This window comes from Hermetia illucens, chromosome 1 (assembly GCF_905115235.1).
Source record: "Hermetia illucens chromosome 1, iHerIll2.2.curated.20191125, whole genome shotgun sequence".
Lineage (NCBI taxonomy): Eukaryota > Metazoa > Arthropoda > Insecta > Diptera > Stratiomyidae > Hermetia > Hermetia illucens.
The window spans coordinates 1,081,375-1,318,985 of NC_051849.1; the positions used below are offsets into that span (position 1 = coordinate 1,081,375).

General features: G+C 44.2%; 3 protein-coding genes across 5 annotated transcripts; 1 reads left to right on the forward strand and 2 right to left on the reverse strand.

The window, feature by feature from the left end:
• Nucleotides 1–8,029: 8,029 nt before the first annotated feature.
• Nucleotides 8,030–27,520, reverse strand: LOC119661537 (nuclear receptor-binding protein homolog). 2 transcript variants are annotated; one of them, XM_038070917.1, is made up of 11 exons: nt 27,302–27,520; nt 26,043–26,358; nt 14,580–14,804; nt 14,381–14,511; nt 14,141–14,319; nt 13,795–14,082; nt 13,344–13,431; nt 13,000–13,186; nt 12,791–12,910; nt 8,784–8,919; nt 8,030–8,712 (listed from the first exon to the last, which is right to left on the reverse strand). In XM_038070917.1, exons 2-11 carry the CDS (start codon nt 26,175–26,177, stop codon nt 8,513–8,515), a joined length of 1,689 nt encoding a protein of 562 aa, XP_037926845.1. In that variant the 5' UTR covers nt 26,178–26,358; nt 27,302–27,520; the 3' UTR covers nt 8,030–8,512. The 2 variants fall into 2 exon arrangements, with proteins under 2 accessions (XP_037926845.1, XP_037926844.1); XM_038070916.1 differs by having other exon boundaries at nt 13,344–13,500.
• An 18,899-nt stretch (nt 27,521–46,419) lies between these two features.
• On the forward strand, nt 46,420–199,477 carry LOC119653936 (dopamine N-acetyltransferase). 2 transcript variants are annotated; one of them, XM_038059103.1, is made up of 4 exons: nt 46,420–46,966; nt 183,003–183,143; nt 198,630–198,782; nt 198,841–199,477. In XM_038059103.1, exons 2-4 carry the CDS (start codon nt 183,042–183,044, stop codon nt 199,246–199,248), a joined length of 663 nt encoding a protein of 220 aa, XP_037915031.1. In that variant the 5' UTR covers nt 46,420–46,966; nt 183,003–183,041; the 3' UTR covers nt 199,249–199,477. The 2 variants fall into 2 exon arrangements, with proteins under 2 accessions (XP_037915031.1, XP_037915027.1); XM_038059099.1 differs by lacking the exon at nt 46,420–46,966 and adding an exon at nt 182,076–182,869.
• An 11-nt stretch (nt 199,478–199,488) lies between these two features.
• LOC119653949 (dnaJ-like protein 60) lies at nt 199,489–228,990 on the reverse strand. Its single transcript, XM_038059113.1, has 5 exons — nt 228,781–228,990; nt 228,611–228,716; nt 209,545–209,744; nt 199,765–199,911; nt 199,489–199,710 (listed from the first exon to the last, which is right to left on the reverse strand). Exons 1-5 carry the CDS (start codon nt 228,840–228,842, stop codon nt 199,557–199,559), a joined length of 669 nt encoding a protein of 222 aa, XP_037915041.1. The 5' UTR covers nt 228,843–228,990; the 3' UTR covers nt 199,489–199,556.
• Between the last annotated feature and the right edge of the window lie 8,621 nt (nt 228,991–237,611).

Here is a 237,611-nt window from a genome sequence, read left to right on the forward strand (position 1 = left end):
CGCCTCATGTAACATGGTCTCAGATTGAATCTAAACAAAACTGAATTTTTGACGACCGATCCCCATGAAACAGGCACAATCACTGTCAGCGGCAGTGACCTGCCCAGAACTGAAGCGACTTAAATACCTCAGGTCAACGCTATCAGTCAATGGAGAACTGCGGTATGAAATTGCTTCACGCATTAACGCAATCTGGATGAAGGGGCGTTCCACAACTGGTGTCCTTCGTGATCGACGTATCAACGAACGTCTCAAATTTAAAATTTACCGCAATGTCATCCGTTCTGTCGCCCTTTATGGTTCTGAGTGTTGACCGACTATAAAAGACAATGAACGGCGTCTTGCAGTAATGGAGACGAAGATGTTGCGTTGGACTAGTGGCGTGACACGTTTTGATCACATCCGAAATGAGGATATCCGCGATCGTTATGGGGTTGCACCGATCGTGGAAAAGTTGCGAGAGAGGCGTCTTCGATGGTATGGTCACGCAATTCGTGCCAACGAGAATTCACTTGCCAAGATTGGTCTGAACATCGAAGTCGATGGTAAACGACCAAAAGGCAGACCTAAACAACGGTGGCTTGATACGCTAGATGGGGATTTGAAAGCCTCGAGATTGCATCCAGATCAGGCATTCGATAGAGCCAAATGGCGAAGCCGATCACGACGAGCCGACCCCGCTTGTAAACCGGACAAAGGCTGAGGAAAAAGAAGAAGAAGAACGAGATGAGACAGATCATCTATTGTGGTACTTCTGTAAATATCTATTTATTTTTGCAATCGTTTCATATCAATACTCAAGAAGGTAGTTCCTTAGCTCAACATCCATGTGAGATGGGGAAGAGGCTAAGCCAGGCACAATACATAAGGAAGGCAGGCACATATCTGTGTGGTCTTTGCACCCCATCATATGCAGTAGGATTCCTAGATGAATCACTAGTCTTATTAAATGGAACAGGGTATCATATCGGGGAAATTCCTGCAGACGACTTCACAGCTGTGTTTAGTGGAAGGATGGGTGGAAATGGATCACAAACACCATTTGGTGGAGGCACGAATCAGGAAATCTGCAGCTTCGCGAACAACATAAGACTGGCTTAGGCATGGGTTGTAGGGATATCAAATGAATACTAGACAATGTACGCCGAAAAATGTTCTATAAGCACCATAACATGTACGAAAAAAGTGAAACAGGACGATGTTGATGTATGCGGGAAATGGACGAAAAAGAGGGAAGTAAACGCGTGAGGAACAAGGTACAGCGGCTGTTAGTGAACGCGTACCAAAGAGAATGCGACGAACCGCCTCGAATTGTGCCCAAACATAATTTCTAACGATTAAGCATCTGCAGGATATGCCACGCTCCAGGCGACTGTCCATTGTCCTCACGAAAGAGAATTTACAACGCGTAGCCGAACTTATGGTAGAGTCTCCTGAAATGTCTTGGCGTAAAGGCTGTTTACAGACGGACATGTCGCAATCCTCGTTCATACGTGCTAGACGCAAATTAAAGTTTAAATGTTATCGGCAACGGTTTAAGTACGCCCTCAATGAAGATGATCCGGACCGAAGAATGCAGTATTGCGAGCTCATGAACAATCAATTGACATGTGGTCCGAGGAGGCTCAGTTTAAATTATCGTCAAAACTCCCTGATTTGGGACTTCACAAATCCACATCTCACGCTGGAACAGCATCTAAGCTAGCCAGGATTGACTGTGTGGAATGGAATTTCGAAAGCACGTGTTTACGACCCTTAATTCTTTGATGGCAATGTCAACGCTCACAGCTGGATGATCCCCATGGATTTTTACTTCTGGGGTGTCATGAGGTGCTCGTAGACCACGTAATCTGGAAGAGTTGGAGGCGTACATTTATGACGCTTTTTAAGACATCGAAAATGATAGCGCTGTAGGAAACCACGTTCTGGAAGAGTGGCATTCAGCGCCTCGACAACTGCATCGCTTGTGACGGTGCGCAATTCGAACGCTTACGATAGACCCTTGGCACCATCTTGTACTCGCTTTTCCTCAATATATCGGTCTTTCAGTTGTTTTCTGCTTCTTATTTTGGTGTGAAGGGACTTTTGGGCCATGTGAAAAGATTTTTGGGTCACCCTGTATGTCTATATGTGAAAAATAAATAAATTCATAAATAGATAAATAAAATGGTTTTAGTATGATAACTGGTTTCTCTTAAAATTATTTACAAGCCAACAACATAGCATTCAATAAAATAAATGAAATAGATATGTACTATTTAAGGATTGATGATCTGTGATGAATATGAATCAAATTTTCGATTCTTGGACCGTTATTCGCATTTCAAATCACAACATGCCCCCCCCCCACACACAAATTAAATTGGAAACTTAAGCATTGTTCAGTCGATCAGACCAGTATACCACACGATCTATCAGCAAAGCTAATCTGAAAGCACCTCCGGAAGAATGTAATTCATCGCATTGGCCCCATACAATCTATGCATTCGCGATGAATGCTCGACAATGCAATGAATTTTCAATGGATCATCATAAAAGTAAAAGTGCAGGAACTTTGCAAACTTGCAGATTACTCACTAAGGAAGCTATCTACACACCTGGCAGCTAGGGATAAAATGCACCACCAAAAATGAGAAGAAGGAGAAATTTAAGGTCCGGTACGGATAACCGGCGGGAGTTGTCTGACTTGGTGACTGGGTCGGGCTCTCGTAATGGACAGCACGGCGTCGAAACCGCTAGTCGTGGGGCGGTTCGACGTCTAGGCGCCACGACGACCAGGAGCACAGCTCCGCTTGCTGCAGCTGTTTCGCCACAACCTGTGGCGACCACTTCAGCAGGTTCGCGTAGGAAGCGGATGAAATGGACTGAAGAAATGAACCTCTTCATCATCCGCTCCTACTACGAAATAACGGCGGGGGCGGGTACAACATCTTATCGCCCCTTGTTGCACTAGAGACTCGTCGAGCGTTTCCCGCAATTCGCGCACGTGACTGTGCAGCGAGTCGCAGACCAGTACCGCTTCATCACTCGCAGTGACACAATCCCGGCCACCATCAGGGAACGTGTTCGACTTGAAGTCATCGGGGAAACTGGTGACCGAGAGTCGATGGGGGCAGAGGCGGCGGCATCAACAACATCACGCCGCACTGCAGGCAACAGGTTCAGTACTCGCCGAAGCACTCTTCTCCACCGTCCAGCTGAGGTTTCCGCTGAGGTTCGGGACGAATTCCAAAGAGCGTGTATAGAATTCTCGGATATGGATCCTTTGTATAGACCAGGCATTCCCAGGCTCTATGCATCTCCAGCAACTCCGGGAATTCTATCTCAAATCAATGATGAGATTGCATCTCGACTGTGTGCTGATATGTCGCTGCTGCAACTACAATCACTTGTGTATTGTGGTGCAGTTGCGGCTATCAGATTGCACGGTCAGAAGATTCGTTTTCGTGTTATTGGTTTGAGTGACAAAAGAGATCCACCATGGAAAATTCGTCTGGAACGTCGGCGGGACTCACTAAGGCAGGACATTGCTAGACTGATTCAGATCAGCACTGGCAATGCCAGCCGACGGGTGAGAAACAAAGTGCAGAGGGTTTACCGGAACTATGCCATCCCCTGTGAGACACCCGTTGTTGAAATTCTGGACACACTAAAACAGAAACTTTCTGTCATATGCAGTCGGTTACGGCGGTATGGCGAAAGTTATTCCAGACGTGTCCAGAATGCAACATACGCGAGGAACCAGCGGAGCTTTTTCAGATCTCTCAACGAATCCCAACAGAGCGCCCAGACAATACAGTTCTCGGTGACGGAAGCGAAAGAGTATTGGGGTGGACTTTGGGGGTTACCTGCCCAGCATGCTGAGTGGATCACCGCCGAAGGCACCCGCCATGTCAATACACCTGGCATGAATTTCGTGGATGTTACCGAAGAGGAAGTTCGACGAGCCATAAACAGCTCGAAGAACTGGAGGGGCCCAGGTCTGGATCGGGTGCAGAATTTCTGGTATAAAAAATTTACCAGCGTACACAGTCGGTTGGCACGCAGTATAAATGAGGTCATGAGTCGGCCGGAGGAATTTCCACCTTTCCTCACTGCGGGGATTACCTACCTTATCCCTAAGAAGGACACGGTGCAGGACCCCGCAGACACAAGACCGATCACTTGCTTACCAACCCTCTACAAATTCATCACGTCCATTATTAGTGGAAGGATCAATGCGCACCTCGAGACCAACAACATTCTGTCCGAGGAGCAGAAGGGCTGCCGAGTTGGGTCAAGGAGTTGCAAAGAGCAACTCATTATCGACTCGGTAGTTGTAGGACAAGCAATTAGAGGCCAAAGAAACCTCTTCAGTTGCTAAATCGATTATGCAAAGGCTTTTGATAGCGTTCCGCATACCTGGCATCCTACATCTGTATCGCATTGATCCAAAACTAATAAAGTTTTTGGCGACAGTCATGGAAGGGTGGCATACCACCTTATCGGTGCGTACATCTGAGGGTGCTAATACCTCAGAGCCCATCTGTATACGGAGGGGCATCTTCCAGGGAGATTCGTTGAGTCCCCTTTGGTTTTGTATGGCACTGAACCCCATTTCATGGCTACTGAATGATGCTAGAGGGCATGGTTTTGCAATAAAATATGGCCTACGTGCTAAGTGCGAACTGACACACTTGATGTACCTAGATGACATCAAGCTGTATGCTGGTACTGACAACCATCTTAGAAGTCTGTTGAGAATAATAGACATGTTCAGCCGTGATATTCGGATGGAGTTTGGATTAGACAAATGTCGAATCCAAGCCATCCGCAAAGGTCATCACGAGCCGCATGCCGGACATAGCATTGGTGACCTCCACATCGAAGCTATGACCGAGACAGACTTCTACAAGTACCTAGGAATTCTGCAAGGAACCCATGCTCGAGTTGGTGATCTGAAGGAAGCTCTGCTGTCCGAATTCCTGCGACGTGTAAAGCTGGTGCTGAAATCGCATCTCTCGGGGAAGAATAAAATAAGCGCGTTGAATGTATTCGCTATCCCTTCACTGGCTTATGCATTCGGAATATTGCCGTGGACGAAGACCGACCTGGAAAACGTCCAGCGGCGGATACGGACAACTATGTCCAAATTCCGAATGCATCACCCAAAGTCTGCCGTGGAGCGGATGAACCTGCCTCGTGACATCGGAGGTAGGGGCGTGGTTGACGTGGCGGCACAACATCATCGCCAAGTCGACTCGCTGCGCGCTTATTTTTACAGTAAAGAGCAGGCGAGTCCCTTGCATGCGGCTGTCTGTAAGGCAGACTGTGGACTGACTCCACTTAACTTGAAGGATCGATCTTTCAATCCTCTGAGTGGGGTGAAGTCGGACCAAGAGCGGATCGATGAATGGAAGTCGAAGGCAATGCACGGTAAACACGTGAATTGTCTTTGGCAGCCATTTGTCGATTTGCATCTGTCGAACAGATGGCTGTGTGCTGGGGAGCTCTTTGCTGAGACGGAGGGGTTCATGTGTGCCATTCAGGATGGCGTGGTCGCCACCCGAGCTTATAAAAAGCTCATCATGAAAGAACGGGTGGAGAACGACCAGTGCAGAATCTGTGGTTCGGCGTTAGAGACGTTGGACATCTCATTTTTGGCTGTACTGTTATGGCACCGGTGCAATACATCACCGGGCATAATGCTGTATGTAAGGTTATCCATCAAAACCTTGCATACAAGCATGCACTGATCACGGGAACATGTTTGGTTTACCGATACGAGCTGCAAGCAGTACTTAATAGTTCTGCTTACGACATGTATTGGGACCGGAAAGTTCTAACTGATCGCCATACTCCACATAACACGCTTGACGTACTGTTAGTTGACAAGACGGGTCGCTCCGCGTATATAATTGATATTACTATCCCCCATAACAGCAACATCGAACGGAAATACGTGGAAAAGAAGGTGAACTATGAGCCACTGGCTCGGAAAATCAAAGAAATTGGGCGTCTCGAGCGGGTGGTTGTAGTTCCCATAATATTGTCACCTACAGGTATTCAACCTAAATCCCTCACAGCTTCCCTTGATGTCGTGGGACTTTTGCACAGTCTGGTTTAAACCATGCAGAAGTACACTATTCTGCATACGTGCTCGATGTTACGGAGAGCTCTTGACGGATTCTCCCATTGACCTACCACCGCCGCCCCTTTAGTTTTTAAGTACTTAGGATCGGCCGAGCCTAAATGCTTGGTACTTAGTGCTAGTATTAGGTAAAATCGGGCATCTGCCGAGATTGCGACAACTCGGAAATCATAATAACAAATAAATAAAATACCTCCCAAGGAATGTATATCGCAATCGGTTGCTGTTATGTTCTTGTTCTGTCGAGCCACTGTTAAGAATCAGGAGTTTGAGCTGTATTACATTTTCTTACAGTAGTTCTTTCTGTTATTTTTCTTCTACCATAACTAAATAAAAGTTAAGCATGAGATACAATGCTTCCTTTGTTTTCACGGGCGCCAGGCCACTGCCGGTCACTGTTATCTACACACGATCATCGTCATCAACGGCGCAACAACCGGTATCCGGTCTAGGCCTGCCTTAATAAGGAACTCCAGACATCCCGGTTTTGCGCCGAGGTCCACCAATTTGATATCCCTAAAAGCTGTCTGGCGTCCTGACCTACGCCATCGCTCCATCTTAGGCAGGGTCTGCCTCGTCTTCTTTTTCTACCATAGATATTGCCCTTATAGACTTTCCGGGCTGGATCATCCTCTTCCATACGGATTAAGTGACCCGCCCACCGTAACCTATTGAGCCGGATTTTATCCACAACCGGACGGTCATGGTATCGCTCATAGATTCCGTCGTTATTTACGCTACGGAATCGTCCACCCTCATGTAGGGGGCCAAAAATTCTTCGGAGGATTCTTCTCTCGAACGCGGCCAAAAGTTCGCAATTTTTCTTGCTAAGAACCCAAGTTTCCGAGGAATACATAAGGACTGGCAAGATCATAGTATTGTACAGTAAGAGCTTTGACCCTATGGTGAGATGTTTCGAGCGGAACAGTTTTTGTAAGCTGAAATAGGCTCTGTTGGCCGACAACAACCGTGCGCAGATTTCATCATCGTAGTTGTTATCGGTTGTGGTTTTCGACCCTAGATGGGAGAAATTGTCAACGGTCTCAAAGTTGTATTCTCCTATCCTTATTCTTCTTCGTGTTTGACCAGTGCGGTTTGATATTGTTGGTTGATTCGTCTTCGGTGCTGACGTTGCCACTATACATTTTGTCTTGCCTTCATTGATGTGCAGCCCAAGATCTCCCGATAATCGCCGCCTGCTCGATCTGGATGAAGGCAGTTTTTACGTCTCGGGTGCTTCTTCCCATGATGTCGATATCGTCAGCATAGGCCAGTAGTTGGGTGGACTTAATGAGGATCGTACCTCTTGCATTTACCTCAGCATCACGGATCACTTTCTCAAGGGCCAGGTTAAAGAGGACGCAGGGCATCCCCTTGTTCATCCACACACGATGGGGAAATATAATAAAGACCCAACATACAGACTGCTGAAATGGATGAGATAGCCTCCCAAATCATATTACAATCGCAGGCACTTATCTGATGGGAAAATCTCAACTGTGAAAAAAAAAAGCTTCAACAAGTGCACCTCGTAGACTTTCTATTTAATCTAGGGAGCTGGACAGGATGAAATTAACTTTGATATGACTTACTATAAGCGAAAAGGCCGCAGGGTAGGGCAGCAAAACTCACTACTACACAAGGTCTTTCGTTCATTGTCAGACAGATGCCTATTTTAAATACCTTAGAAAATTCTTCTTGACAGATTTAGAAAAACGCTACTCAAATGGCATCAGAAATCAATCTTCGAGAGATTATTTGCATCATTCTTAGTAAGAATTTTACGATGATCGTCTTCGGAAAATCCATAACTTAATGCTTGTCGGGGATCCGATCAATATACAATTGGAGCGTCTGTAAAGCCCATCGGGTATTCGGTGCAGTTAAGTCAAACAACGGTTTCTCAAATGGATGAAATGTATTTATACTGCTTGCATGAAATTTTATTTTTTTCTCATTGTTTTCTTTTGTAGTTCTAGCTTCCAAAGTATGTTTTCGTTACTTCGAAATTCAAAAAAAAAAAGTTAACAACAAAGTCTTGATTGTAATCTTCATTTTTCTCGTGTTTGATCCAGCAAACAAATAGTTAAAGAGCTTTAGTGCTATGTTCCTAACTTTTATCTTATTTATAATTAAAAAAGGAAAGCACAAGAAATTTTGACAATAAATAGAAAAATAATTAAAATGAGGAATATATTTTTATAAAACTAAACTGGTTGGTTGTTGATCAAGATATTGAATTTCTCGTTATGTAGGTTTGTTTTTTTTATAATATGCTGTTTCTCGTTTAATCTTGTCCACTAGGGTTCCTGTTGAGTTTATTACATAGAATTATTTATTAATATATTTGTTATTAGTCTAGTCTCAGGAAAAGTTATTTCATCACTCAGTTTTCAAAGTTTGACTTTCATTCGCGGCTTCCTGTACTTTTTTATTTTCATTGCAAGCAATTTCAGTCTCTATAGCATTTTTGACAGTATCCTCTAATTCTTCGTTACTATGTGATTCACCAGGCGTCGAAGGCCCGCCCGATGTATTCGAAGGGCAATCTGTATCAGCAACAACCCATCCTCGATCATTACCTTCAATGGAAATCGAGCGGTCAGTGTTCGTTTTGCAAGAGTGGGAACAAAGAAAGGAAGAAATCTCTCACCTGTTTGATGTGTTGAAAAATGTTTCATGGCTTCATTCGACGATTGATGCAATGCACTGATATGCAGCTGATGCTGTTTATTGAAACTACTGCGTAACGTGTCTTCTATCAGTGCGGCGATTTTCTCGCGATCCGTCTGCAATTAAAATTTGATTGTTTAGAGGAGCAGTCAACCAGTGCGCAATCCTGGCCGGGCATTGATAAGTAAATGCGATCAGTAGCAACCGTATTGAGCAGATATCGGCGAACATTTGTAACCAAGTCAGCTATAACACATCGTTCAATAAGTCCCGGGACTAGCGTCGAGATGGCGCTAATAATGTCATTTATATACCAAAGTTCAGAAGTACCAACCTTCAGATAAGATGTGTCAAAATTTGATGTAATTCGAAACATAAGCAAGAAAGCTATAGTGGTTAAAGTGACGCGACCTTTGCAATCGTGAAAAAATGGACCAAAACGAGTTTCGTGTGTTGATAAAACATTGTTTTCTAAAGCGGAAAAAACACTGTTCAAGCTCAGCAATGGCTTGAAAAACGTTATCCGGACTCTACTCCGTCGAAAACAACCATTTGTCGGTGGTATGTTAACTTGAAACGCGGTCGTGATGATACAAATGATGCGGAACGCAGTAACTCCCGAACCCCTTCAACACGCAAGTGTTGCAAGAGGAACTGGAACACTGCGAAAGCGGTTGTTACCCTTGAAAAGGTGAGAGCTACGATACTGTCCTTTGAACATTTCAAAGCACCTGGCATGGATGGCATCTATCCGGCAATGCTAAAGGAGGGTATGGAGCATTTAGAGCGACCTCTAAGAAATATTTTTAGAGGATGTCTTGCTCTGGGCTACGTGCCTTCTTCTTGGCAACAGGTTAAAGTAGTTTTCATACCGAAACCTGGGAAAGATGACTATTCTAATCCAAAGAACTTCAGACATATCAGCTTGACTTCATTCTTGCTGAAAGGTTTGGAGAGACTGGTGGAGCGTCACATTCGTGGAAACGCACTTAGGTCACACCTACTTAGTGAAAACCAACATGCTTACCAACGTGGAAAGTCCTGTGAGTCTGCTCTTCATTCTTTGTCACAAAGATAGAGGATGCAACTTTGAATGGTGAGTACGCGATGGGGGTGTTCGTGGACATTGAAGGAGCTTTTGACTGTGCGCCTTTTCAAAAACTTTGTGATGCCGCCAGAGCGCATGGTGTTGATGATGCTTTAATTAAATGGATCCAGGCTATGCTAACGCAAAGATTGTTGTGCGCTGAGGTAGGAGTCGATCGCTACCTGACTACGGAAGCAACGAAGGGCTGCCCCCAAGGAGGTGTGCTTTCGCCGCTTCTGTCGAGTATGCTGATCGACTCACTGCTATGCGAACTGCAAAATTTGCCAATACACGTTCAAGCTTATGCTGATGACGTGGCTGTACTTGATGTTGATCGGGATCTTGGAACGGTGTGTAGGAATATACAGCGTGCCGTTGATTTGCTATACAGCTGGTGCCTTAGATATGGTTTGTCAGTTAATCCAAATAAAACCACAATGGTTTTATTCACAAAAAGGAGAAAACTGGATGGACTTTGTCTCCCTGAGATGAGGGGTACTACCCTTCAACTCTCCGAAGAAGTGAAATACCTGGGGGTTACTCTAGATAAAAAACTTCTTTGGAACAAACATGTAGAGGTAAAGATGAAACGAGCTCTCACAGCTTATGGGCTGTGCAGACGGACCTTTGCCTCGACATGGGGACTCAGGCCTCATGTGGTAATGTGGATATACGTTGCCATTAGGCCGATGTTCGTATATGCATCCGTAGTGTGGTGGGTTAAGGTGAGACAAAAAGGTTTTCACCGTAAACTAGCTGCACTGCAAAGAACTGTTTGGCTGGGTATCACTGGTGCCATGAGCACGACATCCGGCGCAGCTCTGAATGCACTACTCAATTTGCAGCCCCTGGATATATTTATTCAAAGCACTGCAATGAGAGCAGCTCATAGGCTAATTCGATTAGATCTATGGGAAAACAACGGATGTGGGGGGCACAGAGCATTGGAAGAGTTACTGGGAGGACTGAATCCAGTTCTTACAATGCCTTCCGATTCTCGTGTCCCCATACATCTGTTTGGTAGAAGATATGTAGTTACCCTGAAGCGTAGAGAGGACTGGGAAGACCCAGAGGAATGCGTGGCGGGATATACGGAAGTCTTCTACACCGATTGCTCAAAAACCGGTTCTGGAGCCGGAGTCTACCTCTCGAATAAAAACGAGAAGTGGGCTTTTCCTTTCGGACAATATACAACGGTTTTTCAAGCCGACGTTTATGCGATCCTAAGGGTGATTGACGAGCGGTTGAAGGGCAGGCGCATCGCAATCTGCAGTGACAGTCAAGCTGCACTGAGGGCATTGAGCAGTCCTTTGATCACCTCGAAAATCGTTCAGGAATGCAGAAACCGTTTGAACTCTATGTCTAGATTCAATACGGTGGAACTACTCTGGGTACCTGGTCACTGTGGCATAGAGGGAAATGAAATCTCGGACGCTTTAGCGAAAGAGGGGTCAATCTCCCATATGCCGGGACCGGAGTCAGCAATTGGGGTATCAGTAGCATTGGCTAAATCTGTTTTCAAAAACTGGGAATAAGTTTCCCATAATGACAGGTGGCAGAGCTTAAATGCTGCTCGACACACCAAACTTTTCCCGCCAGAACCCAACATACGTACCGCAAAGTTTATCCTGTCGAAAAGCAGGACTTGCAGGTGTATTGTGGGCATTCTGACAGGCTGGGCATATGTTCAGAATAGGAATTACCGAAGATGATACGTGTCCCTTCTGTAATGAGGAAGTGGAATCCACGGAGCATTTCCTAAGTGAATGCTCCGCCTATGGACGCATCAGGCATCAGATCTTTGGTGCCGATGTTCTCCAATTGCGACGGGTAGCATCACATCCACTAATGGAAATCCTGCGATACGTTAACGAATCCGGAATATTCCGTTAGACGGGGGACGCGAGTACAATGGGCCAACACGGCCTGAGTGCTCAGAAGTTGTAGCTTCTCCCCACCATACACACACACACACACAACTCCCGAAAACACCAAGCAAGTATTGAAAATCGTGATGGGTGACCGCAAAATGAAGTGCGTGAAATAGCTAAGATGGTGAACACATCAACTGGTAGTGCATTTACTATTTTGCACGAAAAATTGGCTATGAAAAAGGTTTTTTCCAAATGGGTGCCGCGTTTGCTCACAATGGAACAAAAGCAACAACGTATCAATGATTCGGAGAGCTGTTTGGCACTGTTTACTCGCAATAAACAGGATTTTTTGCGTCGATATGTGACAGTGGACGAAACATGGATTCACCATTTCACTCCGGAGTCAAGTCGGCAGTCAGCTGAATGGCGTACGACCGGTGAAAGCCGCCCGAAACGTCCAAAAACACAACAGTCGGCCGGCAAAGTGATGGCGTCCGTATTCTAGAATGCGAATGGCATAATTTTCATTGACTACATCGAAAAAGGAAAAACCATCAATAGCGACTACTACATGGTGTTATTGGATCGTTTGAAGGCCGAAATAGCGAAAAAACGCCTACACATGAAGAAGAAGAAAGCTATCTTTCATCAAGACAACGCACCGTGCCACAAGTCAATCAAAACGATGACCAAATTCAACGAATTAGGCTTCCAACTGCTTCCTCATCCTCCGTACTCGCCGGATCTGGCCCCCAGCGACTACTGGCTCTTTGCGGATCTCAAAAAGATGCTCCAGGGAAAAAGATTTGGCTCAAATGAGAAGGTGATCGCTGCTACTGAGGCTCATTTTGAGTCAAAAGACAAATCGTTCTACAAACATGGCGTTGACAAGTTAGAGAAGCGTTGAAATGATTGTATTACACTTGAAGGAGATTATGTTGATGAATAATAAAGAATTTTGCGGATAAAATGTTGTTTTCATAGTTAGTCCCGGGACTTATTGAACGATGTTTTAGTTATACTTACTTCGTGAATAAAACCTAAATGCACGAGCTCATTTGAAAGAAGATTAGCCGAGTCGTCTTGAGATACTTGACACGTCAATTGTCGATTCATTTTGTCGTCCATTCGAAGTAATATCGTCATCTGTTCAGTTATAAAATAGGAAAAATGGTGCAAGGTTAGTGTACGGCAAGTGAAACTGAATGAATATTGCACTGGGCGAAAGAACTTACTAATAAATCACAGCTATCTTCTCTTGGCTTAACACTACACATCATATTTACTACTCTCCTAGTTTCTACATCAATTGGTTCTGGTGTTACGGACTTAACAGATTCTGCTGTCTCAGGTGAAATAGCTCTAGGCCGTGCATGAGGTGGCTTTTTTGCAGCAAATGCCGTTAATGGATAAATGCCATATCTGAAACGTGTAAAGAAGCGATATTCACATCCGTGAGTCACTGGGGTAGTAAAATAAACGGCTAGACGTACATTGTAAGTCGCTTCAATTCAAAACGGGGGAAAATGAAGAGCAACAAAGGCCAAACTGAACTCGAATGAGCCAAAAGTTTACTTACTTAACATCTTCTACGAATTTTTCTAGCTTTTCCGCTGACGGCACATCTGCTAGCTTGAACTCCAAAATTTCTCGGTCCCCTTTTATGTCTGCAAGAATAACGTCAGGTTTGTAAAGACGCTGCATCATTTCATCGATAATAGTTTCCGAAAAATTTGCTGTTATAAAAGTACGAAATCAACAATAAATAAATAATTAAATAAAATCCAACTATTTTAATCGTGATGATGTGAAGGAAAATCAAAAAGCCATAATTATAAGAACACGATGAAAATCATGAGCGAAACAACAAACGAATAATAGTCAAAACATCAATGACACGACGCATGAGTGGGATTCAAACAAACATTGTTGACTTTAACAATGCCTACATGAAATCTATCTAGCAAGCCTATGAGTGAGCTCGTGAGGAGGAGGGTCATTTTCAAAATGTTTATGTCAGTAATCCTTACGTGCTGAATCGACGAGACAATGCGCTGCAAGCAACTTCAGTGAATGCACTTCGAACAACAGGGGATGGAACAAGAGCTCGTGGGCGCTTGGACGTTCAGCAGGGTCTTTATTTAGGCACTTGAAAATAAAGTCCTTCTGTTGTTCGTCATCAAGACTTTCTATGGTGCGAGTTATGTTCTCTTCCGTGACTAAGGTTCCCGAATCACCGTTGCCTTGGATTTCTAAAGCAGCCATTTCTAAAGCGCACATTCCAAACGAAAAGATATCAATGGCAGGAGTTAAAGCAGCTGCAACGAATAATCTGGTTGGTCGCCATCGTCCACGTGTACTAATCAATATACTTACATCCATATTCTGGAGCTATAAAGTGCATATTTTTCATATTTTCTCTACATGTTTTCACATGATGATGAATTGCATCTGGAGCTACACTACCAATTTTAACTAAACCATTATGTTGAATAAATATTGTATCACAGGTCAAGTTGCCATGTATAATAGGCGGCGAGCAGGAATGCAAGTAGCTAGGGAAGAACGAGACGGTGAGTCGAAAGCGTCCAGCGCTCACGAAGACAACATACGAACCTTAGAGCAGACAGAATTTGAGTACACCATCTTTTCCACGCCTGTAGCGGCAGCCTTTTAACGTTGCGTTTTGTTCTCTTTAAAAATTGTTTCAAGGATCCCGAAGACATATACTCCGTAATGAATATGACCTTTGGGGAGCAAAGGTAAAATTGGAGTTTGCCGAGTTTCTTAGTAACGCAAGGGTGCCAACACTTACCCGAGGTTTGTCATTATGAGTATCGGTCCAATATCGATGAAATTTCACTATGTTAGGATGCTCTAGCTGTGTTAGATTTTCAAAAACCTGCTGTATTTTTTCCTCTTGCGCTTTGAAATTTTTACGTTCCGAAAATTGAACTTCATTCCATACCACCTCTACACCCTCTTCGGTATCCATAGCCAAGTGAGCACAGTCGATTCCTGGTACATCTCTTTGTTCGACCTGCAATGAAATCAAACCATGATTAATGTGGATGTGTTATGCCTTCAAAATATGAGTAGAAAAGTAAAGGAAAGCCTTCGTTTGAATCATTAGTAAAATTCCCTATAATTTCTCATCACATTAAGTCGAGAGTAATAATTTCTCCGTCGAGACTAAAAGGACTTTTGTATTGGACAATATGATTTGGACTAAAGACAATGTAGTGTGTGTATTTATTCCAATGGAAAAAATGGACGAATTCTGGTTGGCGGTGATTTTAATGCCAGGGCTCTTGAATGGGGCATGCCTCAATCAGATTCCAGAGGGAAACGGATTCTGGAAATGGCAGCGAGAACCGGGCTCGTAGTTTTAAACACCGGATCCACGCCAACGTTTCGGCGCCCAGGTTGTGAAGGAACCATTCCTGACATCACTTTTGCGTCGGAATCTCTGGCATCATCGGTGGACGGGTGGCGAGTCCTAGAAGATTTCTCGGCAAGTGATCATCAGTACATTACGTTCGAAATGTTTGACGCTACTTGCCGGCGAGCAACAACACGACGTTCCCCCTGCGTGTGGAATGTCGCGAGGGTGAACATCGGAAAGTTCGTCGAAGCTCTTGGAGCAGGTAGGGCCGCGCTGGGGGGCACTCCGGGGGGTGGTGATGTCGCAGCTGACACCGTCGTAAATTCAGTGATGAATCTGATAACGACGGCGTGTGAGGCTTCCATGCCCCGGAGAGGCCCCAGGCGCGACAAGCCTTCTATTTACTGGTGGACGGCAGAAATTGCCGACCTACGGAAGGAGTGTCATAAGCTCCGCCGTTTGTACGCCAACGAGGTGGCATGTGCCATAAAGGCACAATATAGATCAGCAAAAAGGAGACTCCGCAGCGCTATAAATAAAAGCAAAGCTCGCGGCTGGCAAAATCTTGTTAATGAGGTGAATGATGACCCGTGGGGACTTGGCTATAAGCTTGTCACTCGGAAAATCGGGGCTCTGCGGAAGCCCTGCATATTGAGCATCGACCAGATGGATCGCATTGTGCGGGCAATGTTCCCCAGACACCCTGTACGGGTTGATGTAAATAGCGCGAAAAGCGTCGTGGATTGCCCCCTTTTCACAATGGGAGAACTCGAAGAAGCGGTTCTCACTATGAAAAACAGGAAGACGCCAGGTCCTGATGGCATTCCGGCGGAAGTTTACAAACTGGTGTTCCGCCAACGGCCAGAATTGCTGCTTGAAGGAGGGCATTTTCCCTTGTCGCTGGAAAGTGGCCAGACTTGCGTTGATCAGTAAGGGTAAAGGAGGCCCGGAGCTCCCGTCTGTATACCGACCGCTGTGTATGCTTGACACGGCCGGAAAAGTGCTCGAGAAGCTCATCAGGGGTAGACTCGCTGAAGCGATTCGTGATGCCGGGGACTTATCCGCAAGGCAGTTCGGATTTAGAACAGGGAAATCTACAGTGGATGCTATTATGGAGGTTGTACATGCGTTTAATCGAGCCGGGGCACACAGCCGCCGATCTCGACGGATACTGCTCCTCTTAACGCTTGATGTCAGAAATGCCTTCAATTCCGTAAGATGGACAGATATGCTAGACACACTAGAGAACTCCTTTCACGTGCCAAGCTATCTCTTGCGGATATTGAGGGATTATCTGAAAGACCGCTCCCTGCTCTATGAGATGCTAGAGAGCCAGATGAGGATGGAAATCACGTCGGGAGTAGCGCAGGGATCCATCCTAGGGCCGGACACGATAGTCTGCTCAGACTCGATATGCCCGAAGAGTCGCGCCTGGTTGGTTATGCAGTCGACGTTGCGGCACTTGTTGCCGGACGCACTGTTGAACAGGCGCAAAGCAGACTTGGCATATTGATGCGACGGGTAAGCGGATAGATGACTGCTCACGGTTTCAACCTTGCGCTGGAAAAAACCGAAGTAGTCATCCTGACCAGAAGGAGAATCCCGACCTTGTGTCCCATATCGATCGGCGAGTTGACTATAGAGTCAAAACCAGCGATTAAATACCTTGGTTTAATGCTCGACTCGAAGATGAGCTTCTTCGAGCAAATCAAAGCAGCCGCGGACAGGGCTGCAGCAGGAGTCGCGGCCTTGAGTCGGCTAATGGCGAATGTCGGCGGCTCTATATCAACTAGGAGACGTCTCCTCATGGGAGCAACGCAGTCCGTCCTTCTCTATGGTTCGGAGGTATGGGCTGATGCCCTTGACAAGGAGGTGCATCGTAAACGTCTCGCTCAAGTGCAGAGGCGGGGAGCTTTGCGAGTGGCGTCTGCTTATCGCACCGTCTCCGAACCGGCTGTGATGGTGATTGCGGGTTGGGGGATCCCCGTTGCCCTCCTTGCCAAGGAGCGCAAAGCTATCTACCGCCGTAAGGGCGAAAACTTAAAAGAGGTGGTCGTCCGTGAAGAACGTCAACGCACCCTTACCCTTGGCAAAATGAACCATGGGGCAGATGGACTGCGCGGCTCATTGACAAATTAGACCCATGGTTGAACAGAAAGCACGGTGAGATTGATTACTTCCTTACCCAACTTCTAAGTGGGCATGGAGGTTTTCAGTCTTACCTGCACAGGGTTGGGAAGGCGCGATCTCCTGATTGTGTGTTCTGCAATAGAGTGGCAGATGACGCTGAACACACATTTTTCTCTTGCGAGAGGTGGTACGGCCTCCGCCAGCAGCTTTATACAGACACAGAGGAGCTCTCTCCAGACAACATTGTCAGAGAGATGCTGAAGAGCGCTGGCAGCTGGAATCGTATTGCGCATTATGTTCGGGCTCTTCTTACTACGAAGAAGATTGAACTCGACCGGCAGAGGGATCGGACGGTAAGGGGTTCCCTGAACTAACAACTCCCTTCCTCCCCTCCCCTCCCGTTGGTGAAAGGAATTCCCTGACTTGAAGGCTCCCAAAGCCGGGAGAGCGGGAGGGCTAGCCCGAAGTAATGTGTTTAGTTGGTAGTCCGCCAGCGTGCTGTTGCGGGAGTCCAACACTCTGTGCGTAAACGCATTCATCTACCCACCTACCCTAAAATGTAATCGTAAGGATTAGTTGAAATGCCAGGAGTTCAAAAAAGGAGCTTTAAATATGAGACAAATGAAAAACCATTGGCTATTTACAAGTTGGCGTGAAAATTTCTCGTCCCTCTTAGGAAATCTTATTTTCTGACCTTGTGACAAATAAAAATCGATTTATCATTTTTTGTTTGCAACATACAATTTGCTGGGAAATCTACACTTTGTATCGGAATTTTGTGTGAATGTAAAGATCTTCATATATTTGAGACGAAAATATCCTGATAGCGTTCGACATTTTTTTGTAAAATTGATCGGACCGAAAGTGCATAATTTGAAAAGATTTGAGAGCAGCACCTGGTTTTGGTCGAAGTAATTTATCAATAAACCAAACCAAAACAAACAATTAGCTTTTGCGAAAGAGTATATGCACAAAGATAATAGGTTTTGGAGACCAGAAATAAATAAAAACTGAAACGGAAGAACTCACAAGAGCCTTTTGGAAAAGGCATATTGATATGAGGTAAAACTCGATAGTGCGGTGACAAAAGCTTCGACATAGGACGTGAACGCGATAAAAAAGGCTATAAATTTCTCTTTTTTGGTAGCCCACGGACTCAATATGGTGTCGACGTTACCATCTCAGAGGGTTACCGTGATGCCATTAAAACTTATTATTATATCAGCTCACAAATAGGCCAAGTCGATCCGATGGCGAGAAAGATATCTTCTGGCAACTTTTCAATACGAAAACCTGCAACGTCTTTACGGGCGACCTTAATGGTTATGTGGGTGAAAAAGTAGAGGGCAATAGATGCCACTGTGGGAAAGGGTTTGGAGTACGCAGTGTGGGGGGCGAGCGTATAATCGACTTTCTGGGCAATCATGATCGTGTGAGTACATGGTTTATCAAACGATTGTCTCATCTTCCAATACTTTACAGTGGGGACAGTAAAACGCAGGTTCACTATATATCCTCATATGATGACATTTTATCACTGTCACTAACTGAAATGCCGTTTCCTATGAGGCCCCCATCGGCCGTTGATTGCTGTCTTGCGAAGGGAGCCACCGATAAAAGAGCGTGAGTATGGCAATGACCCGCCATGCATTAAATGACGGCGATCTCGTGAGAAAAAAAAAAGAAATTGTCTTATTTACGGAATTACTAACTCTTGGGAATGTCGAAGAATGGAGCAATCAAATTAAAGATACGATCCGCAAAGGAACCTATGCAGTTCTTGGGTAAGTGATTCATCACCCGAGATTCTTAGCTTGTGCCGTGAAAAGAAACGCCTCTACCATAAGGTTCTCGACGATAAAACGCTGGTACCCCCGTGGTCCATTACAAACAGTTTTACGATACGATGTAGACGGTATTGCGTTTTAGACTCGCATTCGTTGTGTTAATAACGAGAATGAAGATTTTATTCTTGACAACCGTATTCGCGATATCGTTGAAATAACCGTGAATCAAGCCGGGGTTGCCAAGAGAAACACCGTGAGAAACATCGCTCTCTTTACATAGCATTTCCGGATCTGGTAGAAGCATTTGACCGTGTGCAACACGAACTCATCTGTCGACCAGGTTAAATTGCTCTACCACGATTCTGCTTTGTCTCACTATGCCTCTTTGCTTTTATTATGGACACTATCCCACGGAACATCTAACGCCAGCGCCCTGTACAATACTTTATACAGATGACGTTTTTCTGGTGTCTTATAGCAAAGCTGATTTCGAGCAATTTGTTCAAAAATAGAATGATCGCTTCATATAACTAATCAGATTGAAACTGAATAAAACAGAATTTTTGCCGACCAATTGTAATGAAACAAGCATTATCGCTGTCAGTGACACCTATAACTGAGCGATTTAAATATCTCGGATCAATGCTATAAGCCAATGGTGCCCTGCGTTATGAAATTACTTCATGCATTAGCGCAACCTGGATGAAATGGCATTCTTTACTATCGACCTACCAACGAGCGTCTCAAACCCAACATTTACCGCAGTGTAGTCCGCCTTGTCGCTTTCTATGGTCCTGAGTGTTGACCGATTTTAAAGGCAATGAACGGCGCTTCGAGGTAATGATGGCGAAAATGTTACTTTGGATTATAATCACCCCGGAAATGAGGATATTCACGATTGACTTGAGGTTGCATCGATCGGGGGAAAGTTAGGCGTTTACCGAAAAAGTATTCGGCACCGCTTGATAGTGCCTTTGCGACATAAAAAAAGTATGAGCCGTACATTTTTAGAACATCTAGGATGTTAAAATTTCCCGATTACGAGCTATTTTCTAACTGTACCGCTCATGTTGGCTACCACAATCACAGTTACTCTTTCTTTTGATAACTTTCCTCCCGGGCATGTCTCGCCTTTAATTTTCAGCGTCTCAATTCTAGACGTGGAAGGCGTTAAGATGCAAATTTGAGATAATTTTGTGCGCGACATGACAGCCTTGTGCTCTAACCACTCAGCTATCCGGACACTCACATGTATGCTGTATGTAAAGGGAAGACCACACGCTCTCACCAATTTTCGTGACAATCGGTCTAGCCGTTTCCGAATAAATCGGGTGTGAAACACAGGCAGACAAACGGACGGATTCATACAAAACCTTAAAAATGTTCATTAGCGATAAAGATGCCCACACAATTCTCGATCACAGCCTAAACAAAGATGAACTTCTCGTTCAAATCCCAAACAAACATGTTTGGCCGGTCGGCCGAATTATTATATATTTCATTCGATCACCGGCCGCTGAAAGTCAAAACGGGCAGACCAAATGCATCCCATGGTGTCCGACGGCAAGTCACGATACAAATTCCACTGCCACCAGTGCGATTTGAAACGCAACCTTCCGCTACGATAGCCTTGTGCTCTAGCCACTAAGCTATCTGGGCACTTAGAATATGGTCATAGAATATATTATAGTTTTGAATTTGGCGAAGCTTATACCTGACAATTCCGTCAAAGAAACCAGCAAGAGGCGGTCGAAACCAAGACAGGAGTGAGCCAGCATCTGTTGAGTTGCCTCTGCCTTGGACGAAACGACATAAGTCGGTATTCTTGCTTTAACGAGTTTTTAGTTTCTTTTTTTAATTAAAAGTTTTCATGCTGTAGATATCGCTCATAGATTTCGTCATTATTTAGGCTACGGAATCGTCCATCCTCATGTAGGGGGCAAACATTTTTCGGGGGATTCTTCTCTCGAACAAGGCCAAGGTCCATAAAATCAATATTGTCAGCGTAGGCCAGTAGTTGAGTGGACTTGAAGAGGATGGTGGCTATTGAATTGCCGTCTGCATCGCGAATCATTTTCTCCAGGGCCAGCTTAAAGAGGACGCATTATAGGATATCCCCTTGTCTTAGATCGTTGTTGATATTGAAAGGTCTTGAGAGCTGCTTTTATCTGGCCTCGCACATTGGTCAGTGTCAGTCTAGTCAATCTTATCAATTTCGTCGGAGTAACAAATTCTCTCATGGCCGTGTACAGTTTTACTCTGGCTATGCTGTCTTAGGCAGGCTTGAAGTCGATGAAAAGATGATCAGCTAATCAGAAAATCAGTTACTTTTTAGCAATTTTTCCATCGATTGCCGCAGAGAGAATCTGACCTCACCTGACCTGCTTGTAGTGAAGCCTCTTTGGTATTGGCAAATGATATTCTGGGCGTATGGGGTTGTCCGGCCTAGCAATGTTATAGATGGTACTTAGCAACGCGATATCTCTATAATTGCTACACTGTGTGATGTCTTCCCACCCTGACCGTTAGTTGATGTTCATCAACTTGGCGTAGTTGGTTTTCTCCATATTTAACCAATTCGGCCGTAATTCCATCGGCCCCTGGCGACTTATGGTTTTTAAGCCGATGAATTGCACGGATGGAAATGTACAAAACGAGACGAAATTTGTGTAATAAAGACGACAACGCAAGCCATGTGGTTAAAGCTGTGAATGTTGTCCCGATATTCTCATCTGTGAGTCCTTAGCAAAGGAAAGAAATCGAATATTTTTTGAAAGAATGGTGACTGGCGACGGGAAATGAGAATGTTAAGTGGAAACGATCATGGTTCGAGTCTATCTGTTAAAACGTCCGAAACGATGGCTAAACCAGGGTTGAAACGGTTAGAAATGTTCTGTTGTGCGTTTAGTGGTTTAGCGAGGGTATTATTTTCTATTAGATCTGTTTAATAAGGGCATACATTGTCACCAATTGGACTGAATGAAGGCTAAAATTGACTAGAAGCGGCATCACGTTCTAGCAGGTCCTTATCCATTCACCTTTCAGTGCCAAGTGATTACCACTTTTTCTTGTCTATGCCAAATGTTCTTGGAGATGTGAAACTGACATTAAATGAAGATTTTGAAACAGAGACAAGATGTATACGTAAGTTACACGTAAGACCGTGCGTCATTCATTCCAGAGGGTTAGATTATACATTTTATGCTCCAGCAAAGTAGGTAAATTTGTACTTTCTGCAATTATTTTTAGTCACATGCTCAGTGAAGTGTTTATCGTCTTTTCCTTCAGAACTTCAGACAGATCAGCTTTTCTACATTCTTGGTGAAAGGTTTGGAGAGACTGGTGGACATTCGTCACATTCGTGGAAACGCACTTAGATCACATCTACTTAGTGAAAACCAACATGCTTACCAACGTGGAAAGTCCTGTGAGTCTGCTCTTCATTCTTTGGTCACAAAGATAGAGGATGCAACTTTGAATGGTGAGTACGCGATGGGGGTGTTCGTGGACATTGAAGGAGCTTTTGACTGTACGCCTTTTCAAAAACTTTGTGATGCCGCCAGAGCGCATGGTGTTGATGATGCTTTAATTAAGTGGATCCATGCTATGCTAACGCAAAGATTGCTGTGCGCTGAGGTAGGGGTCAAAATTTGCCAATACACGTTCAAGCTTATGCTGATGACGTGGCTGTACTTGCTGTTGACCGGGATCTTGGAACGGTGTGTAGGGATATACAGCGTGCCGTTGATTTGTTAGACAGCTGGTGCCTTAGACATGGTTTGTCAGTTAATCCAAATAAAACCACAATGGTTTTATTCACAAAAAGAAGAAAACTGGATGGACTTTGTCTCCCTGAGATGAGGGGTACTACCCTTCAACTCTCTGAAGAAGTGAAATATCTGGGGGTCACTCTAGATAAAAAACTTCTTTGGAACAAACAAGTAGAGGTAAAGATGAAACGAGCTCTCACAGCTTATGGGTTGGGCAGACGGACCTTTGCCTCGACATGGGGACTCAGGCCTCATGTGGTAATGTGGATATACATTGCCATCATTAGGCCGATGTTCGTATATGCATCCGTAGTGTGGTGGGTTAAGGTGAGACAAAAAGGTTTTCACCGTAAACTAGCCGCACTGCAAAGAACTGTTTGTCTGGGTATCACTGGTGCCATGAGCACGACATCCGGCGCAGCTCTGAATGCACTACTCAATTTGCAGCCCCTGGATGTATTTATTCAAAGCACTACAATGAGAGCAGCTCATAGGCTAATTCGATTAGATCTATGGGAAAACAACGGATGTGGGGGGCACAGAGCATTGGAAGAGTTACTGGGAGGACTGAATCCAGTTCTTACAATGCCTTCCGATTTTCATGTCCCCATACATCTGTTTGGTAGAAGATATGTAGTTACCCTGAAGCATAGAGAGGACTGGGAAGACCCAGAGGAATGCGTGGCGGGATATATGGAAGTCTTCTACACCAATGGTTCAAAAACAGAAGTGGGTTCTGGAGCCGGAGTGTACCTCTCGAATAAAAACGAGAAGTGGGCTTTTCCTTTGGGTCAATATGCCACGGTTTTTCAAGCCGAAGTTTATGCGATCCTAAGGGTGGCAAACTGGGTGATTGACGAGCGGTTGAAGGGCAGGCGCATCGCAATCTGCAGTGACAGTCAAGCTGCACTGAGGGCATTGAGTAGTCCTTTGATCACCTCGAAAATCGTTCAGGAATGCAGAAACCGTTTGAACTCTATGTCTAGATTCAATACGGTGGAACTACTCTGGGTACCTGGTCACTGTGGCATAGAGGGAAATGAAATCTCGGATGCTTTAGCGAAAGAGGGGTCAATCTTCCCTATGCCGGAACCGGAGCCAGCAATTGGGGTATCAGTAGCATTGGCTAAATCTGTTTTCAAAAACTGGGAACAAGTTTCCCATAATGACAGGTGGCAGAGCCTAAATGCTGCTCGACACACCAAACTTTTCCTGTCAGAACCGAACATACATACCGCAAAGTTTATCCTGTTGAAAAGCAGGAGGACTTGCAGATGTATTGTGGGCATTCTGACAGACCATAATTCACTAGCTGGGCATATGTTCAGAATAGGAATTACCGAAGATGATACGTGTCCCTCCTGTAATGAGGAAGCGGAATCCACGGAGCATTTCCTATGTGAATGCCCCGCCTATGGACGCATCAGGCATCAGATCTTTGGTGTCGATGTGCTCCAATTGCGACAGGTAGCAGTTAACGAATCCGGAATATTCCGTTAGACGGTGGAGGCGAGTACAATCGGCCAACACGGCCTGAGTGCTCAGAAGCTGTAGCTTTTCCCCCACCATACACACACACACACACGATCCACATTCCCAAACATTCATCGGAAAGCTACTGTCAATAGGCACAAACGTCAGTATAAATTATTTAATTGAAGTGTAAACAACAATACTTTTTTCATCAACGAAAATGGCCAATTTTGTACCAAATAATGTGTTTTTGCGGGGAGTTCTACTTCATTATTTCAATATAAAGAAAAAAGCAACCGAAAGTCATCGCATTTTGGTGGAAGTTTATGGTGACCATGCTCTATCTGAACGAACGTGTCAGAGGTGGTTTGGATGGTTTAAAAGTGGCAATTTTGACTTGGAAGACGAAGAGCGCGCCGGACGGCCAACATTTTTTGAAGATGAAGAATTAGAGGCAATGCTCGACCAAGATCCATCGCAAACGCAAGAAGAACTTGGAAAAACACTTGGAGTCACTCAGCAAGCCATTTCCCACCGTCTAAAAGCAATGGGAATGATCCGAAAGCTCGGAAATTGGATTCCGTATGAACTGAAGCCAAGAGACGTCGAACGCCGTTTTTTCACGTGCGAACAACTGCTCCAACGACAAGAAAGGAAGGGTTTTCTGCATCGAATAGTTACTGGCGATGAAAAGTGGATCCATTACGATAATCCCAAGCGTCGGGCAACGTGGGGATACTCCGGCCATGCCTCATCATCGACGGCCAAAGCGAATATTCATGGTGAGAAGATCATGCTGTGTATATGGTGGGACCAGCTGGGTGTGGTATACTATGAGCTGCTAAAACCGAATGAAACGGTCACGGGCAAACTCTACCGACGTCAAATGATGCGTTTGAGCCGCGAACTCAAGAAAAAACGGGCGCAATACCAGCAAAGGCATGATAAAGTTATTTTGCAATATGACAATGCTCGTCCACATGTTGCACAGCCCGTTAAAACATATCTAGATATGTTGAAATGAGAAGTCCTACCCCACCCGCCGTACTCTTCAGACATTGCTCCTTCTGATTACTATTTGTTCAGGTCGATGCAGCATGGCCTGGTTGACCAGCACTTCTCCAATTACGACGAACTCAAAAAGTGGCTCGATGAGTGGATAGCGGCCAAGCCGGCCAATTTTTGGCAAGATAGTATCTATGAATTGCCTGAAAGATGGAAGAAAGTTGTGGCTAGCGATGGTCAATACTGTGAACAATGAATGTATAACCAATTTTTCACAATAAAGCTTCAAATTTAAAAAAAAAAAACCGACAGAACTTATTTGTAGGCCTTATACTAAACACAATGCTCATTGCTATGACGACACACATCTCTTCGTCGGAATCTCCAAAGATAAAACTCTTATTCGCATCAGTGCAGAATTCTAAGCCCATTAGTTCTCTCAGAGCCATCCGATACGAGCGCATTACCTAAAGATGACGGTAGTGATTTACCAGCTACAAACCTAACCAATAGCCTCGACGATTTCGCTTCCCATTATTCACCCATTTAATTTGTATTCAAATTAGTATCCAATTGTCCACGTGCTCGGCCACACCAGAAAACAAGTGACGCATTCGTTGAGAATTCGTCGTCGGTGATTCAGAAATTGCTATGACTTACGCTAGAGACACTTAACGAAATAATGTTACGGACGGCGCCCACGGCCGCCCGTGCTCTAAACTATTTACCTCTTCGCGACGCTTGAGCCATCGGCCGCATGGACTTTCCTCAAGTATTTCGCTTTCATCTTCAGAGTCTTCACCGCTTTCTCTAGGCGATCTACTTAATTCTTGGTCAGTCGTACTCGAACGACTTCCAGGCATCGCCAAGTATTGGCACCTATTCGAAGCTATTTTGTCGTCTTTATGCTTATAATGATCGAAGGAAGGTAGAATCCTCGATGCTGATGTAAGTGATGATGTCGATATCAACGTTGTCGGTCTTTCAGCTGCTGGTCGTCGATATTCTTCACAAAATCATATTAGGGGGAGCGATTGGTACAATCTAAAAAGTAGAAGAGACTCGGTTACTTGGCAGCAAGGAGTGTCGCATGGGGATCGTCATTGGGACGGGAGCTAGGAAAGGAGCTGTGCGGGTGACGCAAGGCTGCCTATCCGCTGGTCTTAGAGCACGCGAAGAAGTGAGGCGACGGGATTACTGGCCAAGTTCGATAAGTCCCACTCCTGCCGAGTACATGTAGTATTGCTTTCAGCGCCGGTGCTGACCTACGCCACTGTTCTGCTTCAAGTGCAGTCGCACATGCACTCACACATCCACACGGCGGACGAGTCATACTGCACGCACTTTTCTCGGCTCTTTTAGGTTAGCGCCTGGCCTCCTCCTCCCCGTGCGGAAATGAGATTTGCAAGCGACTGCAGCCACGAAATGCGGCACAATGGCACACGGGCAGATGTTGGGCTGCCCACATGCCAAAATCCGAACGGATCGATGCCGTCCACTTTTTGCAGGCCACCAACTGTCAAAACTCGTACGGCCGCGGGTTGCGACGAGCCGCGCACGGCAATGAGACGAGACGGCCTATCAATTAGACACGCCAGTGGGCCGCTCGCGTGTGCAAATCAATTGCACAAACTGCGCCAGAAGTCGCTCCTCATGAACTGGTGGCCGCCCGGATGGCCTTCCACTCTTGACTTCAGGCCCATCTGATCAGCAGCGGCCGCCGCGGCGACGACGTTGCGCTCAGGGTTTATTTACGGCTCTGCTTCTGCGACGTTTCGTTTTTTGCTCGCGGCCGGAGTGGAAATCCAAGTCGGAAATCGGAATGCAGATAAGAAGCGATGCAATGTGTGCAGTCGCAGTGGCAGCAGGGCCACGGCCAAGCACCGGACGACTCCAGCGGCAGGAGCAGGCGGACAGGCTCACAGAAGGCAGAAATTCGTTTTATCACTTCTTCGTTTTTTAATACGCCCTTTTATGTTTCACTCACACTCATGCACACGGCGGAGTCGGCGGCCCGACCTTTGTGCAGCACAATCGAAACGAAATCGCGATTACTTAATGCCAATTGCATTAGCACTCCGCGTGCACCGGACTAGTCCTCACGGCAATTTATTTTATAATTTACTTCCGTGCTTAAAATATAGAAAATAAATCAGATCAAGTTCGACAATCTGACGACACGACGGACTGACAGCAATTCGCCATATTGTTTATAGTGCTGCCAGGGCTGCGACCGAGTCAGTCAGTTGATTATGTAAAAGTTCTCTTAGGCGGAGGTGGCGCTAATGTGGTGGTTCTTGGATGCACTAACCAGTCACTGGTTGTGGACGTACATCCTGTTCCGTGTTTTAAAATGAACTCCCTCCACGTAGCGTTGCCCTGATAGGTAAGCATTTCCCCCTTATTCATGTCAAATTTGATCTGTGCAAAGTTTTATATTTGCTATCGTCTTTCATCCGTTACAATTCCCTCGATTATATATATATTTTCAATAAAAACGGGAGTTTTAAACAAACGATCGGTTGATGTTGCGCAAGAGACGGAGCTTTTCTTTCCCAATTTGTCTTAAAGGGAGTCTCGGGAATGTCAGGAAATCGAATCTGTCGCCTCCCTGTTGAGATTAAAAATGTCTACTAAAAAAAGGCAAACAAATTTCATTTTAAGTCAAGGAGGTTTGGACTGGTGATGGGCGGCCTTGGGCAAGAAACGACGCCCAAGAACCTCCTCAACTCCTTCACTGTCTTTGGACGCGGGAAGCTTGTTATCGCTTGCACCTTGTCTGGGTCGGGCTCTATTCCTTCAGGTGAAATGAAATGGCCGAGGAATCTCACTTGTTTTTGAAGAAATTTGCATTTCTCAATGTTTAGGACTAAACCGGCCTCAAGGAGACGTTGAAAAATGCACTCGAGATGGGCTAAGTGCTCAGACTCAGTGGAAGAAGCGACCAAAACATCATCCAAATATATGAAACAGAAGTCGAGGTGTCGCAGGACCGAGTGGATGAACCTTTGAAAGGTTTGCGCCGCATTGCACAATCCGAAAGTCATTCGGGTGAACTCGAAAAGTCCAAAGGGTGTACATATTGCCGTCTTTGGAATGTCTTCAGGAGCTACTGGGATTTGGTGATTAGCCTTTGTTATTTCCAAGGTGGAAAAGATGCGGCAATTCGCGAGGTGATGCGCAAAGTCGTGGATGAGTAGAATTGGATATCGGTCAGGAACAGTCTGTGCGTTTAGCCTTCTGTAATCCCCACATGGGCGCCATTCGCCGTTTGGCTTAGGGACCATATGCAGTGGGGAATACCAACAGAGCAGATCGGGGAACCAGTAGTGATAATGTGGTGCTGCACATTGTGCTTCACTGGTTTGGAGAGACTACACTCGATAGTAATCTGGCTGAACTTTTGGAGAAGTGCCCGAACACGAGAGTCGGTAATGTCTTCTAAAAGAACGGAAAGATTATTGCCTGGGTGAGATACCATTTGTCCCGACGAATTAAGGTTGGTCGTGGAATCTATAAGAGACTTGTTTTGCAAGTCTACCAGCAATCCATAGTGACACAGGAAGTCTGCGCCTAGTATGGGGAAGCTGACATCCGCCAGGATGAAACGCCACGAAAACGTCCTATGCAAGCCAAGACTCATGTCCACTTGCCTATACCCGTATGTGTTTATGCGGGAGGAATTTGCCAGCGCCAGTTTGAGCGGTTGTGGAAATAGTTGATGTTGCCGAGGTACGGGAAGAACCGAAACCTCCGCACCAGTATCGATGAGGTGGTACTGTCCTGACGACCTGCTACCTGATCGCCCATTTCGGGTGGCAGACCGCAAGTGAGTTCGTGATCTGGCGCCCGAACGCTGAGCGTCCAGCGTCGCCCGCATCTCAGCCACACTGGCTGTTAAGGCGGCTATTTCGCTCCTTAAGTCGCCCACCTCGTCCGATGGCTGTTGAACGGCCGCTATGCTCGGGCGTACGTGCACCTCGTGCACTTTGTCAGCCGCAGCTGCCAGTGCCTCCAAGGAACCTGAGACACACGCGAGGATCGCCTGGGTGCCTTCCGGGAGCCGACGCAGCCAAACTCGTCGTCGATCTTACTCCCACCTAATTGCTTCATTTCGCGCAGCAATTGGCTGGGAGTCCGATCTCCCAACGTTAGGCCTGCCAGCAAGTGATCCAGTTTTGCTGACTCACTTACTGACAGGCGCCTGATTAATTCAGTCTTGAGTAGTGAATATGAAGCCGATTTCACTACGTCAGACACGAGCACGATGGACTCCTCGTCCAGGCCGATCGCCGCGTGATTAAAACGGGTCGCGTCCGTTGTGATCCCGGACATCTGGAACTGTGCTTCCAAATGCACGAACCACAGCTCCGGGTTCCGCCGCCAAAACGGAGGGACGCGCACGGCGAGGGCGGTCACTTGCGGGTCCGATGGGCCTGCCGCGTCTTTGTTGTCGATCGACATCTTGACTAATAAAAAGCAAATTTCTTTTCGACGCGAGTGTTAAAGCGAAGACTCGGTGAAACTGATCTAGTCGACAACGCAGGCCGAACCCACAAATGCATTTTTTTTTAGGAATAAAACCGTAAATCTATTTAACAGTATATCAAAGCGTACATAAGTCTACACCATATATTTATTATTCCTTTCCGTTAGGAATGTTGCCGACCGTTTCGCGAATGTTTCCAAGTCGAGTATGTGGACTTCGTCGATAAACAACACTCCTGAGACCAGTCCGCATAGAATCACGTGAATTGCATTCCAAGGATGAAAATATTATAGAAGAAGTGAAAAGTACGGTCCGAGCACAGCGGATTGCCGCGCACAGCCAGAACAGAGTAGAGCGCCGGTGACGTCATCTGTCCGCTGGTATTCACGACACAGGTTCTTATGTTTCTCCGAATGCGTATTTCGTATCTCCGTTAATATTGAAAATTTCGAGAAAAGGAGCTTAATCCCTGATCACTTGAAGAGGAGAATTAGACCTTTTAACTGGTGTATAAGTTGTGGGGTCTAGGCGGCGAATTCGAAGCTGTTATTCTTCTATAATATTTCGATATCGAGGGAGGGAATTCCTCCGTTCGATGCCTCTTCCATCGTGAATTTTATATTGGGTTGTCATTTGTTGATTTGGTGGATTGGAAGTCATCGAGTACCATCGGCAGGACCCTTACGGCTTCATGGTGCATAGACTTTTGCCAATACCTATCATATTACCAAAGAAAGGTTTGAAAAAGAAGAATCATACATTCTGGATACAGCGATTAAAAATGGATTTCGGCCACCTCTAATGCACAGCTTAATAAGGAAGATGCAGGATACGGAGGAACGGAATCATTTAATAATTTTGTTCGAACAAGGGAGGATGAAGCATACTCAATGTTCCCAGCTTTGCCATGAATCTTTTGTCAAAGAACGCCCCGAAGTCGTAAGATCAAGCAGGATTCCCACACTCAAAGCGCAATTAGAGAATGAAAAAGACCCGAAGGGAAAAGGAAAGGAAGGACAAACCAAACGGCTAGTCAGCACTCGGGTTAAGGAACATTTATTTAAACAAACGGGGCAGAAAAGCATATATCAATTCTGGAGTCGCACGGTGTATTGTGGATCATGACCATAAAGTGGAGAGGGTACTCAAAGAGGTTAAACGCAACAAATTGGACCATTACGAGAGTTTCTTCATTCGGAAAGATCTTCAGGAGCACCGTTTGAATATAGAAATGGGTTACTCGCCCTCATGTCTGCATTCACTGATACCATAAACGTGATATGTAAATAGAGATATAATTAAAGCATAGTTATTAATATAATTAGATTAAAATAGTTAGTAAATATTTAGATTAAGCTTCTTACATTCACGAAGTGAGTTTCGGAAGTTTAACCAGTCTTCATTCGGCCTGGTCTGATTATGCTTCAGGTTAAAGTTGCATAATCCGGCAAGTCCTCACACGACCTCCGCGTGGTGGCCGCTGGAAACCGTCTTCGGGCGGGCCAAGAGTGTGTAGGGCCGGGCTGGGAGTAGGCCCATCCAACTGACGAGGATCTGCTTGTCTGCTGGTCATGTGTTAGGGGCAAGTAGATCTGGCGGAGGGATGGACTGAAGCAACAGCCCGGGGATCGTCCTCCCTGCATCGGAGAAGGTGCTAATAGGACCCCAAGCCAAGGTGGAACAGCATACGCCGAGGGCTGCGTGGCCAATGGGGAGCTTGGTCTTTAGTATGCGAACTCTGAATACCTTGGGCACCTTCAGTTTCAAATAAGACCCTTACCCTGGTGTCCGGGCCAGCCAGGGTGGACATTCTTCCCGGACTACTCGTGGGACCAAGACATGGACTCAATTAACAAAAAAACTAAAACGACGATAGAAGAGGAGGAGATGATGCCAGGCGCATCATCGGAGGACGAGCTGCTGGCCTCCAGCCAGGAGACAGTGGCCGTCGAGAGCAGTACACTCGGTGCCAGCCGTAGCACCGTTATGCTGAAACCAACCGCAGGGACTTCCCGGAGCGAGGCGTCAGACGGACTAGTGGCTTCCAGCCTAGAACCCACTGCCGTCAAGCTGGGTGTAGCGAGTACCAGGCATAGTACTCCTGACCCGAAGCCCTCAGCGTCGGGGGATCCCTCGAAAGCGAAAACCGACAAGAATGTCGGTCGCCGGAAACAGGCTAAGAAGCGAAGGTGCACGGGTGTCCTGCTCAAGAGCCAGTACCAGAAGGCCATGCATATTCTCGGCAAGATTGCCAAGAATAAGGAGGCCGGCACTGTCGACGAGCGGGATGAAAAAGACTTCGCTAAATACCAGGCGATTGTTGATGAATACAACAGCAAACGCCGGGCCGACGAACAGAAGGCGAAGCCCATCGCTCTAAAACGCAACCGATCTCAAGACGAGGTCGAACAAGATAAGAAGCGGAGTAGAGTGGGCAAGAGCGCAGACGCCAAGCAACATACGGAAGAAATTGTACAGCAACCGTCAGCCGGCGGGCAACGTACTGCGAAGCCCTTCAGCGACGTGGCCAGGAGTCACTTACGTGTGGCGCTGGCGGATGGCAATTCTGCTAGCGGCAAACTAACGCTGGAGGTGTGGACCAGTGTGGAGGCTAGGCTGTCGGGCATGGTCTATGAACATCTCGTGGAGACCGGAGGCAAGCACCCGGGACTCACTCCCCACTTTGATTCATCTCAGGTGGTCCGTGGGTTCCACGTAATAGCTTGCATGGACCAGTTCTCTAAGGACTTTCTCGGCTCGTGTGTCGCTAAGATCAGCGACGCCTGGGAGGGCGTTAAGCTCAAAATTATCCCTTACGACGAGATTCCCAGGAGATCGGTCGCCCGCATCTGGTTGCCGAAGATCCGCATGGAGAAGGACAAGCTCGTCCATTTCCTGCGCCTTCACAACCCCGGGATTCCCATGGACGACTGGGTTGTTATAAAGGAGGAGGAACCTCAGATAAACAGCCAGCCCGTACTACTCCGCATAAACGAGGAGTGCCTGGAGGCACTGAAAAAGGCTGATTATAAAGTGTGGTTCGGAGTCAGGAATGCCAAAGTAAAAGTGTTCCGTTCTGCGAAACCGGACGACGACCTTGACCCAATCGACGCCGCCAACGAGCTGTTGGAGGAGAAGACGATCGACGGTCCGACGGGGGCTGACAAACCCCCCACGCAAGCAGATCATGCTGAGGGTAACGCAGATAAATCTGCAGCACTCGAAGTGCGCCTCGGCTAATCTGCTCGTCTTCCTCTTAGAGGAAGACATCGACATCGCATTAATACAGGAGCCCTGGGTCGGAAGCGACCGTACCATCAAAGGGCTCCAAAGCAAATATTTTAATTTATTCCACAGCACAGGAGACGCTGATCAGGATAGACCTAGAGCATGTATTCTTGCGAGGAAGAGTCTGCACGCTTTCCTGTGCCCGGACCTGAGTTCCAGTGACCTAGTTGTGGTCAAGCTGGAGCAGGTGGGGGCAGAGAACGTGTATATTTCCTCGGCGTACGTGGCTCATGATCGATCAGCTCCGCCAGAAGAACTACAACATCTGACGAACACCATAACAGCAAAGAAAGCCAACCTGCTGATAGGCTGCGACGCAAATGCAAGGCATACGCTTTGGGGCAGCTCCGAAATCAACGAAAGAGGTGAGTCATTCTTTGATTTTATTATTACTTCAAATCTATCGGTGTGTAACAGGGGCAGTACACCAACCTTTCATTTCCCCTGCTCGGAGAACTGTGACGGTTGGGAGGAGGTCCTTGATATCACCCTAATAACAGACAACGGGATTCTTAGGGTGGAGGACTGGAGAGTGTCTGACCAGAGATCCTTCTCTGACCACAGTTGGATACTCTTCAGTCTAGATCTCGCCGCAGAGGTTCCCAAGTCCTTTAGAGACCTCCGGGGGATCGACTGGAGAAAGTTTGGTCAGGTAATTAAGAACAAACTCTCCGGTGCGCAAATTGGTAGGATTGGCACGACAGACGAACTGGAGTCAAAGGTCGGGGCTCTGGAGAAGGCTTTTGATACCGCCTTCAAAGTCTCGTGCCCTGCTAAGTACAGCAAAAAGACCTTGCCACCGTGGTGGAACGAAGATCTCTCTAGTCTCAGGAAGCTGACCAGAGAAATCTTCAACATCTGCTACAGGCAAAAATACTGACAGCCATATAAGGACTGCCTAAAGAAGTACAAGTCGGCCATCAGGACCGCCAAGAGGCGGTCTTGGCTAGACTATTGTCAGAGCATTGAAAGCACTAGTGAATCCGCGAGGCTCAATAAGATTCTGTCCAAGGAACATAAGAGTCCATCCTTCCTTAAAAAGTCGGAAGGCTCCTGGACGGAATCTTCTAGTGAAACCTTGGAGCTGCTGGTGAAAACGCACTTTCCCTCCAGCGAGGAGGACTGTGAGTCAGAACCTCGTTTGGAGGGTTTGCGGCAACCCCAGCTGTGCGAGACTATCAAATCGGTAATTACCGGGGATAAGATCGACTGGGCTATAAACAGCTTCTCCGCATACAAATCTCCAGGCCCAGATGGCATAATGCCAGTCATGCTACAGAAGCAGCAGGAAAGGGTTGTGCCGTGGCTTGTTGAGATTTACCGGAGCTGCATCACTTTAGGATACGTACCGCAGTCCTGGAGGCGCGCACGGGTGGTTTTCATACCGAAAGCCGGCAGGCGAGCTCATGAGTCCGCGAAGGACTTTCGGCCAATCAGCCTGACCTCTTTCGTGCTGAAGACCCTAGAACGCGTCCTGGACATTCACTTAATGACGATTATGGAGAGAACGCCTTTCTCTAAGTCCCAGCATGCCTACCTCAAAGGAAAATCCACAGAAACCGCCCTCCACGAGGTAATTGGCACGGTTGAGCGGTCGCTGCAGTACAAGCAGTATACCCTTGCTGCCTTCTTGGATATAGAAGGAGCTTTCAACAACGTCAGTACCAACGCCATCAAGGAAGCCTTGACCGGTATTGGATTGGAGGGGTATCTCACGCATTGGATTATATCCATGCTGAGTACCAGGATAATCCAGTCCACTTGACCAGAGCGGTGAACAGAGGCACGCCCCAGGGTGGTGCTATCTCACCGGTGCTCTGGTTAATAGTAATGGACAAAATTTTACGTACATTGGACAGCAGCGGGGTGAAGGTAGTGGCGTATGCCGACGACTTGGTGTCCTCGGAGCGGCCACTGATACCTACCTACCTTCATTCTTATTGCTTTTGCAAGCACGATTTAGAAGTCGTCTGGTTGATTTCCTGATTCTTCCTGGTTCGCGGTTCAACCATGGAACCGTTTTACTGCTTTGGCCTCGGAAAAAAGGACAAGCCTCTTCAAAGTATTCTAAAAGTGCGCTATTCAAAGTTTCCAATTGATCTTCTATCATCAAAGTCACCTAGGGAGCTGCACTCTTTTGCCAAGAAGTTCATTGAACTTTATCCAATCCGTTTTCTTAGGATACCGTCCTTGTATTACAGACTGTTCACCTGTCAGATTAAACTCTAAGTAAAAGTAATCTGAGGGTGAGACTCTATCTAGCACTCGCCCGTCTCTAATCAACTCCAACAACTTTGAAGTGCAGATTGTTAGGTCAATTACTTCACTTTTTCTTGGCCCGACGAACGTAGGGGCGCACCCCCTGTTCGCGATCATCAGGGTGAATGAAGTGATCAAATCAAACAGCTTTTCTCCTCCAACAAATATGCTGAGCATTCGCATCACAAACTATTAAGAGTTCAAGGCCACTTGATTCTACATACGTCTGCGTCGGCGGAAGGCACAAAGAATCACAAAGTAGGTACCATGACAAAGTAAACCATGACGTTTCTCCTCTTGCTATTAACCTGGTATCGAAAGATGATTGAAACTAGGCCTTGGGATCAGAATTATCTCAGCATGCTTGCCTTTAACAATTCCGATATCATGACGCAGGCCTTTCGATCACAAGGATCTCTCTTCGAAGAAGATTGTAGCCCCCTTTAATGATCCAATACTACAGATTTGATTAAAATGATTCCATGGCTGTTGTACCAGAAATCTATAAGGGCAATTTTGTAACCTTGGAGAGTCACTGGGATTGTCCTAACCTGAAGCCGAAAGGTCCGCTTTATTGCATCCGATTTCTCTGGATATTGCCACACTCGGTAGTGTAGCAACATTCATGCCCTTATTCTTAAGAAACTTCCCTTATTTTGCGGTACCTTCTGTTTTCGTAGGCTGTGAGCCCTCCCAGGTTCACGGTGTCCGGGCTGCACGGATATGTTTCCACATACTGGAATTAGACCACTTGCGTCCAAAACAATAGGGCCGCTTTCTTCCGATTTTTCTGGTAAAGGTGGAAGAGAAGGTTCTGACAGGCAAGCCTGTAGTCCCTTCTCCTTTCCTTCTGCCGAGCTTTCCTTTTCCGTTTTTTGGAGGAGCTAGGCAACAATGTTACCGACAGATTGGCCGTAATCAGGTTTCCAGTTCCTCTCAGAAACTGAGTTTCTGTACTATCTTTTCTGCAGGTTTTCCACTGAAGTGACGAATCTGTCTTCCACAGATTTCTTCCGTGGGGGAATGTGAATCTGGTGAGGCCTCCAAAATCCGTGCCTCGGCCACGACCTTATTTCTCAAAGTCGCGGGTGGATTCGAAGTCTGTGACTCATGTGTTTTTGGACACCCTTAGTGCAGTATTAAACTACCGCAGGCTTCCCACCACGACTATGAGGTGTCCGAGGGTAGGGAATACTAAAGTAATAAAAACCTTTCAGCAAAGATGAAAACTCGAGGTGGGAAAGCCCAAATTTGAAAAAGCCTAAGAAAAATAGTAGAAGAATAATTAGCTCCTAGCAATAGTTGAAGTACGAGTATTTTTGCTGTAACTAATATTGTTTAATTACGGATATTTTGTTACTTTACGTCGCACTGAACTGAGCCCCTTTCTAGATGTATTACATATCATATGAAAATTTAATGGACATTTTTAACTTCTCTTGGCTCTGTAAATGGGAGAACTTTTACTTCAAATCTAGCTGCTTATAAAACTGGCTGAGAGAAAACCTCTTTAAGTAATTTTCTCAAGATCCAAGTTATTCCAGTTTCAAATGCGTTGAAACCGGTAGAAAATCATGAACATATACTGAACCGGGTTCTGTAAACACAATCCCCTCCTTGAAATATCCTCCGCGATTGCAACGGACCCTGCGGATATTCTTGAAGAACTTAAGGTCGACCACCCCGAGTTCCAACTGAAAAAAAGTCACGAATCTCATCACTCGCAGAGGTAAGGCTTTGCACAGTGAAACTCCAAACCTTTCGATTGGGGCCTTTCAAGAGCTCAGCAAGGTTATGAAGGTAAAGTAGATCCTTGATCAAAAGGTAACCTAGGAAAAGGTTAGATGTTTTGAACAGGTGCAGTGTTTTAACTGCAAAAAAATTGTATAATTGTGCGCAGGTGTGTTAAGTGCATAAAAACCCATCCCCGCGGGGAATGCGCAAGATCATCAGCCAAAGGGCCGCTCTGCTGTAACTGCCAAAGCAGCCAAAGCAGTTGAGAACTATTAGGTTGTTGCAAATGAAATGTCGGATTTTTCAATGAAGTGAATTTAGTTATGATTTTAATGTTTAAAACTGCCGCAAGGTGACTCTGGTGGTATGGGATAATTGAGTATAAATAGTCGTTCGTTCGATCAAGGAGTCATTTCAGTTTCAATCGTCATTGAAGTTCCAAGTAAAACTCAAAGAAAAAAGCATGGAAGGGAACGTCTACTTTTTCTATATGAATTTAAACTTGGTCACAACGCAGCGGAGGCAACCAGAAACATTTGCAGAGCATTTGGAGCTGACGCAGCAACCGAACGAACGACACAGCGGTGGTTCGAAAAATTCCGATCAGGCGACATGACCCTCCAAAGTGAACCTCGTGGACACCCAGGACCATCGATCGACAACGACGAGTTGCGTTTGATAGTGGAATCTGATCCCCGATCATCGATTCGTGACATTGCAAAGAAAATAGGCGTACACTATTCGACAGTAACTCGGCACTTACAACAGCTTGGAAAGGTGAAGAAGCTTGATAAGTGGGTTCCGCATGAACTCAACGAGCAAAACATGGCGCTGCGAATGGAAATATCCAGTTCTCTACTCAACCGCAACAGGAACAATCCCTTTTTGCGCAGAATAGTGACATGCGATGAAAAGTGGATATTGTACGACAACCGTCGCAGATCAGCGCAATGGCTAGATGCCGATCAGCCTCCACAACACATGCCAAAACCGAGCCTTCACCCGAAGAAGGTAATGGTAACTGTTTGGTGGTCTGCATCTGGAATTATTCATTATTCGTTTTTGGAGCGTGGTGAAACAATTAATGCAGAGAAATATTGTGCCCAACTTGATGAAATGCACGAGAAATTACGTGTTCAGCGTAACAGCGTCAACAGAGATGGAGTGATACTGCTCCATGATAACGCCCGACCTCATGTTTCCAGAATGACGGTCCAAAAATTAAATGAATTACGATATGAGACTCTTCCTCATCCACCATATTCACCCGACCTCTCGCCAACCGACTACCACTTTTTTAAGCATTTGGATCACTTTTTGGCGGGGAAACAATTCAGCAATGAAGTAGCTGTCAAAAGTGCCTTTGAAGAATTTCTTAGCTCTAGAAACCCAGACTTTTACGAAACTGGAATAAATGCCCTTGTATCTCGTTGGGAGAAGTGCATTGAAGCTGCTGGTTCTTATTTTGACTAATAAAATTAATTTTCATAAAAGTTATAGTTTTTTGAAATTTTACTCAAATATCCGACATTTCATTTGCAACAACCTAATACATTGTAGATCTCTGCAGGTACTACCGTAGTAGGGGAATTAAGATAAACGAGGCAAAAACGAGGCAAAAACGAGGAAATTATAGTTGAAAAGAACTTCGGCGGTGTCTACCTTGGCAGTGGGAAGTTTAGCGGTACTCACATTCTATCGAAAAAGATTCGTTACTATTCCATTAATCAGAGTAGGGCAAGAAATTGGTGGGGAGCGTTTGCATTTGACTTCCGATATTATTGTCTTATAGGTGCCACCCCAGGGGTCCGTGTCAGCTTCCTTACACAGTCACTTAAAATGTTCACTCTTACTCTTTATTGTGGCCGCATGTAATTTCTTCCGAGCGTTTTTGTATTCCTCATGTAGCTGTTCGTATCCAGATCGGTTTCTACTTCACTGGCTGCACTTTCTGGCCTTGAGGCTCGCCTTGCGGCATTCTCCGATTTCAGAGTTCGACCAAGAGTTTGGAACTCACTTCTCGGATACAAAACACTTTGGCATGGAGACGTCACATGATCGCCGTAACTTTTCGCCTATTTGTAAAGCTTTATCTTCTGGGTTTTCTTCAAGTCTTGTATTTTGCTGTAGAACTTCATTGAGAATCTTGTGGTCAAACTTATTGGCTGCCCACCTTTCACCTGTCGTCCAGGACCACTTCATTCGTGCACTATGTATGATTTCAAAAATGATGGGCTGGTGGTCGCGTTGTGTATATTCTTTACAGACGTACCGCTGGAGATCCTTAGTTAAAACATCGCTAACAAATGTGACATCTATCACGGACCCCATTTCTCTCTTTCGGAAAGTGTTCACGCATCCAGTTCTAGCAAATACAAGATTCAGATGAGGAAGAGCTTCAAGTAATATACGTCCTCTTGCGTTAGTTTCTCGGCTGGCCCATTCTTCAGTCCATGCGTTGAAATCGCCAGCCACTATCTTAGGGCTATGGTTGTTTGCATCCGTTGCTAGCCTTTCCACGAAAGAATGGAACTCCTCTCTCGTAAGGCTTGGTGGCGCATAGCAGCTGTAAACAGATATTCCACCTATTTTCGCTCTAGTGAAGTCACTCTTGAGAATCTGCGTGGTTCCTTCGATGGCTCGATTTCTGCATGTCCATATTTCTGTCTTTCCGCTCTTATCTGCGACCCAAACTCCATTGTCTAGATTTTTGTACTGTTCGCAGGCAATAGCAACGTCGTTTTTATTTTTCAATGCCGTCTGGGAGAGCAGGTCCTGAGCCGCCTGGCAATGGTTTAGGTTTAGCTGTAGGAACCTCATTTGCGCATAGTGTCGATCGCCTTCCTAAACACTGGACATGTGCTGTTGCCTGTGATATGGGCGCTGTCAATTTCATTTATTTGGCTGCAGAACAGACAATTGGGTTTTTCTTCGCAGACTTTGCAATGTGGCATCTTTTCCGCATTTATGGCACAGGTCGGACCTATAGTGTTTTCGCCACGTGCCTAAATTCCAAAAACCCTTACGCATCTTTTTAGAGTTATCTGTTCTCGTAGTCGGCAGACGACCCAACCAATCCAGAGTTAACTGGCAGAGATAGCTTTAGACATATGGAGGCAGTTTTTGTGCCGCCTGCTTTCCTTAGCCGTAGAATATCTGGCTCTTGGACCGACTGTATTCCCACGGCGGTAGGGCTTGGCAAATTCCCTCCTTCGTTTTAATCTCGTCCAAGTCCTTACACTCAATAATCACGCGATTTTTACTTAGCTTCACTTCTGCTGCCTTAACCAGTGACGAGTCGATTTTTTGCTGCAGGTCTTCTGATTTGTTTTCGCCTGGTTTAAATCCCAGCAATAAGTCATCCTTGTGCGTTCGGCTTATGCGATTCACACTTGCACCTAGTTCTATAATCGAGGTGTCTGTTTTGACCTTGCGCATTCGTTATTATTAGTGCATCGGATCACCTTCTCTTCTGTAGCTTTTCCTTCTTTTCCACTTTAGTCCAACAGGAACCTAGGATGCATTTACCGTCTTCGGCCGTAGGGGCTGGTAATCTTTCGTGTGATTGCTTACTTATTTGCCGTGGAGGTGTTTTCCTCATTTTCTGTTTCTGGCTGGGTTGAGGAGATTTCATTTCCTCATTAGACTCTGTCAGATTATGGAGTCTGGAGTTTCCTTTGTGGTAACACTCTTGGCGTTGACTGCACTGATGCAGTTTCTCCCTGTTTTTTACCTTCCCTTCTTTCTTTTAATCCCTTCAGTACTTCAAGATATGCAGCTCTGTCTGTCGGCTTGTCTGTCCGTCACACGCATTTTTCCCGGAGACGGTTCTCGCGATTCACACTAAATTTGGTGGAAAGGTGGGAATTGTGAATGCTCATCCATGCAGTGAGTTATATAATTTTACATCGAATTTAAGGGGGGAGGTCCCCATACATGCAAAAGGGGGGTGTACATTTTTTTCATAAAATATAGCCATGAGGGATATCAAATAAAAGGTCTCGGTTAGTACTTTACAAAGTCGGTGTTAGTTTTGACATTTGTTGGAAAAGTAGGGAGTGCGGGGAGCGAAAATCACACTATTGCTAACAAAGTCATAATAGGTCAAAGTTGTCACTTCTTTGCAAATTCAAGACTTTGAAGGTCAGTATCACCTGAATGTGGATATTTTCACATAATATATGCGTATATTACGTGATACGTACTAATGGGACAAATGCACACTCAAATCTCTTTATAAAAGAAATACCCACAACCTTTCATACCTGAAACGTCCAGCTTTCGGTTTTCTGACTTGTTTTAGAGTTAAGAACAACGGTTTTGTTGAGGAAGATGGGAGTGCTGAATCCGCATCCACTTGATGACGGACCGGGCCACTTGAGAAGCAACTTACTTGTAGTCCACGGACCCCTCTTTTTTGGGCTAAACACCCAAGTTATCTGACGGTTTCGTCCAATGCAGAGACAACTCATTAGATGCTGCCTCACCTTGCCCTGGGAGGTAATCGCCCAATTTATATATAATCGCAAACATGACATGAGCGCGAATTACATTGAAGTGAAATATGTCGGACTCAGGACTCCCATCATCCTCAACAAAATATTCACTTCGGTTAGTTTAGGTCTGGACATAAGACCGATTTCACTTGAATATAATTCGCACTTATGTCATCCTTGTGATTATATATAAATGGAGCGATTACCACCTGTCGCCACTTTCGGTCACGCTGCTAGCAGGGCAGAGGTGAGGCAGCGTCTGATGAGTAGTCTTTGCCCTGGACGAAACCATCTGTCGGCTTTTTTTAAGTACATCTAGTTATTATTTAAACTAGCCTTAAGTTTCATAGAGCAGGGAGCGGTTCCTCACATAGTCCCTCAACATCCGTAATAGATAGTTCGGCACGTTGAAAGTATTGTCTAGTGTGCCTAGAATGTCTTTCCATCTTACGGAATTAAAGGCGTTTCTGACGTCAAGCGTTACGAGGAGCACCACCCGTCGAGTTCGGCGGGTATGTGCCTCTGCTCGTGGAACGGCGTCCACGACTTGCATGACAGCATCAATTGTCGATCTCCCTGCTCTAAAACCAAACTGCCGAGGAAATAAATTTCCGGCAGCGCGTATCGCTTCAGCGAGTCTACTTCTGATGAGCTTTTCGAGCACTTTCCCAGCAGTGTCAAGCATACATAGTGGGCGGTATGAAGACGGCAATTCGGGGTCGCCTTTCCCTTTATCGATCAGCGCACGCCTCGCAACTTTCAAACAAGCAGGGCAAATGCCCTCTTTCAGGGAAGCGTTGAATGCGCCGAGCAGTAGGTCGGGCCGGTGTTGGAATATCAGTTTGTATACCTCTGCTGGAATACCATCGGGTCCTGGCGCCTTCTTGTTTTTCATGGAGAAGATTGCCTGTTCCAACTCTTTTATAGAGGCTCTCCGCGCGGACGTCATCATCCCATACGTGGTGCGCAGGGAAGAGTGCCCTTACAATGCGGTCCATCTGCTCGGCCTTAAGTGAACAGGGCTTCCGCAGAGCTCCGATTTTTCTATGAAACACTAGAGGGTCAAAGGTGGATGGAGGTCACGTCGGGGGTAGTACAGGGATCCATCCCAGGGCCGGACCTCTGGAACGTTACCTATGACAGCCTACTTAAACTCGACATGCCAGAAGAGTCGCGCCTGGTCGGCTATGCAGATGATGTTGCAGCGCTTGTTGCTGGACGCACTGTCGAACAGGCGCAAAGCAGACTCGGCATATTGATGCGACGGGTAGGCGGATGGATGACTACTCATAGTTTTAACCTTGCACTAGAAAAAACCGAAGTAGTCATCCTGACTAAAAAGAGAATTCCGACCCCGATAATTGAGTCAAAATCAGCCGTAAAGTACCTCGGGTTGACTCTTGACTCAAAGATGAGCTTTTCTGACCAAATCAAAGTAGCAGCGAACAAGGCTGCGGCTGGAATTTCGGCGTTAAGTAGGCTAATAGCAAACATTGGGGGTTCTACGTCTAGTAGGCGACGTCTCCTGATGAGTTCAACGCAGTCTGTCCTGCTCTACGGCGCAGAAGTATGGGCTGGCGCTCTTAACAAGGAGGTATACCGTAAACGCCTCGCGCAAGTACAGAGACGGGGAGCTTTGCGGGTGGTGTCTGCGAACCGCACTGTCTCTGAACCGGCCGTGGTGGTGATCGCGGAAGTGATCCCCGTTGCCCTTCTTGCTAAGGAGCGTCAGGCCATATACAAGCGCAAGGGAGGTGGTTGCTCGCGAAGAACGGCAACACACTCTAGACGAGTGGCAGCTCTCGTGGCAAAATGAAACTAGAGGCAGATGGACTGCGCGGCTCATCGGCAACTTAGGTGCGTGGCTGAATCGGAAGCATGGTGAGACTGACTATTTCCTTACCCAATTTTTAAGTGGGCATGGAAGTTTTCAGTCTTACCTGCGCAAGATTGGAAAGACGCGTTCTCCGGATTGTGTGTTTTGCAATGGAGTTGTGGACGACGCCCACTACACTTTTTAAGGTTTTGTGTAAACACAAAACCTTATTAAAATCGGTTTACTGTCTGTCTGTCTGTCTGTCTTTTTTTTTTTTTTGTTTTTCCCGATGGAAGGTGGAAAGCTTCAAAAGCTACCGCAGGCTCCTGCCACACGGTTAAGTGGGACTCTTACCCACTAAAACCACCTCCTTCTCCTTCCACTCTCCCCGCGGGACTCCCATTTGGTATTACGTCGCGGGGCTGGATCAGAATTTATTCTGCGCTCATGTCAACATTCGTGTTCCTCTCGCGTTCATTCTTTCGGATGACTTCCTCCTGCCTAAGCTTCTTTCCGATGGCTGTAATCACTTTTTCAACTTCGGTCCATATCCCCTTGACTTTCACCATAAGCTCCATGATATTTTCGGGTGTAAAGTGCTCCCCGGTTGTAGCTTCTAATGTAGCCCTTTGGGTTTCGAATCTGGGGCAGTGAAAAAAGACGTGTTCTGCGTCCTCTGGAATGTTTGCACACTGTGGGCAATATGGCGAATCATCGCGCCCAAATCGGTACAGATATGCTCGATAGCCTCCGTGTCCGCTCAAGAATTGAGTTAGGTCGAAACCTACTTCGCCGTGAGGTCGCTCGATCCATTTCCGGATATCCCATATGATTTTGTGAGTCCAACGGCCTTTTTCTCTGTCTGTCTGTCTGTCCGTCTGTCTGTCTGTCTGTCCGTCACACGCATTTTTCTCGGAGATGGTTATAGCGATTGACACCAAATTTGGTAGAAAGGTGGGAACTGTGAACGCTCACGCATACAGTGAATTACATCCTTTTATGTCGAATTTAAGGGGGGGTCCCCATACATGCAAAAGGGGGGTGTAAAATTTTTTTTCATCAAATATAGTCATGTGGGGTATCAAATTAAAGGTCTCGATTAGTACTTTTCAAAGCCGATCTTAGTTTTGACATTCGTTGGAAGGGTGGAGAGCGTGGGGGGTTGAAAGTGATCACTTCTTTAAGGGGGCCATTCTCAGAAACAACCAAACCAAAAAATTTGAAAAAAATCAGGAAGCTGCCACTATAGGGTGCATGGGCTCCGAAATACTATATTACTACAATTTTTTGCAATTGGCTAGAAACCCCCCTTAAGTTCATCATAGTACCAGGAAATTTTGCAGTAATATAGGCTATAATATAGAGCATGATCTTACCAAGTTTGGTGGAAATCGCACTATTACTAACAAAGTTATAATACCTCAAATTTGTTGTTTCTTTGAAAATTGAAGACTATGAATGTCAATATCACCCGAAAGTGGATACTCTCACATAATATATGGATATATTACGTGCTACGTACTAAGAAATACACAAAACCTTTCGTACCTGAAGCGTCCAGCTTCCGGTTTCCCGACTTGTTTTTCTTGTGGAAGGTGGGATGGGGTTCGTCAGCAGCTCTATTTAAACACAGGTGATCTCTCTCGAGACAACATTTTCGAAGAGATGCTTAGGACTGCTGACAGGTGGAACCGTGTTGCCCATTACATTCGGGTCCTTCTCGTTGCTAAGAAGATAGAACTCGACCGGTGGAGGAGGCGGATGGCAGGGGGTTCCTTGAACTGACAGTTCCCTTCCTCCTCTCCCCTCCCGTTGGTGAAAGGAATTCCCTGATTTGAAGGCTTCGCAAGGCAGGAGAGTTCGGGGACTAGCCCGACGTAATGTGACAAACGGTTCCAGACTAGCTCTCTGACGATGGGGGAGGTGTTTAGTTGGTAGCTGTAGGTAAACATTGTTTAGTTGTAAGCCATTATTTGAGAAATAAACAAACAGAAATCCGCGATTGCTGACTGATTGACAGAGTACAGTTAGTAGAAGGTGTAACGCTACTTCCAGCATAAAAATCACAGTGACTCATCTGATTTCTGGCCGAGTAAGTGCATTGGCGACGAAATATGATCGACACCATATCAGGACGACTTGCATTTCTCGGTTATTTGTTGGGAGTGCTTCCAAGCTACGTTGCTTATTATAGCATCTTTATTACTGTAACATTTTCACTGCTATCTTCTGGCTGTTATCACGATAATGCTAATGTAATAATCTACTAATTACAGCCAAGCCACAAACAACCATTTATCGTTGAACAGAGCGTCCTTATTCCGTCTCCGTTGCTAATTGTATCTTCCTTTATGCAAGGAGAGCTGAATGAATCCTTGATGGATTCTTCAGAGCGGTGAAAGCAGAACAACTTAGTGCAAATAATAAGGAAACAAGCACAACAAACATGTACTCCCAGGACATTCATGATAATGCCGCTAACAAGCAAGAATGCGAGTGGGAACAACAAAAAGGAGCACAACGAGGAGAGCCCAGGAGGCTGGAGCAAGAGTGTGGGGTTGAAACGGTGTAAACTATCTTTGCCTCGACAAAACGGTTGAAAGCTTTCTGACACGTTTTGTTGTTGTGACTCCAGCACGGTCTGGAGCCTGGAGTGCTCTTCCCACAGGCAAGGGGACTTGATAGTGTTGTTTCGATGTCTACCGAGTGCTAGCAAAGAGGATTATTTTCCTTTGCCTGTCATCTAGGGGAGGAGGGGGTTGGGGAGATTTCTGTTGGCATTCGCGTCGATTTGTTGAGCGAGTGCAGTATTTGTTTATCAGTTGAAATGCTTCCGCTCCTTGCCGGAATAAGGGAGCTTTTAACGCTTTACGTTGGTCGACGAATGTAGAAGCTTCCGTTTTCCGCCAGATTATTGTTATAGCTCCTATCGTCAATTTCTCGTGCTTCGTCTGCGATAGTGCGATTGTAGTTTGCAAGTTAGATTCGGCGGCAACTGCTGAAATTCAAATTGGCATTAAGTTGTTGAGGCGCTTGATTGGCGGTATTCGTCGTAGAGTTCCACAGGGGCCAAATTTTGTTGTTTTGTTAGCGGTCTCCATCCACATTATCGCGACAAGCACTGTCTTCCCGCTGGTTTTTCCTATATTTGGGAGCCGCGAACTGAGCGAATATTTCATATTGATAAGCGATCATCGCGCACATGTTTAGGCCGATACGCCTAGTTGATAGCTGATAATAAATTACAGACTATTCGCGTCGCGGTTGCTCTCGCTGTGATACCAAAAACCCTCGTATTCCTCAGTGTTCACTAGCTCATACCCGCGCTATTCCACTAATCGTTTGTTATTTGTCGCTAAAACTAAAACTTAGTTGTTGATTATAAATATCCAAAAAGATCTTGGTCCACAAAAGTAAGCGTGCCCGGCCACGGTGTTTATTTGATTGAAATTTTTCGGTTGTATCAAACACTTACGGAATTCTGGTGTTACGTGTGCTACGCTCGGCGGGACTAAAACCACCCCAGTTCGCATAAATCACTGCAAATTTCGACGAACCCCAAATTAATCTGTGAGTTGCTTCTCTATTTTACTCTGTTTGAAAAAGATTTGCTTAGTACTGTCTTTTTTTTTGGATCACGCATGTTGCCTGTATGTCTCGTGAAAAATTTTCTGTTTGTGTTTCTGTTTATATGAAAATTGAAAATCTCCGCTGAGAAAGCCAACAACGTCACACGGAAATCGGCCAGTGCATCTGGGGAGGCTGCAACTGGACCATCTAGCTTCCCATATCGATCGGTAGTATCTGGTGTGTATTGTGTTGTGCAAATGTTCCTTAAGGGGGTCATTCCGTGTGAAGGCCGTTTTTTTGGCTTTTTTTTAGAATTTTTCTGTGAAGAACTGGAAAAAGATTCAAACACGAATTTTTCACCATAGATTTAATAATATCTTGAGCGTGCATAATAATTTTTCTAGCCGGATTACATAGTTCGTTATTGAAATACAGAGCAATTTATATACCCATCTCCAAAAAAAGGTGTTTTTCTGCTGCCATGCTAGAGGGTGCTGTAATCATCTTAAAGAAAAAAAGTAAACGTCATTTTAACGCACAGACTTAACTACAGTCCGCAAATTAGGATTATTAAAAAATATTAAAAACTAAATTTTTGGTGTCGTAGTAGAATGCGATTTTAGCCATAAAACCTTAAGGGGGGTCATCCCGTGTGCAGGCCGTTTTTTTTTGCCTTTTTTTGAAAAATTATTTTGGAGGACTGGATAAAGATAGAAACGTGATTTTTTCACCACATGTTTATTGATATCTCTAGTATATGTGATAAATTTTTCAGCTTGATATCGTGGCTAGTTTTCGGAATACGTGTCAATTTATGCACCCATATCCAAAAAAAGGTGTTTTTCTGCTGCCATGCTGGAGGGCGCTGTGTTCTTCTGAGAAAAAAAAAACTAAACGGCATTTTAATGTGGGCAATATTCCACGGTCCGCAAACTAGGATAATTAGAAAATATTAAAAGGTAAATTTTTGTTGGGCTTTTAAACTTAATTTTTTGGTTTTTGGTGTTTTTTAACGGCTTTTTTTATGAATAAAAAAAAAACGACCCGTCCGATTGCAATTACCCTAGTTTGCGGACCGTAGAAATATGTATTAAAGAAGTCGTGAAAATTTCAAAGAATTTGGCTAGATACGTGTTGCAAGACGGAGATATACTCTGTTTTCGATTGCCAAAGGTCATTGCGTGAGGTCAGTTCCCATGCGAGGCGTTGTTGACGTTTCGGTAGCAATAAAGTTTGAAAATTTACAAGTTACTAGCCCACAAATTTCTATCCTTTTTTATCGCCTATTTCGACAAGAACGGACGACTTTGAGTAAGTTCTTAAGCCCCAACTCACAAGGCCTAAATAGTTGATTAAAATCAACAGACACAACAGGAACTTGCGAGAAATCAAATACTATCCAACCCCAGTGATCCTGGGTGACCCAGTGATCTATAGTGTCAGTACTCCTTTCCCTACAGCAAGGATACCACTAACGGGTCTGAAGGCCAGGTAGTATATTGAAGTCGTCTCCGTTCTTCAAAAAAGAAAGTAAAAGAGGGACAAAAGAAAACAACACGCTACACCATTAGAAAACCAACTATCTAAAGACAAGGAGGCTATGAATGGTCGCTAACTGAAAAAAAAAACAAGGAAACTTAGAAGGACTAGACCGTCGGCTTTGGTCATTAAACGACGACAGAAAGAGTACGTTCTGTGAAGCTGTGAAGGGGCTACTGCAGGAGAAGGCTTTCATTTCTAGTCTAAAGCCTTTGTGTTCTCTATAAATCCTACATTTTGACTGCCTCACGGAGGAGCTCGAACTGGAGAAGGCCATAATGCGTGAATATGCGGAGGTAACCAATAAATACCGCTTTGGTGAATTCTCCAGGCTAAAAGCTTGCTGTGGAGGAAGTCGCCGAGTAATACAAGAGGAAACTTCTTAACAAGCTTGTTATGTCTACTGCACGTGCCTTAGGAATACTTAAACCTTACGGTCAAACTTCTCCTCCGAAAAGACGACTTTTTTTCTGGTAAGCCAGATGAAAGCTTTCTCGAAGGGTGCTGCCTAACGTAACCCTCACCAGGTGTGTAACTCTAGCAGGTTGCCTTGTTTAACACCACACCCACCCAAAATCCAACTCCACCGTTGAGCGTATTCAAAGCATGCCGTTGCTCAACCCCGAGAAATGGATTCGCTATACAGTCCTCTTAAGCCGGTGCTATCGTGCGTTCAATTTCTTTAAGGATTAGTTGGATTCGGAATGCACTACAGGCTCCCACAGTTTATGCCATTTCCCTTTGTTGTTTAGCTTAGCAGACTTAGTAGCTGCCCCCTCTGCCTCCTCACCACCTTAGAGCACCAGGAAAGTTCTTAACAGGGACCTGTGTCTACTGCACTCGACTTGAGAAAACCTAAGCATTTCGGTCAAACTTTCACCTCCGAAGAGGCGGCATTTTTCTCATAAGCCAAATGGAAGATTTTTTCTGCCATCCCCCGGTAAACCAAGGAACCACCTTACCATAAATTGGGGGCCATTGTGGCATGCGTGGATACCGTAAGTGTGTTGAGTTACACACTACAATACCCAAGACTTGTCAAAACTCCCTCGAACCCTCATATTTCCATCAGTTTAATCGCGCTATTGGTCCAGCATGTTGGTATCAATGCTTCATTTGCATTCAGAGAACTAAATGAACCCAATACGTAAAACGTAATAGTGTATTAATGTACCACTTGACGGCTTTACCAAGAGCCTTGTGCCGGGCTGCTGTTAGCCGACGTGCCAGGCCTTAGGATATCCGCCTACTGCATCACGGCCAGCAAATCAAAGCGAATACAGCGTTTTCTGGTACCACCTCGTGAAGGTTTCTCTTTGGCCACTTTGGTGTTGAGTCGGCCGACAGGGTTGCTGCCCCGTCCCTAACTTCTCGCTACTTTAGAGCATCAAACTTCTTAGCAATGGGAAAATTGAAATTGGATCGGTAGTATGCATGGTAGAATGAGAATAACCTCTACCAAGCGTTAAGGGTTGGGGACGGTGTCCAATCTTCGGGGCTATGACAATGCTAACACGATTCGCATCCTTCAAATCAACATGGACTGGAGTGCAACCGCTTATGAGCTGCTGGCACAGTTGGCTGGGGAGGTAAGAGGTGGTCTATGTTGCACTAATCAGTGAGCAATACCAGAACAAAGGCCCAGCTTAATGGTATCCCGTCTTATCTGGTACAGGGGGCGGCATTCGGTTGCGGGTTCTTGCCCGATGCCGAGGGGATGGCATTGTCTGGACTCAGGCGTTGCAGCTGACACTGTCATAAATTCAATGATGGAATTGATGACCACAGCCATTCCCTGGAAAGCCGCACAACGTTTACACGCAAAGAGGCTACCATACGGGCGGAGTACAGATCAACCAAAAGGAGGCTCCGCAGCACTATAAGTAAAAGTAAACTTCGCGGCTGGCATTAACAAGGTAGGTGGGGATCCGAGGCACTTAGTTATAAATTTGTCATCCAAAAAATCGGATCCCTGCGGAAATCCAGCATACTTAATACCTACTAGATGGTCCGGACTGTGCGGGTGTTGATGTCAGATTTTGAGCTATGGTGGCAACCGTATTTTCAAGATGCAGTTTCAAGAAAATTACTTAAAGTAGAGAAGCTGAAAGGACCAGACTATTATGCGTTGTAATTTTGGAAAAACCTAGGAATCGGGAAAAAAGTAAAGCTCTGCGAAGTTACGGCAAGGTGACCAAATCACGGAGCAGTACTCGAGGGTATTCCTCACGATTGAAGAGAGCTAAGGAGGGTTGGATAGAATCAAAATCAAAGGAGAAACGAAGTATAAAGTTTAACAATTTTGCTGCTCGATTGGTATTTAGGCGAGTAACGCATATCGTTTAGCGCTAAGCCATTAGTCGAGCACCAACGAACCAGAGTTTTTAGGTTAGATTGAAAGGAAACACAGTACATATGCGACGATATAGCGGAAAACAGTTTAAACTCGTCGGCACAGCGCAAACAGGGACAAGTAAGGAGGGGGAAGGCTTTAACGGCCTTTGTTATAAAAATAACAAAGGGCCCAGAATAGATCCCTTGGGGATGCCAGAGCAAGGGGAAAGGGAGCTGAATCTGCAGTCGTCAAAAGAGATGCAGCAGGATCGGTTGGAAAGGTAAGAGGCAAGCCATAAAACAAATGGTATGAGAACGCTTAGAGACGATGGTTTTGATAAAAGTATCTTTTGATTAACAGTGTCGAAGGCTTTATCCAAATCACTGTAAATGGTATGCACTTCTTGCCGTGAATTTAGACATTTTGCTACATCTACTAGTGGGAGGGATATGGAGGAAGGAGGGGGAACATAGACTGAGAAAAAATAGCGGCAGAGTAAATCAAATGGTATAGAAAGTGTTGAGGGGAACCCAGTTGATTGCCGCCAAGACTGAGTTCAGAACTTTGAAGTTCGCGTTATGAAATTTGAGCTTGATAAGCTTACGCGCGACAGGAAAGTGGAGTCGAGATATCTGCGGATCGAACTCGAGAGCAGGATGATGGTCTTCAGAGCCAACGTAAGGCGGGGCATGAGGGGATTGGGAAAGGTGACGCAAGTTAGAGAGGATAAGGTCAAGAGTGTGATCTAAGTGGTTTCTAGAAAGGCTAACCCGGAGGGCGGCACAGGTGTACATGAAAATGGATAAAGGAAGGGAAGGGTAGGTGGAGTTATTAGGGAAGGGGGGAGGTCAGGAGTTATGGGTCAGGAGAGGATGGAAACTCGCCCCAGAGGGTGAAAGGAAGTGAGGGGAACAAAACGATTATTACCTCTAATAATCTGTCGAATAAATCCTCGTACAGAGAAGGCGGGCTGAGCCAGGAGAAACATACACACGATATGATAAAGAGGCATACGTGTGGCGAAATGACTCGTATGGTGACAGAATCGTAGGTGGTGAACGAGGAGGAAAAGATATTTTGGCATGGAGAGAGCACCCTCCGTTTCTTCAAAAAAGTCTTCTAAGGCCGATTGTTACTCTCTGGTTTCAATTCTGGCTCTTTTAGCGAGATCAGTCGGCCGTCGTTCGGACCGCCAAATGCGCGCTTCATTACGGCGGTCGACATAAACTTGACATATGTCACCAACTTGACATCCCATTGTCACTAGGATTTTGAGAATACCATTGAATCCTTCACTGAAAATAATTACAGCCAGAAAAGTGGCTATTTCTACGACCTTGGCCCCAGAATGAAAGTGTTTAGGAGCGAAAGTCCAGATCAACGCATTTAACGACTCATTGTTATTCCGGGTCTCTGCACCTAAACATCTGTTCAAGAGATCATCTCGTGACAAATCTTCGTAGATTGGTTTGATGACTGTTTGAACTTCTTCAGTTAAAGGTGCCTTCTCGTGGTGGAAACTATCCAGTTCTTCTTTAGTTTCTGCTTTGCGTCATTTGCACCAACTGTCCTCGCCTGCTGGACAATTTTGATGCTGAGGATTTTCGTTTGTAGAACATTTATGGAAGAAAGTTTCCCAAATTTCTTTCTTCATTCCTTCTATCGAATTTGTGCATCGACGAATAGCTAGCCCAAAAAATGTAGTGAGGTCCTTAACAACCTTATCAGTAAGTTTTCCAGCCCCTTTTCTACCAATGCTTTTGTGATTCTTCTTTGCGTTTCTAAGTCGCGTTCCCATTCTTTTCTCGACTGCTGATGTTGATGCGAAGTCCTTTTTCTTCTCTGATAAGTATCGATTCCCATGAAATACTGGTTTTTTAGTGCGAGCATGATGTTGAACGTTAAAGCGATCTCCTTTCGTACGATCCATTTAAATAATCACTGAACACACAAACAGCAAAATACTTACAGCCGCGGCTGCAAACTTTTTACCTGTTTAACACTGTAATTTCTGAACGACTCGGAATATCGGAAAATCCCTTTGCCCACATATTCTCCACTATATAAACAGGGTGCGGCAGCATAACTTCCCTTTTTCAAAACTCAATAAAAACTATTGTATGCATCGGAAAATATTTATTTATTTTTTATAATGTAGGTACATGTCTAAAGTTTTTATTTACATTGTTTTGAAGATCAAATCTGTTAGGTGACGTCCCCCATTCTCCATACATTGCGTAAACCGATTTCTGACGTTTGTCATGACTCTTGTTAGCATAGCAGCTGTTATGTTGGCAATTTCTTCTTGAATGTTGGGCTTCAAACCTTGTAACCGACCCACACAAATGAAAATGGGCTTCATCGCTAAAAAAAACAATATCACCCTCGGGAACGACATCAAGAAGAAGCTCACACGCGTTCATTCGAGAATTGAAGTCACGTTCTGAAAGTTCCTGCACTATCGCCATCTTATAGGGATGAAAATGAAGATCATCACGAAGAATTCTTCTCACAGAACGATCGGATAGTCCAAGGGCAGATGCGTGTTTGCGCGCAGAACGCCGTGGCGATCGCAACATTGACGCTCTCACTGCTTCAATGTTCTCAGGTGATCTAACGGGCCGAGGGACAGGTAGATACAATTGGTGCCAAGAAAAAATTCGATTTTGCGGATCCGACACACGGGATGACCCCCTTAAATTACTACAGATTTTCATATAATATTGTTTGTTTTCCACACCCATATGTACTGTGCATGGTTGTAGGCTCTTGAAATGTTTTACTTTCATCCAGTTTCACTGATTTATTTCTTTTTTCACGGTCATCATTTCAATCCCCACCATGCTGGAAAGTTTATGTTTCGCCGAAAGATTGTCGTCGTTGTCAAGATCAGCAAAATTTTATTTTTAGGTGTTTCTAATTTCGAGACGCTACTACATCTATTCTATATTTTTGATGTCCAACTCCTACGGGATTTATTCTACTTTGCTGTAGTTCGTATAGTAGTATCGGAAGAGGAAATGATTAATTTTGCAGATACGAGGAAATATTGAATGGTTGGCGCCGGAATTATAAATATATTTTCATTGGCTTCCCGCTAATAAGTTGAATTGAAACCATCAATCTAGGCAGGAGAAATTAAAAGCATATGCAAGTTCTGGCGGTAAGCCATTAGCGATCTGCCAAGGAAAATCCGATAAACAGAATAAATTTCCGAAACAAATTTCGATTGCTTAGCATACGTAGAGAAAAATGGATGTATAATGGTGCACTTAAATCAAGAATGATTGAACTCGACCTCTGATCAGTAATTAAGAACCTGAAGTCGTGCCAAAAGGCGTTTCGTCCGTTATTTGAGGTTGAATATTCGAAATTTCAAAAGGAATGTTTGGGAGTCTTACACATCAATCACGAGCTCCATAAAATGGGGTTTCACAAGTGCCTATTGATTGATGAATGAATGTTAGAATTTTATAATTTTACAAGGTCTTGAGTGAATACAAAATCCTGAGCGTGATCACTTAGTTATTCGGAAATGCAATAGCCAATAATCACGACATTTGGTAGCAGTTCTCTTGCTACTAAATTCAAGCTCATACTAGGAGAGTAAGTGATCCTCCTGCAAGCGAAGCCGTCTAGGAGTAATAAACGCAATCCTATAGATAACCTTCATCTTTTTTTTGTGCGTACACGGAGGTGGAAAATCTTAGAAAGACACGTCCGCCGCAGCGCCACCGCCCGAACGGTGGAACTACAGCGGGCGCGTGTGGGATTCACAACCACTAAAGACCACCCCCGGTCTCTCCAGCCCCAGCCCCGCGGGACCACCATTGAGGTATTACTTCGCGGGGTAGGTTTGCTCTTAGGCTTCTTTGTTCCTTCAGCAACTCCTCCTGCATTTGGATGATTGCGAAGCCAACCGCAAGTCACTTCTCCTCGGACTCCAGCATCTCAGTAACCAAGCTCTCCTGCCCAGCACCTGGTTTAAGCTCCTTCTCTCCATCGCAAATCGTGGGCAGTGAAATATCACATGCTCTGGATCCTCCAGTATGCCCTCGCATCTGGGACAGTTCGGAGAATCATCCAACCCAAAGCGGTGCAGATACTGTCTGTAGCAATCACCGTGTCCCGTGAGGAACTGGGTAATGTGGTAGTTGGTCTCCCCATGTTTTCGCTCAAGCCACACCCTAATGTTGGGAATGAGCCTGTGCGTCCACCGACCTTTCGTAGACTCGTCCCATCTGCGTTGCCAGAGATCAAGCGACTCTGACCTTACCGCATTTCTACGCTGTGCATGCCCCTCCATATGTCTTGCACTGTACAGGACACTCATTTCTTTGGCCAGAATGTCAACCGGGATCATGCCTGCTACCACCAATACTGCCTCATCTGATGTGGTTCTAAAAGCACTGCAAACCCTCAAAGCCATCCGCCAGTAAACCGAGTTCATCTGCTTCCGTCTCTGAGAGTTTGCAAGCGCCTCTGCCCACACAGGCGACCAGTAGAGCAGGATGGAGCGCACCACTCCGGCTAGCACCAACCTCCGGAAATGTTTCGGTCCACCAATATTTGGCAACATTTTTGCAAGCGCCGTGGTGGCACTGGCTGTCTTTTGGCAAGCATACTCTAGGTGTTCCCTAAAACTCAATTTGGTGTCAATTATTAGTATTTGATAGCCGGCTTTGATACGACCGTATGTCCACCGACCTCCACTTTTACAGTGTTATTTTTCCTTCGTTTCGTTGTTAAGACCGCTTCCATTTTCGCTTCCGTAGTCCCCTCTGGGACGGGAAGAGCAAGCACCCCATTATACATGATATTCCACAACAGGGGACCAAGTACCGATCCCTGTGGTACCCCGGCTGTGACAATGTACTCTTTGGGGCCCTCATCCGTCCCGTACCAGAGAGTCCTCTCTGAGAGGTAGTTTTCCACGAAATTCGCCAAGTATCCGGGGACACCTATGTCAGCCAACGCCCCTTTAATTCTATTCCAGTTGGCCGAATTGAATGCGTTTTTCACATCCAACGCCACCACGGCACAGCAGCCGCCAAAAATCAGTGCACCTTTTGCCAGGTTTACCACCATGCCAATTGCGTCCACCGTAGAGTGGGCGCGTCGGAAACCAAACTGGCGTTCCGACAATCCATTGCTGGCTTTGACGATGGGCAGGAGTCTGTTGTAGATGAATCTTCCCCATTGTATCCAACAGGCAGATAGGACGATACGACGCTGGGTTTCCAGGTGGCTTGCCAGGCTTCGGAAGCAACACCAACTTTTGCTTTTTCCACTGGGCAGGGAATATTCCTTCTTTTAGGCACGCCTCGAAGGTGTTGGCGAAAACGTCGGGCCTAGTCTTCACTGCCAGTTTTAAAGCTCGGTTGGGGATGCCATCCAAACCTGGGGCCTTGTTGTCATCGAACCTACCACATATTTCCCGCAGCTCCTCCACAGTTACAGGCGGTGTTATGCCGTCATTTAGCTGGATAAAAATTTGCCTTCCCCTATTTTCGTGGTGAGGGAACAGAGTGGTAACAATCTGATTCAGGACACAACAGGTCACCTGGAGTGATTTCCGCAGCCTTTTCATCACCACTCTGTAAGCCTTGCCCCAAGGGTTTATGTCGGCATGGTCGCACAGCTGTTTGAAGCAGTTCTTTTTGCTCCTCCGAATGGCTTCCTTTAGGCGGCCACGCAATTGCTTGTGCGCCTCCTCTCGACCGTCGCCACCGGGTTTTCCCCTGAGCCTCTGGCAAAGCCTCCTTGCCCGAAAACATGCGGCTCGCAAACTTGCGATTTCGTTGTTCCACCAGTAGTTGGGTTGCCTACTGGGGAGCAATCGCCTTCTGGGCATAGTAGCATCGCATGTTTCCGTCATCCATCGAGTGATGTGGGTGGCTTTCCAGCCGTACCAATCAGGGATATGTCGGATTTGAGCACCGCGGAAAACGTGTCCCTCTCGAAAGCTTTCACTGTCCAGCCAAGCATGCCACCCGGTATTCTGCGAAAACTCTTTTTCGAGCTCGATCCGCCCTTGATCTCTATGCAGATTGCCTGGTGGTCGTTGTGAGTATAGTCCTCACTGACATGCCAAGCGATTCTACTGGCTAAAGTGGCACTCACGTATGTCAGGTCCACTATAGACCGCGGGCCCCTTCCCCGAAAAGTGTACGAAGACCCAACATTTGCCAGTACCACGTCTAGCTCCGCGAATGCTTCGAGGAGAACACGTCCCCTGACTTTAGTTATCCGGATGTCCCATTCAAGAGCTCACGCATTGAAATCGCCTCCTATTATGATCGGCCAACGTCCTCTTGCATCCAAAACAAGAGCAGCAAACATCCGCTCATACTCGACGAGTCTAGCGTTGGGTGGAGCATAGCAGCTGTAGATGTGGATGCCCTTCACCTTCGCTCTGATGAAGCCCTCCTCCGGGTGCTCCATTATTTTCTGGAAGGCTTGTTCTCCACAAGTCCATAGCGCTGCTTGACCCGTTTGGTCTTTGACCCAAACGCTACCACCGCGGTTTCGGTATGATTCACTTAGTATGGCCACATCGATGTTTTTCTTGCGGATGGTTAGCGCGAGTAGATCCTGCGCCGCCTCGCAGTGGTTGAGGTTGATTTGTATCAACCTCATCTGCGATTTGTGCTAAGGGCTAAGGGCTAAGATAACCTTCATCTAAAAAACTACATTTAAGTTCTTTACATATATGTATATATTATGAAGGAGGGAACGTATTCACAAAGTGTAAGGGAAAACATGTGAGTTGAGTAAATACAAAATGGAAAGACACAAGGAAATGTCCCTAGAAGGTGGTGCAGCTCTCGCGACGGATTCATTCTTTTGTCTTCGTGTGTGTTGTTTGAAATGGTTGAGCACCATCCTTTCGATTTCCTTGCGTTGGGCTCGAATCTTGGTGGTTATCAATTTTATCTAGTATTAAGTGTGCTGATAATGGAACTTGAATACGTGCTGACACCGTCGTAAATTCAGTTATGAATCTGAAAACAACGGCCTGCGGATCTTCCATGACCCGGAGGTGGTAAACTTTCTATGTACTGGTGGATGGCGGAAATTGCAGAGCTCCGGAAGCAGTGTCACAGACTCCGCCGCTTAACAAGCGTCTCAAAGACCGGGAGGAAGCATGTACCATAATGACAGGTTACAGATCAACCAAAAGGAGACTCCGCAGTGCAATAAACAGGAGCAAAGCTTGATGCAGGCAGGATCTGGTCGATGAATGGGGTGAGCGTGGACCCGTGGAGCTACAAACTGGTAACCCGAAAAATCGGGGCTCTGCGGAAGCCCTGTTCACTTAAGGGCGAGCAGATGGATCGCATTGTACGGGCTCTATTCCTTGCGTACCCCGTACGGGATGATGACATCGGCGCGGAGAACCGAGGACTGTCTACTTTTCTCGATAAAAGAGTTGTAACAGACAGTCCTCTCTATAAAAAACAATAAGGCACCAGGACCCGGTGGTATTCCAGCAGAGGTATACAAACTGGTATCTCAATATCGGCCAGACCCACTGCTCGGCAAATTCAACGCTTGCCTGAAAGAGGGTCTTTTCCTTTCTTGTTGGAAGGTGGCGAGCCTTGCGTTGAACAGCAAAGGGAAAGGCGACTCTGAGTTGCCGTCTTCATACCGCCCACTTTGTATGCTTGACACTGCTGGAAAAGTACTCGAAAAGTTCATCAGAGGTAGACTCGCTGAAGCGATACCCGCTGCCGGAGACTTATCTCCACGGCAGTTCGGTTTTAGAGCAGGGAGATTCACAGTTGATGCTGTCTTGCAAGCCGTGGATATCGTTCGTCAAGCGGAGGCCCATAGCCGCCAAGCTTGACGGGTGATGCGCCTCGTAACGCTTGATTTCAGAAACGCCTTTAATTCCGTAAGTTAGGAAGACATTCTAGGCACCCTAGAAAACGAACTATCTCTTACGGATATTGAAGGACTATCTGAGAAACCGCTCACTGCTCTATGAAACGCTAGAGGGTCAGAAGAGGATGGAGGTCATGTCGAGGGTAGCGCAGGGATCCATCCTAGGGCGGGACATCTGGAACGCCACCCATGATATTCTACTTACACTCGACATGCCAGAATAGTCGCGCCTGGTAAGTTATGGAGATGATATCGCGGTGCTTGTTGCTGAACGCACTGTCGAACAGACTTGGCATATTGATGCGACGGGTAAACGGATGGATGCCTGCTCATTGTCTCAACCTTGCATTGAAAGAAAATCGAAGTAGTCATCCTGATTAAACAGAGAATTCCGACCCTGTGTCTTATACCGTTCGGCGAGTCAGTAATCGAGTCAAAACTAACGGTAAAGTACCTTGGACTGACTCTTGATTCAAAGATGAGTTTTTTTTAGCGAATCAAAGCAGCAGCGAACAAGGCTGCAGCTGGAGTTTCGATGAGTTCAACGCAGTCTGTCCTGCTCTATGGCGCAGAGGTATGGACTGACGCTCATGGCAAGGAGGTATATCGTAAGCATCTCGCGGAAGTACAGAGGCGGGGAACTTTGCGGGTGGCGTCTTTGAACACTCCCTCTCGTTTCTAAGAGGTTAGATATTGTCTTCTGTTTGTAGTCAAGCCTAAAATTGATAGGCAAGTAGCTTACTCCAAACTACTTAGCTTTGTACTGATGAGGGGGGTAAGTTGCTCCCGCAATATATATCTACACTGGAAAATAAAAATTGTAGTTTGGAGTAAGCTACTGGTCTATCAATTCTTTCTCGTTGCAAAGCAGGTAGAGTTCGACCTTTGGAGTATCCGGATGGCGAGGGGTTCCTTGAACTAACAATTCCCTTCCTCCTCTCCCCTACCGTTGGTGAAAGAAATTTCCTGATTCCCGAGCTCTAGGAGTCCTAGGTCTAGGTCGTCCAGCTTCTGCTCTTCACTGGGCAGCAGGTCTATTTCCCTGGTTGATCCAGTTCTTTCCGCCTCTATGGCTTCCGCGACTTCTTCAGGGACCTCGGTAAGTTTTTCACCCGATGCCTCCTCCGGGTCTCTTTCCTTGGCTTTTCCTTGTGCACATGCACGGGTATGTTGCCAAATCGGTAGTTGATATGACAACTCCGACGTTTAATTGCCTCCAGGGATCGGTCATCTACCCCGATCGTGAGGAGTTTACCCTTTCCCTCCACCTTGCTTCTGAAGACTCTCCATAGTCAAGTATGGAGATCTTCGTTCTAAGCAATTAGGAGTCTCATAAGGTCTTTCGTTTCTATTGCCGCGGCCTTTGGCAGAAAAACTGTCACCATGTGGGCTCCTGGTATATCATCCCCAGCACATGTTGACAGTTCTACCCCTTCCCAGCCTGGCAATCTAAGAATTATGATTCTAACCCATTCTGCGGTGCCTTCCGTCGCGCAGCCCACCAGTATAAGGCCTGATCGAAAGCGTATCCCGGTGAACACCAATTTCGACGTCCAACCCTTGATCATCTGCTTGACGACACGTTCCTCAATGATTTCCTGTTCCTCCCGAGTGAGTATTTGCTCGGGAAACCTTTTTGGCAGTATGGCCAGTCGAATGCCCTTGACCGCACTAGGATAGCTAATGCTGGGCTTCCTGGATCCTGCCTTCGCTCCTGACTTGCCCGGGTTTTCTCCTCCCGTGGGTTCAGGTCTGGATTTTTTGGGAGCATTCCCTTCATGCGGGCTGATCTCTGCTGCTCCCCGCTTTCTCGGCTCCGGTAGAGATGGCTTAGGTCTGTCCTGAGCCTTCTTAAGGGCCTCTTCTGGTTTCAGGCCTTCCTTCAGATAGCGCAGGTACCATTTAACCACAGCGCCACTGAGACCTGTCTCCTTCCTGACGTCTGTTATATTTATCTCAGACGTGCTTTTGCTGGTCCCTGTTCTTTGAGCAGTGGTGTTCGTTGGCTGTAGTCCACGCAGTATACCAATGTTTACCTTGGATCCACTGCTTGACGTCCCAATTTCTCCCTTCTTAGGTGTAGTCACCTGGCTCTCAGTAATTCGGAGACGTTCCTCCGCCTGATTAACCAGTTTTGGTGCGGTACGGGGCCCCGCTTTTTTGGTTTTTGTTTTCTTTTCTAGTTTTGTACTCATTTGATTCCTACGAGTATGGGGGTTAAGAGGTCCGCCGTGCCATAGCCCTCTGTAGCACGGTAAGGTCTAACTTACTCACTGAGGCGACCAGGTATCAGTGAGGCTCCGTTCAAATACAGTCAGTTACCCCCGACTGCAAACTATCCAATGGGCACGGTTCGCATAACACCCTGGATTGGGGGAGGTGTTTTTCGACTCCCCAGACTAAATCTGTAGCGTTTTTTTAATAGTAGGGTTACCTCGTACAGGGTGTGGCTATCACCACTCACTAACGGTCTTGATAGACGAGAGGCTTGGCACCTGAAAAGGCACACACCGTCCCAGAGGAGAGACAACTCATCCTTAGAGAAAGATAGGTTGGCCTCAGGGAGCTATGTTCCGCATCAGTCTATCCTGCAGTACACTGCTTGACCCCCTCTATCTAGATATAATTGATGCCAAAAAAAAAATTCGATTCCGCGAATCCGACACACGGGATGACCCCTTTAATGGATTTGGGTGGTCTTCCATTTTCTCGAAAACCCTTTCCATCAAATTGAGAACATATTCTCGAAGCGGTTTCCCAATATACTTTGATGCTTCTCCCGACCTTTCTAGTCTTCCAGTTACAAGATAGGCCGGTGAAATATCTTAGTATTCGACGTTCAAACGCTTGGAATTTATTCATAGCAGGGTAGGAGCAGGTGATCCACGTAGGTGCTCCGTAACAGATGATGGGTCTTATCAGGGTCTTGTAGAGAATCAGTTTGGCTTTGGCGCTAAGACCTATTTTCTTGAGAAGAAAATAGTAGAGCGAGCTCCAGGTGCGGATTAAATTTGAGAAATTCGTAAAACTTGACTCCTAAGTATTTGATTGTCTATTTTGCTTAATGTTGTATTTCCGATATTAATTTTCACGCATTTAGTATTTTCAAGATTACTTCTAGAACCTGACAATCTAGATAGTCTCCTGAAAGTACACAATCGCGTTTTTACCTCATCTATTCTAATGCCTCAATAGCGGAAGTATTTGGGGAGAAGTACCAAGTATTTTTGTATTGGTTTAGCGGCCTTGTTGGGGCGGAGGTTTGACTTGAAGATAAGGGTGTCATCGGCGTATTGGATAATGTCAGTGCCGGTCTTAGGAATGAGAACGCCAGCCGTGAAAATGTTGTATAGGGTAAGCTCTGAAATAGATCTTTGCGGTATCAGGAGTTACTGGCAAGCGATTGAAAAATTCATTTCCCACGTTGACATAGAATAGCCTATCTTCGAAAAAGCTGATGACAATTCTGATAGTCGGAATTGGGAAGTTGTTTTCGATTAGTTTGTATATAAGTTCGTTTGCCCATGCGAAGTCAAAGGCCTTTTCTACACCTAATGCACAGGTTACGGTTGGTTTTATTATTAATTGGGAAAGCAATAGTTTGTATTCTACATTGACTTTATTTCCATATTTGTGAAAAGTCTGCTTGAGGTTCTTGCGCCATATTTGTCATGTCACAATTGTTGGTTCGTCGGTTTCTTTATCTGACAAGTTTCGGGTTATAACGAGCTTTTTCAAGTTCAGATTAGGCGCTAAGTCTGACTTGAATTTGTCCCTATCTGTGTGAACGGAGGATCTGATAGTCGTTAGGACTTGAAGTTCAACTGCAAAGTGGTCGGGCATGCCCGGTAATGTTTTACGGGATTTCATCAGAAAATTTTGCTTGGTTTCGTTAGACAGCAGGAAGTGGTCGAGGATAGACTGACTACTCGGTCTTATCGGTGTGGCTGGCAAAACCATCTCAAAATTGGTGAGCGAAAAATGGTCATGGATTCATTTTAGCAGGATTCCCCCATTTATATTGGCTGCCTTGTCACCCCAAGAGGTGTGCCTTGAGTTAAAATCGCTCCCGAGAAGAACGTATTTTGGCTTTAACTGGAGATTGCCCAAGGCTTCCATATCCACGATGAAACGCGGTTACTGATGGAGAAACACCACGAAAAGCAACGCTCTTTTTACGTTGCATTTGAATCTAGAGTAAGCGTTTGACCGCTTACCATCTGGTATGCTCTACGACAAAATTTAGTGGGCTAAATTGCTTTACCACGATTCGAAAAGTAAAGTTCAAAGTGTTGCGGATGTATCGAAACCGCTTCGTGTCTCTGTCGGTGTTCTTCAAGAATGCGCCCTCTCACCACTCCTCTTTGTTATTGTTCGAAGCATATCATATTCCTCTGTTTCCTATACCGCAGTCCTAATTCATCTGATGCCGATGCTGTGCGTTTCTTTGACGCACTCTCTTCTAACATTGATAATTTGACCCTCTTGTCTGAACTCGTCATTGTGGGCGATTTCAACATGCATAATGTACAGTGCCTCAGATTTTCAGCTGTCATAAGCCTGGTGGGAAGACATGTCGAGCTTCTGTGTGAGTCTCATAATTGACGGTAGCTAGTGGATTGTCCAAAAAGAATCCTTGATAAACCAGGTGAAAACGTCCATTTCTTGGATCTTTTCATGTCGTCACCCCTTGAAAATTACACAGTCTCTGTATCAGCGCCCGTACGACTGCATTATTTCCACAAAATTGAGTTCCACCTCTCTACACAAAAAGCACCTTTATTCTACCAAGCGCTTAGTGTGGCATTACGCCAGAGCCGACTGGTTCCGGTTTGATAAATACATAAGAATGGTAAACTGGTCTGTGGTGTTTGCTGTGAAAAATGTGGACTTATTGTACGACAACATGAATAATATAATTCAAAATGGTATGGTTCAACCCTAAATCTTCCACCTCGACTTGGTTTACAAGCGATTGCAAAATAGCTGTTGATGAGAAAGAAGCATATAAAAACTGTCCATCGAAAGAAATAAGGCAAACCTATATATCCAAACGTAACATCTGCAAGTCCACTATTGAAAAAGCCAAATTCCAGTTTGACCAAAGTAAAAGACAGAAAATTTTCACCAGCCAAAAGGGGTAGCAAAAGTTTTTGGTTCCTTGTAAAAACGATGAAAAATAATTTCGCAGGCAGCAAACCAACATACAAAGTTGGGATTCTCATCAAGGACCCTTGCACTTTCGCACAAGGGAAAATTTTTAAATTACTAGCCAAGCTCGATGTGCCCAAATCTGCCGGTCTTGATGGTATTTCGCCCATAGTTCTCAGAAGTTGCGCCTCTTCTCTGGCTAGACCTCTGCGCAAACTTTTTCATCTGTCTTACGCTCAGGGTATCTTTCCATTGGTTTGGAAAATTGTTCATGTCCAGCCTATACCTAGAAAAGGAGAGACTTGTGATCCCTCTAACTACCGACCAATAGCATTCGTTTGGTTCGCCGGCTGACTCTCGTTGTAGTACATTGCGTGTCAATTGGGAACGCATGTTTGAGTCATTGAATGAGGAGATATCGTCTATTATTGCTTGGGGCAAAACAAATCGTGTTCAGTTCAATGCTTCTCAAACCCAATACTGTCTATTTCGAATAAACTATGTGCTCCCCCCTTCTCACAACCTATTTTTGTCGATGGTGTGAATATTCCCCACTCACTCTCACTCAACATACTGGGTATTAACATCTCTAATAAGGTCAGCTGGGCCGACCACATCTTCGGCATTGCGAAAAATGCGATAGAATGTTTGGGGTTTCCGAATCGTGGCAAAAAAAATATTTTTCACTGTTCAACCTAGCGCAGCTCTACAAGACCTAGACTCGAATATAACTCTCACATTTGGGCGGGTGCAGGTATAACTGCACCGCCTGCCCTTGATAAAGTTCAACGAACTCATCGGTGATGTGAGCATTATATCACAAATTGAGCGCCTTGAGCTTGTTGGATGTCTTTCTCTCCTCTATCGTTATTATAACGTTCACTGTCTCTAGGAAATATCAGGTCTTGTGGAGCCTCTCCCAAACGCAACACCCGGCTAAGTAGCCGCTCCATCGTCATACTCTAAGGGTGAGTGCCAGTCGCACCGTGAAATACCAAAAATCCTTCTTATCTCGAACTATACGAATATGAAACAAACTACTATCTTCTGTCTTCCCGTCTGACTACAACATACAGATTTTTAGGCAAGGAGTGTATCGCCACTTCCTTCATGCTCAACCCCTTCCCCATTCCAATCCCTAACTTCCTTCCTCTTCGCCAAGGTTGTGCTATAGTTTTATAGCATCAAATAGCATCCCCTGAGCTGACGTTTTCCACATTTCCAGGAATTCTAGTTCAAAAAGTAATAAATCGATCATTATGAGATTTGGAGGTATGATTCTTTACAAAGTTACCACATTTTTAAGGGTGACTATTTTACGTAATTCGTGAAGAAAAAAATGTTGAAAATCAAAACATTTTTTTTTAATACCTGGAAAAAATAAAATAAGTTGCTGATGCAAAATTAAAAGCTTTTTAGTTTTAGATAAAAATTGGAATCACTACACATCCGCAGTTGGAGAACCTTCAACGGAATATTGTTGCGTAATTTTTTTTTATTAGCTTAAACTTTTCCAAAAAATTTCCAAAAATTGTTCACAATATAATGTCCAAATATCATGTCTAAATTTGATTAAATTCCGAAAATCTTAAAAAAGTACGTCAAAAAAGGCCTTCTAATGTGGTTTCCCCCCTTAAGTGGCCGTAAATTTATGCAAAACAGATAAAATTGACCTGCTATAAGTTTGTTAGTAATAGTAAGATTTCAATCAAACTTTGCAGGATGATGCTCTATTTTATGGTCTGTACTTCTAGCATGAACTCAAAGGAGGTTTCGCTAAGGTACGGGGTGGGGCGTATTTCGAGGCCTAGATGTTATATAAGGGTTCTTTTATTTATGTGGCCTCTTTCTAACCCTTCATTCCCAACTATGCCATTTATGCTATTTTCTTCCTCAAACTACTCTTTTGTTTGTTTTGTTGTGGTTGTTTTTCCTCCAACAGATTTTCCGAGGGCATTCTTTCCGTTTCCGAATCTTGTGATCACTTGCTGGTTTTCCTTGATTTTTTTCGATTTTGTGGGTAGACGTTTTCATTATCATTCATCCAGCAAAAACGGTCTGCTGTTAGCAAATAAACAAAGAACAGCTCGTTTGCTTTGTGACTTTTTCAACGTTCGTAGCTTTATCCTTGAATTCTTGCTTGTACAGTTAATTTTGTGTGGTAATTCGTAGTTTTCCTTTCTTCCCTTCTCATGTATATTTTTATCTGCCCAATGTGTCGTCTTGAAATTTTCCGATTGACTGCGTTTTCCATGACAACTGTTACCATGTGGCCACGGGGTTGACATCACATTAAGGACATTTGGTGGATTTTGCCCCCATTCAAGTAGCTAGACCTTATCTGGTTCAAATGCGGAAAATCACTTGGAAATTGCTTTTCATTAGAAGAAATGGATTAATAATAATCTGGGGCTGATATTGACCGTGCACTTACTGCTATCTCTAGAGCGTTCGACAAGATAACGTCTATGGAAAAAATATTATCTTGTGTACTTATATGGACTATGGAGCACCTGTTGCTGCGAAGCCTGGTGAGCTTAGATAACGACATCCGGCTTTATTGTTCCATTTTATCTATTACGCAATCTTCATAATTGCCACTTTCTTTAGAAGAACACTTGTGAACATCAATTAATAGACCCTTTATGTTTCCCTTATTTCATAAATTACGTATTTTGGAAGTATGCGAAGGATATTCGGTGCTGATACGCAATTCACTACAGGCTTAGTAATTAGCTTCGCCATGAAACATTCATCAGACATGTTTCAGTAATTCATTCTACGCTTTCTGTCAGGGGATATTGTGTTGGATCTATATATCTACATATAATAGATACATAGAACGGTTGCAGATATTTATCTTATTTGATGTTGTGTACTGCAATTTTTTACTATTTAGATTCTATATGACTTCGGTTTGGCGAACACATGTTCTAATGCTCATTTTTGTCGCAATTTGTCATTTGGAAAATTGTGGCAATAACATTTATGTGTGTATCTTGGCACGTATTAGATACTTGTGAACGTGGACGTTGGGTGAAATTTTTGGGTCATCAATTCAAATGGTAATTCTCACTGATTAAACAAGAGCAGTCCTGGTCCGGATGTATGTATAACAAAAACATGTATTTCCGGCTAATCTAGTTCCTGTTTATTTGTACATAACATGCCAGCCAGATGGATTGATTGCCTGTACTCAGAGTAATCACAACACATGTATCTATTATCTTTATGGTCGGCCGTCATGTATTATGCTATTATTTTAAGGGGGAAAGTAAACTTAGAGCTGTTCGAATGAATTGCTTTAATTGGGGTATACAAATTGTTCTGTTTCCTTCCAAAAATTAAAATGCATTCTTTTTTCCAAAATCCAGGACGAGCTTAATCTGGGAAGTATTGCGTCGACGATCAGTTTTTTATTACCACTTCTAAAATTCAGCTAATTAGGATTTTTTTTTGGACTAGGCAGGTGGAATACATTTACGCACAAAGTGTCGGACTGCTGTTTCAGACAGACTACCGGCTCAGACACTCCCCTGGAGCGTCCAGGACTCTGACTTGGAATCATTTGACACATTACCTCAGGCCAGGCCTATTCGGTATAGGAGCAAAACCCCATGAATTCAGAATTCAGCTACGCTGGCATCTCTTAGGAGCTTGTATTCTTTTCCTTTTGACAAATTTAAGATCTTTTATTCTTCGAGATAGGTTTCTGACATGTTTTTCGTATTTAACAAAGTTCTCGTATTTAACAAAGTTCAATACACAATTTCAAAAAAGTACTCCTATTATAACTCCGAGATATTAGAAATTATACTGATTTCCGTCTGTAACTATTTTCTTTCTGCACAAAACTCGTTCTTCTCACAATGACTGCCAACTGTCTTTTCTCTTATTATTATTATTTTTTCATCTGACGTTTCTCGTCACCTACTCTGTTCTTTACTTTTTTAGCGAGATCTGAACTGAGTGCAGAGCGCCGGTGACGTCATCTGTCCGCTGGTATTCGCGACATTCGAAATAAATTTCGAATGCCGCGAATCCTGCCGCGCCACATCACTTCGCCCCCAGATGAAACCGAGGGGTTTCAGCGACCGAATCCGGAACTGTGTTCCCCATCAGTCCTTGAAGCGAACGCGCCGTTGTTTAGGGATGCACACGGGCTTAAGCCTGGACAGGGAGACCGCCTTTTCGTGTCCACCGATATCGAGCTGGAAGAAATGTTCTCCCCGCTCGAGAACGCGGTATGGGCCTTCATAAGGATGCTGCAACGGCTCCCGGATGGCATCCGTCCTGACCAGGACGTGCGTACACGTGTCCAATTCCTTGGGCGCACAGACAGGTGCGGACGAGTGTTGGGTGGGAGGAGTGGCCTTGATGCGTCGGAGATTGTCTCTCAGCAGACGCACCAACCCCGATTCTGTGAGACCCGATCTCTTGTCGAAGACCGGATCACTTGGAAGTCTCGGGTTCTCCCCGTATACCAGCTCCGCGGGGCTGGCAGCAAATTCCTCTCGGCGGGTTGTACGTAGGCCGAGTAGGACGAGAGGCAAGACTTGGGTCCAGGACGGATCGTCGCGTGCCATAACGGCGGCTTTCAGTGTCCGGTGCCAACGTTCTAGCATCCCATTGGATTGCGGGTGGTATGCAGTAGTCCGCTGGGGTTTAAAACTCAGGAGTTTGCCTAACTCCGAGGAAAAGGGTGGATTCAAATTGCATTCCCTGGTCAGTGATGACCACTGCAGGGACGCCAAAGCGAGGTATCCACTCTCGACAGAGGGCTTCGGCACATGATTGCGCCGTAATGTCTTTCAGAGGTATTGACTCAGGCCACCGCGTAAACCTGTCGATGATTGTGAGACAATACCTCTAACCGTGCGAATCTCGCAAAGGCCCTACTATGTCGAGGTGTATTGTGTGGAACCGCTTAGTAGTGCGGGGGAATGAGCCCACTTCTTTCCTTACATGCCTGGAGACTTTACACTTCTGGCATGCGATGCACTCTCTGGCTCAGGAATTGACGTCCTTATTCATAGAGGGCCAGAAGTATTTCTCGGTGACTAGCCGATTTGTTGTCCTGATGCCTGGGTGCGCTAAGTCGTGAACTACGTGGAACACTTCCTTGCGAAAGGTGGCCGGAATGTATGGCCGAGGTCCCTTTTCCGAGTCTTCGCAGCAGAGAGAAACGTTTGAACCAAAGATGGGCAACTCCCGAAATTTGTATTTGGGGTTGGATTTGAGGCTCTGAAGTGCTGCGTCATCCTCCTGCGCCTTGGCAATAGCCGAGAAATCGAATGAGGCGGGGATGTTAACCTCGGAGACACGAGACAAAGCGTCAGCAACTATGTTGTCCTTGCCGGACACGTGCTGGATGTCTGACGTAAACTGGCTTATAAAGCTCAGGTGTCGAAGCTGACGAGGGGACACTTTGTCGGGCTTGTGTTTCAAAGCATACGTGAGAGGCTTATGGTCCGTGAACACTGTGAACGGCCTGCCTTCTAGGGAGAAACGGAAGTATTTGATGTTCAAGCTCTCCTACCCATCTCTCTCTTTTTCGTCTTAAGAATGCCTTGAGTGTAACATGCCACTCAGCTCCACGTTTCTATGCAATTCAGCATAGCTTCAATTCTGGTATTCGGGGTCCCAAGACACCCTTCCATTGAATAGTGATGGCGATATCGTTCTCACCTTCTGCAGAAGAAAAAGGTGTGGCACGCATCATCCATCACATCTCGCAATAAATACAGTCCGGCGACCGAATTTCCAGTGCCTCAAGCATGTCGCACCATCTCGCAGAATTAAAGTCGTTTCTTGCGTCGAGGGCCACAAGGAACACCACTCGCCGACAGTGGTGACTATGTGCCTTAGCCAGTTTTACCGTTTGAGCCATCTACTCAATGGCATCAACTGTCGCTCTAAAACCATATTGTGTTGGTGAGTAATCTATTGCAGTACATATTGCGTCAGTCAGTCGTGGCTTGATGAAATTCTCAAGCAATTTCCCCGCTGTGCCTAACATACTGAGTGGACGATACACTGATGGCGCCTCTGGGTCGCCTTTGCCCTTGCTTATTAGCAAAAGTCTCGCAACCTTCCGGCGGGAGGGAAAGCACCCACTGTCAAGCAGTCGTAGCGTCTGGTTTGAATTGACATACAAGTTTTAACACTTCACTGAGAATACCCTCCGGTCCTAATGCTTTTTTATCCTTTATGGACAGGAACGCCTCCTCTAGTTCCTTTGCAGTGAAGGGTGGGCACTCAGTACTCACTCCTTCATTGACAGAGTCCGCTCGGATGGGGTGGACAGGAAAAAGAGTCTGCAAAATCTCTTCCATCTTCGCTGTTTCTATAGAACAGGGCGACCGTCGAGTTTTTCGAAACCTGCTTATACCCAAGGCCCCCTGATTCTCTGTTTACGTCGTTGATTAGTTTCTGTCAACAGCATGTCTTCTGCCTGTTGATTTCGTGTCGGCGTACCTTTTTCCCCACTTTTATGCTCTGAGGTTCTAAGCGTCACCTTGTCTTGGCCTCTAAAATGAATGGGATCAGTTTACGTTGAGTTTTGACTTTAAGGGGGGGGGGGGGTCCCCATATAGATGAAAGGGGGTTGTACCACCCCCTGTCCACCCTGGCCTGCACCTGAAGCGTCCAACTTCTACTTTCCCGGCTCGTTTTAATATGGAAATAACTATTTTTACCTATCCTTATTGTCAATTTGAATTCTGTTGTGTTGTTGCGAACTATTATTGATGAAATTTTGCATAAAATGTGTAAATTAAATTGTGATCATTTTTGTTACTTTTATGGATATTGTAGTTGGATACCGATATTGGGATATCTTAAAATAGCATATTTGCATTATTTTGGATTCTCAGTGAATAATTAAGATAAAAGGCGAGTCCTACATGTTTTTTGTGAATTTTGTAAGCTTACTCTTATACGCTGGGATTCGGGAAAAAATGGTATCTCAAATTTGAATCGGGTGACGTATTGTATCTCAAATTCGGATTGTGTTTCAACTGACCGACACCGTGGCAGCAATCAGATTGATCACTTCGCGATCAACAGTAGATTTAGGAATTGTCTCTTGGATATGCGTAAGAAAAAAGGCGCTGACATCGGCCTCGAAAGGGATCACCATCTGATGGTTGCTTACGTTCGCTCGGGTGTTGGCTGTATGCGGAATTGAGGAAGCAGAAGGAGTTTAAGGTTTTATTGACCGCTGCGAGTGACGACCGGTGTAGCACTGTCGAACTCCGATACCGAGCCAAATCGCGAGAAGTCCAGTATAGTGTGGGCCGTAACAAAAGGGAATTTGCTATTGCGCTGGTCAGGGAAGCGGAAGATGTGTAAAAATTGTATATCACATCATGGAAGAGCTTGTGTGTGGTCATAAATCTTTCGATGGTCCTGTGAAGGTCGTTAACGGTCGACTTCTCATCCACGATGATGAGCAACTGAAGAGTGGAAGGACCATTTCACCACAGTTCTTAACCATATCACATCCGGTAAGGTTCCTCCTCTTGTGGATGAAATGGCTAGTCACAGTAACATGCGAATACGGACTGTTTCTTCAAGCAGAAAAAAAATCATTCATCAATGCATTCAAACCGAGTAAAGCTGTCAGTCGCGACTTGATGGTTTCCCCGCAGATTTATCCTTCGCTGCTTGTGGAGTTACTGCAGATCTGCTACTTCCACTCATACGAAAATCTAGGGATTCCGAGATCTTTCCTAGAGTGTGGAAGAAGGGGATGATCGTTAAGATTTCATGTTCTGAGCGTGACAATTGTCGGTTTATCTGCGTGCTCTCTACTGTCGTAAAAATAATAACTAAAATAATCCTGGAATAAATTTCGAAAGCTTGATAGACAAGAGCAGCTGATTTCCGCTCCGGATCCTTCTAAATTGATCACAATCAACACCGTAAATATCATTTGGAACAGTGCACAGAGTGTAGTACTCGCTGCACTTGCTGTACATCGATTTCGAAAAAGTTTTCGATGGTGTGGGGAGTGTTTCTGTTCCTTCTCTACGCAAGATGCTATTGACAGAGCGACTTATGATGGCATAAAAAGTCACGCGCCGCGTACCGAGGTCAAATCTCAGAGAACTTTGAAGTCCAAAGGGGAGTCCGTCAGGGCTGCATCATGTCACTGATATTGCAGTCAATTAGCCCCTGTTCCCCTTTGTGTATTAAATGTTAGAACTGAGACTAAGCTTTGAAAAGTACTAATCGAGATGTTTCATTTAATATCCTACATGGATAACTTTCCTCCTTTAAAATCCATACAGGACAATGTAACTCACTGTATGGGTGGTTCCCACCTACCTACCCAATTCGGCGTCAATCGGTGGAACCGTTTCTGAGAAAACTGCGTCTGTCAGATAAGCAGATAGACAGACAGATCCCTCGACCGAAGTGCCTCGTTAGTGGACAACTTGGTCATTGTTTTATATGCGGAGAGGGAGGTGTTCAAGCGAAGTACCACTTTACCGCGAACACCAGTAACAAAATCGAAAGCAGATCAATGAACGACAAAGAAGGTAACAACACCGACCACATGTGTTCGAGAAGAGCGACAACAGGAAGAACAGTGCCTTAATCCGGAGGAGTTACCCTGCATACCTTTGTACAAAAATAGTTGAGCTGTCCGAGTTTATCAAGGACAAGCCCAACGTGCATCAAGTCATAAAAAAATGGCGGGAGCTATTAGAGTGCTTTATAGCATATCGCAACGGGAAGAACGAGATTCTAACGAGATTCAAGTCAAAACCTGGTGCTCCAACAGTGTCATAGACGACCCAGGTGACACCTAATCATTTTGCCATCAGCCTGCCAGAAAAAAGGGGAAGATGAAAGCGAAAGTGGAATTTGCCCAGGGGCAATTCAGATCTCCAGCAAGGGTAATGTCTCCTACGTGGAGATGTTAAAAAAGGTCAAAACTGACCCCGATCTAAAAGATCTGGGTGGGAATGTCAGCACAAAGCTAGCTTTGCCATTATTAGCGAACCCTATAGAAATCTTTACGGGGGTGTGGGCGAAAATAAAAGGGGTATATGTGTACAGCTTTTACGCCTCAGCAAGTCTGACATAGTCCGAATTCGAGGAGATGCCTGACCATGTTGTTCTCGACGCAAGGGGATTACAGGTGACTTCAATGCTTGGGCCCTTGAGTGGAGTAGCAAATGGAAGGGGATGCGGTCTATTAGATGATTTTGCACAGTTGCATTCTAAGACATTATACCTGTTCTCGGATGGCTCAGTGGTTAGAGCGCTGGACTGCTGTATGGAAGGTCGCAGGTCAAACCTCACTGGTGGTAGTGGGATTTATATCGTGACCGGATGTCGCATACCAGTCGAATCAGTTGTGAATGAGCACTTGAGTTGAATCAGCGTAATGCTGACGACATTGCCTCCCATAGGGTATTGTGAATATATAGTGTACCGTTACGGTCTTGAATGAAGTGCTCTAACACACTTCAAGGCGCAGACAGATAGATAACGTAGATAGATAGATTGGATTGTCGCGGCAACGATTATTATTATTATAAAACATTAGAGAGTGTCAGTTTGAAGTGGCTAGTTTGGCATACACTGTACTAACAATCACTGCAAAGTCTCGTTCAAGTGAGGGTCACTTATAAAGATATATTGAAAGCAAAAATACACACATGACTATGACATAATACGATGCAATGTGGTGGATATTACTGGAAAAAGCATAATAAACTGTATGCAAAGGAGGGAGTAAGTTTAACTGAATATAGTCATATGGGGTATCAAATGAAAGGCACGATGTTGGTGGTTAACTCACGTCACCTCCGCGAGAGATAACCATGTCCTTACATTTTCCATGCGGAATGTTCACCGTGGTAATCGCCGTGAGGCACATGGGGCCGTCTGAACCACATGCCATTCTCGTCCATATCGTCCAGTTTGGACCAAAAGAAATTGGCTGTCATTGATCATCTTTTTGGAGAACCACGGACCAAAGGCGGCATCGACCAAAAATCCATTCCACATAGTAACTTTTCCACTAAGGTGGAAAAATTGTTGCCCATCTCCGTGTTTAGCCTTTTTTCGGGGGAATTTTTGAGATGTGGAGACTCTCGTAGGAATCTAGTCTCCTAATCTCGTTCACCTCTTTCAAGATATTGGCGTTGTCCAACGGCATATGGTATTCCTGCTCTATTATGCGTCTGGCAACCGCGGACCTTATGTGTGGGTTATTCTTATTTTTAGCGGATTCGGCCTCTTTTAAGTGTTCTAACACCCTGGTGTGGACTAGTCGTTTTGTTTGCCCTACGTAAATCCTGTCGCAGTCTGGGCAGGAGATCTTGTAAATGCCGCTTTTTTCCGTACCCTCCTTTTTGTCTTTGACTGATTGTAACCGGGTCCTAAGTAGGTATCGTCTGCTGGTCGAGGTGGCTCGGAATCCACGTTTATGTAGCCGCCTTTTGATGTTCTGCGTCCGACCCGAGTAGGTTAATGTTGTCCATTGTCTAAGTTCTGTGTTAATCTCCTGGAAGAGTGTTGAAAGTTGCTGTCTTGAGGCCTGGTGTAGTTTCTTTTTGATCCTGTTTTCGATGAGGTTACTGTTGTATCCGTTTTTCTCGGCTGTTTCCAGGATGTAATTCATTTCTTTATATCTTCTCTCCTCGTTGAGCAGTGTTGTGACCATCCTGTGAATCATAAAGTTGTATGCCGCCACCTTATGGTGGAAATCGTGGTTTGAGGTGTATGTGATGGTTCGTTGTGTCTGGAATGGTTTTCTCTAGATGTCAAATTCAAAATCCTCTCTTTCACGGATTATTTTCAAATCTAGGAACCGTATCTCCCCTTTCTTTTCGATCTTCATGGTGGAATCAAGGTTTCTGTGTTCCCGGTTGAGTTTCTCGAGGATTGTTCCTGCTTCTTCCCTTTTGATAATTGCTAATACATCATCTGTTCCAGAATCTTGGGAGTGCCTCAGCTTCCTTGAGTTCATCCTCCAGGTTCTCCATAAATACCTTGCATAGCAGACGTGAGAGGGGGTTGCCCATTGCTGCCCCGGAGGTTGTTTTGTAAAATTTATTCCTGAATGTGAAATAGGATTCACTCATGCACATGAAGCCCAGTTTCTTATACAGTTTAGCTTTCTTCCTCCATTCGGATGAGTTTTCGTGTGTCGTGAGCCATTTCTCGAACAATTGTAGAGCTTCCTTCATCGGTACGCTTGGGAGCAGTGCTTTTACGTCGAAGGATACTAATATTCCATCACTTTGATTCCCCCGGCCTCGTTGAGTCTGTTAATGACTTCTTGACTCTTTCCCACTGCCCGTTTTCCTATTTTAAGGCCTAACCTTCTGATTTCTTCCAAGAGCTACTTCACAATATTTTGGGTTGGTAATTGGTTGGTCTCTGATCGCGTTGCCTCCTTTATGTATTTTGGGGAGGCATTTCATTCTAGGCAGAGATGGGTTAAGCATTCTCAGTTTGGCTGCTTTCTTAATAATGGGTTCGCATTCAGCCAGAGAAGTTTCCATTCTTTTAACGTAGTCTGGCAGAGGGTCCTTCCTGATAACGTGAAACTTGCCTTCTTCTAATTTTTGGCGTACTAAGTCGTCGTATGTTCCTTTGTCCATAATGACCACTGCATTTCCTTTGTCTGTCGGTACGTAGAAATCGGGTTTCAATTTTAATTCTTTAATGGTTTTGTGATGGTTGGACGATGCTCTTTTCTTTGTGGCTATTCGCTTGGTGGGGGTCAGTAGTCGCCTAATTTCTTCCCGGGTGTCGGCTTTTTCTTCTTGTGATGTATATTTGATTCCGGCCTCGATGTCTTCTTTGGCGAAAGTGGGGTCTTTTATGGCGAAGTTCAACCCTTGATTGAGAAGTGAGAGCTGTTCCTTGGTAAAGTGTTCATTGGATCTGTTGATCACATAGTTGGGTATGAATTGTTCCTTCGGTTTCTCTATTGCACCCTACTCTCCGCCGGTAGTCGTAGCAAGTGAGCTAATATCATTATGCTTTTTAGAAGGAATTGATTGTGAAAAAGGGACTTAAGAAATAGTGTAGAATCGAATTTTCAACTATGTCGAAGTGCTTCTCAGTACGTTGCCCAATGAGGCAAAGAGGTGGTAATCCGATGGGGCCAGATCTGGTTAGTAAGCCGCATGGTTAAGTATCTCCCACTTGAGCTTTTCCAGCGTGACGCGAACGACTTTCGACTTATGCGGTGGTGCATTGTCATGGAGCAAAATCACCTTCTTCTGTCTTTTTCGATATTCTGGTCGGTTCTCCGCAATCGCTCGGCTTAAAACTTTCATTTGTTGTTTGTAGCGAACGGCGTTCACAGTTTCACTAGGTTTCAGCAGTTCAAAGTAGATCACACCGATCTGGTCCCACCACACACACATAACGATTTGGTCGTGCCGTCGATGTCGATTTTTCACCTGGGCTCACCCACGATTTATTGCGTTTAGGGTTCTCCAAGACAATCCACTTTTCGTCGCTCGTAACAATTCGATGAAGAAAAGACTTTCTTTTGCACCGTTGAAGCAGCATTTCACACGTCACTTTTCGATTTTCCATTTGTCTCTCGGTCAGTTCATTCGGCACCCACTTTCCACACTTTTGAATTCCGTTGGCTCGCAGACGTTTCGAAATTGCTTGCTGTTGAACTCCCAACGTATCTGCAAGCTGTCGTTGCGTTTGCGGGCTGTCTTTATCCAATAATGCTTGCAATTCGGCGTCATCAAATGATTTTCGCTTGCCGGAGCGTGCGGCGTTGTTCAGGTCGAAATCTCCATTTTTGAATTGTCGAGACCACGTTTCACATGTTCGAAGTGTTAATGCACGATCGTCATAAACTTCCATAAGTGCACAGTGGGTCTCGGACACTTTTCTTCCTTGATTGAACGTGAAAAGCAATGCATGGCGCATATGCTCGAAATTTAGTACGTACGCCGACATATTTGACGCGCAATAAAAACTTGCTGGAGGAATTTTTTGGAGAAACGTCAACGCAGTTTAGACACTCGACACAACTAAATCAAATGACAGGTATGTGTGACCAACTTAGAACGCCATACATACGCGACATAGAACGCCATCTATCGAATAAAAACGGAAATGAATTAGGAGTACACCTGATATATTAATAAATCCCTAACCCCTGAAAGCTAAATCTACTGAAATCACAACTCTATCCAAAATACACAGTAAATATTATGTTTCTCCAAAATTCCTATATTTATTGTTAAAATGGCTGAACTGGCGGAGATAACGCCTCAATGGCAGGCAATAAACTAATATATATACATAAATAATTGATAGGTTGCACTTTCCCTACTGGGTGTTATCAACGTAAGCAATTTGCTTATGATAATTCGATTGAACATTTTCCATGCAAATGGCTCGAATTTACGATGATTATTTGATTATTAGCGAAGTCGTCTACTGGTATCTGAAATTGGGTGCGAATTATAAATTAAACGATTATTATGAATTGAAGCGGGTTTTATTATAATCAGATAACGCCCCTCAATATCAAGGTCATGTACATGTTCAGCAAGATTACCTGATTTTGAATGGGTTATTAGTGGAAATTTGTTTATTTTTTTCATTTTCGTCACGCCAAGTCTCTAATTTAGAAGAGAATCTACGTAAGTCATATTCGAACAGATAATGGTTGCATCCACAAGTATTCTACAACCTTGAAAGCACCACTTCCTGAATAGATTCCCATCTATTATCAATGAGTGTTGATAGTCTAGAACCTCCTAAATGGCAGGTATTCTGGTGATATGATATTTTTTTAGCGATAGAGAGATAGCATAGTCATAGAAACCAATCTTTTAATGAACTGAAATGGAAAACTACTGGAACTAAAACTACTTTCGCATGAAGAATGAAACAACTATCGCTGCTCCAATTATACTTTTGTGTATTAATTAGATCGTCTGTTGTCTAGGAATTTTCGAATCTAACATAAAATATGCCTCTATGTTATCACCTAAAATCTTATGGTGCCAGAATAATAAAAAATAGATATTATTCCCATTTTGGCATTTTATAATTTTTTGGTACTGGCGTTGGTGTGTATTGAAAGAAATGTATTCTGACATGAGTTGAAAAATAAAGTGCGAGGGTGGGAAGCGTAGGTAGGTAGGTAGGTATCAGTGGCCGCTCCGAGGAACCCAATTAGCGCTCTGGTGCGCCGTTTTGATGCCACAAACTCCTAAGACCGTGACTGTTGTTATAGGAACAGGGAAGCAGAGTCCAGCTGGCTCGGATCTTCAGAGCCAGCCCGTAGCATTCACGAAGGAAAGCAGCTCTCCGACCCTGCAGCTGGAAATCTCACTGAGGTCCCCAAAGAATGGTTTACCCAGTGTCCGCAGCCTGATTCGAGCTAGAGCTGGGCAATCGCAGAGAAAGTGCATGAGGGTTTCCCTTCCTTCTCCGCAGCTTCGGCAATGCGAGTTGTAGGGTAAGCCGAGCCTAGCGGCATGGTCCCATATGGGCCAGTGCCTCGTGCAGACCGCCGTAATCTTGAATGCATTTGCATGCATCTGGCACAAGAGCTCTCGTGATCGGGCTATGTTATAAGTGAGCTTGTAAGCCTTCACCATCTCAGGCCCGCGGCTGCTAGGTAGTGCGAGTAGACTCGGCCCCCGACAGTCGCCAGCGGAACACCGACTGTATTACCCGAGGGACTGCCAAGAGCAGAACCTTGCCTGGCCAATCCGTCAGCCCGCTCATTCCCCTCTATGTTTCTTTGTCCGGGAACCCAGAGGGGAGTGATCTTGAGCGTGCCGTCCAGATGGTTGAGCGCGTCTCTGCACTGCCCCACCAACCGGGAAGATGTCGCGGTTGAGTACAAGGCCTTGATGGCCGCTTGGCTGTCTGTTAGAATGGCTATGTTACGCTTGGGGCTCGAATCACGCTCCAGCCATCGACAGACTTCCAATATCGCCAGTACTTCCGCCTGGAATACACTGGTGAAACCTGAGAGACCATACGACTTGGATACACCGTGTGTATTCGAGAAAACCCCCGCGCCGACTCCATAGTCCATCTTTGATCCCTCCGTAAAGAATACCATGTCATAGTCTTACAACACGCCGCCGGTCTTCCACTTTGCCCTGGTTGGCAGGTCCACAGCAAAGTTTCTCGTGAAGTTCAGCTTGCGTGTGACATAGTCCGTGGGGGATGGCCAGATTTCTCGAGGTACTTCTCGAGAAATCTGGGAAGGAGAAGCGTAGTTGATAAAATTAACATTGAGTATAGAATAGGTCTGAAGGTGGGGAGGCGGTCAATGTGTTTATCGGTAAAAAACCAATCGTGAATGAACAGTTCGTCAACTGCATATGCATTTTTCACGTGCCTCTTCAAGTGATAGTCACATGTTCACTGGGTGTTTATTGAGATCCACACGGATGAAACCTTTGGTGTATTATTCTATTCTGAGCCTGGTGTCGCAATTTTCCCTTAAACCTGACATTGCTTGTCAAAAAGTTTGTGCAGAGATATTTGATGCATGTGACTAGCATTGCGTTTATTTTAATGAAGCTTTATTAAAATCAATTTATTTTCTGTCTTGTTTTTTTTTTAAGGTTTTGTGTAAAATCGGCTTACTGTTTGTCTGTCCGTCTGTTTTTTTTTTGGCGTTGGAAAGTGGGAAGGTTCAAAATCTATCACTGGCTCCCGCCCATACGACTATGTGAGCCTTTTACTCACTAAAACCACGTCCTTCTCCTTCGCTTAAGCCGCGGGGCTGTTATTTCGGGATTACGTCCGAAGCTCCTCCTTCCTCAGCAGATTGGGGATTGCCTTCATTAATTTTTCCACCGCCGTCCAAGTTTTTTTTCAGAGGCTAACATTTCATCCACGATATTCTCGGGTGGCAACTGAATTGAGTCAGGTCGTAGTTAACTTCACCGTGCCTTCGTTTGATCCACTTTAAGATATCAGGAATAATCCTGTGAGTCTAGTGTCCTTTAGTCGCTCCACTTCATGCTAATTGTCGACGATTGATACAGGGCTCGCCAGTTGCATATGTCATAGAGGTGTCGATCTTCGTTCACCATGATGTCGATGGGGACCATGCCTGCTATCATACATGCTGCTTCGTCTGATGTTTTACATTAAGTGCACGATATTGGGCTGCGATTTTTCTTCTATTTGTTTCTAGCTTTAATGCCGATGCCCAGACTGGAGCTGCATAAAGCAACATGCAGCTGACAACTGTCGAGATAAGGCGCCGACGGTGGTCTAACCCCACCAACATTTGCTAACATTCTTGCCAACAATGTAGCAACTCCGAAAGGCTTTGTTACTAAATTCTAAAGATGGGGCTTGAATTTTAGTCTTTAGTCAACCATGACTCCTAGGTATTTAAGCGTTGGTTGCGAATGTATGATGTGTTCGCCAATTCTGATGTTTATCGACGCTTGTTTCCTTCGCTTAGTGATCAAAACTACTTCGATTTTATGTTCTGCGAGCATCAGACCAGTATCTTATCGACAGAAAAGGTCCGAGAACTTATCCTTGTGGAACCCCGCAGGTTGTTCTTCATATATGGCTTAGGTCCGAATCGTAACACAATAGCTTCTCCCACAGGAATTCTATGATTATGGGCACCCTTTATTTGGGAGCGCCCAATTTGGCTAAACCCGCAATTATTTTGCCCCATTTTGCAATATTGAAAGCTTTCTTCACGTCGAGAGTAACTATTGTGCAAAATTCGTCACCGTACGGATCGCATTGGCAATCGATCTTGTCTTTCGGAATTCGAGCTGCCTATCTGAATGGTCATCTTCCCTGTCTGTGATTGGTAGAAGCCTATTATAGATGACCCGTTCGAAAATTTTGCCAACGCTGTTTATTTAGCTTCGGGGTTAGGACAAGCTGCAGTTTCCTCCACTTTTCCGGGGAAAAAATCGTCTTTGAGGCACGTCGTAAATGATTCAGTGAACCAGATTGGAACTGTTTTAATGGCCACTATCAGAGATTTATTTGGAATGCCATCTAAGCCTGGGGCTTTGCAGCTTCCAAGACTTCTTCAGATTTATTTGAAACCTTTTGGAAAGAGGGTACTAATGATATCCTGCAACAAATCAAGGTTGGTGGTGGCGAACGTTTGCTCTTGACTGATGTCATGACTGCCTTGTATGCACCTCCCCATGGGTCGGAGTACGCTTTCTTGCATAACCTCTTCAAGTGTTCAGTTTTACTTCTAGAGATGGCTGCTTGCAGTTCTTTCCTCGCCTTCTTATATCGTTTGTGCAACTCTTCGTGCAACTTTGCAAAGTTCATCGATTTCGGTATTCCATTAGAAGTTGGGCATTCGTTTCTTGAGTACATTGTGGCATGGTATGGAAGCGTCACATGGTTTCTGTATCATTTCAAGGACCTGCGTCACTTTTTCTTTTGTGTTTCTCATCGGCATTGTTTCTGCAAAAGTATTTCCTTGCACATTTGCTTATCAAGTTTCTTGGATGTCCAACCCACTGCTACAGTTTTCTTAATACGTTTTGCTATTGTTCTACGCTCCATCTAGAAGATGATAGCCTGATGGCCGCTATATACGCACAACGCTCACCTGCCTTTGGAGATCCTTAGATAATGTGTCGCTAACAAACGTAGGGTCTATCACTGATCCTATATTCCGCCTCCGAAAAGTATTGACGTCGCCAGTGTTTGCCAGAATGACATTTAGGTTTGCTCTAATACGCTTCAAGTCCTTGATCTAATAGGATTGCCGCATCAACAATTATTTTTATTTTTCCTTGCAATTTGCCCGCGTACTGCATAAGGATTAAATCGTGGGGCTAGAGAATTTTCGACTTATCGTCTTTTCGACTACATATCCCCTATGAAATCAGCATGTGCTCCAATTTTGGGCGTTAACTGCGCTCTAGATGTAGCTTCGAATTTGGCCCTTTGAACAGCCATCGGGCATTTTGGGTAATATAGTGAATTGTCAGGCTCAAATCGGTAGAGATATGGTTCCGCTTAACGGAGTCGAGAGAATAACGAACACTTCAGCGAACTCAAACTGGTGGGTGCTGGGGATGGGTGACAATAAGCCATTTTAGTTCCTTCATTGCATAAGGACGCATGCTGGATCTGCTGCCAATAACTCACCGCCCATCGATGTCGCATAGCTTCCATCCCCAGGACACGTATATTCCCCAGAATATGGTCGTATAGGGTATCAAATGAAAGGACTTAATTAGTACTTTTCGAAACTAATGATATTTTTGATACTGAGTGATACATAAGGGAGTGAAGGTTCAAAATTGTGCTCCAAAGAGTGTAACAGGAAAAATTTGAATAAAAACACAATAGTGCATCCATACGGAATCTAGGCCTCAAAATACTTCCCATTCCGATATCTGTTTACATAAAATTAATAATAGTATATTACCTTATTAGAGAAATTTACCCGAAAATCTTCCTTAAGTTCATCCAAGGAGTATGCAATACGGTGTTACGGTTATAAATAATAAGATAATGCGTAATTTTGGAAAGTTTGACAAAAATCCAACTATTATTAACAAAGTTATGAGAAGTCAAAATTTTGTATTTCACGAGAATACATTGCACTCTAAGATAGGATACACATATCATATGAACGGCGGTGGAAGAGAAATTTCCAAACTAACTTCAGACTTTCCAAGTCAATTTCAGAATTTTCTATTTCAAATTCATATTTTCCATTTCCAATGCAAAAATATTTTAATATTTTAGTGGTTCTATACCAAGTTTTTACTGGATAAGGATTCTTTGGAAAAAATTTGAGCTTCCCAAAAATGTTCTATCATTATTTTCTTTAATGAACCGGTCTGAGAATATAATGGCCATATAGGGTCGTCTAGGACCGGTAAGTTTCAGATGAAAGTAATAGTAACGCCGCAATTTAAACTTGTTAATATTGGAGCAGACATTAATGAGGTTCTACAGGAAACGGCGGAATTAATTCCTGTTACACGTATACGATTTTATATCTAGAGGTCCTGAAAAAATAGCAGATTGAGGGCATCATATTTTTTCCAAGACCGAATATCATGGTCTATTAATAATGATAGAAAATTGATGAGTTTCTGAGATTTTTTTCCATAGAATTTCAGCTCCGTCCTTATCCAGAGGTAAAAGGTATGGGACAGCGAATCAATGCCTGACGATAGGCAACAAGGCATTATCTGTCTCATACATAAAAAGGGAGATATCACACAGTGCAGCAATTATAGAGGTATCACGTTGCTGAGTACCATCTATAAGATATTCTCCGCTATCTTGCTAGGCCGGATAGCCCTATATGCCCAGAACATCATTGGCCCATACCAAAGAGGCTTCACTTCAGGCAAATCAGCAACAGATCAGATTTTCTCTCTGCGGCAAGCGATGGAAAAACTGTTGGAATATGGACAACAGTTGCACCATCTGTTCATCGACTTTAAAGCCGCCTATGATAGCATAGCCAGGGTAACAATGCACACGGCTATGAGAGAATTCGGTATCCCGACGAAATTAATAAGACTGACTAGGCTGATCCTGACCAATGTGCGAGGCCAGATAAAAGCAGTAGGATCACTTTCAAGACCATTCGACATCAACAACGGTCTACGACAAGGGGATGCCCTATCATGCGTCCTCTTTAACCTGGCCCTCGAGAAAGTGATCCGTGATGCTGAGGTAAATGCAAGAGGTACGATCGTCTTCAAGTCCACCCAACTACTAGTCTATGCTGACGACATCGACATCATGGGAAGAACCACCCGAGACGTACAAACTCCCTTCATCCAGATCGAGCAGGCGCTGATTGGCGCGAGATCTTGGGCTGCACATAAATGAAGGCAAGACAAAATATATGGTGGCAACGTTAGCACCGAAGACGAATCAACCAATAACATCAAACCGCACTGGTCAAACAGGAAGAATAAGGATAGGAGAATACAACTTTAAGACCGTTGACAATTTCTCCTATCTAGGGTCGAAAATCACAACCGATAACAACTACGATGATGAAATCTGCGCACGGTTGTTGTCAGTCAACAGAGCCTATTTCAGCTTACAAAGACTGTTCCGCTCGAAACGTCTCACCATAGGGTCAAAGCCCTTACTGTACAAGACTATGATCTTGCCAGTCCTCATATATTCCTCGGAAACTTCGGTTCTTAGCAAGAAAAATTGAGAACTCTTGGCCGCGTTCGAGAAAAGAATGCTCCGAAGAATTTTTGGCCCCCTACATGAGGATGGACGATTCCGTAGCCTACACAATGACGAAATCTATGAGCGATACCATGACCGTCCGGTTGTGGATAAAATCCGGCTTATAGGTTACGGTGGGCGGGTCACTTAATCCGTATGGATGAAGATGATCCCCCCGGAAAGTCTATAAGGGCAATATCTATGGTAGAAAAAGAAGACGAGGCAGACCCTGCCTAAGATGAAGCGATGGCGTAGATCAGGACGCCAGACAGCTTTTAGGGATATTGAATTGGTGGAGCTCGGCGCAAAACCGGGATGTCGGGAGTTTCTTATTAAGGCAGGCCTAGACCGGATACCGATTGTTGCGCCGTATGATGACGATGATCCCGAATTACTGATACCAAGGGATAACATGACAACGAGGTTTCACTTCGATAAGAAGTTTGAAACACGTTGGAGTAACAAGGCAAACTGGGAGAGCGTGGCTGCGATATACGGCTTAAACCAGCAACTGATTACTTGTTACACTGACGGATCCCTCACAGCAGAGGGAGCGGGTGCCGGTGTCATTGGTCCAAGGAAAATGTACTTTGAGCCAATCTGCAGGTACACTAGCATATTCCAGGCGGAAATATACGTCATAGACAAATGTGCCTCCTTTAATCTGGAAAGGAACTGCAGGGGGCAGAATATAGCTATTCTCACCGATAGCCAAGCAGCGATTAAGGCACTTAGGTCCAACCAGGTGAACTCTAAACTGGTGTGGGAATGCCTTGAGAGGCTCGTCAAACAAGGTCTGGATACTTTGGGTTCCAGGCCATGCCGGGTTGGAAGGCAACGAGGCAGCGAACGAACTAGCCAAAAAAGGACCAGGGACGCCTTTACACGGGCCAGAATCCTTCTGTGGAATCGGAAACGGTTTCATGGCTATGAATCTAAGAAACGAAGAGAAACGATTGAGGGAACTATATTGGGCGGGCCTACCAGGGATGGAGCAGTCCAGGGTGTTTATTGGGAGATACGAACCCATGCGCACAAAGGATTGCTTAAACCTGGGAATTCTCACTGGTCATTGTCGGCTGAACTATCACATAGGGAAGCTAGGGATATCTACGGACACTGCCTGCAGGTTTTGTGAGGAGAATGGCGAAACCTCTCCTGTGACTTGTGCAAAGTAGGTCGATGCATCTGGGAGAACACTTACCAGATGCAAAGCTGAAAGATCTGGAAGTAGGGAACGTACTAAAGTTATTAACGGTTATAGGCCTGCTTGAGATACTATGATCAATAGGTACACGATAACCAGTAAAAGGGGCACAATAGTTCTTCAAGGACGCGATGCGACTTTCCCTTAACAGAATAATAATAATTGGAAGTGCAGACGAAAAATGACGTAGGTAAAGAGGAAGTTGTCACAGCATTAAATAATTATGACGTACTGAATGGGATGAAGTTTTTCGGTTGGAGTTGATAACTGAAGTTAAAAGCTATGGAACCCAATCAACATAAATAAGGAAACAAAAACACCAAACCTGATTTGTTTATAATAATATGAATAATTCTCGATTGATACTTGGCTTTTTTCTAATGTATCTAATCGGTGCTTACTGAATTCACTATAAAAAGTGAAATACACGTCGCAAGATACAGGTTTCTTATAAACCGAAACGGACAAACTTACATTCAGATTTTTTTTTTAGATTGCCAATTGTAACTTGATTTGAATTTGTCCAGCTATGGGTTGAATCAATCTCCTGAGATCTAACTGTGGATCGAAAAAAAGCATTAGAACTAGAGCCTGACCTATACCTACAATGGAACGTAGACATTGAAAATCCTACTCTACGATAATGGAATATTTATTAAGGTTTCATTTTGAATGAGTGGTTTAAAGAATCGGTTTTGATTTTTTGTTGTTGAGGTGACTATGCATAGTGAAAGGAACTTTGTATACATTTACTTGCTTAAAAAGCCATAGAAGTTTCAGTGGTCATAATAGAAATGATTTTGCAACATTAGATATTTCCGGTGATTGAAATAAAGTGAAAAAGGCGGTTTGTAAATTATGAAGAGATTTATTATTTCAAATTAGGGTATGCTCAATGAACGGCAACATGAAGAATTAATTAACAATCATTTTTAGTAAAAGTCCATAACTCATAAGGCATGGGTTGTAGATCTTTAAATACTAAGCTGAATTCTTGAAAAGTTTATTCCAGTTAGAAAAAGGGGACTCCTCAGATACATAGTTTGCAATAAAAGGAAAGGGGAGGTCGTATTGGAGGAGTAATCCTCTTGGTTCTGCTTGCTTTAATTCGTCGTTTAATTCGTCGAATATGGAAAAGTCGATGGCAGCGATCCCAATATGGTTTCCAATGAGCTATACAACCCATATCTTACTCCTTCCATTCTGTCTTATTCCTGGGCATTTTGTGGTTTCCCCCCCTTTTAGCACTCTGATACCTATGGGGCGGTCTAGCTTTGCTTTGATCAGTATTGACTTGACAGTCACGGTATAAAGTCATTCTGTCATACTTTGGCCTGAATGCAAAATTCTAAATATTGCAGGGTGTGTTTGTCGGTAATAGTGCTAAACTGCAATTTTTATGATGATCCTTGGAAAGAATATGATATATTGTGACCTTAATTTTGAAGAAACTCTGCTAAAATGGATGGAAGAGGAAAACCCAGACCATGCAAGTAAAGATGAATTTGGTGGGGAGTACATACTGAGTGGACATGAGAGTGATTCTGGAATTGAAGAAGAAGACAATGAAAATGAGATATTACAAGAAGAAAATAAGTCAGATCCGATGAAACAGAGAAACCAATATAAGGAACATTGATGGCAAAAATCGTTTCAAGTGGTGCATGGAAGCTCTTTTACCATTATTATTATTATGTTAAGGGAAAGTCGCACCGCGTCCTTGAAGAGCTATTGTGCCCCTTTTACTGGTTATAGTGTACCTGTTGATCATAGTATCTCAAGCAGGCCTGTAACCGTTAGGAACTTTAGTATGTTCCCCACTTCCAGAAGTTTCAGCTTTGCATCTGGTATTAAGTGTTCTCCCAGATGTATCGACCTACTTTGCACAAGTGCCGGACACTGTCCCAGGACGTGCATAGAGGTTTCGTCCTCCTCCTCACAGAACCTGCAGGCAGTGTCCGTAGGTATCCCTAGCTTTCCTAGGTGGTAGTTCAGCCGACAATGACCAGTGAGAATTCCCACTATGATTCGGAGGTTCTTTTTGGTGAGGTTTAAGCAATCCTTTGTGCGCATGGGTTCGTATCCCCCAATAAGCACCCTGGACTGCTCCATCCCTGGTAGGCCCGCCCAATATAGTTCCCTCAACCGTTTCTCTTCGTTTCTTAGATTCATAGTCATGAAACCGTTTCCGATTCCACAGAAGGGTTCTGGCCCGTGTAAAGGCATCCCTGCTCCCTTCTTGGCTAGTTCATCCGCTGCCTCATTGCCTTCCAGCCCAGCATGGCCTGGAACCCAAAGTATCCACACCTTGTTGGACGAGCCGAGTGTATTCAGTCTCTCAAGGCATTCCCATACCAGTTTTGAGTTCACCTGGTTGGACCTAAGTGCCTTGATCGCTGCTTGGCTATCGATGAGAATAGCTATGTTCTGCCCCCTGTAGTTCCTTTGCAAATTAAAGGAGGCACATTTGTCTATGGCGTAAATTTCCGCCTGGAATATGCTAGTGTACCTGCCCATTGGCTCAAAGTACATTTTCCTTGGACCAATGACACCGGCATCCGCTCCCTCTGCTGTAAGGGATCCGTCAGTGTACCAAGTAATCAGTTGCTGGTTTAAGCCGTATGTCGCAGCCACGCTCTCCCAGTTTGCCTTGTTACTCCAACGTGTTTCAAATTTCTTATCGAAGTGAAACCTCGTTGTCATGTTGTCCCTCGGTATCAGTAATTCGGGATACCGCCTAGAAAGGATATCAATCTTCTTTCGATTTAGGCAGCTCCCCGCCTCACTCATGCTACCGGCCATCCTGAATATTGATCTCCTTGCCTGCATCTGTATGTGCAGATGGAGAAGGACCTCCAGGGATGACGTTGGGCATGTCCTCATTGCCCCACTGATACACACGCAAGCCAGCCTTTGGAGCTTATGTAATTCCCTGGCTTGTGTGCTGAGTTGGGTTCTTTCTGCCCAGATTACCGCTCCATAGGTAATCATTGGTCTTACTATTACAGTATATATCCAAAGTAGTATCTTCGGGCTGCAAAACCATTTTTTCCTGCTATGGATCTGCAAGTCATCAGAGCCCTCGTGGCTTTTCGACAAGTGTTTCCGACATGTGTCTTCCAGAGTAATTTTTGGTCTAGCGTGGTTCCCAAATATTTGACCTCTGTTTCTCGTTTCACCTCCATATCATGTAATGTTATGGCTTTCAGGTGATCCAGCTTACGCCTCCTAGTGAATGGGACTATGGTGGTTTTGGTTGGGTTGATCCGCAGTCCCACCTTCCTGCACCACGCACTAGTAACCCTTAGTCCATTTTGGATTCTATCACATAGGGTATCTTCATATTTGCCCCTACAGATTAGAACAATGTCGTCCGCGTAGCCCTGGACTTGTATTCCAGTATTAGTTAACACGTCCAAGAGTTCATCCACTACCATACTCCACATCAGCGGCGATAGTACTCCACCCTGTGGACAGCCTTGAGTGGTGTTCATGATAATAGAATTTGTACCTGTTTGTACCTCTATTTGTCTGCTTTCTAGCATTTTGCCCATCCAGAGTGCCAGGGTGTTTCGCACTCCTTTGCGGCTCAGGGCATCCTGTATCTCTGTGTGCGATGTGTTGTCGAATGCTCCTTCGATATCCAAAAACGCGCACAGTGCAATTTCTTTTGTTTCTATGGCGTCCCGTAGTACCTCTGTCAGCTGATACAGAGCAGTTTCAGTTGACCTTCCTGCCCGGTAAGCGTGTTGACAGTGATGTAAGGGATTACGCTTTAGAACGTTAGTTCTAATATAGTTGTCTATGACCTTCTCCACCGTTTTGAGTACGAACGATGTTAGGCAGATTGGTCTGAAAGATTTAGGGTGAAAAGGATCCTTTTTACCCGCCCTCGGAATAAAGACCACTTTTGCCCGTCTCCATGCCCTTGGTATGTAACCCAGTGCTATGCTCCCCCTTACCACCCTCAGAAGAGACTCTAAGATAATTCCTAGGCCTCTTTGGATAAGTGCTGGGAAAATGCCATCTGCTCCGGGAGATTTCATTGGTTGAAAAGTTCCCACTGCCCATCTTAGCCTAGCTTCTGAGCATACCTCTTTTGCTAGTTTCCAGCTCTCTTTTCTTCCCCTTTTATTCATTGTTGGGGTGTCAGGCAGATTATTGTCGCCTGTCGCCGAGGGGTAGGACCCCGGGAAATGAGTTCTGAGGAGCAGGTGTACCCTGTCCTCCTCATTCTCGGTGAATGTCCCATCTTCATTTTTCAAGCAGACAGAGGATATTCCCCCGACTTTGGCTACAGCCTTGTACAGCCTGGTTGCTTCTGTGATCTGTTCGATCCCTTCACAGAATTCCCTAATGCTGTTCCGTTTCGCTTCCCTGATGGCGTTGCTATACGCAGTCAGTGCATTTTTATACCTCCGCCAGTCCCCGGTTCGTTTTGCCCGGTTAAAGAGTTTTCATACCTCCGTTCTCATTCTGGCTAAGTTCCTGTTCCACCACGGTACATCCCTTGATGACTTGACTGTCTTGGCCGGACAACTGGCCTCATATGCGTCAATGACGATTGTGTTGAGGTCTTCCACCACCGCTTCTAATTCCAATTTGCCCCTGATGTCACCGCCCTCTTGAAGGTGGGCAATGTTGTTGCTCAGGTGCATTGTGTAGGATTCCCAATCCGTTCTCTTGGGATTCCTTATTATTCTTTTTATTTCGGAGTTACCCTCAATGTCGAATCTGATTATCCTGTGATCAGACATTGAGGGTTCATCCGACACCCTCCAATTCTTGACCATTCCGTTCATTAGGGTATTTCCTAGAGTTATTTCTAGTACCTCTTGTCTGGTGCTGGTCACAAATGTTGGAGTGTTCCCTACGTTGTATATTTCTAACTTATTACTAAGAATAAATTCGAGAAGGTACTCACCTCTACGATTGGTGTCACTGCTTCCCCACACTTCGTGGTGGGCGTTGGCATCGCAGCCGAGAAGAAGTGGTAACGCCCTCTCCTCACAATACTCCGTCAGCTTTGCGCCTTGTTCCGGTGGAGCCCGGCTCTCGTCTCCTGGGAAGTATCCCGATGCTACAACTACCTCTCGAGTGCTCCTCCCGGCTTCCAATAAGACTTGGATAGCCACAAGGTCCCCGGTTAAGAACTCTGAAAGACATATGTATTTGAAATTACGTTTGAGAATTATGCAAGCTCTTGGTTTTTCGCAAGAGGAGTCCCAAATTACCTGCATGTCTCCTCCTTGCAGACCGCGAATCTGCCCCCGGTACACGCAGGGCTCCTGAGCCAGCACTATTCCAATGTTCTCCTTGGAATTTGCCCTTGCAATCACTGCAGATGCAGCTCTCGCATGGTGGAGGTTTATCTGGGCTATCCTAGTGCTGGCCATTGGCTCCGTTATTGTTTGGAGCTCTTCTCCACTGTCGGAGTGTCACCATCCTCCTCCGACATGCGCTTTCCTGCGCGTCGCTGTCCACCCCGAGTCCTAGGAGTCCTAGGTCTAGGTCGTCCAGCTTCTGTTCTTCTCTGGGCAGCAGGTCTATTTCTCTGGTTGATCCCGTTCTTTCTGCCTCTATGGCTTCCGCGACTTCTTCAGGGACCTCGGTAAGTTTTCCTCCCGATGCCTCCTCCGGGGTCTCTTTCCTTGGCTTTTCCTTGTGCACATGCACGGGTATGTTGCCAAATCGGTAGTTGATATGACAACTCCGACGTTTAATTGCCTCCAGGGATCGGTCATCTACCCCGATCGTGAGGAGTTTACCCTTTCCCTCCACCTTGCTTCTGAAGACTCTCCATAGTCGAGTATGGAGATCTTCGTTCTGAGCAATTAGGAGTCTCATAAAGTCTTCTGTTACTATTGCCGCGGCCTTTGGGAGAAAAATTGTCACCATGTGGGCTCCTGGTATATCATCTCCAGCACATGTTGACAGTTCCACCCCTTCCCAGCCTGGCAATCTAGGAATTATGGTTCTAACCCATTCTGCGGTACCTTTCGTCGCGCAGTCCACCAGTATAAGGCCTGGTCGAAAGCGTATCCCGGTGAACACCAGTTTCGACGTCCAACCCTTGATCATCTGCTTGACGAAAAGTTCTTCAATGACTTCCTGTTCCTCCCGAGTGAGTATTTGCTCGGGAAACCTTTTTGGCAGTATGGCCAGTCGAATGCCCTTGACCGCACTAGCATAGCTAATGCCGGGCTTCCTGGGTCCTGCCTTCACTCCTGACCTGCCCAGGTTTTCTCCTCCCGTGGGTTCACGTCTGGATTTGTTGGGAGCATTCCCTTCATGCGGGCTGATCTCTGCTGTTCCATGCTTTTTCGGCTCCGGTAGAGATGGCTTAGGTCTGTCATGAGCCTTCTTAAGGGCCTCTTCTGGTTTCAGGCCTTCCTTCAGATAGCGCAGGTACCATTTAACCCCGGCTCCACTGAGACCTGTCTCCTTCCTGACGTCTGTTATATTTATCTCAGACGTGCTTTTGCTGGTCCCTGTTCTTTGAGCAGTGGTGTTCGTTGGCTGTAGTCCACGCAGTATACCAATGCTCACCTTGGACCACTGCTTGACGTCCCAACTTCTCCCTTCTTGGGTGTAGTCACCTGGCTTTCAGTAATTCGGAGACGTGCCTCCGCCTGATTAACCAGTTTTGGTGCGGTACGGGGCCCCGCTTTTTTCGTTTTTGTTTTCTTTTCTAGTTTTGTACTCATTTGATTCCCACGACTATGGAGGTTAAGAGGTCCGCCGTGCCATAGCCTCCCGTAGCACGGTAAGATCTAACTTACTTACTGAGGCGACCAGGTATCAGTGAGGCTCCGTTCGAATACAGTCAGTTACCCCCGACTGCAAACTATCCAATGGGCACGGTTCGCATGACACCCTGGATTGGGGGAGTTATTTTTCGACTCCCCAGTCTAGATCCGCAGCGTTTTGTTAATAGTAGGGTTACCTCGTACAGGGTGTGGCTATCACCACTCACTAACGGTCTTGGTAGACGAGAGGCTTGGCCCCTGAAAAGACACACACCGTCCCAGAGGAGAGACAACTCATCCTTAGAGAAAGATAGGTTGGCCTCAGGGAGCTATGTTCGGCATCAGTCTATCCTGCAGTACACTGCTTGACCCCCCACATGATGCTGTGAAAAGAATCCCACTTTGAGGGGTCATATTTTTTTAGGGGTGATGGGCACCACGATTTTTTATCGAATTTGAAGAGAGGGCACAATTTTCTTCCTCCTCCATAGACTTTCCACCCCGTTCGTGAAGGGGGTTCAATATTTAACCTTTATTTAAATTATAATTCAGTCATCAGCTGAAAAATTTTGCGCAACGAAGGGCAATATGCACATACCCAACACAATGCGTTGCGCAAATGTCTCTGTTTATAGGGCCCATACACTGTCAAACAAATTGCGCAACGGAGCGATGCGCAACGTTGCGTTGTGCAATTGTAATTCCCATACATTTAGTGAAATTTTGTTCAAACATTAGTTACAAGTTGGAAACGGAACGAGTAACATGCCATTAAAATGGTATTGCATCTCTCTGTATTGTTATCGAGAGGGGTAGAATGGTGGAGGTGATCCCCTCTGTAGCCACCCTTCCACATTGGGACCATAATTACTCGACCTTATTTATGACTCGAAAATAGCCCCTTTCGGGGTGCTATAACTTTGACAGAAGTGGAAAGGAGGGACATTTTTTTTCCTTCTATATGTCCTCTTTACACTCTTACTCTCCGGGAGTATGGTAAGCAGACTCAACTGATGATAACAAAATACCTCCCATTAGACGGAGGGAATTTGAGAGAGAGGACATAGGGGGAATAGGGCTCAAAATTAAACCCTACCTTTTAAAGGGATTATGACCGCCGCTGTTCTTTAACGGGGTTAGAAGAAGAGAACCTTTCGTTCCTCTACCTATCCTCCCCATTATGTCCTCCTCATGGGATAGGTTTGAAAATTCAAGTTGGCCATGCTGATGTAAAAGGAACCCCACTTTGAATGGCCACAACCTTATAAGGGCGATGGGCGCATTGAGTTTTGACCGGGTTTGAACAGGAGGCACCATCCCCTTTCTCCTTCATAAACTGTCCACCCCCTCGGGGGACGAGGTTGAAAATTCTGCCTTCTCGAAAATTATATTTCAGCCGTCACCTGACAAATATTGTGCAACGTTTATACAGTAATCAAATAAAATAAAATAAAGTCAGAGGGTGTTGCTGATCGTTAGAAATGGAAGGCTGGTGGTGATAAACGAAAACAGTATTGCCGATTTCCCCTAGAGCAGGAAAAATATAATAGAAGCTGTCTGACCACTCTCCTAGGAGCAATTTGGCCGAAAGTGGTTGCCAGGTGTTGGTTCCTCTTTTTTCAATCGCAAACACGAAGAGGTTACAAATTATATTGGGCGAAAACCGCTTGGTTCAGGCCTAACCTGGGAAGGTGAGAAGTAAGGAATATTTGGTCTTGAATTAAGGGAGTCGTCAGTCTGCATCCTTTGTCCTAGATGAAACCGTCAATCCCTGCTATATTGAAGATTGAACGCTTTGTCCGAGAGGTGTTCGCAGACCAAAAGGTGTTCTTTCTCAATTGTTATTGTTTTCGATGGCTTATTGTTTTTTCGATAGAGGGTGAAGTAGGACTAGAAACGAATTTAATTCAATTTAATTTGGTTGCTTAACTTATCGGAACTATTTTTTTAATTTAATTTATCGCTATATGTGAGGAATGAGCCGCATGAGTGCAGTATAATAAAGTTTCTAAGAGTTTGGTGGACTTTGAGTTCCTATACAAGGAACTACGATTAGTTTACTATAGAAATAATTCTATTAAAGGACAATACCAAGTAAAAGTATATATCTTGGAATGCGATAGCATTCACTGCTGCCTTGGGCTGATGCGTAAATTTCAGATTTAATTGCTTGAATTCTTGGTTTGAACACAAATAAAATACATTGCATTGAAATGGAAGGGTCCAATGAAACGATTTAAATTATCCAAGTTTGAATTATCTGTAATAGATTTCACATCAATCACAATGTTTATGTTTACTTCAATAATGCATTAAGGACGTTTGTCTGAAGAATTTTCAATAATGTTATATATAATATGGTAATGCAACTAATTTTTCAATCATGGATTACTAATTTGTTTGGGACTCGTTTACGTGAAAATGTGCAATAAACAATAGTGAATGCAAACTTATGGACTGCAAGCCTCCTATAAATTATATCCATTGCCAAATGAAATGATTCGAATGGAATATGTTTTCGTTGGCAGTATGGGTTCACATTTCACCTTTACACGCATTTTAACGAATGACTTAGGAGCTGGACTTTCCTGTTCTTGGGGTTGCCTTTTAGTGGTGGTCATGTTCAAAGTTCTGTCTGGCGCTAAGTCACTCGACTAATTTACGGGGTCGATCATATTGCTTATGTACGAAGCATGTTTTTAATAGGATTTCCTAAATTCAGCGGCTTTTCCTATCTTCGGAGCAATTAAAGTTGGTGATAAATGCAAATATATGTGGGTTTCAAAGCTGCCGGAGACCAGTCATAAATTGCTTTGCCACCCTGCTTGCAAGTATCTCTCGCAAATGTGATTCAACAATTATGCAAACTTTAAACCAGATTGCGAGCACGCTCTTATGCAAAGTAGTTGTACATTGTATGTCATGACAAAAGAATTATTATTTGATCAATTTCGAATGCAGCAGTAGGCACCTCACCTCCATGCACCATGCAAATGGAAATTAATTAGGCGTTGAAAAAATATTGAAGTTCAGCTCCATTTGATCTTGTAGGAACAGGTGTAACGAGCCAACCATCGGAAGTAACTGGTGGCAGTTGAACGCTGTGGATACCTTGCTTTGTTTTTTTCATTTTCCATGTAGAACATTTCAAAACCTCATTAGACATTCTTCTGAAAGGCAATTATGCACGCTAAAAGTCAGCGCGATTAGCCGGTGAAGGTTTTAACACTTCTTGACAGCCATGTCGAACGTAAGGCTAACTGCGACAAATCCAGAAATATCTATGGAAAATTCTACACCAGATGTTGGTTGACGCACTTTGAAAGAGTGATTGTCTCCATATGGGCTAAACACGACGCAGAGTGATTGGATCTGGGCTTGCTGTAGACCAAGAAAGTGCAACGTGCAAACGTGCTATTGTAGTGCCCAAGGACAACATTCGCTCATTATAGTCAAACTTGAACTGTGCATATCAACGATGGTCAATGGTAGTTCAGACCGGAACTGGAATTAAAGATATGTTCACGTTATATTGTGCTAATTTGTGGCATTCCACTATATACTATTAGTTAGCGACAATTGTCAGCCAATAAACAAACTGCATGTATCATGGGAATATCCAAAATGATTTTTTGACACTGGGAAAAGTGCGAAGTGTCAGCGTCCTCTGTAGTTCTCTAAACTGGTTTGTGATCAGCAAAGTTTATTTCTGGTAATTTGAACGAGATATCAACATAGAGCCAGATTCTGCTTTTAAATTGTTTTTTTTTTTAAATGTAATTTTTGCAGCATCTTCCAACACGCATGGGATTCAGTAGATATCCATACCTGTAAATATAGTCGGTTTAAACTTCGTTTGGATATTTGAATTTACTGAAGAATACAGATTTAATCCAGAAACACTTTTTTATGTTTCAATTGAGGCATTTTTTTTTGTCCATTGTTACAATTAATATTAACTTTATTGCAATTATTTACATAATTTTTAATTCGTCGGCGCTAAAGTATATTGTATATAGTATTAATTCCCCGTAGAAATATACTGCCTTAAGTGCCAATGGTTGAGCAGAAAACTCAGATGTAGATTCTTCAGGGCATCGATGCATGTGTCTTATGTTTTGTTTAAAACAAAACCTACACCGATTCAAACGAAATTTGGTGGACATATGGGAACTATGAAATCCACGAATATATAAATTCACATATATAAAGAATCTGCCCTCCCCAGCCCTTTTTAAGGTTTTATGTGGGCAGGTGAAGAAAATGTGTTCTGCATCTTCGGCTACACCTTCACACGTAAGAAAATCGGATGATTCATCGAGACGGAACCTATAGAGGTACTTCCTGTACCCACCGTGTTCGGTTAAAAATTGAGACAGATCTTAACTTGTCCCATCGTGGTTCCGCATAGTTCACATACTTATGCCTGGAATGAGCCTCTGTGTCCACCGGCCATTTTCCGCCTGGTCCCATGCTGTTTGCCATGCAGCCAATGGCCTCATTCGGTTTAGGTTATGATGGTTTAGGCTAGCTTCTTGATTCTCAAATGGCTTGCCCCATCGGCGTGAATATCCACTGGGATCATCCCCGCAATCACGCGGTAAGCGCAACATGTTCGGAGAGCGCTTAGCTGATATGCAGCTTGGAACTGTCTGCGATTTACTACGATATTTATCGCCAACGCCCACACTGGTGCCACGTATAAAAGGACAGAGCTGTCGGCTCGCGATAAAAATAATCGCCGGCTGTTTTTCGGGCCGCCTACATTTGGAAGTATCCGTGCCAGTGTTGAGTTGATAGTTGTCGCTTCAGTTCAGCTTGTAGTTGAATGTTACTCCCAGGTATGTTAGTGATGGCTTAGAGCTAACAACATGCACTCCGATGCAAATTTCAACAGTTTTCTGTTTCCGCCGCTTTGTAAAGAGCACCAACTCCGTCTTATGTTCGGCAAGCTCCAGTCCATGGTGTTTAAGCCAGGACTTGATCGTCCGAATAGTTTCGTTCGAATACATCTCTACTTCGTCGAGGTGATTGGATGTTATAACCACTCCAACGTCATCTGCAAATCCGACAACAACGGTTTGCTTAGGTACTGGGAGCGTAAAATGCCATCATATATTAAGTTCCATAGCAGAGGACCCAGAACCCAGAACAGGCCCCTGCGGAACTCCTGCCATTACATCATACATCTTCGACCTTTTGTCCCAGCCATAAAGTAGCTTCCGCTGTTGGAAGTACTCGGAGATTATATTTAATATATATTTTGGTGTTTGCGCTCCAATGAGCGGTTCGATGGTATGGTTCTATCTGAATTAAATCCGTTTTTGATGTCGAGAGTCACTAGTGTGCAGTGCTTGCCTTCGTCGTAGGCTTTTACGGCTATCTCAAAAATCAGTTTGGTATCATTAACCGCTGACCGAGCCTTCTGGAAGCGAAACTGCCTATTTGATGAATAGCCGCCACTATCGGCTTACCTGTCTTCGGGATCAATACAAGTTTTTGTATTTTCCATTCTGCGGGGAAGGACCCTTCTTTTAGGCAGTCTGTAAATACCTGCTTGGTGCCATTCTAATTGCCAGTTTCAGCGGCTTGTTGAGGAATCGATCAATGCCTCATCACAGAGTCGCTTGAAGCAATAATTTCTACTTTTCGTAATGGTGGACTGCAACTTTTTGCATGCTTTTTCATATTCGAGGTACCTTTGTTCATACTCTGGCATATTTCTTCGGCGTTGACTCCGCCTTCTGGCCTTCAGGCATTCCGTAGGACACTTCGCTATTTCAGGTTAAGGTTATGCTTCTGAGAGTGTGCACATGTTGGCACGGAAGCGTCACATGCTCGGTATATCTGTTGGAATAGCTGCGATGGTTACTCTATGGCCGTTTCAGTAAACTCGGTGTTTCATTGCAATATTTCCAGAAATGTATCCTCATCAAGTGCTCTTGATGACCAACCTGTTTCTGGTTTCTTCAGGTGAAGTTTTTTTGTTCTGAGTATCTTATCAATAGTAATATATATCGTCTGGTGGTCGTTAAGCTTAGCCTTTTTTTTTTTTTTTGAGGAGGTGGAAATCTTCAAAAGACTCTGGCCTGGGCACGCCAGAGTGTGGGATTTTTACCCACTAAAACCACCCCCGACTCCCCCCCTACCCCGTGGAACCACCTTTAGGTATTACATCACGGGGCGGAGTTAGCTTACTTTAGCTAGGTCTCCTTTCGTCTACCCGCGGGGTTCGTAACCGCGTCTTCCTCTCTTCTTCTGCTTTGCGCAGTTTTTCCTGGATTACAGCGATCATGAAATTGATCGCATCCCAGTCTTCCTGACAGGCTACCATTCTCCGGACAAAATTTTCCGGTGATAGCACTTCACCTAGAGTTTCCTCCAGGTTCCTCCTTTCTTCCACGAACCTAGGACATTGGAAGAAAACGTGCGCCGGGTCCTCTGGGACCCCGCAGTTTGGACAATTAGGCGAGGTGTCCAATTTAAACCTGTATAGGTATTGACGGTATCCTCCATGGCCGGTGAGAAACTGGGTGAGATTATAATTGATCTCCCCATGCTTTCTCTCCAGCCACTCCCCGATGGATGGGATCAACCTGTAAGTCCAACGACCCTTTTCTGACTGGTCCCATCGCTGTTGCCATCTGCTTATGGATCTCTCCCTTTCGGCTTTTTGCACCTGCGATAAGGGAGAGATGGACGTGGTGTTATAAATGTTCATCATTTCGGTTGCCAAGATGTCAATCGGCATCATTCCCGAGATGACGAACGCTGCATCGTCTGAGACAGTCCTGAAGGCAGAACACACCCTTAGGGATGTTCTTCTGTAGACCGCACTCAGTTTATGTGTATTGGCTAAAACCTGCAGCGCTTTTCCCCAAACTGGGACTGCATATAGCATAATAGAGCTCACCACCCTGGCTATGAGCAGCGTGCAAGTATGCCGCGGGCCTCCTACGTTCGGCATCATCCTTGCCAGAGTGGATGCTCTTTTACAAGTATGCTCTATGCGCTGCTTAAAATTTAGTCCTCCGTCTATCATCACCCCCAAGTATTTGATGGCCGGCTTGGAAGTGATGATACGATTCCCGATTCTAATGCAGGCGTAATTCCTTTTGCGGCGCTTAGTGATGAGGACCGCTTCCGTCTTTTCCTCCGCGAGTGCCAGTCCAGCACTCCCTAACCAAGCCTTAATAACACTGATTGCTTCGCTTGAGTACAACTCAGCATCCTCGAGATGCCTTGCAACCACAACCAGTACTATATCATCGGCGTAACCCACGACCGTGGCCTCCTCCGGAACCGGAAGGTTGAGCACATCATTATACATGATGTTCCACAGTAGCGGGCCCAGTACAGAGCCCTGGGGGACACCCGCGGAGACAACGTACTCTTTGGGTCCGTCATCGGTATCATACCAGAGTGTCCGCTCTTTCAAGTAGCTATCGATAATAGCGGCGAGGTAGGTGGGAACACCAATCGTCGCCAGAAACTTTCGTATAAGGTTCCAATTGGCCGAGTTAAATGCATTCCTCACATCCAGGGTCACCACCATGCAATATTTGCAGGTACAACCCCTTCCGTGAATTGCATTTTCGGCCAAGCCAGTAACCATTTTGATGGCATCAATGGTTGATCTGGCTTTACGGAACCCATACTGCCTATCTGAAAGGCCCCCTTGGCTCTCGACAACTGGAAATAATCTATTATAAATGGCCCTCTCCAACATTTTCCCCATAGTGTCTAGAAGACATATGGGTCTATAGGAGGACGGTTCCCCTGGAGGTTTGCCAGCCTTAGGCAGCAGCACCAGCTTCTGCCGCTTCCATGGTGCAGGAAAGATACCCTCCGACATGCACGTTTCGAACAGCTCCGCGAACATATCCGGTCTACTTTTGACGGCAAGTTTGAGGGCCTTATTCGGTATGCCGTCAAGACCCGGGGCTTTACTGTCGCCTATTCGACTGCAGATCTCCAGCAGCTCGTCCCTGGTGACTGGTGGAATCGGCGTCACATTCAGGGGGCGCTGGCAGGTGTCAGCTGTACGTGAAGTCCTCACTAACTTGCCAGGACATGTCACGTGCTAACGCAGGGCTGATAAAAGTCAGATCTACAATTGAACCAGTTTTACCGACGCTGGATTTTTTCAGCTCAAACATGAGATCCCCTTTCTGGGTCCTCTGGATTTTGCTGACATTTCCGCCTAGGTCTTTTAGGTCGGGGTCAGATTTCACCTTCTTCAATATCTCCGCATACGTTAGATGTCCTTTGCTGGAGATTACAATTGCCTCCGGGCGAATTCGCATCTTTGGTTTCTTGTCTCTTTTCTTGTTCACGACCTTAGTTCAACCACCGCTCTTATTTTCTCTCGGTTTCGCTTCGCTAGCCGACGTTCCTACTTTGGGCACTTTGGGCCCTTCTGAACTTTTAGTTCCGTTTGTTGGACTGGTCGAGACTCCTTTCTTCCTTTTTGGTGCCTGTGGATTCACCAAAGCTTCGCCCTCTTTGTCTCGCACTCGCTTACTTGATCGAAGATCGGTGACCTTCTGCTTTGGTGTGACTTGTGTCGCCTGTGACACTGTTGGGGCTGGAATGTCCGGCTTTTCCTTAGGCTTTCTTACTTCTTCCTGGGACCTATTGTAAAGCACCCTGATGGCTCTCACCATGTTCTTAATGGCTTGATGCACGTTGTGCTTGTCCTTGATGAATTCGGACAGCTCAACTATTTTAGTCCCAAGCTGCATAAAAGGTAGTTCTTCTGGGTCAGGGCTCTGTTCTCGGTGAGTCCTGGCCAGACTACTCCTTTTACTGACTCCTTCACCTTTTTCAGTTGCTGAGCTCCCATGAGCTTTCTCTTTTGCCGGCATTGATATTGGAGGAGATCGTAAAATTGATGAGCTTCTCCTGAATGGATCTATTTGCTGCTGCTGGAGTACCTCTTGATCAGATCCGATGGGTGTCGAAATCGCCTTTTTTGGCCAGCTATCTCCTTTTAGCCCATCATTCTTTGCCTTCGCAATTGGTGTTCTTGGCAGAGTTGTGCTTCGTTTGAACACCTCCTTCTCCAAATCTAAAACACTTGTAGTATTAGATGCAACGGTGGCCAAGTTGTCCACCACCGAGGCACTGCGGTCGGGGGATATCGACGGCCGGGAGCCCGCTTGCTCACTCCCAAAAGCCGCCGGTACTGGGGTTCCGAGCCCCTGCACCGTAACTTTACTCCTTTTCAATTCGTACATGTTGGTTTTATTTTCTGGGTGTCCTTCCCATAGCCATTTTGGTCCACGCACCAGAGATGAGCAAACACTAGCCCATGCACAGTCAGAAAAGAAAAGTGCATGAACACATATTTACACATCAATAGGTATGCCCCAATCCGCCAGCTGGGGTCGCGCCTGATGGGAGATCTGGCCACTCCTCACGTTAAGCCTAGCCTAGCTCTCTGTCTGTCTGTTGGTCACACCGGATTTATCAGGAAACGGCTGGACCAATTGTCACGAAATTTGGTGGGAAAATGTGGTCTGTGAATCCCTTTCCATATAACAAGTAGAGCCATTTCATGTTGAGTTTAAGAGAGACTCCTCATACATGCGAAAGGGGGCAACATTTTTTTTTTTCACAGAATGCGGACATTTGGGGTATCACATGAAAGCGCTCAATTATTATTTTCGAAACTGGCCCCATATTTGATATTGGGTGAAATGTAGGCGAGTGAGGGCTCAAAATATGTCTCGTTTCCAAACGAAATCTAAGCCTCAAAATGCATTTCGTCCCAGAATCTGCAGAAATATAATTAATAATATTATATTAGCATATTTTGGAAATTTAGCCGGAAATCCCCTTTAAGTTTATGATCTAAGTACAAAATTTGGCATAATCATAAAGGATAACATAAGGCATGTCGGGCACAATAGTTCTTTAAGGACGCGGTGCGACTTTCCCTTAACAGAATATCTACGTCTGTAATATGTACGTATATCTTGTAGTTCGAAAAAAATATAAAAGAATATTTGGGGTTTCCAGCTATGTACGAATGGAAAATGTGCATAGAAAGTTTTTCATATAAGATGAACATAAAACTTTTATACCCGAAGCGCCCGCTTTTGTCATTCCGACATGTTATATTTCTTTTGACATTTTATTCACGAAATCCTCTTATCTTATAATCATCCTGAAACTCTACAATTATCTTAATATTTTTAGTAATAAAGTTTCAAATGTTTCAAAAATGATTATTAACTTTTTAAAGGTTTTGTTGCACAGACACACACTTCTTTTATAATTCGGTAAAATTGTTGATGTGAAATTTGGTAGGAGGGTTGGGACATCCAAACATGCGGGGAATTACATTGTTGCACATTGAACTTAAAGAGGGTTCACATAAAACTAAAATAGGGGGCAAAATCTTTTTTTACCAAATATAGCCATGTATATCAAATGAAAGATTTCGAGGAGTACTTTTCGAAACAGATATTAGTTTTGACATTGGCTGCAAAGAGGAGGAGTGTGGGGGTCCCAAAGTAAATGATTCAACTGATACTCTCCGTTACCATATTTGCTCCAATAAAGTTTATAGTATATCATTATATTTTGAAAATTTATTGCGAAACTCCTTAAATGTATCCTAGATCCACAAAGCTTTACATTAATATAGGTTTTAATAAAAAGCAGCATACTGGAAAGTTTGGTGGAAATTCTACTATTATTAACAAAGTTATAGTAGGTCCAAAATGCTTCTTTCGCACCGAATTACTACTCCCTAATAGATAATTGATATAAATCTTTGATTTGAGGACTTCCCCCTTTCCTCCTCCTCCTTCCTTAATCCGCGAATATCAAATTAGCAAAAGGGGCATCTTCCAATTTTATGGCCTGAAGATACTAAAGCCGGACGACTACTCCAAAAAGCACGCCTTAAGAACATCTGAGGCAGAGGAATCATCGATTGAGGATGTGATCCGTCGTGTTTTTGTATTTTCTTCCGATAGATCCGCGCGATATCCCGTTTGTTTGTTTTCCAGTCTTTCAACCTTATGAGGATTCCATCGGAACAAAGTTATCTTTTCTTTTGTCCATCTATGGCTGTGTCCTTACGGGACACGATGTCTCCTTAAAAAGGATACCAGTAGTTTCGGCAATCACTAAATACCGAATGATATGTTAGGGTACTATATCTCAATGCCAACGACCAGACAATAATTTCAAGTTATTTTTCCTGGTTATTCTGATACTATGTTGGAAATGGACCGAGAATCACCACTACTTTTAGGGGAAGTCAATCTGCTCAACTAAATTGTGATGTTGGTGTTTTCCAAGGTTTGAAATAAATCAAATATAATAAAAATAAGTCTTTTTTATATTCTACTTTTATGGCGGTGGCCTAGTGATCCAGAGATCAACTACCGGGAAAATTAAAATAATAAGTGAAAAAATCCAGATAACAATATGCCGTCCCTCAAATCATTTAAATTGCTCCATAAGATTAAAATCTGTAAAGCTATGCATATGCACATTTTCTACTTAAATAATGTGGGCGGTAAGATCCAATCCGCTGTTTATAGAGATTCTCCAAATTGTTGATACTTATGAACTTATTCTGATTCCCTTTGAGTACCATCAAACTAAACTTTGGGAGAATGTCAAATTATGCAATTCTCGATTTTTGTTAAATCAAGTTAATAAGTTATATATGTTAATTGAACCGGAAAAAAGATTTAGCTTTAAGTTGGAAATTGTGAATTTAATGTCGTAACCGCAAAACGAATTTTTAGATATTGCAAAAGTTCATATGGTAATTTTCTGTTGTTAGCGTATAGGTATCTGAATTAAAATGGAGTAATAACAATGCCGTAATCTTGAACTGATCATATTGACTCCGACAAAGTGCGCTATTTGCCATGGAGTAAAATAATTTTAGCACGTTACAAAGCCTTGATTTAAATCTGACTGTGGTACCCGCCTTTATTATTCTTAATATCAACTGTTTGCTTAATGATTTATTCAAGGTAGATAACGATATCTTTTTTCATATAGAAAACAGTACAACTATCTATTCAAGTAGTTTTGTTATTGTCGTTTGGACTGATGTGAGAAATATTACTAAATTGATCATAGTGATTAGCTCGACGATTAGTCTATATTTCTTTTTGAATCAATTTATCTGATGATTAAGGAAGATATTCAATCTACTTAGTTTCTACCCATTATAAAAGTAACCGATTCTATTTTCTTTTAGAACGGAAAGTCTTGACCAAAGATACATATGGTAGTTACCAGGCTCCTCATTTCTATAAAGTGAACTTCCTCAATTGATGAATTTTCAACCAGAACCACAGAACACTGTTGAAATCGACTTTTATGAAGATGTTGATGGTGGCTGTATTTAATTGTGGGTTTTTTATCGGCCTAAGGAATTCAGAATGGATGAGCTGCCTATTCAGATGTATTTTTCTCCTTTGATATCCCATTCGATTATATGTGTTTTGTGGATAAGCAACGCAATCATTGGAAAGAAAATCCTTTAAGATATTAGATTCTTTTCTTGTATTCTCTACCGAATTTCATTTCACCTGACAATCAAATTTATCTTTTTTGTCCTTTTGTATTTAGTCCTTTATGTTTCTTTAGTTTTTCATGACGTGATGTGTAGATAAATTGCTTTAACGTAGAAATGATACTCGTAAAAGAAAAAAAAGCATGCATGTGGTTTTTGAGAGAAATTTTCCCGGTTTCTGCTCGTATGTAGGGCACCACAGAAATTTGGGCGAGTTTTGATTTAGGCACGCGATGTTTGAACTTTGCTTTTCGAAATACCATACAATATCTGAGTGAAATTATGCGGTGTTTCCAACGATTAATTAATTGAAATAATAAAAACTTGTTGTTTCTTTTTCGTTGGTGTGGATATTTATTCTAGCAAATACCGATATTTCGGGAACCACTTGTTCCCTTCATCAGTGCTAACAACTTTGCTCATCTGTAGACAGGAGGAGAGGAATTGTTAGGAGGCGGTGGATCATAGTGCCATAAGCAGCCATTTTGTGCTGGTAGCTGTGGAACGAAGTGGCCGGGATTGTACGTTGAGTGCTGGTCGGTTTCCTGAAAATAGAAAAAGTAAATTGTCCGTTTTGACGTTTGATTAGTAAATCTAGGAAAGCCAATTGGTTGTTAATTTCAATCTCATGAGTGAAGGTTATTTTAGGGTGCAGCGTGTTGATTTTATCCAGCATATTTTGGATACTTGTGTCCGGGATCACTGCCAAAATGTCGTCCACGTACCTGAACCATTTATTTGGCAATAATCCATCCTGCTCCATTTTTTCCTCTAGTGATGCCATGAAGATTTCACTTAGGAGTGGGGAGAGGGGATTGCCCATCGCTAAACCCGAGGTCGTTTTGAAATATTTTCCCCTGAATGTGAAATAATTCTCACTCATGCAGAGGGAAGCCAACCTCGCATATTGTTTAGCCTTTTTCCTCCATTCTGGTGTCGAACCAAAACGTAGTAGTCACTCTTCAAATTTTGTTATGGCTTCTTTTACAGGCGTACTTGGGAATAAGGCTTTGACGTGAAATGACACTAGTCGTTCATTATCCGCCAAAGCCCCCACTGCACTCAATCTATCAATCAATTCTTTCGAATTTTTGACGGATTGGTTTCCGTTAATGGATCCCAATTTTTGGCATTCCTCCCAACCATTTTGCAATGGTGTACGTAGGGGAGTTAGAATCTGCAATGATCTCCCTCATCTCATTGCCTGATTTATGTATTTTTGGTTGGCATCTAATTCTGGGTAACGAGGGGTTTGGCATCCGCGGCCTGGCTGGGTTACCAACTACTAGAGAGCATTCTTTGAGGGACTTCTCTACTCTTTTTATGGATCCTGGTAGCGGGTCGTTCCTTAGTTCAAAGTAATTTCCTCCAGTCAACTTTTCCATTACTAGGTTATCGTAATGTTAATAATAATAATCGTTGGCGCAACAATCCATATTGGATCAGGGCCTTGAAGTGTGTTAGAGCACTTCATTCAAGACCGTAACGGTACACCACAGTAGACTGTAGGAGGCAATGTGGTCAGCATTGCGCTCGCCCGAGATTATTACCCTGATTTGACTCAGGTACTCATTCACAGCTGAGTCGACTGGTATCCGACGTCAAATCACGATGCAAATTCCACTGCCACCAGTGAGATTTGAACCGCGACCTTCCGTATGACAGCCTAGTGCTCTAACCACTGAGCTATCCGGACGTAATGTTGCTTGTCCATAATTACGATTATATTACCTTTATCCGCTTTTAGGTAGTATATCGGCTTCTTCTTCAGTTCTCGTACGATCTTGATTTCTCGCTGGTTAGCAGGCTTCCGAATCCTGTTTTGAGCCATGGCTTTTGACATTTTATGCCGGATTTCCTCCTTTGCTTCATTGCCCATGAACTTTATAGCTCCTTCCACCTCTACTACAACGTGCTCAACTGGCAGGTCCGTTTTTACAGCGTAGTTCCAACCCTTGTTTAGGAGATCCATTTTCTCCTTGCTGAAACTAGTAGAGGATTTATTAATAACTTGATTAGGAATAGTACTTACCGTTGGTTTTTCATGACTAGTGTGCGGGGAGTTTTTTATCAACAGGTTGAGCTTTTTCCTTAGCAAAGTGCATTTGCGTTCCTTTTCAAATGGCTGCTTATGGCACTATGATCCACCGCCTCCTAATAGGCCTGCCTCAGTAAAGAATTCCGAACATGTCGGTTTTGTGCTGAGGTTCGCTAATTTGATATTCCTAAAAGCTTTCTGGCGTCCTGGCCTATACCCGAGGCAGGATTTGCTCATCTTCTTTTTCTACCATAGATATTGCTCTGACACACTTTCCAGGCTGGATTACCATCACGCATACGGATTACGAAGGCGGTTCAATAAGTACCCGTGTTTGACGACAGAGGACGTTCCTGAGGGAAGTTGCTGTTATCATCGTGTGCTGTCATCTATCAAATGACGGCAAAACAAATTTCTTACTGATTGATTGATTAGCTTGGATTTGACAGCCACTCGAGTAAGACGTGTTTCGTGATTTTCGCTAAGATGGAAAAAAGCAGTATCGTTCGATAATTTGCTTTTTGTTTTTGGATGGGACCCCTGCGACTTCTTTCTGTTCTCTAACATGAAGAAATGGTTCGCGGGAAAAAATTTTTGCTCAAATGGGGAAGTCATCCCCGAAAGAGAGGAACATTTTGGAAAATATGACAAATCCCAATTTTGGAGGGGTTAAAAAAATGGCAGGAACGTTGGGAGAAGTGTATCTTTCTAAAAGGGGACTATGCTGAAAAATAAAAAAAAAGTTGAAAAAATGGTGTAGTATCGCTCATTGATTCCGTCATTATATAGGATACAACCTCATGTGGGGGGCCAACAATTTTTCTCAGGATTCTTCTTTTAAACTTGGCTAATAGTTGGCTAATTTTTGTTGCTTAGAACCCAGGTCTCCGAGGAATACATGAAGACTAGCAAGATCATTGTCTTGTACAGGACTTCCATATGGTCGGAAATTAGATTTCCCTCTTGGTCTCGACAGTAAGAGTATCGAGATGTGTATGGCTCCATCCTGTCGATTTATAGATAAAACTTCCGGCTCCCTGTACATTTTGGGATCACAGACCTGTTGGTTCAACCAGGCTTCTTTTCCCATCTGTAAAGGCGCTTTCCCGCTCGTCGACTTTTTTCGCGATGGGGGCCAAATATGTTTGTGTTCGTATCAATGATAACGTTCTTCAGGTTGTTGTGAAGATCATTTGTTGATGATTTCCAGGGTCTTTATTAACTGCGGCTGTTGAAGAACCTATTTCCATCTGATAGGTGTTATGAAGGGCTTTGTTGAAGGTGCTGTTCATTCTACGATGCGATATTTATATAATTATTGTAATATCTTTGAGAAAATTTCTTGCTATTTAAGTTCAGTTGGATTTCCTTGTTAATTTTTTTTTCACATCTTCAGTGCTATTACCAAATATTGGAAAACAGAAACTTACTGAAATTTGTGATCTGTCAGACCTGGGAGTACGAACTTCATTTTTACTGTGTGACTATGTACAAAGCCATCAATCAAAAAGAGTGCAGTTTTTGCTGTTTTCGCCGACTTGATGCTTGGGATATCAGTTTCTTAGTCGAAGTGATAGCTGAACCCTAACTTTATTCATTTCCAATCCAGGACAAAATGCAAAAATGTCATTGACTCGAGGGTTTCCGACAGACAGACATTGATTCGGGTTATTTCGTTCCTGCTTATAACATATTTACGTTCTAGATATCTATAATACATTCATACATCGTATCTCTTTTTGCTGCCTCAGAGGCGGACTAAAATCTAATAACAAAAGAACCTTTTTTTGAAATCACAAACTTAGCTGATGATAAGATTGGTAGGTAGGTATCAGTGGCTGCTCCAAGGAGCCCAATTAGGGCTATGGTTCGTCGTTTTAATGCCATAAATCCATAAGACCATGACTGCTGTGGTAAGGGCGAGGTAGCAGAATCCAGTCGGCTGAGATATTTAGAGCGAACCGGTAGTTTTCCAGAGGGAAACAGCTCTCCTACCTTGCAACTAAAGATCTCTCTCAGGTCTTTAAAGAATGGTTTACAGAGTGTCCATAACCTGGCTCTTTCTGGAGCTGGGCAATCATAAAGGAATGCCTCTCTCTCTTCTCCGCAGCTTCGGTTGCGAATTGTAGGATTTGCTGAGTTTAGTGTCAGGGTCACTTATATGTAGGGCAGCGCCCAAAGAAGTTACTATGGCAGTAGAGCTGTCCAATATCCGAACTCAGGTAGTCTGAGAGCATTGCACGCTACAGTGTATTTAATGAGACCGAAACCATCACCGGTTTTTCAAGAAGCAGTCTTCCATTAAAAGTCCTACTAAGATTTTCATACTCGTCTTTTTAAAATTTCCAACGGCCTCGGTTTAAATTAGATTTATGGTTGGAAATTCAAATTTCACGCTTCAAAGCAAAGTTGGCAGTCAATGTGAAATACTGGTTCCCCACGATTGTTAAAACAGGCCCTTGGCGATCGTCTGTCTGTGGGATGGCCTTCACATCAGGAATTTTTCGTTCAAACGGCCAATTTTAAGTAGAAACTCTACACGAACTGCTTAGATATGTTGTTGCTACTTAGTGCTGATAAAGATTCTTGATTGTTAGAACAAATTCGAATGGTGTGACCCTGTCGCTTTTGACGTAGATCAAGATTTTGTCAAGATAAGACCAGTTGAGTTCCCTGGTACCCAGAGTCCATCTCTCACAGACAAATCTTAACTATTATGACCACTGAGCTCATGGTACGATAGTCACTCCTTGACTTGTGGTTTGATAGTCGATTTAACTTTACGGTTCTCTTCTTGTTTTTCAGAAGGTCTTCTTTACTGACTTCTCCTACCAGGGCAAGGCAGGAAATTGTTGAGGCAGTCTATATGACTATCTAGAACAATAAAAGCTAGTTACATATGATTTCTTCCTAGACTCTTCCAAATTTGTTATTCCTTCCTTTTTTATTCCGATAAGAAAAGATAGGTGAATATGAGTAAAATATTAGGTTGGGGAAAAAGTAATGTCATATTTTGTCAATAGATGGCGACACTTAAACATATCTTGTGTTGTACTTATCGCATGGGGTCATACTATACGGCGATTTGAAGACGACAATCTGGGCTACAGGTGTCTCTTTGACAGTTTTATGATCGTAGCTTTCAGTCTCAAGTTATAGCGCGTCAAAGATGGAGTCCACCAAGGAATAAATTCGTCATATTTTACATTTTTACTACCTGAGAGGTAAAAAGAAGAGAGAGAAGAATGCCGCATACCGAGTAATGTTGCATTCTCAAAGAACGCGGGCACGCGGAGAGATTTATCACGAACTCTGTCGAGCGGAGAAACGACTTCACAGACGGAAAAAGGAAGCCTGGGAGAACCAACAAGTCTGTGAGCTAGAAAAGTACAGGGGGCAAACGCACCAGGCACAAAAGGCGGAAGTTTTACCAACAAGTCAACAGGATGAAGCCTTATACAAAGAGGGAAATCTGATTTTCGACAGAATGGGCATATTGGAGCGATGGGTTGAGTACTTTGATGAGCTACTGAACAAACAGAACATCTTTGAGACCGTTGAGAATTTCTCCTATCTAGGGTCGAAAATCACAACCGATAACAGCTACGATGAGGAAATCCGCGCACGGCTGTTGTCAGTCAACAGAGCCTATTTCAGCTTACAAAAACTGTTCCGCTCGAAACGCTGTTGTGGACTTAAAATCGTTGCGGGTCCAGTGTCGGGGTCACCACTTTGGTGCTTGCACTACTTATGATATTTCTCAAAAACTTTCTTCTCCTTAAAGTATTTTTATTTATTTAACGTATACTGAATATTTAAATTTTACTTTAACTATGAAGAGCGATACAAAACAGATGGTAAGAAAATTAATGTTTACACCGCCGCGGTTGGAACAGAAGAGACCGGCTTATTTCCATGCGGTCCTTACTGTCCCAACCAACGGCATTTTTCCACCGCTAATTCTCCACTCCCTTGGTGAGTTCTAAAAATGAGTGAGTGGAGAGTTCCGCGCCATCTACCCGTCCGCATCCGCAACATTCGAAATAAATTTCGAATGCTGCAGATCCTGCCGCGCCACAGTCTCACCATAGGGTCAAAGCTCTTACTGTACAAGACAATGATCTTCCAGTCCTCATGTATTCCTCGGAAGCTTGGGTTCTTAGCAAGAAAAATTGCGAACTCTTGGCCGCGTTCGAGAAAAGAATCCTTCGAAGAATTTTTGGCCCCTACATGAGGATGAACTATTCCGTAGCCTACATAACGACGAAATCTATGAGCGATACCATGACCGTCAGGTTGTTAATAAAATCCGGCCCAATAGGTTACGGTGGGCGGGTCACTTAATCCGTATGGATGACGATGATCCAGCCCGGAAAGTCTATAAGGGCAATATCTATGGTAGAAAAAGAAGACGAGGCAGACACTGCTTGGGATGGAGCGATGGCGTAGGTCAGGACGCCAGACAGCTTTTAGGGATATCGAATTGGTGGACTTCGGCGCGGGATATCTGGAGTTCCTTATTAAGGCAGGCCTAGACCGGATACCGGTTGTTGCGCTGTTGATGATGATGATTACTTGGATTTTCACCACTATAAATTTGTACAGTCTTCACAGTGTACTCTGTTGATCCGTTATGGAGTTACCAACTGTGCGCTCAACGGTATCATATTCGCAGATATATTGCTGATAATTATTACGATTAAATCTTCCGATTCGCCTTTTTGTCAAGATAAGACTAGTTAAAACTGGGAGTTGCCTGGTATCCAGAGTTCATCTCTCACAGAAAAATATTAACTATTGGACCATAGAGCCCATGGCACGATTTGTAGCTTTTCTGAAAATCTTTTTTACTGACTTCTCTCACTACGGAAAGGTAGGAAATTGTTGAGGCAGCCTACATGACTATGGTTAATGTGTCTTCTTCTTAGCCTCTGCACATTGTTGATTCCTTCCTTTTTCGGTTCGACAAGAAAAGATAGGTGAATATGAGTAAAATACTACGGCAAATCATTTGCTTGAAGTACACTTCCCAGGCAGCATCCAAAATCTAATCTCGGGGTCAACAGGTGCATACGGCCCTCAACCGAGAGACTGGATTTTGGCATGCAAAGTAGTATCACTGGAGCGAGTGAAATGGGCATTTAACTCGTTCCATAGATACAAGTCTGCAGGTCCGGATGGCATCATCCCTGCGCTAGTATAGAAGGAATGGATGCCCTGGGTCTACACATTCGGAATATATATCGTGCATGCCTAACACACGCTTATATTCCAATTAAATGGCGGGATGTGAAGGTGATGTTTATTCCCAAACCAGGGAAACCCACCTACACAGAGGCAAAAAGCTTTCGACCGATCAGATTACTATTAAATTTTCTACTAAAAGGACTAAAAAGACTGGTAGATCGGTTCATAAGGGATACACACATTCCTAAATGGCCACTTCACCATAGGCAACACGCCTACCAGAAAGGCAAATCCACGGAGACAGCACTCCATGAACTGACGGCAAAAATTGAAAAGGCGATGTCCGATAAAGAATACGCTTTAGGCGCATTCATGGACATCGAAGGTGCCTTCATGGAATCGAACCGCTGCTAATCAGTTGGATCCTTCACATGCATCGGTCGGCCAGAAGTCTATTGAAGCAGGATATCTCAGGGGCTGCCCACAGGGAGGGGTTCTCTCTCCACTGTTATGGCTCTCTTATCTTAGCAGGGGCAGAAATCCAGCTGGCACAAACAGTCAAGTACTTAGGAGTACATTTCGACTCCAAGTTAACGTGGAAGCATCATATCCAGGAACAATATCAGAAATCCTGCAGATTGCTCTGGTGCTGTAGGAATGCGATAGGTAAGACTTGGGGACTTTCACCTAAACGGATATATTGGATGGATACATCCATAATAAAACCCATTTTGATGTATGCATGCATCGTCTGGTGGTCAAGACTGAACTTTGCTAACAGTAGGAAGTTGGTAACGCAGATTCAGAGACTTGGTTGCCTAAGTATTACTGGAGCAATGAGTACTACGCCGACTGCGGCACTTGAAGCTATCCTGAATTTAGCCCCATTCACTTGGAGGTGAAACGGAAAGCGGCCAACGACGCATATAGGCTCGATACCATTGGGGCATGGAAAGGAGGCCAATCAAACGGTCATGCGTCTATCTGGAAATTCCATGAAAAACATCCGGTAGCCCTGATGCCGACCGATCATATGGTTTCCAGATTCGTCTTTGAAAAGACATACACTGTCGTAATCACCGAAAGAGAAGAACGGTCAACAAGAGGCCGTGAGCCTTTTCAGATTACAGACCTAATAATCTTCACCTACGGGTCAGTCATGGAGGATGGATCGGGCGCAGGGGTGTCCTCGGAGAATCCGATTATAGAACAGGCCCGACCCCTCGGAAAAATGACGAACATATTCCAGGCGGAGATATATGCCATTTCATTGGCAGCAGAAGAATGTCTGCGACAAAAATGGAGGGGTCGCACCATTCGAATCTGTTTCGACAGTCGGGCGGCATTATCAGCACTAAATGGCAACAACATATCAAGCCAGTTGGTGTGGAGTTCTCATCAGGTGCTGCTGAAACTTGGTCGACTGAACGAAACATTCCTGATGTGGGTGCCGGGGCACTCTAACATCGTCGGTAATGAGGAGGCTGACAGACTGGCTCGCCGAGGGTCTGGATCTACCATGGTGGGGCCAGAACCAGCTCTTGGAATCCGACTATCTACTGTCAAGTCTACTCTGAAGGGTGAAATTGCAAAGATTCACCCAACCGAGTGGAGAAATTTGGACTCTTGCCGGCAAGCGAAAATCCTTGTGAAGGAGCCTAGGGCCACTAGAGCGACATTTTTGTTGTCCCTTAAGAAGTGGGGCATGAAAACCCTAGTAGGGCTTTTGACGGGACACTGCCCCTTAAACTACCATATGGAAAACATTGGGGTAGTGGTTTCGGCTGTGTGCAGCCAATGCGAGGAGGAGGAGGAGGAGACGGCCCTGCACTTTTTATGCAGCTGCCCGACATCCTCAGATCTCAGACGAAGACACCTTGAGAAGGTTTTCTTCAATGAAGAATCTGCACACTCTCTGCCTCTGGAGAATGTTCCAAGATTCGCTGAAGCCTGCGAACACCATAGGTGGGAAGCCATTGAATAGGCAACTTACGGGGATAGTACAATGAGTCTAATAATGGCCTGATTGCTCGGAGCTTCGGCTCCCCCCAGTTAACTAAACTAACTAACTTAAATACTACGAGAGATGAGATACAATAATGCTTATCCTGACAGCTTACGTCAGTCAGATAATCTATTTTTCAATTTGATTACTACTTGGAGAAAATTATACATTATTGCTTCTAATAATTATATGCATATTCCATTTGGACGACTTTTGGGTCACGATGGTTTCCTGGCGAGAGAAGTAATATTGTTTCAATTAAAGTCATTGGTAGCCCAGGTGCGACACTTCCGTGTGACCTTGTTCTTTCACTAAAAACAATCTACCTGCATTCACTTTTAATAGCTACTTTACTAACGTGTTCCACATTAGAGAAACGTAAGCGGATAATCTATCAAGAATAATATGATACACACACACAAAAAGTATTGGCATTCTAAATTAGACTTCGATCTACAGGTATCGTGCATACATGTTTTAAGAAATAAGAATATCAGTCAATGGACCAGTCTCTGATTAAGCCTCCGACATGATTCATCATTAAATTGGTAACTAGTTTTAGCACGAGGGTCCGGTAAAGTACTGTCAGCTTAGTCGGTCCCCCATGCCAGTTAGACTGATCATGCAATAACCAAATCAAGTTCAAGGAACCAATTAACTGTGGATCATTTTGAATTAACATTCGATTTTGGATTGTTTATTGGCGCTTGTTATTTATCTGCCAACCTGAGATTGTGGTTTTTGCGATGATTTGCGGAAAAAAACCGCTTGCTTATAACAAGTTACTGCCGTCGAAATTTCATTACCTTTCAGAACAGGTGTCTCTGCGCCGTTATTAGCTACATTTATTTATGTACTTCCATTATTTACTAGAATGTAGCGTCCATTTAGCAGCGAACACGCAAATGAGTTGTGTTGGATACCTCCTAAATATGCGAATGAGAATATTTGGGAGATATCCAAAAATTGTCCCACGTCATCCACGATCGGATATATTTTGTTTACGATGGAATTTTTGATACAAGCGAAACCTAAATCTAAATTTGTTATTCAGATTTAGAAAAATTTATGTCTAGGTCATGGGTTTGGTATTCCCTCATGAGTAAGGTGATGAGTAAAAACGAGTCAAAAAGATAGCAATATTCCACAATATCCCCAGATACATTTTGCGATTATTTTTTCTTACATATTTTTTTCCTTATGTCCGCAAGGACTATTCACCAAGCCTTACCAGCGGAATAAATTACAACCAAATTTCCGTGCCGCCCGCTTGCCTCGTCGACCAACATAAACAACGTGTCAAGTAGTTTAAGTCTTTATTATCAAAATTTGACAGGCCTATGTACCAAGCAGTCGTGGTACACTCTTTCTGCCCTGGTTTTCCATCACCATCTCATTTGCGTCACTGAAACGTACTTGCATGATAGGATTATAGCTTTGAGCTCTTCGAGGAGTTCCCTGTCTTTCCCTGCGACAGATTGCGTAGCTTCAGGTAAGTCAGCGGGTGGAGGAGCCTTGATCGCGGTTAATTCCCCCTACGAGACGTACCGGAAGTCCTTAGTGAAATCCGCTACAGGATGAAACCCGAGGAGAACGGAGCAGAGGTGTCTTCGATACGGAAAACGAGGAGTGATGGAGTTCTCGTCGAACTGGGCCCAAAGACGACAAGCAAGAGCACGTTCTGCGAAGCGGTCAAGGGGTTATTGGGGGAGAACGCTCTTGTTTCCAGCCTAGAACCCATGTGTTCTCTAGAAATACGGGATCTTGACTGCCTCACAGAAAAGGTCGAAGTAGAGGAGGCGCTAAAGCGTGAATGTCCAGAGGTAACCAATGCCCGGGTAGGTATTACCTCTGTAAATGCTCGAGGTCAAAAACTTGCCGTGGTGGATGTCCCCGAGCAATATGCGAGGAAACTCCTTAACACCGAGAGAATCAAAATCGGATGGGTAGTATGCAGGGTACGAATGCGGATAGTCTCCACCAAGTGCTACAGGTGTCTGGACTATGGACACACGTCAGCAGCTTGCAAGGGTCCGGACAGGAGGACAACATGCCGGAGATGCGGCCAAGCGGGTCATCAAGCGAAGACTTGCAAGGAAAGCGAGAGTTGTGTTCTCTGCAGGGATCGTGGCGCGTCTGGCGAAAGCGTCGCACACACTGCGGGCTCGGGACGGTGTCCAATCTTCAGGGCGGAATTGGAGAGGGCTAGGGTGCGAACGCCATGATCCGCATTTTGCAAATTAACATGCACCGGAGTGGAACCGCCCACCAGTTGCTAGCACAGTTCGCAGCGGAAGTAAATGCTGATCTAGTGCTGATTAGCGAGCAATACCGAAACAAGGACCCGTCCTCGTGGTATCTCGACTTATCGGGCACCGCTGCCATCTGGGTTCGGGACGACGTTCGACTTCGTGTTCTTGCCGAAGCCAGGGGGACGGATTTGTCTGGATCCGGTGTTTAGGGATAACGTTTTTTAGCGTTTACCTGACGCCGAATGAGTCGATTCCGGACTTTCAGCGTTGGCTTGATGCTCTGGAGGACGCCGTTTCGAGCACGAAGGGACGAATCCTGGTTGGCGGTGATTTTAATGCCAGGGCTCTTGAATGGGGCATGCCTCAACCAGACTCCAGAGGGAAACGGATTCTGGAAATGGCGGCGAGAACCGGGCTCGAAGTTTTAAACACCGGATCCACGCCAACGTTTCGGCGACCAGGTTGTGAGGAAGCATTCCTCACATCACTTTTGCGTCGGAATTTCTGGCATCATCGGTGGACGGGTGGCGAGTCCTAGAAGACTTCTCGGCAAGTGATCATCAGTACATTGCGTTCGGAGTGTTTGACGCTGGCGAGCACCAACACGACGTTCACCCTGCGAGTGGAATGTCGCGAGGGTGAACATCGGAAAGTTCGTCGAAGCTCTTGGAGCAGGTAGGGCCGCGCTGGGGGGCACTCCGGGGGGTGGTGGTGTCGCAGCTGACACCGTCGTAAATTCAGTGATGAATCTGATAACGACGGCGTGTGAGGCTTCCATGCCCCGGAGAGGCCCCAGGCGCGACAAGCCTTCTATGTACTGATGGACGGCAGAAATTGCGACCTACGGAAGGAGTGTCATAAGCTCCGCCGTTTGGCACAATGTTTGTACGCCAACGAGGAGGCATGTGCCATAAAGGCACAATATAGATCAGCAAAAAGGAGACTCCGCAGCGCTATAAATAAAAGCAAAGCTCGCGACTGGCAAAAGCTTGTTAATGAGGTGAATGATGACCCGTGGGGACTTAGCTATAAGCTTGTCACTCGGAAAATCGGGGCTCTGCGGAAGCCCTGCATATTGAGCACCGACCAGATGGACCGCATTGTGCGGCATTGTTCCCCAGACACCCTGTAAGGGGTGATGTAAATAGCGCGGAAAGCGTCGTGGATTACCCCCTTTTCACAATGGGAGAACTCGAAGAAGCGGTTCTCACTATGAAAAACAGGAAGGCGCCAGGTCCTGATGACATCCCGGCGGAAGTTTACAAACTCGTGTTCCGCCAACGGCCAGAATTGCTGCTCGAAGCGTTCAACGCGTGCTTGAAGGAGGGCATTTTTCCTTGTCGCTGGAAAGTGGCCAGACTCGCGTTGATCAGTAAGGGTAAAGGAGACCCGGAGCTCCCGTCTGCATACCGACCGCTGTGTATGCTTGACACGGCCGGAAAAGTGCTCGAGAAGCTCATCAGGGGTATCGCTGAAGCGATCCGTGCTGCCGGGGACTTATCCGCAAGGCAGTTCGGGTTTAGAACAGGGAAATCTACAGTGGATGCTGTTATCGAGGTCGTAGATGCGTTTAATCGAGCCGGGGCACACTGCCGCCGATCTCGACAGATAGTGCTCCTCATAACGCTTGATGTCAGAAATGCCTTCAATTCCGTAAGATGGACAGATATGCTAGGCACACTAGAGAACTCCTTTCACGTGCCAAGCTATCTCTTGCGGATATTGAGGGATTATCTGAAAGACCGCTGCCTGCTCTATGAGACGCTAGAGGGCCAGAGGAGGATGGAAATCACGTCGGGAGTAGCGCAGGGATCCATCCTAGGGCCGGACCTCTGGAACGTTTCCTACGATAGTCTGCTGAGACTCGATATGCCCGAAGAGTCGCGCCTGGTCGGTTATGCAGACGACGTTGCGGCACTTGTTGCCGGACGCACTGTTGAACAGGCGCAAAGCAGACTTGGCATATTGATGCGACGGGTAAGCGGATGGATGACTGCTCACGGTTTCAACCTTGCGCTGGAAAAAACCGAAGTAGTCATCCTGACCAGAAGGAGAATCCCGACCTTGCGTCCCATATCGATCGGCGAGTTGACTATAGAGTCAAAACCAGTGATTAAATATCTTGGTTTAATGCACGACTCGAAGATGAGCTTCTTCGAGCAAATCAAAGCAGCCACGGACAGGGCGGTGGTGACTTCAACCTCCCTTTGTTCGCCTGGCCTACTACAACTTCCAATTTGTTCCTGTCATCCCTATTTCCCTTTATTCACTTTCATCAACACCTTTTTGGTTTTTTTAAGGAGGTGGAAATCTTCAAAAGACTCTGGCCTGGGCACGCCAGAGTGTGGGATTTTTACCCAGTAAAACCACCCCCGACTTCCCCCCTACCCCGTGGAACCACCTTTAGGTATTACATCACGGGGCGGAGTTAGCTTACTTTAGCTAGGTCTCCTTCCGTCTTCCCTCTGGGACCCCGTCGCAGTTTGGACAATTAGGTGAGGTGTCCAATTTAAACCTGTACAGGTATTGACGGTATCCTCCATGGCCGGTGAGAAACTGGTTGAGATTATAATTGATCTCCCCATGCTTTCTCCCCAGCCACTCCCTGATGGAAGGGATCAACCTGTAAGTCCAACGACCCTTTTCTGACTGATCCCATCGCTGTTGCCATCTGCTTATGGATCTCTCCCTTTCAGCCTTTTTCACCTGCGATAAGGGAGAGATGGACTTGGTGTTATAAATGTTCATCATTTCGGTTACCAGGATGTCAATCGGCATCATTCCCGAGATGACGAACGCTGCATCGTCTGAGACGGTCCTGAAGGCAGAACACACCCTTAAGGCTGTTCTTCTGCGCATCATTCCCGAGATGACGAACGCTGCATCGTCTGAGACGGTCCTGAAGGCAGAACACACCCTTAAGGCTGTTCTTCTGTAAACCGTACTCAGTTTATATGCATTGCCTAAAACCTGTAGCGCTTTTCCCCAAACTGGCACTGCATACAGCATGATAGAACTCACCACCCTGGCTATGAGCGGCCTCCAAGTATGCCGTGGTCCTCCTACGTTGAGCATCATCCTTGCGAGAGCCATACTTGTGGTGGATGCTTTTTTGCAAGTATGCTGTATGTGCTGCTTAAAATTGAGTTTTCCGTCTATCATCACCCCCAAATATTTGATGGTCGGCTTGGAAGTGATGATACGATTCCCGATTCTAATGCAGGCGTAATTTCTTTTGCGGCGCTTAGTGATGAGGACCGCTTCCGTCTTTTTATCCGCGAGTGCCAGTCCAGCACTCTCTAGCCAAGCCTTAACAACACTAATTGCTTCGCCTGCGTACAACTTAGCATCCTCAAGATGCTTTGCGACCACAACCAGTGCTATGTCATCGGCGTAACCCACCACCGTGGCCTCCTCCGGAACCGGATCGACGTGTTATGAAGCCGTGCTGCTCCTTAGCCATAAAGTGGCCAAACTGAGTAGTCAACCAGTCATTGACGAACGTCTCGAGGAGCAGGATGAGAGGAGCGAAATAGGGCGGTAATTCTCAGCGAGAGTATGGTCACCGGCATGTGCATGGGAGAAATAAGGGCTTCCTTCCACAGGTCGGGAAAATAACACTCTTTGAGGCTCTTATTGTAAATAATGCAGAGAGGAAGGGAAATGAGCTTAGAAGTTTTAATCAGGAAGAGGCTGGGAAGACCATCGGTCCCGGGTTCGACATCGACATCAAGGTTGTCAATGAGGTATTCCACCAAAGAGGGAGTGAGGAGGGAATGACAGGGGGAGGGAGGAAGAGGAGGAAGAGCGGTTATGCACCGAGGAGAAGTAACTGCAAAGTAAATTACAGGATAGCTGAGGAGAGGTAACAGTGGAGCTAGATAATTTGATGCAAGTGGAGTTGGAGCTCAAGGATTTCGGGAAGGAAGGAACGTATCTAGAAAGGACAGAATGGAATAAAAGGAAAGGAAAGCTTGGTGAGAGAATGGGAGCCCAGTTGATTGATGCCAGAGCTAAGTTCAAACCCTCAAAGTTGCCCTTACGAAAGTTGATCTTAGAGGTCTTACGCATAGTATGGGAGTCGAGGCGTGGCAGTTACACCTCGAACTCAAGAACAGAATGATAAGCGTCAGGAGCAACATAAGAAAGAGCAAGAGAAGATTGAGAAGGGAGCCGTTCAGGCATGTTGGAGAGGACTAGATCGAGAATTCGATTTAGATGATTTGTGGTGCGGTTGAACTGAAGAGCAGCATAGGTGTTGATGAAACAGCGACCACCAGGCTATCACCTTTAAACTAAGGACGGAGCCACAAGGCAGGATACCCGCACCCAGGAAGCCGAAATCCAAAAGAACACCAGGGTGGTCTGCAAAAGCGATGGATGAACAAACATTCATAGAAGTGTGGCTAGACCTGCCTAGCACAGCAGGCACCTCCACGGATAGAGCTCTCCATGTTACACAAAGCATCTCTAAGGCATGTGACGCGTCGATGCCTAGGAGATGTTCATTCTCCACTAGAAGACTCAATTATTGGTGGAATAGTGAACTTGCCAGCCTTCATTCGATTTGTCACAGAGCCAGACGAACGGCTCAGAGGGCAATAGGTAGGATCAATCAAGGGCAAAAGGAGCATGTCTATAGGCAAGCTCGCAAGAACCTCAAGCTCGCCATCCATCGCTCCGGAGTAAGAGGGAATGTTTTAAGAAGCTCTGTTTGGAAGCGGACATAAATCCGTGGGATAGCGCCTATAAGGTCGTGACAGGGCGATTCAGGGGCCGATCATCTCCGCCGATCACGTGCCCTACACTCCACTCTTGTTGAAAATAATCCAGGGGTTATTTTCCCAGCAAGAGAGGGGTACTGACGCTTTCCAGCGTGCCCTGAATGTGACGCCGATTCCACCAATCACCAGGGACGAACTGCTGGAGATCTGCAGTCGAATAGGCAACAGCAAAGCCCCGGGTCTGGACGACATACCGAATAAAGCCCTCAAACTTGCCGTCAAATGTAGGCCGGATATGTTCGCTGAGTTGTTCGAAGCGTGCATGTCCGAGGGTATCTTTCCAGCATCGTGAAAGCGGCAGAAGCTGGTGCTGCTGCCTAACGCTGGCAAACCGCCAGGGGAACCGTCCTCCTATAGACCCTATATGTCTTCTAGACACTATGGGGAAAATGTCGGAGCGGGTTATTTATAATAGACTACTCCCAGTTGTCGAGAGCCAAGGGGGCCTTTCAGATAGGCAGTATGGGTTCCGTAAAGCCAGATCAACCATTGATGCCATCAAAATGGTTACTGGCTTGGCCGAAAATGCAATTCACGGAAGGGGTTGTACCAGCAAATATTGTGTGGTGGTGACCCTGGATGTGAAGAATGCATTCAACTCGGCCAATTGGAACCTTATACGAAAGTCTCTGGCGACGATTGGTGTTCCCACCTACCTCGCCGCTATTATAGATAGCTATTTGCGTAAGTCAACACTCTGGTATAATACCGATGATGGACCCAAGGAGTACGTTGTCTCCGCGGGTCTCCCACAGGGCTCTGTACTGGGCCCACTACTGTGGAACATCATGTATAATGATGTGCAACCAATCTTCTGGATTTCACCAACTTTGTGAACCTAAATTTTTACTTAGGTCAGGTCATACAAGCTACATGCTGAAGCATTTCCCACAATTAATTACGAAGAGGAAGAGATTTGGTTTCAACTAGTTTTCCATTGCTTCTTTGTATCTTCTCAGTTTGCCTGCATCTTACTATCTACGAGTAGATGATAACTTATGTTTTACAGTGTATCTGAAATTGTGATTTTAGGAAAAGATAGAGATCTGCTACATTTCGTGTTCGCCTTTAATTGCTAAAGCTTGTTTTTGAAAAACATTTCTCGTGAAAGGGTGCTTAGTAATTTGGATAAGTATATTCGAGCAGTAAATAATGTGCATCAAAAGGACAACTTTTTTATGATTTCTAGACTTGATTTTCATTGTTGTGGTGACGTACAAACCTACGTATATGGTACATTCTTTGGTGTTGTTTTGATTCGAATTGTTGTCTGCCGAACCTTTTGCACAACGATGATTAAGTGCCCAGAGTGAGGGGACAAGTTTCTCTTTGTATTATATTTATATTTTTATGTACTAGACTTGCATTAAATTGCCAACCTAAGGTATCAAATTTAAGTTAAAATTGAAATCTTCTTTTTCTCAAGTACTTTTTTAAGGATTTATGTAAAAAAAACCTTATTAAAATCGGTTTACTGTCTGTCTGTCTGTCGCACGCACGGTTATAGCGATTGACACCAAATTTGGGGGAAAGGTTGGAACTGTGAACGCTCACGCATACATTGAGTTACATCTTTCTACATTGAATTTAAGAGGGGTCCCCATACATGCAAAAGGGTGTGTACATTTCTCGTCACCAAATAGGGTCATGTAAGGTATCAAATGAAAGGTTTCGATTAGTACATTTCACATTGTTGGAAAGATCGGGAGTGCGAGGAGTCGACAGCGATAATTTCGTTAATTCTCAGAAAAATCTCAAAAAAATCAAGAGCTTGGCCTAGGCTCCGAAATAATCTCCATACCGATACCTGTTCAAATAAAGTTAATAATATCATAGTAAATTACTATAATTTTTAGTAATTGGCTGCGAAACCCCCTTAAGTTCATCCTAGCACCATAGAATTGTAGGCTTCAACATAGAGCATAATCCTACCAAATTTGGTGGAAATCGCACCATTCTAACAAAGTTACAATAGGTCAAAATTGTCGCTTCTTTACAAATTTAAGAATTCGAATATCAATATTACCCGAAAGTTGATATTCTCACATAATATATGCATATATTACGTTCTAGGCACTAATGGGGCAAATGTACATTCAAATGGCTTTATAAAAGAAATACACAAAACCATTCATACTTGAAGTGTCCAACTTCCGGTTTCCTGACTTGTTTTACTTAGAATAGTGCGCATTTTGCCGGAAACGGCTGAACAGATTGTCACGAAATTTGGTTTGTGTGTCCCTTTACATGCAGTTAGTGACGCATTTTGTGTTAAGTTTTAAGGGGGGTTCTCCATACATGCAAAAGGGGGTGTACATTTTTTTTCACTGATTAGTACTTTTCGAAACTGGTCTTATTTCTGATATTGGGTGAAATACAGGGGAGATAAGGTTCAAAATATGTGACCCAAAAAGTGAAACAGGTCTCGTTCTCAGAACCTACCCAAACGAAAAATCTGGAAAAAACCGTTTGGAAAGGCACGATCCCGAGATCGTCCATGCCCACTTAAGAACTGGATAAAGAAATAGTCAGTTTCATCATGCTTCCGATTCAGCCACGCACCTAAGTTGCCAATGACCCGTGCAATCCATCTGCCTCTAGTTTTATTTTGCCTAGAGAGTTGCCACTCATCCAAGGTGCGTTGCCGTTTTTCAAGAGTAACCATCTCCCTTGGCTCTTTCCCTTCCGCTTGTATATGGCTTGAAGCTCTTTAGTAAGAAGGGCAACGGTACTCAAACTCCACCCGCAAAGCTTCCCGTTTCTGTACTTGCGCAATACACTTAAAATATACCTCCTTGCCAAGAGCGACAGCCTATACCTCTACGCCGTAGAGCACGATATACTGGGTTGAACTCATCAGGAGACGTCGTCTGCTAGACATATGACTCCCAATATTTGCCGTTGGCCTACCTAACGTCGGAATTGCAACTGCAACCTTGTCCGCCGCTGCTTTGATTTGCTCAAAAAAGCTCATCTTTGAATCAAGAGTCAGTCCAAGGTACTTTACCGTTGGTTTTGACTTGATTATCGATTCGCCGAACGATATGGGACGCAGGGTAGGAATTCTCTTGTTCGTCAAGATTACTACCTTTCCAGTCCACGTACCAATCGCATCGATATGACAAGTCTGCTTTGCGCTTGTTCGACAGTGCGTCCAACAACAAACACTGCGACATCATCTATATAACCCAACAGGTGCGACTCTTCTGGCATGTCGAGTGTAAGTGGACTATCATAGGTCGCTTTACAGAGGTCCGGCCCTAAGACGGATCCCTGCACTTCTCCCCATGTTACCTCCACCAATCTCTGACCCTCTAGCGTTTCATTGAGCAGGGAGTGGTTCCTCAGATAGTCCTCCAGTATCCGTAAGAGGTAGTTTGGCGTGTGGAAAGTATGGTTTAGGGTGTCTAGAATATCATGCATGCATGCATCGTACGGAATTCAAGGCGTTTATGATGTCAACCGTTACGAGGAGCACCACCCGTCGAGTTCGGCAGCTACGTCCCACCGCTCGACGAACGGTATCCACGACCTGCATGACAGCATCAACTGTGAATCTCCCTGCTCTAAAACCGAGATAAGTCTTCAGCAGCGCATATCGGTTCAGCGAGTCTACTTCTGATGAACTTTTCAAGCACCTTCCCAGCAGTGTCAAGCACACAAAGTGGGCGGTATGAAGACTCAGGGTCGCCTTTCCCTTTGCTGATCAACCTAAGCCTCGCCACCTTGCAACTAGAAGGGAAAATACCCTCTTTCAGGCTAGCATTAAATGTGCCGAGCAGTAGGTCTGGCTGATGTTGGGATACCAGTTTGTATATCTCTGCTGGAATATTATCGGGTCTTGGCGCCTTTTTGCCTTTCATAGAGAGGACTGCCTGTTCCAACTCTTTTATCGAGAAAAGTGGACAATCCTCGGTGCTATCCATGCCGACGTCATCATCCTGTACGGAGTGCGCAGGCAATAGAGCCCGTATAATGCGGTCCATCTGCTTGACTTTTGTAATTCACTCGACGAGGTGAATTACAAAAGTTCCTGGCAGAGGTGAGCTTTGTTCCTGTTTATTGCGCTGCGGAGTTCCCTTTTGGCTGATCCATACTTTGCCATTATGGTATATGCCTCCTTGCGGTTGATTAGACGTTGTGATAAGCGGCGGCGTTTGTGGCACTCCTCCCGGAACTCTGCAGTTTCCACCGTTCATCGATACATAGAAGGTTGGCCACGTCTCGACACCCCCCTGGGCATGGAAGCTCAGCAGGCTGTCGTTATCAAGTTCGTAATTGAATTTACGACAGTGTCAGATGCAGTGCCACCATCCCTAGGAGTACCTTCCAGTGGGGCCAAATCTGATCCAAAAGTTTCGAAAAACTTCCCGATGTTTGCCTTCGCAACGCTCAATGCACAAAAAGAGCGCCGGGGTGACGCACGCCGAGACTTTGTGTCAACCACTTCGAAGGCAATGTATTGATGGTCGCTTGCCGAGAAGTCTTCCAGAACTCGCCACCCGTCCACGAGCGACACCAGTGACTCCGAAGCGAAGGTTACGTCTCTGATGCTTCCCTCGTAGTAACTTGCACCGCAGCGACTTTTTGGCATCAGGAGTTCGCAGAGGTGATACCAATCCGGACATTGGTTACCTCCGCACGCAAGCTCGCGTTTGTTGGCCTCTTCTACCTCGTTCTTTTCTGTGAGGCATTCAAAGTCTTGGATTTTCGGAGAGCACGTGAGTTCCAGGCTGGAGACTTAAGCCTTTTCTCCCAGAAGCCCCTTGACTGCTTGACAGAATGCAACTTTATTTGTTGTCCTCGGGCCTAATTCGACTAGGACTTCAGTATTCTTTATTTTTTGTATGGAAGACACTTCTGTGCCGCTATCTTCAGGTTTGATCTTGTAACGGATTTTACGGAGGACTTCCGCAAAAGTTTTGCCTTCCGTCGGCTTAATAATCAGCGCTGGCGAACTAGTCTTCCTTTGCCTCCCTGCCTTTCACTTTGGCGCTTCGTCCTTCGTGTCCGCCTTTAGTTTAAGGAGAGTTTTTTTCTGATGGCGCGGCTTCTTGTTGCCTCTTGTTCCTTTTTGCCTTCTTCAGTTTCATTCAGGTGTTTCTTCTTCCTTTCCTTTTTTCCCCAGTTCACTCTACAACAGGCTGTCTGCGACCCGTTTGGTGCTTCCAGTGTTCTCATCGGGAGGCGCGTTTTTTTCTGCTTTCCGCTGATTTTCTCTTACTCTTCATGTCCGCGTATAATAAAAAATACTGTCCAGGAACTCTCCCTGCTCCATCAGAGTGTTTTTCACCCTTTGCAGACGTTTTTCTGGAGGAACTTTGCAGGTCGCGCTTTACAACTAATCCGAATTTCTTAATAAGCCTTTCAGCTTCAGCTTTCGCCAGAGTAGTCGACAGCGCTCCCACTCGGGTTATATTCGAAACTAACTGGTTAGTTTCAGCAGTTTCCACTGTGCCTCTTTCCGCACCAGTTCACTCTCCATTCCCACTATCTCCTCGTTCGTATTGTTTATGTTCGCCACTTAACTTTTTTTACCAGCGTGTGCAAGGGAGCCGCAATAGCCAGGAATACCCTTGGGTACAAACCCTCTATCCCAGTTCCCTGAGGCCTGACCTACGATTATCTGATCCCGGAACTCAAGGACAGGTCAGTGCTCGCCCGGGTCAACGCGGTCTATGAATATCGGTTCAATACACACTACTCGACCAGGGTTCCGAAGGGGCTGGTTCCTGATACACGTCACAACTACAACCTTGGCAGAGCTAGGCTCACATCACCCCATCGAAGTCGACAAGATGATGTCGAGGGTTCCGCAGTTCGCTCTTCACTGACAAACTTTCTTGAGGCTACTACCTAGGATGCAGGTATTATGCCAGCTAGAGGGTCAGAACTACTTGCTCGGGTACTTCGGGGACGCTACTCCCCGTATCGTAAGCGATCTGTTAAGGATTATTGACGACCCCTGAGAGATGTAGAGAGATTATCACAGCATCATCATATAAAGTGAACTCATATGAACGACGGAGTTGAGGTGGAATATTTTGGAATATTTTGAATTGGAGGTATGTACGAATGACAGAACGTGAAAAGCAAATCCCTCACACAAGATGAACACAAAACCTTTATACCCCCCTAACGAAGTATCTGAAGCTTCCGGTATTCCGTGTCACGCTCCTTTTATTCTTGGGTTTACTATGTTGCAGCTTGGTACCTATAATTTCTTCTATACGTTTCCTCTCTTTGATGAATTCGATGAGTTAAATTTTATTCCGAGCAGCAAAGACGCGTCATTTTGTTGTTTTACCATTTTATGTTACACTTTTTAAGGTTTTGTGTAAACACAAACCTTATTAAAATCGGTTTACTATCTGTCTGTCTGTCCATCTTTTTTTTTTGTTGGATAGAGGTGGAAATCTTAGAAAGACACTGCCGCGCCAGGTTGCAGCAGCGTGTGGGATTTTCACCCACTAAAACCACCCCCACTTTCTCCTTTTTCCTTCCCCGCGGGACCGCCGCAAAGCATTACTTCGCGAGGTGGACTGCGCTTTACGCGACCACGCCTTCCTTTCTTCGCGGCCTCCTTGCGCGCTCCGCTCTTCCAAGTTCCTCTTGTATTCGTTTGATTGCGGTGTTCACCGCACACCAGTTTCTCTCCGATTTCAACATTTCCCCGACGATGTTCTGCGGGCTTAGGGTGGTTTTCAGGGAGTCTTCCAGACTCCTCCTTTCTGAGAGAAATCGTGGACAGTGGAACATAACATGCTCCGGGTCCTCAGGTGTGCAACCACATTCAGGACACAAGGGAGAATCATCCAGCCTGAATTGGTGCAGGTACTTCCTGTAATCGCCATGTCCTGACAGGAATTGCGTCAGATGGTAGTTAATCTTACCGTGTCGTCGCTGGATCCACTCTTCAATACGGGGAATCAAAGTCCAGCGACCCCTCTGCGAGTCGTCCAACCGTTTCTGCCACTTCTCCAGCGACTCTCGCCTTGCCGCCTTTCGGTATTCTGCATCCTTTTCAAGAGGATTCATTTTCCTTGCCTCGTACAGGCAGCGTGTCTTACTTGCCAGAATGTCTATCGGGATCATTTCCGCAATAACACACGCTGCCTCGCCTGATATTGCTCTGAAGGCGCTGCACACCCTTAGCGCCACTAAGCGGTAAGTCATATTCACTCTCCTACGATTACTCTCACACGCTAGTGCTTCCTCCCAAACTGGTGCCGCGTATAATAATGTGGAGCGAACCACTCCGGCCACAAGTAATCTGCGACTGTACCTTGGACCTCCAATGTTAGGGATCATCCGCGCTAATGATACGCTGGTATTTGCCGCTTTCTCACAGGCATAGTCCAGATGACCCTTGAAATTGATTTTAGCGTCAATCATCACCCCTAGGTATTTGATAACCAGTTTCGAAGTGATGACGTGACCACCAACGCGAATATTAACCGTATTCCTCTTCCTACGATTGGTAATCAAGACCGCCTCCGTCTTTTGTTCCGCAAGGTCAAGCTGAACCATCTCCAGCCACGCTCTTATGGCACTAATGGTTTCATTAGCGTACATTTCAACGTTTTCAGGTTCTTTCGCGACGACAACCACAGCTAGATCATCTGCGAAACCGATTATCGTGGCCTCCTTTGGCACGGGAAGGACAAGGACCCCATTGTACATGACGTTCCACAGGAGAGGACCCAACACTGAGCCCTGTGGTACTCCTGCGGTGACGGTGTACTGCTTGGATCCCTCATCCGTGTCGTACCACAGTGTCCTCTCCGAAAGGTAACTGTTGAGGAGCTTAGTCAAGTAACTAGGGACACCCGTTTTAACCAGTGAACTTTTTATCCACTCCCAGCTTGCGGAATTGAACGCATTTTTTATGTCCAACGTCACTACGGCACAGAATTTTTTAGACGACATCGCGTCTCGAGCCAGCTTCAAAACAACGTCTACGGCGTCGATCGTTAAGTGGGCTTCACGAAATCAAAATTGTCGCTCCGATAGTCCATCCTTATATTCGATGATAGAGAGCAGTCTGTTGTAGATTACCCTTTCGAGCATCTTTCCTGCCGTGTCGATAAGGCAAATCGGTCGGTATGATGATGGGTGTCCTCGGTGTTTATTCGGCTTTGGGAGCAAAACTAGTTTTTGCCTCTTCCACCGGTCGGGGAAAACTCCTTCTATCCTGCATGTTTCAAACACGCTGCTAAACCAGTCGGGTCTGGTCTTAACAGCGAGTTTAAGGGCTCTATTGGGAACAGCATCCAGACCGGGTGCTTTGTTATCACCAATTCTCCGGCAAATTTGCGTAAGTTCCTCCTCAGTTACCGCAGGTATGGTGTAGACGTCCAGTGCTCGCTTGTGTTGTTTGCGCTGCCCTTTATCCGGGGGGAAGAGCGCCGTCACGATATCGAGCAAAAGATGCGGGCAGGTCAACTGTGGTGTTCGCCCTCTCATCTTCTTCATAACTATCCTGTACGCTGTTCCCCAGGGGCTTTGGTCTGCCTCTGTGCAAAGTTCCTTGAAGCATTCTCGCTTGCTGGTCCGTATAGCCTGCTTAAGCCTATCTCGAAGGATCACATATGTTAGCCGTTTCTCGTCGAAGTCTGGTCTTGCTCTAGATCGTTGGCAGATCCTTCTAGCACGAAAACATGCATCCCGTAACACCGCGATCTCTTCATTCCACCAATAGTTTGAGCGCCTTTTTGCGAGAACTCGTCGCCTCGGCATAGCAGCGTCGCATGTTCTCGTTATGCGTCCCATCATTTGCTCTACCTTTTCCGTAGCCGCACCACCGGGACTTTGGCCTCCCAATAGCATCTCTATGAATGCATCCTCCTCAAGCCCGTTCACGGACCAGCCCCGGTTTCCAGCCTCACGGGAACACGCATCGACGCATGGCCCATATTCGATCTGGAGGAAAATCGCCTGGTGGTCGCTGGGAGTATAATGCTCACTGACAAACCATGTCATTCTCCTCGCCAATGTGGTACTCACGTATGTCAGATCGACTATTGAGTCCGACCCTGTCCTACGAAAAGTGGAAACGTGTCCCGTGTTAGCAAGCACCAAATCTAGCTCCGCGAAAGCCTCGAGCAGGATACGGCCCCTGGTGTTCGTAGTGCGACTGCCCCAATTCACGGCCCACGTGTTGAAATTACCAGCTATGATCTTGGGGTTTCGACTTCTTGCATCCGAGACTAGCATACCTAGCATTCCTTCGAATTCTGCAGCATGCATTCAGGCTCAGCCTTGCACTCCCTGAACATATGGCCTTCTCCCCCACATTTTTTGCAACATTTTGACCTGTCACAGTCACCGGTGCATTTCGCCGCTATGTGGCCGAATTCCAGGCATCTAAAGCAGCGCTTAAGGGACACCTGCTCATTGAGTCGGCAAACAACCCAACCTATTTTTACTTTCCCAGCCGCCAGCAGTTTGAACGCTGCTTCAGTTGGTAAGCTTATGGTTGCCGTTTGCGTGCCTCCGTATGCCTTCCTCAGTCCCCTGATTGCGGAATCTTGCAAGCCAAGTGGTCCGAACTGCTTTTCTAAGGCGTCGCGGATATCCTCTTTGGTCGTGATTTCGTCAATGTCCTTACATTCTATGACAATCTCCTGCTTTCTGGCCCGTACTTGAGCTTCTTCCCCTAAGGACTTCTCCACCTTGCCGAGGAAATTTTCCACCGTTTTGCCCGGAGACTTCTTCAGCTCCATCATCAAATCTCCTTTTTGGGAGCGTCTGATTCGGCTGACGTTTTCTCCAAGGTCCATCAGCTCAGGATCGGATTTGACCTTCCTAAGGATATCGGCGTAAGTCATATCCCCTTTTTTGGAGATGATGATTAATTCGGGCCGTAATCTTCTTTTCTGCGTCGTATTTTTCCTTCCGCCAACCTTGGTCCATGCTTCCTTGGTCCCTTTTTGAGGCTTTGCCTCCCTTGGGTCAATTGGAGCCGGCGCCGCAGTTTCCACGATGTTGGTAGCTTTGTTTGGCTTGCCTTTTGCCGGTGAGGGGCCTTTTTGCCTTTTCGCGTCCTGTGAGGATCCGCAAGAATCGTTCGCGCCCTCTCTACTCTTCATTTCAAGCTTACCGCCCTTTGGATTTTGAGGGGGTGTCACTTGTGTTGCCTGGGTGACGCTTGATTTCTTCGAGGCGTTTTTTTCTTCCTTGGCGCCATTGTATGATATAGTACCCGAATGGTACGGACCATGCTTTTGATGGCCTGGTGCACGTTGTGTTTGTCCTTAATAAATTCAGACAACTCTACTATTTTGCCTCCGAGTAGGGCAAACGATGATTCGTTCGGACTCTGACATAGCTCCTCCGCTTGGTTTTCACATTGGGCGCTTACGTACTTATTAGCCTTCCGGGAGCTCCCCTGATTTCCTTCCTTCATCAAGGTTGATTTCGGAGGAGATCGCACGATTGTCGAGCTTCTTTTAAATGGATCAAACACTAAGTCCTGCGGCATGTTTCGACCAGGTGTAGTCACCCCGCTATGGGCTAATAAATGACCAGTTTGTGCCCCATCTTTTCTTGTGTTTTGAACAGGTGCTCGCGGGAGTGATGTACTCCTTTTAAATGCCTCTTTCTCCAGGCTACTTGTAGTATTTGATGCAACGGTGGGCCAAGTAATCCACCACCGAGGCACTCCAGTCGAGGGATATCGACGGCCGGGAGCCTGCTTGCCCACTCCCAAAAGCCGCCGGTACTGGGTTTCCGAAGCCCTGCACCGTAACTTTATTCTCCTTCTGTTCCTTCATGTTTGGTTTTATTTCTGGGTATCCTTCCCATAGCCAATTTTTATCCACGGGCGGGCGTTTACTTCCCACCTACCCGGCCCGCGCATAAGCATGCCCATACACGCACACCTCCAAATGCGTATATGTGCATATTCCTACGCATCCGCCGAGCATTCCCTTATCCGCACGAAGGGACGCGCCTGATGGGAGATTTGGCAACTCCGCTCTGTCTGTCCGTCTGTCTGTCTGTCTGTACGTCACACGCATTTTTCTCGGAGACGGTTATAGCGATTGGCACCAAATTTGGCAGAAAGGTGGGAACTGTGAACGCTCACGCATATAGTGAGTTATATCCTTTTACCTTGAATTTAAGGGGGGGGGGGGTCCCCATACATGCAAAAGGGGGGTGCACATTTTTTTTTCATTAAATATAGTCATGTGGGGTATCAAATTAAAGGTCTCGATTAGCACTTTTCGAAGCCGGTCTTAGTTTTGACATTTATTGAAAAAGTGGGGAGTGCGGGGGGTCGAAAGTGGTAATTTTTTCAACGAACCCATTCTCAGAAACTACCCAACCGAAAAATCTGAAAAAAAATCAGGGGACTGTCACTATATGGTGCCTAGGCTCCGAAATACCCTCCATACCGATACCTGTTCAAATAAAGTTAATAACGACTTGTTTATTATCTTCGCTACTATTATACAATAGATATAGATAGAAATACAGCGAACAATCACATCGCTAGCGAGTCTATAAAATTGTATGAACTGTGATAGGTTGGTTGTTTGGTTTAAGCTATTGGAAAAGATCGCGACCCGAGGCCTCATTGCTTCCCTTCAGTTGGTCAGCTCGAAACAGAAAAAGAGACGCCCTTGATACGTAAACGGTTCCACATCTGTTCAGCGCAGATTGAATACAAATATAATGCTAAAATGTGGAAATGAGAGTGTCAGTTCACCATTTCTCGTCAACCTTCCAGAGTTCATTTCCCACTTTGCAATGAACCAAAGGCCCTGACCAGGTGACCCAACATTCACGAAATGGAAGTCCTAGCCATGCTATTTATTACAGTGCGCTTGCAAAGATTGCAGATTGTGCTGCTAATGTAAACAGTAGCGAAACGATATAATGTTAATTGAATTAGACAATTATTCTCTGCATTGTGAATAAATTTACATTTCATAGAGACTTTTCTATTTCTGTTGGGTGCCGACTTGGCAAGTGATCAAATCAATGCAATGCCTTGCGACATTTCTATTAGGCGAAAGTCATGGAAATGGGAAATGGGAAACTAACAAAAGCACCAAAACCAGAGCGTTTTCTCGCATCTACACCTAACCATATGTGCATATATAGCTGTTTTGTGGAGCTCCTAGATCCAGACCCATTCCATGCTACAGGAATTTTCACCAACATACGTATCACTTGAAACAAACGACTATGGGAGAAAAAGATTGACTTGGAGCTGGAAAAATTGTATACTCAACTGAAATGTTGGGTACAGGAAGCCACAGTGAAATTTGTCCACTGAAGCATATGTGGTTTCAGTACAAGCTCCTTTTCGACTCGTGTAAAATGGTTTTTCTGGGGTAGTACCAGGATCCTTCAGAATACAAAACTTCACACGTTACTATAATCCGGAATAATATAGCGCGGCAGGATTCGCGACATTCGAAATTTATTTCGAATGTCGCGAATACCAGCGGACAGATGACGTCACCGGCGCTCCACTCAGTTCAGACCTCGAGTGAAGAACAGAGTAGGTGACGAGAAACGTCAGATAAAAAAAGAAGATTAATAATAAGTGAAGAAGTTGGTTGGCAGTCATTGAAGAGGAATAATTTGTAATATAATGTTGCTTAATTTAATAAATCATAATAGAATTTAATCCATAAATTCTATAATAATATGGAAATTTCAGCGGAAGTCAAGTTCGTTTGATGAAATGCAGCGAAACCGGAACATCTGAATCCTTGAACTTGTCCAATTGAATTCGTGATGAACTAACTCTTTTTCATCCTTTCTTCATTTGCATAATTTCTACGGACTAACAACCCACATGCCTGTTTTGGTCAATGAACCGGTCTTGCTAGCAACTCATATGTGCATAGAATGCAGCCGGTCTTCTTTGGTCCACCGAGCTCGGAATGGTATCTTTCATATGTTGAGTGGCTACAGCATGACTGTTTGGAGCTCGACGCTTGGATGAATTTTTTATGACTCTCTGTACGTGCAAACATACGAGATATGTGGCGCAGCGTTACATACGTGATACATCGATTTACCACCTACAAGTTGTGTATCGTTCAGGGAATGTATGGGGAATCTGTTAAGTCTAGTTTGTTAGAGGATTGAAGTATTTACGAGAACGAAGGCTGGGATTGAGGGATTAAGGGATTGAGGCATTGAGGGATCCAAATCCAATCCAATTCGATCCAGCCGGGGCTCGCAACATCATTGGAACAATGAGAATACATCTCTGGCTGGCTTTGGCTGGCTGTGGGCTGGCTGCGCGGGGGAGCAGTCAAGGTGGAGAGTCAGGGTAGAAACATTTTATTGAATAGACACAATGTTATATGGGGGAATTTCAATTTATTTGATTTAACAAGTGCTGTTCCATCACGGAAATAGGTCAATTGGAATCGTGCGGAAGGTGGAGTTGAAAGCGCACGTAAGTGAAACTCAGTTACACAGGCAAAAAGCATCCAGCCGGGTCCGTGGGAGCCGGAGCGGTGCCAGAGCTTGGGCAACAGCAACAACTACGGCGTGGACACCACTACACATATCACGTAACCTCGGGGAGCATTTCGATTTCATGATTGCTATCAGCCGAGCTGCTATTTGTGTGTCCTTTATGGGATATCCTCGCATCTCTATGACTTGAACTCGAGTATTTTCTTTAACAACTTAATTCGATTTCCAGTTTCCCGTACACTGATCCAATATTTCCGATAGACTTGTAATGTGCTGCTGCCATTTGCGGACATGCCAAGCGGAAAATTGCAAATTTATGCTTGGAAAAGTTTAATAGGGACTTGTACAGGTGGTGATATTACACTTTTGATGCCGATAAATGCCACCCTTCTGCTCATCTGGAAATATCTTTCAATGCCGTGTTCACTGAACCGCGAGGCATGCAATAAATCTTACATTAACTTTCAGTCCTCTGAGCTCGGGACGAAATTAATCAGCTCATTACCATTCAAATCATATATTTTTCCATATTTTCTGCAATAGAAAAAAATATTCAATGTCGGAATGTTATTTTGAAGCATTGATTCACAAAAACATTTCGCTCAACTTTTTTACTGACCTTTCTGCATGGGGTGAATTCTAGCGAAAAGTTTGACCCATCTGAAGTTCAGCTAATTATTTTGAATTGTGACAATTTCTGTAACTCTGCCACTACAAAATCTAGTTCTAATTACAATTTTATAAAGTCATTAGAAAAGGAAATTGATGATACAGAAACACGAGGTGTGACGGTGTGAGGAAGCTTGAACGGTTGGTTGATTTGGGGTGTATTATGCAACTTTCAAGGATTTCCGCGTTGGTCATTAGAATTTACGGAAAAGATACTGTATGACTTCAAATTTCTCATGGAATTTGCCAGAATTATAAATACGTTTACATAGTCTATGAAGTGATGTTGATTTTGAAGGTTTTGTATAGACGAACACTATTAAAACCGGATTAATGTTTGTCTACTTTTTTTTAAGTAGTTGGAAAATCCCCTGCCTCATGGAACCATCATAAGGCAATAACATCATCATCATCAGCGGCACAACAACCGATATCCGGTCTAAGTCTGCATTAATAAGGAACATCAGACATCCCGGTTTTGCGCCGAGGCCCACCAGCTCTCTTGCGTGCTGACCTACGACATCGCTCCATGTCAGGCAGGGTCTGTCTCGTCTTCTTTTTCTACCAAAGATATTGCCCTTATAGACTTTCCGGGTGGGATCATCCTCATCCATACGGATTAAGTGACCCGCCCACCGTAACCTATTGAGCCGGATTTTATCCACAACCGGACGGTCATTGTATCGTTCATAGATTTCGTCATTGTGTAGGCTACGGAATCGTCCATCCTCATGTAGGGGGCCAAAAATTCTTCGGAGGATTCTTCTCTCGAATGCGGCCGATCTGGATGAAGGCAATTTGTACGTCTCGGGTGGTTCCTTCCCATGATGTCGATATCGTCAGCATAGGCCAGTAGTTGGGTGGACTTGAAGAGGATCGTACCTCTTGCATTTACATCAGCATCACGGATCACTTTCTCGAGGGTCAGGTTATATGATAGGGCATCCCCTTGTCGTAGACCGTTGTTGATGTCGAATGGTCTTGAGAGTGATCCTGCTGCTTTTATCTGGCCTCGAACATTGGTCAGGGTTAGCCTAGTCAGTCTTATTAATTTCGTCGGGATACCGAATTCTCTCATGGCCGTGTACAGTTTTACCCTGGGTACGCTATCATAGGCGGCTTTAAAGTCGATGACCAGATGGTGCAACTGTTGTCCATATTCCAACAGTTTATCCATCGCTTGCCGCACAGAGAAAATCTGATCTGTTGCTGATTTGCCTGGAGTGAAGCCTCTTTGGTATGGGCCAATTATGTTCTGAGCGTATGGGGCTATCCGGCCTAGCAAGATAGTGGGGAATATCTTATAAATGGTACTCAGCAACGTGATACCTCTATAATTGCTGTACTATGTGATATCTCCCGTTTTATGTATGAGACAGATAATGCCTCGTTGCCAATCGTCAGGCATTGATTCGCTGTCGCACACCTTGAGCACAAGTTGATGAACCACTTGGTGTAACTGATCGCCTCCATATTTAACCAATTCGGCTGTAATTCTATCGGGTCCTGGCGACTTATGATTTTTTAGTCGATGAATTGCACGGACTGTTTCTCCTAAACCCGGTGGTGGAACCTCCAACTCGCCGATGTTCTGGTTGTTCAGTAGCTCATCAAAGTACTCAACCCATCACTCCAATACGCCCATTCTGTCGGAAATCAGATTTCCCTCTTTGTCTCGGCGGGATGAACATCGAGGTGTATAAGGCTTCATCCTGCTGACTTGTTGGTAAAACTTGCGCGCCTGGTGCGGTTGCTCCCTGTACTTTTCTAGTTGGTTCTCCCAGGCTTCCTTTTTCCGTCTGTGAAGTCGCTTCTCCGCTCGACGGAGTTCGTGATAAGTCTCTGCGCGTGCCCGCGTTCTTTGAGAATGCAACATTACTCGGTATGCGGCATTCCTCCGTTCCGTTGCCAGCTTATATTCATCGTCAAACCAGCCGTTCCGACTCCTTTTGCGGTTGGGGCCAAGTATGTTTGTGGCCGTATCAATGATAACGTTCTTCAGGTGATTGTGAAGATCATTTGTTGATGCTTCATCTCCAGGTCCTCTGTTGACTGCAGTTATTGCGGCATCCATTTCCCTGTTATAGGTGTCGCGGAGGGTTGTGTTGTGGATGGCTTCAGTGTTTACTCTCACCTGATTGTCAGAGGGGATTCTAGGTGGTATTGTTATTCGAGCTCGGAACACCATGCCAACGAGATAGTGATCCGAGTCTATATTGGCCCCCCTACATGTTCTGACATTCATCAAGGCTGAGAGGTGGCGACGTTCGATCAACACGTGGTCAATTTGGTTGAAAGTGGTCCCGTCTGGAGAGGCCCACGTATGTTTGTGGACCGCTTTCCGCGCAAACCAGGTACTTCCAACAACCATTTCGTGTGACCCTGCTAATTGAATAATCCGCAGTCCGTTATCAGTTGTTTGTTCGTGTAAGCTATGGAGGCCAGCGTATCGCCTGAATACGGGCGCTTTCCCTACTTGGCTGTTAAAATCCCCAAGTATGATTTTGATATCATATCTGGGACAGGCTTCGAGGGTTCGTTCTACTGCCTTGTAGAAGGTATCCTTCTCCGACTATGCAGTCTCCTCGGTAGGGGCATGAACAGTAATGAGGCTTATATTTCTAAACTTGCCTCGCAAGCGCAGAGTGCATAGCCGTTCGCTTGTGCTTTCAAAGCCGATAACAGCAGGTTTCATTTTTTGGCTGACTAAGAAACCTACTCCGAGCACATGGTTTACTGGATGACCACTATAATATATGGTGTAGTGGCTCTTCTCCAGGAAACCGGTCCCTGTCCATCGCATCTCTTGTAACGCTGTTATATCAGCCCTATATTGGGACAGGGTATCGGCTAGCTGCTCATCAGCTATATCTCTGTATAGGGAGCGCACGTTCCATGAGAAAATGCGCAAATCGTTAATCCGTTGTCGTTGCCGGGTTCGTCGTTGTAAAGCCCATTCTGTCCGAGGCTCCTTTCGTGGCTCCGTAACATCGGTTTTCCGTGTAGGGTTGTCAGCGCTACCCAACCCCCAACTTGGAGGACCAGTTGGTACAATTTGTCCCGTTTTTAGGCGCGGGAGACTCGCATTCATCCTTCTTCGTTTGCAGCTTTTCGTTACGAAAGAGCTCCCAACGGTCACCACGTGAGGTGGAGATAGAGTTTGGTAGTAGAGCTGTTGGTGTTGTTTCAGCAGGCATTTCCCAGGTTTTATGCTCCATCGTGGGTACCAATCCACGTTTCGCCCTGGGACCTATACTACCACCTTTGCAGAGGCTACTAACAAACTGCGTCCTCCAGCATTTTTGTCTTAACTTCCCCGCGTATAAAAATCACCCGACACTATTTTCGGGTTTGGTCTTCTAGCGTTGAAAGCAAGGTTGTTAAACATGTACTCAAATTCACGCAGTGTAAGACTTGGTGGAGCGTAGCATTTGTATACGTTAACATCCCAATAATAGATCATGTACTGCATGGCTTAGTGGCCGCTGATTCATATTTTTGCTTCAACAGTCGAAACGGTGTCTATACTCTATTGTTAAGTTATCCTCACCTGATTGCAATTTGATCTCTCCGGAGGAGTGGTTCATTATTCGGGTAGTACCTATCTCTAAAGCTCTTAAGGAGCCTGCACTTTTGACGAGTTAACGCCCTATCGTCCTCATTAATGTGTTTGCCCAACTATTAAATTCGTATCAATAATTTCAGTAATGAATACAAAGTCCTGCCGATCAACTGTTGTGCCTACTCTGCAGGAAAATCTACGTGTGCTTGCACTAACGACGTTATGTTACTTGATAGCTAAAGGAAGGGGTCAGCAGGTTCTGGCTGTGATGTTGGATGTGAAGAATGCCTATGAGAACTGTGACTGTGTGGCGTTGCCATTTTTCTGCGGAAATTGTTTTATGGGTGTCAAGGATAATCTCGAACTAGGGCTAGACAGTGTTCAAGTTGGTAATGGCATCCCTCTATACCTCTCTACAGCATCCCTGCATAATAAATGTTCTCATAGAATTGAAATTTTACAATATGCACAAGATTTCCATATTTTGGCAACTGGTGATAATTAGAGCTTGACCTCTAAATTCTGTAAAGACAGGTAAATCTCTTTATTGATAAATTCCCTATTACACTACCAAAACCCAATCTATATCCTCTAAGGGAAGCAGGGTCACACCCCTGTTCATTAAAGTTAATAATCACATGCTTGCCCATGTCAAGTTTATTACCTTCTTAGGCAGGGAGATAACGAGGACTTCTTCGGTCAGAGATGATTTGAAATCTATTATCCTGAAAACCTTAAAGACTGGCAGACTGATTAATTTTGAAACTGGTTTTTCTTGGGGCATCATACCCCAGAAGGCGGTCACTTTCTATAGATCGGTGGTAAGTCCTATTTTAGAGTATGCAGCTACGTATACTTTGAAAATAAGCTTAACTCTATATCTACTAGTATTCTGAGAAGATGCCTGGAGCTGACCAGAACCACCCCCTTGTACCAGATTTTTGCGTTGGTTAAGGAGTCGCCGCTCCTTTTCAGAAGGTCCCTTTTGGAAGCCAAAGAACTTCTCAAGTTAAAAAAAAAAGGAATCCTAAAACCTGTAATTTGGTGGAACAAAACCTGGATGCAGAAAATGGTCTCTCCTCGATCTAGAGGTCTTTCTGGAGCCTGTTTGACACTGTAGGTCTCAATGAAGCTCCCGTGATTTCAAATAAGGTTCAGATCATCTTGTTTTATGATTTGGGAGGAATCTGTGGGAAGGCCCGAGTGGCGGCTGGTTTTGGTAAGTTGGCCGATAGTTTTAAATCTAGAGGTTTTTTGGTCCTGGCGTCGGATGCTGCCTTCAAGCGCGATGGTTCGGTCTGCGCCGTTTGGACGGGACCCCGATGTAACGTTTTGTCTTGAATGTCAGTTCGGTTTTGGCGGGTTTCGGGTAAAGTATGGATGGTTCGTCGGCATTGTAAATCTGGTTCTTACTATAGCCTTGGGTGAAACCTTCAAACTCTGTTTTGAAAACATCTACCGTATCTGAATCAGCAGATAACTTTTCTCTGCATAAGTTCAGTTGTAGAATGCCGTAGTGCTTTTTAAATCTGTCTAACCAGCCAGAGCTAGCACAGAAATCTTCTTCTTCACCTAACAACTCCGGTAACATTTTAGCATGAGATTTTATTTCCAGACTCTTTGGATCCATTGATCTTTTTCAGTATCTCCCTGTACAACAAGTACACATTGCTGGTGCTAAGTATCACTTCTAGACAAATTCTTCTACGGTTTCGGTTGGGGCTTTCTTGACTAGCTCCTTTTCACCTTCTGCGTTTGGGTCGATTGATATTTCTTTTTTCTTTTGGCCGTTAGCTAGTTTCTTAGAAGATCTTTCTCTTTTTTCCACACTCTTTATGTTATGCTGGAAGTTAGTTGAGGCTAGTTCCCCCTAATCCGGCTTTTGTTCCCTATTAGGCCTGGTTGGATTATTATTTTTGCTTAATCTTTAAGCTTCTAAGGCATTTGTTGAGCTTCCCTGGAAATTACATTCTAACACCTTTGATAGATAGATATTAGAATGAATGAGCCTCTCTTGAATAGGTTCACCCCGTGTTACTGCAGTACTCCTGAGGCTCACTTATTAACCAAATTTAGTGGGTGTCGTGAATGATCTTGTCCCCTAGCGTCTTCCTTTCATTTCACCTTCGATGTCATGGTGGACAGGTTATCTATGGAAGTAGTGCGGTGGAGGGAAATCGACCTACAAAAGCCGGCTTTCTCACTTCTGAAAGTCGCTTATGCTGGGGTTCCGAGCTCCTACACCATAAGATTTCTGCTTCTCTTGAGGTAGGTTATATTTTTCACGAGCAATACTATATACAGATGTATGTTTTACTTGACATAATTGAAAATTCATGTATCTATCATGCACAAATTCGAAATTATGTTTTGATACCATCACACAAGTCATCCGAGAAAACAGAGAATCATAACACTAAAGATTCGCAACCGATGCTCGGCATCGGCGTGGCACTCAACACCTATCACCGCGTCTACGAAGAGTGGTGATGTTTTATAATGTGATATCACATTACAAAATAGTGCCTATCACAAGCGTGGTATTTTCATCACTTTGGTGATGTGGTGATGATGGATGGTATTTTAATCGTGGTAATATGATATTTAAGGTGATATCACTTTTGTGGTATTACATACATCACCTACCCTTCCCTAGTCGCCAATTCAGCCTAATTGGACCAGATATTGCGTACTTTCCGTTGTATTGAAAGATGCTCGTGTGAAACAAGTTGATTAAAAATGACTGTCAAATCAAAACTGAGCTATCAATCAATCTGAAGTTTGGGTGATATCGTTTAAAAGATGACAGTACACTATGATAATATCAATTATCCTTAGAAAGTAATACTGTCTCCTTAGTCAGATAACCTTCTTCGAAGCGCGCACCTCCTTACAGAAGAAGAAGATTCCAGTCATCTAAAAAGATATTCACAGCTACAAAAAACGATTTACACGGCTACAAATTATATGTCTACACAATTCTTGGCTTCGGAGGAAAATTATACCTTTACATCAACTGAACAACTTAAGCTGTCAATGCACCACTTGAGAGTGATATCGAAACCAATGTTGACTACTAAATTTCATGCAAATAGCATGTGTCCATTACTTATTTTAATTACATAGGCGCACTCCAACCACCACTTGAATTCACACAGATTAATATCATTAAGATACAAAGTGCAGGTTTAAGGAAAATATGTTCACATTTCTGTAGTACTTTTAACTTGACTAATTAATAGTGTGTAAAATATTACTGCATAGAAATTAAATTATGACATAATGATAGGAAAATTGCAGTGCGGCCCCCTTATTTGGAATGTATATTGAATTCTGCTGAGCGTAGATACTGATTATAATTCACTGATTGTGTTTGGTTTTTTTTTAAAGGTGTATTATCATAGTTAATGTTCCTTATCTAGAGATATTGGAGATGTCGATAGAACAGGCGAGATGTATAATTGGAGATCGATGGACTAGTTATCTTACGACCTGGTTGGCCTCCCAACTTCCTTTCACTGGATAGATTTGATATATAAATAATGGATGATTTTTAAAATATCTAGTTCTTGCTTAGTTTTACTTTAAACTTTTCCGAAATTGCTTAGCTACTGGGTAATCATTATTTTTTATATTTCCTGCAATTATTTGACTAAACATTTTGAAACTATCAGTCTCTTGCCAATTTTGTAAAGTCTCAAAAGTATCTATGATAACCGACAACGGGATTCTTGGGGTGGAGGACTGGAGAGTGTCTGACCAGAGATCCTTCTCTGACCACAGTTGGATACTCTTCAGTCTAGATCTCGCCGCAGAGGTCTCTAAGCCCTTTAGAGACCCCAGGAGGATCGACTGGAGAAAGTTTGGTCAGGTAATTAAGAACAAACTCTCCGGTGCACAAATTGGTAGGATTGGCACGACAGACGAACTGGAGTCAAAGGTCGGGGCTCTGGAGAAGGCATTTGATACCGCCTTTAAAGTCTCGTGCCCTGCTAAGTACAGCAAAAAGACCCTGCCACCGTGGTGGAACGAAGATCTCTCTAGTCTCAGGAAGCTGACCCGAGAAATCTTCAACATCTACTACAGGCAAAAATACTGGCAGCCATACAAGGACTGCCTAAAGAAGTACAAGTCGGACATCAGGACCGCCAAGAAGCGGTATTGGCTAGATTATTGTCAGAACATTGAAAGCACTAGTGAATCCGCGAGGCTCAGTAAGATTCTGTCCAAGGAACATAAGAGTCCATCCTGCCTTAAAAAGTCGGAGGGCTCCTGGACGGAATCTTCTAGCGAAACCTTGGAGCTGCTGGTGCAAACGCACTTTCCCTCCAGCGAGGAGGACTGTGAGTCAGAACCTCGCTTGGAGGGTTTGCGGCAACCCCAGCTGTGCGAGACTATCAAATCGGTAATTACCGGGGATAGGATCGGCTGGGCTATAAACAGCTTCTCCGCATACAAATCTCCAGGCCCAGATGGCATAATGCCAGTCATGCTACAGAAGTAGCAGGAAAGGGTTGTGCAGTGGCTTGTTGAGATTTACCAGAGCTGCATCACTTTAGGATACGTACCGCAGTCCTGGAGGCGCGCACGGGTGGTTTTCATACGGAAAGCGGGTAGGCGCGGTCATGAGTCCGCGAAGGACTTTCGGCCAATCAGCCTGACCTCTTTCGTGCTGAAGACCCTAGACATTCACTTAAGGACGATTATGGAGAGAACGCCTTTCTCTAAGTCCCAGCATGCCTACCTCAAAGGAAAATCCACAGAAACCGCCCTCCACGAGGTAATTGGCACGGTTGAGCGGTCGCTGCAGTACAAGCAGTATACCCTTGCTGCCTTCTTGGATATAGAAGGAGCTTTCAACAACGTCAGTACCAACGTCATCAAGGAAGCCTTGACCGGTATTGGATTATATCCATGCTGAGTACCAGGATAATCCAGTCCGATCTGGGAGGCAACCACTTGACCAGAGCTGTGAACAGAGGCACGCCCCAGGGTGGTGCCATCTCAACGGTGCTCTGGTTAATAGTAATGGACAAAATTTTACGTACATTGGACAGCTGCGGGGTGAAGGTGGTGGCGTATGCCGACGACTTGGTGATATTAGTATCAGGGATGTTTCTGTCCATTATGAGCGACATCATGGAAGGAGCGTTGCGAAAGGTGTGCCTGTGGGCCGCAAGATGCGGACTCAGCATAAACCCAACCAAAACGCAACTGATGCTATTCACCACCAAGACAAGGATACCTGAATTCCATCTACCACGGCTGAATGAACAAAGATTGGTTCTTTCCTCTAATGTAAAGTATCTGGGTGTAATCCTGGATCCTAAGCTAAATTGGAGGTTAAACATAGAACTGAGGGTTAAGAAGGCCTGTATAGCCTTCTATGCCTGTAAGAGAACCTTTGCAAAGAAATGGGGTCTCCGGCCGAGGATGGTTCTCTGGATGTACACCGCTGTAGTGCGTCCGATCCTGACGTACGGCTCTAATGTATGGTGGCAGGCTTTGAAGAAGAAATACAATAGAACGAAGTTTAATAGGATTCAAAGAACCGCGTGTGCAGGTGCTACGGGGGCTCTGCAGTCTTGCCCGGCAGATGCTCTCAATGTATTCCTGCATCTCCCCCCCTTGACCTCCACATCAAATATGTTGCAGCGTGCAGTGCCGTCAGACTACGTGAGTCCGGATGCTGGGCAGCGAAGTCCTACGGCCACAGCAACATTCTAGATGAAATACCTGGAGAAATCTGGGCATCCCCCACGGACTATGTCACACGCAAGTTGAACTTCACGAGAAACTTTGCTGTGGACCTTCCAACCAGGGCAAAGTGGAAGACCGGCGGCGTGTTGCAAGACTATGACACGGTATTCTTTACGGGCGGATCAAAGATGGCCTATGGAGTCGGCGCGGGGGTTTTCTCGAATACACACGGTGTATCCAAGTCGTATGGTCTCCCAGGTTTAACCAGTGTATTCCAGGCGGAAGTACTGGCGATATTGGAAGTCTGTCGATGGCTGGAGCGTGATTCGAGCCCCAAGCGTAACATAGCCATTCTGACCGACAGCCAAGCGGCCATCAAGGCCTTGTATTCAACGACGACATCTTCACGGTTGGTGGGGCAGTGCAGAGACACGCTCAACCATCTGGGCGGCACGCTCAAGATCACTCTCCTCTGGGTTCCCGGGCATAGGAACATAGAGGGGAATGAGCGGGCTGACGGATTGGCCAGGCAACGCTCTGCTCTTGGCAGTCCCTCGGGGAATACAGTCGGTGTTCCGCTGGCGGCTGTCGGGGGCCGAGTCTACTCGCACTACCTAGCAGCCGCGGGCCTGAGATGACGAAGGCTTACAAGCTGTGCCAAATCAAGGAGAATTTGGCCCGATTATAACATAGCCCGATCACGAGAGCTCTTGTGCCAGACGCGTGCAAATGCATTCAAGATTACGGCGGTCTGCACGGGGCACTGGCCCATAGGGAACCATGCCGCCAGGCTCGGCTTACCCTACAATTCGCATTGCCGAAGCTGCGGAGAAGGAAGGGAAACCCTCATGCAGTTTCTTTGCGATTGCCCAGCTCTGGCTCAAGTCAGGCTGCGGACGCTGGGTAAACCATTCTTTGGGGACCTCAGTGAGATTTCTAGCTGCAGGGTCGGAGAGCTGCTTTTCTTCGTGAATGCTACGGGCTGATCTGAAGATCCGAGCCAGCTGGACTCTCCTTCCCTGTTGCTATAACAACAGTCACGGTCTTAGGAGTTTGTGGCATCAAAACGGCGCACCAAAGCGCTAATTGGGCTCCTCGGAGCGGCCACTGATACCTACCTACCTACCCATCTATGATTCTATATCTAGTTTGGGCCATTGTAGTAAGAATTTCATTGGTGACAAAATGAAGGTTGATTGGACAGAGATGTATAGGAATGAGCTTTTTGGCCGAATACCGGAGCTTGTTGACCAACTTGTTCTATCAAAGTTCGCTCCTGTCCTATTCGCCAGGCCTCAGGATTAAGTAAAAAACCTGAAAGCTTACTGTAGGTCCTAAACTAGGGCATTGTACTTTAACTTTGCCTAACCGTTATCTTAGGTTATAGCATCCTAAGAATTGGACATACATGAATGGTACTTGGGACTTGCATAGCATAATAAGCAGTTGAATCATAACATATACGGCTCCATGCTGAGAAACATTTTAGGTTTTCAACTAATTGCGTTTATTTAGTTGCACAATTGCCTGCGCCTAATTGTTAAAGCTCCAGATCAATAAACTGTTTCTAATCAGTTCTAATCAAATCTTCAATAAATTCCATCTCCAACGGTCTTGATCTTGAGATTGTTTTTCTTAATTGACTCATGAACGAACGAAAGTGTTGTCTGCATGGATAGCATCCTTCCATTACTTCCTCGGTTTTCCATGTGGACATCTTCTTTAAGATTTGCCCTTCAGTAGGCGTATAATCGTCTTAATTGGATCTAATCGCTTGTCGAGGCAAATTATTGCCACTTTCGCGTTTCGATCACATTGCATATGGGTGCCAGCTTTGTGGGCCGACCAAGTACTTTGTTTGAGATGGTGCCTAGCCACCGTACTGACTGTTAACGAAGGCTTGGAGTCTTTGATTAAGTAATGTCCAACATCAACAAAGAAAAAACACTAGCACAGAACAGTCATAGCTTAACCTTGGTGTTACTGCATTTCCAGATTTTAGACAGGGAGGAGAAAGCGGATCTAGCACTCTTAAGCGTCGGGCAAACTTCCAGTGCGGTGCCATCGTCGGCAGAGACCACGCTTCCTAGGTATACGAATTGATAAACACCTTCGAGGTTCTGCCCATTAATACACATAGAGAGAGTGCGATGACCCGTCAGATTGACAACCTTGCTTTTGTTTATTTTCAGTTTTATTCTCAGCTTTTCTTGCCAAATCCAAACTCATTTGGTCAAGACCAATGACCATCGTAGTTTGGAGGAAGCTACCTCTTGTCTACCAATTTTTGTCTATCAAGGTCCATGACCCGATGGGAGAGCAAACTGGTGTTTGAGGAAAGAGGTCATCGTTCATAAAATTCCTCAACGTCTTCCGGACAAGGTAGCATGGTGTACGTAATCGATAACAAGAAGGAGTATTATCGGTGATAAGATGCAACCCTGCGGACTCCGCTTTGGATACCAAATTCCTCCTGAGTAGAGACTCCAGGGAGTATCCCTGTTAACGCTGTCGAAAGCTTTCTTCAAATTGATAAAGAGCAGTGGAAGCGAAGATCTAAACCCCGGACACTGGTCCAAGATTAAGTGTAAGATGTTGATGGCATCAATGCAGGGGCAAGCAGAGCGGAAACCAATCTTTTGAAATGTTCTTTGATGTGTTGCAGAGTTCTTTTAACTATCATATTATCTTTGCGACGCCAGGAGGCAAGCAGATACCCCTCCAATTGTCACACTCAGAACGGATCTAAACGATCATTCCCTTATTCCACGCTCTGGGAAGTTACATTCGGACCCTGCAATATATAAATAGACTATCCCACAACTCCGGTCTCACCAAGAGCTAGGAACCCTCTGCAGTGCTACTAGAAAAACAAAAATCCTCGCTAATTTCGGCTTAGCATAGAGAACCCACAGACTCACGAGTTTATCACAACTCGCAGCTCTCACCAAAATTCTTCTGGAGGAACTGGGTATCACCTGCACTTTTTGCAGTATTAGAGCAGACTGATGTTAGCCCTTAGCATACTTTCAGCGGAAACCGACTCGAAGAAGGACTTAGAAGGGGAAAGGAGAAGGTGGTTATGAATAAAGCGGTGCATTACGAAATGTATTATCTTCATGAAGGATTTCCGTATCAAGGATCATTATCAAATGCTTCTGGTGGAAATTTTATCCAATTAACACTTACCGTCAGCAGATACGGGAAAGAAAAGATGAAAGAAAAAATCTTGACTGACAGTTTCATCTAGGGCAGAGGCAGAGGACTTGCAATTCCTATCGCTATCAGTTCTTTAAGATGAGCTCGAACTCTCTGAAAGGTTTGCCAGGAAATTTACAGTCCTTCTCATTTGCCTTGAACCATTTATTTCGTTTCGAGATACTTAAGGATGGAGCAAGATTTTCAACGTAGAAAATGCATTTTTTTGTGATTTTATTTTCTCAGAAAAATGGTTTGAGTAAATTTCTTTAAATCTTTTGTACATCATTAAGTATACTTTTAAGGATATTCTGTAAAATTTAAAATTAACATGTTTAACAGCACATAGCGTATCAGACACAAAAGTCTTCTTCCATATATTCACTAAGTGAGTATCTGTATTTAGAAGCGGTAAGCGCAGCGTAATTCGAATTGCATTGGTCTCATAGAGCAGGGAGCGGTGTTTCAGATAATCCCTTAATATCCGCAAGATAAAGCTTGGCACGTTTAATAAGTTTTTTGATAATAGTATCCACCGTGGATCTCCCTGTTCTGAACTCGAACTCGAAGTCCCCGGCAACGCGCATAGCTTCAACGAGCCTACTCCTGGTGAGCTTTTCGAACACTTTCTCGGCCATGTCAAACGTACACAGCGGTTGGTGTGCAGACAGCAGTTTTGGGTCTCCTTTTGCCTTGCTAATCAGCGGGAGCCGCGCTACCTTCCAGCGACAAGGAAAAATACCCTTCTTTAAGTAAGCGTTGAACGCTCCGACCTTTGGCGGAACACCAGTTTGTAAACTTCTGCCGTTTTACATGGTGAGAAACGCTTCTTCGAGCTCTCTCATTGTGAAAAGGGGGCAATCCTCGACGCTTTCCGCGCCATTGTACGAGATATCTGGGGAACAATGCTCGTACGATCCGGTCCATCTGGTCAATACTTAATATGCAGGGCTTCCGCAGAGTAGTTATTTTCCGCATGCTGATCTGCCCGACTTAGCCTGTTCCAATAGCTTCGATAAACTTCCCGATGTTCTCCCTCGTGACATCCCATATGCAAGGCGAGCGCCGGGTTGGTACACGCCGGCAAGTAGTATCAACCACTTCGAGCGCGATGTACTAATGATCACTTGCCGAGAAGTCTTCTAGGACTCGCCACCCTTCTGCCGATGGTGCCAGAGATTCCAACGTACAAGTGATATCAGGGATGTTTTCTTCGAAGCCTTGGCGAAGAAACGTTGGCGTGGATCCGGTGTTTAACACTCCGAATCCGGTTCTCGCCGCCATTCCTAGGATCTGTTTCCCTCTGAAGTGTGGTTGAGGCATGTCCCATTCCAAGGGCTTAGCATTAAAATCATCGCCTACAAGGATTCGCCCCTCCGTGCCCGAAACGAACTTCTCCAGAGCATCAAGCCGGTGCTGAAAGTCCGGCATCGTCTCATTCGGCGTCAGGTAAACGCTAAAAAACGTTATCCCTAAACACCGAATCCAGACAAACCCATTCCCTCGGCCTTGGGCAAGAACATGAAGTCGAATGCCGCCCTGAACCCAGATGGCAGCGGTACCCGATAAGTCGTGATTACATGAAGCCGGGTCCCTGTTCCGGTATTGCTCGCTGATTAGCACTAGATCAGCCATTACCTTTGCAGTGAACTGCGCTAGTAGCTGTTGAGCGGTTGCACTCCGGTGTGTGTTAATTTGTAGAATGCGGATCATCCTATTCGCGTCCTAACCCTTTATAGTTCCGCCCTTAAGCATGTGTCTTTGCCAGAAGGGCCTCCGCAGTCGCCGTTTGGGATTCCTTCATATGCCGTTCTTTACCGAGTTTAGTTCCACTTAATATTGCAGTCTATATCTACTATAGTATGTCTGGGATACACCCCCATTTTTTTCCATTTCCATTTTTTATGAACCCGTCAATTATTGAAGCTCTTTCAGCTTTCCGGCTTATATTTCTGACGTGTGTTTTCCAAAGTAGCTCGTCGTCCAGCTTAGTTTCTCTTTTTTGTTAAACTTCCCTGTCTTGTAGTCGAATGGCTCTTATGTGATCAAGATATCGTTTCTCGGTGAATAGTACAATGGCGGTCTTAATTGGATGGCGGTTTATGCTCATCCCTGTCCTCTGCACAAGTCACTAGAAATTTTCCACCCCAGCAGAATTCACACCACATAGGGGTTCCTCATATTTACTTCTACCTATGAATACAATATTATCAGCCCTTGTTCTAATATTTGGTTGCTCTTGTGAAAGGGCCCATTGAAGGGGAAAAGGGATTTCCTACGGATTAGATATCATATAGGCTATTTGAGGGGGACCTTCAATACTTCCGCCTTGACCGATATTTTCTTCCTTCTATAAACTATTTTCTAACGAAAGAAGGATAGGTCTGACTCCTTTTCAGATAAGGGCATTTTGTATTACCGCATGTGGTATACTGGCCAAAGGATGTTCGATATTCGGGAGTCCCAGTAGACCTAGAACGTTGATTCTAATGTAGGTGTCCAGGAAGCCAAGCAAATTGGTCTGAAAAATTTAGGGGAAAACTAGATCCTCTTTAACCACTTTGGGAATGAAAGCCACTGGTCCGCTTTCATGCCTTAAGTATGTATCCGAAGGTCCACTGCACGCTCGGTTCACTAGGGATAAATTATTACTCGTCAGTGCGAAGGGGAGCCATTTACTTAATGAAAGATGCTTCGGAGGAGAATGCGGGGATTGCCTACCTTATCCCTAAGAAGGACACCGTGCAGAACCGCGCAGACACAAGACCGATCACTTGCTCACCTACCTTCTACAAATTCATCACGTCTATTATTAGTGGAAGGATCAATGCGCACCTCGAGACCAACAACATTCTGTCCGAGGAGCAGATGGGCTGCCGAGTTGGGTCAAGGGGTTGCAAAGAGCAACTCATTATCGACTCGGTAGTTGTAGGACAAGCAACTAGAGGCCAAAGAAACCTCTTCAGTTGCTATATCAATTATGCCAAGGCTTTTGATAGCGTTCCGCATACCTGGCTAATCGACATCCTACATCTGTATCGCATTGATCCGAAACTAATAAAGTTTTTGGCGACAGTCATGGAAGGGTGGCATACCACCTTATCGGTGCGTACATCTGAGGGTACTAATACCTCAGAGCCCATCCGTATACGGCGGGGCATCTTTCAGGGGGATTCATTGAGTCCTCTTTGGTTTTGTATGGCACTGAACCCCCTTTTATGGCTACTGAATGATGCTAGAGGGCATGGTTTTGCAATAAAATATGGCCTACGTGCTAAGTGCGAACTGACACACTTGATGTACCTAGATGACATCAAGCTGTATGCTGGTACTGACAACCATCTTAGAAGTCTGTTGTGAATAATAGACATGTTCAGCCGTGATATTCGGATGGAGTTTGGATTAGACAAGTGTCGAATCCAAGCCATCCGCTCGAGTTGGTGATCTGAAGGAAGCTCTGCTGTCCGAATTCCTGCGACGTGTAAAGCTGGTGCTGAAATCGCATCTCTCGGGGAAGAATAAAATAAGCGCGTTCAATGTATTCGCTATCCCTTCACTGGCTTATGCATTCGGAATATTGCCGTGGACGAAGACCGACCTGGAAAACGTCCAGCGGCGGATACGGACAACTATGTCCAAATTCCGAATGCATCATCCAAAGTCTGGAGCGGATGAACCTGCCTCGTGACATCGGAGGTAGGGGCGTGGTTGACGTGGCGGCACAACATCATCGCCAAGTCGACTCGTTGCGCGCTTATTTTTACAGCAAAGAGCAGGCGAGTCCCTTACATGCGGCTGTCTGTAAGGCAGACTGTGGACTGACTCCACTTAACTTGAAGGATCGATCTTTCAATCCTCTGAGTGGGGTGAAGTCGGATCAAGAGCGGATCGAGGAATGGAAGTCGAAGGCAATGCACGGTAAACACGTGAATTGTCTTTGGCAGCCATTTGTCGATTTGCATCTGTCGAACAGATGGTTGGGTGCTGGGGAGCTCTTCGCTGAGACGGAGGGGTTCATGTGTGCCATTCAGGATGGCGTGGTCGCCACCCGAGCTTATAAAAAGCTCATCATGAAAGAACGGGTGGAGAACGGGTCGCTCCGCGTATATTATTGATATTGCTATCCCCCATAATAGCAACATTGAACTATGAGCCATTGGCTCGGGAAATCAAAGAAATTTGGCGTCTCGAGCGGGTGGTTGTAGTTCCCATAATATTGTCAGCTACAGGTATTGTACCTAAATCCCTGACGGCTTCCCTTGATATCCTGGGACTTTCGCACAGTCTGGTTCAAACCATGCAGAAGTACACCATTCTGCATACGTGCTCGATGTTGCGGGGAGTACTCGACGGATTCTCCCACTGACCTACCACCGGTCACCACCACCAGTGCCCCTTTAGTTTTTAAGTAAATAGGTAGGGTCGTCCGAGCCTAAATGCTTGGCACTTAGTGCTAGTATTAGGTAAAATCCGGCATCTGCCGGGATTGTGATAACTCGGAAATAATGACCCTTGAACTTAGGTTGTACCTAGATGTTCATTGCACTACCCGCTAAGGTGCCTACAATTCTTAAAATTTCGGATCGGAACCGTAATTGGCCGAGTAATATGATTTATTCCTTAGAAAAATAAAAGAAAAATAAAACCCAACATTTTTTATAAAAATTAAATTATAGTCAGCTCGACCAATGACTTTAAGGTGAATTGAAAGGCATACATATGTTTGCGTCATTCCGTTTATTTTTCACAGATTAACTTAATGACATTTACCGATTTCAGACGATCTCCATATCCAGGGGGTGGCTTGGTTGTTTTTGTTGTATTTAGCGCGGAAACAATAATGTATATTCAAATCCTGTAACTAATGTTCACACCCAGTTGATTGAAGCTAACAATGTCAACTGGTAATTAGAATCCGCATTGTTGTTTTGTGCTATACCTTATGCTCGCACGTGTATTCGTTTTATTATATTCAAGGCAACCAAGAAAGATATACTAAATTTTGGTCGTATATAGATACGTCTGCGAGTTGTTTTACGTGATTTTCAGGCAGGAGAGTAATGGTAATTTGGGAGCTTTGAAAGCAATCCAGATTCAAGAGATCCTCCTTATATGGTTTCGATACCTTTTTATTCTACTGGTGAACATTGTATATTCAAAACTGCATAATTTCTAGATTGCTTCCTCATAATATCTACGTAATTACTGAACATATCTATTACGTTTGCGCAAAAGTAAAATTGCCAGCAAATAATAGTATGGGGACCGGTTTGGAAAACACCCTCGAATTTAAAGTAAATTGTTAATCTGCACACAATAGTACTCAAGCTTATAATCATTGGTGCAATGTGGGTACCAGTCGACAATCACGATTTCAGATTGATTGAGGCGGAGGTAATCGCATGATCGATGCATCGAGAGATTAGAATGTATTAGAATTGTGAATTTAAATATTACAGTAGAATTGGGGTCGCTCATTAACCTCATTCATACATATTGTTAGCGACCTCTCCCCCAATGCGTCTAATCCGCACTTTGATTATCCACTGAAGCCTGACCCCGCCAGCATTCGATTCAAATGAGTTACACGGAGAGATTTGAAAGGCCATTTATAATCTGATTGCAACACAGTAACGTACGCTTGCCCTCAGATATTCGCAATGACGAGATTGTTGACCTGTAAAACGATCGAACGAGTTCCATGCAAGAAATCCATTAGCAACGAAGTACCAGCAACAGGTAATGATCGGATATTGCAACTGCAGCATGAGTGCAACTGACCCTTCTGGCTGTATTCAATGTCAATGACATAAAACCTGTTTTCGAATTAACACAAAATTATCTCAAGTGAGTCAATAGAAGTATCTATAAAAGCTTTATAAACGTAGATTGAAGGAAGGAAGTGAATGCTACTGGTAGCGTGGCCTATGTTTTCTGCGGTTGACTTATCACCCAGTAGGGAAAACCTGAAGCGATATGATGGGTGAATGCTTTAGGAACGGTAATAAAGTGGTAATAATTGGAAGTTTGAGGTATTCTGTCCTCATTCTCAACGTTTCTCATTTATTTTTATATTCGGTTAACTTTCTGTATTATCAATTACAAATTCATCGACTATGTATCCCCCCAGGTAGATACTCAATCGTTAAAACAAATGTTCAAATTAATTAATTATAAAATGATAATATTCATTATCGCTTCAAGCTGACTGCGTTGAATAAATTAGATTGAATTAATTAGTGGAAGCAAATGCAGCTATGCGCCTGAATCCGAATTCATAACATTAATTTATTCATTTAGAGAAGAAACCGGAAAGTTGTAAGCCGTTTATTACTATTTTTGTCTTTTTTTTTTTGGGAGTAGGGTAGGTGAAAGTGTTCACGCACAGAGTGTTGGACTCCCGCAACAGCACGCTGGCAGACTACCAACTAAACACCTTCCTGTCATCAGAGAACTGTTCTGGAACCGTTTGACACATTACTTCGGACTAGTCCTTCCGCTCTCCCGGCTTTGGGAGCCTTCAAGTCAGGGAATTCCTTCCGCCGGTCGAGTTCAATCTTTTTCGCAATAAGAAGAGCCCGAACATAATGCGCAATACGATTACAGCTGTCAGCGCTCTTCAGCATCTCTCTGACAATGTTGTCTGGAGAAAGCGCCCCTGTGTCTGCATAAAGCTGTTGACTGAAGCCGTCCCAAGCCTTGCAAGAGAAAAAGATGTGTTCAGCGTCGTCCGCCACTTCATTGCAGAACACACAATCAGGAGATCGCGCCTTCTCAATCCTGTGCAGGTAAGACTGAAAACCTCCATGCCCACTTAGAAGTTGGGTAAGGAAGTAATCAATCTCACCGTGCGTTCTGTTCAACCACGGGTCTAATTTGTTGATGAGCCGAGCAGTCCATCTGTTCCATAGCTTATTTTGCCAAGGGTAAGGGTGCGTTGACGTTCTTCACGGACAACCACCTCTCTTAAGTTTTTGCCCTTACGGCGGTAGATAGCTTTGCGCTCCTTGGCAAGGAGGGCAACGGGGATCACTCACCATCACAGCCGGTTCGGAGACGGTGCGATAAGCAGACGCCACTCGCAAAGCTCCTCGCCTGTGCACTTGAGCGATGCGTTTACGATGTACCTCCTTGTCAAAGGTATCAGCTCATACCTCCGCGCCATAGAGAAGAACCGACTGCGTTGCTCCCATAAAGAGACGCCTCCTGGTTTTATTTATTTATTTATTTATTTAATGAGGACAATACACAGAAAGCAAATTTCTTATTACATATTGTCCTCATAGGGAGGAGCAAGTAAATGGCATATTTTGCGCTTAAAGCTAGAGAGGGACATAGAGTCAAAGGAACCAAGCTGTAGGGCATTGTAGGACCGGCAAAACCTCGGGATCGGAGAGTGAAAGTAAATCTCGAGCTCGGCGAAGGGTACATCAAAAATGTCCGCATTACGTGTGTTATGAGACGAGGCGATACGGAGAGTAATATCCGAGTTGGCGGAGCAATTCATCAGACAATTGCAGAGTTTGAAAAGAGTACACATATCAAGGAAGATACGGCGTTGCTGTAGGGAGGGGAGATTGAGGGTGCGGAGTCGTGACGGATAATCAACCCGTGGAAGGTTCTTTTTGTAAAAGAGGGTCCGGGTGAATTTGCGTTGTACAGCTTCAAGAGCCCGGCCGTCACGGATGCGGTAGGGGGACCAGACTACACAGCAATATTCAAGGATGCTTTTGACAAGGGAATTGAAGAGTGTTAAAGAGGGCTGGATTGAGGTAAAGTCGGACGAGGAACGTAGGATAAAACCAGACATTTTGGAAGCTCTATTGATGATGTCAACGAAGTGGGAATTGAAACGAAGTTTATCGTCGAATATTACACCCAGGTCTTTGAAGGAGGTCAGTAGTGAAAGGGGTTGACCACTGAGAGAATCGGAAAAGGATGATGGGGAGGGTTTCAGGGAATAGCGTATCCAGTGGCATTTGTTGACATTCAGTGTTAGCTTGTTGACCGAACACCAACGGGCTAAATTATCAAGGTTGGATTGTAAGAGAGCACAGTCCGATAGAGACGAAACAGAGGCAAACAATTTAAGGTCGTCTGCGTAAAGCAAATACGGACAGGTGAGGATGGAGGCGAGGTCATTGATAAAAAACAGGAAGAGTAGGGGGCCAAGTGTAGAGCCTTGGGGAACACCAGAGGAAGGAGAGAAGGAACGAGATGAGTGACCATGAAAAGAAACTTTGCAGGAACGGTATGAGAGATAGGAGGAAAGCCAGGAGATGACTGAGGGAGGGAAGTCTAGCGAAGAAAGTTTAGAGAGGAGAATGTTATGGTAAACGGTGTCAAAGGCTTTGGAGAAATCAGTATAAACAGCATGTACCTCCTGTCGTGAATTCAAGCGTTTAGCAACAAAGTTGGTAAAGACCAGAAGATTTGAAGCCGTTGATCTATGTTTCACGAAACCATGCTGCTCTTTGATAATGGGGTGACCGAAGTGCGCGGTCAACCAGTCGTTGACGTATCTTTCTAGGATTTTGGAGCAAGAGGAGAAAAGGGAAATGGAGCGGTAGTTCACAGCAAGGGAAGGGTCTCCGCTCTTGAGGATAGGAATGATAAGGGCCTCTTTCCAGAGACGGGGAAAGTATAATAGCATTCGTCAAGACTTTTATTGTAGATTATACACAGGGGGAGGGAAATGTGTTTTCTACAGTTAAGGAGGAAGAGATTAGGAAGCCCATCGGGGCCAGTTCCGACATTGGGGTCAAGGTTACCAATGAGGAACTCAACCAAGGAAGGCGTAAGGAGAGAAATGGCTAATGATTCGGAGGAGTCTGTGGTTATGAAAGGTGTAGAGGGTGAAGGGCTCGAGGGAGAAAACAATGAAGAGAAGTAGGTGCAGAGAAGGTCGCAGGATTGCTGTGGGGAGTTGGCAGTGGAGTCAGCGAAGCTGATAGAAGAAGGGACAGATTGAGTTGGATTACTAGTTGATATAAGGCCCCAACATTCACCATTAGCCGACTCAAAGCCGCGACTCCAGCTGCAGCCCTGTCCGCTGCTGCTTTAATTTGTTCGAAGAAGTTCATCTTCGAGTCGAGCATTAAACCAAGGTATTTAATCGCTGGTTTTGACTCTATAGTCAACTCGCCGATCGATATGGGACGTAGGGTCGGGATTCTCCTACTGGTCAGGATGACTACTTCGGTTTTTTCCAGCGCAAGGTTGAAACCGTGCGCAGTCATCCGTCCGCTTACCCGTCGCATCAATATGCCAAGTCTGCTTTGCGCCTGTTCAACAGTTCGTCCGACAACAGGTGCCGTCGTCTGCATAACCGGCCAGGCGCGACTCTTCGGGCATATCGAGTCTCAGCAGACTATCGTAGGAAGATAGGCCCTAGGATGGATCCCTGTGCTACTCCCGACGTGATTTTCATCCTCTTTTGACCCTCTAGCGTCTCATAGGGCAGGGAGCAGTCTTTCAGATAATCCCTCAATATCCGCAAGAGATAGTTTGGCACGCGAAAGGAGTTTTCTAGTTTTGACTATTTTTGACTTTACTAACATTCGCCAGGTAGTGGGTTATTCAATCTAATTACTATTGATGTTCATTCACTTTAATTGAGGATACTTTCCTGTTGTTGTAAATAATGAGCCATTGATTTCAGAACGCAAAGAGAGTAGAAGTCAAGTTTGAAGTATACGCCATATGCTGGATAAAGGAAATTAACTCTTCTTGTTTTTTTTGCTGTATGTACACGAGCATTGTCATGCAGCAATATCGTTTCCCGCCTTCACTGGCTTATGAACACTGAAATATCAACGCTTCTTTTTGCCTTCTTCGATCCGTTTATAAGGAATCCATTTTCCTTGCTTCTTATCTGAATCGAAGTGATTTTTCTTGACGAATAACTCCCTAATTGTTTTCCAAGCCTTTTTTTCACTTTGACGTTAATTTTTATCCAACAAAATTTGGTCGGCGCATAGGTTTGCCACCCGTATGTAATGTGATCGAAAAGCGGAAGTGTCAGTGGATAGGTCACACATGAAGGAGGGGCAATAATTGCATTGCTTGGTTTTGTCATGCGGTAGAATTCACTCTCTCAAGATGGCCGACGGGTAGGTTGCTCCAAGGACAATTGGCACAGAACAGTAGAGAAGGACTGCGGGCGTCTCGGGAAGTCGTGGAGGAAACTGAAGCACATTTCAGGTAACCGCGACGTATGGCAACTAGGTGTGGTTGACGCGCTATGCCCCACCAAGGGCTAAATGGCAACCATATACATATATATAAATTTTTTATGGACTTGAGAGTGAATAATCCTTAATACTAAAATTTTCATCACGAAACCGTGTAAACTACTTTCTTATATTTGTTTTGCGCATTCCATAGGAGCCGAATAAAACTTCTGCTGATCACGCATACGTGGTGTGAGAATACCTTCCTCTGGAGTGCTGTCCATACACACGCTGCGTGAGTAGATGTATCGTTCGTTTATCCCTTCTCCTCGACCTCAGTATGTTTAGAAGGAGGATCTGAATTTCTGACAGACTGATGTTCACGCAACTTTTCTCAGAAACGGTTATATCGATCGACACTGGTGGTAATGTGGGAGCTGCGAACCAGGTGCGTGTACAATTTTTTTCACCAAATATGATCACGTGGGGTATCAAATGAAAGATCTCGATTAGTACTTTTCAGTTCTTTCATTTAATGCAAGGGGGGGGGGGCTGGAAAGTGGTCAATTCTTCCGAGGACCCATTTTCAGAACCTACCAATTCAAAAAATCGGACAAAAATCACGAAGCTGCTGCTATAACGTGCCTGGGCTCCGAACCGATATCTGTTCAAATGAAGTTAATATTACTATAATTTTTAGTAACTGACTCTAAAGCCTCCCTTAAGTTCAAGTTGTGGTGTAAAGCACGGTCCTACCATGTTTGGTGGAAATCGCACTAATACTAACAAAGATATATCAGGCGAAAGTTGTGTTTTGTGTAAAACAAAACCTTGTTGAAATCGCTTTACTGCCTGTCTGTCTGTCATACGCATTTTTCTTGGAAGCGGTTATAACGATTGACACCAAATTTAGTGGAAAGGTGGGAATTGTGAACGTTCACTCATCTTCTTCTTCTTTTTCTTCAGCCTTTGTCCCGTTCACAAGCGGGGTCGGCTCGTCGTGATCGGCTTCGCCATTTGGCTCTATCGAATGCCTGATCTGGGTGCATACAGTGAGTAACATCATTCGACGCCGTATTTAACGGGGGGGGGGGGGGGGGGGGGGGGTGCCCGTACATGCAGAGGAGGGTAGACATTTTTTCCCACAAAATATACTCATGTGGGGTATCAAATGAAATGTCTAGGTTAGTACTTTTCGAAGCCGAAAATGATCTTTTCTTTCACGGACCCATTCTCAGAAATTACTCGACCGATTTTGGAAAGTACTAACCGAGGACTTCCATTCGATAGACGTTACCATATTTGGTAAAAAAAAATACACACCCTTTTTGCATGTATAGGGATCCCCCTTAAATATGACGTTGAATGATGTAACTCACTGTATGCGTGAGCGTTCACAGTTCCCACTTTTCCACCAAATTTGATATCAATCGCTATAACCGTCTCCGAGAAAAATGCGTGTGACAGACAGATAGACTGATGGACAGACAGACAGAAAGTAAACAGATTTTAATAAGGTTTTGTTTTACTTAGAAGCGTTAAAAAGGACGTTAATACTGATGCATCAACTTGCAGTGCACACAATCCTTTTCAGTGGACTCTCTCGGGTCACGACTGTTGTTCACTAATCAATGCTGTTTCCTAAAGCAGATGTCGTAGAGGCTTCGTTATTGATGCGGTACGTCTTGTCTGTGTCCTCGACCAATTTGTGTATGACAAGGTGGCGTCGTATTTTTCTACAACCATAGCTAATATCAGAGTGAAATTATGCGGTGTTTCCAACGATTAATTAATTGAAGTAATAAAAACTTCTTGTTTCTTTTTCGTTGGTGTTGGTATTTATTCTTGCAAATACCGATATTTCGGGAACCACTTGTTTGTTTGCACTGATGAAGGGAACAAGTGGTTCCCGAAATATCGGTTTTTGCAAGAATAAATACCAACACCAACGAAAAAGAAACAACAAGTTTTTATTACTTCAATTCATAGCTAATAGTTTTGGCAATGGTACAACGGAATATGTGTTCATTATTCTACCTGAATATTCTGCATGGATCTTTGAAATAAGCACCAAAACCGGTATCGCCATCCAATATCAGGCTAAGTTGGAATCCTTCTAGACAATCACAAGATTCTGCCTCTTTTCGTAGAGCATCCAATACTAAATCATCCAATATGACACGTACAACGCATTTACCGACAGATGTATGGTCACCAGAACTTTGGCTTTAATTTGTTTCTCAACATTGACCGGCCATGGTTTCATTTTCCACAAAATTCATCATCATCATCATCAACGGCGCAACAACCGGTATCCGGTCTAGGCCTGCCTTAATAAGGAACTCCAGACATCCCGGTTTTGCGCCGAGGTCCACCAATTCTTCTTCTTTTTCTCTTCTTTTTCTTCAGCCTTTGTCCCGTTCACAAGCGGGGTCGGCTCGTCGTGATCGGTATCGCCATTTGGCTCTATCGAATGCCTGATCTGAGTGCAATCTCGAGGCTTTTAAATCCCCATCCAGCGCATCAAGCCACCGCTGTTTAGGTCTGCCTTTTGGTCGTTTACCATCGGCTTCGATGTTCAGACCATCTTGGCAAGTGAATTCTCGTTAGCACGAATTGCGTGACCATACCATCGAAGATGCCTCTCTTGCAACTTTTCTACGATCGGTGCAACCCCATAACGATCGGGGATATCCTCACTTCGAATGTGACCTAAACGTGTCACGCCACTAGTCCAACGCAACATTTTCGTCTCCATTACCGCAAGACGCCGTTCATTGTCTTTTATAGTTGACCAACACTCAGAACCATAGAGAGCCACTGGACGGACAACATTGTGCTAAATTTTAGATTTGAGACGTTCGTTGATACGTCGATCACAAAGAACACCAGTTGTGGAACGCCACTTCATCCAGGTTGTGTTAATGAGAGAAGCAATTTCATAACGCAGTTTTCCATTTGCTGATAGCGTTGATCCGAGGTATTTAAATCGCTCAGTTCTGGGCAGATCACTGCCGCTGACAGTGATTGTGCCTGTTTCATGGGGATCGGTCGTCAAAAATTCAGTTTTATTTAAATTCAATCTGAGACCGTGTTGCATGAGGCGATCATTCCGTTTTTGGACAAGTTGCTCGAGATCATTTTTGCTATCAGATGCTAGGAAAACATCATCTGCATAAAGCAGTGTGTAGGGTACTAGAAGTTGGATATCCCGTGTGACGGTGTCCATAACAAGAACAAAGAGGACTGGTGAGAGGGCGCTGCCTTGATGAACACCAACAGCAACACGAAGCGGTTTTGATACACCCGCCATACTTCGAACTTTACTTTTCGGATCGTGGTAGAGCAATTGAACTCAGCGCACGAATTCTTCTGGCACTAAGTGTTGTCGTAAAGCATACCAGATGAGTTCGTGTGGCACACGGTCAAACGCTTTCTCTAGATCCAGAAAGGCAATGTAAAGAGGGCGATGCTTCTCACGGTGTTTCTCCATGAGTAACCGCGCAGCGTGTATTGCGTCAGTAGTTCCGCAGTTTTTGACAAATCCGGCTTGATTCACGGTTATTTCAACGATTTCGCGAATCCGGTTGTCAAGAATGCGTTCAAAAATCTTCATGGTATGGGAAAGTAATTTGAACATTCTGCTGGACTACCTTTCTTTTTCCATATTGGAACAGTGGTACTTTCTTGCCAGTCAGATGGTGTTCTTCCTTCCTGAATAACCCGGTTAAAGAATTCACTGAGCCACAGTGTTGGGTCCCAGCTCTTCGTTTTCCAGAGCTCAGATGCGATGTCGTGAGGTCCTGTTGCTTTTCCCGATTTCATTTGTTTTATTGCTTCCTCGACTTCAGTTGCGCTGACATGAAAGTCCTGGGGAGTTTAACGTGAGTACCTGCCGTGAAGGCATAATCCCACGGTCCCCTTCGGACACGGATTGATTTTGTGACCACAATCAGAGCCCCGCCATGCAAGCACAGCGGTCCTGGATTATACTGAGTCCATGGCTCAGCATTCATACCAGTGGATGCGAGGCCTATCTAACACCTCTGCCGCAACTAAGGGGTACAGCACCCGAGTTGTACAGCGCAACTCCACGCTTGAGCTCCGAGGAGCTCTGCCCGCGATGTAGGCATAACCACAACCACCATGAAACTCCCACTAGGGGGCCAACCGCAAATAACCGGGCCGAGAACACATCCTCCAGGAATTCTCCTGAAGCATATGTTCTCAGAGGGCCATCTCGGTTCCCATGGTACCAGATAACCTCCGGTGAGGCTTCGTGGCAGAGCCACTTCAGATGAGTTCCTTGCAGACTCGGGTCTGATCACCCTCCTCGAGTACGTGGGGACGGAACTCCCCAGTTGCGCTGACAGGTGGAACTGGTCCAAATGTCGGCAATGATTGTGAAAGTGGAGGATGAGCAAATTCTTCAGTTGAAATCTGCTCGAAGTATTCTCGCCATCTATCCGTTGCGGCTCGACGGTTGGTAAGCAAAGTACCGTTCTTGTCATTAATGCAACAGAAGTGTTGAAGTCGGTACAGATCTCTCTCGCCATCCCGAGTGTCCAGTTTATCGTAAAGATTTTTGAAATGGTTCGCTCGGGTGACAGCGACCGCTTTCTTTGCTACACGGTTGGCATTCTTATAAATTTGCCAATTAGCAGGCGTTTTATCGTTGAGAAATTTGTGGTAGAGGTGTTTCTTTTCACGGACTTTCATTTCAACATCATCATTCCAAAGGCAAGTGTCTCCATTGATGTACCGCTTCCCCCGGCTTGGTGACCCGGAAGGTTGCAGAGGCCACTTTGTGGATCGTGTTTTTCATTTGGTTCCACGATTGTTCCACATTCGTAATGGTTTGCAATCCTATGAGTGAGATTGTTTCTTTTTTCTTCTCACTAAATCGCCACCATTTGATGCGCCGCGAACCAGTGCATTTTATCAGTGGCTTAATTCGCAGGACGGCAATCAACGGCCGATGTTGAGGTGCGATGGTCTCATAGGGAACGACTTTGCAATCAGTGGCGGTGGTAAAATGTTGGCGTCTTATGAGAATATAGTCGATTTGCGTTTTACTGTTTCCACTATAAAATGTAGGAAGATGAGACAATCGTTTGATGAACCATGTATTCATAAGTACAAGGTCATGGGTGTCCGCAAATCGATTATACGCTCGCCACCCTCATTGCGCGCTTCGAACCCCTTTCCCCCATAGCGCCTGTTACCGTCTGCCTTTTCACTCACATGACCATTAAGATCGCCGGCAATGATGATATAGTCGTCAGCAGGCACGTGATAAGTCTTTTCATCGTCTTTTCTCGGCATCAGGTCGACCTGTCTGTGGTGCATACGCGGTGAAGAAGTGAATAGTTCAATCAGCTGATATAATGGTGTGCTTCATCGACCGATCATCAAATCGTTCGACTTCTTTAATGGCATCACGGAAATCCTCTGAGATGGCAATTCCAACACCATATTGAGTGTGTGGGTTACCAAAATAGAGAAGTTTGTAGCCATTTTTACCGCGATCGCGTTCAATGTCGCAGCTTTTGCCACCAGACCATCGGGTTTCTTGCAGAGCGCATATATCAATGCGCCTTTTCCGAAGGGCTCTTGCCAGTTCCTTGGTCTTTCCAGTTAGGGTACCGACATTTAGCGTGCAGACACGTATTTGTTTTGTTCGTTGTGTTCGGACTAACTTGCTTACGTCCTGACGCCGTCCATTTCTTGACACGACCGGGGCCCGTTCTGCCGCGTCGACTGAGGTGGACGCCCTAGCATTTCTCCGAGGCTTGTGACTCAATCCGATCATCATGTTTGTAACGACATTCTATGCATTTTCTTGGTCGACCTGTCGCGAGGCCTGTCACCAAGAGAGATCAGGTAGGATTTAGCATAGTAGAATAACTCCAACTATACTCTATTTATCTCTTTCCCTGATCTCAGCATTTTATTTTTGTTTTACTGAGGATAGTACAGAGTACGTTGCCTCAAACCCTCCTCCTTTACCTGGGCTTGGGACCAGCATGCTATGTTAACATCATGGCGGAGTTTTCTATATAATTTTTTTTTTCAGTTGTAGGAAATATGATACAAAGGATTAATTATGGTTGACTAAAATGGCTTTATAGGAAATATATGAACTTCAATTCGTTCAGCGTGTAATGGGTTCCCCTTTATTGTCATAGCCTGTTTTGCACGGAAAGTGAATTGCATCGACATTAGCCTTGAAGATATGCGTATTCGAAAATTCCGATGATGTCAATTGCCAGCGATATCGGAAACGAAAAAGTGATTGGGCACTTGACATATTACTTACCAAAAAAGCATGAATTATTCCGTATAAGGTGCATGTGCATAGCATTTTCTACAATGAAACCGCAATTGCACGCATGTACCATAATTAAACGCAACTTTTCCTACCGGGCTGACAAGCATGTATCTTAATACCAGATTGTCTGATTGATTGGAAAGATACACACTTAGGTGGATCGGATCACGATCATGGCAGCGATTGTGATCGCAATGCCCCTGCTATTTATAATTTTTGCGAATGGAAGTGGCTAATGAGCGTCAGATTCTCGATTGGAGCACATTCAGATCACTCTAGCCAATGTCAGCTGACCTAATCGGAAAGCTGTTCGCAAGATAGATTGATAGATAGATCGACAGACAGTCCATTGCGCACCTATTGTGGGAACTAGTTCCTGTCGTGATTGTTTGTACGGTGGCTCATATTTACAATCCAAGCAGATGAATAGGTTCTAAGTTCCATTGTGACGCTCCTATTCGCGAAACCTGCTTGATTTTATGCTGTGCACGTGTACGGTATCTGTTTACGACTATGTATTCCGGGAAAGTATCTTTAGTTCTCTTCCCGCGTAATTAGACTTGACACTTGAATTTCTAACAAGTATCACTCGGTGATAGTATTTACGAGCCAAAATCGAAATTGACGGCACCATCCAGAGCTTCATCGTGAAATTATTTAAATATTTTTCTTTCGGGAATTTCACATAAACATTTACGTAGATTTGAACGCGTGCCAGTGATGTTGCCGTTCGAGAGCCAAGATTGAAAGTGAAGCGAAGTAATAACAATTCCGTATTATGGGATTAGATAACCCCCCCTGGTCGCTAGTAGCAAATTTCGGTTTTCAGACACAAAATTTAAATTTAGTTTCAGCAGGAATGCTGTGTAATGATTGAAGCTATTCTAGTTTGCATTCGTTCAACATCAAACGTGAATAGAATCTTGTTCCAACTGAATATTATCTTTTTCCAGTAAATACTTTTGAGAATCAGAATAGATACTCTTTGAAATTCAACCAAAAATTAGTACTTCTTTCAGATTCTTCGTGAATGAATTTGAATTGAAACGCATAAACCACGAACTAGCCAAGAAATTTCTAGCCAAATGAGTTAAGCATGTTTACTTCAAAAAAGCAACTGGGAGACTTACCAAAGTGTACAATGCCATATAATTTGAAATGGTAAGTCCCCAGGGAAATATAGCTGCCAGTGAACTTTCCTCGAAACCGTAATATCATTGTTTCATCCTATGCAAAGGGACCTTGACCACGAGAATTTTTGGTATCCAACTCTATGACTTTGTAAGGGGTTTGAACAAAGGTTGACCAAAGTAACTCACAAGACTTGGTTAAGGGCTTCCTATAGGGCTATGGGTTTCAAGAGGAGAGGGTAATCACCTTCATTAACGACAGTTTTGGGAATATTAAGGTTCGTACGTATACGCAACATGTATATGGCTACGTTGTCCTTGTACGCTAGCATATTCTCAAGTTTGACAATTACGAGGGTAGTTCAATAAGTCTTTAGAATAAAGTGTAAAAACAATTTTTTTGAGTAAATTTTTTTTTTATTTTTCAACATGATCTCCTTGGAGCTCTATTCACTTGGTCAATCGTTTTTCTAGTTTTTTTAATCCTTCAGAAAACTGTATTTTCGGAAGTTCCTCAAAATAAGCACTTACAGAGGCAATGACGTCTTCGTTGTCCGTAAATCTCTGTTCACCGAGCCATTTTTTTTAAAGTTTGAAAACAAGAAAAAGTCACTGGGGGCTAAATCTGGTGAATACGGTGGGTGTTCGACCAATTCAAAGTTTAATTCTTCAATTTTAGTCATTGAAACGAAGCACGTGTAAACTCGGGCGTTGTCGTGATGAAAAAGAATTTTTTTTGTTTCCGCCAAATGTGGTCGTTTTTTTTTTTAATGTCTTCTTTCAGCTGCCCTAATAATGATACATAATACTCACCAGTAATTGTTTTACCCTTTTTCAAATAGTCAATAAGGACAATTCCACGGGCATCCCAAAAAACTGTAGCCATAACCTTACCAGCTGACTTTACGGTCTTCGCCGTCTTTGGAGCTGGTTCACCCGTGCCGATTCACTGTTTTGACTGTTCCTTCGTCTCAGGAGTGTAGTGGTGTATCCAGAGTCACAAACCGACGAAAAAATTCCTCAGAATTCCGACTTATGCGCGCCAAAAGAGCCTCAGAGGTGACTACTCTATTTCGTTTATTCTCAGCTGAGAGCAAACGCGGCATCCATCTTGCTGATAGCTTTCTCATGCCTAATTTTTCATGTATAATTGAAAAACTGTACCTATTGATATCCCTGTGGCCACAGCTAACTCGCGCACTTTTAATCTTCTATCCTTCAACACCATATCGTGGATTTTATTGATGATATCGCGAGTAGTCACTTCTACGGGCCTCACTTGTTGATTTACGACCACGCTTAAATTCATTTACCCACTCGGAAGATGTGGACTGTGACTGCACTATATATCTAGTCGGGAGTGGCGCTGACTAAAAACAGATGATTTAGGGCGATTCGCGCGCCATCCGTTGGTCATTCTAAGGACTTATTGAACTACCCTCGTATGTAAGTTGAAAGGTAACGAAACGATTGTTTTCGTTCGCCTCCGATGTGAATTTTATTATGAAACACTCTCAGGTTAGAATTTAGTAAACGCAATCTCTATAACTTCCCATCTCGAAACGAAGTTCATTCCATTTTACTCCTGCTTGCTCCTAGTTCGGGGAGTTGAATTTGTAGAAAAAATACGTATTATAATATAATTTGGGTCTTATAGGCAACAATATTCTTCTTCTTCAGTCTTTGTTCCTTGCAGGAGTGGGGTCGGATTTTGAATTTAACACTATCACTTTTGTTTTTAACTACATCGAATGCGTTTTCTTGACCGGTCTGTCGCATGACCATGACGCTAACAATATTTCATTTAAGGGGGCCATCCCGTGTGAATGCCATTTTTTTAGAAATTTTTTGTGATGAACTGGATAAAGTTACAAATACGAATTTTTCACCATATATTTATTAATATCTTGAGCATGAGTAGTAATTTTTGCAGCCCGATAGCATGGTTCATTATTGAAATACAGAGCAATTTAAACACCCATCTCCAAAAAAAGGTGTATTTCTGCCGCCACGCTAGATGGCGCTATGATCATCTTAAAGGAAAAATGTAAACGGGATTTTAACATTCAGACTTAACTACAGCCTATAAACTAGGATTATTGAAAAATATTAAAAGCTAAATTTTTGGTGCCATGTTAAATTTTTTTTTGTGAATTTTGCTGTTTTTCACGGTTTCTTCAATGAATAAAAAAAAAAAACTACTGAACAAATTGCAATTATCCTAGTTTGCGGACCGTAGAAACATGTTCTGAATAAGTCCTGAAAATTTCAAAGAATTTCGTTATTCGTTTCGTTATTCGACACACGGGATGACCCCCTTAACTCTTTCCTTGGTGTCAGCATTTTATTCTAGTTTTACTGAGGACAGTGCAAATTATGTTGCGTCAAACCCTCCTTCTTTATCTGGGGTTCGGACTAGCATGCTATGTACATAACATGGCGGAGTTCTATAGAGGCTACGAGTGTTTCGGAATAAGCATTCTGATTACTAACAATCGACTGGATTAGATTTTATGGTATATGTTGTGTTTTATGGTATATATTGTGTTAAGTGAGGGAAAAATTTACTATTTGGATGTTCACGAGCCGCGATATATTCTAAACGTTTAAATACCGTTTATTTTTTTAAGGTTTTGTTTGCTAAACAAAACCTTATTAAAATCGGTTCAATGTCTGTCTGTTTGTCTGTCTTTCTGTCACAGGCACTTTTCTTAGAAACGGCTATACCAATTGACATGAAATTTAGTGAGAAGGTGGGATCTGTGGACCGTTGAAATTTAGGGGGGTCCCCATACATGTAAAAGGGGGGTGTAACAATTTTTTTTCAACAAATATAGTCATGTGGGGTATCAAATGAAAGGTCTTAATTAGTACTTTTCGAAGTCGGTCTTAGTTTTGATTTGTTAAGAACGCGGGGAGTGGGAGGGGTTGAAAGAGATGATTTCTTTAACGGACCCATTCTCAGAAACTACCCAACCGAAAAATCTGAAAAAAAATCATGAAGCCGCCTCTATATGGTGCCCAGGCCTCAAATTACTGTCCATATGGATATCTGTTCAAATATAGTTAATAATAGTATTTTTGGGGAAATTGAGTAAAACCCCCCTTAAGTTTATTCCAGTATTATAAAAGCAGTAGTATAGTAGTATAGTATAAAATATAATATAAAGCTTATTATCCCCAAGCTTGATCAAGATCATACTATTAATAACAAAGTTACAGTAGCTCAAAGTTGACTACCGTGTAAATTTACTGCAACTAAATATCAATATCATACTAAAGTGGGTAGTCAGACATGCTAAAGGCATATACATAACAGGCTACGTACAAATGTGATAGTTCTACACTCAAATATACTCACAGAAGAAGTAAACAAAACCTTTCATACCTGAAGCGCCCAGCTCCAGTTTCCCGACTTGTTTTTAACTGTATTGAATGTAGTTTCTTGATCGGCCGGTTGCATGATCTGTCCCCAATAGAGGTAAGATAGGATTCAGAATATTGGGTAACGCCAACTATACTTTATTTATATCCTTGATCTCAGCATTTTTTTTTGTTTTCTTTCACAAACCCCCTTCTCTATCTGATTTTGGGACTAGCATACTATGTAAATAACATGGCGGAGTTTTATAAAGGCTACGATTCTTTCAGAATAAGCATTCTGATCACTAATAATTAATTGGATTAGTTTAGTTTAGTTTACTGGGGGGAGCCGCAGCTCTGAGCACTCAGGCCATTGTTAGGTCCATTGTACTATCCCCATAAATTGCCTATTCAATGGCTTCCCGCGTACGGTGTTCGCAGGCTTTGGCAAATCTGAGAACATTCTCCAGAGGCAGAGAGTGTGCAGATTCTTCATTGAAGAAAACTTTGCCAAGGTGTCTTCGTCTGAGCTCTGAGGATGCCGGGCAGCTGGATAAAAAGTGCAGGACCATCTCATCCTCTCCATCACATTGGCTGCACATAGCCGAAACCACTACCTAAATCTTTTCCATACGGTAGTTTAAGGAGCAGTGTCCCGTTGAAAGCCCTATTAGGGTTTTCATGTCGATTGGATTAGATTTTATGGTATTTATTGTCTTAAGTGAGTCACGCCGTGAGTCGCGGCTGAGAAATCGATTTTGTCCACATCAATTATATCCAGATATAGTGTAGAATATTTATATTTGTATCTTTATTTAGTTCTTCAAAAAAAAAACGAAAAAGTGAATGACGCCCTTCACGGGATGACTCCCTTAAGCTAGTATTGTGTGTTGCCAATTCGTATGGGACAGATTTGATTTCGGTTTCATATGACAACCCGTACATCTCTTATCCACAGTTAGTCAATTTCAGCGCTTAAGCAATAACGTCTTCAGAATCATGGGTTTGGCGGATTTATGTCTGAAAAAGGCACAATTCCAATTTCAAGTTTGGTTAGTTCATGACTTCTAGTTGTACAGGGCTTATCTATTACTAAAAAAAAAAAAAGAGGGAGTAAGTTGCTCCCCATTTGGTCCAGTCTAGCATTAAGTTGATGCGGACTTAGGACCCCACAATTCTCAAAAAAAAAGTATTTTCAGTTTTGGCCAAGCTCTGGTCAATAAGGCGGATTTGCGCTCAATATTATGCGTAGTCATGTCGTGTTCTGTGAATTATATAAAGGAGCACTCAACATCTGCGAGCCGCTTCGGTCACGCGGCTCCTAGGGCAGAGGTGAGGCAGCGTCTGACGATTTGCCTCTGCCCTGGTAAGAAACCGTAAAGCCGTCATATTTCTCTCACATTTCGGAAATTTACTGGTAAACCACCTTGAATAATCATTCATTTCTTTTGAGGATGTTTTTAAGGTTTTGTGTAAAACACTTATGTGAAATCTAATCCTCAAAAGATGTTCCATTCCGATATCTGCTCAACAAACTTATCAACTTTTTGAAATTGCCTGGAAACCTCCCTTAAGTTCATCTTAGGAGTACGCCCTAGTCCGGTTTCCTGACTTGTTTTCTGGGTACAAGACCTAATTCCACACACCAAGCTGCTGACATCCTGCTGACAATATCTCTGGAAAGAGGAAATATAAGCACATAAATGATGATATTCGCAAATTCAATGATAGTTTAAGAATGGATAATTTAATATTCCTTTTTAATCTGTCACAAAATATGATATTCGAACTCTAATTCAATAATGGATGGGCTTAGGAAGGAGGAAGATACCCTTGAGGCAGATTGAAATAGAGACCATGTAGAGATATGTTTCACCGTCGATACTGGAAAATGTAAAGTTTTCCTACATGATTCTAGTTATAGGTAGCTTGTAGATCATAATTATATGAGTTTCATATGTCAGATTACCAACTTTATTGTGATATTGACATTCTATGTAGACAAAAATGGAGAAATGGCCGTATGACATTTAGGCGTTTCAGAGTAGTCGTTGCTCCGCTGAGGTAGTGACTCTTCTGTAAGCTGGGAAAGAGGTTTGAAATTTAGTGAAGGTATTCCCTGCAAGCCGTAAATTGCGACTAAAAGAAATAGCAAATTGCAAATAGCAACCTGCAGTTTTCGAGTTACCTTATGCTTTGGAAACGCCATCGATATTCTACTTTCGCCCAAGGTTTATCACTGGATTCTAAAATGTAATTCTTAACGACCATATCGAGTCTTCGGTTGTGTGTGTCGTTTTTCTGGTTTATTTTATAATAAAAAAAAAAAACACAAATTTTATTTGTTAATGTCGAATAGTAAGTTTTTTGTTCCTCATATACCGGTATTTCGAGGACCAGTTGTCCTGTTCCTCAGTGAGTTTTTGTCTGAACTGCTTATGGTCCAACTTGTTCTTAAATACCCTAAATGCAGACCTTAATTGCTAGTTAATTTTATTACCTAAATAATCCAAAAAGCCAACTGTTGACGTTTCCTAAACACAATCAGATCGGTGCAGGTTATCTGGTAGATTCCACTTTTCTCGCTATCTTCCTTGGCGTCCTTGACGTTTCCTAATCTTGTCTTCAGTTGTTATGGTCTGCTGGTAGATATCACTTCGATGTCACGATTCCTTAGGATGTTTTTCACCGGGTAGATAATTTGGGAATGGATGATAGGAACTCAACGTATTTTAGATGGTCCCTCGTATGTAAAAAATGTCGTCAGTTTATTCCTTTCCATTTTCGTTATTCGAGGCTTCCCAGGCTATTCGCTTGGGGGTGAACCTTCTGTGGTTAAGGGGGTAAGGTGGAAACTATCTCGTAGCATTACGCTATTGTATCCTAGCAAACCTGCCGAAATTGGTGTAAATCTGGTGCCGGACTAATGTTTATTGCATCCGCAACGATCTGGGTACCGGTGTCAGGCAGAATATTAATTGCAAAATTCCGATCCAGAAAAAGGAATATTTAAATAACGCAGAGTTACAGATGGGCCTGGTCATTGGCAGGACAATGCTCGAGCGCAGAGTCTGGAAGAGGTCTCGGGTGAGTTGATTATTTGGCAGTCGCTTGCCTATTGCTTTCTCATCTTGTTGCAACAACAAGTTCAACACAGTCTGCTTTCGGCACCCGACCCGACTCCGAAAACTGTAATAATGATCGGATACCCTGACAGGCTTGAGAACATTGATTAACATTGGACGGCCATCAGAAATGATTTTTCTTCTGACGCAACAGGTCGGCCATGTTCGAAAAGGGCACCATAAAATCTGGCTGATTGCCGAAACTTGGAAGCGAGTGTAGTTGAATGCTTTTATTTCCGCTGCGAGTGGGGCGAGCCATAATGCATTTGAGCTATCGTCTCGTGACAAATGTCTGAAAATGTAATAGCGTCTGCGCCGTGAAAAAAAAATAATTTGTTATTGCGCTGGTCAGGTAGTCGCAAATCTTTTGATCTGTGAAGGACGTTAACGGCCGACTGCTAATCTAGGATGATTAGCAGCTTTAGAGGTCGAGGGAGCATATAACCACGGTTCTCAACCGTATAACATCTGGGGAAGTTTCTTCTCTTGCGGATAAAATGGCTAGTCAAAAGAACAGGCGGATACAGATCGGTCGCTTTAAAAAAAAAATTAATAATCTTGGTTTTGGGGAACTGTTTCCTACAACTCCTTTAGTTTCTGCATTGTTGCTCCGATATGAAGTTTTCTCTAGTAAGTACTCGTTTTGTGTGAGACGATTGAAAGGTTGTTTACGTTCTCTGTCCCGTCAAAAAGATAATAGCTCAAATTATCCTATCATCAAAGATCAACAAAGAAAATTTAATGGAGAAAGAACAGCCGATTTCCGGTCTTTTCGATCATTTTGGAATACTGCTTGCTGCGGCTCAAGAAGACTATACACAGGATGTGAAACTGCCTAGGCGAGCCTTGAAGTTTTGGGGGACAGAAAATATAGCGTCCGATAGGTGTATTCTGGCTCAACACAATCTGGAATGAATCATTGGGTCGGCTGATTAGGATACGCCAATAGCACACTTTCAGTAAGGGCGATAACCCTTTTCCTGCTTAATGGAATTCATTGTCTCAGAGTGGCCGACGAATAACAGAAAAAATCGGTGGAAAGCTGAAATAAGGGAGGCTGGGGTAGAATGAAATATAAAAGTTGTTTTTACCCATAGCAGCCCACCTGAGACTCTTTTTTCAACTTTTCATTTCTTTTTCCTGTCCCTTAGGATCTAGTCTATGCAAGAAAAGCGTCAACCATTATTTTATGCATCATCGTCCAGGGTACAATGAAACAGCATATGGAGTACCTTGAAACAACTGCTAAAAAAAAAATCCAAATCATTTTACATTTAGCCGATATTCAAATTGATGAAATCGATCCCGAATGGAATTAAATCTTTTTGCCTTTGAGTATCTTGAGTAACAGACGGATTTCTCAACAGCATCTTTAGTCTCTCTCATTATCTTTCATCAGCTCCTGGATAAAGGGCACTGATTTCTGGATGTTTTGGAGTTGCTTTTTCCTCTACTTGTGGAAGGGAACCATTAGGCGACGCACTTGGCACAGTATAACCATGTGCTTTGGGTAGTTGATTATGCTTTTCTGATGAGCTGTATTTACGATGATGCTGTGTTATAAATTGATGCTGTTCTCCCAGGTTTTAAGATCTTCCAAGAGCCTGCATTTTAAAAAGCCTTAAAGGCCCAAAAACAGCAAAATTCAGTGGTTGCAGTTTATTGGATGAAAGGGGAGGTAAAGTCAAAATTGAGAAGAAATTTTCCTTGCATAGCATGAGAGCTTCCAGGGACAAACGGCTTTCTACGTTGTATAAAATTAATAGAGAAGGGTTCACTTCAGAATTGCAGGTCTCGCGAATGAAATGCTTGATAAATTCAACCAATAGTTCTGATTTCATTCAGCCGGTGGGGTTGGCTAAGCCAATTGTGGCTGCAGTAGCTCCTTGAGCTATATGCTCCTTAAAATGGACACGTGGAAAAATTATGATTGGAGGAATAGTGCTGTCAGATGCAGAAATTGTGGATACTGTGGTGACGTTAGTGCCTTTTTCTCCACTTGTGGCTTTGCAAACTTGTTTAAAGAACTTTTCAGCTACTATCCTTTGGGGTGTTTGTACAGTTGATGTGGCCGTTTCATCTAAATTGAACCCCCATCACCAAATTCTGGATACTATTTGTACAACACTTCCAAATTATTGAAGAACAGATCTACATTTTCTTTGGTGAAAGAAGTAGCGCAAGACAAACTGCAAACCTCAGGGGCTCTTTGGGAGAGTTTGGGGTACCTTTTCAAAAAATTATCAAAATTGTCAATCTTCGACTTTCGTCTTCCCCCATGATGGAGGACATGATATTTTGTTCATCACTGCCATTTGATATGCAACTTGTCGGCAATCTTTTACATCCACAGTACATTCTAGAGCACATAATTAGGAAGTTTTTCAGTTTCTCCGCTTGCTCTCCTGTGAAAACCATTCTAACTGAGTAATTAGGCGCGAATCTCACATTCTCCCCACTACGACATGATTCACATTCTTTAAAACAGTGGCACGCCTCACACTGCTGCCTTCATACCACCTTCAACAAAGAATCCCTTGCTGGTATTCCACTGTTGATTTCGCACCATTTAGAAATAAAATGAAAAAGAAAAAAAACAACAGTTTACTGCACAATGAAAAACACATGGGGCAGATGCGATTCCATGGATCGTTTCAGTGTGCTCTCAAGGTCTTAGTTTCAAGGAATCCCATACAAGCCATTTTGATTTCTTTCACTTCCAGCGATGAACGTGAAGAGATGGAAAAGTCAAAGTCGCGCAAAATCTTAGGTAATATGTTACCTTTATATGTACATAGGGTAGCCATAAGTTCTGTCAGTCAAACAAATCTTTATTTCTCACGAAGTAATAAACCAAATTAATCGAAGAGCACACCATTAGAAGAAGGAACCATAGAGCTTCCAAACGAAAAAAAAAAATAGTCAAAATGGCGGCCGCCACCAGCTATACAGACCCAAAACCTGTGAGGCCATGCATCGATCATTTTACGCACGGTATGAAGCGGCATTTCTCAAGCTGTACGCCCGATGCCGGCCTTCAAACTCTCCAAATCGGTGCAAGTTCGATCGCAGGCAGTCTCCTCTAACTTAGCCCAAAGGCTATGGTCCAGAGGATTTAAATCTGGGCTGCGTGAGCCCTATTCATCCGCGGTTATGAAGTCAGCAACATGCGCCACTAACCACTGCTGAATTATCTTGGAGTTGTGAGCGGGGGCCGAGTCTTGCTGGAAGCACCACAGCTTTCCAGCGAATAGAGATTCACTCAATGGCTCGACTACCATCCTCTAACATCTTTTCGTACACACTCGCATTGATTTTGACGCCGACCTCGCCGATATGAATATCAGTTACTTCCTGATATGAGACGTCCCAGCATACCATGACAGAAGTTGGATGGTGACGACGTTGGACTCGCGGAGCATTTTCTTTGGCTTCATAACAAGCATATACTCGATTATTTTGTCGGTCATTTTCATCAGAAAATAGAATTTTGCGATATTTTTTACCGGGAAATCGTTGCAGAAGAGTAGCACACCGAATTCGCCGTATTTCCTTCAGTTTTGGAGTTAATATATGGTGACGAATACGCTCACGTATAGCAAGCACGACATTCGGACGACGTACGGGGCGCGGGCTTGACAACTACATCAGCTTTTTCACGGTATCGAGCTAATGTCCTAAAAACGAATCGTTCATTTGCCGGCATCTTTATTAAGAGACTATGAATCTTTTTCGTTGTATTCCCACATTGGTGTAACGCAATAATCGCGATTCTTTTTTCGTAGTTACCAAACTTTATTGTGTCGTCGTTCACGCGCTACTGACCTTCGGCACTTGAAAGTCTGACGGAAGTGGGGTATGGCTAGGTACCCTCCGTGCGCAGTGTTACGAGTTTCGGCCGCCTAACATTTCTCACTATATGCTTGGACTGACAGAACTTATGGCTATACTATGTAAAATCCGTTTGAATAAAAATGTTAGTTCCACCACACAAAACCGAACTTTATCTTATGGAGTCTGTCACGCAACATGTGGAAAGGGATCGATAACTGGTTTTGTTAGGGGTGACCCTCAGCGTTTTCTGTCCGAATCCTGTAGCATTAGACCCCTTCGTTCGCTCGGTGCACTGACTGTTTCATTGTGTCCCCGCCTGCATTTTGGCTAACCGGAACCGTGCTTGACGCGTCCAATCTAAGGGATATTTTGAACTCACAGTTCCCTTCCTCCTCTCCCCTCCCGTTGGTGAAAGGAATTCCCTGATTTGAAGGCTCCGCAAGGCGGGAGAGTTCGGGGACTAGCCCGAAGTAATGTGACAGAAGGTTCCAGGCTAGTTCTCTGACGATGGGGAGGTGTTTAGTTGGTAGTCCGACGACGTACCTAATCGGGAGTCCAACATTGTGTGCGTAAATGCATTCACCTACCCTACCCCCCCCCCCCCCCCAAAAAAAAAACAAAAATTTAAGGGATATTAGCAACCACATAATGAGTATTGGTGATGCAGGTTCCACCTAGGACGATCTTAAAATGGTGGTACCGCTGTGTGGTTGAGAAATTTGCTGTTGCAAAACTCAGTCCTTGAGTGAAATTCACTAACTTTATATACTATTGTAAAATTTGTATTTCATTTTAGTTAATTAGGTATCATACTGCCAAAGTATGTATATCCATAAATAAAGATGCTAAATAACTTGACGCATACCTCCTTAAAGAAAAAAAAAGTCGGGAAACCGGAAGCTTGACGCTTCAGGTATAAAAGGTTTTGTGTTTCCCTATGTGAGAAGCGTAACGTAGTTCTCCATTGGCTGATAGCATTGACCCGAGATATTTAAATCGCTTAGTTCTGGACAGGTTACTGCCATTGCCAGAGCTGAGCGATTTAAATAACTCTAGTCAATGCTATAAGCCAATGGAGAACTGCGTAATGAAATTGTTTCACGCATTAACGCAACCAGGATGAGGTGGCATTCCACAACGGGTGTTCTTTGTGATCGACGTGTCAGCGCACGTCCCAAATCTAAAGTTTACTGCAATGTCGTTCGTTTACCGCTCTCTATAGTTCTGAATATTGGCCGACTATAAAAGACAATGAACGGCGTCTTGCGGTAATGGGGGCGAAGATGTTGCATTGTATTGGTGGCGTGACACGTTTTGATCATATCTGAAATGAGAATACCCGCAATCGATATGGGGTTGTATCGATCGTGGAAAAACTGCGAGAGAGGCGTTTTCGATGGTGTGGTCACGTAATTCACGCTAATGAGAATTCACTTACCAATATTGGTCTGGACATCGAAGTCAATGGTAAGCAACCAAAGAGCTGGCCGAAACAACGGTGGCCCGATACGCTGGATGGGGATTTAAAGGCCTCGCGATTACATCCTGATCAGGCATTTGATAAAATAAAATGACGAAACTGATCACGATGAGCCGATCCCGATTTTGAACGGGACAAAGGCTGAAGAAAAAGATGTGAGGAGCGAGGAGTGCAGGACAGCTCCGTGTCAAACAGCTAAAAATTCCATTGCTCTCTATTTTTTAGAAAGCAATGTAAATAAATCATTTGATGGAAGTCCCTGTATTGATAATAGTCAACCTCATACGCTTCATACTCCGAGTTTAATATTATTAGCAAATGCCAAGAATGTAATCTGCATCCAACAATTTTGACGTATTATAACTTTGTTGGTGATAGTGCGATTTCCACCAAAGTTGGTAAGATCATGCTCTATATTATAGCCTACATCACTGCTAGGATGTAGTGTGGTGCTAGGATGAACTTAAGGGGGGTTTTGCAGAGAATTACTAAAAATTAGAGTAATATACAATTATTAACTTTATTTGAACAGATATCGGTATGGAAGGTATTTCGCAACCCAGGCACCATATAGTGGCAGCCTCCTGATTTTTTTTTCAGATTTTTCGGTTTGGTAGTTTCTGAGAATATATAATAATATAATAATCGTTGGCGCAACAATCCAATTGGATCAGGGCCTTCAAGTGTGTTAGAGCACTTCATTCAAGACCGTAATGGTACACTACAGTACACTGTAGGAGGCAATGTGGTCAGCATTGCGCTCGCCCGAGATTATTACCTTGATTTGACTCAGGTACTCATTCACAGCTGAGTCGACTGGTATCCGACGTCAAATCACGATACAAATTCCATTGCCACCAGTGAGATTTGAACCGCGATCTTCTGTATGACAGCCTTGTACTTTAACCACTCGGCTATCCGGACACTTGGCAAAGAAATGATCACTTTCAACCCTCGAACTCCCCAACTTTCCAACAAATGTCAAAAATAAAACCGGATTTGCAAAGCACTAACCGAGACCTTTAATTTGATACCCTTTAATTTAATTTGATTGACTATATTTGATAAAAAAAAATTTTACACCCTCCTTCTTGAATCAAATTTTTTTTTGTCAATTATTCCCGTTGATTATGCTTATTATTATTCTGTTAAGGGAAAGTCGCACCGCGTCCTTGAAGAACTATTGTGCCCCTTTTACTGGTTATAGTGTACCTGTTGATCATAGTATCTCAAGCAGGCCAGTAACCGTTAGGAACTTTAGTATGTTCCCCACTTCCAGAAGTTTCAGCTTTGCATCTGGTATTAAGTGTTCTCCCAGATGTGCTGGACACTGTCCCAGGACGTGCATAGAGGTTTCGTCCTCCTCCTCACAGAACCTGCAGGCAGTGTCCGTAGATATCCCTAGCTTTCCTAGGTGGTAGTTCAGCCGACAATGACCAGTGAGAATTCCCACTATGACTCGGAGGTTCTTTTTGGTGAGGTTTAAGCAATCCTTTGTGCGCATGGGTTCGTATCCCCCAATAAGCACCCTGGAGTGCTCCATCCCTGGTAGGCCCGCCCAATATAGTTCCCTCAACCGTTTTTCTTCGTTTCTTAGATTCATAGCCATGAAACCGTTTCCGATTCCACAGAAGGGTGCTGGCCCGTATAAAGGCATCCCTGCTCCCTTCTTGGCTAATTCATCCGCTGCCTCATTGCCTTCCAGCCCAGCATGGCCTGGAACCCAAAGTATCCAGACCTTGTTGGACGAGCCGAGTGTATTCAGTCTCTCAAGACATTCCCATACCAGTTTAGAGTTCACCTGGTTGGACCTAAGTGCCCTGATCGCTGCTTGCCTATCAGTGAGAATAGCTATGTTCTGCCCCCTGTAGTTCCTTTGCAGATTAAAGGAGGCACATTTGTCTATCGCGTAAATTTCCGCCTGGAATATGCTAGTGTACCTGCCCATTGGCTCAAAGTACATTTTCCTTGGACCAATGACACCGGCACCCGCTCCCTCTGCTGTGAGGGATCCGTCAGTGTACCAAGTAATCAGTTGCTGGTTTAAGCCGTATGTCGCAGCCACGTTCTCCCAGTTTGCCTTGTTACTCCAACGTCTTTCAAACTTCTTATCGAAGTGAAACCTCGTTGTCATGTTGTCCCTCGGTATCAGTAATTCGGGATACCGCCTAGAAAGGATATCAATCTTCCTTCGATTTAGGCAGGTCCCCGCCTCACTCATGCTACCGGCCATCCTGAATATTGATCTCCTTGTCTGCATCTGTATGTGCAGATGGAGAGGGGTTAATCCGAGAAGGACCTCCAGGGATGCCGTTGGGCATGTCCTCATTGCCCCACTGATACACACGCAAGCCAGCCTTTGGAGCTTATGTAATTCCCTGGCTTGTGTGCTGAGTTGGGTTTTTTCTGCCCAGATTACCGCTCCATAGGCAATCATTGGTCTTACTATTGCAGTATATATCCAAAGTAGTATCTTCGGGATGCAACCCCATTTTTTTCCTGCTATGGATCTGCAAGTCATCAGAGCCCTCGTGGCTTTCCGACAAGTGTTTTCGACATGTGTCTTCCAGAGTAATTTTTGGTCTAGCGTGATTCCCAAGTATTTGACCTCTGTTTCTCGTTTCACTTCCATATCATGTAATGGATTGGCTTTCAGGTGATCTAGCTTACGCCTCCTAGTGAATGGTACTATGGTGGGTTTGGTTGGGTTGATCCGCAGTCCCACCTTCCTGCACCAGGCACTAGTAACCCTTAATCCAGTTTGGATTCTATCACATAGGGTATCTTCATATTTGCCCCTACAGATTAGAACAATGTCGTCCGCGTAGCCCTGGACTTGTATTCCAGTATTAGTTAACACGTCCAGGAGTTCATCCACTACCATACTCCACATCAGCGGCGATAGTACTCCGCCCTGTGGACAGCCTTGAGTGGTGTTCATGATAATAGAATTTGTACCTGTTTGTACCTCTATTTGTCTGCTCTCTAGCATTTTGCCCATCCAGAGTGCCAGGGTGTTTCCCACTCCTTTGCGGCTCAGGGCATCCTGTATCTCTGTGTGCGATGTGTTGTCGAATGCTCCTTCGATATCCAAAAACGCGCACAGTGCAATTTCTTTTGTTTCTATGGCGTCCCGTAGTACCTCTGTCAGCTGATACAGAGCAGTTTCAGTTGACCTTCCTGCCCGGTAGGCGTGTTGACAGTGATGTAAGGGATTACGCTTTAGAACGTTAGTTCTAATATAGTTGTCTATGACCTTCTCCACCGTTTTGAGTACGAACGATGTTAGGCAGATTGGTCTGAAAGATTTAGGGTGAAAAGGATCCTTTTTACCCGCCTTCGGAATAAAGACCACTTTTGCCCGTCTCCATGCCCTTGGTATGTAACCCAGTGCTATGCTCCCCCTTACCACCCTCAGAAGAGACTCTAAGATAATTCCTAGGCCTCTCTGAATAAGTGCTGGGAAAATGCCATCTGCTCCGGGAGATTTCATTGGTTGAAAGGTTCCCATTGCCCATCTTAGCCTAGCTTCTGAGCATACCTCTTTTGCTAGTTTCCAGCTCTCTTTCCTTCCCCTTTTATTGATTATGATGTCAGCATCTTATTTGCATGGCTTTGGAAGCAGTTAATTCGCGCGAAATTGTTAAGTTTAAATTGCTATAACTTTGGCGTTAATGGCCAGATTTTCACAAAATTTAGCACGTATATATAGGAAATATTGTTCTCTGTGCTGGTACTAGGATGAATTAAATGGAGGGTTTTTCAGTAAATTTCTAAAAGTTAGTAATATACTATTAGTAAATTTATTTGAGCAGATATCGGAATTGGACATATTTTCAGGCCTAGATTTAATCTAAGCACACCAACCTGATTTTTTTTCGGATTTTTGTGTTGGATAGTTTGCGTAAATTAGTCCTGTCTCATTTCAAGTGCGTACATTTTGACTCCTTACTTACACACTTTGCAACTCACGCCAAAACTAATGTCAGTTTCGGAAAGTGCAAATCGAGGCCTTTCATTTGATACCCTACACGATTATATCCGGTGAAAAAAAATTTTGAAAATTTTGAATTTGGCATGTATGGGGAGTCCCCCGTTAAACTCCACTTAAATTTATGCCACTCGCTGTATGCGTGGAATTTCAGTTCACGTCTGTCTACTAAATTTCGTTCGGTTCGGTTTAGCCGTTTTGGAGAAAAGTGCGTGTGTCAGACAGAGAGACAGAGACATACCGACAGACAGACAGACAGACATTGAATCGATTTTAATAAGGTTTTGTGTGTTTACACAAAACCTTAAAAACCGATTCACTTTGGAAAATGGAATCAGTTGAATTTGAATAAGAATTCTTCTGATAATTTATGGCTATAATTTGGCCCTCGAAAGAGAGTCAGCTTCCCATCAAATTACTCCGTATTCATGGTTGATATCTTTGAATAATACCAATCTATTAAAAGTTGGGTTTTACCTCTTAACGGTTTGAGTCAATTGATCTTGAATTTCAATCTTTTAAAAGGCAAAAAAGACGATTCCGTTCAACCCAAGTACACTAAGGCTGACTTCGGGCAGCTACATATGTACTGACTACGTAGGCTTGCAAATTCTGGAATAACTTTAATCTTAAAATCGCCAAAAAAGATCAAGATATTATCTGATGAATGGTTTGAAGAAAATTATATCTTTTTTTTGGAAATGATACGTGAACATTTGGGTCAACCCGTAGCACATACGCATCAGTATATGTGGTTACTCCAGCAAAAATTATCATAAAACTGGTCTTCAACGTGAACGATCAGCGGAACGAGAAGAGATTTCTCACAAAACTAGAATATCTAATTCTTCCAAAAAATGCTCAATTCGTTGATAGTCGACTGGCAGCAGCTCAGATAATTAAATCAAATGAATTCCATTCATCTGAACTGCGGATATCTTGTAGATATCGAATTGGAAAACGCTTCGAGTAAACTTTCCGCTCGACCAGAACCAGATCCACTGACTCCTCTGTTTATGTTTATAAGAACATTTCCATCTTGACTGGCTGCCGCTAAGAACGATAACAGAACTGGCGAAAAAATATCGGCGAAATGAAGAACGGGTTAGGGAAGCAGATAGAATGCGAAAATTTTCAGCAAAAAAAGCAGTTGGACTCTCAGGTGGCAGGTGGGGTCAGTATTGTAGTGTGTTCTCAGACTCGACTGGCGTGGACTTCTGAAAGGCCATGGAGCTGGGGATCAGACCGAGATATATGGAGCTTATATAAGGCAGGAGCTTGCTAATTTTGTAACTAATCTGTTGTCTTTGATCGACCTGTTGATATGCTCCACTGTGGTGCATTCCAAGAGCAAACGCTGATCGCGAAGCAGCGCCTCCCGGTAACAATCTGATCGAATGCAAATAGGTAGACTTATTGGTTGTGTTTGGTGATCGTGAGACAATCGAATCGGAATTAAAATTAAAATTAAAACACAATTCGTGCCCAGCTGGTCCCAGAGCCGAGTGGTCATTCCTCGAGTGAAAGGCGAATAAATTACCCGCCGCGGCGAAGCCTGCAATTAAATCATAATGTATAATTAATGGCACGGACTGTATAAGATTGTATAAACCCAGGTAGCGGGAAGGACTTGGAATCACCCTGGAGACCTGTGCGGTGCAGTTCGTCTTTAGTTTTTTGTTCTGGTCCATTACAGCCACCATTGGGCTCGTGCACGTTAACGACTTTTAAATAGCATTGCTCAGACATTTGCATAGAACGACTTTGGTTCTAAAAAAGGTGTTCCAAAGTGATTTATAGTTTTATTAGTGGCAGTTGGTGTTTGTTACTATCTTGAGATTGTTCAGATCCATTGTTTTGTTGCATTGCGCCTGATAATCGTTGCATTTTGTTCTGTTCAAAGCTAAGTTAAAAAATTTCCACAAAATGGAGTACGAAACGCATGCCACTATCGAGATCAAATCAACGCGATCCTTCGTTCGGAATGATGCGATCCTCGAACCACGCTACACAGTAAGTTCCATTTTCACATCTAATTTGCTTCTCATTAATTTGTTTGTTTTCGTTTGGCGAAAGAATTTTAAGTTCTAACAGTTGGAATGGAATGGAATCCAGTGCATAATTATTTTTTTCTTTCCCAAAATAGCTTTCGGATCGACAGCCTGTGGCCAGACTTACGCAGAAAATGTCGAAGTCACTGACTATCAAAGATGATTACAGAATCGAGTTGATCACAGAGGAGGACACCAAGGAGGTTCTGGACTTCCTTAAAAGATTTTTCTTTAAGGTAATGGTAGTGTTTAGTCTGAACATATTTCTTAGGTTTAGCTCCATGGGTCCATGTTCACAAAGCTGTTATTTCCACAATTTCGCGGTGTTTACATTTCACGCTGTGTGATGTTATCGTTAGACTATCTATTTTGGATGCTTCCGGTCGTTCAATTCAATTTGATTACAATAAATCAATAAAAGATAAGGATTGCAGGTTTCAGACTTTCAGAATCGTCTAGTATATGATGGCCGTATTCAGTTTCTATTCAACGGTTGGATGAGAAAGAGGCACTTTTTAAGGTTTGGTGTAAACACAAAACCTTATTAAAATCGGTTTACTGTCTGTCTGTCTTTTTTTTTTCTGAGGAGGTGGAAATCTTCAAAAGACACTAGTCTGGACACACCAGCGTGTGGGATTTTTACCCACTAAAACCACCCCCGACTCATTCCCTGCCCCGCGGAACCACCATAAGGTATTACATCACGGGGCGGAGTCAGTTCACTCTAGCTTAATCCTATTTCTTCTATACGTGGCACACGTGACCGCATTTTTCTCCTGTCCTCTGCCTTTCGCAATTTAATTTGGATAGATGCGATCAGGGAGTTGACCGCATCCCAATTCTCCTGATATGCTAGCATTTTCGGTACCAGATTTTCTGGTACCAGCACCTCTCGTAGAGTCTCCTCTAGATTCCTCCTTTCTTCCACAAATCTGGGACAGTGGAAGAATACATGCTCTGTGCCCTCTGGGACTCCATCACAATTTGGACAGTCGGCTGAGGTCTCCAATTTAAACCTGTGAAGGTATTAGATATATTCTCCATGTCTCGTGAGAAACTGAGTGAGATTATAATTAATTTCACCGTGTCGTCTATCCAACCAATCCTTGATGGCAGGAATGAGCCTGTGAATCCACCGACCCTTTCCCGAGCGTTCCCACCGCTCTTGCCATCTATTTACGGATCTCTCGCTTTCAGCGTTCTTCGTTTGCAATAAGGGAGAGATTGACTTCGCATGGTATATATTCGCCATCTCATCTGCCAAGATGTCAATCGGCATCATTCCAGAGATGACGAATGCTGCATTATCTGAGACAGTCCTGAAGGCAGAGCATACCCTCAGAGCTGTCCTCCTGTAGACTGCATTCAGTTTACTAGTATTAACTGAAATCCGCAACGCCTCGCTCCAAACTGGGGTCGCATAGAGCATGATTGAGGTCACCACCCTGGCTATAAGCAACCTATAGGTATGCCGTTTGACATCATCCTCGGCAGGGCCATACTAGCAGTGGATGATTTATCACAAACGTACTATCACCACCCCCAAGTATTTGATGGTGGGTTTGGAAGTAATGATATGATTCCCAATTCTAACACAGGCGTAATTTCTCTTCCGGCGCTTCGTGATGAGGACCGCCTCTGTTTTTTTCTCCACAAGCGTCAGACCAGAGCTCTTTAACCAGCATTTGATGGCACTGATTGCCTCGCTTGAGTATAACTCAGCATCTTCGAGATACTTTGCGACAACAACCAGCGCTATGTCGTCAGCGTAATCCACCACTGTGGCTTCCTCCGGAAGGGGAAGATTAAGTACATCGTTGTACATGATGTTCCACAGTAGTGGGCCCAATACGGAGCCCTGCGGGACACCCGCGGAAACAACGTACTCCTGGGGTCCGTCATCGGTGTCATACCAGAGCCTCCTTTCAGTTAAGTAACTATCGACGATAGCAGCAAGATAGGCGGGAATGCCAACCTTCGCTAGGGATTTGCGTATTAGATTCCAATTAGCCGAATTGAATGCATTTTTCACGTCCAGGGTTACTACCACGCAATATTTGCTGGTCCCGTGAATTGCATCTTCGGCCAAGCCAGTAACCAATTTGATGGCATCAATGGTTGATCTGGCTTTTCGGAACCCATACTGCCGATTTGAAAGGCCGCCTTGGCTCTCAACAACTGGTTTATTTGAATAAACCTTATTTTCTTATTGCAGTGAGCGCCTTCCTAAATTCGGGACATTTACTACTTCCGGCAATCTGCCGGTTATCTTGTCCCTCTTTAACCTTGCACAATAGGTATTTGGGGTCCCTATTGCACTCTCTGGCGATATGGCCCTTCTCCTCACACCTTCTGCATCGATCGGATCGAGCAATGCTGCTGGTGCATACCTTGGCGAAGTGCCCAAACATGAGACATTTAAAGCACCTCTTTAGTGAGGTCTGTTCTCTTAAACGGCAGACAAACCATCCAATCCGAACTTTTCCGCCCGTCAACAACTTCTGAGCTGTCTCCGCTGGTACGCGTATTGTGGCCGTTTGAGTACCGCCATTGGCTTTTCGTAAACTCATAACAGACTCCTCGGTAAGTTCTTTCAACTTAAATTGCTCCTTCAGAGCAGTACAAATTTTTGCTTACTGTCTGTCTGTCCGTCTGTGTGTCTGTCTGTCCGTCACACGCATTTTTCTCGGAGACGGTTGTAGCGATTGGCACCAAATTTGGTAGAAAGGTGGGAACTGTGAACGCTCACGCATATAGTTAATTACATCCTTTTACGTTAAATTTAAGGGGGAGTCGCCATACATACAAAAGGGGGATGTACATTTTTTTTTCATCAAATATACTCATGTGGGGTATCAAATTAAAGGTGTTGGTTAGAACTTTCCGAAGCTGGTCTTAGTTTTGACATTTGTTGAAAAGCTAGGGAGTGCGGGGGATTCAAAGTGATCATTTTTTTAACGAACCCAATCTCAGAAACTACCCAACCGAAAAATCTGAAAAAAATCAGGCGCCGAAATACCCTCCATACCGATACCTGTTCAAATAAAGTTAATAATAATACATTAGTATAATTTCTAGTAATTGACAGGAAAACCCCCCTTAAGTTCAACCTACAATCACAAAATTTGCAATTGCAGCAATGTAGGCTACAGCATAGAGCATGATCCAGCCAAATTTGGTGAAAATCGCACTATTACTAACAAAGTTATACTAGATAAAAACTGTCGCTCCTCTACAAATTCAAGACTATGAATGTCAATATCACTAGAAAGTGGATATTTTCACATAATATTGGGTTGGGGAAAAAGTAATGTCGTATTTGTGATCGAATTTTAACGCTTTATTTAACATATTTAGAATTATCCGATTTAAGTCAAATATGCGCCGTTTTGTTCGCAAACTTGTTGTCATTTAGAAGGCAACCCCATTATCCCCCTCTTATAAAACCCCCTTCCTTATTTGCAACAAACTCAGACAGCCAGTTTTCGCAAGCCTCTTTTGAGGCGAACTTAGTAGAGCGTTTTGCATGGACCTGAAGAGATGGTAATCACTTAGTGCCAGGTCCGGACTATACGGTGGGTGCGATAGGACATCCCATCCGAGCTCTCGTAGCTTCTGGCGGGTCATCAAAGATGTGTGAGGCCGAGCGTTGTCCTGGTGGAACAGAACACCATTCCTATTAACCAATCCTGGCCGCTTCTGGTCAATCGCCTGCTTCAAACGGTCGAGTTGGTTACAGTAGAGGACCGAATTGAGGTTTTGGACATAGTTGAGCAGCTCATAGTGAATTAAACACACAGCAAAACCTTCCTGGCCGTCAATCCGGGCTGGGTGATGGTTTGGCCCGGCTCGCTGCGCTTCGACCACGATCTTTTTTGCTTGAGATTTTCGTACGTAATCAACTTTTCATCACGTCACCATCCGGTTCAAAAATGGGTCGAATTCGTTCCCTTTCAGCAGTGCATCGCAGGCATTGATTCGTGTGGCACCCAAACTTGCAGTTTTTTTTTGGAATCCAATCTTCTGCAAATGGTTCCAAATGGTTTTATGGCCCTTACCCAGTTTCTAGCCAATCGAGCGAATGCTCACATGCCCGTCTACTTGGATGATTTCGACGATTTCATCGGTTTCTACGATGATTGGCCTACCAGTACGGACAGTTCGACATCCACTACACCAGAACGAAATCGATCGAACCAACGCTGTGCTGTGCAAATCGTTACAGTATCAGACTCATAAACTTCACAAATTTTTTTGGCCGCCTTTGTTGCATTTTTACCTCTCAGGTAGTAAAAATGTAAAATATAACGAATTTCCTTCTTGGTGGACTCCATCTTTGACGCGCTATAACTTGAGACTGAAACGTACGATCATAAAACTGTCAAAGAGACAGCTGTAGCCCAGATTGTCGTCCTCAAATCTCCGTATAGTATGACCCGATGCGATAAGTACAACATATGATATGTTTAAGTGTCGCCATCTATTGACAAAATACGACATTACTTTTTCCCCATTTTATACACATTTTACGTGCTATATGCTAATGGGACAAATGCACACTCAAATCTCTTTATAAAAGAAATACACAAAACCTTTCATACCTGAAGCGTCTAGCTTCCGGTTTCCCGATTTGTTTGAAATCAATGCTCTGCTTCGAAAGGCTGACTTTCGATCAAGAAGCCCTATGCAACCCCCCAGATCAAATATTGATTAGTGTAACTTGAAAGAACGTTCAAACGACCGTCTAAGCACTTTTCAAATTGTTTTATCGAAGGTCAATGTAAGTTCTGCATAAGCATAGTCGCCTCTAATGACCATAGTGCAAACTACAGTGTAACACCAGTTCGTCCTCGATAGATTTCCGATTGGGTCTTAATTTTGCACGATTTGCCTGTCACTTGTGTTAGACTGAGGTTAGCAGAAGGTGCTCAGTGCATAATTATAGTCAATCCAAGACGACGGTGCCGCGTTCAATGTTCAGTTTAAAGACTGTTATGAGCACTTAGTTGATCTGATTCCACTTTGGAATGGAAATATATCACTGGCCTGACAACTCAGTAAAAGACAAATTTTCCGCAAACAACGATTAATGCATTTAGCAACGTACGGGCCATTTTGTTTAATCACATGATTCAGACGATTCTCATAACTGTAGTCCAATAAAACCTGAGTTTTTGATTCAGGTAAGATTTTGGGGCCATCATCGTTTTGAAATTTAAATCATGTAACGAGTTTTGTAATGGTCGAAATGAATGATAGTACAACGTTTGGGCTTTGCGGTGGATATGGCAGTTACTGGTTATGACGCTTGTTATTCTCTCGTGTATCTGGGTTTTATTCTATTTTATATCTTTATTACTGGGAAGGTATACAACTGAGGAACTTTACCTGCGGCTGTTACGATGATCACGGGTGGGATTGCCGTTGCCCCCCGTGCTAAGGTATGCAAAATCATTTACAAGCGCAAGGGAGCTCGTTGCTTGTGAAGAACGCCAATATGTACGGTCGCTAGCGAAGCTTAATTAAAACTCCAACCGTTGTAAAGGCAGATGGTCATCCTGTTAAAACCATTCCACAACGCATTTGAATATCGACCATAGCGTTCACCAGCCCAACGCTAGTCCCCAAGTCACATACGCCGCAAAAAGGGGTTCTACGTAGAGCTCCGTGGTGCGCCCCCCCCCCTCCCCCTTAGAGTTGACTTTAATCTTGACTTGCAACATTCTTATTAGCAGTCATATTCTAGTCCAGTCCATCGAGGGGTCATGTGCCAAATTTTAGAATACTTCATATTATAGAATGGGCAATTAAAAGGTCATCTCGACTCTTTGATTTTTTTTATCGTTCCTATTTACCCTTTAGTAGGATATAGCGCGTCTACTACATCTACGTGTTATCGCACGCGGTTACCTGAAATGCGCTTCAACTCTGCCCACGACCTTCCGAGACGCCCGCCCTCCTTCTCTACAGTTTTGCGCTAAGTTTCCTTGGGGCGATCCACTCGTCGGTCATCATGGGAAAGGGGATTCCATTGCAATGCTATAATCGCCCCTCCTATTCGCTGCTATTTCGGTCTTCCAAATATATCTCGTGTGGGTGCCAAGTGTGTACGTCGACTAAGCTCTTCGTCTGTAATAGTATCGGCTTTTGGATTGCCAATCAATGATAGTACACGTTGCTCTTAAGAAGCCAGGAAAAGCCTCGTCAGAAGTGGCATGGAGCCATTCTGTTCGCCCTGACGGGAATCGTATGACCGTGGTAGCATTTGGCTTTAATATAAGATTTCTGTTGACCAGGCTATGACTACGGTTAGGTTGGTGGATGAGTATCAGTAGCCTGTACAAGGGACTGGGACTTAGGCTTTAGAAACATTATTTCTATGTGCTTAATGCAAGACAGGACAAACAAGAAGATTTAGTCAACCTACGCCCACACAAAGCTCGGACTTAGAGCACCCGTTTATAATGTTCCTTGCAGCGTCCACTGTTGAATGCTTATAATGAGTCCTTCATAAAAATTTGAAAATTTCACAGGAAGACTTTCTTTTCTATCTTCGTCAGCCTTTCTTCCTTTCAGTAGTGAGGTCATTCCATCAGGATCGATTCACCTCTTCTCTCGCCATGAGCTTTAGTCAAGAGAGTCTCAATTCATCCATTGGATTGGATTGGTGAATATAGTATTTAGCTGGATGGAATACTAACAAAATATTGACTTTACAAGGCTCAACAAAATTCTAGCTAAAAACCATAGAAACCCCTCCCCACGCCCTCCCTAATTAGAAGAATAGACTGACTCCTAGATGGAACCCTCTGTTGGCGCACTACAACGCCTGAAAACGTAAATTAATACGAGGTCAAACCGTATTTAGAGGTTGCGCGATCCCATTCGCAAGAGGATATTAAATCTGTAACTACAAAGGAAGAACTCAGCTAGGCGATACACAAGTCCTCTTCAAAGAAATCTCCTTGCCAAGACTGTATAATGTCATGATGTGGCTGGTAGAGATCGGGGCTGTTTTTCTCTCAAATGCGCAGTATACCTAGCGATATGGGTAGTTTCCGTATTAAAATCAGGCGATGATGCCACTAGGCGGCGATGGACTTTAGGGTAATCAGTCTTAGCTCCTTTGTATTAAAAATCATGGAACCCAACCCAAGCATTCCGCTAATATTAATTATGAGAAAATCAATTCTTTCCAAATTTTAGCAAGGTCTTACCTTAAGTAAAGATATAGATACTTCTAGACTCTTTTTGAACTTGGGTATTTACAAGAAAAAGAAGAACCACAAGAGAAGGACTAAGTTGGTTCCAAAGTAGTCTGGTCCGTCATCAAGTGAATGCGATTATATACAAATGGAGCGATTACCAACTGTCGCTACTTTCGGTCACGTTGCTCCCATGGCAGAGGTGAGGCGGCGTATGATGAGGTGCCTTTGCCCTGTCAGTCAAGATTTTTTCTTTTCTTTTTGAACTTGGGTGTTTAACCTAAAAAGAGGAGTCCGCGGATCACAAGAGTTCCTTCCCAAGTGGTCCGGTCCGTCATCAAGTGGATGCGAAGTCAAGACTCCCAGCATCCGCAACAAAAAAAAAGCTTCTAGACTTCTTCTTGAGACTAGAGTACAATCCTCATTTAAGAAAGCTGAGAAATATAAATCGCTACGTTTTTTGCCTCCCCTGAAAAATCACGTTTTTTCGATAAAGTTAACTAATCGTTCCAGAATTGTGCAGTAGTGTAGATTAATGCTTCTTATTTCATTATGGAAGGATGATTTTACATACACATCATACCTGCCGAGAAACACAATTTTCATGTTGCTCTAAAAGAAAGAGTACCATTTAGAATCATTCCTTCTTCCTTAAATGTTAAATAAATACAAAATTTCAATAAATTCGTAGTAGTACTTTTTAAGAAAATGGGACAAATATACGAGGTGTTTTTCCATAAGGATAGCCTTGCTACCCACTCCCCAGAGCTACACGCTCTGGTGCATAGACCAGGCCAGAAGGAGCTTTCTTGCAAACTATAGGTGGCGAAAATATTGGAATTTTATTCGGGTTTAGGACGTATTTGATTGCCACTGGGGTTGGACTGAGCCATGCCTCGTTTGAGGGCTCACTCTGTGAAATGGCTTTCAGTAAGGGCTCCTATTTCCTTATTTCAAATTTCATTTTCCAGGGACCAAAGCCTTCCCCAAAAAGCGGATAAAACTTGTATGGTATGGATCATAGGGAAAAGCCAAATCAGGTAGGTCTGGGGTAGAAGTTATGTGCCCAGCACTGAACAAGGACACTTGTTGTGTCCGGAACACGTGTTTACAATCTTATATATAAAAATCAATTGCTGTTCGTTAGTCTCGCTAAAACTCGAGAACGGCTGAACGGATTTATCTGATCTTGGTTTTGAAATGTCCGTGGAGGTCTAGGGAAGGTTTAAAAGGTGAGAAAAATTCGAATAATTGCCGGTAAAACCCTAGAAACAGCACTTTTCTTCTTCCCATATAAACGTTTTTTTCTAACTAAAATTTAAAGTCAATTTGAACTTTATTGATATTCAATAAAGTTCAATTACTCACTGTGTTCATTGGACGAAACGGAGAAATTTTTTAACGCAACTAGAAATATTTGACAACCAAGTGACAATCTTTTATTTCTAAAAAGATAAAAGACATCAAATGTTTCACAGTTCTGAACATGTTGTATTGGGAAATAAAATTTCTGTTTTTAGTATTTTTGTTTCTCACCGTTTAAACCTTCTCTGAATTTCCATAAATATTTCAAGACCAAACTAGACTACCTAGACTTAGACTACCTAGACCTAGACTAGATATTAAGTTTTGTTACAAATTAAATTTCTGAACGCAACAATAATATTTGACATTAGATTTGACAACCAACTAATATGTCAATCCCGCATACCGAGTAATGTTGCATTCTCAAAGAACGCGGGCACGCGCAGAGACTTATCACGAACTCCGTCGAGCGGAGAAGCGACTTCACAGACGGAAAAAGGAAGCCTGGGAGAACCAACAAGTCTATGAACTCGAAAAGTACAGGGAGCAACCGCACCAGGCGCGGAGGTTTTACCAGCAAGTCAGCAGGATGAAGCCTTATACACCTCGATGCTCACCCTGCCGAGACAAAGAGGGAAATCTGATTTCCGACATAATGGGCATATTAGAGCGATGGGTTGAGTACTTTGATGAGCTACTGAACAACCAGAACATCGGCGAGTTGGAGATCCCACCAACTGAAGACGACGGACAAATACTGCCACCACCAAATTTAGGAGAAACAGTCCGTGCAATTCATCGGCTAGAAAATCATAAGTCGCCAGGAGCCGATGGAATTACAGCCGAATTGGTTAAATATGGAGGCGATCAGTTACACCAAGTGGTTCATCAACTTGTGCTCAAGGTGTGGGACAGCGAATCAATGCATGACGATTGGCAACGAGGCATTATCTGTCTCATACATAAAAAGGGAGATATCACACAGTGCAGCAATTATAGAGGTATCACGTTACTGAGTACAATCTATAAGATATTCTCCACTACCTTGCTAGGCCGGATAGCCCCATACGCCCAGAACATCATTGGCCCATACCAAAGAGGCTCCACTCCAGACAAATCAGCAACAGATCAGATTTTCTCTCTGCGGCAAGCGATGGAAAAACTGTTGGAATATGGACAACAGTTGCACCATCTGTTCATCGACTTTAAAGCCGCCTCTGATAGCATAGCCAGGGTAAAACTGTACACGGCCATGAGAGAATTCGGTATCCCGACGAAATTAATAAGATTGGCTAGGCTGACCCTGACCAATGTACGAGGCCAGAAAAAAGCAGCAGGATCACTCTCAAGACCATTCGACATCAACAACGGTCTACGACAAGGGGATGCCCTATCATGCATCCTCTTTAACCTAGCCCTCGAGAAAGTGATCCGTGATGCTGGGGTAAATGCAAGAGGTACGATCCTCTTCAAGTCCACCCAACTACTGGCCTATGCTGACGATATCGACATCATGGGAAGAACCACCCGAGACGTACAAACTGCCTTCATCTAGATCGAGCAGGCGGCTATTGCCGCGAGATCTTGGGCTGCACATCAATGAAGGTAAGACAAAATATATGGTGGCAACGTCAGCACCGAAGACGAATCAACCAACAACATCAAACCGCACTGGTCAAACACGAAGAAGAATGAGGATAGGAGAATACAACTTTGAGACCGTTGACAATTTCTCCTATCTAGGGTCGAAAATCACAACCGACAACAGCTGCGATGATGAAATCCACACGAGTTCACAGGAGCCCATTTTGTTGACATCATGAAACCACTAGCACTTACCCAAAAACTAGATTGCCGATATAGGGGTTATGCCGTCCGAGGAGAGAATGGAGGAATTAAATTTCATATCGGCTGGCGAACGAACCCACTAGTTCGGCAATTTCGCAATCCCTTAAAAAAGGGGAAATGAAAAATATTGAAGAGCTTTCATCGGAGCATAATTTATAAGAGGACGGTACCCTGGCTATATTAATACGAAGAAGAAGGGGGAATGACCATCAATTTTGTATGCAACTGCCCGGTTTTCTTCAATAAGGGATCTCTGACAGTCATACTCTGGAAGACATACTCATATAAGCATAAGCTTGCGAAGGTCATAAGCAGGATGCTGTCCTTACAAATATTTAAGGGATAGAGTAATTGGCCCTATGTAGCCTGCGTTTTTCGAGCTGTGTCTCCCTTTACTTATTTTCGCCTGGCCTAAGAGGTGAGGATATGACTGATATTTTCCATGCAACTTTCCTGTATATTCGAAGAGAAAAGAATCGACGCAGGATGTTTCAAAATTTCCCTAGAAGGTTTTGTTGGACATGATATTCGTACCATCGTCATATGTAGACGGTTACTCTAGCTTCCGTGGCGACAAAACGATTATCACTTTTATACGAAAGCAGGATTTAATCTCAATCCCTAGACAACTAAGGGGACACTTTTCAAGGAATTGATATAAGTGATGCGGGATAAGATTCAGTTTAAAGTGATGGCAAAGTGGAGTCTAGTGGCTGAGGAGATGGGAGGAGTATGGATTCCTAAAGATTGCAGTAGTGTAAACGATGAAATTATTGGCATATTTCAGGATCTTACCAGGGTTGGATCTTTAAGCGGATCTCAGGATAATCATGCAGAGGATGGAGCCTTGTACGGTTCCAGCTAACTTCAACATGCATATTGTCGCTGTTGCCCTTTAGATGTTGCTGAAATTTTACTTGAGAATACCACCTATCTATAAAGGAGCGGACTAAATTGCAATAAAATGTCGGTTTTCAGGAAATTCTCAACCATCTGACTTGCAAGAAAGTACTACAGTTCCAATATGGAAAATGGAATGTAGTCCAGCAGAATGTTCAAATAACCGTCCAGTCCTTGTTTTGGCACTGCTCACTGATGAGTACTAAATCAGCTTTGGTCTCCACAGTGAACTGCACTAGCAACTCGTGAGCGGTTGCACTCCGGCGCATATTGATTTGCAGGATGCGAATCGTGTTGATCGCATCCTAGCTCTTTCCAATTCTGCTCTGAAGACTGGGCACCGCTCCGAGCCCGCAGTATGCGCAACATTCTCATCAGTCACACCAAGGTCCCTGCATAGGACGCAGCTTTCCTTTTCATTGCAGATGTTTGCTTTATGGCCTGCCTGACCGCATTTACGACATGTTGCCCTTCTGTCAGATCCCCGACAGGTTGCAGATGTACCCATAATCCAAACAATTGTAACATTTGGTTGGGGCGGGTCGAATTCGTATCCTACACACTTCCAAATCAATTCTTATTTTCCCGCTGCTTAGAGGCTTCCTCGCGAGTTGTTCGGCAACTTCCACCACAGCGAGTTTTTGGTCTCGACAGTTCGCTGAGGTGATACCAATCCGGACATTGGTTACCTCCGGACATTCGCGTTTGATGCCTCTTCTTCCTCGTTCTTTTCTGTGAGACAGTCAAGATCTCGAACTTTCAGAGAACACGTGGGTTCCAGACTGGAAACCAAAGCTTTTTCTCTCAGAAGCCCCTTGACTACTTTACTGAACGTAACTTTATTTATTGTCTCCGGGCTTAGTTCGACTAGGACTCCATCACCCTTCGTTTTACGAATGGAAGACACCTCTGCTCCGCCTCTTGCCTTCCGCCGGCTTACCAAGCAGGGCTGGCGGTCTAGTTCTTAAATAAAATCTACAGTTAAACTGGAAACTTTCCCTTTTAATAGTTTTACTTAAAGGGAACTACAGGAAACAAAGGAACTACTTTTATAAAACCTGCAACGATTTACGTTTTCTGAAGTTAACAAATGTGTTGCACTTATCGTAACGTTGGTAACATCTGGTTGATGGTGTTCTATCACTTTACATTTTTTTCCTTAAAGACAGTCCTGTTTTTTTTTGTCTTAAAATATAAATCTAGTAGACGCTTAATATCACAATTTGCACGTTGAAAGGGTATTTTTGCAGCGGATCTCACGAGAAAAGGAGATAATACCTCTTGGCTATGGAGTTTTCGAGGTAGCCTGGAATAGAGACTGCTTTAAAATAAAGGAACAATGGGTGGGCCACTCACCAGGATTTTTTCTTTATGGCCTGCATATTATTGAAATCCTTTTGCCATATTAGTGGAGGCTCATTTATCATTTTCCCCTAGAATTATGGTGCACAGGAGACGATGTACTGTTTGAATGTTCAGATCCTCGGTGGAATTTAGTTTAGGGTCTCTCAAGAAGTTTTTCAGATTCTGAAAGAAGTTGTGATCAGTAGGTGCAAGGTTTGGCAAAAATGCTGGATGGTGGTGGCTTTACCAGGGTAATTTTTGCGTAACCTGGTCGAGTATTGTCGACAGAAAGGACCGATACATTGGCCAATCTTGGCTGTCTAGTTGCAACATTTCGCATGTCCGGTGTCCGGGTGGCTTAAGTGGTTAGAGGGCTGGGCTATCGTAGCGGAATGTTGCGGTTCAAATCTCATTGGTGGAAGAGGGATTTGTTTTCGTGACTGAATATCGGATACCAGAAGACCTAGCTGTGAATGAGTCACATCAGGGTATTCATTTCGGACAATGGTGACCACATGTGACCACATACTTTGTAGTGTAGTGTACCGTTACGGTCTTGAATGGATTACTCTAACACACTTTAAGGCCCTAATCTAATATGGATTGTTGCGCCAACGATTATTATTATTTATCACGATAGGACTGTTTGAACAAAATTGCAATGGTTCAAATGCAATCAGTGTTTGGAATTAAATTTATCTTTCTTCAAGAATCTGATGAAATGTTCAACATCACCATATCTTATTCACTAATAGTCTCCCTATACATTCTAAGGTAAGATTCATCCCCAAATGGAGCGTCAGTGGCTGCGTAATCTTGCAGTTTTTTTGGGGGTAGTGTTACATGTCAAGCATAAACCATACATAATTAGCACGTTGACTGCCAACTAAGGGAGATTGCGTTCCTTTCTAGGATGCTAACTACGAGTTCGTACCTTGTGCTGTGTTTTAATAATGAAAATTACCGTGGCAATCAAAGTGTTAGACACAGTATATACCTTTTTGAAATACTTACTTGTTTGTCTAAAACAAAATCTTATTAAAATCGGTTAACTGTGTATCTATCTGCCTGTCCGTCCATCTGTCTGCCACACCTTAGATCTTAGAAGTGGTTGATCCTATTGATACGAAATTTGGTAGAAAGGTGGGACCTTTGAATCTTGCTGCATGCAGTGAGTTACATAGTTACATGTTGAGTTTTAAGGGGGTGCTTCATACACGCAAAAGGGGAGTGTACATTTTTTCACTGAGTATAGTCATGTGGGATGTCAAGTGAAAGGTATCGATTAGTACTTTCTGAAACCGATATTAGTTTTGACATTGGTTGCATCTTTATCCTGGAATCATCAACTTTTGCATTAATATAGGCTATACCATAAGGCATTATACTACCAAGTTAGTGTAGAGTTATAATAGTTCAAAGTTGCCACTTTTGTTGCCCATTTCTTGCATTCTAAGACTTTGAATGTCAGTATGATACTAAAGTGAATAGTTTGACAAAATAAATGCAAAAACATACGAGCTTGGCACAAATGGCCCAAATGCTCCCTTAAATGTGCTTATATAAGAAATATCCAAACCCTTTCATACCTGAAGCAGAAAATTCGAACCGAAAAAGATTTGGTCCTTTCCCCTATTATCTGTTGCAAGATTAGATGTCAGACTAGCCAATTTTCCCACTACTGAGGCCTTGAGGCTGCCGAATATCGACAGGAGCCTGCTTGTTGACTCCTAAAAACTGCAGATTTCCTTTCAGCCTCCATCCTTCTTTTCTGTCATCGGATATATGCATTTTTTGGGTTAGGGTAGAAACCGCAGAATTATTTCTATGACTAAAATTTGATCCTTGTTGACTCTTCTGCTCCTTATATACATATATGGTTGCCATTAAACACATCTACGCGCCAATATTGCAGGTTCATCGAAATGTGTTTCAGTTCCTTTCAGGATTCCCCAAGAAGCCTATACTTCTTCACCTCCTACGCTATATCGCTCTAGAACGCCATACTGGTTGGTCATACTGTGATAGAGGATTCCATTGCATGGCATGACTGGCAAGGGGATAGTCACCCTTTCTTAATGTGTCATCTATCCAATACCTCTTTTTAGAGAAGCCTAGAGGCCACACGTGACGACCTCCAACATACCAAGCCGGCGCCGCACTTGCGTTCGAAGGGAGAGTTTAAAACTTAATAATAATCGTTGGCGTGGGAATCCAATTAGAGTGTTTTAGAGCATTTCATGCAAAACCATAATGGTACATAATAATTTACAGTACCCTGTAGGAGGCAATGTGGTCATCATTGCGCTCACCCGCGCTCGACTAGTATCCGACGTCAAGTTACGATACAGATCCAACTGCCACCAGTGAGATTTGAATCGTGATCCTCCTTACGATAGCCTAGTGCTAAACTTAGAGTAGATATTTTTTAGAACGGTCAGACCGAAAAATTTAGTGAGGAGAATGTTTGCAAATCATGGAGGCTGTGATAGTACGATCACTTTTATGATTAGGAACTAGGAACGTACGTGCGTACCTACAACAGTAAGGGCAAGCACAAAGGCAACCACAAACATCCATGACACAATTAGGAAACGAAGTCGGAATTCGAGGTTGGTTAAGTGTTCAATGGTCCCCGACCTTATCAGCGAGGTTTTATTCTCTTTTTCCGGCATGCTTGTAATTGATGATATGTACGAAGCGCCTCTCATTTGATGTTGCGACATTGTCATCCTTCATCCACTGCTACTCTATTCGCATCATACGGTCTTACTTTTTTCTTGCGCTGGAAATGGCACTCCATTGAGAACTTGAATATTGTTGGAAAATAGCGAATTAGGAATTTGACTGAAATAAGCTGCAATTTTCTGAATGAATTGTATTATTCCGTAGTTCTGTGGTTAACACATACGCATCACGAGTCCACTTGAATCAAACATCAAGATTTGATTTAGAGCTAACTGCTTGATTTGAAAAGGACTCATGCCTTTAGTTTGCCTTTGCACTCGATCTTCATTGCCACCTCTGGGTGTAAATAATCCGTTCTTGGACTTTATATGATGCCGCCAATTTACTTTGTAAATATATAATATTTTGAGAAATATTTTCTTTCAATTTCAGGATGAACCTCTCAATACAGCAATCGAATTGGGTGAATGTCCAGAACTAGAAGTCTACTCCTTGAAATCTCTTCCAGAAAAATCATCTTTCAAGGCTGTTAATTCCGAGAAAAAAATTATCGGTGTGCTTATTAATGGGCTCATTAAAAAAGCGGTAAGATGGATGTGCTTAGGAAAAATACCGAAATAATATGAAAAATAACTACTTTCAGCCTCCAACCGCCACACCAGCTAAACTCGCTGATGGTTGCAAACACGAAAAGTTCCGTAAGATTCTCAGCTTGATGGACTACATTGATAGCAAATTTGATATCTACGATTTATATCCCAACGCTGAGGCAATCCTCGACGGGAAAATACTATCGGTTGACACGGCGTATCGCGGACTAGGCATTGCCGGAAAACTTATTGAAAGGACCATCGACTATATGAAACAGCACAAGATACCAGTTTTCAATGTACTGTGCACCAGCCATTTTTCGGCACGAGTCTTAGAGAAACTCGACTTCCATGAAGTTTATAAGTTGCCATATTCAGAGTACGTGAATGAAGATGGGAAACAACTGTTGAACCCTGCTCTCCCGCACGTGGCTGCCAGGATATTAGTGAAGGAAATTTAAAGATATTACAAAGCAATTATTAGATTTTAAGGAAACGATCTGTTTGATTGCAACATTCTGTTAGGCTAAAGTTGTTAGTAGATCAATTATTGTAAATGTCACCAAGTCAATTATTGTTAAATCAAAAGTGTAACGTCTTCAATTGAGAAAAGACAAAATAAGATGCAAAGGTTGTACCTTGGTTAAGTTATCAATTAAATGACCCAATAAATTCAAATTCAAGTGAAAACAAAATTGTGATTGTTCAATACTATCAAATTTATTACGAAAATGTCCTAGAGAAATTATGGGCGGTGCCACCAAAAATATCATCGACTACCTCCTTGCAGGAATTTTGCAGCCAAGCGTTCTAACTGCTTCTCGTTGCCATATTTTTCAGCTTCGGCACGAACGTTTGCGTGTGATTTTCCAGCTTCCTTTGAGAAGTCATCCAAAGCATCTCTACGCAATGTAAAAGAGTGGCTGTGAAATATTTGGTGTAAGTAAGACTTTTTTCCATGCAAGCTAATGTTATACCGTATTAAGAAGAATTGAAGAGCTGCCCCCACAATTGCGATCCCGAACAGAATTGTTGCAATGTTCCAATTCGAAACTTTCGATATGCCTTTCACACCGTAATATGGTCCTGGATTGGGGTCTGCTGTTGGGGTGAAGTCGCCATACCTGCAAATGTAAAATAAAACTCTGAATGGTTCGATCTTCTGTATTAGATGTAAAGGGCTCTTCTGTTTTAAAATTTTTAGGAAATTTTTCATTGTCATTTTATAGAAAATAATTTTCCTTTTATAAGAAAATCCCAATGAAAGAAGAAGTTATAGTTATTTTTGTAAGGGTACCTAAGTATGAATAGATACCGGTTTCTATCTAACGCGGAGCACGACACGCTAGCTTTTTCGTGACTCATTGTTTTTTTTTTTTTTTTTTTTTTTTTATCGATGGAGGTGGAAATCTTAGAATAACGCTGCTGCGCCAGGTTGCAGCAGTGTGTGGGATTCACACCCACTAAAACCACCCCCACTCTTCCGCCCCTCCCCGCGGGACCACCGTGAAGTGTTACTTCGCGGGGGAGGCTCTGGTTCGCTATACCACCTCGTCCATGTCACGTCTCCGTCGCGCCGCCTTCCGAGCTCGATCCAACTCCAGGAGTTTTGTCTGCACCATGGCTACTGCCTCATTTACCGCCATCCAGTTTCCCTTCGACTTCAACATCTCTTCCAGCAGGTTGGAGGGCTCGATGTCCGCCCCTAAGATGTTGTTCAACCTCCTTTTCTGCTGCAGAAATCTGAGAAAATGGGACATTACGTGCTCCGGGTCCTCGAGTGTAGCACCGCATTCAGGACAGTTGGGAGACTCGTCCAACTCGAAGCGATGCAAGTACTTTCTATAGCCACCGTGTTCCGTAAGGAACTGTGTCAAGTGGTAATTCAATTCTCCGTGTTTTCGGTTGACCCATTTCTCGATGCACGGGATCAATGTATGGGTCCACCTGCCCTTGTCGGAGTTATCCCATCGTTGTTGCCACTTGCCACACAACTCTCTCCTGATGGCTTTTCGGAAATCCGCATTCACCTCGGCTGGATTTGCCTTCCGTTTTCCGTAGAGCCAGTGTCCCTCGCTCGCTAGAAGATCTATAGGGATCATTCCTGCGATAACACACACTGCCTCCGTCGACGCCGTCCTAAATGCGCTGCACACCCTTAGCGCAATTGGCCGGTATGCCGAACATATCTTCCTCCGGTTGACAGCGTGGTTCAACGCTCCCGCCCAGACAGGGGCGGCGTATAGCAGGATCGACCTCACCACTCCCGCGATGAGTAGCCTGCGACTATACTTCGGCCCTCCCACGTTAGGCATCATCCTTGCAAGGGATGAGCTGGCATTTGCTGCCTTCTCTCGCGCATAATCCAAGTGTCCCTTGAAACTCAGCTTGGCATCGATCATCACCCCCAGGTATTTGACAACCGATTTTGAGACGACCTCACGATTACCAACCCGGATGGTAACCGTGTTGTTCTTCCTATGGTTGGTAATGAGGACCGCCTCCGTCTTTTCGTCCACCAGGTCCAGCTTGGCCATTCGTAACCATGACTTGATGGTATGAATGGCTTCATTTGCATAAAGCTCCACGTCCTCGGGATGCTTTGCAATTGCAACTACCGCCAAGTCGTCCGCAAAACCAATCAGCGTTGTCTCCTCCGGCACGCGAAAACCAAGCACTCCGTCGTACATTATGTTCCACAGAACCTTGAGGCACACCTGCTGTCACAATCTACTCCTTCGGCCCGTCGTCCGTCTCGTACCAGAGAAGTCTGTCCGAAAAGTAACTCTCGATGAGCCGAGCCAAGTAGCTAGGAACACCCAGTTTGGCCAAAGCGCCCTTAATTCAGCCCCAGTTGGCTGAGTTAAAAGCATTTTTGACGTCCAGCGTCACCAGAGCACAGCATTTGCCCATGGCCATTGCATTTCGAGCCAATTCCACGACCTTTGCTACTGCATCGATCGTAGAACGGGCTCGCCGAAACCCATATTGCCGCTCTGAAAGACCACCCGCAAGCTCGATGAACGGGGGCAGCCTGTTGTATATCACCCTCTCCAACATCTTCCCCATGGTGTCTAAGAGACAAATAGGGCGATATGAAGAGGGCACGCCGGGTGGTTTTCGAGGCTTCGGTAGCAAAACCAGCTTCTGCCTCTTCCACTGGGCGGGAAACACTCCTTCCGCCATGCACGATTCGAATGTGCTTGCGAACCACCTTGGTCTGGCCTTGACCGCCACCTTGAGAGCCCTGTTCGGAATTCCGTCCAATTCCGGAGCCTTGCTGTCCCTAATACGTCTGCAGATTTCCCAAAGTTCCTCTTCGGTAACATCAGGGATCGAGAAGACGTCCTGCTGAGCTGCCAGTTGGGGTTCTCTTTCGTCCTGCTCCTGCTGCGGGAAAAGAGTTGCAATTATTTGCAACAAGAGCCGTGGGCTTGTCACCTGAGGTGATTTTCGCCCGCGGATCTTCTTCATTACAACTTGGTAGGCTGTACCCCACGGATTCGTATTAGCCTCCATGCAGAGCTTCTGGTAGCATTCCCGTTTGCTTCTCCGAATGGCCTTCTTAAGGTTGCTTCGCATATCCCTGTATTCTTCCTCACGCTCCTGGTGCTCCGGTCTTCCCCTTGTCCTGTGAGAAAGTCCCCTCGCTTGGAGACAAGAGGATCTCAAGGCAGCGATCTCCGTGTTCCACCAGTAGTTTGGCCTCTTGCCGTGGTGCAAACGTCGTCGTGCCATCGTAGCGTCGCATGCTTCGGTTACACGCTGAGACAGCTGTGTGACCCTTTCCACCGCTGTTCCATCCGGATCATGGGCTCCCTCCAATGCGGCCAGGAATGTCTCCTCGTCGAAAGCTGCGATAGACCAGCCAACCGCCTTATCCTTTCCACCTCCAGAGCGTCGTTGACTGCTTCCCCGGTTCCCAATGTGGAGGAAGATGGCCTGGTGGTCACTGTGGGTGTAGTGCTCACTCACTTGCCAAGCCATCCCCCTCACCAGTGAAGTGCTAACAAATGTCAGGTCAACGATCGAACCCGACCCTCTTCCTCGAAAGGTGGGCACGCATCCAACGTTGGCCAGCACGATGTCCAGCTCCGCAAATGACTCCAACAGAATTTGACCTCTGGTGTTCGTCGATCGGCTTCCCCACTCCAGGGCCCACGCGTTGAAATCGCCCGCAATGATTTTAGGGCTGCGGTCTCTAGCATCCAACACTAGACTGTCTAACATCTCCTCATATTGTGCTAAGGTTGCACTAGGAGGAGCGTAGCAGCTGTCAATATGGACACCGTTGACGTTAGTCCTTATAAAACCGGCTGCCGGGGGGGCCATGACTTTCTGAATGCCCTGTCTTCCGCACTCCCAGATTGCCGCGTTGCTAGACGCATCCACCGCCCAAGTCGCACCGCCGCAGTTTCTGTACGGCTCGCAAATAACCGCGACGTCGACATTCGACTCTCGAATGGTTTGCGAGAGCAGGTCCTGAGCTGCCTCACAGTGATTGAGATTGATTTGTATCAATCTCATTTGCTTGTGCGGTTCAGCTCCCTCCTATATACCGGACATCTGCTGCTTCCCGCAACATGCCGGTCGTCCACGCCTTCTTTCCCACTACATAGCATACACCGTGGATCTCCGGTGCAATCTTTGATGAGGTGGCGTTCTTCCCCACACTTCCTGCAACTCCTCTACCTATGATGCTGGCTAGTGCATGCCGCCGCAAAATGGCCGAAATCGAGGCATTTGAAGCATCTCTTTAGAAAGATTTGCTCCCTGAGCCTGCACACGACCCAACCTACTCTTACCTTGCCCGCGGTAATTAACTTAATAGCTGATTCCGCCGGCAAACTAATAATAGCGGTCTGTGTGCCACCATATGCCTTCTTCATCCTTTTTATGGCACTCTGGTCTATATCGCCAAGGTTGAACTGATGCTTTAGCGCAGCACAGATGTCTTCCCGTGAGGTGACTTCATCTAGGTCCTTGCATTCAACCACTATCTCCTGTTTCCGAGCTCTTACCTCAGCTTCCTCTCCAAGTACACTTTCCACCTTCCCGCGGAAGTTATCGGCCGACTTGTCGGCGAATTTACTTAACTCCAGCATCAGATCCCCTCTCTGTGTTCGCCTGATACGGCTCACACTATCCCCCAAATCCTTCAATTCCGGGTCTGACTTCACCTTTCGGAGGATGTCGGCATAGGACATATTTCCCTTCTTGGAAATAATTATTATTTCCGAGCGGAGCTTGTTTTTGTCCTTTTTCCTCTTGTTGCTCACCTTAGTCCATTGTTCGGGCCTCCGGGCGTTGGTTTTTTCCACTTTTGTAGGTGTTGTGGCTGCAATCGTGAGATTACCGACTTTCGCGGGTACTCTCGCCGGCTCCGCCTTCTTTGGTGAAGAGGCTTTTTTCTTCTTCGGGACTTGGTGTGGTCCAAGAGGCTCGCTGGTACCGTCTCTAGCCCGTTTTCCTGTCTTCCCGCCTGCTTTATCACGGGGAGGCGTCACCTGCGTTTCCCTTGTGACCTTGCCAACTGACGCTTGGGAATTCTTTTCTTCGAGCGCCCTGATATAAGACAATTTAATGCCTCTTATCAAGGCTCGAATATTTTGGTGGATATTCCGCCTCTCCTTGATGAACTCGCACAGTTCATTTATTCGTTCCCCGAGTGTAACGAACGCCATTCCGGTATGTTCCCGTTGGCTTTCGCGCCTTGCGCCACAAGGAATGATCTCGATTAAGGGACTATTCGTATTTCTTTCAGAGTCCCGCGACGAATCTCGACTACCAAAAAGAACCATTGTTCTCGGTGGTGATCTCCCAAGCTTCGAACTCCTCCTAAAGGGATCCGGTGTGGACCTAATTTCCACTCCACCATTATCTCTTGTAGCATTAGATGCCACAGTAGCCAAGTTTCCCACTACTGAGGCACTGCGGTCGTTGGATATCAAGAGCCGGGAGCCCGCTTGCTCACTCCCAAAAACCGCCGGCACTGGGTTTCCGAAGCCCTGCACCGTAAAAAAACTACTTTTCTCCTCTTCCATATTTGGTTTAATTTCTGGGTGTCCTTCCCATAGCCAATTTTTATCCACGGGTGGGCGTTTACTTCCCACCTACCCGGCCTGCGCATAAGCATGCCCATACACGCACATCTCCGGATGCGTGCATGTGCAAAAAAATGTTGTAGAAATAGGATCCTGAACTGCAGCTTAAGCTATCAATGAAGGATGAAAAATATATCTGACAATAGGGGCCTAACAGGAATCAAAATTGGCTCAACAGCAACGGCTTTATCGGGGAAAATTGATGATTATCGCATTTCGCTAGTAAATATGAGGAGCAAGGAGCAATCACAAGCAGACTGAATGTGGAGAAAAAAACTTTAGGTGACTATTTGCGGCTGTTGTCTTCGGATGTGCGAAATAAGAGAGGCACTGACATCGGCCTCGAGCGACACCTTCATTTTATGGTCGTCCGCCTTCACTTGCATATCATCAAGGTAAGATGGTGTATTCTGCAGCTTGCCTTCGCTTGAATACCGCGTTCGCATCTTCTAGCTGGGTTGGTGAGCTTCGACCTAAGAAGCTCAATACGGTTCGCTTACGGGTCTGCCGTCGTTCGACAGTGAGAATTAGTCCTTTAGTAGTCTAACTATTTTATCAACAGACAGAAACAACGCAAGAACCTTTAAGTTTTATTTTGCTTTAATTTCATTTTTTTTTATATTTTTTTAATTTAGATTTAATTTAATTTTTTTTCTTTTATATATTTTTACTCATTTTCATTTTACTTTTATATATTTTTTTTGCTTGCATGAATATAACATGAATTTGGGAATTTTTTTTTTTGATTTGAGGGCTTCCTCATTCCCTCTTCCTCCTTGACTCCGCAAAACCTTAAAAGGGAGATCGTCTAAATAATGGCCTGAGGATATCAAGGATGGGAAGGAACCTTAGGGGCCGCGCCTCAATAATTACCTGAGGCAGATTAAACAATGATCGGAAGTGTGATCCGTCGTGGATCTGCCCTCTCGATCGTGGCACTCGGGTCCGGAGACTTACGGCTCCACGCGCGCGGTCGAGCCGTTTTTTTTTATTTTCCAGTTTTAGCTCGCGTTCTAGTTTTTATCGTTAGGCCGTCGCGAATTCCTTTGTTTGTGATCTATTTTTAAATCCGGTGCGGACCCAGGCATGACACGTGAGGGATCAAAGCTCTCAAAAGACCCCACCGTATTCACGAGCCTGGGTAGAACAGAGGCGTGCAAGAACGTATCAATCGAGCACTTTGACGGAGTTTCAGTCTTTTCGGGCGGACCTTCACGGTCAATTTCGACAACTTTTTAGGTTTCTGGGATAGCTCTTCCCTCTAGGTCGTTTTCGGCCACTTAGGATGATGGTTTGATTTTTCTATTCCCATTAAGTTCACCACATACTATAACCTCCTTTTATTGTAGATCCGGTTTTGGAAAATACTGTGGTGTATCACCTCGGTTGAATTATTGAGCGAATCAAGAAACTGCCACTATATGGTGCCTAGGCTTCGAATTGCCCTTTATACCGATATCTGGTCAAATCAGTCAATAATAGTACATTATTATCACTTTTAGTAATTGGCAGGAAAACCTCCCTTAAGTTTTTAACTAAAATAGTCCATTTTTTGCAAACTACAATTTTTAGGTACGCGTCAATCCACAAAGCGGACACGACGCTGCTTCGGGGCGGACACGGGTTTCAGCCTGGACAGAGAGACCGCCTTTTTGTGTCCACCGATCTCGAGCTAGAAGAAATGTTCTCCCCGCTCGGGAACGCGATACGGGCCCTCATATGGAGGCTACAGCGGCTTCCGGACGGCATCCGTCCTGACCAGAACGTGCGTGCACGTGTCCAGTTCCTTGGGCGAACAGGCAGGTGAGGACGAGTGTCGAGTGGGTGGTGTGGCTTTTATGCGTCGGAGATTGTCCCTCAGCAGACGCACCAACCCCGACTCTGTAAGAACCGATCTCTTGTCGAAGACCGGATCGCTTGGGAGTCTTGGGTTCTCCCCGTATACCAGCTCCGTGGGGCTGGCAGCAAACTCCTCTCGTCGGGTTGTACGTAGGCCAAGTAAGACGAGAGGCAAGACTTGGGACCAGGACGGATCGTCGCGTGCCATAATGGCGGTTTTCAGCGTCCCGTGCCAACGTTCTAGCATCCCATTGGATTGCGGGTGGTATGCAGTAGTCCGCTGGCGTTTAAAACCAAGGAGTTTGCCTAACTAGGAGAAAAGGGTGGACTCAAATTGCATTCCCTGGTCAGTGATGACCACTGCAGAGACGCCAAAGCGAGGTATCCACTCTCGACAGAGGGCTTCGGCATATGATTGCGCCGTAATGTTTTTCAGAGGTATTGCCTCAGGCCACCGCGTAAACCTGTCGATGATTGTGAGATAATACCTATAACCGTGCGAGTCTCGCAAAGGCCCTACTATGTCGAGGTGTATTGTATGGAACCGCTTGGTAGTGCGGGGGAATGAGCCCACTTCTTTCCTTACATGCCTGGAAACTTTACACTTCTGGCATGCGATGCACTCTCTGGCCCAGGAATTGACGTCTTTATTCATAGAGGGGCAGAAGTATTTCTCGGTGACGAGGCCGATTTGTTGTCCTGATGCCTGGATGCGCTAATTCGTGAACTGCGTGGAACACTTCCTTGCGAAAGGTGGCCGGAATGTATGGCCGAGGTCCCTTTTCCGAGTCTTCGCAGCAGAGAGAGAGGTTTGAGCCGAAGATGGGTAACTCCTGAAATTTGTATTTGGGGTTGGATTTGACGCTCTGTAGTGCTGCGCCATCCTCCTGCGCCTTGGCAATAGCCGAGAAATCGAGTGAGGCCGGGATGTTAACCTCGGAGACACGAGACAAAGCGTCAGCGACTATGTTGTCCTTGCCGGACACGTGCTGGATGTCTGACGTAAACTGGCTTATAAAGCTCAGGTGTCGAAGCTGACGAGGGGACGCTTTGTCGGGCTTCTGTTTCAAAGCATACGTGAGAGGCTTATGGTCCGTGAACACTGTGAACGGCCTGCCTTCTAGGGAGAAACGGAAGTATCTGATGCTCAAGTACGTGGCGAGCAGTTCGCGATCGTAGGTACTGTAGTTCCGTTGAGCGGAATTCAACTGCTTCGAGAAGTAGCTCAACGGCTGCCAAACTTGATCCACCTTTTGGTGAAGGGCAGCACCTACTGCGATGTCAGAGGCATCAATAAAAACGGCTAGGGGTGCATCTTGCAGAGGGAATGCCAAGAGTGTAGCGTCGGCCAGTTGTTGACGGGATTTGTCAAACGCGCGGATAGCCTCTTCAGACCACACGATCTCTCGTGTGTCCTTAGTTTTGGGGCCAGACAAGTACGTGTTCAAAATGGACTGGTGATGGGCGGCCTTGGGCAGGAAACGACGATAGAAGTTTAGCATACCCAAGAACCTCCTTAACTCCTTCACTGTCTTTGGACGCGGGAAGCTTGTTATCGCTTGCACCTTGTCTGGGTCGGGCTATATTCCTTCAGGGGAAATGAAATGGCCGAGGAATCTCACCTGTTTTTGGAGAAATTTGCATTTCTCAACGTTTAGGACTAAACCAACCTCAAGGAGACGTTGAAAAATGCATTCGAGATGGGCTAAGTGCTCAGACTCAGTGGAAGAAGCGACCAAAACATCATCCAAATATACGAAACAGAACTCGAGGTTTCGCAGGACTGAGTGAATGAACCTTTGAAAGGTTTGTGCCGCATTGCACAATCCGAAAGTCATTCGGGTGAACTCGAAGAGTCCAAAGGGTGTGCATATTGCCGTCTTTGGAATGTCTTCAGGAGCTACTGGGTTTTGGTGATAAGCCTTGGTTAAGTCCAAGGTCGAAAAAATGCGGCAATTCGCGAGGTGATGCGCAAAGTCGTGGATAAGTGGAATTGGATATCGGTCAGGAACAGTCTGTGCATTTAGCCTTCTGTAATCCCCACATGGGCGCCATTCGCCGTTTGGCTTAGGGATCATATCCAGTGGGGAAGACCAACAGCTGTTTGAGGGTTTTCCTGGAAGGCTATTTGAAGCGTATGACCTTTTGACGATTTTGGAATATATTTCAGAGAACCTAAGAAATTAACTGCTCTTAATTGACACATAATTGTTGAGTTCGATTCATTTTGATTTTTCATTTTTGCTACGCTTTTATATATTCTGTGGCTGTCACAGAATGGTCAGATTGAACTTGTGTTTACGCAATAATAACAAGTGAGAAGACAGTTCCAGGGAAATTAATCAGAACAAATTGTCAACCAAGGTGGCATGGCTTAGAATGTAATTTCGTAAGCCTCATATCATCTTATGTCGACAGGGACATGACAATGATTATAAGGCGGCAGTAAAAGTAAAAATATTGGGTAGTCATGGGTAGGTAATTTGACTGGTGATTTACTGCTTCCACTATCTTGATATGCAGCAATTAGGTCTGTTGGCCTCATATGCTTGTTAATGTCAAAGATCATTCAAAATACCTCACAGTGTGGTTGCCTTTCACTAAGCACATGCAACTTTGTTGCAACAATTGTAATTACCCCTCAATTTAATAATTTAATTGAAACTAATATATAAGACCCATTAACACGTTTCCAGCCATTAGTGTTAAAACCAAATGTTGATCATATGTTGATTAATGCGCTTGCCTACTTGCTGTGTTTTTTTTTTAATTATTTTTTTCTGCAGGACAGATCAATTATATCTAAATATTTACCGCATGTACTGGTTTTGTTGCCGCATGTCGTTTGATATCTTATCTGCATAAGCTGATCGCCTCTCTGACGCTTGCAAATCCAGATCATATTGCCCTCGCAAATCTTTCTTGCTCAGAACTTGATAGGCTTGAAGGATAGCAATGAATTTCTGGTTTTCAGCACGAGATCCACCGGCGGCTCTTTTCATGTCGGGATGATTCTGAAATGAAATGGCCGTTTTTTAGAAAATCTGAAATATGTTAGTGCCCTCGAGTTTTCAAAATCATATCGTACTAGTATGTAGATGGACGAGCAACTCATGGATATATAATTATTTCTGAGTGAAATTATGCGGTGTTTCCAACGATTAATTATCTGAAATAATAAAAAACTTGTTTCTTTTTCGTTGGTGTGGATATTTATTCTTACAAATACCGATATTTCGGGAACCACTTGCTCCTTTCATCAGTGCTAACAAGCATTAACAGCGCTACATCCACTTTCACTGTTGTTAGCACTGATGAAGGGAACAAGTGGTTCCCGAAATATCGGTATTTGCAAGAATAAATATCCACACCAATGAAAAAGAAACAACAAGAATTTTATTATTTCAGATATAATTATTGTTCCTGTTTAAACATTATAGAAGGTCGCCTTCTCGGTTCGCGAATACCAAATGCATTTTCGATTGAAACGGTAATGACTTTGCTGGCATTCTATGTCATCTCTAATGAAGCAGAAATCGATACAAATTGAATGTGACTGCAAAGTGATTTTCGATATCATCTGTCTGACTACTGAAATGATACATTAATATTTCGTAATGATTTAATCGCTGACAGGAGTCAAACTACCAACTTTGTAACGGACACATTTCGATAAAGCTAACCGCTAAATTATGCAAGTACCAGTCGCGTCTATTCAAATAATCAGAACTGCCACTTCAGGTGAATTGAAGCTGAGCATTATGCTGGAACGAATTTATCTTGAAATCTTGTATCGATCAAGGCATAATTCACGGTGAAATATGAAGTGATCATCCAGGTGAACATGTTAACTAATTGCCTATCACCTTTTATGGAACAGAATGCACACCATTTACAATTTCAATTGACTATATCGGAGTATCTGGTGATTGATTTTCCGATGGCTTAATGCAGTTTATTCACATACATGAACGGCTATGTGGACTACTTTCTAATTCAGGAGTTGTATCATTAATTACTTAGCTAGTCTATAATTTACTGTAAATCTGCTGCGCTAAAGAAGCATTTCAAGTAGTGGGGTGGACTTAAAGAGGATCCTACCTCTTGCATTTACCTCGGCATCATGGATCACTTTCTCCAAGACCAGGTTAAAGAGGACGCATAATAGGGCCTCCCCATGTCGTAGGCCGTTGTTGATATCGAATGGTCTTGAGAGTGATCCTTCTACTTTTATCTGGCCTCGCACATTAGTCAGGGTCAGCCTAGTCAGTCTTATCAATTTTGTCGGGATACCGAATTTTCTCATGGCCGTGTACATATACACTAGGCAGAAAAAGTGTGCGTACACTCAGTAGTATGATACTTTTCCTTAGTAAAACAAAAAAATTAAGCTAATTTTTGTGGCGAATTTATTATCCAAACATTACAAATAGTTCCGTAGTTTTAGTGTATTTAATTCACTAAGTTATAAGTCTTACAAAAACCAGGTTATAAAGCCAAAAATTAAAAGAATCGCAATAATTCAGTAGAAAAAGTCTGCGTACAGTAAACAAATATTAAAAAAAAATTATATTTGAGTAAATATGAAAAGCAAATCAGTAGCTTGTAGGATACCCTTTTCTTTTTATGACCTCTTTTAATCTTTTCGGCATAGAAGATACAAGTTTAGATGTTTCTTCAACACTTATTTTATTCCATTCTTCTTGTAATACATTTTTCAGCATATCCTTTGAAGTTATATCGTATTGGCGAATTCTGCGTTCTAATAAATCCCACAGATGTTCTATGGGATTTAAATCTGGCGATTGTGGGGTGTATGTAACTGTTTGGGAACATTATATAATAGCCACAGCTTATTAACCTCAGCCGTATGCTTAGGGTCGTTGTCATGCATAAAATAAAATGCGTCACCCAGGCGTAAATTTTCAGCACTTTGTTTTAAATTACGTTTTAAAATATTTAGGTAGTCATATTTGTCCATGGTAGACTCTATAAATTGCAGCTTTCCTACGCCACCACTTGCCATACACCCCCAAATCATTACTCCGCCACCACCATGCTTTACCGTTGGCATCAAATTTTCTTTATTCAATGCTGTACATGCTTTTCTCCATACTATTTTTCTTCCTTTTATTCCAAAAATGCAGTATTTACTTTCATCTGAGAAAAGCACATTTTCCCAGAATTCATTTGATTGGTTTACGTACTTATTCGCAAATTTTATTCGTTTTCGCCTATTAGTTAATGAAATAAATGGTTTCTTACGTGCAACTCGCCCATGGTAACCAGCTCTCTTGAGTATTTTCCGTGCAGTATCAGCACAAATTTTTTTATTGAACTTAAGTTCAATATCTTTCGCGATTTGTGGTGCAGTTATTCGTGGATTCTTTTTCACCGAACCTATAATACTTCGCCTTTCCCTAATCGACAACTTCGATGGACGACCAGATCGTGGCTTCGATGTTATTATTCCCGTCGATTTAAAGTTGTTAACTACCCTTTGAACAGATGAATGTCGCCTTCCTACTATCCTGGCTATTTCGCGGAAACTTTTTCCTTCTTCCCATAATTTTATTATAACTTTTCTTTCACTTACACAAATCTCTTTTCGCTTCAATTCCATAATAACAATTATACACACAAAATAACGAAAAAACGTCCTTATTTTTCACACTTCAAACACAGCCATAAACCAATAACTCACAATCAATTTACTCCAAATGGCAAGGATTTATATTTCGGGGAATCACCTAATTATGTGGCTGTACGCAGACTTTTTCTACTGAACATTTGTGACTTTTCTTATTTCCCTTTTTTTATTTCAGTTTCCTTGAATTCTAATTTCGTAAAAGTGGCCTTATCAAAGCAACAAGACCACAAGCAATATGCAAACACTAAAATGTTTTTAAAAAACTAATTTATTCGTGTGTTTTACTAACGAATAACCAGGAACTGCTTAGTGTACGCACATTTTTTCTAGCGAGTGTATATGTATGTTCTGAGCGTATGGGGCTATCCGGTCCAGCAACATAGCGGAGAAGATCTTATAGATGGTACTCAGCAAATTGATACCAATTCGGCTGTAATTCCATCGGCCCCTGGCGACTTATGATTTTTAAGCCGATGAATTGCACGGACTGTTTCTTCTATACGTGGCGGTGGCAGTATTTGTCCGTCGTCTTCAGTTGGCGGGACCTCCAACTCGCCGATCTTCTGGTTGTTTAGTAGTTCATCAAAGTACTTAACCCATCGCTCCAATATGCCCATTCTGTCGGAAATCAGATTTCCCTTTGTCTCGACAGCATGAGCATCGAGGTGTGTGAGGCTTCTTCCTGCTGACTTGTTGGTGAAATTTCCGCGCCTGGCAGGCTTGCTCCCTGTACTTTTCGAGTTCACAGGCTTGTTGATTCTCCCAGGCTTCCTTTTTCCGTCTGTGAAGTCGCTTCTCCGCCCGACGGAGTTCGTGATAAGTCTCTGCGCGTGCCCGCGTTCTTTGAGGATGCAACATTACTCGGTATGCGGCATTCTTCCGTTCCGTTGCTAGCTTAACACATCGTTCAATAAGTCCCGGGACTAACTATGAAAACAACATTTTATCGGCAAAATTCCTTATTATTCATCGACATAATCTCCTTCAAGGGTTATACAATCATTCCAACGCTTCTCTAACTTTTCAATGCCATGTTTGTAGAACGATTTGTCTTTTGACTCAAAATGAGCCTCAGTAGCAGCGATCAGCTCCTCATTTGAGCCAAATCTTTTTCCCTGGAGCATCTTTTTCAGATCCGAAAAGAGCCAGCAGTCGCTGGAGGCCAGATCCGGCGAGTACGGAGGATGAGGAAGCAGTTGAAAGCCTAATTCGTTGAATTTGGTCATCGTTTTGATTGACTTATGGCACGGTGCGTTGTCTTGATGAAAGATAACTTTCTTCTTCTTCATGTGTGGGCATTTTTTCGCTATTTCGGCCTGCAAACGATCCAATAACACCATGTAGTAGTCGCTATTGATGGTTTTTCCTTTTTCGAGGTAGTCAATGAAAATTATACCGTTCGCATCCCAGAATACGGACACCATCACTTTGCCGGCCGACTGTTGTGTTTTTGGACGCTTCGGGCGGCTTTCACCGGTCGTACGCCATTCAGCGGACTCCCGACTTGACTCCGGAGTGAAATGGTGAATCCATGTTTCGTCCACTGTCACATATCGACGCAAAAAATCCTGTTTATTGCGAGTAAACAGTGCCAAACAGCTCTCCGAATCATTGATACGTTGTTGCTTTTGTTCCATTGTGAGCAAACGAGGCAGCCATTTGGAAAAAACTTTTTTCATAGCCAATTTTTGGTGCAAAATAGTAAATGCACTACCAGTTGATATGTTCACCATCTTAGCTATCTCGCGCACTTTCATTTTGCGGTCACCCATCACGATTTTCAATACTTGCTTGGTGTTTTCGGGAGTAACTCCCTCATTTGGCCGACCCGGACGTTCCGCATCATTTGTATCAGCACGACCGCGTTTCACGTCGAAAACAAATGGTTGTTTTCGACGGAGTAGAGTCCGGATAACGTTTTTCAAGCCATTGCTGAGCTTGAACAGTGTTTTTTCCCCATTAGAAAACAATGTTTTATCAACACACGAAACTTGTTTTGGTCCAATTTTTCACGATTGCAAAGGTAGCGTCAGTTTAACCACTATAGCTTTCTTGATTATGTTTCGAATTACATGAAATTTTGACACATCTTATCTGATGGTTGGTACTTCTGAACCTTGGTATATAAATGGCATTATTAGCGCCATTTCTACGCTAGTCCCGGGACTTATTGAACGATGTGTTACATTCATCGTCAAATCAGCCGTTCCGACTCTTTTTGCGGCTGGGGCCAAGTATGTTTGTGGCCTTATTTATGATAACGTTCTTCAAGTGATTGTGAAGATCATTTGTTCAGCAGTTCAATTTTATTAGCAAATGTGAAGAAGTTAACTGTAGCTCACTGTATGCGTGAGCGTTCACAGTTCCCATCTCTCGCCTAAATTTGGGGTCAATCGCTATAACCGTTTCCGAGAAAAATGCGCGTGACAAACAGACAGTAAACCGATTTTAATAAGACTTTCTTTTACACAAAACCTTAAAAAGGGCTGGGAAGAAGTAAATTCTTCACGAATGGAATTTTAATATTCCATTCGAATGTCAATAGTTTTCGTTAATTATGATGTTAATTAGAGTGAACGATATTGAAAGTTTGAACCACTATAAGTTTGACACTTATAGCCGGTTTATTTGAGCAGATATCGGAACAGAACATATTTTGAGGCCAAGATTTCATGAAAGCGCACCTCCGTGATTTTTTTTTTCGGATTTTTGAGTTGGATAGTTTCAGAAAATGAGTACTGTCTCACCTTAAGCGTGCACATTTTTACCCCTTACTCGCGCGAACAATCCATATCAAAATTAGTATCAGTTTCGAAAAGTATTCATCGAGACTTTTCATTTGATATTCCACATGACTATATTCGATGAAAAAAATTTTACATCCCTGCTTTGCATGTATGGGAAGTCTCCCTTTACACTCCACGTAAATTTATGTCACTCGCTATATGCACACGATCTCGTAGTTCCCAATGGTTTGTAATGATAAGAATGGAAATAGGAGATCAGGTCGATCATCCTGAGTGGCCGATAACGACCTAGAGGGCAGAGCTATCCCAAAAATCTAAATAAATTGGCTAAATTGACCGTGAAGTTCCGCCCACAAAGATTGAAGCTCCATCAAAGTGTTCGGTCGACACGTTCTTGCACGCCTCTGTGCTAGCCAGGCTCGGGAATGTGCGGGGGGTCCTTTGAGCGCTTTGATCCCTCACGCTTCACTACTACAAAACAACGTGTCTATTCCGATGCGTCGGTCCGCACCGGATTCTACAATAGACGTTAATTAGGATTTCGCGACGGCCTATCGAATGATAAACAGAATGCGAACTAAAATTGGAAATTAGAAAAAAAAAAACGGCTCGACCGCGCGCGTGGAGTCTCCGGACCCGAGTGCCGCGATCAAGGAGGGGAAGATCCACGACGGATCACCGTCTCAATTATTGTCTCTTCCGCATCAGATCTTGTGTGAGGCACGGCTTCTGAGGTCGTTATCGGCCATCATCCTGATGATCGACCTGATCTCCTATTTCCATTCTTATCATTACAAATGGCGCCCAACGTGGGGCCCAAAATTTCCTGGATTCAAGCCTAATTTATTATTTGCAGGTTTCCTGAATCAAGTGGAAGATAGCCTATTCCGGCTCACAGCTTCGTTCGGTGGTGTCGGATAGAGAATCAATAGATTCTCAACATTGTTCCTGGCTAGGCTCCACGTACACTTGCCTTCAGATTTCTAGTTTTAGGTTTCACGCCTTTTTCCCCGGAAGCAAGTGTTCCTAAGCCTCAATTTCCTTTCCCACCTTGTAACGTAGAGTTTCCTGTCCTATCCTTGGTAGTATACAATAAGAGCTAGTCGTTTGTTGTGTTTGTCTTGAGATTTAACGTCTCGTAGGTGATTGCCTTCCAGAAGCCTCTGGATCTACGGGCCTTTGCGGCTATAAGCTGAAAGGTATTGCCGTCCGAGCTTCTGAGGAGTGTCCTTCCCTACCTTTATGTGAAACGGCTATCTCTTCGTTCCAGAATTTGAAGAAAATTAAATATTCTTTTTTCTTCGTAGGGATGAAGTGACGGGTGAAATGAGTCCTTGATGGAATACGGAGGTAGTCGGCTATATGCTGTGCCGTTCCGTCCTCAATGATTCATCTTCACTTTGTTCTCTGACTTCAGACGAGGAAGATTGAATTCTCGCGACCCTATTTTGCTTGTTTCTTTTTTTTAATATTCTGCGACGGGGAGCAACTCGTTTGTTGTCTCTTCATGAAAAATTACTGTGTGTGGAAGTTTTCTGCACACAGATGGAAAAAAAATTATGCGGTTGGGATGGCATTTTGGTCATCCGAGAGTTCTGCGGGAATGGAACACGAGTTGAACATTTAGGGAGAGAGGAGTCCTCGTAGTTCGTTTTTTTTTCTTTCTTCTTTTTTATTATTTCCACTCCTATCATTACAGGTTCACCAAATTTCGTTCGGATCGGTTTAGCCGTTTTGGAGTATAGTGCGTGTCACGGACAGACAGACAGGCAGTGAATCGATTTCAATAAGGTTTTGTTATACATAAAGCCTTAAAAACAGGTAATCATTTTCGTTAATGAGTGTAACAAACATTATTTAGGAGTAAATGGACACAGGTAAATGAGTAGTACCTAGAATTTTGTATTATTGACACAACAGAATATTTGCTTGCAGTAGCTGTCTTTTAGAAAGTCGACATAGAATAAGGGAAAGTTTCATTTAAATTTTTTTATTCAAGAGTTCCATTATTATTTTGTGTGAAACAAAACCTTATTAACATTTATTTAATATCTGTTTGCCCGTCTGTCAAATCAGATCTATTCGGAAATGACTGAATCTTTCATTACGAAATTTGGTGAGAACATGCAGTCTATAATACCCCTTACTTGCAACATGTGGCATCATTTTGCGTTGGATTTAAGGGCGGGGTTCCCATATATGCAAAAGAAAGGTCATCAAATAGTACTTTTTGGAACTGATCTTACTTTTGATGTGGGGAGAGTGGGCTGAAAAGTTCATAGGCTTTGGGACTATTAGGATAAGTCCATATGATTTTTAGTTAATCCCAACTTTCAAAAGACACGCGTACAAATTTGAAAACTGTCAGACTATTAGTTTGTGGGGAAGAGCATTTTGGACTGCTGCTGATTTGGCAGTATGCCTACGATCATTGTCTTGCTGGAGGACAATATCTGAAGCATTCACATTCAACTTATCCACAGATACTGGGAGCTCGGTTCTCAAAATACCAATATACGATGTTGCATTCCTCTTTCCCAGTATTTTATGAAATATTCCAACGCCTGTGGACATCATACATCCCCACACCCTTAGGAAATATCTGCCGAATGTAAGGGTTGGCTGCCATTAATGCAATTTCCTCACTGGCAGTTTTCAACAGAAACAAACGGTCATTCAATCCCAAACAATTGATTTTTGACTCGTCGGACCACAATCTTTTTCCCCTACCCTCGACAGTAAGAATACTATCTTACGAAATCTAGGTGTTAGTCGTATGCCTGGCTGATAACAAGGGTTTTTTGACTTCGACTCGCTGACATTGCCACATTTAAGTCTTAATTGATGGAGCGTTGCTGATCACTCAACATTTTTTTTATTGTTTTGATGTTAAAAGATGGTGGAGACAATTTCGGCGGCGAAAGTGGCTGCGGCAATGATGGTGGCTGGGGCTGCGTTGATGGCGTCCGGCGCTGCGGTGATGGCGTCTAGGGCTGCGGTGTCTGTGACGACAGCGGTGGCAGCTACTGTGTCCGTAACAACAGACATGGCGGCGACGGCGACAGCGGGGCTGCAGTGACGACGGCGACGAGTCTATTTTAAAACGGCAGCGATAAAATGCACATCACATACTCAGGATTTGCATCACGGAATCTTGCTGGCACCGCGAAAGCCTTCTCAATATCTCCTCAATTTTCCCGATTTTTTTTTTTTGTTCACCGATTATTTTGTGGTACGGTGGGTGAGCTGGTGCTTTGACTCCTGCGGCGATGTTCGCTCCGGGGTCACCAATTTTGAAGTTAAAAGAACATTGATGTTTACTTTTATTTTTACAACACTTCTTTATTATTTCCTTAAAACAATGGAAATGATAACTTCAAAATAACTTTTTACATGACCCTTTCACTATCTCTACCACAACTTTCGCTCGTTATTTTTTTATCAATCTCGTCTTGTTTCTTTTTTTTGTAACCCATTTTTCTACTGTGACATCTGATATTTTTTTTTTCGTCACCTACTCTGCTCTTCACCCTTGTAGCGAGGTCTGAACTGAGTGGAGAGCGCCGGTGACGTCATCTGTCCGCTGGCATTCGCAACATTCGAAATAAATTTCGAATGCTATGAATCGTGCCGCGCCACAATTTTTGGGCGACCTCCGTCATTTTTGGTTGGGAAAATATCCATATTTTTGCGGATTTTACTTATTAAACTCATGGATACGCTTGCCAATGATCAGATTCGCCGATAGGATACATCTTCCCTTAATTTGAAAGTCTTTAATGTATGGTTGGTTCCTCACTTCCACTCGCAGCCCACAAATGCGATCAGGCTTGCTGCCAACACGATTCAGTTATGTAAAAATAAACTTATTAACATGCTAGAACCCGTTACCATACAGCCTTAGATTTACATAAGATAGAATTTGAAACTCGGCAAAAATGTAATCGATTTTGAGAGTAATTGTATGTTTATGCTAATGAAGTTTGCAAGTTTTAAAGCGGAAATAATCAGATTCGTAAAATCAATTTAGATTCGTGCATATATATGTAGCGTCCAGCTGTATTCGGACCTGGCACAACCGATTATATTGAAAAACACACTTCTCTAATAACAATTATTATCTTTTATTGGGGCCCAATTAACGTAATACCATCAATTAGAAACTTACAACTTTTTTTTAACAGTTTTTATTTAGTTAGTTCATATATGTGCCAGTGCCCTTCTAGGGAAGCTTGATTTCGGAAAATTGATAAATGCTAAACGGTCAATGGTATACATGGATATTGCTTTTCTAATGCAGTTTATATAACGAAACTTTTGGAAAAGATCTAAAGGAAAATATCAGATTTTATTGTAAAACGTTTACAAAAAAAAACTACTAGGTGTCGTTCCATTTAGTAAATTCATATCGATATCTTTGGTTTTTTTCCGAGGTTTCTTCTGAATATCATGCATGTGAATGGAGTTGAAAGCAAGACAAAGTATATGGTGGCAACGTCAGCATCGAAAACCAACCAACCAACAACATCAAATCGCACTGGTCAAACAGGAAGAATAAGGATAGAAGAATACAACTTTGAGACCGTTGACAATTTCTCCTATCTAGGGTCGAAAATCACAACCGATAACAGCTACGATGATGAAATCCGCGCACGGTTGTTGTCAGCTAACAGAGCTTATTTCAGCTTACAAAAACTGTTCCGCTCGAAACGTCCCACCATAGGGTCAAAGCTCTTACTGTATAAGACTATGATCTTGCCAGTCCTCATGTATTCCTCGGAAACTTGGGTTCTCAGCAAGAAAAATTGCGAACTCTTGGCCGCGTTCGAGAGAAGACTCCTCCGAAGAATTTTTGGCCCCCGACAAGAGGATGGACGATTCCGCAGCCTGCATAACGACGAAATCTATGAGCGATACCACCGACCGTCCGTATTGTGGATAAAATCCGGCTCATCAGGTTGCGGCGGGCGGGTCACTTAATCTGTATAGATGAGGATGATTCAACCCGGAAAGTCTATAAGGACAATATCTATGCTAGGAAAAGCAGACGAGGCAGACTGTCTGAGATGGAGCGATGGCGTAGGTCAGGACGCCAGGCAACTTTTGTGGATATCGAATTAGTTGAGAAAACCGGAGTGTCTGGAGTTCCTTATTAAGGCAGGCCTAGACCAGACACCGGTTGTTGTGCCGTTGATGATGATATTATGTATATGCCCACAAATTGAAACTAATCGATCTCATAATCAATTTCGGATCGTCAGGGGTTGTTTGCACTTTGTGCGCGTATACATATGTATCTACGAGCGTATTCACAGCAAGCCGAAATGGTGAATTGAAATGCGCATAAATATATGCTTGTAATGCAACCACAGCCGCAATTGTCAAATCTCTTTGCCATGATCACTACAATTATAGTCAAGTAATAATAATTCGTCATTTTTAAAAGATCCTATAGGTCCTATCCGAGCCATATGGATTTACACATTTTGCTTGATCTAAAGATGTTACCTGATTATGTGTCTTACGGATAAACGTTGGGTACGACAAATTTTTAGTATCACTAGCAATTAGTTCTTAGCAAAAAGAGTTGCGAACTCTTGGCCGCGTTCGAGAGAAGAATCCTCCGGAGAATTTTTGGCCCCCTACATGAGGATGGACGATTCCGTAGCCTACATAACGACGAAATCTATGAGCGATACCATGACCGCCCGGTTGTGGATTAAATTCGGCTCAGTAGGTTACGGTGGGCGGGTGACTTAATCCGTATGGATGAGGATGATCCAGCCCGGAAACTCTATAAGGGCAATTTCTATGGTAGAAAAAGAAGACGAGGCAGACTCTGTCTAAGATGGAGCGATGGCGTAGGTCAGGACGTCAGGCAGCTTTTGGGGATATCGAATTGGTGGAGCTCGGCGCAAAACCGGGATGTCTGGAGTTCCTTATTAAGGCAGGCCTAGACCGGATACCGATTGTTGCGCCGTTGATGATGATGAATGAAGTTATATGCTCTTCGTTTTTTTTTGGGTGTATAGCGAACCAGATTTTGTTACAATATATGGCGCTTGGTGTGAAAATTGTGGCGATGCTGATTACCTCCAGATACTTGCCTGGAATTGCAACTTTTAATTACCTTTCTTTTCTATCGAAGTGATCTGCTCCCTAAAAGTGAGTTATTTACTAGAGGGTTAGAAGAGCAGTCACTCGGTAGAAGGATGTTCGAATACCGCAGCGAGAAGCAGGATTGATATTGGATTCAAATAAACAAATCAAATATAATATATAAACATGACTTCCATTCAACTTCTGCTATCAATCTCACCTGGTACTCCTCAAAGTGATGACATCGAGTTCAAAAGCAGAATTTTCGGGTTCAAGTAAGCAGAAGAGCAGTGAAAACCAGAATGCCGGAAGCACGCAACAGGTCTGTAGACATGAGTACGACTGCGACCGAAATAGTGGAAGCAAGCTTTGTGAGCTATAACGGACTCACAACAGCAATACTTCCAAGTCATGGCAATGGTACCACCACGATATTTCACCGAATTCTGCGACATAATTTTAGAGTCGGTGACAGATAACTCATATAGCCGCTTACGCGAACAACTATTAAAGCGGTTGAATGCCAGCCAGAGCCGATACTGCGCAGTTTATGGGTAAGATGGCTACCATCTACTCTTCAACTGATTATGGTGATTGGTGTTGCTGACAAAGTTTACGCCGCACTTCTTTCGACACCATGCATCGCGGAAGCAAATGTTAAGCCAACTCGCAGAGCTGCGAGCAGAGATATACGCAGTTAAACAGCAGATTCACTTCGTGAATTCATCCAGAAGCGAATCTTGACGTTCTCGGTAGATGTCGTGTGCACAGCGCAGTTCCAAAAATCTTCGCCCCAAGGGTATATGTTGGTACCACTGGAGCTTTAATTCCGAAGCCATCAAGTCCATGAAACCGTGTAGTTGGACTTCGCAGAATGCGAATGGGTCCATTTCATCCCTTTCACGCCGCTTGTCTATGTCTGACCGAAACCCGAAAATACGGTCGCCGATGTAAACAAAACGCTCCCAAAACCGAGGACCATGTAAAAGGAGGTGTTCCAATGCAGCGACGCAAAGACAACAGCAGGGGGAACCGCGAACTCTGCAACGATCACGTGACCAAGAAGTGCAAGCAGTGGCGTCAATACCTCAGTAACGGAGTCAGCAAAGCACATCGCAAAATGAATCCACAAATAATGCTGCTGTCTTAAATTCGCTAGACAGTGCCCCCGCGGCTATGACTAGCCTTCTGCTATCAACCTCATCCGGTAATTCCCAAACGTAATTTATAGTTCAGTTGTTTTTTTCGTGTTTGGGTAGCATATTCTACTTTGCCGGTTTATCCTAGTCTTAATGACACTTATTGGTCTTTATTATTTGCGGAAAAGATAGATCTGTCTGTTGGAGTAGATTTCCTGAACAAGAGCGACCATATATGGTCACAATTTAGAAATCTATGTATTCAGTGTAAGCTTTCTAGTCCGACCAAACATGACACCTGCTATTATCGTCTTATAGGCGAACAGTTATGTAAGTTTTGTGTCAATGTTTAGGTTTCCTTTACTACCAGATCTAGGTTCAGAGATGGAATATGGCACTGATTGTGCGATTATGTTAATGCCTACTGCGTCCGTCATTGTTTTAGTTTGGTGTCTACTGGTAGTTTCCTGATGATATATTCTAATACCAGGATGAATACCACATGAGCCAGACCTAGCTTTAACTTTAATTTTTTTCTAAATTTGAGTGCGACAATTGAACGGATATTTGTGTATTCCCTATTCTCGCAATAGATAATATACAGATAATAAAGCACCTCGAAATCTTGATCGCCAGAGAGCCGCCTACACTTTTCGATACACCTATTCATTTCCTATTCAATAGGTTACGCTGGGCGGGTCACTTAATCCGTATGGATGAGGATGATCTCATCTGGAAAGTCTATAAAGGCAATATCTATGGTAGAAAAAGAAGACGAGGCAGACCCTGCGTAAGATGGAGTGATGGCGTAGATCAGGACGCCAGACAGCTTTTAGGGATATCGAATTGGTGGACCTTGAGGCAAAATCGGGATATCTAGAGTTCCTTATTAAGTCAGGCTTAGACCGGATACCGGTTGTTGCGCCGTTGATGATGATAGCTAATAGCTAATAAATGGCAATCCCTGCCGCCATCGTTATCCTGCAAGCACGGTTTGCGAATTTTGCTGTGAAGGTTTCCCAAATAATACGAAGATGATATGCTCGTATTGCATTTTCTTCTTGTTATACCGATCATTTCAGTCGCAAACGAACTAATTCAAGTTTTTAAATATCACCCGCCGAAAAAATTGACATTTTTAGTTCTTCAGAATGTTAACTCAAGAACACAACTGCATTTGCTTTGCCCAGCTTAGACGTGTGCTCTGCAGTTTTCGCCCTGAATATAATTTGCATTTGGAAAATTTCACCTCTGACCAAAGCTCGTCCGTCAACAGTTCTGCTCAGATGTTCTTGAGAGGTTAGATGAAGCACTTGTGGTAAAACCTGGCTATTCTAATACAGTGTTGAAATTAAACGCGAATCCATACATTGGAAAGCAAGCGGGTGAAACTGTAAAGCAAACTTATTACTTCAAAGTTTCGGCAATACTGCGAGAGCGAAATCGTGAGATGCCGTCTTTTGGACACATCAGTCCGTCATGCATCATTTTAAAAAACTTCACGGTCTTTAAACCGGCTGACAACAAACAAGGGAATAACGCCCAAAGCTATCGAAAACAGTGCGAAAGGGGAAATAAAAGAAAAAATCGGCTCGATCGCGCGAGCCGTAAAACTCAAGACCCGAGGGCCACGATCGAGAGGGAAGATCCACGATGGATCATAACCTCCATCGATGCTTCTTCTGCCTTCGATCTTCATTGAGCCATATAGATAAAGGATCCTTCTTTTAGCGTAAGTTCGCGCAGTTAAGGTGGAGAAGGGAAAGAAGTCCTCAAATCATAGATTTAGATAGACTTCATTGTTATAATTAAATAAATCAATTAAAAATGAAATAGAAACAACAACTAAAAAATATCATTGTTCACAAAAAGAAAAAAAAAAAGAAAAAGAATTAAAATAATAAGGAAAGGAGAAGGAGCAAAGTTGAAGAAATAAAAAAATAAAATATAAACTTCTTGTAGCATCTACGAAATGATACTAATATTATTGTTAACTATAAAGGTATTTTGGGGTTCTATGATCTGTGTTTGCCAGCGGGCTAACCACCTTTGTTAACGACACCGCAGTTTTAAGTTCCCACGCAGACCCAAAACTAGCTTCTTTGTAAATAGAATGACACCTAAGGGAAGTAGAAAACTGACTTCACATGTGGAGTATGAAAGGAAGTAACTTTCATTTTGCGAAAAAGAAATTGTCCTCAAGTGAAGATCAACAACATCGCTATATCCGAATCGGATCACGTTAATTACCTGGGGATACACCTCGATAGAAGACTCACCTGAGTACTTACTATTCGTCGTCCCAAGGTTCTGGCACTCATTAATCAACCACTTGGCTATGTTGTACGTCGATGAGTTCGAGTCCGCAATGATTTCTCGTATCTCATCTCCTTCCTTGTGGATCTTCGGTTGACATCTGATTCTTGGAAGCGCAGGATTAGGCATTCGGAGTCGCCCAATATTCGGGAATACCACACTAGCTACCTTCAACGCTCGATCGACCCTTTTGATGGATTCGGGTAGTGTGTTGTTCCTCAGTTCGAAGAAGTTTCCACTCTCCAATTTACGGGCTCTGTCAAATCATCTAACATCAATCTGATTCAGCGATCTCACTCTAAAATTCTGAGATGTATATCCGGTGCTCCCTGGTATTTCCGCAACGTCGATCTCCATAAAGACTTACAGATCAGAAATTGAGTGTTCCGCTAATAAACACATAGCCAAATTGAAAATTCACCCCAACACAATGGCTAAGAGAATTTTGTCTTGGATCGCAGAAAAGTGATTGGACTTGCATCAGTTTAAAAATTTTGCTTTTTTTTTACATAAAAAAATTATCACTCACGGTTACCTAAAATGCACTACGACTTCACGAGACACTCGCACTCATCCTCTACTGTTCTGGGCCAAGTGCCTTTGGGGCGACCTACTCGTCGGCCATCTTGGGAGAGTGGATTCCACTGCATGGCGTAGCCAGCAATCCAATTGTCATCCCTCCTTAATGTGTAACCTATTCACTGTCACTTCCGTCTTTCTATCACATTGCATACGAGTGCCAGGCCTGTCCGCCGACCAAGTTGTTCGTTTGAGACAGTGCCAGGCCAGCGTACTCCGATGATAGGTATTGATGAAAGCTTGGAACTTTTGAGTAATAGTGGAGTTCATCCTCCATGCACTACTTCCTTCCACAGAGAGAACACTAACACAGAACAGTTTCAGCTTGATCTTAGTGTTGAGATAGCTGCATTTCCAGATTTTAGACAGGACACCTAAAGCGGATCTAGTGCTGTTAATGCGTTGGGCGACATCCGGTTCGGTGCCACCGTCCGCAGAAACCACGCTTCCTATAAATATAAATTTATCGACGTTTTCGATGCTCCGCTCATTAATGCCGATAGGGAGAGTGCGATGACCCGTCAGACTGTCAGGCTAACAGAGAGAGCTAAGTTCACTGGTCCGGCCCACAATGATCGTACGTGGAGATGAGAATTAGCAAGTATTATTTGCCACTACATATTTTTTTTTTTTTAATATGTCAACTTAAATTAGTTTTTGTGATAATAAGTTGTACAGTTCGGTGATTTGTTTTATTTAAAATCAGTATGTGCTATTTTGCACTAATCATTCACATTGATCTTAACCAGGAAGATGAAATAGGGAAGGAATGAACTAGGAAGGGTACTTTGGGATAGACAATGTCTTGTAGCTTGAGAAATTAACTTTAAATATGAAACAAAAGGTGAGAGTAGACGCATAGGTCTGAAGGTCGATTCTTTTAGGAAGCTGATTAACTCCTCAATCTGAAGTTGATTTCCTTCTTTTAGAAAAAAACTCTTAGGGCGTTGAAAGACTCTTTTCAACTGAATTTGTTCCCAGCCATACTGTGCCTCCTACACTCAAAAATAAAGTCGTCTATTGTTTCCTGCACGTCAAACTTTAGACAATTTTCATTGTTGATTTTGCAAATTTTCCGAGGAAAGATTTGTTGTAGACATGGTTTGAGTAAATTATATTAAAAGTTTTTACAATTGCAACACTATTTGTGGAGATGAAAGATGGTATTTTAATGGGCAGTTCCGGAAAGATTGCCGGGAAATCTTTGCCTTCTAATTTCGACGTTGCTTGGAATTCATCTTGCCAGTCCTTCTTGATTTTATTCTGCACCACCCATAGTACATTCTCAGCTGTAAAGGATGAAACCATGGTGCCTCCGCTGATTAGGGCTGCCTTTGCTGCTGAGTGCGCCATCTTGTTGAACATAATTTCACGTTTAGTTGGGCAAAACAATGTTCTTATCTCCTTGAAGTTAAAATTCGTTATTGGGTCAATTATTTACCAAATAATGGGATGTCTGATGTCTGGCTTCTCCAAAAGATTGCATGCTTTTTGGGAGTCTGTGATTATTGCTGTCTTTTTTTATCGTTCATTTGCCATTTGCGTGGTCATTTTTATCCCATTCAGTTCAGCAGAGAGGACCGTCATTGCTTGCATCCTGTAGCCAGTTTTGACTCCAGGGTGGTCAGAGACAACCGCACAGGTGGTGTTCATAGCCCATGTTACTGCATCAGTTCCATATAGGGCAAAACCCCTGTTACTGAGTTTTGCTATTTTATTTTGAATTTTAACTACCCAACCGTTTCTGTTCCCATTTTTCTTTCTCCTCATAGATCTTGAAGATACCAAAAGCTTGCTGGAAATTCTTATAAGTTACCGGACAATTTTTAGCTATGGGATTGTTTATGACCAAACTATAGAAGGAGGAAGCAAATCTTTTGAGCCTTACCAGCTTCTTAGAGGCCAATAGCGCCTTTGTGAACTTAAGGGGGGGGGGGGGGGGGGGGTTACATGATGCGATGAAGAGTTAGCTGAACCTAAGCATCTTTTCAACTGAGACGCCACAATCGTGGCTATTCTGTTGTCCATGTAGTTGAGCATCAAGAGCGTGGAGACAGCAGTATGATCAAGCACTGGTCTCACAATGGTTTTAAACAGTTTTACGGTTCTCTCAGGGTTTAATCCCCATGAGGAACCTGTGGCAAAGTTCACTACTCTCGAAGCTGAGGATCTTCTTTATGATTGTATTATTGACGTGATTTTTCAGGGATATGGTTTTTGTAATTGTTCTGCCCAGAAATCTTGTTTCCGATGCCTGACTGACGTACCAAAATTTTACATGGTTTGCCATTATTTCTTCTACAAGCAATAACGCTAGATTAATCCCTCTGTTCACTGGGAGTTTCAGGGTGTTATATTTATTTACAAAAAGGTCAACCTGTTTTTGTTGTAGTCTATCCAACTGATCATCTCCTGTCCCCATAGCAAGGATGATAAAGTCATCTGCGGATTGGTAGATGTCAATTGAGTCATTGAGTTTATGTACAGATTGAAAAGTACCGGACTGGGGTAGGCCACTGTTTCCCGTGCACGACCACTCATCCAGCTTCAGCTTCCCGTATTCCAGAAAGCGCAGAGTTCAAGAGTATATGTCAGATGGTATGTTTTTTCTCTCATAGTTTCGGCAAGAACGAGTAGGTCCACTCTTTCTGTTTCGTACGTTTTGCTGATGTCAAAAGACACCGCTTTCACGACTCTGCCCTTACTCTCGATTACAGAAATTTTCAGCCGTTTAAGCACGTCGTGGTCGATTTCTCTTTTCTGTACGCATGTCAATGTTTCGCATGTACCTTTTTCTTGTTTTTAGGAAGAAGGAAAGCATTTCCTTGGCCATACCGTTAAGAATTTTGGCGAAAGTGTTTATTAGGGAGATAGGTCTGAAGTTCAAATCAATGCGGTTTTTGGGTATTGGAATAATCTTGACTGTTCTCTAGTCTTGTGGTGATTTGAGGGCCCTCCAGGAAAGTGTGGTTTGGTTTCTTCATTCACTCAGTTTAGTATCTTATTCCCGTCAGACTGAGAACCTTGGTTATGTTGGTGTTTATCTTCAGTTCAACTCTACTTGACTCTCTTTTCAAATCCAGAGCTATTTGGCCAAGGTCCATGACCCGGGATAACGCAATACCTGTTTTATAGCGATATTTCTTGAACTTCAAAGATTCAGAAAAATCCGTTGTGCTACCAACTCGAGTCTCTCCTTGAGGACAATATTTGTAACCGATTAATTAATCGAACAATGCATAGATAACGAATTTGATATTATTCACACTAGACGCAACACCCCGGCAAGCGAAGTTTTTAAAAACAAATGAGGATCAATGGTTAATCGAAATACTTTTCCTGTTGCATACCTCTTTGGAGAGCCTCAAGAAGGCATTGCGGATTTCCTGCTCCGAGCAATTGCGCTTCAAATTTAGGACATCGTATAAAGTCTGCTTACTGCTGTACAGCCGGTAACTAGAATTAAGGACGTAATTCAGAAACATTTGAATCTTATTGCGTTTGTGGAATACAGTCATACTTTATAAGGGATAACGTCGTCGAGTTGACTCGGACCAACAATTTCGATGGGAGGTTTTGCATAACAATTTTGAATTTCAGGCGAACTGCATTCCGACACAAACAAAATCCGACCAGCGGATCTCTACTGAAAGTAGGAAGATTGGCTGACGACTTCTAATTGCCAACAAAAAGTTGACGTTCGTGTTTGAAATGAGTGAAATTGAATGAACCAGCTGATGCCTTTGAGCCGCTGTAAATATATTGTAGGTTATTGTAAGTGAAGGTGTATGGCTGTCATAGCCGTGGCTTTGCTACTTAATGGATAAATTATTGAATATTTAATGCATCAACCACAGATACAGAAGCTTTCCGAGGTAAGTACTTTTTATATGTGGAGAGATTGTCCACGCAGCACAAAGATTGTCTAGGCTTGCCAAGTAAGGTTCTCTTCGGAGGATTTTTCTCTCGAATGCAACAAAGAGTTCCCAATTTTTCTTGCTAAGAACCCAAGTCTCCGAGGGATACATGAGGACTGGTTTAAAAGCAATGGAAATTTATGAACGAATGTTGAAAGTGTATAAGAACTCTTCGTTTTCAATTAGTACATTAGAAAGATGGGTTGCTGAATTTAAAAATGGCCGTACAAGCCTTGAAGGCGATCCACGTCAAGGACGGTTGAAAATATCACCAGAAATCGCAGAAAAAATATAGGATATCGTATTAGAAAACCGGCGAGTGACGGAAAAAGATTTACTAACAATAGAACAAAAACACGTTCGAATGGGACTTTCTTAGCAAAATCTAGGGCGTTTTCGAAAGGATAAAGTGGATTTTCTGCGTTGATTCATCACCATGGATGAGACTTGGGTATATTACTATCATGAACCAAAACAAGAGCCTAAGGTGCGAACCTGGTTCTTGGACTCCGAAACGAGTTCGTGTCGAAGAGTCGGCCAACAAGTTGTTAGCATGAGATTTTTGGGACAGGAATGTTGTTTATGGATTACTTGCAAACTGGTAAAACAATAGAAGCTGAATATTATTGTAACCTTTTAGACCAGCTGAAGGAAAAAATTCGTGAAAAAGGATCCGGTTTGCAGAAGAAAACATTTTTTTTTCATCAGAACAATGGACCGTGTCACAAGAGCGTTTTGACAATGGCGAAAATCCATGAATTCAGTTCGATTGTTGGAGCATCTTCCGTATTCACCAGATTTGGCCCTTAGTGACTTTCATCTTGTTTCCAGACCCGAAAAAAATTCATGCGTGGAAAGCGTTTTTCATCAAATGATGAAGTCATAACAGCTGTGGAAGCTTATTTTGAAGCAATTCCGGATTCTCACTCACAAGGATGGAATTCCTAAATTGGAATCTCGTTGGAACAAGCATATTGATGTCCATGGAGACTATACTGAATAATAAAGTGTATTTCAAACCATAAAATTGTGTTTTTCTTATCGAACCGCAAAACTTATTGAACAGCCTAGTATAATACTCAATTATGAAGTTTGTAAAAAATCCAACTATTTAAATTTATTATAGAAGGTCAAAGTTGAGTATTTCACGTGATTTTATCGCACTATAAGACGTGTATGACGTAATCATCATATGAAATTAACACATATGAACGCCGGAGGTGGAGTTGGAGTTTGGAAATACATACCTCAATGAAATATTCAGAATTTTTAGCTATGAATTGGAAAACGTGCATGAGAAATTTCTCATACATGATGACCACAAAACCTTTATATCCGAAGCGTCCAGCTTTCGGTATTCCGGATAGGTAGGAGTTAGTGGCCACTCAGAGGAGTCCAATTGGCGCTGTGGTGAGCCATTTTGATACCAAAAACTCCTAAGACCGTGACTACTGTTATGAGAGCAAGCAGGCAGTGTCCAGCCGCCTCAGATCTTCAGAGCCAGACCGGAGCATTCACGAAGGAAAATAGTTATCCCATCCTGCAGCTATAAAACTCTCAGAGGTCGCCAAATAATGGTTTAACTGGTGTTCGCAGCTTAACTCTAGCTAGAGCTGGGTAATTGCAAAGGAAGTGCCTGAGGGTTTCTCCTTTGTTCAGGCAGCAGTCATAAAAACCATATATATAAGCAGGTCAAATCCTCCTTTACTTGGCACAGGTGGTGAGCTTTCGCCATCTGAGGTCCGCTGTTGCTAAGTAGTGTGAGTAGATTCCGCTCTTTACAGTAACTAGCGGAACGCAGATTGTATCTGCCGAAGGAATGTCAAGAGCAGATTGTATCTGCCGAAGGAATGCCAAGAGCCGAGAGCATCAGACGGGCAGTATTCAGAGCCACAGTAGCACCTGAACACGCGGTTCTTTGAATCCTATTAAGCTTGGTTCTATTGTATTTTTGGCTCAGCATACAATAGAGCCGGACGTCAGGATGGGACCTACCACAGCTGTGTACATCCAGAGAACCATTCTCACCAGACACCCCATTTCTTCGCAAAGGTTCTCTTGCAGGCATTGAAGGCTATACAGGCTTTCTTAACCCGGAGTTGTATGTTCAATCTCCAATTTATCTTTGGATCCAGGATTTCATCCAGACACAGATTACATTGGAGGAAACAACCAACCTTTATTCATTCAGGCACGGTAGGTGAAATTCAGGTACCATTGTCTGAATGGTGAATAGCATCAGTTCCGTTTTGGTTGGGTTTATGTCGAGTCCGCATCTTGCACCCCACAGGCAAAGCCTACCTAACGTTTCTTCCATGATGCCACTCATAATGGAGGAAAACATCCCTGACAATAATGTCACCAAGTTGCCGGCATACGCCACCACCGTCTTTCATTATTAACTGGGGCACCGGAGAGATGGCGCCACTCTTTTTTTTTTTTTTTTTTTTTTTCCTCAGGGATCATCAACGATCCTTCATGGGTCGCTTACGATACGGGGAGTGGCGTCCCCGAGGTGCCCGAGCAAGTAGTTCTGACCCCTTAGCTGGCATAATACTTGCGTCCTAGGTAGTAACCTCGAGAAAGTTTCTCGGTGAAGAGCGAACTGCTAATGACCGATACACGTCCGTGAATTCCGGGATCAGCTAAGGGTAGGTCAGGCCTCAGGGAACTGGGGTAGGGGCTGTGTCCCCGAGGGTATACCCGTTCCTGACTATTGCGGCCCGCTCCCTTGCACACGATGCACTGGTAAACAACTCAAATGGAGAAAAAAAAAACCAACGAAACGAGGAGATAGTGGAAATAGAGAGTGAGCTGGCTGCGTTTATTCGCAGCACGAAAATGCGCCGTTCGTCCCAGCGCCCAGCGAACTACGCAACAAGGGCTGAAATACCCGAGGGGACATCGGGACGCGCAAACGGAGAGAAAGACTCGGAAAGTGATGCAGCACCTGCAACACAGATAGGAACCCAGACCATACAGCACAGTGCTGTAATTGGGGAAAGAGGCACAGTGCAAACTGCCGAAACTAATAAAATGGTTTCGAATATGAGCCGAGTGGGAGGACTGCCTCGATTACTCTGGCGCAAGCGGAAGAGGAAAGACTTATTAAAAAATGCACGGCAGTTGTGAAGCACATGCGATTTTCGACGTTCCTTCAGAAAAACGTCGGTAAGGGGGTGAAAAACGGGCTAATGGAACTGGAAGAACTCCTGGACAGGATTTCATACTATAGGCGAACATGGAAAGTAAGACAAAATCCGCAGGAAGCAGAAACAACCGCGCTTCCCGAGGAGAACATCACGAGTACCAAACGGATCGCTGACAGCCCATTGCAGAGCGAACTTGGTAAAAAACGAAAGGAGGAAGGGACATCTGAATTAGACTTCACTCAGGTACTCTCCCGGGCTGAAAAGAAGAAGGCGAAGAGGATCAAAAGACAACAACACGTCGCGCCATCAGAAAAACCTCTGCCTAAAACTAAGGCGGACACGAAGGACGGAGTGCCAAAAGAAAAGGTGAGGAGACGAAGGAGGACTAGACCGCCAGCTTTGCTTATTAAGCCGACGGAAGGCAAGACTTTTGCGGAAGTCCTCAGCGAAATCCGTTACAAAATCAAACCCGAAGACAACGGAGCGGAGGTGTCTTCCATACGTAAAACGAAGGGTGGTGGAGTCTTAGTCGAACTAGGCCCGAAGACTATAAATAAAGTCACGTTCTGTGAAGCAGTCAAGGGGCTTCTAGGAGAAAAAGCTTTGGTTTCTAGCCTGGAACCCATGTGTGCTTTAGAAATCCGAGACCTTGACTGTCTCAGGGAAAAGAACGAGGTAGAAGAGGCCATCAAACGCGAATGCCCGGAGGTAACCAATGTCCGGATTGGTATCACCTCCACAAACTCCCGAGGCCAAAAACTCGCTGTGGTGGAAGATGCCGAGCAATACGCAAGGAAGCTTCTAAACAGCGGGAAAATAAGAATTGGTTGGGTAGTGTGTAGGATACGAATTCGGGCTGCCCCAACCAAATGTTACAGATGTTTGGATTATGGGCACACATCTGCAAACTGTCGGGGACCTGACAGAAGGGCAACATGCCGTAAATGCGATCAGGCTGGCCATAAAGCGAACAGCTGCAATGAAAAGGAAAGCTGCGTCCTATGCAGGGACCGTGGCGCGACTGATGAGAGCATTGCGCACACTGCGGGATCGGGGCGGTGTCCAGTTTTCAGAGCAGAACTGGAAAGAGCTAGGATACGGTCAACATGATTCGCATTCTACAAATCAATATGCACCGGAGTGCAACCGCTCACCAGTTGCTAGCGCAGTTCGCTGCGGAGACCAAAGCTGATTTAGTACTCATCAGTGAGCAGTACCGAAACAAGGGCCCAGTTTCATGGCACCCAGACATATCGGGTACCGCTGCCACCTGGGTTCGGGACGGCACCCTCCTGGGGGTTCTTGCCCAAGGCCGAGGGGACGGCTTTGTCTGGATTCGGTGTTCAGGGATAACGTTTTCTAGTGTCTATCTTACGCCGAATGAGACGATGCCGGACTTTCGTCGGAGGCTTGAGGCTTTGGAGGACGCTATCTTAAGCACGGATGGGCGGATCTTGGTCGGAGGTGACTTCAATGCTAGGGCACTTGAATGGGGCATGCCTCACACAGATTCCAGAGGGAAACGAATTCTGGAAATGGCGGCGAGAACAGGACTGGTAGTTCTAAACAACGGATCCACCCCAACGTTCCGGCGCCCGGGCTGCGAAGGAAGCATTCCAGACGTAACCTTCGCATCGGAATTACTGGTGTCGCTGGTGGACGGGTGGCGAGTTCTGAAAGACTTTTCGGCAAGTGACCACCAATACATTGCTTTCGAAGTGGTGGACACAAACTCTCGGTGTGCGCCACCCCCTCTTGGACGTGCCTCTATTCACAGCTTAATTGATTGAAAGGTGATGTGTGAAGGAAAGCTGGGGTAATATTTTCTGTCTGAAAAAGCGTCTTAGAACTCATTTATCGGGGTCGAATCCCACATCTGCCTGACAAGGGGGAAGAAAAGAGAACTGGAAACTAGCAAAAGACGTAGGGGAAACCGGGGATAGAAGGCAAAGATTTTGGTTTTCGATTTTTCTTTTTTTTTACTATGATATTCACTTTAAATTTGATTCTTGATAATTACAAACTAAAATGTTGGCTATAAATTCTTTAGGAGCCATTATTTAAAAAACGTGTTCTGCACACTAAAAGCTCTCGAACAGTGGCAATTAACCACTGGTGTGGGGCAAGTTGGCATGTTTGTTAGGGTAAGTTGGCGTAACTTAAAAATTGTGTGAAAAAAACACTTAATTTTGAAATATAGTAAATTTAATCTGACTATTGCAGGCGAACAGCCTGTAATACAAAGACGGAATCCTAGGAAAACGAATTGGACAAAATTCAATGAACTTCTTGGTGACAAAGTTGAGTTCCCTGGGCCACTAAGGACTCTTTTGGCGATAGAAGATCAATTGGAAACTCTGAATCGCACACTTTAGAGTGCTTGTCCTGTCTCTCCAAGCCGACGTAGTGAAACGGTTCCATGGGGGAACCGAGAACTGCAAAGACTCAGGAAATCAACCAGGCGACTTCTAAATTGTGCTTGCAAAAGCAATAAAGATAAAGACTGGTTAAACTTCCGGGCCGGTACACGGTTGTTTTATCGGGACAAGTAAATCAATCTCGGCAGAGTATCTTTTGTGCCGAGGCCAGAGTAGTAGAAGCTGGAGGTCGTTTTCTACCCACATTTCATCCTTCAAGGCGACATCTTAACCTCTGCGGCACGGTAGCCATATCTTGGGGTTCTAATTATCGTTTAGCTTCAGGTGTCTCACTGGTGCCAGTGGAATTTGAATCGTGATTTGACGTCGGATACCAGTCGACTCAGCTGTGAATGAGTACCTGAGTCAAATCAGGGTAATAATCTCGGGCGAGCGCACATGAGGATGGACGATTTCGTAGCCTACACAATGACGAAATCTATGAGCGATACCATGACCGTCCGGTTGTGGATAAAACCCGGCTCAATAGGTTACGGTGGGCGGGTCACTTAATCCGTATGGATGAAGATGATCCCACCCGGAGAGTCTATAAGGGCAATATCTATGGTAGAAAAAGAAGACGAGGCAGACCCTGCCTAAGATAGAGCGATGGCGTAGGCCAGGACGCCAGACAGCTTTTAGGGATATCGAATTGGTGGACCTCGGCGCAAAACCGGGATGTCTGGAGTTCCTTATTAAGGCAGGGCTAGACCGGATACCGGTTGTTGCGCCGTTGGTGATGATGATGAGCGCAATGCTGGCCACATTGTCTCCTACAGTGTACTGTAGTGTATCGTTAAAGTCTTGAATGAAGTGCTCTAACACACTTCAAGGCCCTGATCCATTTGGATTGTTGCGCCAACGATTATTATTATTATGATGCAAGTGGTTGGGTAAAAACCTTTGTGTCGACTATGAACCATAGAAAGGTGTCAATGACCAGAAGCCCTAATTAACGAGAGAGAATACCTTTCTGTGGCCTCTCAACCCGGACGACATGCTAAATCAATAGACTTCTTCCGACCAATATGTGAATCTTCCTGACAATTGACCAACAGCGGATCCATCCCATGCTGTTTTGCCGGGTCACAAATGAGGTATAGTTGAAGGCGTATTCGCTTTCGGATAATGCAATCTCAATTTTCGCAGTGAGTTCGTGGAATGCTGTCTCCGTGGATCTGTCTTTCTGGTAGGTATGTCACCTAAAGTGAAGTTGAAATCAGGGACTGTATGTATCTCTTATGACAGATCTACAAGTGTTTCCAGTCTTTTACTAGACAGGTAGATATCCTGATCGGCTGGAAGCCTTTTGCCTCGTTGTAGGTGCTGATGATCTGAGTTGAGATTTCGGATTCTACCTGGGAAGTGCACTTCAATCAAATGGTGTGCTGTGGTCGCGTATAGCCAGCAACTCCGTACTTGTGATCTGGGGATCTATCGTTCGAAAATCTCCATTCATCGACAAGAGTCGCCATGTTAAGGAATACTACCGTGTTGTCGATGACTTCACATCTCACCGCATTCAAGCAACCTCTATGCAGGAGCGCAGTCTAGAATTTTCATTGGCATGATTTCTTCACTACCAACTCATGGTTCTTGTATGCAAATCTATTTGGGACATATTGAACTTCAACAGATGCTTCAGATGAATATGCCCCGGGCTGTGCGTCCCCTTTAATGGCCTTAGGAGCCAACACTTGAAGCGCGTAGTATGTTCCCGAACTTTCTCAATACCCCATTCAGAGCGCCGATAATAAGGAAAATACCAGCCCATCAGCTCTCTCTCCTAATGTGGTAGTAGCATTCAGATTTAGGTGTTGAGGTTATTCTGAACACCAAGTTGCTCCAGAGCCTCAGCGCTAGAGCGCTTCTCATCTGAAAGCCAGAGAAAGAATCTTTTGAATGATGGTAGTTCAGAGACTGTCCTCAAGGTTACACGAGCACCCTTTCACACATCGCTGAGGGAGCAGAAGTATTGCCTGAGCGAATCGTGCGTACTTTGCGTATTTTGCGGTATATATCGGTCGACTCAAATCAAAGCTTGATGCCATACGATGATGTAGTCCTTATAGCTAAGAGGAGTTTTTTCCTAAAGTGTCCTCAGAGCTTACTATCATAATCGAAGGTATTGTTGTTGTCATACAAAAGCCATCCACGGCTTCGATAGTCTTAGTTGTAAACGAAGATTTAGCCGTTGCCAGCCGAGTCCTTTTTGCTAGCAAATTTACCTGAGGAGTTGAGATCGTCAGAGGACCGCTTTAGTTTGCTCCTAGCCGCAGATGCCTCGGACGATTCTTTTTTCTTGTGGTTTGTCCGGAGGCGAAATACCTAGAGGCATTGTTTAGCTAGAAAACGATTTGCCCGGAGGCTGTTTTCTCTTCGAAGAACGAAGGTTCCACGTGGGTAAGTAAGATTTTAGCTTCAGCAGGTGGTGCCAACTGGAGCCTGGAGTCAGGAGTGCTGACAAAAGAGGTCTGCTTCAGTTCATTCGTTAAGGACTGGGGCGCCCAATGGACCGGTCCCCAATTGACTGAGTGAAAAATCTGTGTCTAAACTCAGGTTCACCATCGATGAGCTGAGTGTTGCCTTGTCACTCAAGGTTAGATCGTCATGATCGAAATTTAGTTTTAGTTTGCTGCCATGGGTTTTGAATTATCGGGAGAAGTAAGTCGATCTCGGCAGAGCACCTTTTTGCCGGAACAAGGTTCGTTGAAACTTGGGGTCATTTGGTACCCAGAGTCCACCTTTCACGGCCACATATTAACCTCTGAGGCATTGAGGACTCGGCATGATAGTCCCACCTCGGGGTTTTGATTACCGCTTAGGTTCAAGTGTTCCTCTGGTTCCCTTGCAGGTCTCCTTTAC

What these genes read in the sequence shown, in the direction of transcription:
- LOC119661537 (XM_038070916.1), bottom strand. Translation starts at nt 26,177, where the DNA reads ATGCCTGGAAGTCGTTCGAGTACGACTGACCAAGAATTAAGTAGATCG. An exon ending in AAGATAGCTGTGATTTATTA is followed by an intron (nt 12,911 to 12,999) that starts GTAAGTTCTTTC and finishes ATAACTGAACAG; the next exon opens with ATGACGATATTACTTCGAAT. An exon ending in TTTTTCAACACATCAAACAG is followed by an intron (nt 8,713 to 8,783) that starts GTGAGAGATTTC and finishes TTTCCATTGAAG; the next exon opens with GTAATGATCGAGGATGGGTT.
- LOC119653936 (XM_038059099.1), top strand. Translation starts at nt 182,783, where the DNA reads ATGGAGTACGAAACGCATGCCACTATCGAGATCAAATCAACGCGATCC. An exon ending in TCCTCGAACCACGCTACACA is followed by an intron (nt 182,870 to 183,002) that starts GTAAGTTCCATT and finishes TTCCCAAAATAG; the next exon opens with CTTTCGGATCGACAGCCTGT. An exon ending in ATGGGCTCATTAAAAAAGCG is followed by an intron (nt 198,783 to 198,840) that starts GTAAGATGGATG and finishes AACTACTTTCAG; the next exon opens with CCTCCAACCGCCACACCAGC.
- LOC119653949 (XM_038059113.1), bottom strand. Translation starts at nt 228,842, where the DNA reads ATGCAAAACCTCCCATCGAAATTGTTGGTCCGAGTCAACTCGACGACG. An exon ending in TCTTGAGGCTCTCCAAAGAG is followed by an intron (nt 209,745 to 228,610) that starts GTATGCAACAGG and finishes ATTTCATTTCAG; the next exon opens with AATCATCCCGACATGAAAAG. An exon ending in CTTCAATTCTTCTTAATACG is followed by an intron (nt 199,711 to 199,764) that starts GTATAACATTAG and finishes AATATTTCACAG; the next exon opens with CCACTCTTTTACATTGCGTA.